This window comes from Passer domesticus, chromosome 11 (genome assembly GCF_036417665.1).
Source record: "Passer domesticus isolate bPasDom1 chromosome 11, bPasDom1.hap1, whole genome shotgun sequence".
Taxonomy (NCBI): domain Eukaryota; kingdom Metazoa; phylum Chordata; class Aves; order Passeriformes; family Passeridae; genus Passer; species Passer domesticus.
This window is the reverse complement of record NC_087484.1, coordinates 22054087-22326185: the sequence shown is the minus strand read 5'-3', so window position 1 is coordinate 22326185 and position 272099 is coordinate 22054087. Positions and strand designations below refer to the sequence as shown.

Below are 272099 nucleotides of genomic sequence, written 5' to 3'. Positions count from 1 at the left end.
ATTCTGCATATAGTTGCTTTCATTACAGAACACACGCTATTATCTTTATATTTCTACATTATGAAAATTGGAATTTGCTGGAAAATGCAAGTGGCGCTGCAGAAACCAATATCCATTAGTTTTCTAAGCAGAATACCCATGAACAAGAACATATAAAAGATGCATAGCTCTGGATATGATTATGATGCTCTTTGGTGCAGAAGGAATAAAAGATCTCCTTGACTAACTTAAATGATCATATTGCTCACAGTAACAAAACTACATAATTTGATATTAATACCCTTGATGCTGATATTAAAATCACCCAACTGATGTAACTGAAAATGCTCAGTACCTCCCTCAGGAATTATGAGTAGCAGTGGTCAACATTTTGTACTGATTTGCTAAGAGCTGTGTTTCTGTGGATTACCCAGCACTGCAATTTCAGTTCAGCACACTCTACAAATGCACACAGAACTGTGGCCAGATGGGTAAATCAGTGAACTCTGTTCATGCTTTATTAGATTCAGCATTCTCAGCAGTTTGCAAGAGCAGGAATAAAACATGAACACCAGCTTCCTTACTAGTCACCACACCAGTAGAATAATAGACATGTTCCATAGACTCCATCTGGGTACACAAAAATAGCAGGAAAATTACCCCCACAACATTAATTGGAAATATATAAATTATTGTGTTTGCAGGGTGCCATGATGAAGGAAGGATGAATCTGACTCCATGTTCTCAGAAGGTTAATTTATTCTTTTATTATACTATATTTTATTAAAGAATACTAAACTCTACTATACTAAAGGCTACAGAAAGGATATTTATAGAATGCTAAAAAGATAATAATGAAAACTTGTGACTCTCTCCAGAGTCTGGACATAACTTGGCCCTGATTGGCCAAAGAGTGAAAACAACTCACAGCAGAATCCAATGGAACAATCACCTGTGGGTAAACAATCTCCAAACACATTCCACATGAGCACAACACAGGAGAAGCAAATGAGATAAGAATTGTTTTCCTTTTTCTCTGAGGCTTCTCAGCTTCCCAGGAGAAAAATCCTGGGTGAAGGAATTTTACAGAAAATATGAATGCCACAATAAATGTCTTATTTGTGTGACAGACTGGAATACATGCAAACCATACAGTGGCAACTGTGGTTTAGTCCATTTATTCCATGTCTAATAAAGAGACTTCAGAAGACTGTCCAGCTTACCTTTAGCCCTTAAGGAGTTTACAATGGTGCTAAATAAAAACATCCTTGTTATCTGGTTTATGTGTAATTGCTCATCTAAGGTTTTATTTATTTCCTTTCCAAAGGGCATTGCTTGAAATGCACTGCAAATACCACACCCTTTCAATCCCACAGCTGCAACAGGGTTTTCTGCTCTTCTTTATGATCTGAGTGAGACAAGCTTAGGAACTCTGGTCCAAGCACAATTTGAATGCTCAAACCTGTAAATACATCAAAACAACAGCAGCTCTTCATCACTGTAATCTCCTTTTTCCACCTTGGAAGTTACAGTCATTGACATTAAGTGTCTTTTGGGAAGAGGTTTTGGGACAAAGAAGGGTTCAAAGCAACTCTGAGGAAAACTTTTAAGTTTTCCATTCATTAAAAAGCAAGTAGAGAAAGATTATCTGATCTTCTTAACCCTGAACTCTAATTTAGCACCAAGAGGTTAAGATCACTTGTATTTGGTATACTTGTTATTTATGGTAAATTGTTCGTTTCCTTCTCACTCTCTCCTAATCAAAGTCAGCATCCAGCTACAGCACAGCTTTAGAAATAATCAAAAGCTTCTGTAAGTCAGGAATGGTTGAGCCCCTGCTAATAAAACCTGCATGGCTCACAGCAACAAGAACTTCTGCAGTATTTCTTGTAACTGCCTTTATAGAGAATTTCATAATCTGATGGTATTTTTTTCTATCTGTTTGTATTACCATGCCTCAGGTGCCCCTAAAAGAAGGAAAAATGAAAAACCCATCAGCGAGGAGAGAGTTGTAAGACTTCAAGTAAATAGTTCCGTACAAAACAGTAAACGTACTTTATTTTGGATTTCAGAAAAACAGCATGTTGGGGTCATAAAAAGGACAGCTAGAGGTTTATGCCTCACCCAGAATGTTTCCCAAAGCTATAGAAGTCAGAGTAGAAGGCTGTATGCAGTGATCCCACTAAAAGACAGGAAGTTTGATATACTCTACCCCAATGCTACCTTTTCCAAAGTTTAAATATCCACCTGTTTTGCTGATCAATTAAGTGATTCATAGGTCTGTATAAAAAATAAATAAATAAAACATGACACAACAGCATAAAACCTACTTTCATCTCTTGATAGGTAGATTCAGCTTGAAAATTCATTGCTATTGAACCATAAATTCAGCTGAAACTACAGATTTTAGAATGAGCTAGTTCTTAAGTAAATGCTTTGCTTTCTTAAGGTATTTTTCAAAAGGAATTCTCTAGGACTTTTAAAAAAGGCTAAAACTGGGTTTGGTGAATCTATACTTAGCTTCATTTAATCTTTTTTAAAACAGTTGTCTCAGTTAAATAACATGTCTTTTACTGTGCTAACATGTGGTATGATTATTTTAAACTCAGACAAAAACTATTAGGAATAGGAGCCTGATTTCTTATCCCTAATGGGATCTGAATTTCTGAATCACTTGTCTTCAGACTGCACTTCCACTGGTGTATAACCTCAGTGAGCATTTCATCTTCCTTGTAAAACCTCTAGGTAATGTAAAACACACCTCTTGTTTAACTTTCCTTAGTAATATCCTTCCATGCTTGAAAAGACAAAGTCTCGTTTTAACCATTTACATGGGAAAGTTGAAGGAAAAATACTTAAAAGTAGCATGGCCTTAATAGTGATTTTCCATACTAGATTAATGGGAGGAGGTTTTAGTACAGCATTCTAATATGGAAAAACTTGTGTTAAGGAAAAAAAAAAAATTGTTGGCAGTTGACAGTTATCAATAATCAAGGCAATTTTTTACTTCACCTCCTGTCCAAATCCAATCAGTTTCACAGCCAAATGGTTTTCTGTGGGAAGAAAAGTCAAACTGATGGTGAAGCAGCTTTGTGGGGGGATGGTGCCTTCTCTGGGCTTTGGCTTACTGAAACCTTGGCCAAATTTTAAGCCTTTTAATAGAGATTGTTTGTAGGTTGGGGTGTGGTAGAGCTAGGTTCAGTGCTCCCAAACTGAATACAATAAAACCCCTTTTAAATACATTTCTTAACTGCTGATTAAATATTGGGCAAGGGTGTTTGTACTCAGTATAAATAAGATGTGACTTGACTGACACCTTTATTTGCAAGTATCATGTAAGTATTACCAAACTCTTTTTCTGGTCTAAAAGTAAAAAGTAAAAATAAATTATAAAAAAAATATGCAAGAAGCCAACATCTTAAAGAATGGTAAAACTGAAAAATAGGGGAATGGGCTTATTCTGAACTGAAAGTAGAACATGAAATATGAGCTGCCTTTAGTCTGAGAACTGCATTTAAACTTGGCCTGCCCTTGCAGCCAATCCCCCTCAGCTGCTGCACTCCTGGAACTTTTCAGAGATCAGAATTTTCAAGTTGTCTTATGTTCCTTGCGTGCCTTTGTTGTGTTGGTGAGAAAAGAAGATTATTCTGGAGAAAGGAGTGTTCAAGAGGTTCATTTGCAACAGTATTAACTGAGCCTTTGCCAGTATCAGAGCACAAATTACAAATAACAAATTCTGTTAGACTGGCTTGTAGTGTTCTGTATTATAAAAGTCATAGCTTTATTCTAAGTGTACAAGCAAATGTTTTGTTTAAGAGAGATGTTTCTGTAAAGAGAGCTTTTCTGAGAAACAAGGGATAGCATGTTTGGGGGGAAAAAGGTCAACTAAAAAGAGTTCTGAATGCCAGGAATGGGATATTGATTTTTTTTTTTCCTATGTAAAATCATTCCTAATGTGTTCATTCCAACCACTGACAAGGTTTATTCTAATCACTGTCTGAAGAAAATGAATTTGAGGCTACCAAAAATCTGTAATATGGAAAAAAAATATCTTCCTTCAGGGAAGAAAAGGTTTTGATTGTGGTTAAAGGTGCTTTTACTGACTCACTATTCAAGTAGGTATAATTTCTAATTACTTTAATTATCTCATCAGTGTTATAAAGCTGGAGCTATTTTAATCATGTGTATAACTGTGAAATATATTTTTAAGATTCATTATTAACCTTATACCCAGAAATACAGACCTATAGTTCTTCTTTAGTTACTGTGTTTAGTGATATTTTTGACATTAAACTTCATTGACTCCCTAAGGAGCCCTGAAAACACAAGCTTATCAGGTGAAGAAATTTTTTTTTTTACTTTATATGTGTGATTTATGGTCTTTTAAGGTCATAATAAACCATTCTCATTCTGCTAAGACAGTGCTGCCATTCACCCAGTGCCTCCTGACTCAAACGAGCACTATTTGATCTTGGACTTTGCAGCTATTTGGTTAAAAACTACAGCCAGGATTGAGCCTTTATGTAATTGAGACTATTACATTCATACTGGATGTTCTGTAGGAGAACAGAGACCATTTATGTGCATAATTAAAGGATTCATCATGATTAATAACACTTGCATGAGGAGCAGCCAGTTCCATGGGTTAGACTAAGCCACTCTTGGGCTGCAAGAGTAATTATTGGGGTTTTGCCATGTTTGAATAGGTCTGGAGTACCCTGACAAAGAAAAACATGAATCCCCATTTTAATGGAATCCATTGTGTGTCTGGAAGCTGCCAGGACCCTGATGAATTATGTTTGCAAGAAGAGGAAGTGAATGAAATTCACCGTCAGTGAAGCACAGGATGTTAGATTGATTCCAGTGCTGGCATATAGAATCTATACAACTTCTCAGGAGGCATGGAAATCCACATTGCAAATGAAGATTTAATAATTGTTATGGAGCTATCCAAGTGAATTAAGCTGCTGCTAAAAAGATTTTAATTCTCAATTGATTTCTGCTTTCTCCACAGCAAGGTTCATGCTTTCTAGTACTCCAAATACCAATTTATGTTTCCCCTTTATGGTTCATATGGTTCATATCCATTAGAAATTTGCTAAATATTTCTCTAAATTATTTTTCATGAATACATGTGGCTTTGGGAAGGAAACAAATCTGAAATTACTAGATAAAGCAAACTCCAATAGTTAAATGTCCACTGTAAAATGATGTCTTGAAATGAACAGTAAATGCTTCTCTACATTTCTGTACCCACGCTGTGGCTTCTTGAAACAATCAGATAAAATCTTAAAAACAGAAATGGAAAAAGTAGACTGAAAAAAATGTGGAAGTGATTGATGAAACATAAATAGATATTGGTAGCCATCCCTTGTATGACCTTAGACACAATTGTATTTTTCTACACCATTCTTTCTTACAAATTAAACAGAGATAGGATCATTCATTAGTTTCTTACATTTCATCTTTAGAGGTGAAAAATCATGAAATGCAGATTTTATTTTTTTTTCTGCTTACAGGGTTGTGGGGTTTGCACCTGAGTTGCCTTTGTTATATAATATGAATGATATTAAGGGTTTAGGTGAACCAGCTTGAAGATGCCAATAAGACCCAAAAAAACCTTTCTTAGGGTTTCAGAGAAGAGCCTTCTGTCCCTTTGTAAATATACATTTTTTTTCTCTACCTTATTTTGATACCAGATAAGATTTATTCCAGTAAATATAAATACTATGCTTAATAGTGTGCATTCTACTAACTACGATGTCAGAGAATTACTAATTTTTTCAAATAAGGTGATTTCCTCTTTCTACTTTGCCACTCTTTCATAACAGAAGCCTCTAACTGTGCATGTTTATAGACTGCATATTTTAGTCAATAAATGTTTTTATTGACTTGCAGGGAGTTCAATATTTGGTTAACATTAAAATGACTGGCTTGTGGGAGAGCTCTGAGAAGTGGGTGAACCCCGTAAAACGGGCAGATAAATGTTTACAAAGTAGAAATGTTGAGAGAACAACACAGTGAGAGGTTTAGTCTGCTATGTCCTGACTGCTTTTGCCCCTGATGTAAGACATCTCTCTACCCTGCTCTTTTATCGAATGGATAAGGATGTCCAGTTCAGAATTTTCCTGTCATTTTCTCTTCTGGAGTGACTTTGGGTGTGACAGTTTGTGTAGTTTGAGCATTAAGTTGTAAAGATGTTAATCTGGGTTACTTTGGGAACCTGCAATATAAACTCTCTCAAATAAGACAGTTCTCTAGAAACAGCAATGATCTTGGATTTAAGCTCAGGACAAACTACTGAAGAAACTGTTCCATGAGACAGCAGTGAAAATATTGTTAAGTCCTTTCTGCAGAATATAGTATTTTCAGAAAGCACAAGAAACCAAACTAGAATTTCTAGTGTCATGATAATGCATTTTCCCACTTAAACTTCTGAAGGTAACTGGTAAAAAACAGTCTAGAAAAATGTATAGCAGATTTAGAAAAATAAATATTTTTTCCCTATCTTGGCTGCTTTTGTTCAGTATGGTGGCATGGTCAAAAATATCCTGTTAAATATTAGGATTTGGAGCCCATGAAGAAAAAAATGTGACTTCATGGAATTCCTGTCCTGGAATGCTTGAGTTGGCTTGCAACTTACAAATTTTCCTTGAACCTAATAGGTCAGGTATATTCTTTGACTTTCTGTAGAATCCCCAATGCATCTTGAGCCTCTGTCATTTGGTGAAGTATTAATAGACCAAATTCAGCATTTGCCACTTTAATAAAGTACAACTAATCTGAAAACCCTGTGCATCATACTGAATGTTCTTAATAGGATATTTTTCCTCACGGGATTTGCAGTGCTTATAAAATAGTTTTATTTGTGAGTCAGGAGTTCTGGTTTGGGATTCTCTGTCAGGGTGCTTTTTTGCTGAATCTTCGGAACAAAATAGCTGAAGAAAATTAGTTCATGTCTAGACCTCATTTAAAAAAAAAAGTTTAAAGCAAACCAGCAGGAGAATGAACCCTAGACAAATAATTTGAGAGAACATCTCACATTGTGCCAAGCCTCTGTAAACACAACAGGGCTAAAGGCCTTCAATTGCAATATTTTCTAGCCATTATTCTAATTAGTTGTTTCATGGGGGGGTTTTTTCATGGAGTACACCATGTAGAGGGGAAGATTTCCTACCTGGCTGCTTTACATTTGCACTCTTCACCTGGTAAAAATGGGGGTTTGCCAGCTAGAAGGACAAACCTGAGGTCTGCTCTCAACAAATCTTCTTCCTGCAAGCTGGATCATTAGGGAAAGGAGTGTCTTTAGATATTGTTAAAGCAACTGATGATGGTTCTTTCTTGTTGATGTTGTTTTTTGGTTTTTTGGTTTGGTGGGTTTTTTTGTTTGTTTGGTGGGTTTTTTTGTTTGTTTTGTTTGGGATTTTGTTGTTGTTGTTGTTGTTGGGGGGGGGTTTTTTTGGTTTTTTGCAGGCCCCAAAGGTTTCAAATTATTGTTACAGTCTGGTCGATACTGGTGAACAAACCTTTTACTTCTGTGTTTTATAACAGCAAACATTCTTGCACTGGGTGTTAGCAGAGGAAGTTTTCCCATGCTCCATGCTCCTCCTGTGATGTGTGCTGGGATAGCAGGCCAAACCTTATCCAGACAAATGAAAAACATTCCACGAGGTAATTGAAAGGAAATACTACATGCAGATTGAATTTAAGTATAGTTGCACCATGAGGTCTGATTTTTAAATATACTGTGAAAGGGAGAAGCATCCTTAACTAAAGATGGATTTTTCCTTGTAAAATTAAATTTTACACAATAGGGTATGTACGTAGAGCCAAGGATCTCTAACTCTTGAGGTTCAGAGGATGCTTGGGAAGGTGAGGAACAAGTCTTCCTGCAAGCTGGCTCTTAAGGGAAGGAATGTCTTTAGATGTTGTAAGTTAAAGAAGCTGTTGATAGCTCTTGCAGAATCAATACTCAAAAAAGGATGATTGTTTATAAGCATCATGAAATTCTCCCAGTTCCAAAGGATAAACCTAAAGGATCTTATTTGCATGAAGGTTTCTCTTACCAAAACCCAACTTCTGTTCCATTACCCAACAAATCATCAGATGCCTGAGTCTGAGCAAGAATGTTGATTTACAGGTAGCTGGGGTGGTGTCAGAGACAAGGAAAAGAAAATTGCCATACAACAAGCCACTGTACCAAGAGTGGTCACACTGTGCTTGAAATAAGGATTTCATTTAAACTTAATGAGTCTTCTGCATGCTGGTTACAGCTAAACTGATTAGAAATATGTGTTTTGGTTTAACAACAGTGCTGCAGGAGAAGCATCTATTACATAGCTGTTGAAGTGGCTGTTTTCTTGATCATTTGATACTTCATGTCCAATAATAAAAATGGATGTAATCTAAATGCAGAATCCATCCTATTTAGGGCTCATAATTAAATGCTTTCCAAAAATGTTTATCATAACTTCCCAGTGTGGCTTGTGGCTAATTTAATCAAATGGTAAGATCCTTCTCCTCTCACCTGTGTCTGCAGCAGATAAAATTGTGAGAGGGATATGTTGCTTAATTAACCCTGTAATTCTTACATTTGGGTTAATTAGCATCTAAATTAAGGTTTCTTGTGTATCATATGCTTGGTGCTGTAGTCTATTCTACACAATTTATTCATCTGCAGCTAAGATATTTCTGCTTGCTTACAAGGTTTGATTGCTTTCATATGAAAGTTTTACATTTTTCTGCTGCCTTATGTGCTCCTCCTGGGATACTAGTTACAAAACACATCACCTGATAACTAAAATAACTGACTGTTCAAAGAATGGACAAGATCCTGGCTAACCTTGATATGTGAAAAATTTTGGAATCCCAGTTTGGTTACCATCTACATTTGGGTGACTGTGACCACATTCAGGTGCAGTTGGTAGGATTTAAATGTGTCCAAATGTTGTAATAATTTGGATGCCTTTGCTGAGTACATTCAGCTGTTCAAACCTGCTATCTTTACTTACTCATGAGGTATCAGTTTATTTAGGGTTTGCTGACTGGGAAATTGCTGAATTATTCAGGAACATCTGTATTCATAACAGAGATGACAAGAAACTAAGACAATCAAAAAATAAAGCTGTAGCTTTTCCATCATATTAGAAAAGGAAAGCTACAGATTGCAGTTTCTTACTCTGAGACCACCATACAGGCATAACCTCTGTCCTCCTTGATTCATTTAGTCTGAGCTCCTATCACCCCTCTGATGGACAGTCTGGGGATGTCCAAGCTAAAATGGTTAAATAAAAACCAGAGTGAGGTATAGAACATTACTGTATTCTGTGGTTTGAATTTCCAGGAAGGAGTTTTGCTCTGAAGGAAAACAATTCTTTGCAAAGCTCTGCCTTGTGAATCTGGTGCCCAAGCACCTCAGACTCTGTTGCTTGTGGGATGGCTGCAAAGAATTCAGTTGTTCATTGAAACGCAGAAGGTCTCTGGCTGGTCCAGAGCCAGTCTGGATAAACTGCTTAATTAAAGAACTTGTAAATCAAATGCTCATTATGACTCCAAGGAGTGCCTTTAAAATGGCCAGCCCACACACCTAGCTCTCTATAAGTAGATATGAAAAAGAGTAGGAATTAAAATATTTTTTAATATTAAAATATTAAGCATAAGCTGAGAAACGTGGGGTTTAATCTTTTTTCATTCTGAACAATGGGTCACTTTCAGGTCAAACCTAAATGTGATGAACAGTTTCCCTGTAAAGGAAAAACCCTTATCAGAAAGGCTCCTTAAAACAGCTTATGAATTATTTCTTAGGGAAAATAGCTCTTTTCAGAGCATATTTCAGAACCAGGAAGGCCAGAAACGTGTCCTGGGTTTGCAGCAATAACAAGGCACAGCCGTGCTTTGCATGAGTAGAGTGATTTTATGAGTTACAGGATTTCATGCACAGAGTCCATGGCTTGAGCCCTCCACAGTCAATTCTTAGGAAGCTTACCAGGAGTGTACAGCTTTCAATTCACAAACTTTTAGACTGATTAAATTGAGCTCAGTGTATTGTCATCTTGCAACACAGATTTTTCTTTTGGCTTGTTCATGCTGTATTAGCACAAAAGAAAAAAAAAAATCCCAGACAACCAACAATATAAAAACTTTACTCTGAAATTATACTGGAAAGTCTGAAACAGTGCTGATATGGAGTTAAAATTACTTCCTTATTTTATCTGTTGAAAAATACCCTTTTTTAATGCATTATTCATTGTGGACACAAATACTCTGGATGACATCAGACCAATTGAGAAGCAATTTGAAGAAAATGTTTTCAAGGAAACTGTATGCTATTCCCCTTAACCACTGAAATTAAATAAGCTAGCAAATAAATATTCAACACTGGTATTTTATCCACTTTTCCTTAACTTATCAAAACCAAGCTGTGAAGCATGGGAAAATTGATATTAGTCTATTGTGCAGGAAATCTGTGCACAGTATGAAAATAGATGAGAATGTGTGCATATGCACAGCACTAATGTTGCCCTTACTGTTACTGAGCTTGACAGAATTGCTTATTGCTGCTGAAACCTCCTGTTGTGAACAATTAAAGTCTTTGCCAAATGCAACTGAACTGGATTTTCCACACCTGACAATCTGCTGGAGTCTGTGGGTTTGGTTTGTTTGGGGGTTTTTTGGTTGTTGTTTCTGAGGCTAAACTTGGTAACCTTACTGTTCTTGTGGCACTGAACCCACCACATAAATTGGTGCACTGGCCAGGAAATCCCAAATTGGTGAACCAAAAAACACTACAGTTGGACAGAGAGGATTCCAGCAATGGCAATGAGGTGCTCAGGCATGCCAAAGTGCTTCTTAATGGAGATCAGCAGGATGGTTTATCCCCTGGGATTTGCCTCCTCTTGTTTTCACTTCCATTGCTTTCTCAATATAAATGTGGGAGGTTGAGGAGGGAGGAGAGATGCAGGTGAAAAAAGGGACAGAAGAGGAAGGGAGAGTTAATTGAGCAGTGTCTAGATGAAGTCACTGATCTCCTCATCCAGACTTGGAGGAGAGAGCTGTGGATCCCAAACACCACAGATCTATCCAGACTTCTGCCACTCAGTTCTGTCTTAGTTTGTGTGAGTCTGTTCAGAGGGTTACAAAGCACCTGAAACACAGAGCTAAGAGCTGGCAGTCCCAGATGGTGAACAGCTGGTTGTGGTGATGCCCCAGGTTTCACTTCCTTTCCTGAGAGGAAAAGACCTAAAGGGTTGTTACCAGCTGTTGTTACTGGGAGCAGCTGACAAAGTGTTTTTCAATGCATATTTTTAGTTTTGCCCTGAATACAGCTTGCATGCAAGATTCAGGCTGAACTCCTCTCTCAGCATTTTTCTGGTAACTGTGAATCACAAGACATTGCATTTGTTACAGAGCAAGAGAACACACATTGTTGGTTCCTGGTACAGAAGTGACTGTGTCAGAGCCATGGCAGGGATAAATCTCTGTGGCACCAGTGAGCCAGGCTGCATCAGCACATGCACATAACTGCTGGAGTCAGAGGAATCACCCCAAGTGAAGGGTAGTGGGATGCAGAGAGCATTTTGAGTCTTTCTGCACAAATCCAGCTTTTTCACTCTGTGGTCCACCACATTTTGGTGTAGCTCCAGTGCAAGCAGCCAAGACTGTTGTTAGTTACCAGCATAATTAGCTCATCTGTCTTATGCACCTGGAAATCTGAGTGTGGTGATAAATTTTTCCCTTAAGCAGATTGAACCTACAGTCAATAATGATGAGCCAAAAAGATTATCTTATGCCTGAAGCTTGAATTAGAAAAGCAGGTTTTTCTGCAGGGGAGCTCCTGTAAGGCTGAACCACAGGCACTGCTACGTACTTGAATGTTTGGAAAGATAAAAAGTATAATGCTTTTTAAGGTTGATTCTGGGTACTGTGGTTTCTAGGAATACAGGATTTCCTCAAGAGTCAAAGGCAATAATGAAAAGAGGCTGATAAATGGTGTTAAAATGTTTAACAAACACTTGCATCCTGCAGTATTTGGTAGCCTTTATGTTTTTAATGTTATTGCAAAGTTGAATTAAATATGAAAATTACAGTGAGTGTTATAAAAAGTATGGATCAATACAGTGGTAAAGCACAGACTAACACATTCCATAGCTGGAATGAAAATGGTCACAAGAACCTGATGCTGTGCAAAGCTTGCCCAGGAGGTAATAAGAAAACTGAAATCACTATTACTATGCAGAGTGTTGCCTTATCACATAAAGCAGCAGGTAAAATTGACTGTCAGGCTTTACATATCTTGTTTCCAATATGAGGTTGGTCATTCAGACCAGGCAGCATTAAATGGCAGCTTAGTTTTCTACTGAGTGAGGATATTCCCCTCAAAGCATCAGTTTAGACCTAGAACTTTCACAGAGTGTATAATCAAAGGTGGTGTGCCAGGAACTGACTTAATTTTTGTTTTGTTTAGAGTGTCTGGTTATAGTTATAGATTAATCAAATGAACACTGGCTTTCTCCCCACATGTTCCTTATAATTACTGCTATAGAGTCTTTGGCACCCTGGGAGGATTCTTACCTGAAAATGTTTAAACATTGTAAAAAACCTGGCTACCACACTAAATAGGATACATTTCCACTGTAAGTGGACATAGGAATTTCTCAATCACCAACTGCAGTGTACAAAAGCTACAGTTTTGACACTGGAGTTCTTATTTTGAAATACTTTTGTGAATCCTCATCCAGTGAACGAACTTTAAAGTTCATGTTCATTCAGATTTCTAAATCCAGCTGTCAGTATTTACAGTAACTCAATAAGTGATTAACAGTGGTATTTTCTTTCTTGTAAAAACAGAACTTTCTGAATACATTGAGTCCAATTCTTGTCCAAGAGCCAGATTTGACCATTGACAAATTATTCTTGTCATTCTTAGGGTTTGATTGTTTGGGGGTTTTCTGGTTTTGTAGATTTTTGTGTGTGTGAGTCTGGTTTTGGAGATTTTTTTCTGTGTGTCTCAGCTTACAAAGACTGTGAAACTCATGCTTTCATCTTATGAATGACTTTGGTCTGCTAGACTGTTCCAGATCATGTTGTGAGCAACACTTATACCCTCCTTCCTCTACATCCAGAGGAGAACCTGAAGAAGACTGAAGAGGATTGAAATGTTTTTACCAAGAACTTGGAAGGAAGGGAACAGAGCTGCCTAGTTTATTTGAAACCCTGTCTGTTTGGAAAACAAATGTACTAGCAGGTTACTATTCCTGCTGTAAAATGAAAATATTTTCTGAATTAGATGGGTCTATAAACTGAGTCACCTGGGAGTTATTCAACTGTGTGTATGCCATCAGAATATGTACCAGAAATCCCCTGACCAGTTTCTTCTGTAGCTCTAACTCCTCTGAAAGCAATCACTTCTACAGCTGCTCCCCAGCAGATCTTCTTCCTCCATGTGCTGCAAACCAAGGCTGAATTGTGAACCTGTTTGGCATTTATTTGATTGATGGTCTTAGAATTCCTTAAATAATTAAAATGCTTACATTTTTATTCATTCTGCTGAATACAAATATCTGGAACTTGCTATTTTATTAATAACTTCAGCTTTCATTTGCTTCTGCACTATAATGCAAAATAATAGAAATAAATATTCTTCATTTGAACTCCCATCGAGTAATTACTGTTTGAAATTGACAGAGATCTGCCATGTAACTCCAAAATCTGCGGGTTTCCTAACTGTTAGCCTAAAATCCCTGACAGAGAAAATGCACTCCACCAAAGTGACTGGCCAGCATTCCCAAGCTGTGCATATAGCACGTTCTGAAATACTGCTGCCCCGCGGGACCTGTAACAATACTCTCATTGTGTTGGGCTCAGATATGGAATTGCTGTCCATTCCCAGGCTCTGCTGCAGGGCTGAGCAGCAGAGGTGGTGCAGCTGTGGCAGGGACAGGAGCCTCCCTTCCCTCTGTGCTGAGCTGACCAAACTCTGCTGCCCCCATGGCACTCACACCCCAGCTCTGAGACCTGTCTGTTCAAGGGGCTGTTCCTAAGACCTTTAAAGGCCTTTTAGTTGCATGCATGGAGAAAAGCATTAAGAAATTAATGTATCAGAACAGCTGGAAGCTAACCAGCTGTTGGAGTGAGCCTCCTTTGGTCCTGGCTCTCCTCCACATGCAAAGCAAGAGGCTGCTCCTTGGTAGTCTCCAGTGAGGGCCACCACTGAGGGTTTCACAGAGAGAGGGGTAGTCTAGCAAATAACCTGCTGAAGGAGCATCAGGTCCCACAACTATCTTAATGTTTTCTTCCATGATATTCAGCTGTGCTGGAAAATCTTCCTCTGTACAAAAAACTGAGCTGTCATAAAGATGCTAGTTATGTTTTTAAAAATAAAAAATGTAGGTTATATGAGGCAGAGAGAATGAACATTTCTGTGCTGTGTGACTCCTGTTTGGCTCAAAAACATATGGCACATTTGTCCAAAGATGGTTGCATTGGTTTCTTCTGCACATCAAGCACACAGATATTAACCTGCTAAAATAGACTGGTGTCCAGGTGGGATGTGAAGCTGTACAGTAAAAGCAAGGTGACCCCTGATGAAGGGAGGAGTGATGCATCTGACTGCATTGATATCAGAAGGCAAATTAATTACTTTATTATACTATATTACATTACATCTAAACTGAATCTGCACAGAACTGCACTCCACTGGTGACTGTCAGCCAACAGTCCCAACACACACCTGAGTCCAACTGGTCAGTGAATCCAAACACTCACACCAGAACCCAATCAAAACACTCACACCAGAATCAACCAATTCCCTGCAGGTAAACAATCTTCCACATTGCATTCCACTTGTGAATGACAAGAAGAGCAGCAAATGAGATAAGAATCGTTTTTCCTTTCTCTGAGGTTCCTTGCTGCGATTCCCAGAAATATCCTTGGGAAGTTGTGCCTTGCTTTTCTCTGTCAAGAGAAATGCAGCCACAAAGCTGTATGTAAATGCAGTAAGATAACTCATTGCTGAGCTTTTTTTCCCTACTGAGTGCCGGGGTCGGCTGTTACTTGTCTCTGCCCCAGCACGGGAAAAAGTGGTTCTGGGCAGGCCGCGTTCTCGAAGAAGGAGTCTGGACTCTTGCTTTTCAGTCTTCAGTTGAGTTTATTATTTCTTATCTACAAAGTTTTTCTGTCTGTCCAGCCGAGGTCTGATCAGCAAGACAGCCAAGGGCACTCTCTCCCGCCCACGAGGCGGTTGTCTCTTTTATAGTGAAAACTACGTATAAGATATTTATTTACCTTTAATTCCCAATACTTTTCGCCCTTGTTGGCAAGTGTACTTTCTCTATGAACCAATCCACACGTGCCAACATCATCCTGAACATGGATGCCAAGGAGAAGAAAGAAGAAGGACAGGGCACGCCCAAATTCCTCCATCTTGGGACTCCTGATCCATGCACAGAATTCTAGACCCCCCTGTACAACACAGAAAACCCCCCTGTACAGTGCATTCTAACTTAAGTTCTAGCAAGTGAATAACATCCCCTCACCATTCAGACCTGAAATTCTCTCATTTCCTCACCTTCAGGTGTCATTTCTTTAAAAGGATCAAAGTCAAGCCACCAGGTACTTTTGGCAACATTCCAGGGCCTCCGAGCCCCCCAAGGGTTGTCTCGGTAGCTCTGGACACTTGGAGTGATGTACTGAGTTCCCACAACTGAGACCAACACCCTAAAATAGAGGGGGAGAAAAACCTGGTGCTGTGCACTCCAGGTGACCTGGAGCAGAAACCCAGTGACACATCCAGATCCCACCACCACTGGGATCAAATCGAGATGCAACAGACAGCTTTGTGTAGGGTCTTCTCAAATAAGCTTAATTTGTGCATGGGGGCAGTTCTAAACCTTGTGAAGCCTCTGCTGACTGCAGACCCTGATTGCAAGTGCAGCTGGGGGCTGATTTGGCCCATGTAAACAAAGTTGTGCATGCAGTCTGCAATCAAGTGAGCACATGTGCACAGCTGTGTTTATCTGACACTTTGCAAATCAGGGTTTTATTTCTAAATAGCATGCTGACAACAGCAAGGTCGTGGAAATCTTCCTATTAGCACTCAGAAATAAATATATATTTTTGGATTTTTACCTTAAGAGCTTGGAAATTATGATTCCTAATTTCTCACAAAAAATTTTTCTTCAGATATGGGAGGATAACTAATGAAGAACAGTGCTGAAATCCTCCATCATTTTGTTCTATCACCAGATGTATGGGCATACCTATAGTACTCTATAGCCTATGTAAACAAACCCATCAACCAAGCAACCCTCAAATTCCCTTCTTCCACTTCAACTTTGAATTAAAAAATCTCTGGTGAAATAAAACTATTGAAAATATTACAAGCTACACATGTGTAGATTTCATACTATGAGGGTTTTTTTACTGTTCTAACATTCACTTAAATATACCCAGCTACAGGACCTCTAAAATATAGCTAGGAAAAAGCCTTATTTAGTTAATGAACTGGCTTTTTGGTAAATAAAAACTTGCCTAACACTCACCTTATATTTTCAAAGCAAAATATTACCAGCAAAATTTATGGGATTGACTATGACATGTCGAATTTGTTGAGCTGGACTTCTATTTCCCACTGACTTGACTGGAATTGAAGTTGAAAACCTTGAACCCTGGATTTCCTTCATGGCAATAGAGGGTATGTAAGGGTGCCTTAAGGCTTCTGTTGTGAAGTGAGTTCTTAATTGACTTTTTTGAATGCACTTTGGAAAGAAGGATGGACCATAAGTTTTCACAAGCTGGTTTTAAAAAATGCAGCTCCTCCTCTGAGAGCATATCAGCAGTACAGCTGCTGGGTGACAGATATGATGACTTCTGCCAGCCTGAAAAATTGGAATATTCCTGACTGCAAAGTTGCCTCCATAACTGTTAAACGCAGGACACACCCATGAATAACCAGGAAACTTTTTGGAAAAGCAGTGTACCATGTGCTAAATGCTACCCTTAAATGCTTTTTCACAGAATCACAGGATATTTAGGGATATTGGAAGGGATCTCTGCACATCTCCTCGTCCAACCACCTGCCAAGGCAGGGTCACCTAGACCACAGGAAGTGTCCAGGTGCTGTTGAAATGTCTCCAAAAAGGGAGACTCCATGAGCTCCCTGGGCAGTCTGCAGGAATTATTATAGGATTATATTAACTGAAGAAGTTGTTTGTAAAGCATCTAGGAAATGCCTGCCTAAATATTTATTATAAACTTGTGGTTCTGGGGAGCTTGGCTGGGGAGACCACCCAGAAGAATGAGAACCAGGCAGGCTGATCTGAGCAGACCAAAACCAAGACACTGGATAATCATAACTGCTTTACATGGATCTAAAAGAAAAAAAAATATGGACTCTTTAAATAAAAACAAATTATCTGTATGGCTCTTAAATTCTTCTCCCTCTCTTACATATATAAGTCATGTTATAGCTTCATATCTGTGCTATAAAAAGTTCTATTTCTGCTCTTTAGATGGTCACATATAGGACAGAGAAGGTCCTTTAGACTGAAGGGGATGAAAACCATATGGAATGGCTGGTTGCCACTTCCACTACATAGCACAATCCCCAGAAGACTGAAAGATTACCCAAGCTCATCGAGCTGCAGAGAAATGAGTTACCAAGCAGGAAAAAAGGAGGTGATGTTATTGAGAAAACACAGCCTGTGAATACTCATTTCTTACAACAGGATTCTGTTAGCCTGGGGGTACTGAGAATTATGCATTATGTAAAGATTCCAATGTAATAAACAAATGTTTGCATCTGTCTCTCCTGGGCAACTAACTGTGAAAAAAGATGGTTTTTATTCTATCAAGCAGAGAATCTTTCATAGAGAGCTATCCCAGGTAACTACATTTACCTCCCTCCTATATTTGAGGAAAGGTGAACATTTGTTTCCTATTTCAGTGTACTGTTGTGCTACAAATGAGCTTTCCAGCCTCTTCCTTTCTCCAAAATACCTTCTAATAGAATTAGAACTCGAGAAAAGTGCTAAGAAAAGGTATTTTCTGCTTTTAATCATGACTGTAAGTCCCCAGCTCAGTCCTAGCTGGGCAGCAGCTGATTTAGTACATTCCCAACATATCAGGGACCACATCACTCAGGAGGCCTGGTCTGTGCTGAAATTAAGGTTCTGTTCCTTCTCCCAATTCCTGCCCCAGCCAGTAGAACCCAAAGTAATTTCAAAGGGTGAAGCACTGAGCCAAGTCTGTCTGGGGAGCATTTTATGGAAGTTACAGCTGGTCTTTGCTGAGAATGTTTTAACCACCCTACTACATTTAAAGAGTGTAACCCCACAAAGAAAACTTAATACTTCAATGCCCCATACTTTAAAAGCAGTACCTTTATTAATCTTCCAGTGTTTCTGTTCAGTGTAAGGACCTTGCTAATAATTTGAGATAAGTTAGAGGACTGGAGAACAAGCTGAAAAACATCCTGAATTAAAGTTGTGTTAGGTTCCCCACATGAAATGGGTTTACAGACATTTTAGGGCACTGCTGCAGCTCATTTCTGCCTCTGTGCTTGTAATGCCACAGCTGATGTAGGTTGGAGCCTGAGATGGTGCAATTTACCCTGCCTCAGTAGGATGGTCTGAGAGCTTACAAAATGAACATTTACATCCATCTGTCCTAGGCTTACATGGAGAAAAAGACTAGAAATATTAATGATTGCACTTGCCCTTGTGAGGGGAACTACTTTAGATTACTTTTTAAAAGCTCAGTTTCTCATTCTTTGCAGGTTGAGTAGGCTTTTTGGCCCCTCTTTTGATGGGGAACTGCGAATCTTCCCACTTTTTAATAGTGATGGTGCAGCTCCAGCTTGCAAACTACTGACAATTAAATTGGATTTTAAAATATCTGACCCACATGCATATTTTCAGCTTGATTAAGTATTTCAACTTGAAATAGTAATTCTCTCAGTACCTGCATGAGAGGGCTACTCACTGTGTCAGACTGGATTCCTGCAAGAGAAGCTGGCCCTGAAATGTCAGAGCGATGCCAAATGGAGAACTGACACTCCTGGCTTTTGAGCTATTTCTGTGAAGCACAGTGATATTCTTTTACACCGAATAAAAACTTTCTGCAAGACAGGAATGCATTGTGGGACCTCTAGCTCTAAGCCTGAGAAAGCTCTTGTGCTCTCTGTACCTCTTATTTCCATGTCCCTTGCCAAAGTCCCTTTATTTGGATCCAGGTTCTCTGCCATTTCTCCCTCCCACCCCTTTTGCAGTCATGGTGGAGGCCAGTCACACCAAAAACTGCTGCAAAGGAGCTGCAGCTCAGCCTTCTTTTCAGCTGATTTACAGAATAAAATTCCCTCTCTGTCTCCCAGCCAGTTCCCAGCCATGCAGGGAGCAGCATGTTGGCTCTGTGCTGCTGTGGCTGAGCTTTAACCCCTCTGTGCCCTCACACTGACCTGGGGGAAACAGTAAAGGTAAGGAGACTTCCAGAAAGCTGGGAGAGCAGGACTTAGTGACAGAAAGAGCAGAGAAATTAGAGCTAGCTGCAGCTGCAAAGTCTGAAAGTAGAAAAGTTACAGCAGTACTGGCCCTGCTTTTGCCCCCACTTCCACTGCTGATGGTAAAAGAGGGGAATGTGTGAAATTTTCAGATTTCTGACATTTCATACCCACTTTGACTGGCCTCTGGATAAGAGTTTAGCAGACTCAGGGCTGTAAAGGAGGCCTTCAGACTGCAGGGTCTGGAAAAAAGAATGGGAAGATCCCCTTTGGTTCAGAACCCCTGCCCTAAGACAAAGAAGCTCTATTGCCTTCTGGGGAAGGATAGTTAAGTATTTAAAACTAGATGAATATCATTATTAAATATAGTACTAGACAATATTAAATACCAGTATTTAAGCCTAGATTTCAAGCACCAGCTTGGTCTTTAAAACAGCACAACCCCATTTTAAAATAATTCAGTAATAATAATTGAGAGGACTAGGGGAGAAATAGCAAGAAAACTTCCATTGTGCTGTTTGAAGTCCAGTTAAATTTTATAAGGAAGGTGATAGCTCATCAGTGCAAACGTTAGAGCAAAATCACTTTCAGTGTCTTTTACATAACACAGAAATCCCTGCTGGAAATGTAACATCCCTTAACTTAAAAAACTTTTCCCACCTGGAATTTTAAAATGCTGTGGTTTGTATCTTCTCTGCTTCACAGCTGTGCACTAGACCTGTCAGCACTCTAATTGCAGTTACATAATTAATGCTTGAGCTGCAGGCTGATGCTGCTTTTGGGGGTGAATACACTGAAGCAGGAAGCAAAGAAATGTTTGGATGAGGTTGGGCAGGAGGTTCGTGCCCACTGCACACACAGGCAGGGGGAATCAGGCTGTTCCTGGGTGCATTTCAGCTGTAGAAACACAGGAAAATGGATTTGGGTAGCCACCTCTATTCCTTCAAGCTAGCTGTGTCACACTGGGTGAATGCTCTGGAGGCTGAATATCTGCAGCCTGCTTTGGGGGAGGATTCAGGCAGTTTTCATACCTCTCCCCTGAACTCTGTGCCTCCTTCCCTGACCCTATATTGTCAAGTGTATGAGAAATGCCAGGGTGAACTTTGAAGGTACATAGTTAATAGAAAAAAGGATTACTGTAGTCCACAAAGGCCTCTCTAACATATACTGTAAAAACACTGAAAATATCACAAGTTGCCCTTATTCAGTATTTTTTTTATTAAAAATTCAAAGTTTAAATGCTTTGAGTAGCCTCCTCTGTTCCCTTATAACTAATTAACAATACTGAATTTAAGTAAATTAAGTATTTTTGGCAAACATGTAGAAATACAGGTCAAATATAGAATGAAATATCAGCCACAAGAAAAAAATAATCATGTTTTTAAATACCATTTTCCCCTTATATTTATTCTGCAGCTGTGCTTGTATTTAGCAGTAATCTTGTGCATCTTGCATATGGTGAATGATATTTTGATCCAGGATATTTCTGATTTAGAGACCAATGAACCACTCCCATGTACCCCATTGTGATGCTTCCAGCACCTGAATTACAGATATTGTTTTATGGCAAAGTAATTCACCTTTCAGTCTAGAACTATTTGCATCTCTGTATTTCTTATGAGGAGCAGCAAGTAGAAAAATATGCCTGGTAGTTTAATAAGAACTTCATTGTTGTGCCTTTCCAAATAGGTTTTGAGAAACAAAGTCAGGAAACTCAATGGAACTGAATCACAGATAATTCACATCTACCAAACCTTTCTGCTTCTTCAGAGCCCCACAACTTCATACTGCAAAACTCAACCCAAAACATTATTTAAAAAATACCAAAATAAACAAAAACAAAAAACAAGGATATATCAAAGTTTGTATCTTTAAAGCAGATGATTTTTAAACAATTCAGTGGAGTTCAAAGGAGGAGTCTGGAAGTTTGGGCAGATAAAATGTGTTCTGTAATTTCTCTATGAAAGAACAAAAAGGCAAATATCAGGACATCACTGGTGGAGTTCCCCCCCAAAGGGTAGAGGGTCAGAGACAATTGGAGCCATGAGCTCAGCAAGAGGAGCAGGAGTTTGAGTAACCAGAGGTTTAGGAAGACCACAGAATCTTGTAGAGAAATTACTTTAGCATTCTCTTCAGCTTTTCCTCCTACTTTCAGAAAAATAGTGCCACATTTTGTATAAAATTTAAATTCAACTTTGACTAACCTACACAATAAATATTGCACAGTTAGTGGAAGTCAATGTTGAGATGGAGACAACACACAGCAACACACTCCAGTTTCAAAAGGGTTCAAACTGGTTTTATTCTAGCATGCATGCTTTTTATACATTCTTACAAAACTCATAAGTTTACAAATTACTCATTGGTCACAAGAGACAAAGTGCTCATTGGGATAGGCAGTTGCAGGTTTCTCTTATTTATCCTTCTTTCTTTCTTGGTTTCTGTGTCAATGACCTTGGTAGGAAATTCTTTCAGGGGTAAACATGGATCCTCTGATCAAACTTCTCTCTGGCTCACAGTCACTGTAAAACCTCTTCCACAAGTGAATCACCATTGGCAATACCTGGGTTGATAAAGAGCTTTCAAAAGGTGTTTCAATTCAGTTTTTCCTTCCTTTCAGTTCAGCTCACCTGGGGCTTCCTCTGCTCTAAAGAACACATTAAAATCCAGGTGAGTAGAAGAACCCTGTAAAATTTTCCAGGTTGCTTGTTGTGCAAGCAAAAAAGCAGAATATGAAAAAAATCACTTATGGAGGTAGATGTGGAAACAATATGCAAACAATTTCCAGAGCTCAAGGAGCATCTGGACAACATTCTCAGGCACATGGTGAGGATCTGGGGGCTGTCCTGTCCAGCCTGTCACTGTCATATTTTCTGGAAAAATCCCTTGCCCAGGATTTTTCTCCTGGGAAGCTGAGAAGCCTCAGAGAAGAAAGGAAAACAATTCTTATCTCATTTGCTTCTCCTGTGTTGTGCTCACGTGGAATGTGTTTGGAGATTGTTTACCCACGGGTGATTGTTTCATTGGTTGCATGTGAATTATTTTTACTTACTGGCCAACCACACCCAAGCTGCGTTGGACTCTCTGAGGAGAGAGTTATGAGTTTTTCATTAGTATTCTTGCTAGCTTTCTGTCTGTATCCTTTCTGTATTCTTTAGTATAGTTTAGTATAGTATTCTTTAATATAATATAAGATCATAAAATAATAAATTAGGCTTCTAAGAACACAGAGTCAGATTCTCATTTCCTCACCTTCATCAGGGGACTCATAAAATGCCACACCAGGGTAGAATTGGCCTAGATGATCCTTGTGGGTCCCTTCCAACCTGGGATATTCCATGATTCTACAGATATTTCCTTTTGTCCTCCCCATGTCAGTGCTTACACACTTGGGTAGGGCTGAAGATTGATGAAAAAGCAGAACTGTGACACTGAACACTGTTTTTTTTCCTGTGGGAATAATGGCACATCACTTTAGCCCAGCACATGAGGAATTCAGGTCAGCAAGTGTCCAGAATGGGTTAAGGCATGCTGAGTGCTACGCAAACAAAAAAAAATATGAAAAATACCCAATTTTTATCTATAAATCCCAGAATATAATAAAAAAGTGACTCCCATGTGAATTAAAATCAAAAATCCCAATGAATATCAGGCAGATTGGAGAACAAAGATTATACCCAACTATCATGGGGCACTGAAGGATGTCTGGGACCAGCAGTAATATTTACCAGCTAATCCTTAACTCTATATTCTCTTCTAAACCATGAGCAGTGGCTTATTATAATTCAGAAATTGCTGCCACGAACTGTGGAAGTTGCTGGAACAATGTTGGAATGCTGGAACAGCAATGCTGATACATAAACCTATCAGGAATTAATAAATTAAACTTTAATTTAAATTTCTAGTCAAATATTTATTTTCTTGGAACAAGGCCTTGTTAAAAAAGAAAGGAAATTTTTTTCTTCAGGAAGCCTTGGTGAAGAACAGTAAAGAGAAGGAATTAAATAGGAATTGGGTACTTGAATTCTTCTTCCCAAAGCCTCTGGTGCCACAGATAAGTAATAAGAAGTTAGCATAAGTAATCAGAGTTTTGCTAGTACCTGCTTGACTGCATGTTCTCATCTTGCAGTGAAAAATAATCTATAAAAATGTTAAGACAGAAGGTACATAAGGGTAATGAAGCACTGCTGTGGGTTTATGGGTTTTCTTTTTCTTCATCTAGAACCTAAATATTTAAAAATTAAGGTGGTTTCTTGAGCATTGCTAGGGTTTCTTAGATGCATATTGATTGGATTTTCCCTTGTAGGACAAAGCACTTGTTGAACACACCATCTTCTCATCAAGGCAGAAAAACATCCCAGAGGAACAGCACTTTTCATATTAATACCCCATAGTGGACAGAGCGTTTTATAAAGTGCTCTGTGCTGTGTACTGAATAATTGCTTTCTGTCTTTATCAATTTATTATGTTAATACTGCTTAGAAATACTTGCTTTTGATTTAATTTAATTTATTATCCAAGCAGAAGGGGCACCTTTGTGTTCTGTCAAGGGCATCAGTGCCTTAATGTGTATCTAATGTAGGAACTCCTCGAATAACAGGGTTAGAAAGAGCATTTGTTTGGCTGCTGAAGTCTGGAGGATACTGCATATTGCTTTTTGCTGGAAGCTTCTCTTCCAGCAGCTTCTATATCTTAGATGCTTGAGAAGATGGCCTGAACTTCTTTTCTGGGTTCAGCCAGAGAACGTGAGGAAGGCTTTTATTTATTAATTAAAAATCCAAGTTTTTTTATGCTAGTAGCCTAAAAAACAAGGCATTCCATAAAGAATTTTGTTTCTTACAAATGGGAGAAGGGGAAAACAATGTTGCTGATGAACATTAAACACTTTTCTGACCATAAACAGTGCTGCTCTTCTTTGGCCACATTTATTCTGTTGTCATCAGTGGAAGTGCCAAGCACCAGCAGGGATTTCTGAGCTGTGAAATGGCTTTTGAAGCCTGAGGATGAAAGAAGATATTTCCTTGAGTCTGTTTCCACAATCAGTACCCATGTCAGTGCTGTCCTACCCTGATTCTTTTCATTTTATGCATAACTTTCATTTCCTAATAAGAAAGGTAAAGATAGCAATGGAAGTTTTTCCTTAATCCCTTGTTCAGTGCCATTCTTCAGCATGTTAAAGATACTCCTTGCTTTGGAGCAAACATGTCAGCACCATCCTGCAGACACCCAAAGGTTTTTGTGCTGGATTTATCTAGATTTTATCTAATATAGTCTCATCAGACAGTGCCCTGGCACTCAAATAAGGTGAATTTTACAGCACACAGCACCAGAGCATCAGAGCAGTGGGCTACCTTCCCCCTTCCAGTGGTAAATTTTCACAGTAAGAGCAGTCCCTAAATCACAATTTAGCTCCACAGTCCAAGTGCTGATTCTGTCAGACACGTTCTGTCTCCTCTGGGGGCATTGCCAGTGTATCCACACTGGTTTTTGCTCTGACATTTGCAGTTTGCTTTTTCTCAGCTAAAGCACCCAGGCAGACCTCAAACATTTTGGTAGCAAGGACTGCATAAAAGGTGAATCTGCTGAGACATCATTTTGGGTTTCCTTCCCTCCTCAGTATTTTCTGCCCCTGCACAATAGAAAGTGAATTTTGTATAATACTGTTGTCTTGTTTGGCCATTTCCTCATGAGTAAAACCAGTGAGTCAAGGAATCCAAGAGCTTCATCACATCTGCCTAGAGAGCTGGAATTACCATGGAGAGTGTGGGATTAGGGAGGAGCATGCAGGCTCCTGTGAATTTGACCACTCTGTTGTCATTAATGGGTGGGATAAGGGTCAAAGACCTGGCTGTTTACAGAGCAACAGCAAATGGCTCAACCACAGGGATTTCTGTGAGAAATTCTGCTTTGAATTTTCTTGGAGCTAAGTGTTTCTCATTTTTGAAGCCACTTTGTTAGTACAAAATATGCTTTGGGGCATTTATGTAGCTGAGGTGAGCAGCAAGAAAAATCAGTGTACAGATGGGAAGTGCCAGCTTGTAGAAGTGATGCTGTAAAATGCAAGTGACACAATTCTCCATTTCCACAATCACTCTGCTGGTAAAAAGAAGGATCCTGATCCTGGGGATGCTGAGACTCCTGTGGGATATCAGTCAAATTGGGTGGCATAAGTAATGTCAAGCACACAACACACTTATAGAGGAAACTTCAGAAATCTGCTAAATTATGGTTTTGGTTTTGAGTAGAGGACTTCTTATGTTTTGCTCTTGTTTTGACATTAGAAGGAGCTAACTGAGACCTAGCAGCAGAAGGAAGAGCTTTCAATAAGCTTTATTCTTTACAAGGACCACAGTAGTGAAAAAACCCTGCAGTACTTCCTCTCCTGCCAAAATTTCCTGTGAAATGTGGTAAGTTCCTGAAAGAATGATTGTTTACATGGAGGTTCTGCATGCTAGTGATGTGATTAAGAAGAATATTTTAGATGGGTGGGATTTGCTAACAAGGCCAAACATGTCAAACTTAAAATCCATTAATAGCATTCACATCATCTTTGTATTTCTACAAAATGGCAGATAGAATCCAATTCAGCCACTTTTCTATTGGTTTGGGGTTTTTTTTAATTCATAAAAACTGGAGTCCTGCCATTTATTCATAAACAAGGCTGGAAAAATCAGAGTAAACTGCTGAATACCATCAAATACTTGGCTCAAATTCATTTTGGAGAATAAACAGCTCCAACTCAGCTGCCAGACTAACTAAAATTCTGGTTTGTTTTCAGTTTGAAACATGAAGTTGATCCATCTGAACTAGTAGTCAGCCTCCTTGTACGTGATTTCTCACACCATTACAGCTTCTGGTCTATACACATCTAACAGATCAGCCTGTGCCATTTAGCTTTGCTCTGAGGAGGAGTGACAGAAGAACAACAGCTCAGCAAATTTTCCTGCTTTCCCTGTTTCTCAAACTTTCCTGGTTTTCCAGTGGAAAGTTGAAAATGTGAAGGTGATTTTGCTGCACCTGTACTGAGTGGGTCACCCTTAAGTACAAATGTGATCAACTGATAGAGATGAAATTGTTTAATTAATTACATCTTGCCAGAATGTACTTATTATCTCAGATACATCAATTAAGTTCTGATATTTCTAAATGTTTTCACATTTAGTAATATCACATTTTCTATATGTTTTCACACTCAGGTTTTATCATAATAGGATCAGACTGTTTGTACACTTGCTTGGATAGAAATAACAGGCTGGGTAGGATTTCTCTTTTCAGGTTTAATCAGGTTTTTCCAAGGTTTTTTAAATGAAATATTGGAGATTATAATTGTTGTTTATGTGCCCATGCACAGGTGACTCTGTGAGCAATACTCAGTGTTGTGTCCACGCTGCATGCAAGGTAAAATATGCAAAGCGATTAAAACCAACATTAAATAAAGTCAATAATAGTATAATAATAGTCAATAAAGGATCAGCTTCTCCAAAGAACAAGGCAGCAGCATATCAAAGGGAAGTGTTCAAGGTTTATTCAGTGTAGTGCCACTACCAGACCTGGTTTGGGGTGGGAGGAGGAAGAGTCTTTGTAACAACCCACAGGCAGTAACATCACTTGTGCATTTAATTATTTCCTGTTAACCATCAAGCTCTTTGCATTTTTGATTCTGCAAAGTGCCTCCAGCATTCCAAAAACAGCTTTGAAGATTTCTCCCTGGCTAGTAATCCATCAGTTTAATTAGTACACAGGATAGCTGATGAGATGAGAGAATACCTTCCCAAATAACTGATGTGCCAGTTTTGCAGCAATGAAATCTTCACAATGATCCTCCTCCCCACTATTTACTATAAATCAGAAAATCTGAAATTTGTTTCTCAATCTAAAGGAAGAGGAAAAAGCAAACAAAACTAGGAAGTTATTTTGCTACAAGGTCCAGGATATTAAAAAAGTAATGCAACAAGATATAGTAATTTAGAACTTGATAGAAAGTTCATCTTGGCCATATATGATCAATTTATTACCAAAGTATCTTCAGAACTCCTGGCCTCAGCTTTCAGTGTTCTGGTTCATTTTCATGTTCTGGTTCATTTTTCATGTCTTGCATTTGCCACAACCATTTTAATTTTCCTTTCCTTAAAATGTAATCTTGCATAGGCACAACCCTGATTGCACCTTAGTCGTGTGGCTTTCAGCATCCCTCTTGCCAAACAACTGTGCAGTAATTAAATCACTTTGCAAACTGCACACATATTGCTTTTGCCTTTGGTAAAATTTCAACATCTTTCATGCCTAGGGGAGAGTTCAACAGCAACATCTGAAGTGTGTAAACAAAGCAAGATGGATAAGTATAATTCAACGTTATGTATGATTCTCCAGGTATTTGAGCTGTCTTTTTGAAAAAAGCTCCTGGCAATAAATTTTGGGCATGTAGTACACCTCATCCTCATGTAAAAATTGTGCTTTTTTTCACTTTCTCTGTTCAATTTTATATAATTTATGTCTCAGAATTGATCTTAACTGTGGAAGATTCCAGATCTCTTAGTACCCCACTTAGTGATGAACTGAAGAACTGACTAAGGACATGGAAGATTTAAAGTATTTTTATCAGAAGTGACAGATTTTTATAATAAACATCAAAGTTACATTTGTTAGGCATGCAAACGTAATTATATCATGTCTGCAATGCCACTTTCTGAACTGAGTGTGAATGAGAGCATTGGAAAGATCAGATGAATGGTATGATGAGGCAGACTTACTTCCTTGTCCTTTATGAACATCTGTGTATTTAAATCAGGAAAATCTAATGGCTTCTACTAGTTTAAGCACTGCAATATTTCTTGGTGCAAATTAGGTGTTGAAGCTTTGCACCTGTGTGGGCCTGGAAGAACCCCAGGTAAATAAATGTGTTTGTGCTTCTCTCAGAGGCACTGGCAGCCTTTCTGGTTTTAGCCATGTTCATGTGTGAAACTGCAAAATTTTTGCTTGTAGGAAATCACCTGTCTAAAGTAAAAGTGATGGTTTAAGGAATTGATACAAAAGAGCAACTTTGAAAGGTAAAAAATCCCTGCTGTAGTCATGTCCCAGCCTCAGTTACTGCAGAGCTGCACTTTAGGGCACGCAGCACTTTGCCAGACTAAGCCTTTCCAGAGGCACCCTAATCCAGCAGCTGGTTTTTATCACAGTTTTTATCTGCTCTGGAGTATAAAAATGGAATAGCAGCATAAAATAGCATCAAGAACATTTTCAACTACTCCCTGAAATTGTTTTGTAAGGCAAACATCCCTTGGCCACTCTTTATCTTCAGCCATTGCTCAGTTTCTTAAGAGTTTGTGGAGGTTTTTTACCACAGAGGAAGCTGTTTCAGGTGCCTGGAACAGAAATCTCTTTCTGATTCAGATGCTCTCTGATTCAGGCACTGCATCAGCCTGAGATTGCCACAGAATGCCACTTACTGCCCTCTTGTCCTTCTCTTGTCCCTCTGCTCACTGCTTCCTCATCTCCCTTCCAGTCCAACAAAATGTTTGGATAGTTGGGAGGTGAAGCTCACCTGCCATTTCCTTGGTTGGGGTCATAACTCTCCAGAAGGTAAAAAAGAAAATTTGTGGCACAGCAGTAACAAAAGAGAACAGCACACAATGGAATTGATTGCAAGTCCATAAGCAGAACAAAAAAAAGGAATTCCCAAGGGCATGGGCCAGTTTTCCTGTCTCAGCCTGTCAGGAGCAAGTGCAGCAGCATCAGACCTGTCAGGGAAATTCTGAGCAAACAAGGAGATCACTCATCAGTGTCAGTGGTGAGATTCTGAATTTGACAGCAAAGCAACAAGAAGAATGAGGATGAGTTGATAATGGAACCACATAAGCAGCACTTGTGGTGATGGGAAAAGCACTTGGGAATGACAATGAGCTGCTGTCAGCACCTCTCTTCTGTGGGGATGGGAGAGAGTTTTATAATGACAGGTTAGGAAATGTTCCAGGCTGTGAGCTACAGAAAGTCAAATCCCCTGGAAACACCAAAGCCATTAAATCACCTTCATGGTACCTGCATATCCAAAAAATATTGGGAACACTTTCTGCAAGAAGAAGGAATGCATGAACCACAGGCCACTCCATAAGCAGCAACATGGACTTTCATGTGCACCAATCTTTTAAATTCCAGCAGCAAATTCACCAACTTTTACGGGTCCTACATTTAATATTGATCTTACCTGGCCAAAGAATACATAAATGTAATAAACTCATTTTAACATCAGAGAATTTTATTAAAGTGGAGAGAAATCAATTTAAAGGTCGACAGTTCAGTGCAATACATTCAGCTGAACAAATTCAGCAGTGGTGATGCTGTCCCATCAAAATGAAAACCTCCTCCATAGAATATTTTTAAAAGAAATCGTGGTAGTGTTTTTATTATTTGAAGAGCCTATATAAAACCCCCAGATTTAAGAACTGTTTCAACCACAACCCAATAGACATCTAACTCCAGTCCTGAGCAGGAACTCAAATCTTTTTTTCTTTTTTTTTTTCATTTTTAATATGGATAAAGCTAATTCCCACAAAACCATACTTCCCTATAGGTAAACCATAGCACAGCAACAACAAGATTCATGTTTCAAGATCAGGGCACTCAGAATGAACAAGTTCATTACAACCCAGGACTCCATAGGGAAAAATTGATCTACTGATGGATTACAAATAGTTGCTGTCAACATGTTTTTCATTAGTTTGTGGAAAAACCATTTTGGAACACAAGGCCACACCCTGTGTATAAATTTTTCTGTAGGCTCAAGACTCCTGTAACTTCTTTATTTTGTAACTGCAGACTGGAAGAGGCATGGCTCAATGTTAACTTGTTAGAGACCTTTATATTTCTTGCCATAACAATAACTTTATGCCATTTAATTGTGAGTTGTATAACATTATATTCAGTGATTATATTCATTATATTCATTTTTGGCAATGTGTCTGTCCAGTGTCCTGGATGTAAGAGCCAGGATTCATGACTTTATCTTTAAAGCTACATCTGTAATTCTAGAGAAAACCTTCAGTTACAGAAAAAGTGTTTCTGCATGTAGATTAACAACCAAAAATCCCTGAAAGATGAGTGACAGGAGGAGCTGATGCTGCTGGGAAATGCTCAAGGAAGAGGGACAAAACCTAACACTAATTCTTGCATTTAATTCAGAGGTCAAGTGAATTTGTAAAGCTTCTGAGCATTTGTGTTTTGTGGCCCTCAATGTTGAGTTTCACATGGGACAGTGCAGATGGGATCTTCTGCATATCAATCCCAGGTCTAAAAGAAGCTGGGATGAAGATCAGCACTGATGTAGCATTACTGAGTCCACTCCTGGCCGATTACCCAGCTCATGCTATGCTGCTGCCAATGAGACTTGGTCAGAAGAACATTTATTGCTAAAAAGACAATTTGGTCCATGAATTGCATATTTTTGCAACCAATTGTAAAGCAGAGTTAGGTTAAGGATTGTGTTATTACCCTTACCAGCAGTGGATTGGCAATAAAAGTTTCAAGGCTTCTGTTTATGGGTAAGAATCTTGACCTCTTGCATCCACTATCTTTTTACCATAGTTAAATTGATGTCTTGGGCTCAAAATCACCCCTGGTATTTGCTACAGTTTGAAATCCACAGGGCTCAGGATTGTTTGATGCTCTGAGCAATGTCTGAGCTGTCTGACTCTGCCTTACTCTGACATGAGGTGATGTATGGGCACCACGAGTGCCCCAGGAGACAAAACCTTGTGCTGGCTCATAGTGAATCACCTCCAGACTTCTTCTTCCATCTCTTTCTGGAAGGACACCCAGTGCTTGAATCCCTCCAGTGTGTCTGTCAGCTGGGCTCTGCTGCTCAGAGAAAATTTTAAGGGATGAGGAAAGGAATGGTGTCTTCTGCCATCATCATCTTCAATGGAACCTTTTCCTTTCAATGAAAAATTCCATTGAAGATGATGATGGCAGAAGACAGCATGGCTCTGTAGACAGAAAATAAGGGAAAGTTTGACAATTTGTCTTAATGGCAGTTTTACCAATGAATGATAAAGGACCTTGGACAAGTTGAGAAAAAAATCTGATAAGAAGTCAGAAGTGAGGCATGGCTCACAGGAACTCTGCATTCCTTTTGGGTGACATGGATGTCATGGGTAGGAAATTAGAAATAAGTGGATTGCATCTATCTCCTGTGGACTAATGATGTCCCTGCAGTGATAGGTAAGACCTGGACATGCTGATAATGACATCTTAAAGGATGAAAATGAAGAAGTGACTGAGACTTCATGTAGGCTGTTGGAAGGGAAGGAGGAATTGCCATGAATCTTTCCAAGGTGCCAAAATATCCCATCCTTGTGGTGTGTCTGTACTAGGACTGAGTCTGAGCTCAGCTTAAGGACAAAGCTGCCACTTGTCCAACGTGGAATCTGTAGGTAGGAAGTAAATGTCAGGGAATTGTAATTAATGTGTGGCCAATGCAATGCAAGGGGAAGGTGGGTGAGCTCAAAACAACATTTATGCCATAGTTTCTTCCCATTCCCCTTTCTCTCACTGTAGTTATGAAACACCTGCTGTGTTTTCAGTGCCTAAAATGGAAAGGTTGTTCTGTGTGTATTATTTGTGTGTCTTGTTTCTGCCTTGGACACTACTGAAAAATCCGTGCTCAGATTTTGTGTGATTTCATAAAAATCAGTACTATCCCAAATATGACATAAATAAAAATCTTTTCCCATAAGAAGTGTTTCCCAGCAAGTGAAACCACCATATAAAGAGAGCTTTGCTGGTGACAGCTCTGTGACCCAGTGGAGCTGCACCCTGTGTGTGCATGGAACAGGAGCTCTCCTGCAGACACCTGAGGCATCTCTGCCATCTCCCAAATATTGGCTGGAGATGTTGCTGCTTTGGCAATGAGATCATCTTCTGTGTTTCTCAGCTTCTGCTGCTTGCTGATTCTTCAATTCAACTCTTTTTTAGCAGTTAATGCTTGTCCTGTTTTCAGAGTTTTGTTTCATTTCCTGGGTCTTCTCTTTTCCGTTTTCCAAAGTGGAAATGTGCATTTCTTTATTGAAAGTAACTCATTAAACTCTTCTGAAAAAGATGGGAGTCAGTGTATAAAGTTTAAAAATGGTGCAACGAGAATATCTTATTCTATGATTCTTTCATGAATAGACTAGAAATATTCTTGTTACTGATGTCTCTGAGCAGCAGCTATTCCAGGTGTGATGGAGTGCCCCTCAGAAAAAGCAGGCTGCATCCAGCCCACGATGACAAAGTGGTGCTGTCACTGCAGGCAGCACAGCTAACTTGGCAAGAGGGCTCTTTTTTGGCACAGGTCCTCTGTTGACACCTGGAGTTTTGTTAAATTGTGTCATTTTCATGTCAGGCCACCCCTGTTAGGCTGGCCAGACACTGCAGCCCTGACCTGTGGCAGTGCAGTGCTGTCACTGCCGTGGTTAATCAGCTGCCACTGTGCTATTGGTGATTCCAAAAGTAGAATATTTGGTAAGTCAGTGGATCTGGAAACCCTCTGGCCACTTCGAACCTTCTGTCCTGAATAAATATTTGAGGTATAGTTATCATAAAGCACCATGCTGGAAAAGAAAGTTTCTGAGAGTAAGTAAATGAACAACATATAAATTTAAATATAACCCATTTTTCCACCATAGCTTTGTTTCAGAAAGCACATTAAGTTACTGTCAAGGGAATAACACATGGAGAACCAGTTTTATTTAGTTAGATTAATTCCATTTTAGTATTTCCATTAGCCATTTTAAACTTGGCACTGCAAAGTAATAAAATCCTCCAAATATTGACAGATAGAAAAGTAAATGCCACCCAACCATGACAAGCCATTTTTCACCCAACCTCCTGGAGACAGAAAGGCTGCTATCATAATTTATTTATATATTAATAAGGCACATGATTTTTATCACTGGTTATTCCCTTCTAGCAATTAGGGCAAAGCTGATAAAATCTTTGCTAAGTCAACATTTCTGACAACTTTAAAAATTTGTAGCTAAGAATCTTTCTGGGCTGCACAGTGGGAAGAAAAGGATAAAGCTTCTCTTGTGGAGTGTGCCACTGACTCAGCCATGAAGGGAAGAGCCACAGGGATTTATCAGCACAAGGACTGGCACTGCAGCCCCCTGAATCTGCAGATTTGAAGTATTTAAGCAATTCATGGGGTTTATACACACTGAGGAAATATTTTCTGATTTGTAAATATTGGAAAAGTAGAACACACCTGTATAAAATCACTTCCTGTTTTTCCACATCTGTCTCTCTCTTGATTCAAGACCAGAACTTCAGCTGATGCACCACAGCTCTAAAGTGTCCACATCAGCTGAGAATTTACTCTCTTTAGTTCTGGTGTTTGCCCCAGAAGAATAATGATTAGCATTAATTGTGAAGTCTAAGAGATTTCCACCATATGATTATAAGGAAAAAACTAATGTCTGGAGAAATCACCCTTGGAAAAAGGATTTATACAGCATAAAAGGGGAGAAACACCTCCTGGCCTTTGGACAGTGGCCATCACTTCTTCAGCAATATTAGGGCAGTAGCTGGCAATCCCAGTTGTGTAAAGTTGTGCACAGTGCCACTTGTCAGTGGGCCACATTTTCTAGAAACTTGTCATTCTTCTTAATAAGATTAACCAGGCACAAAACCAAAAACAGCTGTCTATCAATAAGATATTTTAGAAAATGGATTTCCTACTTTCTCACTACCCAAAGAATATAAACCCACATATTGGAGTGTCTGTAAAGTTATACCTTTGTCCCTTGACAACAAAACGTGTGACTCAAATAAGGTGAGGTGTCTAAATAGAAATGAAAATTTTGGGGTAAACCTTGCAGTATATTACTATATATATATATAGATATGTAGATATATTGCTATATTACATTTTACACTACATATATATAAATATGCATATGCATATATGTATATATTTATAATATATACAATATATAAAATATATATGCATTTATATTAAATATATTTGTATAATATAATATATGTGTGTGTGTGTGTATATATATATATATACACATACATATTGTATTTCCAACAAAGCAAGGCCCACGGCAGCAGCTATAAGTTTTGCTGTGATAGAGACAAAAATGATGCTTTCTGTAAGGCTGCCTCCTCTACAAGGCCATGAATTTCATAGTAAAACTGAGATATGCTACTAAAACCAGTTGTTTCAGCTGCAGAGTTGCTGGTTTTAACCTGCTAATTCAGCCTTTCCAGCTGCATATCTTAGTACAAAAGCAGGAGTACCAAATGGATTTTTGTTAATGTATTTAGCAATCTTAGGTTTCCTAATGATTATTGTCATTGCTAATTTTAAGGAGTTTTTTTAGAATTTTACATTTAATTATGCTATCCATTGTATTTTTAGGTTTTAATCAATTTTTTAGGTTTTAATCCATTGTAGGGTTTGTTGTAAAGGTTCCAATGGTTTCATGTAGAAAGGGACAGAAAAACATAAACCACCTCACTGCCCTAGAAACATTTTTTTTCAGTTCTCTACACACTGAATCCTTAAATTATCCCAACTATCATGCTGACTTTGTACACTGAACTAATGAAATTCTGTTTAAGCTACAAATCTTTTAACTGGCAAAACCAGGTTATATTTTCTTAGCCAACAAAGAATTTCTTTAAACCACTGTTCTGTAACTTACTCTTAAGCCACAGTAGCTCAAGTCCTGTGGAACATTAAAATATGGCATGACTTAGGTTCAATAAAACCAAGTGAATGAAGTGTTAATTTGATAATTGTGTGGTTCATCTGAGCACTAAAGCATGCTTTGTGCCATCACACCAGGCTGCCTCAGGGGCATTCTGATGGTCTCATGCCTCTCACCAGCCCAGCAGCATCACAATCTCCACCAAAGTTTGCCCAAAAGGCTTCACTGCAGCTGCAGGGCAGGTTTCTGGCAGTGCTTTCATCCTGAGAGGTGGACCATGCTTTGAAAAGCATTTTCAGTAGACACAAATCTAGTTTAATGTAGCTGTATGGAAGAACATAGTACATGTGGTCAAAGTAGAAATTACCCTGGGTATTGTATTTGTGGGGACCTCCATGGCAGGAAGGAATGATAAATCTGATTCCATATTCTCAGAAGATTAATTTATTATTATATGATACTATATTCTATTAAAGAATACTAAACTAAACTATACTAAAGAATACAGAAAGGATACTTACAGAAGGCTAAAAAGATAGTAATGAAAACTGGTGACTCTTTCCAGAGTCCTGACACAGCCTGGCCCTGGTTGGCCAAAGAGTGAAAACAACTCACAGCAGAATCCAATGGAACAATCACCTGTGGGTAAACAATCTCCAAACACATTCCACATGAGCACAACACAGGAGAAGCAAATGAGATAAGAATTGTTTTCCTTTTTCTCTGAGGTTTCTCAGCTTCCCAGGAGAAAAATCCTGGGCGAAGGGATTTTTCCAGAAAATATGACTGTGACATCTGGGTTTTTGGCATTCTTTCTAAAGGTTCTGACTTTGTTCTGATACAAAGGAAAATGAGAAGAAGGGCTCAGGAATAAGGCCTTAGGTTCTCCTGTGAATCAGGGAAAGATGGGTGATACAGGGATGATAGAATTTATTTATTTTTGTGCCAGTGTCCTTGGGATTAGAAAATGCAGGTCCAATATTATCAGGTGACAATTTTGTGGCACAGAGAAAGAGTGAGAAAGGCAGATCCAACAGTACCTGCAGTTATTTGGAATCCAGCCATATTCAGCTCCTGCTGTAAATGAGTCTTTGGCCTCAAAACTAGGCTGGAGTCTGAAATATGCAGAAATATTTCAAGACCTCTGTCTTCTTCACCCACCCGAGCTGCTGCTGCCAGCTGACCAAAGGCCTTTTTTAATTACTTTAATAATTGTGACGCCTGGTCTATCATGTTCTAACAATATGAGTACTCAGCCATAATTACAGCACTGTTACCATCAGGCTTGCTTCTCAGTGTTTGAAATGGCATCTTCTAATTGAATAGCAAGGCTCAACAAGGCAAAGTATGTGCTGGCAAACTGCAAAAGCTCTGATCTCATGGTGGCTACAATCCCAAGATGAATCCTCCTTTTTGAGATTGCTTTGATGCTGTTGTTGAAATACATAACCCTGAGAAATCTGGCAAGAGGAGTTTAGTTTATGTTGCTAAGCAATGAATGCAGCCTTCAGGTGATGAATTTAGACCCTTGAATGAGTTTTTCCCTCTCAATATTTTGTGGAGGCTACCAGTGTCTTTTGTAAGACTGGTAACTTCTCCTAAGGCTCCCCTCAGTCACAGAATTGCTCCAAAATCCAGAGTAGTAGCTCAGTTTTCAGAAGATTGTTAATCCCAGTATGTGATGTCGTCACTGCACTTTTGGCAGAATTAGAATCTGATTTTGCAGCTGCTTTTATACTAATGGATCTCTACTGTTCCTGAAATTGCATTGACTACTAACATTTATTTTGCTGTAATATCTAGAATCACCACTGTGGACAAGCCCATTGTGTCAGACACTTTGCAGACAGAATAAAAGGATATTTTGGGCTCCCAATGGTTAACTTTGGCTCCTATGCAACAAAACCCTTTGGGAAGATGCACAGACCCAATTCTGTGGCCATTTTAAACTACTGAAGTAGTTTAATTCTTCATTGCTGCAAAAGGCTGAAAGGACCTTTTTTGGCTGTGAAAAAGTGAAGAATACCCTGGCTGAATAATGTATTTGAACAGGAAAGAACTGGTTTTGCATAGCCAACATTATACCCAACAGAAGGCAGTGAAAACACAAACACTTTGTGTAGTTTCCAGCATTTATAGGAGGCTGTGCACCTACACAGAAAATTATTTCCTTAGTGATGAGACCCTTGCAAGCCAAATGCCACCTACATACTATTGTATTAAAGTGACAGGCATGAAACTGTATTTGCAGAGCAAGGAATTGATTTGCTTGTCACATGTCCATCTCTTCACCTAGAGGTTTCCTGGTGCACTGAATTGCCCCCAGGGCTGAAACTGTCACTGGGAATTCTAGCAGCAAGTAATTTTGGAAACAAGTGTTTAAGCTTTAAAATCCCAAGAGACAACAAAATCTGTGGTTTAGTCATTAGAGCTTCTACCACTCACTGAGCACCCAAACCACCTGTATTGTGATAAACAGCACAATGTCCATGGCCATCAGCTAATGTCTGTAACAAATTTTGTGTCAAAACCAGTCTGAGGCACTGAGACTGAGGGCAATGGGGGGAGAAAAAAAGAAATCACCAGTTTGCTTTGAAAAGGAAACAACCCAGTTCCTGAAGATGCTGGACAAAGAAAAGAGACCTAAATGAACTGGAAATTATTTCCAGCTCATCTGCAAAATGACTAAGCTGTTTCTGCTCTCACTGCTCACTCCTCTGTACTAGCCTGAAGTAGGATTTCTCTCCAGGGACGCTTTTAGGACCCTGGTGATGCCTTGTGAAGGCTGACCTAGAACAGAGACTAGAAAGAGTTAAAGAATAAAGTAGGGATTTATTAAAAGGCCTCCATGGATGCACCTTGGGCAGCACAAGAGCCCAGCCAGGGCTGCACCCAAGATGAACCAAAATGGTCACAAAATGCACGAGTGCTCACGGGGTCTCTCACTTTGATCAGTTCTGCTCCATTTGCAGATTGCAGTTCATTGTCCAGTTCCAGCTTTAGCCCATGCAGTCCCATCCTGCTTGTTTTTCTCTCTTCAGCCCACGTTGTTTGTGCTCTTGGGCCTGAGATTTGGATCATTTGTCCTTGGTCCCCAGCTAGAGCAGGAATTGTTTTGTCTCCCTGCTCTGTGCACAGAGCTCACCATCCCCTAATGTGAAGCCCAGACCCACACACTAAAGCAGCTCAGAATCTGGAAAATACAAAAGTTAAAACCTGAGGCATCACTGGCAGAGTGTGACAGGGATGGCAGTCACAGGACACCACGTGTGCAAACCAGCTGTGTCTGAAGTTTGTGGGTAGCTGTGAGTTGAAGCCTGACCTTCGTTAGTAGTGTTGGAAGCTTGTTTCCTGATATTTTCTTGCTGGTTGACATACATCTGTGTCAGGTGTTGTTCGGAAATAGCTCTGAGGAGTGTTTTGGAATATGGGCATAGGATTTGTGTTTAGAGATTGTGAGGGTTAGGGTTTTTTATTATTTTTTGGTTTGTAATTGGATTATGTGATAGGGATTTCAAATGTTTTGTTCTAGTATTGTTTAGAATTGTAGTTTTGTTTGTATTATTTTAAAGATGATTAAATAATTAATTATACATTTATTAGGTTGTTGAGTGTAACTTTTTTTAGGTTATGATGGTTTTTTTAGGGAATAGGAATTAATAGTGATTTTTGATTTTGTGTTGGTTGTTTGAAATTTGATTTTTGTGTTAGCAATTGGTGTGGAGGGGTTTTTTTATAATTATTATTGATGGTATTGATTGATTTGCTTTATTTGTGTGGGGTTTTTTGTGGTGATGGTTAGTGGTTTAGAGTTATTGTTTGATTTAGTTGTGGATTTAGGTTTATTGTTTGGTTTAGTTATAATTTGAGTAGTTGGGGTGTTGGTTGTAGCCTGAGTGATTAGGGTAGTTGTTGATTTATTTTGGGGTGGTTTTTTGTTTTATTTGTTGTTTTATAGTATTTAGTAGTGTGTGATAAGTATAGGTTAGGGTTTAGTTTATTGTAATGAGAGTTTAGTTTTGTTATTTGTTTTTAAGTTAGAAAAAAAAAAGTATTCTAAATGTTTTGTGTGTGAAAACATTGTTCAACTGAGCCATTCCAAAAGGGGAGGAAGCTGTATTAAAATTGTACATCAAAACATGAAAAATAGAAGGAATGAGCTGGATGTTGGCCAACCTATTTCCTATTACCAACATCCACTTTCCAGTCTTCTGCAAGAAGTGGGGCAGAGGCATGAAAAACTCCTACTTTTGTTCTTTAAGGCAATTCTTCTCAGGCTCTGCCAACAAACAAGGTCAGCTCACTCAGGCTGCAGCCTCTTTAGCATCTGAATTATGTCAGCAGATAAAATCATTTATAACAGAACTCCTCAAATGATAAGTCTTTTTTTCCAATGTCTGTTCCAACGTGAAGTTGTGGATTTGGTGCTGGGAACTCAGTGGGGTGTTTTTCTTTAAAAGCCTCGGTTTACAGCTGCTTGAAACAAACAGGAACCCATGGCACTGGTTTTTTAAATCAGCTAAAAATTACTTGACATTTAACTTAAAAAATAGAGCAAAACCATACAGTTCTCTAATTGCTTTCTTGACATGATAAGTTTGATGTAAAGCTCATTGACATTAGTATGACTTTCTGTTAAAAAATGAGTTTCTGATTGGGAGTTAGAAGTGTTTAAGCATAACTGAAATGGAACTAAATGACAAAAGAAAGTCAGGAAAGATTTAGATTCTAGTGTTTTATCACTTATAATGTGGGATGGAGGTGTTAAAAAAAATCAGCATAGCGAGTAACAAAAGGAATACAGAATCAGCCAAAACAGAATTATGAAAGTAGTCCTTTTTGTCATTTCCTTTTTTATATTTTGATAGCAAAAATGTTCTGTAGATTCTAAGTATAAGGACAAAAAGGATGCTACAGAGCAAGGATATTACTACAAGTATTGCAAACTTGCAACAATTTTTTTAAAAAATCCTGTGAAACTGATTTTTGAATGTGAATTTAAAGGAAGTCAGCAGAATAATTTGTTGTAGCACATAATTTGGTGGCCTCTCTGTGGTCAGTAGTAATTACAGTGACTGAAAACTAATCTGCACCTTTGGACACTTACCTCTCCTTTTCCAAAACAGACTCAGGTGTAATTGTTGTGAGGAGAATCATTAGTTTTATACAGCTTTTTAGAATTAGTAGATTAAGTATTTCATTAGAAAAGTTGAGTGGTACTTGCTTGCATCTTACCTTTTTTTCCCCCCACAAATCTATAACAATATTCAATAATCTTAATTGAGATAGAAGCCCAGGAAAGGAATTTTTGCATAGATGCAATACATTGTTTTCCACTTTGCTTGACTGCAACTTAAGCTGTCAAAGAGTGTGCCAGTGACAAGTCCCATTGCACAGGGAACTCAGTTTCTGCTGTGAAGTATCATTAACCTTTTAATACCTCATAAGAAAACCTTTTTGAAGGAGATCAAAGCAGGTCCATCTTGGATTCTCTCTATAGTTTCACTGTGAATATCTGCTGTGGAATCTCATGAGTCACTTCAGATGTCATGGTCATTTCTCCTGCTGGGTATTGCTGGTGCTGATTCACACACATTTTTTCTGTCTCTATATCTGCACTGTTTCTGGTACTTTTCCCGGTCTTTCCCATGTTGAAATGTGAAGTATTCATCCTAATTCCTATACAATTCAAGTTTAAAATGGTGAAAATTTTACAATCCTGTTCAATCACAAGCTGTTTGTTCACTGGAGCATTGATGACTGTGGCCTTAAGCTGGTCTGAGGTACTAGTTTGTAATCAAATATTCTGCTTCCTTTGGCAGAAGTGTTGATTGTAATGAATTGCATATAGAGGCAAATTTTTAATAACCTAGATTATTTGCAACAGCACTTGTTTACAAACAGATTTACTCTGATATTCTACTCTCTTTCCAAAGGAGCACCTGCTCTGGACTGCAAAATTTGAGATGGAGCATGTAATGGCACAACCAGAAAATGCATCCCTATTAAATTTTGAGCATTTGTAGAGTGTTGGGTTTTGTTTTTTAATATAAAACTGTGTCAGTAGAGCACATCTGTACCACACCAAAGGATTTTTCTCTGTGCTGCTTTCCTGTTCATCATGTTTAAGAGCCACGGCTCCAGCTTTGATGCTTTAGTGTTTGGATGAAATAACTGGATGAAAGAGGGCAAATGTCATTTCCTTATCAAAGGAGGGAATGTCAGCTTTAGACTAGACAGCAAGTGGGGATAAAATTCACCTTCCAACACTGACATATACTGACACATTCTGGGAAAGTATTTCCTGGGGTTTTTGTACTTCTTGTGTCATCTCCCCTCACATAAGAGAAGAATCTGGCTGCTTAAACTTGTAAAACCATCCCAGCATGCCAGGGAAGAGACCTCAGCTCTCTGCTGCAAGGGGAGCATCACATTTTCCTCGCCACACCCTGAGGCCTTTGGAAAACTGCACACAGCATTAGAAGAACCAAACTCCTCTCACTCCTCAGTCTTTAACAGGGCCAGCTTCCAGGATATGCTGTATTTTCTGTCAGAATCAGGAAAAGCTGAATATTTTGTGATGAACCTGGATGAAATTAAACAGCTTTTCCTCATTTCATCTTTTTTTTAAAACATTATTCTAGTCAGAACTATATTAGTTAATTGCTCAGAGTATTTTAATTGACAAATAGATAAGGGTGTTGATTATCAAATTATGAAAATAATCTTTACAGCCTGTAGTATGGAATCTCATGATAGTATTACAAGACTTTGCTTTAAGGCTGTTTTACCGAATTGATGAAAAAAAAAATATTAAAGCAAAACACAGGCCGACAAGACTTAATTCATGCAGAAGGGTGAATTATTGTCATATCAAAAAATAAATGTAAGAATTGTGAGATATGTAAATTTTAATTAGCATGACAAACTGCTAATATAACAAAAATTAGAATAGATGCTAAAGTGAGTGAGAGGTTTACAATGCAATGTGGGCTGCACCACAGCCCACCTTGAAAAAATTTAAGAGAGGCCTTTTTGCAGTAGAAAGAGATGAAACAAGTGTAATCTTTGGGTATAATATGTTGACTTTAGAATAATTTTGGCAAAGCCCTATAATTTTTTTCAAATCTTTCACCTAAGGCATTGTTTTATTTCTTGGAAAGTTCTTGGAAAAATCTTGAGATAAATTCAGAAGTCCAGGATTTCAAATAACTAATTTATTTGCCTGACTTTTAAATTATTCTGCAGGTAAGCTTCAACCTCTTTTCCAAATCTACAAATGCTGGAAATGTACATAAAATAAAATGCAATGTGATTATGCCCTAGCTCTTGGCATCAAGGAATATCTCCCAAATAATTCAAGAATCGTTCCAGAACTGGGAAGTTACTGTTAATCTGATTAATTTTCTATTTCTATGATAATAGAAAGCCTAGATGAGGAGAAAATACTTGGAAGTGTGTAGTGTAGACACAGTGTAAGGATTCCTGCTTTTTTGAGCTACACTTCTGATTTTGTCAGGCACAGATGAGTGACATCAGCTGTATGGACTGCTCAGGTGTGATTTTGAATAACATGGTTTTCTCTATGATGGTAAAGACTAAAAAGATCCAGATCCAATTGGAATAATTTTGAAATAGTTATTTACTAAATAGTGAAATCAGTGTAATTTCTTGTTCAGGTTCTGGCTGACAACAAATCCTTTGTTCTGGGTCACTCAATAGGAAGAAGATATTTATTTTAGACAGTAATTACATTACTTGTGCAGTCTGCAGGCTGTGCACGAGGAACTGGGAATGCCTACACAAAATAGATGGGACAGGCTGGTAAGCAAAAAATTGAAATTAAACCACATACAGTAGGTATTTGTCTTAATGGTAACACATCCTGTGAATCTCAAGGTATTTTATCAAGGGAAAATAATAATAATTCTAAGCAAGCCTGGAAAGAGCTTCTAGAAACCAAAGCTTGAGTATAATTCAAGCTCTCTGAAGAAACACAAGAAGTAAAGTAAATTTTGTGAAAATTCACTTTACTAAATGCTAAGAGCACTTAAATATAGTTCAGCTCTTCTAAGTAATCCCTTTGAAAGTCACTCTGAAGTCACCCATCTGGAATACAGCTTATTAAATCCCTCTTTTCAAGGGGATTAGAACATGCAAACTGCAACTTGTGTTCTAGGCTGGTAACTGTGGGTTGTCCAAGTTGTGATTTCATGGCTCCTGATGTGCTAGATAATTTTCAATTCTAAATATGTTGTTGCCCTTATTACAAACTCTCTTGCTAACTATATTGCAGGTATTTTTAGCTTTCCTATCAATGCTTTTCAGAATAAATCAAGAAGAGGTTTATCAGGAGGAAAGACAGCAAGCAAAGTCCTCTTGGACAATCCTTTGGACAAGGTAACTTGGAAAGGAAACCAGACTAAAAATTTATATTTAACATCTTGACCATTTGTGGAAGCAATTAGAGCAAACAAAGCCCATCCATTTAGAAGCAACAAGCTAAATCAGATGAACTAAAGCACATGAAAACATGATGTGGGAAACTGTGAGCTGCTCTGCTCCTTTTACCTTTCTCAGTGATGCTTTCTGGGTAGGAAGCATTAATTGGATTGTCTACAAAGACCCCTCAGTGGATATTTCCCTACAAGATGAGGTTTTGGGGGGTTTTATAACAAGAATTTTGTGTTTCTGTCTATCTCTAAATTTCCAACCATTACTGTCTTGTTTTCTCAGTCTTACTCTGTCCAGTTGCCAGGATCCCAAGGCTGCAGTGACACTCAGACCCTTTTAGGGCTGTGGTGGCTGGCCTGGAAGAAACAAATCCCATTTTGTGTTAACAGCAGCAGAACTGGAAGCACACCCTGCCCAGCCCCAGTGCAGCACGTTCCTCAGGATGGGACTGCTCTCAGACTGCAATACCTGACAGAAAAAGCTTTATCTTCTCTTTCACAAGCACCTTTAAACCTCTCTTTAAATAAAAGCTTATCTGCTAATTGGTTTGACCCCCAACTCACCTGTTCAATAAAGGAATTCATCACTTTTGCCCAATCTGATGGTTAAAGGTATTGGTGACTCTCACCTGGGAGTGTGAATGAGGTTTGGGTTTTTTTATTCCAGGCACCATGCTGTTACATTTATTGGGAAGCCCCTACAATACCATAAATAAAGACTTTTTTAAACCTCATAAATCAAACAGTGACTTATGTGATACTTAATGACAAGTCAAGGATATTAAAGTGTCACTGAATATAGTAACTAAAAAAAAAAAGGACAAAACCAGCTGTGCTTGCTGAAAGATTTGCAGAAAGGATTGATAATTATCCTAGCATTATAATAGGTTGATTTCTACAAAGTTTGCATCTCCTCACTTTATATTATACTGCACATATATATAAAGGTATTAGTTTTAGGCTCATTTTTTACTAGATTTCAGAATCTCATAGTTGATGACAAGACTGTACAAGCCTAAATAGGGTTGCAGTTCTCAAGGGGAGACTTGTTAAAAAAGAATTTATGAGGCACTATCTTAGCTGGAATATTCACCTCATCTGCATCTTACAGAAACCTCTGGAGCCTGTCATTCACAAGCTGCACTCTTATCAATTTACAGGAATGATTCTTGACAGAATTAACACTCTGATGCTGGATCTTCTCAAAAGAAGAGACAGTTTATGTTGGCTGTGACACCATATCAATAAAGACAGTAAACCTGGGTGAGCAGACCTCAGCTGCAATCAAAGGTCAGTGTCTTGCAACACTGGACAGTGACAGATAAAAAAGAGAGAAATGGTGTCCAGGCATGTGTGTGAGGGTGTGTAGGTCACAAAATGGAACCAAAATGAAAAATCAGTCATGTGCCCTGGAAACAAATCGCTAATTTCTTTTTCATTTTCCATTGTCCTTTAGGAGTCCAGCTCTGTGGAGAAAATACATACCTACACCATGCAGGGACGAATAGTGATGTTCACCTTGCCTTACCCAAGTCAGGACTGAAGACTAACACAGCTTGAAATGTTTTGTTTCTTCCAGAGAAGAAACAGCCTTCAATATCAAAGTCCTGACAGGTCTGGAGTGTCTTAGGTTGGAAATGGGTGTATTTTATTGCCATCTGTCAGAGCTGGGCAGTTCTCTGCTGTCCATGGGGCAGTTTTCTTTCTCTCTCCCACAGCCAATCCTCCCTCCAGGAGATCTCTGCTGTCCATGGCCACTGAGTGTCCCTGCAGGGCTGATCAAATTCCAGCATCCCATGGGGAGATGCTCCGCCCAGGGCAGGAGCCAAGCATTCCTACCTGGATACAATCTGAGCCTGGAACAGCACAGCAGCCTTTGCCGACTGCATTCCCAGAGGAGCAGCTTTCTCCTGCCCTGCATTCCCAGAGGAAGAGCAGGCCCATCTCCAGCAGCCCTGGAGCTCCAGAGGAAAACTGCAGCCTTGTGCAGGATCCCTGCTCCAGCAGAAGCACAGCTGGCACTGCAGGAGGGCTGAGCCCCCATGGGATGGGGCTGTGCCACCACCCTGACACACAGGGGACAGGACATGTTCTGACTCTGGCAGCGATTTGGGGTTTTTGTTTGTACTATTACATTTGTATTTCTTAATTTTTCCTAGTAAAGAACTGTTATTCCTATTCCCATATCTTTGCCTGAGAGCCCCTTCATTTCCAAATCATTATAATTCAGAGGGAGGAGGTTTACGTTTTCCATGTCAAGGGAGGCTCCTGCTTTCCTTAGCAGACACCTGGCTTTTCAAACCAAGCCACTGGAGGAAATCAGAAGAGATTCAGAGGGTGGGACTAATAGTTCTACAGAGCTTTTCAGATTAATGTTCATCTCATCTGACCTTTGGTAAAGCTAAAGGTTCTCAAGGCTCCACTGTTCTTTAGCACTCAGAGCTCTCCAGCCACTCTGAAATATATTTAGTCTCTTGCTAAGTTGGTCCCAATTCTTTGCCCTGCATTGTATCCATGGAGAATGGCCAGTCTAACTGACTGAGAAATGAAAAGCCCTCGCAGGACAATTTGTCAAACTACTCCTGAGAAATCTCCCTCATTAGAAGCCAACTGTAGCAGTAAACAATCTTGGGAACCTTTTGTGTGAGGCTTTTGTGAATGCCAGAGCAGGGCTGGCATTCCAGACCAGGACAGAAAAGCTTATTTCTTTACCTGTTACATCAAATCCCGTATGAAAGTATTCATGAGCACAGCTGCAAGTCCAGCTCTCAGAGCTGTCAGAGCTCACACTAATGACAGAAATCTCATCCCATTAATGCACAGCACAGGCCTACAGCCCTGTGTAAGGAAGTACAAGCCCTCACTTAACTGCAGCAATGTTCCCAATGTCATCCACATCCTTTGGGATAGCTTTCTGTTCTATCAGCTGCTCCCAGAGCTGATGTAAGAAAAGCAAATTTCCCATAAACATGATTATTCTGGAGTTTGGAGGCAATTCCTCATGCAGCAGATGCCTTGTAATTCTTCCATGCTTGTGTCTTCATTTTGTGCTTTGGGAATGAAAGGATTCGTGTTTCCAAGTTTTCCAAGCATGTAGTCAGCCCCAAAGCAGGTGGAAGACTGGACAAGTTTCCACTACAAACACATGGACACAAGCCCTTTGCGAGTTGAGATGTGGGTGAGAACTGCACCTCCAGTCTCTCCTCTAGCAGGGGGTGTATCCCAGAGAGAAGAACTCCCCAAAGCCCAGGATTTGCAGTCAGGCCTTATCAGCTGCTGGACAATCACAGTGAGGAAGGAGTCATCTGACTGCCTCACCAGAGCAGGACAGTGATCTGTTTTCATCAACAAAAATAGCACCAAGGAGCCAAAGCAGGGGAATGTGGAAGCTGCCTCAGTGCTCAGGGCACACCCTGGAGCTGTCCCTGCAGAGCTGACGGTGGCACTGGGGTCACACACCTGCAGGGTGGCTCTTGCCGAGCTCAAGGAGCTTCCCTCTGTCCCAACTCCCTCTGCATGGCCAATTCCAGCTCGGCATGTGCTGGGGCAACTGCTGGACTTGATAATCTTAGAGGTCTATGATTATATTTAACAGCCATTGAACAGTTTTAAGCAGGTAAAATCACTCTGAAATTGGCAGAATTAGGTCGGACAGGAAATGTTGTACCTTGGAGAAGCTCGGCTTAATGGTGCCGGGATTTTTCACTTTTTCACTTGCTGGAGGAGCCACTCCTGTCATTCCTACAGTTCCTCTCTCCTGATGAAAAATAAGAAGTCAGGAGAGAGAAGAGCCTTGGGACCCTTGCAGGGGTAACTGCCGGTGTCTTTAGGAGCCAGGTAATTTTTTTTCCGGAGCATTTAGGCTGGTTTCCCCTGTCAGGTTTGCGCTGCCCGGGGCTGTGCCGGGGCTCGCTGCTGCCATCTCCTGCCGCTGCTGCACCGGCACCGGCCGGAGCAGGAAAACACTGCCCCAGCCGTGCGAGATACCCGCATCCTTAGCACCATAATCAAAACACGCATCTTAATGTCGCTGAGCCAGAAGGGGCTGACTTTTTAAAATTTAAATTATTTTTTAAAATTAAATAATTTTTAATTGAAATTATTTTAAATTTAATTTATTTTAAATTAAATTAAATATTTTTAATTTAAATTATTTTAATTTAAATTATATTATATTTAATTTATTTTTAATTTAATGTAAATATTTTTATTTAATTTCTTAAATTTCATTTATTTTCAATTTATTTTTTAATTTAAATTGTTTTAAATTTATTTTAATTTAAATTAAATAATTTCTAATTTAAATTATTTTAAGTTTAATTTAAATTATTTTATTTTAAATAAAATAATTTTAATTTCTTTTCAATTTAATTTATTTTTTTAATTTTATTTTTTATTTCATTTATTTTCAATTTAATTTAAATTATTCTATATTTAATATATTTTTATATTTAAATTAATTTTTTATTTTTTATTTAAACTTATATTTGAATTATTAAAATTATTAATTTGTTATTTTTAATAATTTAATTTTTTTTTCCAGTACACACTTAAGTTACCCTTCAGGAAGAGTAATTTCCAGCCATACTTTTAGCTCTGTGTAAGAGCACAGGGAGATGATGTAGTGGCAGATAGGGGAGAGAAGTTGCTGTATTTCTGCAGCTCTGAGTGGCACCTTGTTCCTGATGCCCTGGGCTCAGTAACTCCCAAGAAAACACTACATTTAACCCAAAACTGTTTTTTAAACTTCAAAAATTAAATAATAAAACTAAAATTATGAATATATACTTTAAATAGAAGTGTATAATATCACATAGTAGAGAACTTAAAATTTAAAGTTTTAAAATGTAATAATATGAAACAAAATAAAAGTTTTAAGGCAGAAACTAGTCCTTCTTCTTCACCTTCTTCATAAGATTAAGTAATATTGTATAATTAAATTTAAAAGTCCACATTACAAACCACAAGTAGTTAGTTATTGAGTTAAAAGTAAAAATAATTTAAGTATTATTTCTTAATTAAACACTTATCCTTTAAAAGCCTTATAAAAAAATACATCTCCACTTTTAGTTTGTTAAAGTACTGTAAAACTCCCAATTTGTGATAATGCAATATAAATATAAACTAATAAACATCTAAATCCAAACAAATAACACCATCTCACACATTTAATCCCAAAAAAGGAGATATGAAAGTCAATATTTGGTGGTGTTTGTGTGAGTGGAGGTGAATGGAGCTCCCTGCAGGAGGATGCTGCCAGCCCCGGGTGCAGCACACACGGAAAGTGTGGCACTGCCAGGCATGTAAAAAACAGGCAAAGATTTTTCCAAGGATATGGCAGGGTTATATAAACATACAATATAAATGTTTTGTTATCATATTTACCCAGATTACCCACTAATACCCGTGCTGTAACTCTGTAAATTGTGTTTATTTACCCTTGCGTGCTGAACCAGCAGCATTGCTGGCAGCATTGCTGTGGTTACTGAAGGAGGATATTATGTTTCCTATGGTATTGGGAAAAAAGCCAGAACCTTTCCCCTCCCTTCTCCCCCCACAGTGTAGAGTTTTGAGAGACTTGAGTCCTCTCTATTGTTTACATTGACCAAATTTGTTGTATTCAGTTGTGTTCCAGCTTTAGGAGGAAAACTCTTTTACCAAAAGCTACTCAGCAAAGCAGAGTTAAGCAGCTGAAAAACTGAAAATGAACAGCAAAAGAGTGCTGTGAGAAAGAGGTTAACAGCAAGGAGTGGGGAATGTCCAGCAGCAGGAGAACCATGAAGAAAATGAGAGTGAGTGTCGAGCAGCAGTGGAGCAAGAAGCAGAGAGAGCAGATGGGAGAAAAGACCAGGCAGTGTACCTGGAAAGACACCCTGCCCTGAATTCCTTCTCTCTTTACTGAGTGTGGGTGAAGGATTGGGATTACTTCCTCTTGGTCATAAAAATTGTTCTTGTTTCCTGAGGGATATTTTTTAATGGGAATTAGTTGGCTAAAAAAGAGTGAGCTGGGCTAGTACAAAGGACCTATACAACAATATTTATCCTTTTACCAGCTAGAATACTTCATCAGTACAAACAGCTTATAGTCAGCTACCTTTGGTTAGGTGTTTGTGAGTCCTGTCAAAGCACAGCCCAGCTGGAGAGAATTCCTTGTACCCAGGAAGAGCAAATTTAAGAGTTTTACTGCACTTGAACACACACTTTGCTTCCTTTGTGCCATTACTTTGTCACATTGGTCACTGAAGGGCTTCTGGACATAAACATGATGTGATAAACTTAACTGAAAGTTCTTTGAGATGTGCTTTATGCCATCATAGTTTTAAATCTCACTTGCAGTGGACAATTGTACTAAAATCCCCCTGTTAGGGTTTATGCTCTTACTGCCAAACTTGAGACATGGAAATCGCAGAACCTCAAATGACTGCCCTGTAAAACAGGAATACAAAACCAGTCAGGGAAGGGACAATGGAACCTTAAGATTTAAAACATATTTCTTGTACGTTCCTCTCATAAGAGAGAAGCAGAAATAGCAGAATTTCTCCCTAATTTGCTGGTTCTCAGTGCACATCTGTAAACTGGAATTCAGTTTGCCATTAGGTACAGATAGGCTCAGCGGTTTGGTCCTTGTTGGTTCAGGAGGCAGCACTGACCCTGTTCTGGGCAGACCTCCAGCATGGAAACTGCTCACAGATCTCATGGCTGGAGCTTGCTGGAGATACTTGCACCATAAACTCATCAGTGAACAAAATGGTACCTCAGTCTAAAGTACAAAATACAGTAATTAATAACTGAGACACTGAAAGATGCTGTTACCTGCAGTGGCTGGTGCTGCTGTAGTGGCAATTGTACCACAATTAATGCCTTGTGTTTCTGCTGCAAAGGCCTGAGCTTTTTGCAAGCTCAGTTTTCAATGTCCCAAGGATGCTTTTCTTATGGTGTAAAGTCACAGAAGAGCATCAGACCTATCCTGGTGAAAGGTCTAAAGAACAAGTCTGATGAGGAGCAGCTGAGGAAGTAGCTTGAAGCTGTTCAGCCTTTAAAAAAGGAGGTTTGGGAAAACCTTCTCTTTCTCTTACATTTGCCTGCAAGGAGGTTGTAGTGAGTGGACAGTCAGTCTCTTTTCCCAAATAAGTGATAGGACAAGAGGAAACAACCTCAAGCTGCACCAGGGGAAGTTTAGATTGGACATTAGGAAAAAATTTCTTCACTGTAAGGATGGTCAGGCATTGGAACAGGCTGCCCATGGCAGTGGTGGAGCCTCCATCCCTCAGGACATGTAAAAGATGTGTAGATGTGGCACTTGGGGGAATGGTTTAGTGACAGACATGGCAGTGCTGGGGTAACTGTCGGTTGATAATCTCAGAGGTTTTCATCAACCTAAACAATTCTGTGATTCTTTTCAACAGCAATTGAACAGTTTTAAGCAAGTAAAGTCACTCTGAAATTTGCAGAATTAAGTAGGACAGAAAATGTTGTAGCTGGGAGTAGTTCAGCTTAATGGTGCAAAGAATACAAAGGATTACCACATTGTATTTTGATATTACTTTCAGGCTCCCCAAAATCACGATATTTTGTCAAGACAAGAAGTCAGTGGCATTGAATTGAGTAGGATTAATATTTTCTCTGGTTTTCTCTTGCTGTACTGATTGCTGAGGGGAGAGCTGGGCTTTTGGATGGCACATGGGAATCTAGCTTTGCATTTGAAGCTCAAACAAATTTTGCCTAGCTTGTAAATAAGTTTAAAGCTAAGCTCTGTAGGCATATGATTTGGACTTGCCATTAGAAAATGTTGTGCCAGAAAATCTTCCAAACATGTCATAACTCTTTCTCTACTTGGTAAATCTTACAGTGCTTACAGGAAGATAATCCTGTCATATTTAAGAAATTGCATTTTGTTTGTGCTTTTGGATCATTGCTGCTGGGAGGTTTTAGTCCTGAAGATAGATTGGACAATCTGATTTTTTCAAGCACTGAACTTGGGGTTTGGTGGTCACTGGATTATTATGAATCAACCCTATGAGGAGAGGGGCAGTCCAAGTGTGCTGCACCACCTCAGAGAACCTGAAATGAAGGTGGGATTAGTAAAATTAGGTTTGGAGATGATAATGTTTGATGATCAAATTCTTCTACTTGCATTTTCCCTCTTCCCACCTTCTTCTTCAGTCTCTGGGATATTGACTTGGAATTTAAACTTGTATTTGTGGCAAAACATAGTCTGTATATGGAAAAGGCAACAATTTTACCCTTGTCTAGTGTAGTTTTCTCTCTTCCTTTCACTTTCTCTATCCTTCCTATATCTTTAAATTGCCTTTCCTTTCTTGCTGGCACATAAAATGCCTCCAGTGCCTTAATGAAGGGATGCCAGGGCTACCAAACCCCTCTGCCAGGACACCAATCAGTGGCATCCTCTAAGTCGGACAGCCTTTGAAGGTCTGGGCAGATGTTTTCAACATTAAGTGGAAACTTGTTTCCACAAAAAAGACACAGTATCATTAGAAATGCAGTAGTAGGTACCCTTTAATGGCTGCAGTAATGGACTTACAAATGAAAATGAGATTTGTGACGATTTATTGACTGAAGTAGTGAAATAAAAGAAAAGCTGGCAAGAGCCTCAGGAAATACTCCGATGTAAAGTAAAAGATGGGCACAGTTAGAAGGATATTTACATTTTCTTGATAGAAAAGCCCACTCCAGCATATGTTCAGCCACTTTTTACTGGGAGAGTACAGAAGTTTTTCCAAGGACATTGCACCATTACTGTGATTTCAGCAAACCTGATGGTCAATTTCAGTTTCCCTTCTCTCAAAAAATAAGATGCAGGAAACTGCATTCCATTACTGAGGCTAGGGTTATGTACAGAAAAGCCAAGCAGGATTATGAATCTATGCAGGAAATCAGTAAGGAAGAGGTAAAGAAAGATCTGAAGGAAAAAACCCAACCATTTCCCCACCTTGTTGGTGCCACAGTGATGTTCTCACCTCTACATCCACCATTCAGCGCCTCTGATGTTTTGAAAGGCTGTTGTGAATGTTGTGAACGTGGTGTTTGTTTTTCATTGCTCCCCAAGGTTCCCAATGCCCCACAGCAGACACAGAGGTGTGCTCAGAAGAGATCTCCACACCTGCAGGGAAATCCCTCTCTTCTGAGGTCAGGAACAGGATGTTCCTCTGAGTACTTTGCAGACTTCAGTCTTTTCCAAACTCTTAAAACTTTGGTTTGAAATGTGTTTTCCCCATATCCTCATGACAATTCCTCATCCCCCTGTGATGCCAGGAGAGGCCTGCCTGTTCTCTGCTGAGCACAGTGCTGGAGTTCACACCAGCAGCAGAATGCATGGCAGCGTGTCAGAAAGAGCAGGGGCTGAGGAGATCTGCTCTCAGGGAACAAAACAGAGCCTGCACACGACCTCTGTGCTGTCTGCAACCGCCGGGCAGAGCTACAACCTCCCTTTTCCTTTTTGAGGGCATTTGGTTGGGATAACAGCCCTCAGCTCTAGTCAGCTGACAAGTTTGGATTCAGGTCTGGTGGTGCAGGTGGATGAAGAGACAACATAAATCTACAAGTCAATCTTGGAATGGAAAATCCATTTACTATCAATACATTTATCATCAATACAGCATCACAGTAAAAATGTCCTTCTGTCTCTTCCTTGCTTGCCTCACCTCACTCCTTTTCTCCTTTATTTACTTTCTCCCTCTGGTCTTAACCAAGCAAAAAGAAAGGTGGTGCAGGCCCCAAATCCTTAGTGGGCTGTTGAAATAAGCATTTCTAAATGAAGGGATTGCTTCTTTGAAGTGCTGCAACACCAAGAGTTCCAGCAAAACTACCCTGACGCTCTAGGAAATAATTCACCCACGCCCTAGAATTCAAGGAAGAAGGAAAAAGCAGCTGAGTTTCCCTTGACTGCACAGACATTATTGCAGCAGATATGAAGACAAGGCAGGCTCCCACTATACATTCTGTCGTGTGGATTTACTGCTAATGCACTTCTTGCCTCTCCTCAGTGATGGGATAAGACATCTGCAAACATGGCATGATGAGTTAACAGGAATATTTCTAAATTCCCGTAAAGGAAACCTTTTTTCCTCTCATAAACTTTATAACCCCACTCTCAGCTATCCTGTGTGAAAACTTGATGCCATCAATTCCTGACAAATTCAGATGCTGGGTTACAGACAGGTCAAAAGGCAAAAGTAGATGGTACTCTAGGGTTATTTGTACTGCAGGTGAGGCTGCCAGTGAGTTTGAATCAGAACTTGAGAAATATGCTAAGAGCCATCAGGGTTTCTATTGCTAATTGCAACATTCCACTGTGCAAGGTCCCCTTCAGCCTCTGAGACTGGTGTTGCAAGCTCTGAGTGGGGCTGGGCTGAGAATTGTCGTGGTCTGTGCTGGGAGTCCCACAGAGAAGGTGGTGGATGCTTTTCAGCTTTTGGCTGCTAAAACCATTAGCCTGGATGAAGGGATTGTTTTTGTTGTGCACCTGCCAAATGTGGTAGCCAAGAGAAGTCAAAGGACACAAAGTTTGGAAATATCTTTAACCACACATCCATCACTGCTCTTTTTAATTGGATTATTCTTTTTCATCTCAGAAATCACCTACCGCTTCCATACGGTCGTGGTTTCACTTTTGTGTTGCAGCAGCATGAGGCTGAATGGTTGGCAGAAACACTGTGCTCTGTAGGGATGGAAAGGATGATTTTATATAGGAAAAATATGTGGGGCACAGTGTGGTCACTTCATTGCTGCAAAATTTGCTGGCTGCAAAGATTCTGCCCGCTGTGGAAGGATTTTCTGTCAGCAGACTTCTCAAATAAATATTCATTGCTTTGCTGGAGGATCTTTCCTGTACATCAAGTCATTTGAAAATGAAAGAGCTACATTGCAAGTGCAGATGGTACCTTCCAGCACAGCTGCTTCCAATTTGATACTCCTTGGGCAACACACCATCCAACAATTTTGAAGAATTCTCATATTCCTTCTCCTGCAAGATACTGCAAAGAGCATGCAGTGGGTGAGAGAGGAGACTGGGTGGTCTGTGGCATTCACATTCTCTGAAAAATCCCTTCGCCCAGGATTTTTCTCCTGGGAAGCTGAGAAACCTCAGAGAAAAAGAAAAACAATTCTTATCTCATTTGCTTCTCCTGTGTTGTGCTCATGTGGAATGTGGTTGGAGATTGTTTACCCACGGTGATTGTTCCATTGGATTCTGCTGGGAGTTTTGACTCATTGGCCAACTGGGGTCAAGCTGTGTCAGGACTCTGGAAAGAGTCACAAGTTTTCATTATTATCTTTTTAGCATTCTGTAAGTATCCTTTCTGTATTCTTTAGTATAGTATAGAATTCTTTAATGTAATATAGTATTATAAAATAATAAATTAACCTTCTGAGAACATGGAGTCAGATTCATCATTCCTCCCTGCCATGGGGATCCCTGCAAATACAATAGTGATCCTTTCCAGAGTGTAATATCAGAAATCCCTGTGGTCAGAGCCAAATGAGACTGGACAGGCTGTGGTGGAATGCACAGGTATTCAAGGTTTTACAAGTCTCTGTCTTGAGCATCTCCTTCTCTGAGACTTCAGTCTCAGAGAGGAGGCTCTGAGGCATTAATCAGAGGGGTCTGGGAAAGGGGCAGCTCAGGCCTTTGAGATACTGCCCAGATACTTCATGGAGAGTAGATTTGATGATGTTCTCCTCAGAGGGAATGTAGGCACTGGAAGGAAGCTGTGCTGTGCTCTTCTTGCCTTTCACCACCGGGAGGAGCTGGGAGGATGAGCTCCCCAAATGCCCCGGAGCCTTCAGGGCTGGTTTGGGATGTGGTGGAAGCAGGGATCCTGAGAAACGTGCCAGGGTAGGGGAGGGCCTGTGTGTGCAGGATAAAGAGAAGGCCCCTGCACATACATTTTCCTCCTGTACTGCTCCCTTGGTATATTAGGGGAAGATACTCCTTTCAACTCAAGGATCTCTTTTTAAATAGCACGTTGCATTGGATTAGGTGCTGTGAAACAGCCAGAAACCAACCTGCTCCAAGTGGTAAGGAAATGTCAGAGACGTGTCACATGGGAATGAATCACACAGGACTCCATTCTCTTCATGGTGGAAAAAGCCCATTCTTTATTCACATAACTCATTTTTGCACAGTTTTACAGACCTCATGTGTGACTCCAATTGGTCAGTAGCTTTCTTGCCAATTACTCTATTGGTTAGTAAAAGGTATTTTACTTGTCCATCAAATCTCTCTACTCTTAAATTGTTTTCATGTTTTCTTCACTGGTTTTTATGGGATAGACTTAATGTCTATGTAGGTGTTAGTTGTTTTTCACCCATGAATAGATTGTTATGATAAGGAGTTGATCACACCAGGATTGTTCTCACATGGGAACTTGCAAAGTGCTAGCTTGACAAGGCCAGTCATGGATCTAACAGAGCAGACCTGATCTTATGAGGTCTTTCTTTATAATTTTTCTACCTTACTGCAACAATGTCAAAGCCATCCAAAAGCAAAATTTTGCCTCCAGTCAAGAGGCAAATGCATGCCCAGGCCTCCAGCCTGGTCAGATGCCTCAGGCAGTGCTCCTGCCCACCTGGCAGGCACAACTGCTCCTGTACAGTGGGCAAGAGCCCTGCAGAGAAGGGAGCCAGAAGGCTGAGACCTTTTCCAAAATGTCCTGGCTCAATTGTCTCCTCAGCTGAGGGCAGTGAAGAGATTCTGAGACTTGAAATTTAAAAAGCAAAATAAGGGTTGAAGAGTGTGGTAGGTGTGGACTCTTCCCTCTCAAGACAGTAACTGGCAGCAGCAATGGGAGTGTCTGTAGCTGGGATAAATCAGCTGTCCTATGCTGTAAAAATTTCAAAATTATAATAATTCAGAGGGAGGGGGTTTACATTTTCCATTTCAGGAAAATCTGCTACCTTCCTTAGCAGACATCTGTCCTTTCAAACCAAGACATCAGCACAGTAATTCTTCCTAGCTTGCATATTTTTAAGTTTGCAGAATTATTTCCTTGCAGCATGAATGAAATACATGGTAACTTTGATCTTTGGTTCAGAGCACTTATGACAAACATTGTGCAGCCCCTCCAAAGCTGTGGGATGAGGCAGTCACCCGTGCCTCCCTTCAGCCTCTCATGGAACAGCCAAGGAACACGGATACCTTCAGCTGTGAGAGGAAAAATGGAAGAGTGTCAAGTGCATTTTCCTGAGCTACAATTTGCTTATGATTTTATGGTGTCTTTTTGCCTGCCTGTTTGCCCTGAAGATTTTCAGGCTGCACTGCTCCCCAGGAACAATATGCATTTATGCTACAACTTTGAAATGCTAGAACAGCTCATGAACTTCCACCTGTACTTAGACCCTGAGAGACTGCAGAAGTTAATTTAAAGAGACCAGGTAAGCCACACATCCTGACATTTAGCAGGGCATTTCACACCTCCTGTGTCATGTATGGTTAGCTAATGGAGTGATATGATTTGGTGAGCACCTCTCAAGCAAAAACACAAAAGCTATTTGAGTGAAGCAAAAGCATGGAAGCAATTTGAATATTTTCTGTCTCAGATGCTGAATTTGGGATTTTTAGCTATAATTTAAATTGCAGAGCATCCAAAGTCCTTGAAAGCCTTTAAGATAAGGAGAAGAGGAAGAATAGGTAGCCATGAAGCATTTATTTTCTTGGCTCCTCACACGTTGCCTGCTGCCAATTTTCACTGCTCTGCACACAAAAAGCTATTTGTCTCTTAATGCTAAATCCCACCCTGGGATTCATACACAGGTCTTCCATGAGTCTGCAGGGATCAAGCAGATATACAGAATTTCCATCAAAGAGGCTGAGATCTTTGGAAGGAGAGAGAATGGGACCAAATGTTGAATATTGCTATTCTGAGCTCAGCTGTGGAAGTAATCCCAGCATTAGGACAGAAGTAGATCTGCAAATGGAGTCTGCAGTTCAGTGTGTGTCGGCCCAAGAAAGCTTCAAAATTCAGCAGTGAGGCAATCTCATGGATGAGAACACCCTGAAGAGCTTGGAAACCCAAATCAGCTCCATAAGAAAGCAAGTACTGCTCCATAATGCCTGTCACTGGAGGTCCAAGGCTGCTGAACTAGGCCAAGATATTTTTTTTTTTAATATATCAATCTAATTTTTCCACTAAAATACCTTATAGCAACCTTTGTGGTAGGGCTCACACCATATCTCATAGAGCTGATCTCTTTGACAATCCAAAGGCATTTTCTCAAGAATAATGTAAGCAGAGTTGTAAACATCATCCAGGAATTCCTTGACACCTGTAGTCCTACAGTTTGCTGTCCCTGGGAGGATTTGGGATCATGACTTTTCGTTCTGTTTGCACTAACTGATATGTTTTGTATTTGGGTTTCATTGTTCATTTTGTTTTCCATAAAGGAGTTGTACATTTCACTGCTACACACACAAAACTTGACCATATAGTAAAGATTATCAATCAGTATGATTGATAAATGATAAATGATAAATGGATGTTCACAAAGCGAAGGGAGATGTAGATACACCAAAGCAAGTCTTAGTTTCTCATATATTGAGAAGTTTCTTGTAAATGGTTCACATTTGAATGCCTCTCTAGGGATTGCTAATAAATAGAACTTAAGAAACAAGCTAAATTTAGCAAAATTGCAGGACACATTTCACATGTCAAATCATTTAGAAGGAGAGATATAAGTTTTTGAAACTTATGGCTCCCCCTGTTCCTTCACATACTTATAAAATTATTACCACTTCTGTATTTTGCTACTTCTTCAATAAATATCCAAAGTATGAACATGGAAATCTACCAGCAAGTGTTTAAGGGTGATAATGTGCTTTTATACCAATCCATCAGAGCATCACAGGTTCCATATGCTCCATGAAGGCTTTACTGCAGAGGTGGTGGTTACTTGCAGCCTGCTCCAGAAGTGGCTGAAGGTGTGGAGCAGCAAACCCAGCATGCCAAAATATTCACTGTGCTCACTTCAGACTGTGTGTGCCATTCTGGTTAAAATCCTTTCAACAAACACCATGCCTTAAATTCTGGAAACCAGGACAAGCAGATGGCAGTATGACCAATGGGTAGATCACAAATACACATGACACCATTCTGAGAAGTGACCCAAAAGGAAAAATTATTTCATTTCAGAAATAATGAAAGCTTGTTTTTTCATCTAACTAGCAATGAAAAAGTATCTTGTAAGTGTGTTTATTCTAGTTTGCCTTTTGCCACGTCAGTGACATTTTTGGCAAAAAGTAAATTCTGGAAGAACACTAGAACCACACTGTAATTGAGCAGAACCTGCACCACAATTGAATGAATTTGGAAAAGGTGTCTGCCTGCCTGAGCTCCCCTGTAGAAATAACAGTTAAGATAGTGAGATTTTTCTATTTTGCCCCCATGCTTTTATGTCTAAATATTCACAGTCACCACACCAATGGACTTGCAACTAAGGAACAAACTGCATGACCCAGGAAGAATACTTCCACATAAAATCAGTCAAACAAACAGGTATTTATTAAAAAGAAAGGAATGTGTCATCTGTTGCCTTTAAATTTGGACAATCCAAAAGGCTTGTCCAGAAGTTTTTCATGCCAGTGTTCTGTGTCAGCACTTTCTGATTGCATTATATTGATATAGGTTTTAGGTTACATATACACTTTAGATCTAAGTCTAGGTTAGAAGAGGACAAGTGATCTTTTCTTTCTATTCAGTGTTTGGTGGAAGGAGGTATGAAATGTCTCTGTTTAATTGGAGAATACTTTATTTATGGAGTGCATTGCAGTACTGCCATTATACTTAAGTAGAAATTCATTATGTGACTGTGTTTTCTTTCAGTCAAAATAGCTTCCATTTTTCTCTGTGATCAGTGGAAAATTTAAATCTTCAAAGTAATGGTCTAAATTGCACCTAAATTGCAAAAATGTTAATATTTCCTGCTCTTCCTTTTCCCACTGTGCCTCTTTTCCCCTCATTTTCTGTGAGTTTCCATCCTAAGTTATTTGCTGCAGCCAGGAATGCTGCTTTTTCTTGGCCATGTTCTTTCCCTTTCTTCAGGGCTGCGTGCCCTGGGAGAATTACAGCAGCATTAATCCAAAAAATGCTTGCCAATAGTGACTTGGAGTAGTGTAACTTCAACAAATCTTGGCCTTTCTTGTCCACATACTGTTTAGTATAATTTGAGTTCAATGCTCTCTCACTTTTCTGCAACACAAGAAAAGCAGTGGTTTGGGAAATTGTGGAGTGACCAAACTTTTCTCTGCAAGGGACTCCCAGTAGTTATCAAGAATTTGGTTAGGAGATGTTTGTTTTAGAAAATAAAAATTAAAGGAAAATAAAGCAGTGGCATACACAGGGAGATGATCTAGAAAGCCTGAGCTGGTGGCTTTAGGAACACATCACATGGAGGCAGAATAAATAAAATGTTAGTCAAAAGTGGTAAAGGGAATAAGGACCTTTGTCTGCCACAAGAAAATTCTCTGTCTAAAGAACTGTTCAAGTTTCCTAAGTGGCAGTTTGATATTTATATCCCTCACAAAGCTTAGGAACATGAAAGTAAAGAAACAACCAAGGATACCACAAATCTAAGCTTCATATGCAACAAATGCTTCTTCAGTCAATAGGAAGAAATTTATGCTTTCATGACAGCATAAATATTAGTGGTACACAACAACAAAAATAGAAATTTTTAAGTATTTTAAATCTTCAACCACTTCCACTGTCAAATGTGATGCTTGAGAGCCCTCTCCCTTCACAGCACAGGGGAATGTGTGACATGTGCAGGCAGAACCTGGCTTGTCCAGATTTCTGAGGGTGCCAGTTTGAAGTGTGAGCTGTGCAGAAACTGCCAGCTTTTCACAGCGTCTGAAAGCTGTTCTGAACTTGTGGAGAAAACACAGGTTAAAAAGCTGATTCATTATTGTATTTGCAGGGATCCCCATGGCAGGGAGGAATGATGAATGTGACTCCATGTTCTCAGAAGGCTAATTTATTACTTTATGGTACTATATTATATTAAAGAATACTAAACTATACTGTACTAAAGAATACAGAAAGGATACTTACAGAAGGCTAAAAAGATAATAATGAAAACTGGTGACTCTCTCCAGAGTCCTGACACAGCCTGGCCCTGACTGGCCAAAGAGTGAAAACAACTCACAGCAGAATCCAATGGAACAATCACCTGTGGGTAAACAATCTCCAAACACATTCCACATGAGCACAACACAGGAGAAGCAAATGAGATAACAATTGTTTTCCTTTTTCTCTGAGGCTTTTCAGCTTCCCAGGAGAAAAATCCTGGGCAAACAGATTTTTCAGAAAATGTGAATACCAAAATTCATGACCAGCAGAGGGTTGATGTAACAGGTATTTAGGCTTTAAATCCACAAAAGATGTTGGTTTTTTCCCATAATCAAGGGACAAAATGGGGACTCTTTAAAACCTTTAGATTCTTGTGTCTAGTGAAGACCTCTCCTGGCATGCCAAATATTTATTTTTTTTTCAATTCTCCTGAACAAGAAAGACAGAATTACCCATATTATTGGCCCTCTGAAGTTGCCCTTTGGTCCTTGACATTATAAGAACCATCAAGCTCCCCTTGCAAGACACCTGTAATCAAATAACCTGGAAATTACAGCAAAGGAAGGGAAAGGGTGGTGAGCTGTTTGCTTTAGATCCTTCATGCAGCAACCTAAGGATTTCAGTTGCTTCTTCTCATCCAAGTTGCAGCTCTGTAACTTAGGGATTCTTCAAGTAAAGGAAATATCAGTGCCAAACATCCAGGTAATGGCACAGAGCATTTATGGCCCATCCTCTTGTTCCAGATGAGTTTGTGCAGATTTTTGTCTCTCTTGAGCCATACCTCAGAATAAACCACCTGTGTTCCATAAGCACCTCAAGCAGGGTTTTAGCACTGTTAACCCATTGTTAAGCAGGGTGTTAACATTTTAACATTTTTGCCTCTGTTGCTGTCCTGTAAACATTCAGGAATGAGCAATATTTCCAAAGGCATGAAGTTCCCATGCTTTTGGGGTTTTTTTTAGAAAAATCCTCATGTGTATATAGGAAAGAAACAAGCTGCCAACTTCTGTGAGAAAGCTGGCTGGGCTGAATTTTACTCTCCCAATATATGAAGATTCTTAAATAGGGTCTTAAATATTCTGATATATACAGTTATATATGGATATACACACACATATTCTTATCTATTCCGATATATTTAGCAGCTAGAGATGATGAATCACCCCTGGGATAGTCTGAGTGTTGTATAACTGCAGATCCAGGACATGGGGGAGGCAGTGAGCATTGGGAGTGTGGTAAAAACATGGGAGTTCTGCAGAGGAGGGGGATGAATTCAGGAACACAGTGTACAAATCTGCACAGACCCAGACTTTGGTAGTTTTGCTACTCACAGTACACAAAAGCTGTTCTTTCTCCAGGGAAATGTGGCAGAGGAGTACATGCAAACTGTGAGTGGAATAGCACTAAACTAGCTCCTGGTGACAAATTTAAAGGCAAAACTTCTTTTAGCCTTCATCATTATTGGACTCTTTTCCAGGTCAGGCAGTTACTGTGAATCCATGGCAACTTTTCCTTTAGACTGTTCCATTAGTATTTAAGGGAGCAGCTAAAGGGGCCAACAAGAGACTTTATTTTCAGTGCAGCTTCACCAGGACTGTACAAAGGTCAGGGGGAATAAGGAAGTATTTCCTTAAGAAGCCATTCCTGGGTTTTTCTCACTCCTTTGTAAAGCCATTAAACATGGCAGAGGTTCACAGCCTTGAGGAATAGCATGAATAAAGCCTTTTATTTTCACAGTTCAGGGTTGAATCAGCAATGATAATTTATTTTCTTGTTGCCTGCCTTTAGCCAGTCAGTGGCAAAGCAACAGTCAGATTCACATCAAGATATCTGGCCAGGAAGAAAGAAGAGGAAAAAACCCTGTTCCTATAGATTTACTCCTAATTGCTTTCTAATCAGTTTACATTCCATTTGTAATCAGTGAAGCCAAATCAATATTGAGCTAGGCAGGTGTGCTATGGGGGCAACCTTCCCTGATGCCAAATATGAAAATAACGCCAGCTTGCAGTGTTGTGACCTTTCTAATCTCACTGTGTGAACAATGCTGAATCTTCAATTTCACAATTGCCAGGTTTTCACAGCACCCCTGGCTGTGAGGATGGTTTGCTATCAACTGACAGGACCTTACCTACCTCAATAATTCTGATAACATTTCTGCTTCATAATGCTTGCAATGTTTTTATTTTAAGTAAACAATTCCTATTTTACTAATAGGAAAACCAAGAAGTGAAAGAGAGAGATAAAATTAGTTGCTCATGGAAAAAATGCCACCAAGTTGCAGAATTCCAAGGCTTTTGCTGTACTCAGAATTACAGTATGCTCTTCTTTTTTTATTACATTTTTTTATTGATTGTTTCAGGGAGAGTTTGACAATTTCCCATACAGTTTACTTATTCATAAATGTGCTCATCTGAACAAAATATCTTATAAATCTCTGTTAATATTTTGGTTTTATTCATATTTATAATTATCTTTATTGGTATGTTTTAAGACAAAATACTAATAGTCACAGTATTGATATAGGTGTGTGTGTGTATATATATGATATGCAATTTGTAATTCCTTAAGATTCATAAATATCCAAATTCTCCAAAATTTCCCTAGTATAAGCCTGTCTAAAGTCCCAGAATTAATGAGCTCCAGGTGCAAAAATGTGTATTCTTCAATTGTATTTTTGATTTAACAGATTTCTGTCTTATATCTTTGGGCCCAGAATCTGTATTATTTCAGGCATTTTTGATCAGTAGTGTAATATTTGTAGTTGCTAAACTTGCAAACCAACATCAAGGGGAAGTGAAACTTATCTGGTGCATATTTACAACTATTTACATACACATTTACATGGCCACAAAGTCCAGAAACAAATGGAAGATATTTGGGACAGGAGGCTGACAGCTGTAAACAACTGCATGAACCTACTCAGCCATTGCATGATTTAATTTCATTTTTCTGCCTAGGCCCTTGGGGCTAGAATTGTTCCCTTTTAAAGTAAAAAATAAATGTGTAATGATGTAATTCAATATTGTATCCTCCACAGCAAAAAAAAAAGGGGGCAAATTGAGATTAGACAAGCACCTTTATTCCTGGTATTTTTAAGTTTCAATTTTTTGATAAGCAAGCCCCTGTCCCCTCCCTTCCTCAAAGTTCATCAGGGAAGGGAAGGGAAGGGAAGGGAAGGGAAGGGAAGGGAAGGGAAGGGAAGGGAAGGGAAGGGAAGGGAAGGGAAGGGAAGGGAAGGGAAGGGAAGGGAAGGGAAGGGAAGGGAAGGGAAGGGAAGGGAAGGGAAGGGAAGGGAAGGGAAGGGAAGGGAAGGGAAGGGAAGGGAAGGGAAGGGAAGGGCCCATTAGTGAAAAAAGATGCAAAGCACTTTTCCAGCAGGGCCCTGGCTGTTCAAAGCTGGGAATACTGAGGAGCAGGAGGGAAGTAGCTGTGTGTAAATGAATGCCAGCAACGAGTGACAAGGAGGTGCAGATTTACATAGTGAATGTGGTGGTATTTTGGAGCCCTCTCAAATCAGAAAATACTGAGTGCTCACAGGGCTGCAGCCTCAGGAAATGCAGTTTTGCAGCCACTTCAGAGCACCCCCTTGGCAGCAGGGTCCTACTTCAGTGAGGGTAAGAAGAAGAGTGGTGCCCAGGATGCTCAGCAGGGTTTATGGAAGAGCCTTGTGGCACAACCTCTAGCAAATGAAGAAAGTTTAAGGGGCCAAAAAATCCAGTGAGATGAGTCCCAAAAGAAACTTGTTAAGAGCTCAGGTTTCTCAACAATACATAATATTTTGAAACAATTAAGTTGATACTTCTGGTATCATCTTTATCTGGCATTACATCTTTATCTGAGGTCTGTGACAGAAGGACTTACAGCTTTAATGTAACACAAAACATTAAAAGTCAGCAACATAAAAATACTTGCTTCAGAGACTCACACCAGTGTCAAAATCACATGAGCCTCTGAGAAAACGTTGAGAATATTCAGATATTAACTGATTCATGAGATCAGCTTAATTATCAACGGGATGCACTGTTAAACATTAGTTATGATACAGAAGTCCAGATAACAAAAGAAAACTCTGTGGTATTAGGAGATAGAATTGAAAAGAATTTAGAACAAGACCAAAGGATGATTAGGTTTTAAGGAGTGAAACATTATTACTTATAAAGAAGGAATTATAAAAACTAAATCAATAAATTTTCTGAAACAATATGATTGCCAAGCAGCTTAATTTTTTAAATTTTTTTTTGTGGCTGTAGTCACACTGATCTGTTAATTTGGGATAGCTTAATTTTCCTTTTTTAGGGAAAAAAAATGGGTTTATATGATAAACTTAACTGATAGGGGACACAAGCTTTCTGCATCTCAAATTAGACATAGGAAACATAAGTTTGTCTTCAAGAACACCAGCTCAAAGAGCATTTTCCCCTAATTGTTTAGCTTAGAATACTGTAAAAATCATGGCAATTTATAGAACACTGATCTCCCTAGTTATTGCCTAAATTTTATGTGTGTTCAGTTTAGGCTCTGGCACAGATATAACTCAATTTTGACCAGAGTTAATTATCCTCAAAAGATGCCTGAGACTCCTCTACTGACTCCAGTGAATTACATAGTTGCCAACTCAAAAGATAGGATGAACTCAAATTTGAATGCACTGCATTGTCTTATATATTTTTACTACAATAAAAGATTTGTCTCTTTAGAGGTGGTTGTTTGTAGGGAAACAATAAATACTAATTTAACTTTCCCTTTTTCTGTCCCATAATAGTCTCTGTAAGAAAACAAAAGTAAATTTGAGTAGAATATGGTCAAGATTGGATATTCAAGTGCCCAAAGCTAAGCCACAGTTGTACATCTGCATCTTCCATCCACACAGTGCAAGGAGCACAGGATTGTGCTTTGCTTTGTGCAGAACTAGAGCAGGATGGCACAAATTCTGGGACTTAGGCAGTTTTGAATATTGTAAGTAAAGTTCATGGCTCATGGCCTGAATTTCATAAAATTTACCAAGTTAATAGACTTCAAAGTACAAGGTCCAGTGATTATCAAACCTACCACAGTGCAAAAAAGTCATACAGGAGGTGTCAGTACACTGTGATATGGCTTTAGTTCAAATGTTTTTCTGACTATGGTACTTCCTCAAACTTCCCTGTCACTGTGGTTATCATTCTTTGTCCAAAGTCACAAGGCACTGAGAAATAGATCTCTGTGTTCAGGAACCCAGATTTTTGATCTGGGAAATCAAAAGTTCTTAGAGAGAGTGGTTGCACACTCTCCTATCAACACCTTCCATGTGTTCCTGCACCCACATGACTCAAGCTGTAGATTTTTTAAAAGCATGCAATGCAGTTTGCTGCTGAGAATTGTCTGCAATGTGGACCTACAGCAGGATCTTTGTTATGGTTTAATGTACAGATATCTCCCTCAGCAGTACTGGGCAAAGGGAAATGTGCTGCAGAGCATCAAAACCCTCATCTTGGTCTGGGGAGAGATAAAGTGGCACAGAACAGGCACAAGTTGTTCTTCTCACAGAGGTTAATGTCCAGAACCAAGACCCTGTTTCTTCTTCGCTCCAGATTATCTCAAGTGGGAGGACAGTGCTCATTTTTCTTTCCACCTCTTGTCTCCTGCAGGCCACAAAAGTTGTCTGAATTCTTTTTCCTAGAGACAAATCACTGCACTTTTGCTTGTTTAGGGGCTATTATTCCTAGGGGCCGCCTACATAAGGGAGGTCTAATAATTTCTACTCTCAGCTTGCCCACATTATCTTTTCTACTGAGGTGCCTGCTCCACTCCAGTGCAGGAAGGCTGAGTTATCTGAAGAGCTCCCAAATCATTGTAAATTATAGCTGGCACAATAGGGAAAGCTAAAATCAATGCCAGTTTACCATTCTGTAAGTTCTTACAGTTCAGCCCCTACCCATTAAAATCTCAGGGAGCAGTGAGCCAGCTGTGCATGGAAACCAAAACTGCAGCTCCTCCCACTCAGCTGTGTGTGTCTTCTGCAGCAGACCCTTCCCCAAAATGACAGTGATTTGCAGAAAGAAATATTGAGGAACCTAAGCAGGGAGAAAATTAGAGACTATTTTGCCTTTCCCATTTTGACCTTCCCCTGCACAGCATTGTGCAGTTCAGCAGGGTAAAACAGCAGCACATCTGTGGCATTCACATTCTCTGAAAAATTCCCTTCACCCAGAATTTTCTCCTGGGAAGATGAGAAGCCTCAGAGAAAAGGAAAACAATTCTTATCTCATTTGCTTCTCCTGTGTTGTGCTCATGTGGAATGTGGTTGGAGATTGTTTACCCACAGGTGATTGTTCCATTGGATTCTGCTGTGAGTTGTTTTCACTCTTTGGCCAATCAGGGCCAGGCTGTGTCAGGACTCTGGAGAGAGTAATGAATTTTCATTATTATCTTTTTAGCATTTAGTAAGTATCCTTTCTGTATTCTTTAGTATAGTTTAGTATAGTATTCTTTAATATAATGCAGTATCATAAAGTAATAAATTAGCCTTCTGAGAACATGGAGTCACATTCATCATTCCTCCCTGCCACGGGGGTCCCTGCAAATGCAATACACATCCTGCTGCTGGGGCTGCTGCCAGGGAGCACTGCTGGCAGAGTGCACACAAGCACACTGCTGCTCAGAGCTGCCCTTCCACAGCTCTTTGCAGTGCAGGTGCCATAAAACCTGCTCTGAGCTCAAGCCAGAGGCACTCCAATTGTCAGGCTCCACTGCGCCCGCATGAATGCCCCTAAAGGTTGCAATTTGTGGGAAAACTGATATTCTTAGCAAAGAAAATGCACCCATTTTGCTTATTTCCACTTACTGGTGAACTTTTAGCTACCTTTTCTAGAGTTGAGCATCTTTTTCAGAGGTTGTATCAGCAAAGCCACCAGGCACTGGCAGTCCAGGGTTTACAGCTGCTGTGTTAGCAGCAACCAGAAAAAGCTGTGGGAACAAAACTTTTCCATCTCTGCAGATTAGAATATCCAAACAAACACAGTCTGCTGATACATATTCATTTGCTGTATTGTTTCTTCAATTTTGCACGTGGAATTGTTGACTCTCTTGGAGTTATTTAAAGGAATTCTTGCCAGTCCAGTGGCAACAAATGCTAGATAGAAGCTTGACCTTATCAGCAGACAGCTGTTTGCTCCTTGAAGAACAGGGAAGTGCTAGCCCCATTTTACTTGATTTTCTGCAAAATCAGCACAAAACCTTCTCCACGATTCTCTTAGGTGGCAAGATGTGGCTGGGGTGTGTGTTCTGTCCCCATCTGTCAGAGCTGGGCAGTTCTCTGCTGTTCATGGGGCAGTTTTCTTTATCTCTCCCACAGCCAATCCTCCCTCCAGGAGATCTCTGCTGTCCATGGCCACTGAGTGTCCCTGCAGGGCTGATCCAATTCCAGCATCCCATGGGGAGATGCTGTGCGCAGGGCAGGAGCCAAGCATTCCTACCTGGATACAATCTGAGCCTGGAACAGCACAGCAGCCTTTGCCCACTGCATTCCCAGAGGAGCAGCTTTCTCCTGCCCTGCATTCCCAGAGGAAGAGCAGGCCCATCTCCAGCAGCCCTGGAGCTGCAGAGGAAAACTCCCCCCTTGTGCAGGATCCCTGCTCCAGCAGAAGCACAGCTGGCACTGCAGGAGGGCTGAGCCCCCATGGGATGGGACTGTGCCACCACCCTGACCCACAGGGGGACAGGGCATGTTCTGGCTCTGGCAGGGTTGTTTTCTATAACTGCATTTGTATTTTTTCCTATTAAAGAACTGTTATTCCTATTCCCACATATTTGCCTGAGAGCCCCTTAATTTCAAAATTATAATAATTCAGAGGGAGGGGATTTACATTTTCCATTTCAGGAAAATCTGCTGCCTTCCTTAGCAGACACCTGTCTTTTCAAACTGAGATGAAGATTAATCTCCAGGAATGATGTGGACTTTTTTTCTTGTCTATTTGGCCAGATTGTCAGAAGAAGAATAATTAAGTGCCCATAACTTCTTTTGGTTTCTGCTTTATGGGGATCCTTTTCATAGGTGGAAGCAAAGGATGCTGTAGTTGTCAGCAGGATTTACATATTCCTCCAAGGATGCCATGGGCTTGTACTGCCTTGTTACTGCTTTTGTTTCCATATAAGATACATTTTTCCAATTTCCATTTCTCTGTCACCCACAAAGTTTAAACACCTTCCTTCCTACACCTTTTTCTCTGAAAAAAATGCTCCCTCTTAACCTAGCATTAGTAGCAGGGAAACTCTGAATTAAAATTCTCCAATTACTCCACTTGGCTTTTGCTTTTCAACAGTAATTTTCCTGTTGTTTAATAATGCAAGTATCTACCTAAGGGACACATCTGTCCTGAAATTATGCAATAGTTTAAAATTGATACAACCCCCAAATTGTTGGCTGTATTTCTTACAACAGAAGCCTCACTCATAGAGTGAGGTTCTCCCTCAAAAGAAAGCACTTCCATAATCCCTTCCACAAGCTTACAGTATGTCTCTATTTGGTAGTAAATAACCACAGTAAGAATTCCAGAACAGTGCTCTGTCTGGAATTCCAGGACACTGCTCTAGAAAATCAGCTCTGTGTGTGTGTTATACTAAAAGAGACTACATTACATTTGGAGCAAACTTATTATTCCAAAATAAATAATTTTCATTATAGAACAGTGTCCACCCTGGGAACTATTATAATACATTTCACTATATTGTGAAGCACAAACTGGAAAGAATAATTGCTTTATTTTAAACAATATCCAGCCTGTGTGAACTCATCTTTTTTCAGGCTGTTTCCATTGTAAAAATAGCATTAAACAGTCTGTTTCTGTTCAGAGATTCTTATCTTAGTGTTCTCAAAAGCTGTTTTTCAAAAGGTTACCAACATGACACATATGTGGATTTGTTTAATATTCTGGCTGGAGAGAGAAATTTTTCTTCTTCCATTTCCTAGACAATTCAGCTTTCCCTTGAGTTTGTTCTGTGAAACAACAACTCGTGTCTGAGCCAGGGACAATGATCTCTCACCTCTGGCTTCAGTAAGCAGCCTTGTCATGAAACTTCTCATCAAACCTAGGAAATTAAGTCTCAGATAGTCATTATTCTTACCAATAATGTCCCATCTCTCCACAAATTCAGCTAAATTTTAATTAACTAAAATCCACTTTTAACTGAGAATACTCCTGTAACAGTTTTCCAAGCAAGAAGAAATCACAAAATTTTTTTTTTTCAATTAGGAATAGCAACATTAGAGCCAGGTTTCATTCAGTACAGGCACCCCAGCTCCACCCGAGGAGAGGGCAGAGACAAGGATTTTGTATTTTTGTCTGTGACAAAGCCTCAGCAAGGAGCCCCCTGTTATATTTCAGTCTTCTCTGCAGTGTAAGGAAGGTAGCTAATTGCTGATAAGTAAAACTTTGCCCCCTTGGAGATAAAAAGAAGACTGAAAAAATATCTGATTAAAAGAAAAAGCACATTGATATTAAAACTGCAAGTGTTTTAACTGGGTAATAAATATATCAGAGGGAGAGATTAAAACTTCTGAAATTAAGGGAAAGGGAATAATTTCTTAAGTATTAAATATGAATAATTATAATATTTTATTATATATCTATTTTGTACTATAAAATATATTATTGTAATAATTATTAGCTATTCAATATTAATTATTATTATAATTAAGGGAATTTCTGTCTATACATTCAGCTTCTTTAATTTTCTGTGATACACCTTCTAAGGGAAATAGGTTGCTGGGCTTCCTACAGCAGCGTGTGTGTTCTGTGTTGCTTTTTTAGAACATGCAAAATCTGCCAGGGCTGGCTGGTCTTGCTTAGGTCCTATTTTATTATCAGTGATAAAGAATTCTTGGAATTCCTCCTGTTTCCACTCAGCATCATCCAGTGGGTAGAATGTGGTACAGTGAAGAAGGTAACAGTGCATCCTCCAGGGAATGATGTGGAGTTCTCTCTTGGAATTCTGGCTGTGAACAGCTGTTGACCAAAACCTCTCTGACAGAGGAGAACAAGGCGAGGCAAAAACAAGGGGTTTTTTATTGCAGCAGACATAAATGGAAGTACCAGCTGGATGAAGTGCAGTGACAGAGAGAAGGAATCAGTTAACTGCAACTGTCAGTGCCTAGGAATGAAATCTAGGAGAAAATCAGCACAAGCTCAGAGAAGTTCTGTTGTTTTTGAACCATAAAGAGTTTTATGCTCACCTGGCTTATGAGACTTCATGACTGGTATTTGATGTTTACACTAAAATTAAACAATGCATTTAATTTTTTTTTAAGTTTAATTCTCTATTTCTGCTATGTATGGACTGGTAGGCTCAGATTTATTTGGTTTTTCCTCTTATTGTTCTTATGAGTCCTTAATCCCAACTGACTGTAATACCAGTGTACTTCATCTGTACATATTAAGCCAATTTCTAGGACTTCATATCAAAATTGAAGAGGCAGGCAAGTCTGTGGCCCCAGCTATCACTGATGCTCAGGATAGAAATCAAGAAAAAGAATTAAGAGATTCACATACTATGGATAATGCCTTAAGTAGATCAAGCTTAAAATGCATAAGCTCTCAGAGCAGAAACTGCTGGGTCCACATTTATTTTCCCTGTGTCCCCATATCAGGCTTAGCTGATGATCCCCTCTGGAGCTGGTCACTCCTTCATCTGGTGCAATTTTAAGTCAGCACAAGGTATTCTTTGGGTCTTTATCTCTCTGCCAAGTCACCCTGTGGCAAGGGTCACAAAGGGACAGAAGTGCCACCTCTGACAGAAGAGCCCAGAAAAAAAAGGTGAAATTCAGTCTGGGGGAGCAGCCTGAATGCTCTGCTTTCACTGTGATCAATAATGTGTTTGCCTCATGCCATTTCAGCCTTTTCTCACATTTTTCTTGTTGCTGTGGCCTAAAATGAGCTCCTTTTGCAGTAGTTTTCCCTTAATTATAAACATTGTGGATTTCATTTTAGTCTTGTGATCTCCACAAGATTCCTTTTCCTTTTGCTCTCAGGTGTTGATTTGGTATCACTTGCAAGGACTGTTTTGATAAGATGCTGGTGATCACAGCACCTGTGATAAAACCAGCTGTGGAAAATCCCTTCTGTTCACATCATCAACAGCTCTGGGAGTGCCCAGATCCATGGCTGGTGGGTGGGCAGCAGTGCAGGAAAATTCCAGAAAACTTCCAGTGCAGGAAAAGTCCAGGAAAATTCCCCATCTCTTGGTTCTGGCAGCTCCTACTGCACAGAGGCAGCTGGAATGTGAACTTCTTCCTCTTGCTTTGCCTCTGAAATAATTTTGCAGTGCTTCAAATATTGCAAAAATGGAGGGGGGGAGAGAGAAGGAGGCATTTCTTTCACTCTGAGGGATTTTTAAACCAGTGGCTTTTATTTGGGGAGAAAGTATTCAAACTTTCACTGGTCAACCACCCTACAGCTCCTCTGCTCCACTGCTTGTAGAAGCAACAGAACTGAAAGAGCTGATGCTGTGAACAAAAGGCAGAGGCTGTGATAATTCACAGTTTGGCTTTGCCAGTGCACTTCTTTTTTTAAAAAAATACATTAAACAGTGCACTTCAAATTCCTTGCACTTTTCAGGTGCTTGACTTCTGTCTAAAAGACTCCAAAGAACTGAATTGTGCACATTTCCAGTTTAACTACACATTTCTTAGCATAATTGCTATCTAGGTAGTTTATTTTATAGTTTTCATCTTATTCACTTTGTTACATAACTTCTTAATTTGAGGATTAAATGGGAAAGTGATCAGTCACTTTTTTGTGTGTAACTCCATTCTTAGGAACTTTAGCATCCCTGCTTTGTCTGTTCACTATTTATCAGCAAGAAAGGATGAATGTAGGTTCTATTTTTTTTTTCCACAGAATCACACAGATAGGGAAAGTCAAAATTCTGTAAGCACATATGCTTTAGAATGCAATTTCCTGCGGTTTGTTACAAAAGGTTTTTTTTTTTTTTACAAAAGGGGTTTTTTTTACAAAGATCAAGTAAACGATGGTATAAAACATTAAAACACAGTGCATGTGCTAACAGGACATGTATATCTTTATGGAAGTCCCAATGGCAAAGAGACAAGGATCTTCCTTGGGCATTGCAGCATTTACTGAAGAGTGTAAAGATTAAACAATTGTATTTCAAATAAAATTTAGATAAATATGTTTTATTAATTAGAAGTTATTCTCTATATTAATTAGAAATTTTTATATATATTATAATATATATAAATAATATATATTATAATATATATAAATATATAAAATAATATATAAAATATATATTCTATAGAAATAGAATCTATATATAGAAATGTTCCATATATTAATTAGAAAATATTAATTTATTAATTTAGATTAATATGATACAAAAATCCTGTGACAGCCAGCTTGGGCATAAGCCAGTCTTAATCTTCAAGTCACTGCTGAAAGTTACTAAGCTGTCCTACAGAAACTATTCCAGAAAAAAGAAAAAGAAATGTTGAGAATTATTTTAGAAAAAGAAATGTTGAGAATTTTTTTTAATTTTAAGTTTTAAAGTTATTTTTGTAGTTTGGTTTATGTTGATGGATTTTTTTTTATTTTTATGTTTTATTTTTATATTGGATGTAAGTAGAATAAGTTTTTTAATGTTATATATGTATATAATGTATATGTTTTTGTAGTTATAATGTTATCTATAATATTATAATGTTATATAATGTATATATTTTTAATGTTATTTTTTATGTGTGCTGAGATAGTAAGTTAAATTTTATTTTATGAATGGAAAAATATTTTTTGTGGTAATTGAAAAGATATCTAAATGTAGATTGAACTAAAGAAGTATTGTTATACTAAATGGCTTGATTTTTTTTTAATGTAGTGTGATAATATTTTTAATTAAAATCTGATTTTCTGACTGTAGAGATGCAGCTTACACGTGTGGAGAGAGCCAAAAACTTTGCAGCCTGCCTTCCACAATGGGACTATCTTGGTGTTTCCAAACACATCCCACTGGTGTCCCTGCCAGGAGCCAGGGATTTGTGTTCTGAGGGGTTTTACAGAGCAAGGCTGAAAGGGCTCCACTTGTTCCCTGCTAACAGGCATGTCCCAGTGGACAGCTGCTGCACGAGGGACACTCAGGGGAAGGGAAACCTTGTAGGAGCCAAACTCCTTTTAGGTTTATTTAATACCCATGAAGGAATGGGGAATAATGCTAATAATACGCCACTGCCAAATAGGCCTGTGCTTTCCATCAAGCCCAGGCAGCAGCATCCTGCAGCTGTTGTGGTACAAGCAGGAAAAAAAGAGTTTGAATGGGGAACAGCTGGCACCTTGTGCCTCCTCTGTGGAGCCACAAACTGCTTCCTTACAAGGATTAGTACCTTAGAAACTATATATTCTTCAGCTGCAGTCCCAGCTTCCTGCTTGGACTTGTAGGCATTTGTGCATTTCAGAGATCAGTTCAGGTTTTCCCAACGTCACACATGCCAGTCTGGCATCTGCAGGCACTGCATGCAACACGTGCTTCTTGTGGCTTTGAGCAGCTCCACTGTTGCTTATCACACGAGCACTGATCTGCACATGAAGGTTTTTGCAGTGGGTCTGTTTCAATCAATTCCCTTTGCAAGAGAGAAAATACAATTATTAACTAACTGGCTCTGTCTTAGCAGTCATAAGCCGACATCCTGCGAAGTGACTGTCTCAGTTTGAAAAGCCAGGTGTCTGATAAGGAAGGCAGGAGCCTCCCCTGAAATGGAAAATGTAAACCCCCTCCCTCTGAATTATAGTGATTTGGAAATTAAGGGGCTCTCAAGCAAAGATATGGGAGTAGCAATAACAGTTCTTTACTAGGAAAATTAAAATACAAATATAATAGTACAAAAAAAACAAAAAAAAAAACTACTGCCAGAGTCAGAACATGCCCTGGCCCCTGTGGGTCAGGGTGGTGGCACAGTCCCATCCCATGGGGGCTCAGCCCTCCTGCAGTGCCAGCTGTGCTTCTGCTGGAGCAGGGATCCTGCACAAGGCTGGAGTTTTCCTCTGCAGCTCCAGGGCTGCTGGAGATGGGCCTGCTCTTCCTCTGGGAATGCAGGGCAGGAGAAAGCTGCTCCTCTGGGAATGCAGTGGGCAAAGGCTGCTGTGCTGTTCCAGGCTCAGATTGTATCCAGGTAGGAATGCTTGGCTCCTGCCCTGGGCGGAGCATCTCCCCATGGGATGCTGGAATTGGATCAGCCCTGCAGGGACACTCAGTGGCCATGGACAGCAGAGATCTCCTGGAGGGAGGATTGGCTGTGGGGGAGATAAAGAAAACTGCCCCATGAACAGCAGAGAACTGCCCAGCTCTGACAGATGGCAATGGAATAAACACTTACCTTACAATCCAGGAAAGTATCATGTGTATAGATGCAGGGCAGCCATGTGAGAGGAGGGAGCAGGATTATATCATAAACACTGTGAAGGTAGTTTGAAAAACAAATTTGACCTCTGTAGCTGATGAAGTTCCTTCTTTTAGGACAACTGGCAGGGCCTTCACTGTTTTGGTTTCTGCCAGGGTTTCTAAGACTGTCTTTGGTACCTTTCAAACAGCAAAACTTTCCAGTGGTCCCAAAAAGCAGTGCAAGAGCCTGAAATCAGAACCAGGTTTGCTGAGTCTAACAGATTTTGGCATCATTCATTACCTCTTTCCTCTAATTAAATGGAGCCGTGCTGTACTCAGGGATCAGTGATCCCCTCACTGTTCGTGAGGTATCTGTGGGTTTTGGCCAGCCTAGCAGTGGAGCGTTTACAAACTGCTCCAGGTTTCTAACTAGGAGTACAGGAAAGTGGTGTGTGAGTGCTGCCACTCTGTGCAAATGTGCAGGGCTGGTAAGTGCCACTAATGCTGCAGCAGCAGTGGACAAGAAAACCACTTTATATCAGAAAATCAAGAGTTCTGCACTTTGCTGTGGGTCTGAATGTTGCAGTCTGTGGTTTGTGACCCCTCAGCATTCACTCAGAATATTGTGTACATACATCAGCAAAGCAAATGAGTATCACATGTCCACTCTTCCTAAAGGATCTGGGTTATAAACCCAAACAGCTAAATTGAGGGTACAAGTGGTTTGTTTCAACCTTTTTGGTGTAACAGGGAGTTTATACTCTAGGAACAAAGTAAACACAAACTTTTTTTTTTCCTTAAGAGTGAGTAGTGGAACTTCATTTAAGGGTAATGCATTTCTTGAGGTGTTTCTTAGGGTTTTCAAGTGTTAAAAGAGGATTTTTTTGCAATGTTTTGATTAACTAAGTTGTACTAGTTCACAGGAAACTATTGTATCTTCTGAGTCAAGAAGCCTTTAGACTTCCCTTGCCTAGTAAAGCCACTATGTATTTATTAAGCTTTGAGATGAGTATTTAATTGAGGTTGTGGTGGCAGAGGTGGTGTGCAGTTCATACGTTTCTTACTGTTGTTTTCTCATGGCAGGTTTCCTGTGATAAGCCATACTCTGTGAAAAGGGGAGTTTGTCCTCCCCTCAGTGTTAACTCACATTTAAATATTTTATTGGAATAGATTAGAATATTTTAGTAGATTTAATATAAATATTTAGGCATCCTATAGCCAGAAGCAAGCAATGATAAAATATTTTTCAACTGCCTGTTCAAAATTTGTGTCTATTTACTGTTATCTCTAAGATCTCCAATCCTTGTACCTGACTCCTAGCAAGGTCTTACCATGAATAAATCATGAGTGCTGGCTTACCTAGCTAGGAAAGCCAGGAAAGGGGCTGAGTGTAGACCAAGCTTAGCTAACTTAGCTAGTTACCTAAGCCTGACCTCAGTCTGAATTATTTTGTAGTGAGAATTCAAAGTTAGTTCCTTCACAAACACAGGTTACTGTGTACAAAAACACCTTTCAAATGTACCTGATGGAGCTCAGTCATGTGAAAATCACTGAAAATCAGCGCAGCTTATCCTCCAAGATCAACTGGATTCCTACAAAAGTGTCAAACAATATTTCAGCTTGCTTGTGCAAGAGGGTTCTGCTCAGTGTGGCACAGCTCTGGAGTGGAAGGATGCAAAGGATTAGATGGATCTTGTATTTGCGGGGTTCCCAGATGAAGAAAGGAATGATGACTCTGACTCCATGTTCTTAGAAGGCAAATTTATTATTTTATTATTTATATTATATTAAAGAATACTAAACTATACTATCCTAAGCTATACTAAAGAATACAGAAAGGATACAGACAGAAGGCTACAAAGATACTAATGAATCTCGTGACTCTCTCTCTAGAGTCTGACACAGCTTGGCCCAACTGGCCAATAAGTCAAAACAATTCACATGAAACCAACCAAACAATCACCTGTTGGATAAACAATCTCCAAACCCATTCCAAAACAGCAAACACAAGAGAAGCAAATGAAATAATATTGTTTTCTTTTTTTCTCTGAGGCTTCTCAGCTTCCCAGGAGAGAAATCCTGGGCAAGAAGATTTTTCCAAAAAATATGACTACCACAGACGGACACTAAAATGACAGAGAAATTTTCAGTGGGCCATGGGGGGTTCTTCTGTTTGCATTTTCCTAGGAGAATGTGAAGAGAAAATCTGAAATGCAGCTCCTCTAGGAGAATGTGAAGAGAAAATCTGAAATGCAGCTCCTCTAGTCCACGGGTTAGAGATAAAAATACAACTTCCCCCCCACCCAAAATGCATTTTATGTAAAAATTTAGATTTTAGGCACCTTGATGATTGAAGATTGTCAGTCTGTCCTGCTTCACAGGAAACTGAGCTTTGCTTCAGGAGCTACTCAGACCCAGGGCGGTGAATTCCAGAGAAGATATAGGAAAGCCTAGGGAGGTCTGGCCTCAGAGTGGAAGATTCAGCTTGGAAAGATGGAGAAATCACTAAATTCATGCTGGAGGTAAACCCAGAGGATAAACAGGCAGTTACAGCACAGAACAGGAGGCAGCAGGAACAACTCGCATTTGTCAGATTTCTCACCTCTTTACATTGTTGTTTTCAATGCAGGAGCCAGGGAAAGTGTCAGTCTTGTTATTCTAACTTTACTTGGCTGTTCTCTAAATTCTGCTAATCTAAATTAGCACTGATCTTAACCACCACTGACGTGGTACCTGATATTTAACTCCTCATGCAGTGAAAAACTATTCTATCGTGTTCAGTGGAATTCTGAGTATAAGTAAAGTTTTTGCTTGAGTGATCATTTCAGGTGAGTCACACCTGTAAGAACCTTTAAAATACCAACATTTCAGAGCAGCATATAGAATTATCAGGGAAGGACTCCAAAGCACCTCATAAAAATAAAAGCATTAGTAATTGTGTAAGTGTAAATCAGAAGGGTACAGGCCTTCCCTATGCTTCCAGCATGTTCCCAACCCCCCACTTTTAGATGAAGGTGCTGCAGTAAACACCACAATTTCAGCCATTACATGAATTTTCCTTTGTGGTCTGTTTATCTTACATGGATTGAGTTTTAGTATGTTATTTCACAAACTAACAGGCACTATATTTACCACAAATATAAATCTGTAACAAAATATCTCCATCTTTATAACTAATGAAAAGGGCAAAATATTGTATATGTTAAGAGTTTAAAACAATTCCTTAACAATTGCTCATCTAACTGGAAATAATTTAATGGCTGATTTCTCCACAGTTTTGGCATTTCTAAATACTCACATGCCACAGACACATTGCCATCAAAAAAACTGCTCTGTGTTTTTTATGCTGCAATGTATAATGCAACTATGTATGTAAACATCATGTATTTCCCAAATCACAATATAAACTTGAAACCTGTAAATTAGGTTTGTGCTCTGCTTCTCAGTGTAGCTGAACTCTGTGCACAAGAATGACATCATTGTTTCTGGAGCAACTAACCTACATGAGAAGGGGAGAATCAGAAGCAGACTTTTAAGAGGAAAATATCAAACAGAATGAATGGTTTGAACACAACATACGATGCTTTTGGGTGCTATAAACATTTTATTGTTACTTGTTTGGGAAGAACTGCATAACTCACTGGGGCTCCATAACTTGTGAGTAATGCAGCCATCTCAAAATGTAGCAGATTTATCTGTCAGGGCGTTCAAATGAAAATGCAGGATCTCATTTCCTCCTGGGCCATTATAAATTTGACCCAGTGTTTAACAATGACCCATCGGCATGAATTCCTTTACATTTACATAAAGCATTTGGATTAAAATGTAACCTGATTTGGATTAAAATGTAACCTAAAACTTGCATTTAAAAAATGTAACCTCGTGAAATATTTCAGTGCAGGAGGACTAAAATCTAGTTGTAACTTCTATTTTAAAAAAGCACCAGAAATTTAAGGAAACTTTGTCCAACAGCAGTAATGACAGGAGAACAGGGCACTTCAGTCAGAATTTTTTTTTTTTTGCTAGAAATTAACAATAGCTCGTATAATTTATTCTGCACAGACAATAACTCGGGTCTCGATGAGGTGGCAGCATGACTGCCACTACATTTTAACCTCCCTCTTTGACATGGGGTCACACTTCATCCTCCCTTTACCCTCAGAGAGGCACCAAGTGGTGCTTTACAGGGGTTCCCTGGATGCTTGGTGGCAGTGACCCCCCCCTTGCCTTTGGGGCCGGGGGTCCTGCCTGCCCCTGGCTGCTCGGGTGTGGGAATGCGGGGCTCGGGGATGCGGGGCTCCGGGCACACCGGGACTCCGGGGATGCGGGCACACCGGGGATGCGGGCACACCGGGGATGCGGGCACACCGGGGATGCGGGCACACCGGGCTCCGGGCACGCCGGGCTCCGGGCACGCCGGGGCTCCGGGCACGCCGGGGCTCCGGGCACGCCGGGGCTCTGCAAACACCGGGCTCCGGGCACCCCAAGCTCCGGGCTCTGCATCGCTCCGCTCCCCGCAGCATCTCCCAAGTGCTGCCCTGCAGAGCGGATCGCTCTAAGCCGGCTCCGCGCCGGGCACTTCCCAAGGTTTTGCTTCGTCTTGGGCGACTTACGATGACAAACCAACCCCGAGCACGCCCGACTGAGCAGCACAAAGCATTTCGCTGGGAAAGTTTGCTGTAAATAACACCCCCGCCTATTTTCGCCTCAGCTTCACCTAGCATTATTATTGCTACTATTCACACATTCTGTGGCTGATGGTGCGGCCAGGCTTCCTCCAGCTCACAGCCATCACCATCACCCTGTGTGTGGCCGGAGCATTTTCCTCTTCCATCCAGTTGCGACATCGCAACCAGAGCCCTGCGGTGGCCCATGTGGCGGCCGCAGACCCGCGGCAAGACCCGCTCCTATTCCCATGCAAATTGCCTCAAAGCGGGAGCAGAAACCTAGCCGCGAGGAGCGCCGAGCTCCGCTGCTCGGGATTAATTTCAAGGCGGCACATAAAGAGCCGAGCGCTTCGGGGAGGCGCAGCCCACCTAGGTCCGCAGCGGTGGGGCTTTCGGCGGGGCAGCGGTGCCCGGAGCGGTGCCCGGAGCGGAGCCCGGAGCGGAGCGGGCCGGGGCCGGGCGGGGCCGCCGCCGGTCGGAGCGTGGCCGCGGGCGCGGGGCGGCGCGGGCGGCGCTGTGCATGCCGGGCGGGGCGGCGCGGCCAGGAAGCGCTCGCTGCCGGCCCAGCCGAGCCGAGCCGAGCCGGGCTGAGCCGAGCCGAGCCCGGGCGCAGCCGGCGGCGGGGGCGGGCACAGCCGCGCCGGTGCCGCGGGGGCTGGGGCACGGCGGAGGCAACGCCGGAATGGGGGTGGCTTCCTGAAGCGCGGGGAAGGGAGGGCGGGAGGAGGCTGGTTCTCGCCTCTCCGCCCCCCTCCTGCCCCTCTCTCTCTCTCTCTGTCTCTCTGGCAAGTTTGCCGCTGTGCCGCGGCGCCTGCGGAGCGGCTGGCTGCGGGCTGCCCCTGCCCCGCTCCCGGCGCTGCCCGCGGCGGGGCGGGCGGGCACGGCGGCGAGCCGAGGCGACCCAGCGAGCGGCCCGCCGCCCCCGGGGAAGGCTCTGCTCCGGGGAGCAGCGGGGGGAGGCGGCTGGCACCGACGCCGAGGCTCCGCCGCCCACCCCCCGGCAGCGCCGCAGTCTGCCCAGCGCCGGCAGCCCCGGGAGATGGTGACACATGAAGCGTGCGGGAAGGACCATGGTTGAGAGGACCAGCAAGTTCTTGCTGATCGTGGCCGTCTCGGTGTGCTTCATGCTTATCCTGTACCAGTACGTGGGGCCGGGGCTGAGCCTGGGTTCCCCCAGCGGCCGCTCCTACTCGGAGGAGCTGGACCTCTTTCCCACGCCGGACCCGCACTACGTGAAGAAGTATTACTTCCCCGTGCGGGAGCTGGAGCGGGAGCTGGCGTTCGACATGAAGGGCGAGGACGTGATCGTCTTTCTGCACATCCAGAAGACCGGCGGCACCACCTTCGGCCGCCACCTGGTGCAGAACGTGCGGCTGGAGGTGCCGTGCGACTGCCGGCCCGGCCAGAAGAAGTGCACCTGCTACCGGCCCAACCGCAGGGAGACCTGGCTCTTCTCTCGCTTCTCCACGGGCTGGAGCTGCGGGCTGCACGCCGACTGGACCGAGCTCACCAACTGCGTGCCCGGGGTGCTGGACCGCCGGGAGAGCGCCGCGGCCAAGACGCCCAGGTAGGAACGGGCCCGCGGCCCGGCCCTGCCCGCCGCGCTGCCCCCGCTCCGGCCCTTCCCCGGCCGAGCCCCCTGCCAGGCGCTGCCGGCGTGCTGTGCCTCAACCTGCCCCGAGCCTTCCCCCGGCGGCTTCACCTGTCCTCCCCTCCCGTCCTCCAGGCTGTGCCCTGCGCCTTCCTCCTGCAAATTTCCTGCGCTTTGCCTCCCACGCACCTCGCACGCTGCGCCCTCAAGCCCGTGGTCTGCTCCGGCAGCCTCTGTGGACCCTTTGCCGAGAGCATCTTTGTGCTCTCTACTGTCTCTTTTAAGGTTTAGCCTTTACCTCAGACATCACTTGGCACCTTTTGAGAACCGTTTATACCCACCCTTAGTCTCAGGCTTGTCTTTGTGACCGGCTTTGCCCGAACCCTTTTCCTCCGGCTGGAATTGTTCCGTGCAGCCGAGGAGAGGCACACGAGCCCAGCAGTGCTCATGCTCCCCTCCTCGCTTTACTCCCCCCAGCCTGCACACAGCTTTTTGCACATTGCAGAAAACACTCCTTAAACCCCCTTTTTATGCTCCTTGCTGTTGATCTCCATGGGCGACCTGAGGCGATCACTTTCGGGGAAAGCAGCCACCCTGTACTTGTTCCTTGAGTGTCCTTCTTGTGTGCCCCAGGAGAGAGGGAGAAGCATCCTAAAGCACCCCTCGCTGCATCTGTGGAACACCCAGTGTATTTCTGCCCTGTTAGCCCATCATTTCCCTGCCTCGGTCTCCTCATGAAGTATAACCTTCAGAGGAATTTTCTGTTTGAAGCACTGTAGTAAAGACAGTGGTGTACATGAAGATCTCCAAAAGATTGTGTTATTTTAGCTCAGTATACTGCTGTCTTTCATTTCACAAGACAGTTTTTAAAATTATCACTATTTTTTTTAGCACTATGAGCGTTCCTTTGACGTATTAGTTGTGCTGTTACAACACTCTGTGATCTGTTTGCCTTAAAAGTTTCCTTCAAGATCTTATGCTAACATTTGCTTATGCCATATACTTTATTATAGGTGTGTTGTTAATATCATACTTAGTTCCTTTAATGAAAAGTGGCCTTTAAGAAAGCACATTAGGGCATCATAACTGTGTTTTCCCTGCGTTTTTTAAAAGCAATTCTTCATGATTTTTCTTTGCTTGGAGCTGTGTGCAGTTGCTGGGGTTCTTTATTGTCTGTGTCATGATTGCTGCTGTTTTGAGCCCGTTTCAGTGTTAGTCATCCAAGTATGCTCAGACTGCTGTGGTGCTGCCTGACCCAGCAAACTGAAGTGTATAACTGAAGGGTTGAGGCTTTCCCGTGCTCTCTTATTAATAAGGTATAAATAAATAAAATATCCTCTGCCCATCTAGGTTGCTGCTGAGATTTTTGTGAAGTGTGGTTAGGAAAAATGCGCAAGGTTCAAACATGATTTAAAAAAAGAAACAAAAATTACCCGTTTTGTGAACCTTGGCACTTGCCTAGCAAACCATTAACCTTATATAAAGACCTGTGTGGGTTTATGAATTGTCTCAGAGCCTTGTGTGCTTCCTTTGGCAGTTTTGTATGAAAATTTGTTTTGTGTTCAGTATTCAACTTTCGTCTATTCAGCAGCTGGATTTTTTGTACAGGTACTTGAGAAAGGGGCACGTCAGGTTGTGAGGTAGCAATTAAATTCCTCACAGCAACTCGTAGGAAGTTGAGAATCAAAAGTTATTGCTTTATCTCACATGCTTGTGAATAAGATTTTCCTTGTCATTTGCTTTGGAACATCAGGAACTGTATGCTTTTACATGCTTCTTAATTGTCTTGAATATTGGATGTGCAGGGAGAATGATTAATCCTGTCCCATTCCTTCCTGTCTCTGCATATAAAGAAATACTCGTGCCCAATGTTGTCTCTCAACTTCCTTTAAATCAAAATTAGAACTTCTTTTCTAGGAGTTCAAGGACTATGATGTGGAAGCTTTAGATAATCTATGGTTTATCACCTTGGTCTGTTAAACAAAACAAAATTTACTGATCCTTGTATCCTGGGGGTGGTTTTAGTTCAACCATTTGCTGGCTATTTTAATAATACTGTCCTAGGATCTGTTGTACTGCAGTCCAGTTCAGCTGGCACCTTATCCAAAACATGGTTTATTTCATGCCTAAGGAAATTGCAAGTAAGAGACAGGCAGTGCTTGTTTAAAACAAACATTTGATGGGTTTTCTTTGTTAAAATACAGATAGTCTTGTATTGTGTCCATTACAGTAAGAGCAATATCACTTTATTTGTCCATTGTGAGTGTTGGATCTCTTATGTTGAAATGGGACATCTTTTTAGGTAAGGTATATGCTCGAGAGGCTCCTGTTTTCTAATGGAACTGAACTATAAACATGTCTCTCTCAAAGGAAACAGAAAAAGGAGCAGCAAACAACCCTTCTCTCAGATTCTAATGTTATCCAATCTGGATTTTGGAGTGTAGTCTTCAAATTCAGCTTTTAAAGCTAATGGATTGGCTTCTGCATTTGCTGCTTAATACAAAGTTTAAACCTTTGCTCTTCCAAATGTATGTTTGTCCCCAACAACAAAGTAGCTGACTTGTGATTACAAATAAATCTGCCTTCTAGTGAATGCTGGAAAGCATGAAGGTCACTCAGTATTGCCCACATGCACAAATCATGAGGTTCAAGCTGTTCCCTCTGTAAGGAATGCAGTTTTGTTGCTGCCCAGTGCCCTATTGCACTACATTCCATAACCTGGGCATGGAACATAAATTTGCAATGCAATTCAGCTTTCTTCATTGTTCAGTTGTTCTGTGTCAGACTTAAAGATTAGGAGCCCTAGATTGCCAAAGGCTTTCTCTCTTTCTTTCCTTCTTTCTCTTTTTTTTCTTTCATTTTTCTGCATTGATGCAGTGTCAGGAATGGGTGTGAGCTCTAATGGGTCAGCACTCCAAAAAAGTGCCTCACCCCCTTCCCACCCCCTCCTGGTGACTTTCCTGTTTTGTATTCAAAAGGCTTCTGGACTTGTTGAAGCAAATGTTATGTTTTATACACAGCCAGTGAAAGAAAGATTGATTTGTTTGGGGGTTATAAAACTTGGGACTCCAGGGAACTCTGAAGTTGACTGTGCTTATCAGTTAAGTCACTTAGCTGCAGTTCTCTTCATGGCTTTAGTAGAGGAAAAATTCCAAGATTTGGGAAATGGCGGCTTCATTATTCCTTGTGCTGTTGGGCATAAATAACAGTTGCAAGAGACTCTTTAAAAAGAAGCAAAATTAGGATGCATGCCTTGAGTCACCATGCTGATATTTCAGCAGGCAGAAGCTGTGAACTGCTCCCTCCAATTTGTTTCACTTAAAACTTCAGAGATCAAATCTCTTCAGTTGATTCTGGGAGAAAAAAAAAAAGGCAAACTAATTTCTTTAATTTGATTTCCAGAATTAGAAAAATCTGTGAACTGACCCACTAGTGCCTTGTTTGCTCCCAACACAGGAGCAGAGCCCTGGCTCTTCTGAACTTGTACTTGGAGGACACTTCATCTGTGAAGCACATCTCTAATGTGCTGCAGAAGAAATAAAACAGAATATATTACACCAAAGGAATTCTGTGTGTTTCCCCTCCTTCCTACTCCCAAAAAACCCCTGAACAAACCCCAGACATCCCAGGCTTTGTTGCTGTCCTGCTGGTTTCTGCCTGGTGGAAACAAGAGCACCAGAGCTGCATTATTCACGTGGGAAGGTTCAAGGCACACAGCTCCTTTAAAACCGCATTTCTGGAAGCTCCCTGTTGCTGGGGAGAACCCATGGAGCTGGTGGAGTGTTGGTTGGGCATTGCTGGCTCTGTGCTCCCCCTGCTCACACACACACTTCTTAGCACTGTGTAGATTTTTTTATTTTTTTTTTTTTAATGAGCTGCCTCAAGACATGATCTTAGCCTTGGCTTTCTGTATGGGTTTCTGTGCTAGTCTGTCATAGGAGTTTGGTTTCTGAGTTCATCCGTGGACAAAAATAACTAAAGTGTGTGCATGCTTCTGATTTCAGTATTTTTTCTCAAGATTTCATATGTATAGAAAGAAAAAAAACATTAATCCACAGACTTTTATATAAGAAATCCATGGCAGGTCAGTAAAACCTGCTGCTAGGCAGATCAGTCAAGAATCTCTCTGATTAGCTATTTACAGCTTATGTTTTGGGTTGGGTTTTTTTTTAAAGAAACAATTAACAGGGCTCAGCAGTTTGTTAGTTTGATTTTTCTGAAGTGTGAACTTTCACAGCTTCCAACTACATATCTGTCCCATTGCAGGGATCTGTTCTTGATGAGGTTTTTATTATATGTGTGTTTGTGAGCTGCAGAAACACATTGTCAAGAAACCAACTGTTTGAGAATGAAAAGCTTTACAAAATAATTTTTATAATATTAGCACTTTTTAAAAGCTTGTGCTTGTCATTCTTTTGGGATCTGTGTGTGTTGGGGGTTGGGTAATACCTGTCTGCAGGGAGCAAAGGGCGTTTCCTTACACTCACCAGTTCAACTCAGACTTGTTTATCATAAAGACCAGTGGAGAAATATCAATATAAAGTTATTTTCAGTAGCCTGGTTCATTTCTCAAACCTCTAGCACGTGGAGTATTTTAAATCCTCCTAGTCTGATAGGAAACTTTCTGCACCTGGTTGTGCTCACCCACAAAGCCAGGCTGGTCTTTCACAGCCAAACAATTCTAAAGGGCCAGGTAGTTTTATAGTGAAAATCTTTAAATTTGACACAGTTACCAAAAAATTGGAACTCTTCAAATGGCTGCCTTAGGTTTGAGGTACTGCATTTATCCAAGCTTGAGACTTTTGGCTGGTGTGCCAGGTTTAATTACTCTTACTGGGTTTTTGTTGCTGTTTTTGACAAAGCAAAAGGATGTGTGTGCATTTGTACTGACCTGATTTTTCAAAATCAGACATTTGGCTGTTTTTCATTAATCTTTAAACAAAAGTTGCTTCATAACATAGTAATTTTGTTTTTCTTGCTTAGAAGTTTGTAAACACTCTTTGTCTCGACCTCAGATTTTGCCTTTTTCTGGTTATCATTTCCTGCTCTCCAAATAAAAGTGTACAGTATTCAGAGTAGACTCTTGGATGATCACCTCTTCCTTTTTTTTTTCTGTTTTTTTTTCTCATTTTTCTTGTTTGTTTATTCTTTTTGGGTTTTTTAAGCAATTTTGAAATAATTTAGAAGAGCTAGCTTGAATTTTATTAACAACTGAACTAGATGGTTTACTAGATACTCCCATTATAAGGAGAGTCATTAAGGACTGGTCCTCTGTGGATGCACATGGGTTCCACCACGCTAGTGCAGGCGAACATTTTATAGGTTAATTACTCAGCTATTAGAGTTTGTAACATTTTGTGTGACACTTCTTGGCCACAGCAATGCCAAGCCCAGTTTTCAGGGCTCTGCTGAAGGCTCCTGATTTGTCAGTGTGAGGTGAAGAACACTCACCAAAAAATAAAAAAACAATATGATCTCCAGCAATGCTGTTGTGTCAGCTTGATACTTCACAGGAAGAAATCTGTGATGGAAGGAATTTGGATTTCATTAGTGCTGTAGAGGTTTTAGGTGAAAACCAGCATGAAAAATTTGGTGTTGCCTGGTAGAACAGCTGCAGAATTACCTGGTGTGACTGGGCAGTGTGTGATGAGGACTCTCCCCTGTAGGAGGCTGGGGTTGGATGTCTTGGGTTGGATATCAGAACGTGAGCTGGACAAGGTTGTGTTACCCCTGAGAAAGCACTGCTAGAGAGGATGAAGTTACAGCTGGAGATGATTGCAGGGCTGCCCTCTCCCTGGGCCTCTGCTCCTTCTAGGAAGGAGGAGATCAGCCTCCTCTGGTGGCCCCTTCCCTCCTTCATTTGTGGGGTTGTGACTAATGGGCTTCTCCAGCAGTCAAGCAGAAGCTTTTGGCTGCCTGTTGCAGAAATTGGAGGATTCTCACCTGGGACCTTTTTACTGGAAAGTAATTCAGGATATGCACGGCTGGAGTTATTTGAGAAAACTCCCTCATGAGTTCATTTCATAGGTGAGATTGATGTGCCTTACCTGAGTCATGTTTGTGCACAATGTCCACACTTGTGGCTGCCTCCAGAGTCCTTGATGACTCCTTGCCGGGATGTTCCTACCCAGATGTTACTCACAGCAGGGAAAAGCAGAGCCCCAGAAGAATCAAGATAAAGCTAATCAAGAGGGGTTGTGGCTGTGCTCTTCTGGTGACTTTGACCTGGAAGTAATGAGTAATGAGAGAACACACCTGATTTTAAATTTGCTTAGAAACACCTCTCTTATCAAACCTATGACATCCATTCAGAGTCTCCCTACTATACACCCTGCTGTCTTGTACAGATTATGGCTTTTGTAAATGTTGGGAACTGGGAAAGTAGCATGGACAATTGCCTTCAGCCAGTCAGAGAACCAAAATATTTGGTTTATGTCTCTTTTATTTTAAACTTCCAATTATTTGGAAGCAATTTTACCAAATTTGTGGTAGTAATGCTTTAAATAGGTAATATTTTGTCAGTGAACACTTGGGATTGTGCTTGCTTTAGAAAGCCAGAGTGACATAGTCTAACTCCACAAAGCTTTTTTTATGCTGTTGTTTCTACAAACTGCTAGAACAGAGAGCAATTTTCTGTTATTGACTGAAATGGTGCTTTGTCGAGCAAAGATGAAGCATGGTCTTTAATTCCTAATATTCACAATTGTGATAGCTACCAAGTCAAGATTCTGTGATGAAATTTTGCTTGATGTGGACAGAAGGGAAAGATACTTATACAGGAGAAGCAAAGATCACCATAAACTGAGATGTTACTGTGTTTGGAGAATAAACAAAGTACAGGAAGAACGCAGAGCTGAAGTAGCCCATTAGAAATTTGCTTGTTTTGCCGATGATGGTTGACCTTAAAAGCAAACAAACAAGCAAAAAACCACCCTCTGCTTGTTGTAAAGGAATTGAAATAGAGTGATGAGGGAAACATACCCACTTGAGGCGACACAGCTTCTGTAATCGCTGTTTGATGTAGTTCTGCTCCCCCTTGTTTCCGTGGCAGAGTACTCTGCAGGAAATGCAGACTTGAGAATGTCTCTGAAGAGTCCTTTGGAGATGATTGGCACAAAGGCACAAAGAGCCTTCAACACCCCTGCACTGTAGCATGTCAGGTCTGAGATCTGAGGAGGATGCTTCACACAGCCCTGCGCTGTGCCAAAGGAGGAGCTCTCTCCCTGTGCACGTCTGCTGGAGCCTGGCATCTCTTGGAGGTGGGAAAAGGGTTTTCAGGAAAGGTCCACACAGGGAGAGCTCATCAGATGAAAAGCACAACATGTGCTTAGTGGGGTTTACTTAAACTTCTACATTTAGTTGAATTTCTGCATTTATTAAATGCTGTCAATCTGTGTAGTTTCCATGCTTAGTAGCACAGAAGTACACTACACTCTTCTGGATTGTGAGAAATGGATTTGTAAAGTCACACAAAAGTAGCAAAAGCAAATAAGCTGGGAAACAGTTACAAAGTATTGTAACCAAGAAATAAGTTTTCTTATAGTTTAGACATAGTATAGAAATAAGTTTTCTGAGAGTATGGCACTGAATGTTACATCTCTTCATCGAGACTAGATGAATAGAATAAAATAGAATAAAATAGAATAAAACACCTCTCAGTTACCCCATCTCTATAAAACTAAGAAAACCAGCAGTGGATGTGTTTCATCCCTACAAACTGCTGAATAAGGCTAAGGATATGAGATATTCTGGGGTATCTTTTTCTTAGTGCTGTGTCCAGAAAGGGTTAAGAAGGTCCCCTTGTCCACCTTTAGCTGTAACCTGAACTTTTTAGCAGTACTAATTATATCTTGTCAGTACTAATTATAGCATTCGTTCACCTGCGTATCTCAAAGCCTCTTAAAAATTTACAGTAAATAGCACCTAGTGTTATATTATATATAGTGTTATATTAATTTCAGACTTCAGGTCTGTGCCTTTATTTCAACCTGAAGACTCTTCTGGGGTCTGTCTTAAAACTGGTTTTGGCCATAAATCTCAGACTTTAATGTCAGTGTACAGACTTTCCTGCCCAGTCACTTGGGGTCCCTTTGGTTTCTTCACTTGTTACTGCTTGGCTCTGTTTTTCCCTCCCTTCCAGCCTTTTCGTGGTAAATTCTACACTGTAGCTCACCTATGTTTTTCTAGAGGAAATATTTCAGAATTTCCTGCCAATTTAAACAAGAAAACAGTTATTTGCAATTAACGTTTTATGGTCTGACTGTGTTTTATTTCATAACTAATCTCCATCCCATTAAGCAGAGATTCTTTGATTACACCTCACTCCAGATTGAAGTACTATGATCACTTTTATGGAGCTGTTCTACATAGGGGGAAACCTCAGAGCTTCCTGAGCAGCCTTTTCATTTCTGTTTTTAAAACAGACCAAATTTCCTTTTGCTTAGTGTTAACCTTCAAGTACTAACAAGATGATTTTGACATTTTTCTGCCAAATAGCATCACTTAAAGTTTGAAAATGCATGGTACTTTGCACTAATTTCAGATATATTGATAGGGAACTTGTTTCTGGACAGATGCTAAAGATTTAAAAGTGCTGCTTCTTCTATATATTGGAGTCACTCTACATTTTAGCCTTAGTTCTAGTGTTAATTATACATCCATATAAGACACCTGATAATAGTGAAATATTCAGTGGTTTTGGGAAGATTTCCTGAAAAGCATTGCACCAGTCATTCTTCTTTTTTTTTTAGTAGAAAAGTATGGCTTGTATTTTTTCCTCTCAACTGTCTCAGAAAATTTAAACATCCAAGCAAATACTGCAAAAACAAAATCGACTTTTTTTGTTTAAACTAACAGTTCTTGCTGCCATGACCCCCTTGCTCTCAGTAAAGATTTTAGTTCGGGTACCTGTGACCCTATATCAAAGCATCAGGGAAAAAATCAATGCCTCCCAGCTAAGACAAACAGCAGCAGCATGCTGACTCACCAATTTCCTGACAGGTTTTGCTTTCCTGGTGGAGATAGACAAAAGTACCAGCAGAACAGGAATCGCTGAGTATAACCATAATCAGTAAACCATCCCTTCTGTTTACATGGCTTAAATCACAAAAGACAGGATTACCTTCTTCTGTTCTCTGCCTCGTTCTCTTCTCTTGCCACCTGTGCCTTTTTTTGGGCCTTTGAAAGAGAAAAGACAGATGTGATGTGGGTAGCTGTGCAAGGAGGAGGATGGAACAGATTTATTCTGGCTGCTGAAGGGAGTGCAGGAGGGGTCATTTAGATTAAACCCCCCATTAAGGGGAATGCTTCATCCGTGGTGGGCTGCACAGGAAAGAGATATACTGTCACAATAAGACACAAAATGAATGATACTCACATATTGAGATGTTTAAGGTAAAAAAAGGTACATTTATTTTTGGACTTTGATATTTATAGAATTTTAAAAGTGACTATGAATTAAAAAATAAAATTGCTGCTTCTCTAATTACACTAGTTAAAACTAAGAGTTCATCAATTCTCCTTCAAAAAGAAGCACAAACCAATCATTATTTACATAAAAAAAGTGTAAAAAAAACTCCATTACAAAAATGTAAACATCAAAACACTTAGAAAAACTTTAAAACAACATGGTGACAATATGCAAAGGCAAAAGGAGCCCTTTCAGGTAAGGAAATGCCTTGGCATCTCCTCTAGGAGGGCAAAACTGGAACTTCTTGTTCTGAGCACCTGAGAGAAGATTCTCTCATTGGTTGTACCCCTCTGGCTGGTGTTATTATTTGCACCATATCCAAAATAAATCATCTGAAGTACTTTTTTTTCCCACTGAATTTTTCTTTGGTTTATTTGGCTGTGTCCACAAATGTGTTTAAAATGACACCATCTTTCTGTGTGTGCATAACCTGACTCCAGTGGAGCCCCAGACCTGGCCAAAGGCAGCGTGGTGAGGTCCTGTATTTTTAACAACCAGATTGTGTTACACGTATCATGTCTCTGACTGCTGCTACCGGTGGCTTTGATTTTGAAATGCAATATTACACTGAATTCTAATGACTCAATATTGCCCTTCATTATTAAAGCCATTATTTGGGCCCAGCATTTAATCCTGTTCTTTTTCTTGCACTGTGCAAATGGGCTTTTTCTGAGCAATGTGTTATTTCTTTATAATATCTGAGCAATTTTATTTTCCATTCCCTGAACTAATACTTTCTTCCAGGTTGCCATCATCTTGTACCTTGATTGCTTCAATTTATGTTTCTGAGCTTGATAAATTAAGTCTTCTTTCCCTTTAGAGATCTCTTACTGCCTAACCCATCTCACTCTCATAAGTTACCAGATTTTTCCGGGGGGGGGCTCTTTCTGTTCTGATTTTTTAAGAGCCCCTTTTGTAATAGGTCAGAAAGTTTTTGCCATGCGAAATATAACTGTGCCGACATCAGAAACAACTATTAATCTGAACACTCTAATGCAATCAATACACTTAAATATTTTTGTGAGATACTACTGCCTTCTAACACAGCTCAGAAGGGGTTGTTTTCATGACTTGGACTAAATTGGATGAAGCTGACACCTGTTTATGGAGGCAGTCATACATAGCAAACACATACCTTGTAGAAACTCCAAAGTAGCCAGTTGCTATTTTCAGCAGTTCCACTTCACAGTTCCCAGTTTTCAACCCTGACTGTTCAGAATTCATTCAGGCTCCAGGCAGACAGTGTGCCAGCAGTTTATATGAGCTTCATTTTCTGTTTTTAAGAAAAAATGACACTCCAAATATTGAAATGGTGACACAAAAATCACTGAATGATACATGAGTTTGAATTTTAAAAATAAACCTGTTGTTGACTGTTTCTATTAACACAGGACTGGCTATAGGTGATCTCCTGTGTGTGACTTGGGAGTGCCAAGAAGGGACTGAAAAACAGCTGCCACAATTGTATGAACTCTGGTTGGATTGTGTGCCACAAGGACTAATGTGACTCCCACCAAAAAGGGATTTTCAGGGAGTTATCCAGTGGCAGAAGGAGCTGTAGTTAACTTTTGGGTGTAAAAGGAGTATCTGAGGTTTGCCATACAACAAAAAAAGAGGTAATAAGGGAATAAGAAGGAATCATATATAACTTGTGTGGACTAGGATTTTCAGGTTGTAGATGGGTTGTTAGTTAGTTAATAAAGCTTTTTTTAAAAATAACCATAAACTTTTATCTTAGTGAAGACATAGTTTCAATTTCTTGCCTTTGTTTCCGCCTAATTTCTTTGCCTTGGGATTTGCTGCCAAAACTGTGTGCATTTTAAATTCTTTAAATAGATAATACTGGACTACAGCATGCAAGAAAAAGACTTGAAAAGTCTATTGTGAATAAATACAGTTTGTGAGACAGCTGGCTTAGAGAATTTTCAAGACATTTGTCCTCCCTCACTTCTAAAACGTATTTAGATCTTTTAGCTTCATTCTGCAAAGAATGTATTTTTTTATTATGATTTAGGCAGCTCCTGGGAAGAATAATTTGGCAAGTTCTGTGAAACTTTCCAACTTTTTTTTCTTAGTGTTAGCTGCCTCGAGATGACTGAAGAGGTCATGGATTTGCCTTCAGCTATTTTGAAGGTTTGCCATGCTGTGACATGCTGCTTGTAGCAGCTGCTCTGAACAGCAGTGCAAGAAAAAGAGAGGTGTGTTTCCCTGAAAATGCAATCAAAACTCAGGACGAGTGCCTGGAAGTGGATGAACTTGTGGTGGCTGTGATATAGGAGTTTTCCGTGTTCCTTTGGGAAGGAATTTCATTTGGAACTTTTGGGAAGCAGGTTCCTGTGTGATCAGCAGTGTGGGGAGCATCTTCCTTGGACATCCCTTTTTCAGAAACATTACTGAAGGTTTTTCTGGATTGTACTTAAGCCACAGCAGTTCTGTTTAGGTGTTCACCTGCCTAAGACAGTAGTTCCTGGTAAGAAGTATTCCCCTAGCTGGCTGAAGTGTTTGCACAGTGCTGTAACAGGAGCTGTCAGCAGCAGCAATGCAATTGTTTTGTCTGAGCGTTTGAAATGGGCTGATGGAAACAGTTGTGCTTAATAGGATTCCACTGGCTGGAAAGCAAACAGGAAATCATCCATCCCATTTCCATCCCAGCAGAAGGCCCAGCCAGGGCTGTGGAAGCTGGGCATTACAGAAGCTGGATGCCTGCCCAGGTTAATTTGTTCTTCAGGGAAGTGAGCAGAGACTGTTCCTAGCCCGGCTGTCTGTCCCAGCTTGCCCAGGCAAGTCTCAGGTTTGTTTGCCAGTGCCAGGACTGGGTTCTGCACACTGTTTGCACAGCCAGCTCTCGTGGTGCTGAGCTCTGAGGTGATCCCTCATGTGAGGGGCTGCTGCCCATGTTCAGAACAGGTTTTTTGTTCACAAGTGCAGGGGGTGCTCCTCTCATGGTGTCTGGGGGAACTGCTCCCACCTTCTGTTCCCAGAGCTGCTCAGGAAGCATCTCCCCTGTCACTGAGCCAGCAAAGGAAGCAGCACCAGCAAGCTCCTTTGTTGCACAAGAAGGGAAGATTTTTGCCATACCTGTGAGTTTGTATTTGTGAATAGCCCAGGTATCATCTCTGAAAGGCAGCAGAGAGCTTTGCCTGATTTTCATGCTCACGGAAACTGCTCCCTGCCATCTGACCTGAAGTACTTCAACAATAGTTATTTTTTGTTGTCTGTTAACTGGGGTCACCTTGGAGCTCTTTTGAAATGTTGCCTGCACAAGAAGTGGGGAAATGTTTGTATCCCAGTTTTAGTTTATCACAGATATGAAAAGCCATTATGGCAAAGCTGTGTAAGGGCTGTTGTTCTTGAGGACAGTATTCACAGAATGTGAATGTGCACATACTCTGCCTCTTCAAATTCCTCTGCAGAGTAACTGGTAATCCATGTGCCATTCTGAATGGGATATTATCTGTACTTTTTATAAATGCAGAAACAGAGGCAAAGGTTTGATTGCTCACCATGGGATGTGCCAGGACACCAAATCTATGACAATATCTGTTTGTTGAGTGCTCATCCAAGTGCTTACAGCAGTGGGTTGTGCCTTGCCACAAGCAGTGTTGTACAATATGATGCAATTTTGGGATCTGCTGGGAGTGAGCTTGCATTGGACTGTGTAACCGGGTAACTGGGAAATTTCCTGCCATTCAATCAGACACTAGGAGTAAAGATCTCCTAAATCAGTTTTCTAAACGTCTTGAAACAAATGCAGAAGTAAATCTCCCTGCAGGCTGGCCACAGTATGACTGCTTCCATTGGAAATAACTTCCCCTAAGGCTTTCAGTCAGAATGCCTTCTTGGGGAGAGCATTTTCTTCTTGTGCTCTAGCTGGTGTTGGAGGGGGATGACTTAACACTTGAGGTGTAGCTGGCCTGTAATGACAATATAAATCACAGTAGGAGGGGTGCAGCTGCAATTTGTAAAATGTGCTGGATGATCAACAGTCTGTCCTGCCTGCTGCATGGATTGTGGTTAGCTGTGATGAAGCACTGCTTGTCAGGGTATCACTCAGCTGGAAACCTCACAGAAATTGAGGGATGGATTCTCTGAACGTTCTGGAGATGTGGGATGCTTGGTCTGCCAAATACTTCAGGCAGGATGAATTGACTCCTTTCCTAATTAGGATATTTCCTGATTCTTTTGAATTTCTGAAGTTATTTGGGGATTGTCATGAAAAGTCTGTTTTCTGGATTGAAGCCCAGCCAATCCCAAATCTGGAAATAACTGCTCATGAGAACAAAAAGAACAGTTATATTTGTCAACTCTACTATTGTGGGTAACTGAGATTTAGAGACTCTTGCCTAGTGCAGAAAGGATCTGAGAGCAGCTTTCTCTTATGGAAACAAGTAGAATTACTTGCACACCAAGGAATTTATGTGGCACTTTACTCCTTTTCATCGGAATCTGCACTCATGTTGGGATGTTTGTGAAAGTTAAACTAAACCAAGTTAAAATAGATGCATTAAACTAAAGCTGGATGCTCTGTATGAACCATGACATGCTGAATTACTCTGAAAATCATCATGTAATATGTGCAAACACCACCCAAAACACTACAGATAGGAAGCAGTGCTGGCATATTCCAAAGGTTTCAAGTTATAAAGTTCTTGGATGCTTCAGGATTTACTGCTGGGATATTCCTGGCTTGAGAAAAACTCTTTTTCATGTGGAGTGGTCTCTCTGGGGTCAGTGAGGGGAGAATATGTGGAGGAAACAACTGGGCGTTAACATCTTCCCGCAGGAAAAAGCACAAACAGTCCTTCCTTCCAACACGTCCAGTTACTGGGTGTGAGCAGGAACTCAGAACCTTATTCTTAATTAAGAATACTGGCCTCTTGCTCCAGAAAATAGTTAAGCATCTGTTTATAGCAGTGAGGGAGCTCAGAGGAGGAGCTGGTTATACTGATTCATTCTGGTTATTGGCTTTTCTTCCCCCTTCCTAGTTATAAGTCATTTAACTGGGACTAAGAGCTAAAGTTGGGACTATCCTGCATGTCACATAATCCTTTCTTTTCCATTCTGCTTTACGATGCAAGTTGAAACAAAGGCCTGGTTGTTTAAACTCTGTAAAAAAGTTCATGTGCTTCTAAGCCTGGCTTTTAAATCATACCTCCAAGCCTGTATGGAAAAGCTGCAGGCAAGGTTTGAGCAATTCATTCTTCACTGTTCTGCACACAGCTGATGGCATCACAAGAGGGGCAGGAGGAGAATTAGCATGCAGATGGTTTTTTTAGGTGCTCTGCCTGGTTAGAGATGGAGCTGGACCAGTGCTTTGAGGTCAGGTAAGGAGATACGTGGAGCTGTCACGCCCAGGGTCACAGGATCAATGCTGAATGTGCTAAAAGCTCACATCCTCCTGGGCAGTAATTTCAGAGCTGCTCTTGGGGAGCAGATGTTCTCTCTAAAATGTGACTGTCCATATGGCACCACAGACCCCTGTTTCTTTGGAAGCCTTACTTGAGCAAGATAGAATGAAATGGAGGAACTGAGCTATGCAAGTGGCCAGGTCATTTGTGATGTTCTAACACTTCCACTGATGGTTTCTCCTTTCTCCAGGTGGCCTCTGTGGCATGCCAGAGTGCTCCTCTGCTCTTTGGGAATAGAGGAGACACAGGTACAGAGGTGCCACTGCTCTTGAAGGACATTTAGACACTGCTCTCAGTGTCCAAACTGTGATCCTGGCATCCCTGAATCACCTCACTGCAGTTCTGTGATTCAGGGACCATCCAGACTTACATCCAAGGACTACTTGGGCACAAGGACCAAAAATGCCCCACTTACTCAGGTTAGAAAAGTTGTTTCAAAGGCACACAGTATGGAATGTAGAAGAAACCTGGCCTTTAAAATGAGCCTTTTGGACATGGTCACAGTGGCCATCACTTCAGTACCTTGGGCAGGTACTGGGTGTTCTTTTCTTCCTTTCCTTTTTAATGGCACTGTACAGCTCTGAAGAGGTTTTTATAAAGACCGTGAGTTGTATGCTAGCCCAGGAGATGGGAACAGTTTTCCCACATGTGTTGGAAGGCAGAAAGAGACAGTGCTAGTACCAGAAATAAACATGGATCTGGGCTTTAAATATGGAGTTCAGCTTTCTCAGCATTTGTGCAGTTCTGTAGTTTTGACTCCTCCTTTAGCTTATCAGAGTTCTCTTTGCTTGGCAGAAGGGAGGTGTCTCAAGAAGGAGCTGTTTGGGGTATGGCTCCATCCTCTGTGCATTAACTCTCTTTTTCCCCACACGGGAGCAATTACGATTGTTCAATTTTTTTACTTTTAACCATTTGATGGCACCATCCCTTACCTCTTTGTCTGTTCCTCTACAAGAAGAAAAAAGAATTGTAGATGCCAGCACTCACTAACTCAATCTGAGGAAGATGGAATTCATTCTGAAAGCCACAGAATTAAGTGAACCTGTCACAGGATTCTGAGCCACTTCTGAAAACAGGCTGGATTTAGTTTCAACACTTTAGTAATGAAATTCAATCATGAGTAGCAGTCTCCTGAGAGGAACACTAACTAAAGGTCTTCATTTGCAGCTGTCTCCTGAGAGCTCTCATGGCAGTGGGAGAGCTCAGAGCTGAAGTGGGGATAAGGTGTCACACTGAAGATGTTTTGTGTTATTGATCTAACCTGGAGTGGACAAAAAAGGACTCATGTCTGACAGAAAAAAAGACTGGGCTGTCCATGCAGACTTGTGGCTCAGCATGGTTGGTTTCAGTGGCAACAAAACAGAGTTTTTAGTGCTATTAATCCTTTTCTGACCTTGCATGGCAGCACTGCTTGGGCTTATGTGCTGGATCCAGTGCATCCTGCTGGAAGAGAAAGGCATCAAGAGGACACTGGAAGGTGCCTTAGCTCACTGGTCAAGAATCTCCATTTGCCTGCAAGCCTTTTCTGGCATCAGCCTTTCTGCCATGCCTCCAGTGAGAGTGCAGTTATTCAATTAATTTGTAGGTGCAGCCTCAGCCAAGTTGTTTTCTGGCTTGGACTAGCCCACATCCAACTTTTGGTGTCCATGAGCAGAGAGATGTGGGGGATTTAGGTTTTGGGAAGCTTTGGCAAGTACCACACACGTGCCAGAAGTTCTGCAAAAGCAGGTTTGGATCAGTGGCTTTGAGGACAAGCATTGCCACTGCTTGATCTTTGAGGGTCACTGTGTCTGAGCAGACTGTTGCCCAATTTCTAAGCTTTTCAGCCCTGTGATTTTTATGGTGTACAGGCAGAAGGTGTGATGTGATCATGTTCAGCAGCTCTTACACCTCTGTACCTGTGCAAGAAGTCTTTGGCAAGAAACAACAAAGGTGTCCATCAGACTTTAGGAGTTTGGTTTTCTGTCAATTGGATTTTTGACTCAAGAAAGAGATGGTGACACCCTCAATAGCAAGAATAATTTCTGCAGTTTTTAAAATTTTCTTTGAGAAATATAAAGGGATGGAATACAAGAGCATGGCTTATTCCTTTGTTTTGTTTTTCCCTCCTTCAGAGAACAGATGCTGGACTTATGCTTGGTCATTCCAACACTTGTCTTAAGCAGTAGCATCACTGAAAAAAAAAATAAAAATAAGAGAATGAAAAGTTGTATGCTGTGCCACAAAGCACATATGAATGTAGACTTGCATTTCTGAATTTTGGCAGGAAGCGAGGTGGGAAATGCTTTATTTTAGAAACCTTGTCTGAAGAATCTAATGGCACAATTTAATTCTGTTGGCAGGGAACTCTGGCAAGGTGCTTGAGCTTCCATCACGTGTGGACAGTGTATCTGTGGGTTTTACCTATTGCTGTCTCTTGCCCTGCACACTGATGTTTTGAGAGAGCAGTGTTTGCTGAGTGGGAGCAGGGAGGTGGAAGCTAAACAGAGGAACATTTTCAACTCCAGCAGAGTCTACTCTGGCATGCAGCACGCTGCCTGTTCCACAGGGATTTGTGTGTTCTGTGGAGTGTACCCCTGATATCCGTGTAGATATGTGTGTAATGATGTGGTTCTGGAGGTTTTCCACGTGCTCTCCTCTAAGCCCAGCTCAAACTCCGTGCAGAAGGCATCACCAGTGCTGTGAGAAAGCTCTTGAGCTCTGCTGAGCTCCCTTCCCATGCTGTCCTTCAGAGCCCAGCGCCATAAACTGCTTCAGATTAAGTTGGCAGTCACCTCAGAACTTTTGGGTGTGCTCCTGACTTCTCTCAGTTACGAGCATTTCTTGCTGTTGAGAAGAAGTGCCAGACCTGGGATCGAGTTTGGTCAGGACAGTTTGAACCCTGCAGGCAAACAGGACAGATACACCCAGAGCTCAGCAGAAGCCTCTCATGGTGCCAGGTCCCTTGGTGTCACACGTGTCACAGCTCAGAGCTGAGCCCTTCCTTCCTGTCTTCTCTTGAAGGTTGTTCCTCTGCTTACCTGTGTTACACAATTTCAGCTTTCAGTGCTGCTGTCCCACTTGCAAACATTTCTGCTGCTGCTGGTTGTAACTTCACTCTCCAAAATGTCATTCTGCAAGACTGGAGGGGCATTGCTCCAGCACCAGGAAGGACAATGTCACTCCTGCTTTTTCTCACTATTTCAACACACAATTTTTGATACTTATTTTGAAAATAATTTTTTGCAAACCTGGTGGCTGAGGAGCTGCTCCTCTCACAGGTGCTGTACTGAGATGTATTTTGTGAGGATTACAAAACCATTTGGCTGGCACCTGCCAAGCCACTAATTTTTCCAAAGCTGTGCCTAACAAAGTATTTTATGACATCCAGAGATCGGTACAAGTGGACAGTAAAAATCTACTATGTTTATTTCTTTATAATAAAATCAGGCACATTATATTCTATGCATACATATGTATAAAATTGTTTTTTAATGGGAAATGAGCAGCTTCCTCATCTTTTGTAGTGTGTTATAGATGTTCACTGACAGAGGCTCAGACAGATCTTTAATCTTAGAGGGATTAAGTTTCTCCTATCTGTTTCTGAAACTTTGTATGTAATATTAAAATGTAATGTGCTTCATCTTGGTTTCTTAAGAAGTACACAAATCTAATTTCTAAGAAGAAACTGGTAAAGCTCAGAAGTACCGTTTTAAAATGGCAATAAAGCAAAAATTTCTTGAGAAGACGCCTAAAAGGGACTATTGCTTACTGGCGCTTTTTTAATGTAATAATTGGGAACAGTGGGTTTAAATTCTCTTGAACTTGTCAGGTGCTTTCTTTTCTGAGCATCCTGAACTGTCTGCAGTTTGAAAACAGATACATTAGTGGTGTGTTCCACAGAACAATTTAATTTTGTATTTTTCCTTCTCATAGAATATAATGAAATATGCTCTTTAGCCTGGTGGTGGTGTTTTTCAGCAGTTTACTACTGAGAATAGGTTTAGACTTAGGACATTAAAATCACAGTAAGCTCATAGTTTTTTTTTTTGCCTTGAAAACCTGCTGAACATCTCAGAGGACCAAGCCCTTAATAACCGAATATTCCAGATACATTGGTCTTTTTTTACCCTCTTTTTCCTTGCCTTAATTTCCTCTTCATTTTTCCAATCTGAAGTTGCCATTTCTTATTTTCTGGTATCTTTTGTCATTAAAGTTTACATATGAAAGCGTAAATTACTTATTTTTCTGTAGAATACTCAGAAGGGAACAGGACCTGTGCCTTTCCTGTTAACCCTTGAGGTTTTTGGCAGGTGCCCTCTAAGCAGTGAGTAATGCTGATAGGGAACATTGGGGGCTCACCTGTGAAATGCCAGGGTAAGGAGCTCACAGGTGGTTCTGGTTCTTCCTTTCCTGCTGCCTCTTCCCTACAGGACTTTGTTCTTTAGACATTCAATTTTTCTGTAGCAAAAACATCAAGGAGAAAAGTGCTTTCTGGCTTTTTCATTTGACTTCCCAGACTGCTGGGGAAGATGGGAGGAAGAGAGGTAGGCATTATTGCTGCTTTATAATGAGGTCAGTGATTTCAGTTTGTACCTAAAGGGTTGGAGCTGTAGCTGAGTCAGTGGCAGATCTGCACAGGCAATTTTATTTTATTTTGCTTAAATTTGTTGTCCTGACAGATACATTAGCTGCTAAGGAGAGAAAAGCAATTTGAAATGAAACTGCTGTGCATTTCAGTGATCTTGGCCCTGTATATCCCTATCAAAGTCTTTATGTTTGACATTGTTGAATGTTGTTTTTTTTTTTTTAAAAGATCTGTTTTTGGGTGGATTCTTACAGTTCAGCAATGGTCAATGTAAGGCAGTGAGTACAGACTGTGAACTATGACTGGTTTTTTGGAGTAAGAGTTTTGAGAATTAAATAGGAAATGAGTTGGGGTAAAAAGTGGGAGGATGTGTAGAGAAAAGGGCTGGCAGAGAAAATAGAACCACTGAAAGCAGGTGCTTTACAGCTCACCACCAAAAGCTGGCATTTCTCCATCTGTCCTGGCAGCTGCTGTGCTCTTTTACCCCTCTGTACCTGTGGGCACTGGGGAACTCTTTGCACTGAGAAGTCACCCAGGAACTCCAAAGCAAATTGTTTTCAAGGAATAGATGAAGAGTGTGTGTACTGATCAGGTGAGAACATTTCTAGCCATGGTTATTTCTAAGGGAGGTGGGGAAGAGCTGTGAGCTGGGAGAAGAAGAGGAAGTTTACAAGGGAGATGTTCTTTATGTCCCTCTGATTCACCACCTACAAAACCTGCAAAATGTGAGTGTGCCTTATAACTGCACTGGGGAGGAAAGGCTCAGTGATTCATTTTGTTTGTTTTAATTGAAGAGTCACTGGAAAAACAACTTGTTATCTTAATAAGCCTGTTCAATGTTGTATAGTAAAAGCCTTTACAACTACCATTATGCTTCCTCACCCCAGAGGTATAAAACCTATTTTTTTGCATCTGTGAAACATTGGCAGTCACCCTTTCATGGATTTTCAGGTTGGTATGTGAAAAATAAGCATTTAACAATTCTTGTTAAATGTATTTTTGGGCTAATATGTTGAAAGTGTGATGTCTGCAGTTTGAATTGCATTAGGAATTGTGTGTCCCAGGTGTCACCTCAGGTGTGCAGGGAGAAGGCAGAGAAGCAGGGTGATGTGAAGATTTTGGAGGTTTTCTTTCATCAGAGCCCATTTCCCAAGGCAAAGGTAGCCAGAGCTTGTTATTTTGTTGTCTGTGTCCTTTTCTGTGCTGAAAGCTTGTGTGGAGGAAGTGGAAATTTCATGTTTGGCTTTCCTCACTCCTCAGTCCCCGACTGTTGAGTCAGCTTCCTTTCAAAGCCTCTGGTGGCATGAGAAGCTGTGTGATAAAATTGCTGCTGCTTGGGTGGGTGTTTTAAAGGCATTCTGCTGCAGGTTATTGCTCCAGTGCTGGGTGGCTTGTATGGTTAAATTTGTTACATTTCTGAAGTGATTTTAGTGGATTTTTTTAGCTGGATCACTGCATGTGAGGAATGAGCAGAAGTAAATGATGATATATTTGGGGTCAGAACTCTGTATTAGATGTGGATTCTTTAATGAAAAAGGAGGCCTAAAATTAAATCACCTAACAAGAAATACGAAGTTGAAATAATGTGCAGACAGCTGAAAAGCACAAGAAGATCTTTTCTTTCTGGCAGTTATTTGAAATGAAATAAAAGAATTGGTGTGATTTAGTGGCAGATCAACACAGAAGATAGCGTTATTGCAATTGTCAGTGCCTTTTCAAAGGTGTTGGTGTTTTTCAGAACTCCTGCCTGTGAAGGGTTGGATTTTTGGTGGTTGTATTGTGAGGGATATTACTACAGCACAGTAATTTCCAGTTGCTCTTGCAGCAACAGATGTTCTATATAAAGGTTTCAGATTAAAGATGGGGGAATAGAATAGTTATATAAATATACTCTTGCTTCTGTTCCTGCAGAAAAAAACAAACTATAGTGGAGACTCATAAATCAAAGGAAAAGGGAGCATGCCTTGTGTATGTTAAGTCAGTTATGTGGCCTGAGCTTGTCAGTCAAACATAATGAAATTCATATTTCTGCTGAAATTACTGTTTTCCGCCTCAGAAACAAACACAGAAGATCTTACAAGTTCATGAAATGCCATGAGTTATAAATATATGGGAATTCTGTGCCTGCAAAAAGAATGTACCGAGGCAGTACAAACTGAAGTTAATAAAATTCTTTTAATGCAAGGGGAATAGCATCATGGAACCTGGCAGACACCGAGCCTGGTGTTTTTCTAACATTTGATGTGCCCTCAGTAATAATCCAGTTGTGAGAGAGAAACACAATGGCATGTGTTTCATGTATTGTTGTTTTGGCATGTCATGATGATAAAAAAGGATCCTTGCCAGTTTTGGTGAAAGGAAGGGACAGTTCTTTCTAGTCTTTTTGTTGTCTTGGGGGTGAAAAATGAAAAGCAGAACTTGGTGGGATGAGAGGGTGATGAAGCAGAGTAAAAATGGTTGAGACTTCCTACTAAAACACCTCTTGGCCAAGTTATTAGTACTGACAGCTACTCTAATAAAAAAAGATTGTGTGATCCCGAGGTGATGAAAGATACCTTTGTTGGTTTAGCCAAACTGCTAACAAAACACACTTGCTGTGTTATTTTTCTTGTTACCTTCAGCAGATGACGTTAAGCCAGTTTGCAAGCATGAGCTGGTAGACATGTCTGAGCAAGAAAATGTGCATTTTTACTGTGTTACTCAGCATCTTAACAGTTTGCCAAGACTCAGCCAGATTGATATCAATTTTTCATTTGTGGAATTTTCTTTCTGACTGACCAAAAATAGGTGCCCTTTGTACCCATAAGTGTCTTTGTGGCCTTACAGATATTTATAACAAACATTGGCACTTAGCACACATGAGGTTACTCATTCAGGACCCAGGAGCTGCCTGCCTGGAGAGTTCACTGTGCTTTGAGGTGTGCATCATCCCTTTGCACAACCATCAGCTTCCTCTGTGGACATGTTGGCATTTTCCAGCTGTGCAGGAGCAGTCACACCCTCACAGAGAGTGCAGAGTTTGGTACAGAAACACCCGGGCTAGTATATATTTCTTCTAATTAAGTCTAGGACTTGGCCAGGATCCAGGTCTTAACCAGAAGAGTTGCCCTAATGTATTTCTTTTAAAAATCTTTCAATAATAGTAACATTAAAAAGACATTAAACCATTTATAACTAATAAAAATCATAATATAGATTTATTACTCATTAAATCAACTTCATAAGAACTTGGCCTTACTAAAAACATTACATAAAATATACTTTAAGAAAGTATAAAGTTAACCTTTTAAATTTTTAAGATACATTGGCATTTAGAAAATAGAAAAAGAGGTTTTAAAATAACATGTATCATAGATAATTAGATAAAGATATGTTAAAATTTATGAGAAGCTAAATATAAGTAAGGTAATAATATGTCATGAACAATGCTTAGTGAATTCAATTTATCAGAATAAATCAGTAGGGATTAACTTAAAGAATGGAGAACTACAAAGAAGATGATGACAAAAAGATGATGACAAAAGAGCAACCAGCCAGCAGCCACTCACTGTTCTCCTAGCCCCCAGAGGGTGATTTATGCTCAATAGCCATGCCATAGTGAACTCAGATGTGGGCTAGGCCATGTCACCTGGCTCCTGGTTTTGTGTTTTCACACCAGGGAATTCAGTGTCTTGCTTAATTGTTGGCATGCCTGTGAGTTTCTTGACCAGCCATGTCTCTGACATAGCATGAGTATTATTTTTTGGGTTGAACCTACGTGTTGTGGCTCATTTCCATTAAGCTGTACTTTCTCTCTGTCCTGTGCTCCTGAAGTGCCTGGGCAGGGGCTGAAAGGCATTCTTTTCAAAAGTGCAAAGTTGTCACTCAGGCAAAACCCATGACACTTTTTCAGCTTGGGGCTTATGGGGACCTGCATCAAAACATGATTCCTCATTAGTATTTCTGGAGACTTAAATTTTTCAAGTCTAGACAGAGAAGAAATGGAAACTTTTTTGTAGTTAGAGCAAAACCCAGTGGCCAGTGCTGAAACCAGACACAGAGAGCTCATTCTCAGTGTGGTGGGCACGAGGGGAGCCAGGCTGTAGGGCAGCATCCTGGTTTTGGAAATGAGAATAGGACCCTTAGACCTGTCATCTGCAGGGTGGCTGAAGGGTAGAAAATAATCAGCCTAAGTAGAAATGCAAACAAACCATCAGCCTTTTAATCACAGGGACAGTGTTGGAGTCATAAATCAGGGAAAGGGCTAATGCAGTGCTCACAGGAAGCACAGGTGATTAGGAAAGGTTAGACTTTTCTTTTAAGGTACTTTAGCTGCTCACTGACCCTGCACAAACTCAATTTTTGCATAGCAGATATGATAAATAGAAAACAGGATTATACAGGAAGAAATCAGCATCATGTAGATTTTCTCATGCACCCCTTTAATTGCATTTTCTGTACTCTGAAATAGATGTGCTTCTCTTAAGCACATATGGTAGCAAAACACTACACCCTTCTGATGGCATGTACAGCACAGAGTCATACAGTGTTACTGTATTCCTTTTTCTTACCTCATGGGGTTTTTTTTGGTTTTTTTTGTTTGTTTTTTTTTTTCAATTGCTGCCTCTCAGGATTGGAAAAAAAAAAAATACCTTTATAATATGATGTGGTTCTTTTTCCAGAAAAGAAGAGTGAAGTTTGAAGAGACAGAAGTACATTGTAAAGTAGTTATTGTATTCATGTAGATCTTATTTTTGTACTGAGGCCAGCAAGGACAAAACTGGGAAACCCATTGTTGTACCTCTGTATCTTAGGCACAGCTTTGAGCCAGGAAACACAGCCATCAGAATTTTCCAGTCAACAAATGTATCACAACAATATTTTGTATAGAATAAGCTAAGAGTTCAGGAGTTATAACAGAAGCATATGTATGTACATGTGATAGGAGCCCATTGGATAAAAGTCTGTTCATTGCAGCAGAAGTGAGTAAAGGTGATAGGTTAGAAAAGCAAAATGAACTTTGTGGCAACTGTCCACTGGATCAGAAAGTTCTATATTGTCTTGTAATGAAGAACTTGTGGCCACTTTGAGCTGTGCCTGAATGCTTGCTCTCTTAAACCTCACAGCCTCTGAGACTGATGTTTACCTGAGCAATAAATTGTTTTTAACCAAACTATGGTCCCATACTCTCAGTTAAAGCAGAGATAATATCATCCTTGCTGCAGCCCAGCTGAGGAACTCAGGGAACAAGAGAGATGTGTTCTGCCAAACTGGGCCCAAACAGTGCAGGAGAGGCCAGAGACAGGTGTAGGTAAGAATCACATCTCTGTGAGCCCCTGGGAACTGAAGAGTGAATTGCACCAGGTAGCAGCAGTGTTGGAGAATGGGATTCCAGCCCTGCAAGCCCTACAGCATCTTCTTTGACAGCCTGGCTTGCCTTGTGATTCAGCCTCTTGGCTGCAGGCTCAGGATTTAACTTTTGGGGGCTAACTAATACTCTGGAAGTTTGTGGATTAGCAGTTGCAGCGTGAGATTATACTCTGGTGAAAACAGAGCTGCTGTTGCAAAGTTCCTTCAGACTTCTCTTGTTGTATTTGCTGAGTTAGTGGTCTGCAAGTGATATTTGGGTGAAGAGCTTTTTTTTTTTTTTTCTTACTGTTTAGTTTGAGGGCTCTGCCTTACGGCTGCTGGGTGATCAGCTAATGTCCTGCAAAGTGGTGGTTTTTTAAAAAGGATTGATGCCTTCAACATTAAGAAAAAAATTCCTTTGCATTAGTCCATTTTAGCAGCCAAGGCAATTTTCCACATGGTGGCTTTATGGAAATGGGTTGCAGCTCTTGCCAACCATGACCAGAACATTACAGGAAATGTATTTTCATGGAAGATTTGCTGCAATTGCCAACTGGAGAAAGGGAGGGGAGGCAGGGGTTTGTTCTGTTAATGGACAACTGCGTGCCGTGGTAGGAATCCCTCCTGTTAAATTAAATTGGTTTGCACTTTCCACTGTTGCTTGTTCCATGCTGAGAGAAATAGTTACTGATAAAGCATTTCCCCCTGTAAGAACTGACGTGTTGGTGTAGCATGACACCTCATGCTGAAATGGGGTGTACAACAAACACATTTAGGTGTCTGACTGAGATAATTGAAGTGGTACAAACAATTGGAATATTTCCATGGGGTGACTTGGTCAGAACCAGAACTAATGGAAATTGGCTTTGCAGCCTTAGTGCTTATAGCTGGTAATATCTTACATGATTTACATGAGTACTGAAAGAGATTTTCAATCTGCAGATACTGCTGCACATGCCTGTCGTTAAGTATGTGAATAGTATTTTTAAATTAAAAATTCAGCATCGAAGTCTGAAGGTTTGGGCAGATTTGGATGCACTGTATTTTTTTTTCCATAGCTGTTAAAGTTCAGTACTTTCCAAGTAGAAGCAGGAATGACGTGTGGCTTTATTTATATGTGAAAATGTTATCCATGCTGGGAATATATGATTGCTGGCAGGAAAAAGCACTGCATGACTGATTCCCCTTTGGTAAATATTTGAATTCCAGTAGGTCCATTATCAATTCCATATGAGGTGTTTTCCAGTTCTTCCTGCATACACAGGAGATGAGAATAAAAGAGAAACAGAAGAGAGAGAATAGGTACAACCCCTAAACTGAACTCCTTATTTCTGTCAAAGTGGTTAGGAGCTGTGGGGCAGGGAGACCTCTCACATACTCATGTAGGGTATTACTGGCTTTTGTTCTCTTTTAATTTTTCTGTTGCTTCATTTCAGTCCTCTCTTGTAAAGAATTTAAACCTGAGTTCTCTAAGATTTTGTTGACCCTGACACTGGACAGGTAAGTCTGTTGAAACAGAGTTTAATAGAAATTTTACTTGAAATCATTATAAAAAAGCACATGAGGTAGGTTTTGCTCTGTAAGGGGAGAGTCCTGCCAGACTAGGGTGGGTGTGCTAAGACCATCCAGACAGTAAAAATAGTGTTTGTAAAAATAGTTTTGGACTGGTTGAGGTTTTTATAGTGACGTGTGGAATTTTCAGCAGTTGTGTTGGTTTTGCTTTGACTTTACTTTAGAAAGTTTTAGTGCCTACTGTGTGATGTTTGTAATTATATGAGTAGGTAAAGAGAAAACAGTGAAGACCAATTTGATAAAACTACCCTGAATATACAATAGATGTACTTCTTAACAAACTGCCAATCTGTTATAAAATTTTCATTTTTAGTCCTTTAATTTCCCATTCCCTACAAGAAGAAATTGGTTTAGGTATGTTTGCCTGCAGAAAAACTGGAATGACCAATTGAAGTTGACTCTTTTGAGGAACAGCAGATCCTGGATAGGTATAGTTGATATAGTTCATGTGGCATATGATACATTTAAAGTCTGGTTTTAATTTCGATCCCATCAGTAGCATTATGATAACATTGCATAGGTTATTCTGCTGTAGCTGTGCTTTAACATTGGTTACACAGAGTAAATTGGAAGAAATTTGGAGTTGGGAGCATGGTGGAGCCTTAAAGGAGGTGACAGTGTCCTGCTTCCTCTTTGTGACTGAACTTAGGAAGTACAGGGCTCTTCTTCTTCGTAAAGCTTGGTCATCACAGTGAGAGAGTGATAAGGGTGGATGGCCTCCAACCATTTCTTTACTATCTTGAGGTGTGGAAAATATGCATGAAGCGCTTGAAATGCAGAAGTAATTTAATCCAGAGCCGGGGAGGGGGACCAGTTGTGCAGTGCTTTATTTTGCAAGGGAACGAGGCAGCCTTTTCCTGCTGCTGCTCTTCTGAGCAAAGGCATGTGCCATGAACCACCTCCCCAAATGTGACACTTGGATATGGCCATGAAGGGGTAGGGGAAACTGAAAACAAAACCCTAAGTCCTGGCTGTAGAGTAAATACAGGGAGTGAAGCTCACTGTGCGATTCCTGCTTTTTCTTTGCCTGTTTTAATTTTGTTGAGGGATAGCTGTTCTTCCTTAGCCTGAACTTCAACTCTCATCTATGAACTCCTTTCCCTTTCCTTGGGGAAAGGCCTGGACTTTGATAAAGCAGTCAAATGAGACAAAAAAGAATACTTCTACAAATCAGCAGTCTCCCCAGTGAGTGTTTCCACCTGACTGGAGTGGCTTCTGTGTCTGACATGCCATCTCCTGTGCCAAAGCCATTATTAAACCAACATACCATGCATGATTTCTTAACACAGTATCAGCAGAGGATTGTTAAATATTCACCAGGACAGGAAGAAATGCAGGCTTTTGAATAAAATGAAGCTTTCATGTGCCAACTGGCTGTTGAGAGCTTGATGAAAAATTGTGGCTCCTCACAATTGTGGTCTTGGAGAGCTCTGTGTAGCTTCTTCCCTCTCTGAATCCTGATAGCAAGGCAGCTCCTAAAGGACAGGGAGGCTGTGCTGTGTGCCTGGATAAAGGAAAAGAGTTCTTTAGATGAGTATGGTGCTTAGAAAAAAAGTGGTTTAATCATTTGTGTGGTCAGTGCTCAGCTGTAAGGAAGGGAGATAAATGTCACACGTGCTTGGTTCATGGCAGCAAAACCAACATGTGCCAGTGATTTACCTGATCTGTATGTGTTAGCAGGTACATTGTGCATGGCTGAAAATAGTCATGCTTTCTGGGGGAAGAAACAATATATTCTGCAATGTCTGTTTCAGGAGCAAGCATTAGATGTTTGCACCAGAAGTGGCATGAAAAGCTTGATTTCAGCTCATAAAAGCTGAGAAATGCAGAGTTATAACTTAAAGGTCCGTTTTGCCTCCAACATTATAGCATCTGAAAATAAAATGTTTTAACTCTGAATCACTTGCTTATGAGGAGAACTGAATGCACATAGCAGAAGCTGTGCAAATTACAGAGTCCATCTTTGATTTCTTTGTTCATTTGCAGTATGTCAAATGATGGAGCAGTGTGATTTTGCTTATGCAGGAAGTTTTCAGCAGTTGATGGTTCCACTGAAGTTTCTTGGATGTTTTTCTTTTTGTTGTGTTTCGTAGTAAAGAATGGTGCTAGACTTGTGGCTTGAGCTTTTCTGTATTTTGTTGCCTTGACTTTTTCTTGTTGCCAGTCCTTCCCCTGGTTGGGTACCTGGCTGTAAGCACTGCATTAAAACATTGTGGTAGTTCACTGACAGCTGTAATTCTGAGATGAATCTTCCTGGCTGGACTGGAAATGGATTTCCTTGGAAATATAATATACTGAAGGCAGTTTTAGACATGGCTTCCTGTTTTTTAGCAGTACTTTGCAAAGAGACTCAAGTTTATGAGACCTACATTAATTTTAAAAAATTCCATCTGGATCCTTGCCACTTTAATTAATTAGAAATAGTTCTATAAGTAGAGGTTTTAGTTATGAGCCAGCGTTTATGATCAGTGACTATCTGCTCTGAAAAAGCTGTGGCCTCAGACACACCTAAAGTGGCTATTGTTTGTATTTGTGTCTTTGGTTCTTTTTACAGGTTACAGAATACCTGTAAGGAAGCAAAGTTCAGATCTCCTTGCAGTAGAAATCAAATTCTTCCCTTTTCTTGGGTGTAGGGGAAGGTCCCAGAGGTTACAACTGGGTGGCACGAGGAAAAGGCAGAGTCAGCTTCACCAGATACCAAGCAGAATTGAAGGCACAGAAGAATTTAAACCCTTCACTCCAGTCTGAGTCATTACTTGGTCACAGCTTGTCTCCTGTTGTTCATGTAAAGAGGAAAGTCTGCTTTTATGGAACAGCTGAGTGGGAGCTGGATTTACATAGGGCTGGTTTAGAGATTTCTTCTGGTTTCTGCTTTCTCTTCAACCCTCTGCTTACTGGATGTTTGTGTCTGTAGCTGAACAGCTGATGCTTCAAAAAAGAAAATGGACAAGGAAGAAAAGAGAAGAACAGCTATTTCCTGAGCTGCTATAAATTGATGTGGGTATCCCATCATCAACCAAAGTTTCTCTTAGTGCTGAGCTGAGAAATTACAGCTGAGAATTGGGGCAGTGAGGTCCTGTAGTCCCAAGGCTTGCATCCTCTCAGTTCTTAGGAAGCACTTTTTCCTAAAGAAAGGAGCTTTTATTGTTATCCAGCAAAAAATACTGTATATTTACTGCTTTTTACTGTTGTGTGCTAATTGTAGAGGCCATTTAAAGCCATTTCTTTTGCCCTTGATTTCTGTGTTGCGTGGACAGGATCTGGGGCAGTCTAGTTCACAGTAAATAAAGGAGTTTCATGGATGTCCAGCCAGAGCTGGGCACCTCTTCCAAATGGAGTAGGAAGATGCAAAAGGATCATTCATTCTTTCTGCAAACAGCAGATGTAATAAAAAGCTTCATTGGGTTTTGTTTTCCTTCCTTCACACAACAGCTGAGTTGCAATTATACTTAGATTTTTTTTCCCCCACTGTTATTAGAAGAAGAAAGCTATTATTCCAGCATTTACCAATTCAGACATGAAAATGAAAATGTTTATTTATTTTTGTTACAGAGGTTGAGTGCACGATCCTACTTGCATTGCCATCAGTGGCAAAGCTCCTGCTAATTTCAGTGAGAGCTGGGTTGTCCTCTTGTTGGGAACAGGAGATGCTATGATCAGCTTCATTTGTGACAGCTCTAAGAGTGTTCAGAGCCAGGGAATTTAAAAACAACCCACAAAAAAGAGGAAGAGTATATCAGAAAAACATCCCGCTATCATATCTGTGGGCCTGGTAATAATTTTAGGGGAAGTAAACAATGGCAGTGGACTGTGAAAACATGCAGTGATCAAGTAAAAAAACACCAGATTGTTGGAAAATTTTTCCCTGAAGGAAGAAGTCTCTCTTTTGAAAACAGTAAGTTCAAAACAAATACAGCAGACGTGTTCAAGTTAAGATTTCTGATGCATGAAATGGGAGGTGTGTGGATTTGGGTTAGTCCAGTTTAATTTATAAATATTTTAATTTATAAAGATAAGCTTTGTGGGTGTCCCAGCTTGGCAAGTCCAGTTGTCTGTACATGTTCCCAGGTCTGCAGCAGGATGGGGCAAAGGATGAAAGGAAAGGATGTTCCTGCTGTTCTCTGCAGGTGTGGAGGAGCCCCAGTCTGAGCAATCCACCTGTGCTGCTCTGTTCCCCCTTTAAATGGGGTGGCACAGCTCAAGGTCTGCCTGTGGAGCAGGAAACAGAGGAAATAGTGCATTTTAAATCTGTCCTTGCTTCTTCTGCTGGCAGGAGTGAAGCAGAGCTAATTTTGTTTGAGTTTTACAGTATCTGAGCCAAAATTTATGTAGTCCGTGTCTCTGCCGTTTGGTGAATAATCACCAAAACAAAAGTAATCAGTCTGTGTCTTTCTTCTTAAAAAGCAACAAAAAGTCATTATGGGAACCCTTGAAATAGACTATGTGTTGAGAAAGGAACAGAGATTATTTTTTTTTTGTGTAATTGTTAATGCCTTGCTCCAAGTAGAAAGCTTTTAAGTTTAAGTAACAGTTTTAAAGTGATGAGAAAGGAGTGAAATGTGTCCTTCACCCTACAGCTTTTGATGCGTTTTCTTTCTCTTGGGAATAAATTTGAGAAGAGAAAGGAGAGAAGTACTAATTCCTCAGTGGATTCAACTTTTATTTCTTGTCTTGTATTTATATTTACTAACCCAAAACTTCAGTACTTACTTGAGATTGGGTTATGGGTTAATGCATTTTGTCACTCCTTGTTGTAAGCAGCTTATTAGCTATTCAGATATTCTGCTTTCTCCATGCTCATCCTGTGCAGGTAGGAATGCAATTGCTGCCTGCTTCTTGCACATTTGGAGGTCTTAAAGAAGGGCATGAAGATGATGGTGTCCAGAATGGGCAGAACTGGTTAATTTTGGGTGCGTTTTTTGCTTTGGTGAGATTTATTTTGCTTGTCTGTCCTCTCTTCTGCATCCCCCACACCCAACACTGTGTGCATGTTCTGAAGAAATAGCATTTAACCGAGGGGAAAATGTCATTATTGCTGATTTCAGTCTGGGTAGCTTATTTGATTACTAACCAGATGGCAAATCCCTGTCTTAAATAAATAAAGTATCCAGCTAGGATAAACATCGTGTAATTTAAACTGGTTTTTGGGGGAAAGGGGAAAGTGGGAATTGGTTAGCAAACACTAAAATGATGCTGATCCTGGTCTTCCTTATCTCTAGTGCCTGTGGGAATCCAAGTGCTGCAATTTCAGATTCCTGCTCAGCTTCTTGGGTTTGGCAGTTTAAGCAGATTTGTGCAGCTGCACACATCCTACAGGATTGGGCATTGGGGGTCTTAAAGACAAAGATTTGCTTCTGAAATTGTGTTTCACATTTTTAAATTAATTATTGAGCTTCTGGTGACTGAACTTCCCAGGCCCTGTATTTTATCAGTTCTTTTTTTTTATTTTGGTTTGGTCATGCCTGTCCCACAGTGGAGTTCTGCTGTCTGCCAGGTTTGGTTCTTCCCCTGATCACTTTTCCCCTGTCCAGGGGTAGGTGTAAGACAGGAATCTGCATCATCCCATGCAATCCCAATCTCAAAAAGTCGTGCCAGAAGATAAGGCAGTGAAATTCTGACTGCTTGGATGCATTGTGGTGTGCTTCAGACTCCTTTGTGCCTTTCCCTAGAAATAAGGTAGACCAAACCTGGGCTGAAACTGGTTTGGTTTTTTTTCCATCAAACCCTGAATTTGGGGCATGGTGCTAGTAATGGCTTTCTGTTCTGAAGCAGATCTGATATGAAGAATTTGGAATAAACCCTTTTTGACAGGAAGCTTCTTTTGGAAGGCTTTTGTCTTGCAGCCCTGTTGTTTCCCAATTGATTTAAAGCTTTGGGAGAGGAGAAGGAGCCCTATGGTCTTTCAGCTTAGAAAACAAATATTTGTGTTATTTAGTTTGCTTTTTACTGGATTTTTCTCAAAAAGATAAAAGAAAGATCTCTAAGAGATCTCAAAGTTTCTGAGACATCTGTAATTGAGATCACAGAGCTGGAGAGATTTCAGGCCCCATGCCCTTGAGGTAACGTTGATGTGGTTTTAAAACGTGTGTTATCCATTTTAGTCCACTGAAATCATGGACTAAACCTGTAACCAGTACTAGATTCTTTTCTTCATTTGCTTACTTTTCCTGTCCAATGATGCTCTCACATCACTTCCAGGTAGGATGAGTTAGGACCAGGGTGTGTCAGTCTTTAGCATGCCAAGGATAAGCCATTTCTTCTGTGATAAAGATGAGACAGTAAAAGTTGCAAAAATGCAAATTCTGGGCTGGCATTCAGGATTCCTCCTCTTTTTCTGTGCTCTTGCCACTGACAGCCCTCCAGGTGAGTGGGGTGAAGGGCTGTGGTCAGACACAGGCTGCAGGTCTCAAAAATAAGGTAGAACGTTCTTTTTGGTTTCTGTGGTGCCTCATGATGTCTGGCACAAAGTACCTGCATCTCATCTCCCAGCCTGAGTAGGTTTTCAGCTCATACTGAAATCTCTGCAGTTGGAATTATGCTGTTACCAAGAACTTCTGCTTTCCAGCTTGCTTTAACTGCAAACCAAGCAACACTACACATATTCATTAATTGATTGATTGATTTTCTTCTTGTACTTTGTTTTTATTCCAGTGTCCTGGTTGTACTTATGCAAGTTTTTGGGGACCAGACTTTCAAACAATATCCCTGAAAGTAGTTGATTCCAGTAGATCTTCTTTAATCCAATTAACTTTTGATTCCTGCACAATGTCCCACAAAGGTTTGCCTCAACACAGCTGAGGAAGACTAAAGGATAATGTTGAGGTATGGATGAAATACAGATTTTGGGGTTTTTTCTCATCCTGTACCCATGTTTTCAGGTGCTGTAGAGTTGGTGTGTCACAAAACCACTAACACAGGTGATTATTCAAAAACAGTGTAAAGGATTCAGTGCAAGGCCACACCAGCAATTGGCTCTGCAAGAGCAGAGTGCACACAAGCCAAACAAACTCCTTGGATGTGCTCTTTGCTTCTTTTTACAAAATAAAATTTTAGATTTTCCTAGAAAATCTACAGCATTTAGAGTTTGCTTTGCCTTTCTCACCTGCACCCACTTACTTTCTCTAGCAAAACTGGGCTGGCAAACCCAGCAATGTCTGTAAAACTCTGGGCTTTGTCACACTTGGTTTTATTTTATATCCAAAGCACTGATACTATATTGATTGCTGTGTTCCACAGTTTAAATTCTGCCATTTTAAGTTGATAAATGGTCCAAAAAAAATCTTTTTTGAGATAAGGTAATTTTTCTGCTGACTCTGTCATCTTTTTGGTCTTCTACAGAGATTCTGTAGTATGAGAGCCATTTGTTTGTAGTTTAGCGTTTAAAATTCTGTGGCTTTTGGCAAGTAGAATTTTTCTTGTTGTAGAATTTCTTTGTAGAATTCTGTGAATTTTGGTATGTAGGATTTTTCTTTTGGTGCTTTTATTTGTGTTATTTTCCAGATTATCTTTGTTGTTAATCTGTATATAAACAGTACATTATAATGCTTAATCTGTTGTTAAAGGCGACCTGGGAGCATCCACTGTGCTGTAAAAGAATAATTAGCTATTTTTTTCTTTGTTAGCCTGAATTGAATTTTCACTCTGTGTCATATTGACTTTTAACAGTTTATTGAGAACCAGATTTGAGAAAGTCTGACTCCCACCCGACAGGCTAATCAGTCAATCCCTAATAGCCCTGTGATGCTCCACAGCCACCAGCTAATAGATTTTCCATTGTTGTCCCTTCCTTGCTGATCAGATAATCTGTTGCAGTAGCTGAGCTATGGCATGCACTTTGCAGAGCACCAAGACCCTAAAATTCCCCTTATACAAAGTTTCCATTCATTCTGATTTCCTAATTTGCCAGCTTCTACCTTCTTTTTGTCCTGTTCCTCTTCTGATTCTGTTAAAAACTGCTGCTTGTTGGATTTAGAGATCCTGGAAGGTGGGACACTGATGGTTCTGCAACTTTCTTTTTCTCTCTTAATCTCCCTGGAGTTCCTATCCCACAGAAATCAGGAGATGAAATTCCAGAATTTTTTACCTCTGGTTTAGCTGTGGGATGTCAGCTCCTCTGTGGCTGCACTCACGTCACGGCTGCAGCTTTATTGTTGTCAGGGATGTCAAGGGATGGCAGGGAGTGGGTGAAACTGTGCTGTGTGAGGGAGCTGCTGTTTGGGGAGCTCTCTGAAAGCCTGTAATCTGCCGTGAAATTTCTGAATATAAAAACGGACCGTCGCAGATGAGCGTTATTAACAAATGAGTTCATGCCAGCGAAGCGTGAAAGGAAAGCAAAAATGTAGAGAATGATATTGTTTCTCCATAAGAATTAGACTCTAAAAATAAGATTTTGAGTTGATCTTGCATGCTGCTTGCACTTTGGGTCCAGGTGGGAAGCAAGGCCTCCTTTCTTCTGCTAGAATTGCTCTTAAAATTACATCAGCGTTAAAGGTAGAGCCCAAATACTGCATAAAAAAATAGTTGGACTCTAAGAAGCATATCTGGGGTCTGTAGGTCTGATATGAGCAAAAGGATATGTTTGGAGTTCTGTCAGTAGCTCTGCACCCAGCTTTGTTTCTGCACAGAACTTTGAGAGCTGTTTTTAACCAGGACCAAAAGTTAGCAGCTCCTTTCTTTATAGATAGGCTTAATGAGCCACTAGATTGAATTATTCATCCTCAGGGCAGGAGAAGAAGAGTAATTAGGAAAAAATTTCTATTTGTGACTGTGCACTGGGCATTGTTTTGTGTCTGCACATCCCCACCCACCCTCCTGCCCTGCCAATGGTAATTTTCAGAAATTTTAGTAAGTTGTGAGGATGGGGATGTGGATGGAAACATTTCCTTCCCAACCACCTGCAGGGAATGCAGTTTTTCATAGCAGTTGGTTGATACATGGACAAATTACTTGCTCCTAGAAGCAGCAAATATTTTTAAGGATAATTCCCAGGGAATGTATTTAGAAGAGGAAAAATGCCACCTTTGTAGTCAGTTTTCACTTCTCTACTAGAACAGTGGAAGTAATTTTAAGAAAGTGTTGCATGTGGTAGACATGGAAGTTTTGATGTAGCAACACATTCAGCTTTGAATGCAGCAATTAATTACTGAAGGGTGGTTGTGGCCTGAAGCTGACTTTTAGGAATTCAGTATATTCCAGATGTAGTTTCATACTCTTGCCATGTTTTTTTGTGACTTTGGGCCCTGAAAGTCACAAAAACCATGACAAAAGTCAGGGTCTTTTAGACCTGTTAGGCTTTGACCTGGTTTTACAGTTTTCACTGTGTAGCCTTCATTGCAGTATTTTTTTCCCCTACCCTGGAGTGGTGAGCTTTTAAAATTAAAAGTGAAGTGAGGATGGGGTTGATTTGGTTAAACTCTCTGTTTAAAATCAGCACATGAAGTTCAACAGCTCAGTTCCAACTTCAAGCACATGGTGAGGGAGAGCAGTGCCATAAGCCAGTCAAAAAGGGAGAGAAAATGACCTGATTCCAGTAGCTTTGCCAGGAGAAAGATGATAGATAAATGGAAAATAAGTAACAAAGGCTTCTAGGGATATTTGAGGGAAATAAAGAGTTTTCTGGTTAACAGAAAACACAGGTAAGCTCACAAATGCCTTTTTCTTTCCCCAAGTTCTCTGTTTCTGCTGGCTTAAGCTCTAAGTGTTAATGAGACAAAGATCTTTAGCTGATAATGTTCATCAGAGTGTTACACAGCCAGCCAGAACCTTTAAATTGTTCTGGAAGATGAAGAACTGGGCAACAGAAACCAGAAACTGCCCTGAAGGAATGACCCTGACTCCACAATTTTCTTTCATAACTCATTATCCCTTTTTAAAGTCACAGTTTTCATGATGTGCACTTCTAAAAGAACTCTTGGGCCTAAATTTTCTTGACTATAGATTGTTATTTTGGTGCTTTTCTGGGAGGTTTAACCCCTTCAGCTCCTGCCCAGGTATGCTCCTTGGATGTGAGGTGTGGTCCTCCATTTCTCTAGCCAGAAGTGTTCCCTGTGTAGTGCTCAAAGCTCTTACAGACCTTTTGGGAAAAGAGGGGTCACAGTTTTGTGCAGACATTGCCAGCAGCCTGGAGAAGGAACTTAGACTGACTAGACCCAGTCTAACATGCCATTTCAGGCTGTAGTGGAGCCCAGACAGCAATGAAGATATCTTTTAATACCTCAGGACAGAATGATGGTGGAGCCTTCATCCTATGCTGTTTGCTGCTAAAGGTGGAAGATTTCATTATTCTTAACTGCAGCTAAGAATTAGGTTATTTAAAAACGTCTAAGATTCCATTCACAGTAAAAGAGGAAAAATTAAGAGTGTTTGTACATGGATCTATGCCTCTACCCAAAGATTTTGGCCAAAGAGAGCAGCTGGCCACCAGAGGCTGAGCCCTTCCCTCTGCCTCTCTGAGGAGCTGGACTGCAGCACTTGCACTTGGTAGTCATTTAAAGAAAAAATCAAACCCCTGATTGGATTGCAATTATCTGCACTCTGTCTTGGGGGGAAAGTGGATGTATGTGTGGAATAAAAAAGGATTAGTGGTAACACTCTACAGAAACAGATCATGGAGTTCAAACTACCCGAGCTGCACGTGGCTCACTCCAAAGCTCCCCTGCCCCTCTGGGAGGGCCAGGTCCAATCTGCCCCTCCTGCTTTGAGCTGGGGACAGTTGGCAGCCTGTAATGCCATTTCTGAGAGGAGAATTCCAGGCTGTGTTGGTTGTGCACAGCCTGGTTCTTGGTACTGGGGGAGCCACAGAGGTGGCTCCTGTGAGAAGCTGCTGGAAGCTTCCACCATGTCTGGTGGATCCCTGGTGGCTCTGGAGATGGACGTGCTGCTGGCCAAGGCTGGGCCAGTTACAGAGGTTGGAAACGCCTCTGTGGTAACAGATTTAAGAAGAAAATCAAAACAAAGTTTGTGGTACAGTTTTAATTCCAGCCAGAGAAGAGGAGGAGGTGAGAACATGTCAGGGAAACAACGTGGGGACACCAAGGTCGGTGGGGAAGGAGGGGCAGGAGATGCTCCAGGGGCCAGAGCCGAGATTCCTGTGGAGCCATGGTGAGAGCACGGTGAGAGAGTGTGCCCTGCAGCCCCTGGGAATCCACAGGGCATGCAGAGATCACCCACAGCCCCTGGGGACCCACGGGGGATGCAGAGATCACCCACAGCCCCTGGGGACCCACAGGGGATGCAGAGATCACCCACAGCCTGTGGGACCCATGGGGGATGCAGAGATCACCCACAGCCTGTGGGACCCACGGGGGATGCAGAGATCACCCACAGCCCCTGGGGACCCACGGGGGATGCAGAGATCACCCACAGCCTGTGGGACCCACGGGGGATGCAGAGATCACCCACAGCCCCTAGGGACCCACGGGGCATGCAGAGATCACCCACAGCCCCTGGGGACCCACGGGGGATGCAGAGATCACCCACAGCCTGTGGGACCCACGGGGGATGCAGAGATCACCCACAGCCCCTGGGGACCCACGGGGGATGCAGAGATCACCCACAGCCCACAGGGAAGGTGTGGATGCCTGGAGGGGGCTGTGATCCAGTGGGAGCCCCAGTGGGGAGGGTGGCACCCCATGGAAGAGTGACCCACGCCACAGCAGTTTTGGGAGGACTGCTGTTCGTGAGGTTGGAGCCACGCTGGAGAAGTTCACAGAGGAATGTTTCCCATGGGAGGGACCCCATGGTCTCACAGGGGAATGATTCCTCTCCCAGAGCAGTGGGAGCAGCCTCAGGTGATGAACTGTCCCAAACCTCCATGGCCTGTCCCCTGCACTGTCGGTGGGAAGGAGAGGGGAGAAAAAGGTGTTTTTAAAGGCTTATTTTACATCTCAGTTTTCCTGCTCTGATCTTGTTAGTAATAAATTTACTTTATATCTCTGAGATGAGCCTGTTTTGCCCTTGGAGTGTTTTTTCCCAGTCCTTATCTCAGCTGATGAACTCTTTGTTAAATTTTCTCTGTCCAGCTGTGGCAGGGGAGGGTGGGTGAGCAGCTGTGGGTGCCTGGTGTCTGGCCAGCACCTAACCACTACACAGGTAAAAAACAAACAAAAGCTGGAAGGAGTCCTGTATTTTGTGACAGCTTTCCCAGCAGAGAGCATATATTCTATCCATGTATTTTAAATGTATTTCTTCAGGCACTTTTCTCACCTGATTTGGTGATTTCTGAGCACCTTGGAACACTGGAATGGTTTAATTCTTAGTTCATTTTGAAAACTAAATCAAAGCATGTTTTGTGGAACAACGGTATGAATTCTGACAATGCTGAAAAAAGAGCAATAAATAAAAGAATATTGAAACTTAGCAAATAGATTCCAAATAGAGTATGTTTTCATTACAGGAGTCACCCCAATGATGAGCTGTGCTTTATGAACACTTCTCAAAGTGCCAGGTTACATGTTTTTGTTTCATTTTTGCTGGCCAATGTCTTCACACTCACCTAATTGTTTATATAAAAAGCTAAATATTGCAAGCTGGCTGAAGTTTCTGGCTTGCTGTTAGGGAGCTTGATGCTTCAGAAACCACAATGGATTTTAAGGAATTGGCTGTTGTCAAAATCTACCTGTGGTAAACTTCTGTAAGAAACAGTCAAGGTAAACTGTAGAGGGAATATTCTTGGAGATCTCCATATATAACAGTGAAATGGGAAAGATTTATGTTCTCTAAACCACATGTAAGCAGCTTCTGCTGAAATCATCACTCTGCCTATGAGGTATTTAAAAGATACCTGGCTGCTGGCCAGGCACTCTGAAGGTCTGAGAGAGGGGCTGGGTGCTCCAGCTGAGAAGGGATTGGCTCTTGAGCCCTGGGTTTAGGTTTCATCTTTCAGGCTGCCAGACGAGGAGACTATTATTTCATTAATGATCTATCCAAACAGGCCTACTTATTATATATACTCCTTTGTTTATAAAAGGAAATTATCCATGTAATGAGTAATAGCAAAAGAAGGGGAGAAGGGAGAGAAAACCACTCCTACGTCCATCGGGACAAATTTCCTTGCAGAGAAAAGCCTTCTGGTTCTTATAATGAATTCCTCTGCAAATAGAAACGTATCTTAAGTGCTCCTGCTGTGCTGGTGTGTATACACTATGTATATGAACATAATTGTGCAATAGGTGTAGAATATGAGGAGATGCCACTTGGATATAAATGCAAAAACGTGGGGGGCAAGTTTGTAATGAAATATGTTAGCTGGAATTTCTTCAGCCTCATTAATTAGGTGAAAGACTGCACAATTCCTAAGGAGTGTGTGACATTCTTCCTCCTGTTTCTGCTACCTCTGTCTTTAGTGTAATTATTTCTGAAATCTGTTTGTGCAGATCTATTTCTGAGCATGTAAAGTGAGCAAGGTGGGAAAACCCCAATCATTGGCAAGGTTTAGTGGCACCTTCCAGGGGAGAAAGGGTGTCAGGCTCTTGATGGCAGTGGTGGCTGCTGGTGACAGCAGGTTTCCTGATTATTGTCACAAGAAAGGACAGCAGTGCTAAGTGGACAGGCAGAAAGAAATTTGAGACCAGAGCACAGCACTTCAGCTCTCACAGACAAATGAAGTGCAGAAAAGGGAGCCCACCTTTCTTAGACACAAGGTCACTAATTCAGACAGTAGTGGGACCACTGCAGTGACTCCCACACAGGCTCTGAAGATGTAAAGCCAAAGCACCCAATGAATACACCTGACTGATCTAGGAAAATACACTGTTTGCTTGCAGCCTGCATCTGTTACAGTTCCCTTGGAAAGTCTCTGAGAGCAGGATCCATAATCCTGCTTGGAGAAAAATGGGACATGTCACATTCATATTTTCTGGAAAAATCCCTTTGCCCAGGATTTTTCTCCTGGGAAGCTGAGAAGCCCCAGAGAAAAAGGAAAACAATTCTTATCTCATTTGCTTCTCCTGTGTTGTGCTCATGTGGAATGTGGTTGGAGATTGTTTACCCACGGTGATTGTTCCACTGGATTCTGCTGGGAGTTGTTTTCACTCTTTGGCCAATCAGGGCCAGGCTGTGTCAGGACTCTGGAGAGAGTCACAAGTTGTCATTATTATCTTTTTAGCATTCTGTAAGTATCCTTTCTGTATTCTTTAGTATAGTATTCTTTAATATAATATAGTATCATAAACTAATAAATTAGCCTTCTGAGAACATGGAGTCAGATTCATCACTCCTGCCTTCATCTAGGAGCCCTGCAAATACAATAGGGATAGAGGGATAAAAGACAGAGAAAAGCAAGAGAGGTGGAATTCGTGTGGACAGCTCCATTTGTATCTGTGCATGATTTGTCATTTCCAGAACTGTTCCATTGCATTTGCCTGTTTGCAGAGTACAAACTGTTCTCTCCCAAGCCTCCCTGTGCAGAAGCCAGATATTGCCAGAAGCTCTCTGGAGATTTGTAGCACCTTGAAGGCTTAGACATTCAGCATGTTCACCTGGGGGAGAAAAAGAAATGGGATGAATTGGCACCTGCTGGGGGTGGCATTATTTATGTTTTGCCATCCTGATGCACCATTTGGTGTCCTTGTGAGCTCCACAGCTGTAACAGTGTGAAAATAAGGGATTTTTGCATGGTTGGGGAATACATTTTCAAGGAATATAATTTGGTGTTTTACTTTTGTCCTTCCTTTCTTCACTCCTGGATTACTATTTTATTTGAATGTCTTTGGGAAACTTCATTGTTAGATGGAGTTACACTTTCAGTCAGTTTTTATCCTAAAATTTGGTGGAGGGGCAGGATAAATATTAATTCCAGGCAATAGTAATTCCATTTTTTGAATCTGTGTTAAAATGTAGTGTGCTGCTTTTTCCACAGTGATTTTTAAGCAGTTCCACTCAGCTGTGGCATTGGGGGGGTGAAAAGAGAAGGAGGAGGAGGAGGTGACCTCTGTGCCTTCACAGGCACTTGGTAACCTCTGGACCACCAGTCTTGGTTAGGATTAAACAGGTCTTAAATAAAACTTTGTTATTTCTCCTATGTTTCTGTCAATTTCAGATTGGTTTATGGGAGAAATAAAACAAGATACTGAAAACATCCTTCAGTTGGAACTGCAAGAGTTTAACTTTTTAAACTTTAAGCAAAAGAGGGGATGACAATTTGAAAACAAACATGGCTGTGGAAATGATCAAACAAGCGTTTTCTGCCTACTTTACTCTTTTCTAAGCATTTCTTGCATTGCTTTCATTGCAGTGTTTGCCGTCATTTCCACACATGTGCTGTAACTTAACCTTGCAGTTCATTGACCAACAGCAATCATTGCAAGCACAACCCATTCTGACTTTTAAAAGAAAAATAAAAATAGAGTGGTTTTTACAATCAATGCACACATTTTCTGAATAGTGGAAAAGCATCTGGAAGTCAGCATTCACTTCTCTTAGCTCAAGAAATTCTTTTGAGTCTAAATTGCTTGGATTTTTCCAAATACTTCTTTACCCAAAAATTCAGAAAGTATTGAAATGATTAAACGCTGCAAAAATCTGCTACAGTTGATCTGTGGGTAATTACAAGTATTAAAAAGTTTTATTTATTGTGTTGTAGATTTTTTAGGGGGAACTTTTTCTACTGCATCCCCAAGGTTGTAAATAGGACTCCAGTTAAGGTTGTTGGAAGTCACAGCACGAGTTCAGAGTGATGCACATTGCATTTTATTCCTGACTTCTCACAGCACTGGGCAAGGCAACTTCACCCTTTTTCTGTGTTTTTTTCTTGCTAGCATTGTCTGTTCACTCTCACTCCTGTTTCTTTTGGGATTTTTGTAAGTATTGTAGGTGCCCTGAGCCAGGATGAGCCTTTGCTTTGTGTATGTCCTAGCATGGCAGAATGGCAGATCTTGCCTAAAAACCTCTAGGTTCTACTGTAATAGTAATGGCAATCCTAAATACTAAATTACAGCCACATAAGCACTTTCTAGTTTACTGCAAACAGCTTTTGTTCATATTATATACCTTACTTTTTTTCTTTTTTCTTTAACAATTTAGAGCATGTGAAGTCAAGATAAAAACCCCAGAGTATTCAGGTTTAAAAAATAATTCAAATAAAAAATAAATTCAAATAAAAATAAATTCAATTTAAAAATAATACAATTTAAAAATAAGTTTCAGAAAAGTGCACTTGTGTCACTTAGTAGAAGAAAGAAAGTGGGTAGAAATGCTGTATTGCTGTCTAGATGGAAAACAGGTCAAATATGCATGAAACTCTTGGCCCAGGGGGTGGGGAGGTTGAGAAATGGAATGCCTTCTTTTTTTTTTTTTATCTTTTTTTTTTTTTACCAGCTAGGAGAGACCATTTGCTTTCAGCCTCACCTCTAATCCTGATAAAAGACTTCCTTGGACTCAGATGCTTTTCAAAGAGAATTGAAGGGCACATTCTAATTTTATTTCTCAGAGAAAGTTGAAATGACAACGTTCTCTTCATAGTCTTGGGGCTGCTTCAGAGCTTGAAAAAAAGCAAGAACAAAGCAGGAAAATGCTCTGTGTCTGCTCCCAGGGCTGGTGCCAGGGGGTTTTATGAACATTGAGTTTCCTTGCCCTCTGTGGAGCTCAGCAGCAGGCATGGACCATGGGGAGCTCACTCTGGAGCTGCCCCAGAGCCTGGAAATCCAGGATTGCTGAAGGAAGGAACCACACTGGGGGCTTTGCAACTTCCCCTTGCATCTGCAGTGATGAAAACTTTGCCATAATTGCTGTTCAGCCTTTGCTTTCGCAGCTCCTCTCTATATCCTGACCTCTTTCTAAGGTGGCTGTGAAAGACCCAAGCCAAGTAAACTTGACCAAGCTTGCTCATAGCTTAAAAATTATTTTTGTTCTACCATCCTGATGTACCATTTGGTGACCCTTTGAGCTCCACTGTGTGAAAATAAGGGATTTTTGCATGGTTGGGGAATGCATTTTCAAGGGATAAAATTTGGTTTTTGACTTTTGTACTTCCTTTCTTCACTCCTGGATTACTATTTTATGCTAATGTCTTTGTGATACTTCATTGTTATATGGAGCTACACTTTCAGTCGGATTTTATCCTAAAATTTGGTGGAGGGGCAGGGTCCTTGTGTCCATTAGCAGCTGATAAGGAAATTGTGCAAAACGGAAAAGGTGAAATGCCCCACCTGCTTCTTTATCTAGGTTTTCTAGGTTTTCATGGGGTTTCTTGGGGTTTTCCATGTTTCTAGGTTCTCATAGGGTTTTCTTGGATTTTCATGGGGTTTTCTTCCCCATGAAACCCTGGAAGAGTTGAAATCTCCTTAGGAAAAGATGTGTAATGGTTGTTTTTAGGCAGAGTAGAAGGATCTGGTTGTGTTCACGCAGTGAAGAGTATTTTTACATGTATTATGGTCATGTGGGGATTATGGCATTGTAAGTCTTTGGCCTCTGCATTTTGGACCTCCACAGTCAGCAGGCAAAAGGAGTTTGGGATGTGAAGGTTGTCCTTTTTGTAGAGATGGAGAAGGTTTTCTTCCCTGGTTCTCAGCTTGCTGAAGGAAGGCAGGATACCTTCACATCTGTTCTTTTTTCATGTGGTTGGCCTGCAGCACAGCTTTACAGTCTGTCTGTAGGACACACTCCTGATGTTTACAAAAGCCTCTGTTCTGCTTAATTTAAAAATTAATTTAAAATTTATTTATTTATATTTCTTATTTATTATTTATTTATCATTTTCTTATTAGCTTGATTTTAAAAAAGAAAAATAAATGTATTGCTTTTATGCCTTCTTGTTATAAGACAGGAATTGTGCTGATAAAGAATGAGCAGAAATAAGCAAACAGCCTCTCAGGGAGAGGAAAGAATGGTGTGAACACCTTTCTTTTGGCTTTTTGGCAGTCACTGGATCAGGTTCTGTACCATTCATTATTTGGAGGTAGAGAGCAGTGCCTGGTGATTGATCTCTTTTGTGTTGTATTGAAGAATTGAGGTTTCTTCCATTGTATAAATTGCTTGCAATTATTTTTTAGTTTCTCCTAATCTCCTTGTAATTAAAGGGGGGGGGGAACTTTTCAGTTAACTGCAGGTGAGAAAAGGTTAATTTAATTAGCTTGATCATTTATCAGCTAATAAATTGAAATAGGAAATGTCATTACTCTGTCCAGTGTATACTGGTTACTAGTTGGTATTTGGTTCTTGTCCAGTATTCACAACTTGTGAGCCATGGTTTTTGGTTTATTTTTCTAATGGGTTTTATGCCTCTTAGTTCATTTTGCCATTGTGGTAAATTTTTCCTTTCATAGAGCAAGTCCTGTCCCTGTATTATGCATGAATCTTCCTTCTTTTTGTGGCTCCCAGGTCTCCAGGTCCATAAATATTCCATGACTAGAAAGCCCCTTATGTTTCCCCTCTGGACTGGAAGTGGTTTAGGAAGAGGAGAGGTTACAGAAATAAGGGGGTGGGGCAAATGTTGAGCAACTATTCAATTAATTTATTTTTTTTAATCTAAAAATCTTTGTGACTTTCTCCTTCTCACCTTTAATTACAGCATGTTTGGGCTGCTTTTTACACTGGAGTGGGGCAAGAAGCTATTTTATTATTTAGTTCCTGCCGTTTCAAATGTCCTTGGAACAATTTCAGTGTCAAATATCAGAGAATGGGAGGAGAAGAGATAACAATGGTTTGAAGTCAACATGTTGTTAATAGGTTGTTATTTGTGAAATTAGCCAGTGAGGATGTAATGATGCAGAGCAGAATGGAGCTGTGGCATGCAGCATCAATAAGAGTAGGGCTGAAATATTTATGGTTTTCTACTACATGTAGCAGTTGTAGTTTTAATTGTTCATTTTTCTGTATCCATATGATGTTTCTTTGTCTTCATGTGGTGCAGTTGTTTTTATGAAGCTTTTGTAACTCTTAACTTCCTATTGCCAGAGCAGCACCTGCTGGCTAGAATTGATAGAAATGTCATCAGAAATTCTTTGCTAATCTTTCTTCCCTATTTATTCACGCCATAGCCATTTCCTTCCTTAGGTTTGAAGAGTTATGCCAGTTGTCAATGCAGAGAAGTCACCATCAGCGTCTTTAAAAAATAATCTAATTTTCCCTCAGGAATTAAGAAACAGGGTGCAGAGATGGGGTTAACAGTAGTTTTGTACTCTTCTTTACCCTAATACATAAAATTTGCTCCTGGACATACTATTTCAGTTCTTGTCACAGTTCTCATGCCAAAACAGAGTATCTTTGAGCTCTGTCTCTTAAAATGTGTGAGCCAACTTTCAGAATGACCCCATGATCTGAGGTTTCAATGTGTTCGGTAGCTGGGAGAGCAGAGGTGCAGATCCTGGAATGGAAAGCAGTGGCTAGGTCTGTGTAGGGAATTTCTGACCTTGCTGAAACAAGGCCAATATTGTGTTACCAGAGAAGTGAATATGAATCCCTTAATACATGCTAAGAAAAAGAAAAGACCATGGGGGATATGCTTCCCCTGCAGTTCTCCCACTGCATGTGATCTGCTTTTTCACTCATGTTGTGAATGTTTGAGAAAATCAGCTTTCAAAGTTATAAATAAATACACAAAATGAAATGTGTGGTGCCATCCAATGTCCATGAGGAGCAAAGTGGGCATTTTGTGACAGAGCTGAACTGGGTTTGCCTGAGCACTTGTGAAATGCTGGTGAAAGATATTCTTGGGAAGTGATGCATTCTTGTACCTGGTAAAGAGAGAAGATGTGTCTGAGGAACATTTTTATGAGGTTTTGCTTTAGCAAGTGTGATTTCATGGTCCCCACAGAAAGGGAGATGGAGAAGGGAGAACTGTTAGAGACTGGGAACCCTCTCAGGCCAAGAAACAAAGTCTAAATGAGGGAAAAACATGAGATGCTCGGTAGCCCTGCAGCACATCCCTCCCTCAACCCCAGCAGCGCTGGCTGAGCTGGCTCAGAGTTGGGGCATTAAGGTGTTTATTGTAAAGCAATGGGTCACAAGGTGCATTTTTGGGGAGGTTGGTCCTGAGGCTGATGGGCAGTGGCAGCAGGGTCCTGCTGGATAAATGGTGAGCTGTGGCACAACTTCCCAAATGACATGGCTTGCACAAAGCTGGTGCTGATCAAAGCCATGGTTTACATCTGCATTTGTCCACTTGCCCATGCTGTCTGTTTAAATCAAGGTACTGCTCTGAACAGCAATGGAAACAAAAGATTGTTAGACCCACAAGAGCTAAATGCTCACAGCTGTAAGCAGTGCTCATGGTCTTCATTTTGGTGTCTTTTGTAGAATTACAGAAAGTACCAAAAGGGTCTGAAAGAGACTCTTTACATTTAGAAACTCAAACTTTTCACCTTGTAATGGATTGCTGCTGGCTTCGGCTGTAGGTAACCACTTCCTGTTTTCTTCATTAGTGTGAAACCTCAGATGTGAAAAATGAACTTTGAGTGTCTCTGCACATCCCAGAACAGCCACCTGCTGCTCCCTGCTGTAGAAATGCATTTGCCATTTCATATCAGAGTTTGGAGAATGATATGTTGAACTGTTTAAATATCTGAAATAAAAGCAAACAGATCATTTGTTATGCTCTTCATATTGATATTAAAAAACAAAAGCAGCTCACTAGAAAAGCAAAACCTTCCTCTTTATGCACTTAACAAATTTCTGTTACTTTTCTTACCTATGAGATGGCTTAGCTACACAATTCTTCTACTACCTCTGCTCCTGAAATACAGAGATTTTTCAGTGCTGGGGGCTGGGAGGAGGAAGGGAAAGAGTATTTTTAACCAGGAATGTGTAAACCTTTTTCTTCCCTGCTTTGCCTTGTGCTGCCCTGACCTCTCATAAACTCAAGGGAATTTCAGGACTGATGTGGAATTTACTCACATTTTTCTTTGAAAGCTTAGTATTTTGAGCTGAGAATAATTTACTGAGCCAACTTCTGCCTGCCAATGAATGATTGCAGTGGTGAAATTAAAAGGGGAAAAAGGAGCTGTAGAGAGAATTTATAGGAGAGGAGGGGAGAATTTTAAAACAGTTCTGACATCCCCATTTACTTGGGAAATCCTGTGTACAGGGCTCAGCCCTGATGTAGGTCTTGTGAAGAGAACAGAATGACCTGACCTGAGTAACTAAACTGTTAATTAAGTTGTCACAGGGGTCGTGTGAGTGGAAGCCCTGGCATTACAGGAGTGGTTTTACTATAATCCCCAGTTGTTCTTTGAGCAATTGCCCAAATAGATTTCAATTTGCAAAAATGTGAGCATGCCTGTGAAAAATTCATTTCTTTATTTGTATAAATAGCAGTCTGACAGCCCGCAGAGCCTCTGTGTGTGCTGGGCAGCTGGAGCAGAGTGCTCACACCTGGGCAGCTCAGGTGTGTGAGCTCCAGGAGAGTTGTTTGAATTTCCTGGTGTCTGCACCACAGCCAGCACAAAACAAAGGTGTGTTCTGAGGTCCTGATCTCTCCATTCCAGGACAGGGTGCTGCTCCTCATCCCATCGCCATGGGCTGCACTGGGCAGAGGAGGAAGGAGCACAGGGCAGTGTTTGTCCTCCAGAGCACCAGGGAGCTCTGAGATGGGAGCAATCCCTCAGCATTCATCCCGTGTTTCCAAGTTTGGCAAAGATTTTTTTTACTCTAAATCCTGGCTGCAGCAGCAGCAGTGTTATTCTGGCTGTGGGAAAGGAGAAGTAGGAAGTGTCAGTAAGGATTTCACGGTGTCTTTGACACGAGGCTCTTTGCTAGGAGAAGAGGGTGAAGAAAAGGGGGAGTCCAAAGGCAGAACAACTTGAAGTAGACCCAGAGAATGTTTCTGTATGAAAAGAAGCAGGTTACTTTACGAGGTAAAAAAAATCCAAGCAAAAGCTTGAACAAAACACCCAAGCCCATGTGAATCAAAAAGGGTTTTACTGACATACATGTTTTTAAATGCCTTGTATCACAGTCTATTCATAAACTCTTTTTCTTCAGGTTTTATTGTGTGTTTATTCCAAAATAAGCACTTGATTTTTGTGCCCAGTGAGCACAAGATTTGTGAGTTTATAGGTATTGGTTCCCTTTACTTTGGAAAAAGGTCTGTTGGTTTTATAAGTGGATGCAATTCCTCATCTCACTTTTTAGGTGAGCTCAGACTTTGAAGACAGCTAGAGAATCTTCCAGTCAGACATAAATGAGCAGAAACTGAAATTCATAGCTTCATCTGTAGTGTTCTCTCTAAGAGTCCAAGACGGAGCTGCAGGTGTTGTTGAAGTAAACAACAAATCTGTCAGCTAGCGGTTACATTTTAATGTGGTTTTTACAGAGAATTTATTTGAGCCAAGCTAGGTAAGTGCAGGTTAACAAGCTCTTTCTGTGCCCTGCTGTATTCCTTCTGGTCGAGCTCTGCTCAGATGCTGCCAGTTGTGCCAAAAGGTGGAGTGATTTTGCAGCAACCAAGGAGCGGGATGGGACTTGCCAAATACTTGTGTGCATGCAGCTGATGCCAGAACTAAAAAACCCCTGTGGCTTTGGCTGCTTTATTGAAAATGTTGCTTTTTATTTCCCCTTCCTTTTTGTCCTGCTTTCTAACAATGCTGCAAAGTTGCAAAGGCAGCCTCCAGCCGTCCAAAATACCTGTGGGCTTTTTTAGGTGTGTGACTTGGAGCAGGAGGAAAATAAAACAACTGTGCAGAAATTCTGTCCTTTCCTGTGGGAAATGGATTTGTAGAAAATTCTCAAAACTTGACAGAAGGCTCACACAGTGTGCATCTGTATGCAAACCTTGAGATAAGAAATGCTGACTTAGAAATGCCATGGAATGGGACAGACACTGCTGAGAGAGAAATGGAACCAGAAACAAGTTTCAAAGGATGGCCTTGCAAATGAGACTGGATACTTTGGAGAAACAGAAGCATTGTAGTGGGACCCACCAGGGGTAATTTTAGATTATTGGTTTTAAGGCATCTACAGCATAGTGGGGCAAAAAAGCTGACAGGCCAAGAAACACAGTCTTTTGTAATTAAGAAATTGTTAGCTTCTAATTGTGATGTTATGAATTATAATATCTATTGTCTCACCCTTCTCATGAGACTGAAAATGGAATAAAAATATTTAAAACTCCTCTCAGTTGCCCCGTCTCTGGGTGAGAAAAGGACATAACCCAACACTTTCCCTACCCCTATTCCCTTCTTCAGGAAAGGCAAGCCAGGCAGAATATTTAGCATTGTTTACATCTCTAATTTTTAAGCTGCAAGTGCAAGGAGCCTGCCTGAATTAGCCCAGCGGTCTCCTCTTTGTTGGCCCTTTCCCGTTCCCGGTTTTGGCGCGTCCTTTCCCAGTGGATTCCCGTCCTGGAGCTCCTGCACATCTCCCCTGCCTGCAGCCAGCTCGGTGGCTCCCAGCCCACGGCCATAAATCAGCCCTGCTCTGCGAGAAGGATGCTTTTAGGCAGCCAGGGGCTTGTCATGCAGATGAACATCTCAGCCTCTCCGGGGAGCAGAGCAAGGGAGGGAGGCAGAGCTGCAGCTCCTTTCAGGGGCTGTTTGTGCCTTGCCTTTGTTGGTGCGGTCAGGTCACACATTTGCACTTGTTTAGAATGAGGCAGAAGAGCCCTTGAGAGGCTGCGTTGGCAGAGAGGGCTGGGGGAGAGCAGGGAATGCTCTGGGGGCTTGGGAAAGCAAAGGGAGGGAGAACTAAAGCTCCTTCAGCACAGCAAATGAAGGTCAGAGGTCTCCTTCGACCTTGCAGTGCCTTTGTGACCTTTTCAAGGCTCTTGACTGGGATGACTCCCTGCCTGAGGGATTGCTGGCATCTGCAGGCATTCCAGCAGCAGTTAAACACCTGTGTGTTTGCTGCTGACATTTCATTAGGGCGAGTAATGAGCCTGGATATTAAATGTCTGCCTTTGTGGCTGGTCAGGAGGGAAAACAGGAGGGAAGCTGTGTTGTGTCTCAGGGCTTGTGAAATCCTCGTTTTACAGCCAAGCTCTCTGCCCTCAGCCCTGCTGCTGAGCAGAGCACAGAGAGCAGACCCAGCATCACCCAGGATGTGGCCAGGACCTGGCAATTTCTATACCCATAGCATAGCTCCCTGTGTCCATCTCAGATCCCTCCTAGAAGGACAAAAAAATTCAATCAAGATTCCCTAGGAAAAATGCCCCCATCTGGGATAAAGTTTATTCTGTAGCCTCCAGTTGCAGATAATTTTCCTGTGGTGATGGGTTGTGTCCCACCCTGGCATATGGACAGGGTGTGCAGAATGCCTGGGCTGGGGAGAGCATTGCTTCCCTCTGACAGCAACCTGAAGGGCTGGGGAGCAAGGTCAAAACATGGGAGCTTCCTGCAGTTCAATTCAGCCAGGGAGATCCCTGGGGTGAAAAGCCTCTCTGCTCGTTTCAGTTGTCAAAGAACTGTGTGTGTTTTGAAGTTGCTTATACCACCGGTACACCTACACCACAACCACATACTTTTTCAAGCCTAATAAATGTCAGGCTTAAACAAACAAACAAAACCCCAAGAGTGGGTTAATGAAAATTTATTCTTTGCACAAAGATGTCTCTGCCTACAGCCCGATCCTGCAGCAAACTGCACCTCCAAATCTAAATCTTCTTTTTTGCTTGTACAGAGGAGAGTGCTTTGCCTTACCCTAACAGAGCCTGAAAGGGCTGGATTGCTGAGAAAGAAATGGGTGCTGTGCACACCTACAGTGCCTGAAACCAAGGCATAATTTTTCTCTTGGAGTGCTTTTTCACAACAGAGATGGCAGCTGTCATTTTTTGCTGCTGCTTTGAGCCCTGCTGAAATAAGATCTAGTGACTTGTACCGATGTTCAGAAAAATTGGTGTCGCTTTGTTTATGCAGTAACTTAAAGATGTGCTGCTCTTTACAGACAGTTGGCAAGCTTCTGTACTGAACAGCTGGGCTTGGGATGGTTTAGACAGGCTGGTGGAAGTGCCTTTGTAAATTTTAGGAGGTGTTAAAATTATACTCCAACAGGCAAAGGTGTGCCCCATAACCATTGCTGTCTTCTGCTAAAAGCTTACTGCAATAAGAGAGCTGAGATACAGATGTGGACCTCTGTGTCTCCTGTTTGTCACTGCTGGCTGAGGGATAAGAGAGCTGTCCCTTAAGCTTGAGGTGAGTTTAATTTGAGACATGTTATGTTTCACTCTATCAATATGAATCAAAATGAGTTTACCGTGGTGCAGAGAACAGTTAGCTGGGGTTGTTTTTTTCCCAGCCCTAGGGAAATTATTGCAAGATTGTTTTATTCCTTTTGTTGCTGATGCACAGGACAATACCTTCATGAGCAGCATTTTCATTTCTGACAGTAGCTGGCCTATATATCACTTTAGCATAAAAGTATTGTTTGGAATCTGAAAACCACATGTACCTTACATAACTGTGCTGCTCCTGCCACCCAGGCAGGAATGTATTCACAGAAACTCTGAGGGCTGCTTAGACTTCTTTATATCCACATGAAAGAAACAGTGGGTTTCTTCTCATTCCCAGGTGTCCATGTGTTGGTTTGGTTATGTGTCTGTTTTGTTGCCTTCACTGGACTGCAGGTATTGGTGTCTTTGTGGGTTATTCATGAAGGGCTGTGTGTTTGTCCTGCTCTCACCCCGCCAGGGCTCTGTGGTGGTTTAACCCCAGCAGCAGCTGAGCCCCACACAGGTGCCCACTCACTCCCCACTGATGGGGGAGAGAATCAGAAATGAGAAACTCAGGGATGGAGGTGAAGACAGTTCAATAGGTGAGGCTAAAGCAACACAGAGAAGAAAACAAAGCAAAACAAACCAAGGAATACACTCCCCCCTTATCAGCAGGCAGGAATTCAGCCATCTCCAGGAGAGCAGGGCTTCATCACGTGTGACAGTGACTTGGGAAGGCAGATGCCACCACACTGCACTCTCCATGCTGAGCAGGATGCCATATGGTGTGCAATAGCCCCTGGGTCAGCTGTCCTGGCTGTGTCCCCTCCTGTCCTCTCCTTGTGCACCCCCAGCCTCCTCACTGGTGGGGTGGGGAGCAGAAAAGGCCTTGACTCAGTGTAAGAGGCACTGCTCAGCAATTACAAAAACATCCCTGGATTGTCAGCAGTGTGTCCAGTTCAGGTGCAGAGCACAGTGCCATACACTATGGAAAAACTAACTCAAAACCAACACAGATCCTGAGTGGTTTCACCCTTGCTTGAGGCTTCCTGTCCCTTCTGTCCCTTTGCTGTCCTTCTCCCTTGGCAGAGCTGACAGACACACCAGATTGCTTCAGGGCTGTGCTCAGTCTGAGCAGAACACTTCCTTGAGACTGCAGTTCAGTCATTTTTACAGACAGCCCCTGTGGACCATCAGATCCTGACTCCAGCTGAACTGTCCTCCCTGTTCCTTCAGCCTCTTGTGATCTCTGGTCCCTCAAGCTTCCAGCTTCTCCTGGCTCTTCCAGCAGTGATGTCTGCTGGGCTCCTGTGAGTTGAGTGACTCCCAAGATGATTTTGGTTTTTAACTCCCTCTTCTCCTTTTCTCCAGACACATGATAAGTGTCTGGAGTGAAGCAGCCATGCCCATAACAGTGCAGATTTCTGGTGGGATGTGAGACAGGAGAGCAGTGAGCTGCTTTGGCATCCTCCAGCTTGGGATGGTGTAATTTGGCCACTAGACCCTTCTCTGCTGCAGGACCAAGGGAACAGGATAACCATGTCACAGCAGTCCTGTGGATTTTGGTTTTGCCAGGAAAGTGTGTGCTGGGCAAAGGCTTTTCATATGTCAGGGTTTATTCTCATATGTCAGTAGTTTATTGAGGGAAGCAGTGGAAAGAGAAGGGAGCAGAATGTTTACTTTTTAAATACAAGTGATAAAATTCCTGGTTCTCACTCTGATAAGATACCAGGGGACTGGTGACTATCTGGTATTTCTCTAATTGCTAAACACAAATGAGAGTGCAGCCCAGGAGAACCTGAGGAAGTTGTGTACTGACAGTGTTAGGTCTTTTCTCCCTCTCTAAGTTTTAGACCCGAGTGCAAGTATCAGGATATGGAAGTTTAGATTTCTGTGTTTAGATTTCTATACCTACTGATCTCTAAACCTTCTGTGCTTCTTTATCTCTGATTGTCTGTGTCTGATTACAGATTTCATAACCCAAAGAGTTTCTATTGTGAAGACTGAGGAAAACTCAAGCAGACTTTTTGAAAGGCTCTAGAAATGCAAGACTTTGGAAATGTTTTTGTAATCACAGGGGAAACACTTTTAACCCCTTTGTTAATTAAGACTTTTTTTCTTTTGAAGTTGTCAAACAGAAGAAAAGAAAAGTTTTATTTTAAATGCAGTTCTTAGGGTTGGGGAAGAAGCCAATCTGCAGCCACAAGGAGAGTTAGAGATCGGTGGGGAAGACACTCAGCACAGATTACTTTTTTCTGACAATTGTGCCTAGATGCCACATGGGTTTACGTGCACTGCAGGTAATTTTTGAGCCATTAGTGGAGCAGGGAAGAGCAAGCAGACTCAGATCATCTTTTCTTAAGCAGGTTAATTGTGTTTTTTGCCCCCCAGTGGGTTTTGTTTCAGTTGTTCTTCGGCAGGTGTGGCACAGGCAGGGAAGGGCATTTGGCTGGCACGAGGAGGGGCCTTTTTCAAACGTGGCCTTTTTTAAACGTGGCCTTTTGAACTGCAGGTGACAGCAGGTGAGGTGAGCAGAGAGCCCAGACAGGGCTGCTGAGCCTCTGCTGAGAGCTCAGCTTCACCCATCCCCATCAGCAGCAGCATCTGGAAACCAGAAAAGAGCATGTGTAACACACAGCTTTACTTGCCCTTGAGCCAAGATTGTGATTTCATGGGCAGTGACAAATTCTCTGAAACAAGGCAGATTTTGGGTTCTAAAGTGCCTGTTCACCGTGGCTCTGCCAAATCAAGTCAGAGAGATTCTGAGAAGAAGTACTGAGGGAAGGCTACAAAATCACTGTAATTTGGTGGGACAAAGTGGCATAAATACAAGTGGTTTTTTTTCTGTTGAGCATCATATGGTAACAGCCAGTTCCTGCTTTCTGATTCCTGCAATCAGAGATGAGGAGAAAAGAGGCCCAGGAGGTGAAATGGGGCTGTAGCTGACAGGGGTCTGGGAACCCTTGTGCTTCATGATCCAGCACATTCTCAACTTCTCAGGGATGCATTTGCCTCTCTGTGCCACTTTTCAGTCAAAGTTACTTTGGGTCTCCCTTTCTCATTAAAAAAAACCCAAAACACCGAACCTATTTCCTTAATACAAATATACACCTGAAAGGAAGAAAAACACTTAGGAAAAGTTGGTAAAAATAGCACTTAATTTTTTTTTTGTTTGTAAAGTAAACATCTCTGTAATGAAGTAACCCTTTCAGAACCATGCTCTGTCCTGCTTCTCAAACCAGTGCTGCACTGAATGCAGGTGGGATCCCAAAAAGTGCAGGATGTTGATCTAATTCTGCTGTCACTGAAGTCAGAGTTACTGATTTCAGTAACAGTTAAGGTTTATATCCATGCTTGCTTTGTTTGAGGAAAACAAATGAAATTCCAGTGCCCCAAAACTGTCTGTTGGTTTCAAAGACTGTATGGAATGGCTGACGTGACACTTAGTTGTGATGAATCCTTAGATTCTATTCTCAGTTCTGAAAAATACTATTCAGTGTTTAGTAAAACAAATATTCCAGCATAAAGGTATCACTTTTACTGCCTGAAAAGCTAACTTTTTTGGAGACATCTTATCATTGTTTTTCAGTTCACTCAATAGGGGAGCTCCTAAGATGGAATACTGAATGCTTTTTAAGCATGTTTTAGAGGAAAAAAACTGTAGTTTCATCAATGCTCAATATAAATTCAGTCCACTTCATACAGAAACAGAAAAATATTTAGTGACAATTAAGAGGAATTAGTCTAATTTCATTCCACACAAATCTTTCTATGACTAATCTGAAAAAAACTCATGGCATTTACCATGTGGTTTTATTTCATTGAAGTGCTAGCTTATTCTAGAGAGCAGTGGAAGTCATCAAGGCTTTTGAAAAATGTGCTTTGAGTGGAATTGGTTTTCATCTTCTTTTCAGCTTGCACAGGCATTGCTGGGATGAAGTCTCAGCAGGTCCCTCTGCCAGCTGGCCTTGCCCTGAGCTCTGCAGGCCATGTGAGATCTCACCCAGAGCCTTTCCTGTTCTGCTCTGCTCATCCCTGCCCATGGAGCTTCCTGGATGTCTCCAAAAAAGAGGGGACACTTAGCAGAAATGCCAAGTGATGATATCATTGGATTCTGAGCTACAAAATTATTGGAGCTCTTTTCCTCTCTCACTCTGTGCCCAAAGCTTTGAATTAAACCCTGTTTAAATGTGAAACAAGGAATTCTGCTGTGCTGCCACAGCCAGCCAAGGCCCAGGTGTGCAGAAAACATTGCCTTTTGATTTACTTTCCATAAGAAATTCCTTGTACTGGAGGATGCTGACTGGGCTTTGATCCCTTATAGTGTAGCTGGCTGATACCTGATCTGTGTGTGAGGACTCATTTGTCCTCGTGGAAGTGGGAATTAGCATTTTAAAAATGCAACAAGAGAGGGATTTAAATGGAGTTTAAATCACATTGTGTTAGTTTTGTGCTGTAAATATTAGTCTGATCCTCAGCTAGGGAGAAGTTCACACTGTAGATGTGTAATTTTGTTACCTCTTCGTCTTACCAGTAGCTTTGTCTCCCTTTTGCTCCCTTGCTGCCCCTGCTGCATCTGTCAGCCCTGGGGAGCTGGCATGATTTCCCTGGCAGTGCCACACGAGTCCAGTCTGAATTCCTGTTGCTGTCCCTGACACACTGAGAAGGCAGCCAGCAGCAGTTCTTCTTCTTTATATCCCTGCAGCTCAAATGCTGCAGAAGCCCTCCCTGTTAAGATAAAGGTACATTTATCCTCATTAACCAGGCAGAGGAGCCCTGAATCAGGGCTGAGTTGTGGCAGCAGAGCCATACAGAGACTAAAATGTTATTGCTAATAAAGACCAGGCAGTGCTGGAGGAGCAGCTGCACTTTGCCTGGCCTGGGCTGCCATGAAGAGTTGCTCGTGTTCATTTGTGAATTATGTTAAAATTAGGAAAAATACGAGGAAAATACTGGTTTAGTTAAGGCAGAGTGACTTGGAATGATGTTGGCTGGTGATGAGGGGAGGAAGCCCTTCAGGCTGGGGAGTAGAGGGTCATAATTTGCTTGGTTGATTTTAAACCTCTGGCCCCTGTGTGTTATGCAGAAATGCTGTTTGGGGAGGGCAGTGCCCTTCCCTGGCAGTGCTGGGCTGTGGGATGGAGCACTGAGGTTTTACAGGCTCAGCTCAACTTGACCCATGGCTCCAGTCCTCGTTGTTGTGGTTACATGAAGGAAGCTTCCTGCTTTGGGTTCTGGACTATCTCTCCTTCAAAATTCAGATATTACTGATTAAGCCAAACGTGCAGAGAGTTTATTAGTTGCTTTTGAATGGATTGGTTGTTTACACTTTTTTTTCTGATTAATCTCATGGAGTAAGAGGAGCTGTCCTACTGTCCTCCCTAATGTTTTATTTTTTGCCATTTTCTCTTAGCATCTTTTGTCCTGATGACACAGAGAGATTGGAGAACAGCCAGGCTTCAACCTTTGAGTGCCAGGATGTCACTGTCTTGGGTCAGATTAAAGGCTCACCTTAACACAAAGAAAGAGAGCTGCAAATAACTGAAGCAAGGCAAGGGTGGATGCTCCTTCCCCTGAGTAAGGACAAGAAATGTCCTGCCCTAGATAAGCAGTTCCTGCTGTATTTAGTAATTCTTAGTGGATTTTTCTTTGAATTTGCCCAGTCTGCCATCAGTGAGCCCATCCAGGCAGAGCTTTCTGTAGGTGACTGTTTCTGTACTGCAAAGGATTTATTTACTGATGTTTGTTTTGGATTTTGCTCATAATTCCATCAGCTGCTGCCCCAGCTCTGAGGATGTACAAAATAGAAAACTGATGATCCTCCTCTGCTCACAGAAGGGCTGGAGGAATGCCCTGAGAGGTGCTGGCCACTTTTAAAATGAGGATAAATTAGTTTGATCTAACAGAGAGGTTATGAGGAAGTTTTGTATGAAAGCAATGGCAGGCCTCAAGATAAATTCACAGTAAGCTTTGTCAGGAATCAGAAGACAAAAAAGAGAGACTTTGGTAAAGAAGACATTGGGGAGCAATGTTGGAAATGTCCATCCATGATTTAAGGAAAGAAAGCAGAAATTAAAATTTGTTGTTAAATGTTTGGAGTCAAGGTTAATAAAGTATATCCTACTGCCTGTTTATGTCATTTGCAGCAGAAATGTAGGTTATGAGTTACTGCAGCTAGTGGAAGTGAGAGCTGACTGCTCTCACAAAATCTTTGTTAAGAATTAAGACTTCTGCCATGCAGTGGAGTGAAAGAATAAAGTTACATTGTGTCAAATAAATATCATTGTAACAGGAGCCTCAATAAGGGAAAAAAGCCAGCAGTGCAAAAGAAAGATTGTTTTGAAAATTACTCATATTCCTGTCTTTTATTCTCCTTTTCTCCTAAAGCAATTTTTTTCCCTGATGATTGTCTGCTCTTGCAGTTTGCTCCAGACTTAGCACAGCTAAGAATTAATGGACTCAATGGGAATCAGGTTCCTAAAAGTGCTTGGCCCAAGTCAGTGAGCTGTGCAGGGAGAGGCAGTGTTGGTGTGGCCAGGCCCCTGTGCTGGGCACGGGCAGCTGTGGGGGAAGCCCCCGAGAGCCTTGCAGGTGGAATTGTGCCTTGGAACCCTGCTTGGTGAGAGTTTTACATTTTACACTTTCAGAACACTGCATTTGACCTGAGGCCATGGAGAAGGCTCCCAAAATTGAATGATAGAACTGGGCTTGTGGGTGGGAGTTTGAATAGAAGTGTGTGATATCAGAGTGGAAACAGAGTTTAAAGACAAAATAAAAGTTTTAAGGTGGAGGTTAGTCCTTCTTCTTCACCTTCTTCTTCGTAAGTTTAAGTAGTATTGTATAATTGGATTTAAAAGTCCACATTAGAAAGCATGAGTAGTTAGTTATTGAGTTAAAAATAAAAATAATTTAAGTGACATTTCTAAATTCAACAGTTTGTCCTTAAGAAACTTTGTAGAGAGAGATATGGCTCCATTTTAACTTACTAGTAAACTACTATAAAACTCACAATTTGTGAGACTATAATATAAATAAAAATTAATAAACATCTACGTCCAAACAAAAAATACCATCTCACAATTTAATCCCAACCCTAACCAAAAAAAAACCCTCAAAAAACTCAACAGCTGTGTTCCATCCATAGTGCACTAAGGATTTGGTTTGAATCCTCTGCTTTTTCATCTGCATGCATCACACTACTGCTAAACTAACACACAGCAAAAAGGCAGCACTGGAATAGAATTATTTTGTTACACTTTGTTCACTCTAATAAAGGTTGAGTCTGATTTCGTGGGGCACTCTTAGCTCCTGCCATCAAGCCAATGGGAATTGCAACTAATGTGTTCTCTCTTTGTTTTCTTTTTTCATGTTTCCTTGATGTCTTCTGACCTGCACGTGTTTGCTGATTTGACATGGTTTAGGTAAGTGTGTGTGCTCTAAAGGAGTGTTGGTTTTTGCTGTGGGATTTTTGATCCTCTCCCTTTCTGTGCAGGGGCCAGGGCAGTCCCCAGGTAAAACACTTGGGGTAAAATGAGTGCTGCCACTCAGGGCAGGCACACCCAGAGCTGATGAGAAAAGCTTGGTGGTGTTACCTAAGGGACTGCTGAGTGAAAGGCACCTTCTCTTACCTAGAATTCCACTTCTGTCATTTTCCCCTTTTTTGTGCCCACAAATCAAAGATGCAGTTCTTTCCTAGGGCACCTTCCAGAGTCTGCAGCACTTCCAAGCTCAACGGGAGCTGGATATTTTTTAAACTTCTCCAAAAATTTCAGGGTTAAAAACAAACAGTGGTTCTCAAAGTCTTCTTTGAAGGGCTACTTGAAAAATCTCACCATTTTAGGAAATGTATACTTTTGAAGTGATAAATGCAGACAGAAATCATTTACCTATAGAGCAGTAGAGCTGCTACAATGTGATATTGATTCTAAACCATTATTAGACATAGCCATTATTTTTTAAATTCAAAATTAAGTGGGTTTTTTTTTTATATTTTCAATGCATTTAGACATAGAGCTATGCTGGCATCTATTGAGTGTGTTAATATAGCCATGTGACTGAGACAAGTGAAGCACTTCCCATGGTTGGGGAGCTGACTTGTGTCCTCGTAATAGAAGCTTTAATTGTCATCACTGACTTTTTAATGGATTCCTTTTGTTAGAAAAATACAGAATGTAGAGATACTGATATTCCAGGGCAGCATTTTACTCTTGCATGATGTAATAGAGTAACTGCTGCCTCCACTAAACCACAGTGGATTTCCACTGATAAAAATGAGGGATAATTTGAATTGCAGAATAAAGATGCATGGACTGTCTCTCCTTCATGAGTATTTATGTGTGAGAAACATGCAGCTATACAAAGCCTGCATGCATAATGTGGGAGCCCATATGCTTGACAAAGGAGAAAGTACAGAGGGCAGTCTCCTTGTTAGATTTGCTGTGTAGGAAACAGATACTGGCTGGATTTAACATTCAGAGCTTTTGTGCACAGCAGAGCTAGTTAGTTATCCTGCTAACTTCTGTGGGGCTGCAAGGAGGGGAAACAAGGACTGGAACAGAAAATAATCCCCAGGGCCCGGGCTCCTGAGTGTCTCCATGGGCAAAGCAGGACAGACCAGCTTAGAATTCCCATTCCAGAGCTGCCAGCCCATCAGCAGGGTGGCTGCTCACAGGAACTAATGGTCAGGCTGCCCCAGAGCTGGCAAGTGTAGTATTTTTGGGATCCCTGGACGGATGGAGGAGGAAAGAATGAATCTGACTCCATGTTCTTAGAAGGCTAATTTATTATTTTATTATATTATAATAAAGAATGCTATACTAAAACTGTACTAAAGAATAGAGAAAAGATACGGACAGAAAGCTAGAAAAACACTAATGAAAACCCATTGCTCTCTTCTCCAAGAATCCAACACAGCTGGCTGTGATTGGCCAATAAATAAAAACAATTCACATGTAACCAATGAAACAATCACCTACCACATTCCAAAGCAGCAAAACACAGGAGAAGCAAATCAGATCATTATTCTTTACATTTCTCTCTGAGGCTTCTCAGCTTCCCGGGAGAGAAGTCCTGGTGAAGGGATTTTCCAGAAAACATGACAGTGACAGGTGGGACAAGCTGATTGTCCTCAGGTGCCTGTGCTGGCAGGGACAGGAGGGCAGAGGAGGGAAGCTCTGCCCTGGAGGCAGATGTGCCCCTGCCCAGTCTGGCAGGGGACAGATGGGATGCTCTGCCTCTGTGCTGGTTCAGCTGGGAACGCAAACACGAGCTGGCTGCCTGCAGAGGAACAGGTGACTTTCAGCAGCTCTGTGGCCATTGCTGTGACTTTTTTCAGAGGTAGTTGTCCCAGCTAGAGAGCTTGGGGATGGCACTAGCCACATCTGCCTTGCTGAGCTCAGAGAAGCAGCAAAGGCAGAAGAATTTTGTCTCCAGCACATGAAGTTTGCTACTTGGGCCCCAGCACAACAACATGGAGAAATTAATCACCAACCACACACATTTGTGCTTCTGCAGGGACCCTGCTGGCCTCAGCAGAGCCAGGTGCTGTGTCACATGCCATCCTGGCATTTCCCACCTGTTGTAGTTGAGATGGAGACAACACACAGCAGCACACTCCATTTTCAGAAGGCTTCAAACTGATTTTATTCTAGCATGCATGCTTTTTATACATTCTTACAAAACTCCTAAGTTTCTACTTTACTCATTGGTCACAAGAGACAAACAAAGTGCTCATTGGGATAGGCAGTTGCAGGTTTCTCTTATTTATCCTTCTTTCTTTCTTGGTTTCTGTGTCAGTGACCTTAGTAGAAAATTCTTTCAGGGGTAAACATGGATCCTCTGATCAAACTTCTCTCTGGCTCACTGTAAAACCTCTTCCACACTCACCCATGCATGGCAGCAGATTCAGCTCATTCTCTTCAGCTGTCCAAGTCCCACAGGCCCACATTCCCAGGGGGACACACCATGCTGAATTTGTCCCCACATGTTCCTGCAGCATTAAATGAACAATATTTCATTACCTGGACTTTCCTGACAGCAGTCAGCATACCTGTGTTGTGTGCTTTTTAGGAAAGCCTCTTTGGAGGCCTTCTCTCAGAAGCTGGGAGGGCTGGGGGTAGCTGTGGATTGGCTCCTTGTGAGCATGGGGAGGGAAGGGGGATCCAGCACAGCCACCTCCTGGCATTTGACACACTCTGTGGCAGCTACATGGGGTGTCCATGGTCTAGGAGGCATTGCCAGGGGGAAGGAGCTGTAACTCCTGTGAACAGCTATTGTATTTGCTGGGAAATGTCCCAACAAAGGCAGGAATGATGAATCTGACTCCATGTTCTCAGAAGGCTAATTTATTACTTTATAATAATATATTATATTTAAAAATACTATACTAAACTATACTAAAGAATACAGAAAGGATACTTACAGAATGCTAAAAAGATAATAATGAAAACTTGTGACTCTTTCCAGAGTCCTGACACAGCCTGGCCCTGATTGGCCAAAGAGTGAAAACAACTCCCAGCAGAATCCAATGGAACAATCACCTGTGGGTAAACAATCTCCAAACACATTCCACATGAGCACAACACAGGAGAAGCAAATGAGATAAGAATTGTTTTCCTTTTCTCTGAGGCTTCTCAGCTTCCCAGGAGAAAAATCCTGGGTGAAGGGATTTTTCAGAGAATATGAATGCTACAAACAGGGGGGTTAGGAAGAGCAGAAGCTCCTCCAGGTTATTGAAGATATTCCTTCCCAGAAGAGCTGAACCAGCCCATGGCTGCCTGTCCCTTGTGTGGAGCATTCTGAGGAGCTGGGCACCAGTCTGGTGAGGGACCAGCATAAAGAGGGCATCAGCCACACTGCCCAGTGCCACAGCTCTTGTGCCTAAAGCTGTCCTGGGCCCTCCTCACCCTGCTCAGGGTTGCAGAGACAAAGAGAAGCAACATTTGGGCAGGGGACAGTTCTGAAGGGGGTTGTGCATCATTTGTGCTGTAGCAGTGCTGAAAAGTCCTGATTGTTTTAGCTCCTGTGTTGAGCCAGCTTCAAACCAAACCATGTAATTAATGGCTGCCTCTGTTTAAACTTGTCATCTCATTCCAAGAGGAGACAAACAGGCTGGGATTGAGGAGGAGAGGCAGCATGCAGACCATCCCCTGGCAAGAGCAGCTGTCAGCTCAGCCACTGCAGCTTTTGCTGCTGCTCTGAGGGGCTGCTCTTCCATTTTCTGGTGCTTGGGAAACATCACCTGAGAATTAATGGTCCTCAATTTCATCCAAGGAGCTCGTGCTTATGTTAGAAAAAGTGGTGAATTTAGGCACTGGAGTAGGTTACTAGAGCAGGTGTGGGGGGGAAATCTGCTCAGAGTTTATGGAAACTGTCTGGGAAAATGTGTGATTCAATAAAGTTTTGGGTGCAGTTGAATCTGTCTTGTTAGCAGAGTCTCTTCAGGGCCTTTGAACACAGTTCTGGTGAACTTAATCAGTTGTGATTCAAATCCATCTCTTTCTTTTATTTTGTTCTTATTTTTGCAGGTCAGGGGAAATGTCAAATACTTGCTTTAGCATAAAACACCTTTCCAGGGGCTCCAAGAATCCAGCTTACCTGACAGAACAGAAGCAGGATTATGATATTAGTGTGTTCCCTTTTCTTTAAAACCTTCTCACTGGATTTCCCCACTGTTGCATGACTCCTTCTGTGGATTATCATGACACTTCACCAAGCTGAAAGTGATGCAAAGAAAACCAAGATTTCAGGACACATATTCACTTCAGCTGCCACATAGTGTGGTGGACATTTTTCTTTGCAATTAGGCAGCATGCTTATGTACTCTAATCTGCAGCAATTTTTGCTCTATTAATAACCTATTAGTAGCCTGGAGCATGTTCTCTATACATTACTGCTTCACAAATTATTGAATTTCCCTTCACAAGTTCATATGAAATTAAAAAAAAATACAGCAAAAAGGAGAAAGATTGCTTAAAAAACTAAACTGAACTAAAAATATACAGCAAAAAGGAGAAAGAATGCTAAAAATATAGAAAAACTAAACTGAACTAAAAAAAGTATAGCAAAAAGGAGAAAGATCGCTAAAAAATACAGCAAAACTAAATTGAACTAAAAATAATGTAGCAAAAGGAGAAAGATTGCTTAAAAATACAGCAAAACTGAACGGAACTAAGAAAAGTATAGCAAAAGGAGAAAGAATGCTAAAATAATAGAGCAAAACTAAATTGAATTTTAAAAAAATATATAGAAAAAACGAGAAAGATTGCTTAAAAATATAGAAAAACTAAACTGAACTAAAAAAAGTATAGCAAAAAGGAGAAAGATTGCTAAAAAATACAGCAAAACTAAATTGAACTAAAATGTAGCAAAAAGGAGAAAGATTGCTTTCATAGAAAAGGTAAAATCTGACCTCAAGATCACAAATAATGACTGTTGAAAAATACAGGTGCTGAATATGACCTGTTTAATCCTTTGTACTTCCCACCTCCTGTGCAGTGAAGCAAAGTGCTCACACTCCAGTTTGGGTCACTTGCCCAGTGCCAGCACAGAATTCCCAGAATGACCAGGTTGGAAGAGACCTTCAAGATCCTGGAGTCCAACCCAGCCCCAACCCCTCAACTAAACCCTGGCACCCAGTGCCACAATCAGGCTTTTTTATAGCAGCAGCCAGGTAAATCCCAGCCCCAGGCAGCCCTGCTTGTCATTCCAGTTTCACTGCACATCTTCTGGCCCTTGGAGCCCAGGAGCTGTTCCATGCCTTGCCCTGGATTTTATAAATGGTGTGCAGAGCAGAGATCATGATGCCTCTGCTGTGGTTGTGGGAGATCAAATAAAAATGATTAAAAAATTAAAATCATTCAGAAATTTTAGTATTGCAGTAAGCAAGGATTGTAGTGTTTTGGGAACCACGCTTTGGATATTAATTAATAATGGATGTGGGCACAGATCAAATGTAGCTATCTCATTTGTCCTGTGTTGGAACACTAATAGAATTACAATTGTAAGAGCTTAATGGCTCTGAGCCTCCAGAAGAGCTCTCTGGCATTGCTCTGCTCCTGCCCAGCTGTGCCTGCACATCTGCACTGAGGGGTCCAGGCTGGCCCTGCAAACCCTGCAGGGCTGGGAGGCCAGGGGCATGCAGGGCTGCTGGCAGTTATGGCATGGACAGGATCCATGAGTGTGTCTGCCCAGCTGTGGACATTTGTCTGCCTGGTGATTGTCCCAGGTGAGGGGTTTGCAAAGGGCCTGACCATGATGGGCTGCTGTGTTGTTCAGCTGGGGCAATCACCACTGATTCTTGTGCTGTGGAAGAGACAGACTGACAGTCTGGGACTGGAGTGCTCAGGCTGGAGCCTGGTCTAGGTGCACAGGAGATTCTCCTTTGCTTGAGGCTGTGTGGTTACACCAGCTCTGCCTGTGGGCAGCAGTTTGGTCCTACAGCCCCTGGTCCCTGCACTCTGCTGCTGGCAGACTCCAAGGATGGGTTGTCCCACAATCTGGGCATGTTGCAGGCACAGATTCCATGAGCTGATGCATTGCTGTTCCTTGGGCAGTCCAGCCCCAGAGATGTTTGGCAGTGACACTCCCAGGTGTCTGCAGGATGTGTGGCCTGACCAGGGAGGAGGGGAGGCTTTCCCTGCAGGCTCTGCTTGGAGACAGCCACACAGGGAAGTTTGTGCAGTCCCAGCACACCTGGAGAGCCCTTGGTGGGTGCTGCCTCTCCCACAGGGCTGGGAGTGTGCAAGGATGCTCCCAGGATGGATTTCCCTGCTGGCTGAGCTGGATATTCCCATGGGGAACACCCAGGATTGAATGCATACCCACAGCCCAGCAGAACTGGCTGTGGGGATAGAGTTATTGTTTCTTAGAACAGATTCAAAGGAAAATTTGAGCCAATGTGTCTTTTGAGTATCTCCTCTGTTTCATTGAGTTGTGAATATTCTGCTTTTTTACAGTTTTTTCCCTGTTTTTAGATAAAGACCTCAGTTTATTTGGAATATTTGAAATACTGTTTGTTCACTATAACATCTAGCGCCAGATTTGTCCTTCCTACATTTCCACATAATTTTATTTTTTTTCCTGTAGAGAGATGGCCTGAGTGTTTGAGGCAGGTCCAAATGCAAAATCAATAAAAGCTCATTGCTGTACATGTCATGGTATTAGAGCTCAGCAAGTGAGACTGTGCTGGCCAGGAGCTTGCCTGCAGCCCCTTATCAGACACTCTCCATGCTCTGGGCTTTGCAGCCACAGCACAAAGGGAGGAGGGATGTCCTGCTGGTCCTGAGCAGCAATGAAATTAACACTGCTCTGTAATATAGGTGTTTTACCAGCAAGTCACAATATTAATCTTCCTCTTTTCCTTCTGAAAATTAAACAGACCAGACTTTGGAAACCTTTTCTGTCAGCAGTTTGCTCATTGACTATGAGACAGGATACCTAACAGGAAATAACTATTATTATTATTAATTAATTTATTTATTATTATTATTAACGCACATGTATGTTGCCTCTTCACAGTTCCTCAGTACTGAGTGCCTGAGGTTTTTTTCCCTCTCTTTATTCTTACAGTTTCTTTTGGAAAATTAATGTAAAAGAAATTAATGTAAAAGGGAGAGACTTCCTCATGTTTGGATTCTTTTTCTCCATTCCTTAAGTCTCCTTAAGTCTTTATTTTTGAGTCATTTTTGAGTAAAAGAGATTAATTTTGAAGGTTGTGAACTTTGCAGTTTACTAGGAAACACTCATCTGTAGCCAGCAGAGTCACGATTCATTGTCTTTCCTGCAGTTCTTTCTGGAAGGAGAAAATACATTGGGTGGGGAAACTGGACCTGGGCAATGAGAATAGGAAGCTTAAAAAATTAATACAGACACAGGCACTGTGTATCAAGATGAAATACTTTCTGTCTTTTACTTCCTTTCTAATTCCCCAAATATTAGTGGAGTTTTTACATATTCAGAGAGGCTTTTGCATTTGGAGTGTGGGTTTTGACTTTTGGGACATTCTTTCCTAGAAACAGGCCAGCAGCAGCTTCGAAAAAACACACAGTGACCAAAGCACTCCCCATGCCCAGCTTTTCAGGTACCCACTGCCCCAGCCCCAGGTCTGTGGGGATGGCTGGTGCCTGGAAAATGGTGCATAAAGAATGAGTGTCAGCCACAGAACAGAAGTTGGATAAATAGGGTAGGGGGAGGTGGGTTTTTATGGCACCATCTGGAGCCTCAGTGTAAAACCGTGGCTTGAGCTCTGTGCTAAAGGTTGACAAAAGCCTTTAAATAGGGTAACTAATGGGTCAAACATATCTTCACTTGTTAGGTTAAGACCCACAAGTCATCGTTTGTAAGAAGGTGGGGGGTGGATTGGTCACTGGAGAGGAAAGACATTAAATTAAATGTGCTGGAGCAGCCACATGGGACCCCTTAATAGTTTCTGAGTATTTTCGTAATGAAATGTAGCTTAATGCAATCCCACCCTCCCAGCCTGACAATTCAGCTCTGGCCTGCTGAAGGCTCTCATGTCACTGCTACCTTTTAAATGATTCCGTGCACTCTCCACTCTCTGCTGCTTTCTGTCACTTACAGCCCCTGGTTTTTGACATAAACAAGGGAGTATGTCAGTGGGAAGCTGGGACTGTCAGGCCTTTCAGTTTTGCTTCTCACCTTGTTGCTTGCTTACAGCAAAAAGTAAGATATATTCAGGTGGGGGTTGTAGAGAGACCAGTGGTGCATTAAAACCAGGCAGCGAAAGTGGGGGGAAAAACATCTGCAGAATATGAAATATGAATGGGGATGTGAGCTCTGGAGGTCATGCTTGAGTAGAGACAGTGTTGTTCAGGGTGGATCCATGGAGCCTCAGCACTGGGTTCATCCTCTGGTCAGGACTCAGAGACAGCATTGCTCTGTTGGGAGCACTGAGTGGAACTGGGTCAAACACAGGCACTTGGTTCATTTTAAGAGCCATTTCAAGAAAAAACATGGCTCTTCAGCATGTCTTTTTAGCAAGGTCACAGGCCACAAACCCTGCTAATAATTTTTATGAGTGTGTGTTAAAACGTGGCTAAAGCAGCATTGCAGCTGACCACTCCTCATCAGGAGCATCCTCACTGGTGAAATGCTGGACTCCCCTCTAACAGCTCAGGCCTGGTTTTTGTTAGGAAGGGGCTTTAGTAGGTACTTCTGAAACCTCCCCCAGAAGAGTTTGTCCTTCAAACCTTGTCACTTTCTGTGCAGGAACCCTCATTTTTCCTGTTTTCTGTTTGGAACTTCCATTTTTCCTGCTTTCTGTGTGGTGGGGAAGGAGCAATCCTCCTCCTCTTCACACCTCAAGATGGATTGCACTGGGGATTCCTGCACACAGCTGATCCCAGAACCTGCTCATCATTTGGGGAACACTTACATGCTAGTTATAATGCTTCTAGGTCTCATGGACATTGCAAAATATTTTTCTGCAAGTTGGCTCTTTCTGCAGGTGCCTTCAGCTCCTGTTAACTGTGTGCTCAGGGGATGTTCCTCCTGTTACCTGTGCTAAATGCTGAAAGATCCAAACACCTAGATCTCTCCATATTTTCTCCCTTCACACCACATGCTTCTGAAGTCTCTCTGATATTTCTGGTCCCCAGGACAGTGTTGGATGGCAGCATTGCTCTGGTTTGTGGGGCTGCCCATCAGTCCAGAGGAATTTCAGAGTTCTTTGGTAGAGCAGTCTGCTGTGGGTAGCACAGAGTGAGCTCCCTGTTTAACAGGCAAGGAGCAGGGTGTATTATCACCATGCTTTGTTTCTGCCTGCTGAGCAGCACAATTTCAGTGGCTTTAGCATTGAGGTAGTAGAATTTCTGCCTTTCTCTGTAGTCAGTCTTGTCTTTCACTGAATTCTAACTGTTTGGAGGTAAAGGTGCTTTTAGTTCTGGCCAACAGGTTTTTAGGAATGAGAAGCTTTTGACTTTCTCTTAGAAGTGTTTGGGAAGGAGACAGAATCTGGTAGTGTTACTGAGGTAGGAGCTGGGCTCAACAGGAATGTGAGGGAAGCTGGTTGGAATTGAGATGTGACAGGAAAAGTGGAGGTGACAAACATTGCCTCTAGTAGTTCTCATTATCACATAAGTACGTGTGGAAGAAGGTAAAAAAATCTGTTACCTCAAACTGTATGTGTCTGGAAGTGAATCTAACAGATGTGTCCCACTACATCAGTTTCCACAGTTCCCCTCATGCTATTGCTTTTCTGATCTACTTTGATTTTATGTTAACTGTGCATGTGCAAAATGAATGTATTTACCTAGGCAAGTTCCTTTCTGTAAGCTAATCCTTACTAACACTGATAAGGATTGTCCAGCAAAGCCTGCTGAGTCCTCTAACAACAACAGACAGCACTTGCAAACCTATGAAATGGATGGGGAGATTTAAAATAACTCTCCTGCCCTGCTGTGTGCTTCAGCTATTGTCTGACTTCAATTCTGGAGAGAGCTGCTCAAAACCATCCCTTAAGGGCTCTGCTAATCAACATAATCTGCTTTATGAAACAGGGCTGGTAGTCTTAACAGATGTGTCTGTATAAAAGAAAACTCTGATAGTGGCACAGAATTTCCTACCCTAGTTGGCATCCCAGCAAAGAGGTGTGAGAGTGACTTGCTGGAATCAAAGGTTGCCTTTTGTATCCTGTGATGGTGGCTCTGTCCAGCAAAGCTGTCCAAGCTGGCACCATTTCAGGGTAAAAAAACACTCTGTGGAGGATGCTGTGGTCCAGCAGAATTCCTGTGAATACTTCTCAGAAAGCTAAATGCCACTTGTTGAAGGACTTGGAATCCACTGCAGTGGAAACGATGTGTGTCAGTGTGATGTCTTATGAAGTCTGATCTAGAACAGAGACTGGAAAAAGTTAAAGAATAAAGCAGGGATTTATTAAAAGGCCTCAATGGGCAGCACAAGAGCCCAGCCAGGGCTGCACCCAAGATGAACCAAAATGGTCACAAAATGGATGACAGCTCATAGAGTCTCTCACTTTTATCAGTTCTGCTCCATTTGCATACTGGAGTTCATTGTCCAATTCCAGCTTTACCCCATGAACTACTCTCTCTCTTCAGTCTATGTTGTTCATGCTCTTGGGCCTGAAACTGGTATTGACTGTCCTTGGTGCCCAGCTAGAAAAGGAATTGTTTTGTCTCCCTGCTCTGTGCAGAGAGCTCACCATCCCCTCACATGAAGCCCAGACCCACACACTAAAGCAGTAGAGAACCTGAAAAAATATAAAAGCTGAAGCCTGAGGCATCAGTGCCTGGGCACTTTGAGAGCCCAGTGTGTGTGTGCAGCACACAGGCTGCAGCTGTAGCAGAATCAGTGTGCTGAGGGCCTGTGCCCAGGAGCACAGAGGAGCAGAACTGGCTCGGTTTCTTGTAAAGGCAGTTCCCAAGGTGGAGCTTCCCCCTGTGCTGCTGCTTTCAGGCTTTTGTCTCTTCTCCCACCTGTGGGAGTCCCTGCAACAGCTGCAGAATGTGGATTTCCATATCCCACCATCAGACTCAGCTGTGTCCTGGAAAGATCCATCTCTGTGTTTTCCCTCAGGGGAAGCTGGTTCTTTGATTGCTGTCCCACCCAGGGCTGGCTCTAGCTGGGGACATGAGTGATAAATAATGTCTCCAGAGGGGCCTTTCAAGCTGGGACCCCTCTGCTTGGTCCTGTTTGGGTAATGGAAAGGTGAAAGGCCAGGGAATTCATCCATTTAAGGATTATCTTAGGAAAGATAATATATCAGGTAATTAAATAACTGCCCCCACAAGGTTTGCACGGGTGACAAGCAGTGCTCACAGCTGATGTTTCAGTAAAAATTACATTCAGGTATTCTGCCCTCATAATCTGCTTAGAGCAGGTGAAAGCCCTTGAGGTTATGATGTTGTAATTCTGCCTTCTTTTCTTCCTAAGTGTGGGTGGAAGTCATAGGTTGTGCAGTCATAACTGGGTACATGTGCAAACCCCATCCTAAACCCTTGAGCTTGTTTTAAAGCTAATCCATTTGTGCTTAATTTACAAACAGCTGGTTGATTTAAAGGGATTTTCGTTCTGGAGTAAACAAGAAGAACATTTACACAGGGAGTAAACTATCACCCTGTAAATTCTCTTTGCAATTGTTGGAGCTATCTGTTTGTATTAGATCTTAACTTCCCCAGTGCAAGCTAATCCTTCTTGATCCCGTAGTGAAGTCATGATCCTGTGTTTGATGTCACCATCTGTTGCCATAGAAGCAACTGTGATGTTGCAAATTAAACTTTGTGACTTCATGGCAAGATAAAAGCACGTTTTCAGCTGCTTGCAGAAGTGGTTAGGAATATTTCCATGAAGTGTATGGAAAATATGCCAGTTTAGCTTTTGTCTAAATACAGTTCTTGTAAAGTTTATGAACAGGGAGAGATTGGAATTATACACTGTATGAAAGCAGGAGAAAAAGAATCCAGGGTTTGTATCAGATTTGATCTTTTGGGAAAAAAAATAATAATTCTGTCAAGTAATTCATGCTTGGCAGGAGCCCTGCTGTTAAAAGGTTAGTATGGTTACAAACAGGATCGAAATAGAAACAGTTTAAAACTCAAAGCACTGTACAAATATCTCCTGTCTGTAGAGAAAAGCTCTCGTGATCTCACCTGGCTGTGTGCAACATTGAAGTCATTGTCACAAAAATATCCAGTCAAGGGTTACAAAAGCTTGAACAAGAACATGGTGTTATTTTTTTTTAAGTTGCTTAGGAAGTTAAGCCTTGATCACTTTTAGGTATCTGACTCAATTTGAGAAAAAATCTTCCTTTTCCTAAATTAGAAGAATGTTTTTTGCCTAAATGGCAAAAGGGGGAGATTAAAAAATAGGGTTCATTGGTGCAGGAACAGCAACAATGGCACCAGGAGCAGGCAAAGGGCCACGTGCTCCCCAGAGCCCTGCTCAGCTCTTCTACCTGCAAGAAGAGGCTTCAGACAATTCAAAGCTAAATGTAGAAGGTTTTGTTTTCCTTTTTATGTATAGAAAAGAGGGGGATAGTATAATTTTTTTTTTTTTCACTTTCTGCTGAGGGAAGAGAGCTGCCAAGTCCTGAATTAGGAACTTATTTATTTTTAATTGGAGTTTTCTCTTTCCTGCCATGAGTCATTTTCTTTAAATTTCCCAGTTATTTCTCTCTTAGAAATGGAAAGCCAGCTTCAGTATCTTTCAATTCTACATCTTTGAGTGATATAGCACTCACTACCACTATATATTCACTGTATTCATATTTAGTGGTGGACTAAATATTGCTTGAATAATTTCTTTAAGGGAAGGCACTAATTTTGTGTTCTCCTGCTGTGTCTTTCTCCATCTCTGAATATCTCCAAGGGACATGAAAGTAAAAAGTAACATCCAGGGACCCCCAGAAGAATTAGGTTCACTTCAAACATGACACATGCTCTATATCCCTGGGGCAGGCACTTCATTTTGTAGTGTTTCAGACTTTTATGACATGATGATTGATTTTGTAGAGGTGAAGTTGCTTAAGTCATTAGTTAAAAAGCCTGATAAAGCTGCACAAAGATATTAAGTTGTTATCAATCATCAGCCTCTCTTTGTTCTCCCCCAGCTTTACCCCACATTTCCCAGTGAGGCAGGAGACAGGCAGGAGGCTGCCTCACTTGGAGTCTGTCAGGGTTTTATGAGATCCTGGCTCTGCTGTCAGGATCTCTGCTGAAGCCAGGTCTGCAGCAGATGATGGATGGGGAGCAGCGTGCTCCAGCTGCCAGCTCCTGCTCCTGCTCCCCAGCTGCCAGCCCGAGCCTGCAGCAGCCAGCCTGGCCCTGCTGGAGCCCTCCTGTCCCCTCTGCCTGCCCTGTCCCCTTCCCTTGTGTGTATTTGAACAGACAGGTGTCTGCTGAGGAAGGTGGGACCTCCCCTGAAATGGAAAATGTAAACCCCCTCCCTATGAATTATCATAATTTTGAAATTAAGGGGCTCTCAGGCAAAGACAGGGGAGTAGGAATGACAGTTCTTGATAAGAAATGATGCCACAGGTTTTAGTTCTTATATTTTTCAGATTCTGTGCTGCTTTAGTGTGTGGGTCTGGGTTTCATACGAGGGCATGGTGAGCTCTCTGCACAGAGCAGGGAGACAAAACAATTCCTGCTCTAGCTGGGGACCAAGGACAAATGATCCAAATCTCAGGCCCAAGAGCACAAACACCGTGGGCTGAAGAGAGAAGAACAAGCAGGATGGGACTGCATGGGCTAAAGCTGGAATTGGACAATGAACTGCAATCTGCAAATGGAGCAGAACTGATAAAAGTGAGAGACCCCATGAGTAGTTGTGCATTTTGGGACCATTTGAGGTTGTGCTGCCCAAGGTAAATCTGTTGAGACCTCTTAATAAATACCTACTTTATTCTTTATCTCCGTCTAGTTTCTCTTCTAAATCAGCCTTCAAATTTAAAAAAAATTAAAGTGCAGTAGTACAAAACCACTGCCAGAGTCAGAACATGCCCTGGCCCCTGTGTTTCAGGGTGGTGGCACAGCCCCATCCCATGGGGGCTCAGCCCTCCTGCAGTGCCAGCTGTGCTTCTGCTGGAGCAGGGATCCTGCACAAGGGGGGAGTTTTCCTCTGCAGCTCCAGGGCTGCTGGAGATGGGCCTGCTCTTCCTCTGGGAATGCAGGGGAGGAGAAAGCTGCTCCTCTGGGAATGCAGGGGGCAAAGGCTGCTGTGCTGTTCCAGGCTCAGATTGGATCCAGGTAGGAATGCTTGGCTCCTGCCCTGGGCACAGCATCTCCCCATGGGATGCTGGAATTTGATCAGCCCTGCAGGGACACTCAGTGGCCATGGACAGCAGAGATCTCCTGGAGGGAGGATTGGCTGTGGGAGAGATAAAGAAAACTGCCCCATGAGCAGCAGAGAACTGCCCAGCTCTGACAGATGGGGACAGAACACACACCCCAGCCACATCTTGCATTTCCAGCCTAAGACACTTTGCCCTCTGCCCTTTCCCTGCCCTGTCCCCTGTCCCTGCCAACCTGCCATTGCAAACTGGAAGAGTTTCAGGGTATTCCTTTCCTTTTCTCCCTCTCTGTGTTCCCCTCCCTCCAGTGGTGTTTAAGGATCTTGGAAATCTCTTCAGGGTCTGAATGGAAGCTCAAATCCTGTGGGGAATTCAGAGCTACCCAGTGCACACACAGCTGGTTCTTGCCCTTGCTTGTAGAAGATCTCCCAATTTTTTTTAAATTATGTATTTTCTCTGAATCACAGAGGTATTTTTCCTGATTTCTAGTACTTTATTTCCTCTGTCATTTCTACCACTAGTGTCCCAGGGTTGGCCTTTTCATTCTGAATTCCCTTTTTACCGTTGCCATTTGCACTTGCAGACTAGGGTTAGGGAAATCCTTCAATTATAAGCTTCATGTTGGATTGTGGTTGGGAGTATTGTTCAGGTTATCATCATAAGAACAGAAGTATGTTGTGTGGACAGGATTTTCCAGCCCAAATAAGCTTGTATCCTGATAGTATGGCTAATGAAGGGATAGTGCAAGGTACAGGTGGATAACAGCTTATGGAAAATTATCATCAGCTCACAGAGTTGAGGACAGTAAAACTGTGCTTGATTCTCCTACATGTATTAAGATTCCTGATTTTCAGCCAGCCAGCCAAAGCTGCTAAATGCTTCAGACAGCTTACTCTGGCAGTACTGCTGTAGTGGACTTAATTTAGAGTGTGTGGAATATAGATATTGTTTTTTTCTCTAGGTTTATATTGTTATTTTTCTTAATTTTCCTAATGTAAGAGCATTCTGAAAGTAAGTCCTTTCTGTACACAGCACAACAGAACAGATATAGAAGCGTGTTGGAAGGACCTGTCATAATTTTTTCTTCTAGAGGCTTTTCCCTATATCAGCTCCACTGAATGGGTTCCTCAGTGGTACCCAGATACTGTACTAAAACTCAATTTAAATCTTTTTTAACTAAATTCTGTTTGGTTTGTTGGGGTGGTTATTTTTATTTTAAAGAGTGATGTATCATGTCAGACCACAAGACTTCACCTAGCCCTCATATCCAAGAGCAGCTAGACTGAAATTCTGCAAAATAGCACCAGGATAGGGCAGGAGTGTAATTATCATAGTGATGTTCCATCCTCAAGGACCTCCCTGAGTCAGAGGTGACACCTTCAGCTATTGCTTCCATTCATTTTTCCAGTTTCTTTCTGAACCTGTGTTCCTCTTAGCATTTACAGCCTTCTGTGAAGATTGCTTTCACAGCCTTAACTAAATCCTGAGTGAAGAACCTCATCCTTGGCCACTTTGGATTGGCCACGTGCCAGTTTCATGTGCTGCCCCTGTCCTGTCCCAGAAGGCACAGTGGACACCAGGTCTCCAGGAATCTGCTCTCTGTCACAGCATTCCATAGCCCTTGTCCATGGGTCTGCTTAATCATTTCTGTTTCAGGCTGAAGGTTCTTTTCTGGTTCAGCTGCATCCTTTTTCACCTGGTAGCAAAACACAATCTTGTTCTGTCTCTACATCCATCATACTTATCAATCTCGTATTTGCTGTTCTGTTCTTCATTCTTGTCACTCTCCTTGCTTTTAGACAGTGAGGGAGCAGAGAGCTGGCATTTCTATCCAGCAGTCCCCTTAACTCCCAAAGCTGGATTCTGAAATGACCAATTTATAGCCCATCGCTGCCTGTGTTCAGTTAGGATTACACTCTGGGTGCCTGATTTAATATTTTCCTGCCTAGGTTTCATCTGCCTTTTTATTCCTCACAGGTGTAGCAAGGTCTTTCTTCAGCTCTTTGAAATACTCTGTCTTTCCTGTCTTGGTACACTGGTACCTTTGAACTTGGTGTTTCCTAATTATGTATTTCCATACTGGCTGGGAATGTGTTGCCTGGGAGAGACCCCAGCACAGCTCTGTGTGCAGTTTCCTTGTGCCTTTGTGTCCCTAAGAAAAGCAACCATTTGTTACCTGTGTGTAAAGCAGTTATTCTTCCTCTTCTCCACCCACTGAAACCTCTTTTTCGAGACAGATTTTCTTCTGGATCTGCACTTTTTGCTCAGAAAACAAGAGTTGCCTAATGACAAGGGTGAGACTCTCAGAATTCATTGAATGGTTTGGCTTGGAAGAGACCTTAAAGATGATCTCATTCCACCCCTGACATGGGCAGGGACACCTTCCACTGTCCCAGGTTGTTCCAAGCCCTGTCCAACCTGGCTTTGGACACTCCCAGGGATCCAGGGGCAGCCACAGCTCTGGGCACCCTGTGCCAGGGCCTCCACCCTCACAGCAGAGAATTTCTTCCCTACCTACCTCTTTTCAGCTCCAGAATGAGTTATAAGATTATTTTCCGGGCATGGAGGCAGAGAAAGGATTAACTTTGTTGCTGAAATGCTGTTTTCAAGTAGGGAAGTTTTTAGTTTATCAAGCATGAAAGCAAGTCTAAAGAAGAGGTGAAAAATATCTGTTTCTCCTGCTGATGCTTTACAGGTTGCCTGTGCTTTATCTGCTGTTTGTACATCACATAAATCCATTTGCCAAATAAGTAGATTGGAGAATGCCAACTTGGATGAGAATACTCCACAAAATTTAATTTAAACTCCCTAAGATGGATAATGTTCACTAAAGGTGCAGTAAAAAAAGCAAATACTTAGAGCTAAAAGTGTCAAGATTTTCTCAGGCTTCTCAAGGAGTTTCTGATCCCCTTGATTTCACCCCCAGTACCCACACACATGCTGGCTGGTTGTGCAGAGCTGCTCAGAAATAAAGCTGATCAGTGGCTTATGGCTAAAAAATACTGCCAGTGTTCACTGTGGACAGAGCTGTTTTCCAAGCCATTTTACTTCTGATTTCAGCAAACATGACATTGATTCAGGGGGTAGTTTGGATAAACAGTTATTTAGAAATAGGCTATTTGAATTATTTTCTCTTTGGAATTGGGAGTGAGTGTCTTACTAGTCAGGTGGTGGTGGTACTCTGTTCTGATTGCATGATTTAAATTTCTAAAGGGAGGAAATGAACAACTGAGAATAATGACCATCAAGGTAATAATGGGGATTCTTGTTCTTACACAAACACCCTTTCAGCTCTGGAGAAAGGAGCTATTTCCCTAACATTTGTGGAAACAAAAAAAAAAGGTTCAGTTGAACATTCATGAATAATAATAAGGCATGAATATTGTCTGTAACAGCTGTTGGGTGAGCACTGACATGTAAAGCAGCGTTTTGAGGAGTTCACTTCTTTGTTCAAGAGCATGAAGTTTTTTTTTAAAAATACAGCCACTGAAATAAAAAAGCTGTGGTGTCCAGCAGCAAAGACCAAAAGCTGGGGAGCGTTGCAGGGTTTGATATTTCCTTCATTTCTGCACTGTCTGGGACACACCTGCACCCACGCATGGCTGATGTCTGCAGCACACAGAGCTCTGCACGGGCTCCTGGTGGGAAAACACCCTCACTCTGCTGTGCAAATGTAAAAAGGGTAATAAAGGACAACGGGAGACAAGGACCACGGAGCAAAGGTTATTACAGGTGCATCCTGGCACTCAGCCAAGAGCACCCTGTTATCTTCGGGGATACCCCCTAATTACCTTTTAATTACATCAGCCTTTTGCATATTCATAGACCCTCATGCATAGGAAACTTTTCCCCAAACTAGTTTACATGTTCCAAGAATTGTTTAGCCTTGCTCCTCCTCTGTTCCACCTTTTTAGAGCATGCAGATTCCTTGGCTGTGGTTTTAGTCCTTTTTTATCACCTCCAGTTTTTGGGCCTTGGTCCACTCTGCCTTCAGAGGGTAAGTGCTGATGGTTGGCAGATCTGTCCAGGTGTGCTCATCCTGTGTTCATTGGATGTTATCCCATCCCAGCAGGCATTTTAACACTCATATCAGCTGTTTAACTAAGCTTAATTAACAACAGGAATAAAAACTGTATTTTTATAACAAAGTTACTTTAACACCACACACATAAAATCCATTTTAATATTTGCCAAAAGCCAATATTGTAATATGCATCTGGAACACTGTCAGGGAAGCTCTAACAGCAAGGAGGAAGCTTTGTAAAATGTTTGCAGTCTCAGAGAACTCACAGAACAGCAGAGACTGGCTCTGCTGTAGTGCTGGTAAAGCCACAGGGGCAGGAAATTCTTAAGCATTTCTGGATGGGGTGTGAGGAATGATACAAATCTGTGAATCATCAGTGATCCTTGTTGGATTTTGGTTTAGTTTCACAGGAGTGAGTAGCACAAGGGCAAACAAACAGGGCTTAGTGCGAGTTTCAATTAAGGGCACCTCATACATGGAAAGCTGTGGTGAGTAATCAGTTTGATTGCATTTCAGTGCCCAGCTACTCCCTTGAAATTCTGTTTCCTGGATGGCCAAATGAGAGCCCGGAGGATGCTCCAGAGCCTCTTGGTCAGAGGAGGCAGCAGAACCTGCAGGGCCCCAGCTCTATTGTTCCACCTGGGCTCCATTCCTGGAGCACAGAGCTGATTTTGTGAAGTGGAGGGAAGCTGAGAACTTGCAGATGGTTTATTTTCTGTTGGACAAGGCACAAGTTTACCTCTTACAGCCACCACCTTACTTTCAGAGTGATGTGTGGAGAGGTAACTTCTCTTGCCAGAATATTTACTCAAAGGATTGGTACAAAACAAATAATTTGGGAGTACAAAGGCAGGCTGATTTCTCCCCTCCACCCCACCATTCATGACATGGTGCAGTTCAAGCTTGTTACCTCCCCATGTAATCTGCTCATTTTCCCTTGTCAGGGAGGCTCTCAGCACTGTATTTACAGCGAGAGGATTAGGCTGGCAGCTCTCCAGGAATGCTGGAAACTGCTCCATGAGCCCTGATTCGGCTGAGGTTGTCAGCACTGATTGATTTTCATGGTTGACAGCCTTTGAAATGCTTTCAGATTGGGATTTCTCACTGGGCCTGATGTGGGGGAGGTATTTTTATTATCAGTATCAATAGTAGAAATAGTATTATCTGGATATTTGTGCAAGTAGAGATTTGGGGCACAGGCTGGCATGAGCAGTTGGTGTCAAGCTTCATGTTGGCAAGGAATAATCTCATCAGGACTTGCACTGCAAACTGGAGCTAGCTCGTGGTCTTTCCAAGGTAAATGAAAATTCACCATAAATTTTCATATTTTTACTATTTTTGCCATTAATAATAAACACACTGGGATTTGGGCTCTCTGGGACAATCCACTGGGGTTTGTAACTTTCTAAATTGTATGTTGGATGTGTCACAGGAAACTGAGGGAAAAACAAAAACTCTCCAACATATTTTCAGTGTTAGAGAATTAAGACACTGCTTTATTCTGGCCAGGATGTTGTTCTGGCCGGGGTGTGCAACAGAAATCATTTCATGCACACACTGCCTGGGTTGTGCAGTGAAAATCACTCCATCACACCTGAATCTTTACTAGATTTTTAACATATTTATACAGAGAAACCCCAAAGAAATTCTCAAGGTCATTGGTCTTAAATTACAACAAATTCTTAGTATTTGATCTCCTATTGGCTATTGTATCCCTTCACCTTAGATGCTCATTTAGTCCTCATTCTTCAGTTCTCTTATCAGTCTTTTCTCAGACCAGGCAAACCAGGGGATGATGTTTGAGGGCTAGATTTTTCACATATTTTAACAGACAAACTCCAGAGTTCATTGGTCTTAAATTGCACAATTCTCAGTATTTGATCTCCTATTGGCTATTGATCCTTTCACCTTAGATGCTCATTTATTTATTTATATTTATTTTATTTTATTTTGATTTATTTACATTAATTTTATTTAGATTCATTCTTCAGTTCTCTTATCAGTGTGTTCTCAGACCAGGCAAACCAGGGGATGATGTTTGGGGTTGGTTGTTCATTAATATTCGTTCATGGTCACTTACCTGCTGTGTTTCTTCTGTCTGCTCCCAACCTGTTGATGTTGAGGTCATCAGGCCTTGACTGGTGAAGCAGAGTCTTTTGGAAAGAAACTTCAATTCCTTTCCCCCTGGGCAAAGATGAACAAACCCTTGACCAAAGTTAGTTAAAAACATTTTAGAAGTTGTTTCATTTCCAGCAGAGGCAACAAAATTCCGTTGGTTTCAAAGGTGAAACCTGTGAGTGGTTTAGGTTTTGGATGAGCAGTTTTTGAACTGCTTTAGCTGAAGAAAGGATTTGCAGGCTAACAAAATCTGCAGGGTGGCTGTTGTTGGGAGGCACTGTGTGTTTGTGTGAGCATCACAGGCTGGCCTGGGTTGGAAGGATCTGACAGACCAGCCACTGCCACCCTCCTGCCATGGGCTGGGACACCTTCCACCCATCTCCCATCACATCTTCAGCCACGCAGCTGCAGCTTTCTCATTTGCTTGGTTTTGCTCAGTTGTCAGAGCAGGCAGGTGTTGGTCACTGTCAGGTCACTCTGGGTGTCCCTTCGTGTGACACCTGTCTGTCCAGCTCCTTTCTCAGTTCCTTGCAGCAGTCCCAGCTCAGGAGCACTCAGACAAACCTTGTAGAGACTGCAGAAAGTACACAGCTCTGCTGAGTCCTCCAAACCTGCACCTCAACCCTGTAGTTTCCCCTGCTATGAAAAATAAAAGCCAAAACTCACTGAAGGCAGCACAGGAATATCATGAATGTTTATTGTCAGTTTTGTGCTCTGAAGACAACATACCCTAATGCTTTGAAATTAGCTTTGTTACTGTTAAGGATAGAAAAATAAATAAAGGCACCCGCATAAACAGAAGCCAAGCAAAAGGATGTCTGTTAATAGCATTGCTCTGAAAAACACTCTCATCTTTGTGGGAAATACATTGCTCATGAAAATAGGAAATCACAGTGGCTGGTGAGAGGAAATTTCAGAGTTGGATCAGTCTGCTCATCTTTGTTTGAAGGGATACCCCTATAGCCAGAGAAAAAGGTCTTTTTAAGTTCAGGCCTGAAATATGCTACTGTTCATGTAATATTTCTTTTTTACTACAGTAAAAACACTAAGGAAAAATAATTCCAGCTGACCATTGTAGTTTAGGGCTATAGTCCTGGAGGATTTACATGTAATGTGTGCCCTGTATCACCCCCTGAGGCACACTAGTGGTAAACCTATGACCTTACTTCAATAGATGTTTCCCAGAGAGCCCAAAAATCCCTTCTGTAAATATGTGGCAATACATCCCAAAGACCAGCAGCCCCTTCCTCCAAGCTTTTACTGCTCTCTGGGTACTGAACTTGGCAGCAACATCCTACCCATGGCTCTCAGAAGTGGTGAAAAACCTTGAACAGGGCAAGGCAGGCAGAGCCCTTGGCAGCTGCTGACTCCTTTTCATCCAAGGAGATGAGCTGTGGCCTGGAATTTCTTCCTTTTTCCCAGGCTGTCAGGAAGCATATTTAGTAAAAATTTGGCTACATTTATGCAGCCAGTATTTCTGTTGACATCACTGTGCTTTTACAGATTTCTTACATGTAGAGAATCAGATTTTGGCTGCAGGTAGTTCTTTAATTTATATACTAATCAGTTATAGTTATAATATTATAATTATATTATAATACATAATTATAGTAATTCTAGTAATATGATGTATTATATATAGTACATCATAATATATAATCTATATTATAGAATATTGTCTATAATACAATAGAATCTATTTTATAATTACACTAATATATATTATAATAATTATACTATTAGTTAGAATATAACTAATAAATATCAAGTCCATCTTCCTCCACCTGATGGTTTTGAGTGGCAACCCAGTGGTGAAGCTAGGTGCTGTCATCATCAGTGCCTGCCTGTCAGGGACAAGTAGAAGCTACTATCTCAAGGCTGTGTATTTCTTTAAAAAAGAAAAGTGCTTGTCTGTAGTGTGGCATATGGTTAGAATCTGGCCACTTCCTCCAAATATCTGTGATAACAGATGCTCAGGCAAATGAGCTGGGCCAGGTTCTGCTCTTGCACACTGAGGAACTTCCCTGTATCAGGTAAAAAAATTGGTAAAAATATTGTTTTACGAATTATGGTCATGTCTGTGAAGGTGTCATTCATTTACTGACTCGTGATTTTATGGGTAGTTCATTTCTTGAGAAGATTTCAGAGAATATGCCTGTCACTTCTCTGAACTGGATTTTTCTTCTTTGTGGAAGTAGTACTGCTGAAATAGTCAAATCCCTCCTCTGTCCCAGTATTCTGAGACAGTAAATTAATTTTTACTCTTTGTGTCTTTTATTAATTGAAATAAATGCTTCCTTCAAAAAATCCTTTCTAGCACATAATTTTTGTAATAACTGCACCCACAAAAATCCCTTTTACCCTGCCTGTGCAGTAGATAACAGAGAGGGTGTGGTAAACTCTTCTTAATCTCAGTTTAATTTCACATACTTTCCCCTGAACTGTATGCTTGTACATGAAAAGGCAGAGCCTGCTCTGCTTTGTGTCTGTAGAATCACAGAATCATGAGGCAGGAAAAGATTGCTGGGATCATCCAGCCCAGCCATTAACCCAGCACTGCCAAGGCCACCTCTCAGCCATGTCCCCAGGTGCCACATCCACAGAGCTTTTAAATGCTCCAGGGAAGGTGACTCCACCATTGCCCTTTTGGGTGGCAGAGCCACGGCTGGCACAGCCCTTTTGGGGAGGGATTTTGTACTGTATTGTTGACAGCATTTGTTTGTATAGGTTGCAGGACTTCACTAAAATCAATTTTGTCTTTCTCATTGGTCTTTTCTAGATGTCTTGTATTTTTAGATGAGAAGATGCCATCAGTAATCATCTAGAGGACTAATTTAGCCAGGGGAGCACTTTGAGTTTTCACTGCTATCAGTTTTAGTTGTGTTCACCCTGTCTGTGCAAACTGAGCCCATCACGTTGTCCAGATTTTGTTTCTGGAAGGCTGATCCATCCCAGCATAGCTCAGGGGTCACAGGTCCATGTGGGCATTTCAGTGCTTGGCTGTACTCCTGTGGTTTTGGGACATCAGGTCTTGGGCAGTTTTGTTTAGCCAGGTTTTTTCCTGGCTAATTTTAGCTCTTTTCCTGGAGCTCCCTGTTTAATATTTCAGTTGGGAGGCTTTCTGTGTTGGCTGGTTGAAAGTAAAGGTGTGCTCCTGTATTCCCCCGTAATTCCAGATCCTCAAAGCCAGGCAGAGTGCTGTTGAACCCCATGGGAGTTACTTACCCAGGAGAACACAGGGGTTGAGCCCAGCATCATTTCTGTGCTGTGAAAAGATAATTTGAGGGTTTTTTCTCTTCTGTTTATGCTTTTCATTGCTTACTTGAGGACAGTATCTTTTCATTTGTAGTTATTTTAATGGCCTTATACCAGGGACATCATGAACCTTTCGTTGAAATGTAGATAAATTTTCTCTTCTTGTGTTTATTAATCTGCCATACAACTAATATTTTTTAAAGTAAAATACAGTGGGTTTAAGCCCAAAGAATATGTATGACTTGTGGCTGTAAAATAGATTCAGATGGTGATATACACATTTATCTACTGTCTAAAATCTGTCATACAGTTTGTTTGTTAAGATTATCACAAAAATACTCTGTATTCACCAGTTTTAAGTATCAGGAACAGGAAGCAAGAAACAAAAGAGAGAATTTTATCTTCAGACTCCACCTAAACTCCCTCATAAATACAGAAGGGTCAAGGTCAGTTGGACCAACATGAAAAAAATGCTTGAAATCTAAGGCTTCAAATGAAAACCAAATGAAATTCAGTTTGTCTGCTTTGTCCTTGTGTGAATGGCTAATAAAGCATATGTGTGCATTTCTGATTCCTCCAAAGAACAGTTTTGGCAGCAGTTATGCCTATCAAGAACCATTTGTGTTTCCCTGCTGGCTCAAGGCATATAAAGGGCAATGGTGAGAAATAAGCTCCTGCAGTGATTTTCACTGACAGACCCCTTTGTGTTTCAGGGGCAGAGCCAGATCTTTTGCAGGAAAGTTTTGTCCCACAGGTGTATCTGCCAGAGTCAGGGAACACATCCTGAGCTGGGGGTGGTAGAGGGGAGTTTGTCCCTGGAACCAGATCTGCTGCCTGCTGGCCTTCTGCAGGTCTCCATCCTGGAATATCTTTTATTAATTTAACCAGCTCTACCTTCTGCAGATAATCCTCTCTGATATATTCACACTTCACAGGCTGCCACAGAGCTCAAATGGTTCTTCAGGAAAGGAGTATCTACCCCACAGTGGACTGAGATTTGGCTATTTTATTCAACAGTCAAAAGATTATTTCACCTGCATGGCCAGGCATGTTGCAGAAGAATTTCTTTGTGCAGGTTGTTGGATCTCCAGTTAGTCACACAAAGGATTTAATTTTTGGTTTGAGGAACCTGGAAGATGACACTGCTCTGGTTTTGAGGGAAAGAACACCCAGAGCTGAATGTGATGCAGTCTGGTCCTAAATGAGCAGAACAACCACAAAGAGTCAACAGCCAGGGTTTATGCAGAGTAAGTCTTGCCAGAGAAATCCTATGGTTTTACTGCCAATTTAAAAATTAGTGGCTGAGAGGAATGCAGTTTCAAGGCAAACATAGATGTACAAGAAGGAGAGTGATTTATTGAGCTAGAACAGGAAATGAAGGAAGATGTAAGCTTGAGAGGATGGGAGGAGGAAGGAAGTGAAACAGTCTGACAGTGAAATGGATTGATTCCTTAACAGTTCTCCCATTGGATGCATAAAGCCCAACTGATACAGATAATACTGTACTGTAGGGACAGGTTTGTAACGGGAGAGACACAATATAAACTCATTTAGCTTGTTTAACATGTAATACCTTGTTTTTTGCACAGGCTTGAGAATATTTTTCCCAAAAATGTTTTGTTGGTTAACTGTTCAGCTGTGAAAGCCCAGTTACTGATCAGTAACTCAGTTTTTATCATAGCCAGTTCAATCTGCCTTGCCAAAACAAGCACCCACTTAACTTGATGGGGTGGCAATTTTCACACATTACATTTGCATTACTCTGTCTGTCCAGCTGCAGAAGAGAATGAACAACTCAGGATGGTTACCCAGAGCAGTAGGCACATTTTGAATGCAGGATGATGCTCTGGTCATGGCCATGTATCACTCCTGATTGAATCTTAGAAGGAGTTGCTTACAGAATGAAAAAAAAAAAAAAAACAGCAGCTGCCTGGCCTAGCTATGAACTTAAAAGTCCAAACCTTGCATTCCCAACAGATTTCAGCCAGGTGCACTGCTGAGCTGCCTCGGGGTGCTCTCTGTTACAACATGAAAATAGAGCTGCAAGGGCTGTGCTGAGAAGAGCATCTTTATTTCTTTCATGCCAGGGCGTGCCCTTTGAGAGGAGCACTTGCATTATTGGATAGACAGGATGGATGTTGTATTTTAAAAGTCTGGGAGAAACTTGCTAATATGTCCTTTTCTTTTGAAAAAGCAGCTCTTCAGTTTCTAAGTAAATAGGTATGCTAAAATATACTGCTTCACTGCTCTGCTGCTTTGTTGGGGTAATTTTGCTTCATTTTATTCAAAAATTGAAACTTTTCAAAATCATAAGCTTTGTTACATTAGCTGTTTTTTACTTATTTTTCCCTGGGTAACTTATGTCAGCTATAACAGTAGGTTAATAATCAAATGCAATTTTGAGATTTATATTAAAACCCTGACTATATAAAACATGAGGTAATGAACTTAACATAAATTGACATACTTTTCTTAGGGTAAAGATCAATTTTATATATGAGGGAGAGGACAAAGAAGATGATCAGAAGCAGAGTATATTAAAGCCACACTTGGATTTAGTTTAAAAAACCCCAAAATTTCATCTTTTAGAACTGTACAAGAGCTTTCAGCTACTGTCTTGGTTGGAAAACCTAGCACAGATGAGTTCTGTTTTGGTTTGGTTTTTTACATCACCCATTTCCTATGTTCTAAGTAGTTAAATGTTACCTCTTTTTTGAAAATTAGATGAACTGGTGTTTTTGAGGAGGATGGAGTATATTCTCCATTCCTGCTCTTTGGTCAGGGCACAATAAAGAGCCACATGCAGACTTGGTCACTCAGCTGCTAAGCTAATGTTGCAGTGAATTTTTTTTTTTACAACTGAGAGGCAGACAGATGACTTATTAGATTAGTCTGCATTCACTCAAATGCCTTTTTTTAGGCAACTGGAAGACAATATATTGAAATAGCAGCAGTGATGAAAGTCTAGGGGTATAATAGTTTCACAGACAGGTGATACCTTTTGTTGCCCTGACTGATCTGCATGGGAAAGCAGGACAAGCTTTTGATGACAGTTACTTAATCAGCTGAAATATCAAAGCACATTCTCTTATCTGTACATTGTGGAGATCATGTTTTCTAAGATTGTCTTGATGATTCAGTAGTTCTTTTAATACTCATGTTTAAATCAGCCAGTGGGAATGAATTACCTTTCCTGCTACAGAAAGGTGAGTGTTAAGAACAGACTCACCAAATCTGCTTGGGAGATGTCTGAAAGGTTTCTTTGGTGTGTGTTTTTTGAGCATTCCCAGAGGAACCAGTTGAAATTCAGCCACTCTTCATATGCTGGGCACTGCAGCAAGGTGCTCATTTTAAGTTGATGAATGGATTCAATGAGAGCAAAGTAATTCTGGGATCATGAACAGGGGAAAGAAATTGCTCACTCCAGGAAGAGCTCTCCTGCCTGCTCTTGGATGTTTGGCCTTTCTTTTAATGGCAAGCTGCAGCAGTCAGCTGCCAAATGCATTTTCCTGGTGTGGCAAGAGGATGTATAGTGTATTCTCATCTCAGAAATTCAGTCAGGCTGTATTTTTGTATTATTGCAAGAGCTCCCTGCTGCTAGATCTGTGGCAAAGAAGAGGCACTGTCCATGCAGGAATGTTTAGCACTTGATAAAATGCTGGCACAATTAGCAGCAACTTGTAATGTGTCTTTTCTTGTTTTCAAATTTAGCTACTCCTAGGAGCAAACACTGAATGTTTAAGATCTCTGAAATATATATATAAAAGCATACAATATTTAAGCAGTCCTATATTTCACTGCATGCATTCATTTTTCTTTTAGTTCTTGTATTTGAAGGGCATAGAAACACTGGAGCCCATAAAGTGCTGTTTAAGCTAAGAAATTGAGTTGACTTACTGTCACTGAAATGAAAACTACAACAGGAAATTTTTTATTAGCTCAGAGCATGACAGCCTAACTTTGCTCAAATCCCAAAGCTCCTTATCCTTCCCACCAATATTTGAAAGGAACAACAGCCGCTTGGAACAGGTCTGTCTCAAATCTCTTGTACACCTTCTGTTTGTTAATGTTTATGGGTTTGTACCTGTTTTCCCATCTTAAAACCTGTTTCCCTGGTGCATAAACACCTGTACAAACAGCAAAGTGGATAGGCTGTAAAAACCAGAACCTGCTCAGTGCACAATACCCAGAATTAACAGGGGTGTCATGAGCCAGCTTCTGTGTAAGCTCCTTTTACAGTCTCTGACTGGTGCTGCAGTGGGGCTTTGCTGGTTCTCAGCTAGATCTCTGCATTTTTACTTTATTTAATGAGTAGGGGAAGAATATATGAGTTTTTCCCTTATCTTTCATTCACAATAATCCAAGGGAGCTGGAGTGACTTTTTAATAAATGAAAAGACCACAATTCTATCCAAATTAACATGTGCTTTCATCTACATGCTGTTTCACCAGATGGTTGCATTGTTGTGGCCCTTCTTTGTCCTTTCTCCTCAATGTTATTTTACATCCTCCCCCTCCAAACAAAAAGTAGGATCTGTGTCCATCCCTGCTTGCTTGCCTGTAGTAGAGACAGAAAGGCAGGAGAAAGGCTTGCCATGAAACCAAACTGTGAAAAACAGAGGCTGGAGGGAACTGCTGAGCTGTTCCCAGTCTGTGGTAACAGTGATGGTCAAGGTAAGGTCCATGTCAAACAAAACCTAAAATGCTCTAGTGAACACTTTTCATCTCACTCACACAGAAGTCACTTTGGCCTGGTGAAGTGAAATGAAAAAGAAGCCCCAAAGGGTTTTTCTCAAGAGCTTTCTCTCATGATTCTGGCAGATGAGGCTTTGGAGGGGACTTTAAATAAAGTCTTTGGCTTTGAGGCTGGGCTGTAACAGGAGCTCTTGCACCACCTGTGCACATCAGCCAGCTCTGAAACAGGGGCTCGGAGGGGATGTCAACAAAAACATCAGAAAAATATCAATAACTCTCAGCTAGACAGAGCTGTATTTCCTAAACCAAACCAGCATATGCAAAATGGATTGCATCAGATAAAAATCCTTAAGTTAGGATGCCTGAGCCAGACTTACCAGAAGCTGATGGAGTGTGATTTCCTGGACAGAATCCATCTTCTCCAGCCTGGTGTCAGAGTAGTTCCTCTTCTTCCTCAGTTCATTTAAATCTTGTACGTGGCAACTTTTGCTGTCTCCTTCAAAGTGGGCTCTTTCAGTTAAATTGCCTCATTTAATTCCTCGTGTGCAGGTCAGGAAGCTTTCTGCAAAATACCATTTGTTTCTTAGTCTTTCAGTGTGGAAAAGGAGTTTCATAAAGCTTGGAAGAATGAGGCTTGTAAAAGAATCATTAAAAACAGGCATATCAAACATTCTCTGTGTTTCCTATCAGCACTAATCATGCCTAAAGACTTTTCTAATATTGTCACAGCAAGCAGAACTGATAGAATTGGGTTTCTATCATACAAGTGGTAGGAATTTAGTTGGAGTAGTTGAGTGCTGGGTGAGAGAACCAAAATCGAGTTTTGTAGTCACCTTTGTGGCCAGGTGCAGCATTGATGTGTCTGTGCAGTGCCTGCTCCAGTGCACTGAGCTGAGCTCCATCCAGGTGAACTGGAGAACTTTGTCCTGCCTGTTCCTGGTGAGAGGTGTAGTCCTCAGAACCAGAATGATGCCTCACAGAATGGGCTTCAGCTATCCAGCAAGTTTCCAAGTCAGTCATCTCAGGTAAATGTCTAAAACTTGAGTAAAACAATTCTGGACTCTCTTCTCTCCCTCTCTGTGAGAAATGCTCTTTTATATATTTGTTTTGGTTTGCTCATGCAGGGAATGGAATTAAATACTTTTTTTTCTTTTCAGTAAAAAAAAATAAATGTAGAAATAAGAAAGCATTTAAAGGGCACAGTTCTGATGTAAACAACACTTTTAGATTAGGAAACTGCCCCAGATTCATTTCAGTTTCCCAAAAGTAGACCTACCATATGAAAAACTCCCCTATTTGTCTTCCCTTTGCCCTTCTGTTTGGTTATTATTTTCCCAATTGTTCCCTGCTTTCCTGGAATAAGAGTAATAATTTTGATGTCAGCAACAATTACATTATTTCCCTTTTTTAATGCTGTGAATGACCCTATCTATCACATTCACAGTTTCCACAAAAAAAGAATATGGAATTGGAACCAGTTTGTGTTATAGAGTGGGGAGGGAGATTTTCCCTTGGGCAACTCCTATGCTTTTTCTAAATTAAATTTAATCCTATCCAATTAATTAAGGACAGTTTCTCTTAAACATGATCTGATCCAGCTGCTTAATGGAAAGGCAAGTTAGTTTTGTTAGACTAAAGGAAAGCAAACTATTCTTTCCTGGCCCTGTGCCATGAAATGAACACCAGTACTGGCCTGGGTTGCAGGACATGAAAAGGGGGACACTGGAGCTTTTGTACTACAGTGCTGAGAAATAAAATTTGTGAGATTTTGTAGATTTTAGATGCTTAGGACACGGAACAAGGTAGGCTAACCTGTCAGATATTGCCAAATGTTGCCATTTGTAGGTAGGTACAGCAGGGACATCACCAGTGCAGAGGTGGGTGCTCAGCAGTCTCAGTGAAAGAAGGATCTCCACATCACAACATTTATCATGGCACTTGGGACAGACAGATGTTCTCAAGCATTAAATAAGTTTGGGTTTCAGGATTGCTTTGGGAAGTAGTGGTGGCTCACTTTGGAAACCCTGGTTTGGGGCACTGCAGTTCACTTTTGGTGTTTCTGTGCTATGGCATTCTCTTCCTCCTCACTTTCTATTCCTGCTTCCTTACAAGGGCTGGGGAAAAGGTTTATCCCCTCACCTTACTTACAGGGTAAGGAGCAAAGCAGGAGGAGGACAGCTATCAGACTGTTCTATGAAATCATCCTTTAATCGCATGGCTATTAGCCCTTGAGGTTTAAAAGGAAGTTTTATCTGATAGACTTGAGGCAGGATTTTACATGTGATTCATCCATGCCTCTGGAGCACCCTCCTGCCCAGACCTGCCAGAAAGGCAGCACTGTTATCAGATGTATCTGAAGCCTCCTTGTGCTCCCCCATGGCTGGACAAACTGTTGTCATCCTGAGCTGTAAGTGATTCCCCCAGTGCTGTTTTTAACTGAGTTTCCAAGTGAGCAAGATTTAAGTCAGTGTGCTGTGTTCCTGTGGAATCCCTGACCAAAAATATCTGGAGCAGAGGAATCTGGCAAATTCCAGCCAAAGAGGAGTAATCATTTAAAGAGAGGAGGGTCTACAAAGTTTAATGAAAGCAGGCAACTGTGTTAAAACAGGGGCAAAAATCTTACTAGAAACCTTCAGCACTTTACTAGGGTAAAGTGTTGCCATATAAAAAAAATCAACACCACATTTACTTATATAAATAAATATAGAAAATTTATATTTAACAATATAAATTTTATATTATTTAGAAATTTACAGTTTCCAATAGGAGGAGCAACTTATGATGGATGCAACTTATGATCAATGAAATAATGCAAGAAAGTTTAAGTGTGTCAATTATTTTATCAATAAAAATTAACTGCAGTCTTTCTGCAGCCTCACCATTGGACTTAATGGAAGTCACACAAGAAAAATAGTCCTAGACCATCATGGCTTGCACTGTTATTTACTTCACTATTCTCCTTTTTGCTCAGCATTTCTCCCCTGCTTTAAAATATAGGAAGATTGCTATGGGCTTTCTCATGGATTTATTTGGGATTTTTTACAACTATTCTCAGTTTAAGAAGCAATATCTGAATTAGCTGTCTCATTAAAATCATTGCTGATGATTTTAAAATAGGGGTGGGATGCTTGCTGGAGAGAAGAGAAAGGAAGACACTGGCATCTGCTGCCTGTTAAGTCCATTAATTGAAAAGAAAATAGTGCTGGTGCCAGAATGTAGAGCCCTGCTTCTAATTAAGCCTAGGGAAGCAATGGGCTGGTTTTAATTGAGAACAGCATCTCCCCTAATGGTGCCAGCAGCTAAAGCACACAAATGGATTCCAAGCATGCAGCACATGCAAGGCAGTGGTGACTCTTTATTTGTAGGGTCAGTCCTTGTGCCACACTTGGAAACCTTCAGCACAGCACAGGACCTGGAGGAATAATTGGGTGCCAGTTAGGAGCAGAGTCATGGAGACTTTCCTAGATCTGGGAAAGGCTGTTTACAGTGGAAATTAGCAGTAGCCTTTAGCAGTGTCCTTTCAGAAACAGCCAAGGGAGCAAGAATTTCCTGGTGGCTTTGGTGGCAGGGGCAGGAGCTGCCATGCCTGGCTTTGCTCATGGCAGTGTGGCTCCAGTTAATGTGCTCTTCATACTTGAAATGTTTTGTGCCTGGGTCACCCACAGGCCCAGGCATCCACTGCCTGCACCCCATTTCAGCCCCTGCTCTATTAGGTATTCCTAATAGCATCACAGTACAGAAAAACATAATAAAAATCTTCATTCTGAAATGGTCAGCCATTAGGGGTTCTGTGCTGAAAAATGTCCTAAATTACTTTTAACCTGCTTTCTGAAGGGAATGAGGTGTGTATGATTGTATCATCTAATTTCATGCTTGTCACTCCTGTTGTAAAAGCTTTTGAATTCACTAGGCAATTTCAGCTGGGAAGTTCAGTGAAAATAGGTGGCCAGGCAAAGCAGAGAGACACACACAAATTAATTCCCTGCTTGAGGGGAGGTTTAGGGGTAAGCTCAGCTGCATTATTAGACATTAATGAACCCACACGGGACACATGCCTCTGCTTCTAGAGAAGCTCTGAGTAGAGCTCCCACTTTTGTTAGACATGGGATAATCAAACCCCAAGCCTTGGGAAATCAGCCTGTGTAAGTTCCACTGCTCACTTGCTTTCTTTGATAAATAAATTTTGCCTGATCAGCTCTGGAAAATCTCTTTTTTTTTCTCCAGACCAGGAGGCACATCCTTTCCCCAGCCATCTCTTTCCATGGAAAAACTGCAGCAGGCTTATCTCCCTTTTCAAAGCATCTTTTTGATCCAAATTCACTGCCCTCAAGCCCTGATGCCTGTGTCCCTTGCAGTGAATGTATTAGATGTATGTTGTGCCCTTTTCTTCAGGACCTGGCTCTTTATCTCCAACTGCAGACAAACCCAAGGCTCATGGCTCCAGAAGCAGCTGCCTCTGTCCATTTTGTCAGCTAAAACGTTCCTCCATCACATCAAACTGCAGACATTTAACAGAGGCAAGGCTGGGGACACAGAAATATCTCAAGTCCATCTGTTGCCTCATGGATGCTGGGTTAGTTAATACATTGAGTAACAGACAGAAATGTGAGCTACTTCTGGAGCTACAGATCTGATGAGAATGTTTCCCTGGAGTGATGGGTGGCACTCTGTGAAGGGAACACCACTGGCCTCCCAGTCCTGCCTGGCACAAATGTTCTCTCAGGGTGCCAGCTGCTCACACCTGAGTGCCTGAAACCAGTCTTAGGAAACAAGTCCCAGCCAACACCAAAGTACCTTTCAGAAGAAGGGGTTCTGGATAGGACTTGCATCACTGTACTTTCAAAAGTGCAGCCTGGAAGGGGGCTGAATCATTTTTACTTGATCTGGAAGGAAGAAAAAAGTCCAAAGAAACTTTACTATCAGTCTGGGACTTCTGTCTGTCTGTTAAGCTCATTTTGCTTTGGCATTAGTCCAGATCATGTAGTATCCTGGCTCATCTGGTGCAGGCTATAATGACCTGGTTGTGTTTTTAAGCTGCTGCTGTGAGCCTAATTGTGGATTTAAACATGGCTTATGTTTTCATGGTAGTGGCCACTAAGTCCTGTGTGCACATTGTAAGCCTTTTGTCACTGAACCTGCTGGATTTTTCTCTTGATTTAACTGCTCGGTTGTATTGCTTCTTACACCTTTTTCCTGTAGAATTCCAGCCTGTGATTTGTTTTGAGGTGTGTATTTTCACTTTTACATCTGCCATAGAGCGAGCTTCTTCATTCTGTTCATGCACAGATGGCAGCAAAATAGTCAGTGACCAGTAAATTGGCCAAGAAATATGATTAAGGGTGGGGGGAATCAATATTATTTACAAATGGGTTGCATGTTGCAAAAAGTTACAGTCAAAAAAATTAAAGGGTTTTTCTTTCTATGTGTATGGGTGAAAGGTCTGAGACCCAGAAAATGAAATTGGTTTGGTATAAGCAAAAATGAAACTTCTACATTAATTTGGTCATTGACCTCTCTATGATGAGCTGGGGGTTTTTCAGCCTGGAGAAGAGAAAGTTCCAGGGAGACCTCAGAGCCCCTTCCAGTGCCTAAAGAAGTTCCAAAAGAGCTGGAGAGAGACTTTGGGCAGAGGTCTGGAGTGACAGGACAAGCAGGAATGGCTTTAAACTTATAGAGGACAGGCTTACATTGGGTATTAGCAAGAAATTCTACCCTGTGGGAGTGGTGAGGCCCTGGCACAGGGTGTCCAGAGAAGCTGTGGCTGTTCCTGAATCCCTGGAAGTGTCCAAGGCCAGGCTGGACAGGGCTTGGAGCAACCTGGGATAGTGGAAGGTGTCTCTGCCCATGGCAGGGGATGGAATAAGATCATCTTTAATTCTCTTCCAACCCAAACCATTTGATGATTCTTTGACTTAAAATACTTTGTGTAGCTCAAAGTTTAAGTGTTGAGTTCAGGCTGCGCTCTGCAGATGAGGGATACTCCCCACAGCCAAGTCCTAGGATGCCTCAGGGTTTCTGAATTTCTCAAGGTCCAGGCTGCAATGTTCTCTTACCCTTTGACATCTCCAGCAATGTCTCTTGAGATTTTGTGGTTTCTGTGGTTGTGCTGTTGCAATTTGTGCTTGGGCAATGACCTCTAAGCACAGTTTCAGTTTCTGAAGTAATGTCTTTGACCTTCCAGGCAGAACAGTAGATTGAACTTTATAAACTGACCTGTGTTCATGACTCAGTCATTCTTAACTCCTCTGGGACCACCACCTGGGAGGCTGGAACAGAGTCTGGGGCCTGCTGACCTGTGGCACTCTTTGTAAAGCCAGTCAGGAGGCAGACTGTCTGGCATTCCAAAAGCCTCATTTGTGTGTGCCAGAGGATACAGCTCCCACAGCTGAACCCTTGCAGAGCCTGAGCTGTGCGCTGGCCCTGCCTCATGTTTGATTTGCCCTTCACAGAATGGCAGTCACCTGGCGTGTGACACTTGATGGGTTAGACACTGAGCTGAGGTCAGGACTTTTGGGGGTTCTGCCCCTGGCCTGCTTTTGAGCCTTTGGGCAGCCCCTGTCGCTCAGTTTCCCATTCATCCTTTGTCTCAGACATTTCCAATTGCCTCTCCCCCTGTCAGTGTGTCCTACCTGCCTGCAGCAAGCCCTGTTGGGAGCCTGGCTGCTGCTGTCACACACAGTGACAGCCTAGAACTGATGAATGTCTTTTGTTCCTCTAGAGTGAGGTTTGGCCCCGTCCCATGTGCCAGCACTGTTCCTGGCACATGCTGGGACGTTCCTGGGTGGAAGAACAGCCTGGTGGTTTGAAGGGTCATTCTCGAATAAAAATGCCCAAATAAATTATTTTCACTGATGTGGAGAACAGGAATATTCTTAGCAAAGTCATTTGGAATTTCTAATGGAAGTCTTGACATTGAAAAATAAAATCAGGGGGAAATCACAAGAAGCCGAGTAATTGGTTAAATAGTTAAACAATTCAAAATTAAATTCATACCCCCAGTAATACTGACTTTTCATTTTCATTGTTGTTCCCTAAACACACAGTCTTCATGGGGAGAAAACAAGTGCGGCCAGCAGTTGGTAGAGAAACTTTTCCTTAGTGATGTTTCCTTAAAGTGAACTAAATTTGAAACTGGGTGAACAATTGGGCAGCACTGAGGGGAATGTCTTTAGTTCTTTCCAGGTTACCTGTCAGGCTTGTTTCTAATTGCTGCTTTCTCCCCCTGTTTCTGTCCTGCCAACTTCTCTTGGTCTTTTGGGGGCCCTCGCCTTGGCTGTGGGATGCCTGAGGGTAGCAGAGTGCTTTGGGGAGCTTTTGGCTCTGCTGAAATAGTTTCAAAAGGTGCTGTTCCAAAACATGGCCTGAATTCATTTTGGGTTGTGATTTGGGTCTGAAAAACAAGCATAGGTAGCAGCTCTTCCATTTGTGGTATGTTAGACTGGACAACATCATCCCTTTCAATTGCTTCCTGTTATGAAAAACAAGGATCACTCTTTAGAAATTTTTAAATAAAAGTTTAATAAAGGATGAAACGGATAAAATCCAGCACTGGGGTGCTTGGCTATATGCCAAAAGCAGACTCCTAACTTAAAACCATGTTCTTTATATACTGTTACATTACAGGGGGTACATGCATATTCATAAGAGTTTATACATAATTCCTTTGAGTTTAGGTGTTCTTTTGCTTGGTTTTAACTTTTGACTTGTCTTCATGCCATCATGTAGATTAAACCAATATATTTTATTTATTCTTGTGGTTCCATCCTGTTGTTTTTACACTCCCTTATAACAAGGAGTCATTGGGTTTTGTCATTACTGTCTTATCACTCAGATAAGTCTACAAATGCGAGGAACCACGTCATTATCTCACACTATTCTCTGAGTTAGTTACATAAAAGCATTTTAACATCACACAGTCTCCATTTTAATATTATGCTATGACCTAAGATATATTTACCAAATTACTATTTACTATTTATATAAGCTATACAGTGCACACATAAACTGACAGATTATATTATACTAAAAATCAGATTAAAAGGAATAACAATTTTACTATATCAGGATCTTTGTGATCAATAATAACTTGCAAAACACAAGCTAATACATAAATGCAAAAGCCAATAACTGTATTTGTTATTTATAACACTATGTATTCCTGGCTGATTCAAGCAGTGCTCTCTCTCAGGACAGGCCATGATGCTGAATTGAAAATCTGATACCCTGAATTGCTGAGTGTTATAGATCCATTTTATAATATTGGTTTTCAGAAATATTAAAATGGATTTCATATGTGTGGTGTTAAAGTAACTTTGTTATAAAAATAGTTTTTATTTCTGTTGTTAATAAAGCTTAGTGAAATAGCTGATAGAAGTATGCTTGTGTTAAAATGCCTGCTGGGATGGGATAACATCCAATGAACACAGGGTGAGGGCACTGCTACAGATCTGCCAACCATCAGCACTCACTGTCTGAAGACAGTGTGGGCCAAGGCCCAAAATTGGAGGAGATAAAAATGGGCTAAAACCACAACCAAGCATGCTCTGAAAAGGTGGAACCAAGGAGAATCCATGCTAAACATTTCTTGGAATATGTAAACTAGTGTGGGGAAAAGCTTACTATGCATAATTGTTTATGAATATGTAACAGGCTGATGTGATAGAAATGGGATATAAAGGGTGTTTCCAAAACAGCTGGAGTGCCAAGATGCACCCGGCCATAATCTTTGCTCTACAGTCTTTGTCTCCCATTGTCCTTTATTAAACTTCCTAAATTTTCACAGGAGGGTGAGCGTGTTTTTCACACTGTGTATTGCAGGGAGAGTGGGGCACACCTTCCTCATCTGTTCTCCTTTTCCTCCTGTTGCCCAGGGCTGAGCCACACCTGTGCTCCTCCTTGCCCTCCCCAGTGAGCACACCTGAGCCCTTGGATGTTAGCCCATGAACAGAAAGCCAAATCTCCCAGGCCTCCACTGGCCTTTTTAATGGACCCCTCTGAAAGCAAAAGCTTTATTTTGGGGGCTCTGCTAGACAATGGGCTCTCTGGATTCTCCTCCAGGGGACAAGCTTGTCAATCAAATTGTCACAGACAATAATTACCCCCTGCTTTATTTGCTCTGTCTGTCTTCAGAGCAGTCAATTAGAGCTATTGATACAGACAAGCCATTCTCACCAAGTTAGTTTTCAGGCTAATTAAAAGGAAGCTGTCAGTGCCTTTCCCTGTAAGCCTGGGGCTCCTGATGGCTTCTCTTTGTGTGCAGGGCAGGAGCTGAAGCTCAGCCTCCCTCCTGCACACAGAGGCTTCCTGAAGGTGCAGCCTTTCATCACAGCCCTGGTCTCGCTTCTGGGGAGAGGGCGGGATGGAGGGAGGGAAAGGAGGGAGTCCTGGAAAAGACAGTCCTGTCTGCCTGGTTTTGTTCAGGGTTTTTCAGCTTCGTCATGTGGGAAGAGAAGAAATGCACTGAACTTGAGAATCCTTGAAAGAGCTCTGGTGGTAAATAAGTGTTAATTCTCTCTGAGCATAGAGACCTTTAAACAGAGGAGTAAGGACCCTCTTCAAGGATGAAAAACAGTGCTTCTTCCTGCCAAAGTGGTTTTTTCTGCCCTTTTTTTCTTTTTCCTTAAAATGACTAGAAGACACAAAAAGACATACCAAAAATCTCATCATCTTCAGCATACTGCTGTTCTGAAGTGTATTCAGGAAAGTAAATACTTTGACCAAGCTTTCATTGTTCTGTAAGAAACTGCCACACTCCACGATTTGAGCTCGTTTCAACAAATTGTGTCCTCAGACATAAAATAAGCTCTCTGTCCCAACCCTGAAGGGGGATTCTGGCATGAATTTACACCTTCTGAGATCCAGTGTATGTGATCTGGATTGTGGGGAGGCAGTGGGAAAGATCTTCAGGCCTCTGCTCTTACAGCACCAAGCTGTCTGTGTTATATAAACCTCATTTTCTGAATTAATTGTATTTTTTTTTTCTCTTCCATATTTTCACTGTTGTTGGATCTTCTGTTCTTCTTCTCTTCATTTATGAATTGAAAAATACAGGTAAGTGTAAAATATTTTTTATAAAAAATATGAATATTTCTTTCTTCTTTGCCTTTCTCCCCCATTGTATGTTCTATTATAAGTGAATTCTGTGTAGTGTGTTGCACAGAGGAGAAATAGTCCTGCTATGACCCCCAATGCTCTATAAATACATGTCCCAAAAAATGAGCCATTTCACAAAAAGAAAAGAATTTCCCAACTCAAGTTTCCCATTTAACCCAGAAACAGAATGAAGTGAGGCAACACAGGTCTCTTGCCAGTGAAATTGCTAACCTCCCACTTTGTGCCAGTGTTGCAATGAAAAGCACTGGAATTCAGAGCTCTGTATGTGGAAACTCTTTGCTTTCCCTCAGCAAGGCAGATCTCCCCAGGAAGTCACAAAATCATTTCAAATCATTCAAAATGGGAGTGGGATTTTAAATGGAAGTAAACCTAGCAATACATTTAATCAGTACAGCTTTGAGCTCACAAACTCTGTGCCCACTCCCACAAAGTGTTTGCTGAGCAGTTTGCTGTAATATGTTAAGGCTGTTGAAGCACAAAACCTGTCCCAAATCCTTTCCCCCAGCCCTCCTCTAATTATCAACTACATAACGGGGAATAAGAAATATTTAATTTCTGGAATCTTGAAAACTTTCTGCCATCTGTGAAGATGTGTGGAGAGATAAAAGGGTTTGTGAGATGTGAAAAAGGAGTTTTTAGAGAAGTGTCTGAAGCCTGGACTGTTGCCCCTGAGGTCAGTGGCATAGGACAGCTCAAACTTCTCCCACCATCTGTGTGCCCTGAGATCCTCTTGGAGTTTTGGAACTTGCTCTGGAACTCCCTGCATTATCTGGAGGTATCTCCCACAGGTATCTCCCACAGGTATTATCTGCAGGTATCTCCCACACACTGCTCTTGCCAGTGCTATAATTTATTTTCATAGCAATTTGTAGGAAACTGCTGAAAATTCAGTCCTGTTTCCTGCCTCTTTCCTCCCCATAATATCTGAGTCTCTGCTGATGCTTCTGAGGCAGAGTAGCTGTCTTTGTGCTGCTACTCATTCACCACTCTTTTTTTTTTAATAGGATTAAATCTTGTTTTACATGTGTTTGGTTAATGCAGTACTGTGAAATGATGCTGCAATAACCAAAACAGCAGAAATTGCCATTTTTTTGAGAAGATGTTTCACTGCATAGGTGAGCTCCAAAGCAAAGGGCAATTGCAACTGTAAAAGCACTCATGTAAACTGCATGCTTTAAAAGCTGTGTGTTACAGCCTTAACATTTGAAATGTAACAAAATACCATCAGTATTGCATGTAGCACAACATGGAGCTGTAGGTCTGAGCTGTATCTGTGTAAGCAGGGTTTGAAGCCATCCAGCTTTGGAAGCTCATGTGCACACATGCATGTGTAATCTTGATACACTTCCACAAGTATATATTGACCTTAAATTGTGTTCATATGGGATGTTACCCTTTCTGAAAGAAAAGAAAATAAGAACAGCTGTACTGGAGCAGGAGAAAAATCCATCTAGTCTGATAGCCCCAGGAAGACTAAAACAGGGCAAGCATATGTGATACTTCCCCTTAATAGTTCTCCAGCTTCCAATTATTTTCAGTTTAGTGATTTCCTGAGCATTGCAGAAGTAGGACATGGAGGGTGAAAATTAAACTTACCAGAGAAATATGGGACAGAATATGTTTCTGGCCTAAGTATTTGAACACTGCTCACAGCAATGTATTTATTACTTTCTTCCCCAAGTCCCACATTCCTCACAGTTCCCAGCCCTGCACTCCCTGTGCTCACTCACCAATGCTGGCTTTCTCCCAGAGGGCAAATAAATATTGTGCACTGGTGTACAGGTTCCTTTGATGTAGCTCTCTTAAAAATATTTCAGTGTAAGTGATAGTTACCCAGGGAAATTGTATTTGGTGCTGGAAAATTCAAAGCAGTGGTGGTTCCTCTTCTGGGGAAGAGGGAGATTTGTCTCCTTCTCCTCCCAAAGGCACCACTCAGGGCTGTGTGAGATGTTTCCTTTCCTTCTCTGTGGTTTTCACGTGCTCTTTTCCAGGCTTGCCAGCAATAAATGGTTTTTCAGAGTTTGTTTAGTTACACAGAACAGTTGGAATCTGTGTCTATGCCAAAGTCTTTGTGACTGTGAGTGGCTTATGCAGCATTAGAATTAAATCTCTTAGGAGAATCTACCTGCTGTCCTTTCCAGTACATAAGGGATACTGTGAGCCCTTGAGTTTAATCTCCAGTGCCAGGGATTTTCTCGAGTACAAATAGCTGGCCTTTACTTTCCTTGCAGAAATACTTACGATTGGTCATCATTTTCAAATGACTTATTTCAAAAATAACGTCTGTCCTTTACTGAGAATGTTCAGTTTGGTTGCAAAAAGTGGTATTTTGAAATGGAGCTGGAGATAGGTAATGTGCACATGTTGGAGGAGAGGCTCTGGATGGGTGTGTGGTGTTACAGAAAAGCTGGGAAATGAAACCTCTGGATTTGCACTCAGAGGGAGGCTCCTCTCACTTGCAGCTTTGCCTGCTGTGTACCAAGTCAGTGGCAATTTGGTAGGGTTTTTGTTGTGGGTTTTGGTTTTTCGCCAAATTCTTCTTGCAAATAAACGACCAGGCTTTGAATACTGTAGTTGAGAGGTGTATCCTTGAAAAAACTGTGTTCAGTAAAGGTTTCTTCAGAGAAATTGTAAAGATAACAGGAAAGAGAAAGTAGCAGAATTATTAATCATGCCATTATTCTTTTTACAAAATGTGTGTATTTGTATGCACAGAAATTTGGGAAGGTAGCATATTTGAAAGGAGCAACACTTTTGGTTGATATCAGAGTAAGAATTCATTGCTGGGGGTTGAATGAGACATGAACTGTCAATTTGCCAGCTGTACAAGTGGAAGATTTCCAGATATTTTGTCTACCATTTTTGGCAAACTGTGCCCTTGGGGTGTTGTCAGCTGTGATGGGGAGGTTTAAACACATATAAATCCTGTTTAGGAGGAACAGTCCCTATTCACAACAAACTCTTCCTTTTAAAAAAATCCAAACAGGTTCTCTTTATGCCTCACTAGGAATCCACTGGCTCTCAAATAGATTAATGGCCTTGAAGTGTTCCTTATCCTCCTTTTCTTCAGTTCTTGAGCCCTCCTCAGTCTCTGGAGTTGTAACACACCTTACACTGAGACATGACAAACCAAAGCAAACTTTTCCCAACTTAGCAGTAAGATGCAGAAATCTCATGGGGGACAAAATCAAGTCAGATTTTAGCAGGATGAAGACAGCATACGTGAATCCTGCAGATTTTAGTGAAATTTAGAATGAAAGAATAAAAATGTGTCAAAGGTGTTCTCTACCTCATAAATATAAGTTTCTTTTTTTTTTTTTTTTTTGTATGAGCATCCCAGCTTTCCCAGACTGGTGTGTCACCTTGCTGAGCTCACCCTGCAGTGCCCACAGTGACAGAGCAGTGCAGTGTCACCAGCTGGGGTTACCAACACCTCTTTGAAGTGAAATATTAGCCTTGCTGCTGTAGACACTAAACTTTGATATACTCATGTGACTGCGTGTGAGGGCTCACATAAACGTTAAATAGTCCTGCAGAGCTACTTCACAGCCTTTCACAGGAAAATTCAGCCAGAAGTTGTAGTTTACTAAACATGGATATGTCTGAAAGCTTAGCTGAAGGTTACCTGTATCAAGTGAATTAAGTGTAGTTGGCGTAAGTTTCTGGAAAGATATGAGGAGTTAAGAGAAAGCGTATAGCCAGTACAGAGAATTCTGGATTTTCTTGTGTGTGCCTCAGAGTGGCATGTGAATGAACCCCTGCCTTCACTGCAGCTGTGATGCAGCTGTATCAGCAGCAAGTCCTCTTGATGAAATTTGTTTTATTTTGCATTATTTTATTTTTATATTATTTTTTGCATATTTTCCCTTTTTTTGTTGCTTGTAGTATTCTGAAAATATCCCTGAGGTTAAGGCACTGCTGCTCAAAGCTGGCCTGTGTGGGAGGGAGGGCTGCCATGGTTCATCAGTTTGGGTGCAGGTCTGAGGTGGAAGGGAATTGACATTCTGTTGAGATAACTGGAAAACAATTCCTGCAATTTCTTTTGATATATTACCATGTTGTTCAGCCCAATAATACACATGCATCATGTCTAGTAGAAGATAGGTTGTAATAGATGTTTGAGAAATGCAAGCATGTAATTAAATATTGTACCATAACATACTCAAGTGGGAATGCAGTTAACGTCATCCCTTAGCATCAATATTTTTCTTCTTTGGAACATTAATTATACAACAGTAACTCTTTCTTAATATGTTTTGGTTTATAGCTTTGCACTCAAAATACCAACATAACCAAAAAGATTTACTTCTGTAAATTGAATTGCCTTATCCTTAACACGAAATTGTCTGAAAATTTATTGGCAGAGTTACTCCTGGGTTTTTTTCATGTCTTATGGCATTGTTGCAAACAGATACAGAGCTATGATTTTGATCACAAGGAGATAAGAATGACTAAACTGGCTTCATGCTGTTGTATCACCTCTGCAGTTACTGTTCCCTGCTTTTATTTTGGCATTTAATTTGACTGCACACAGCAGAAATAAAAGAACTCTTAGGAGGTAGAAGCATGGGGGCTTTTAAGGCTGGTGATGATACAGGGTAAAGGGACAAAGGAATGGGATGTTAAGATATCACATAGCTGAGACAGAGAACACACTCCATTTTCAGAAGGCTTCAAACCCATTTTTATTCTAGCATGCATGCTTTTTATACATTCTTACAAAACTCATAAGTTTACACTTTACTCATTGGTCACAAGAGACAAAGTGCTTATTGGAATGGGCATTGCAGGTTTCTCTTATTTATCCTTTTTTCTTTCTTGGTTTCTGTGTCAACGACCTTGGTAGGAAATTCTTTCAGGGGTAAACATGGATCCTCTGATCAAACTTCTCTCTGGCTCACAGAAGTCACTGTAGAACCTCTTCCACATTAAGAAGATTCCTGAAAGTCAGAGGAGGTTTTTTTGCTTCCCTGGAGACGCCTGTTGCTTGGTGTGTGCCTGTGAGTGGCCTTTTCTATGCAGCCTGTAGAGCAACATGCCTTGTTCCCAATTTGCTTTGGTCCTTTTATTCTCCCAGCATCACCATTAATTCTCACATTGGTCAATGGCACCTGTAAATCATTATGTCAACCCAAGATATTTCTGCAGTACCCAGAAAATGCTGTATCTTTACTTTTTTGGTGATGCTGGGAGGAAAAGGAGTTGCAAACAGGTCTGTCTTGGACAAGTGACCAATGTCTGTGCACTGCTCAGGTACAGCTTGCACATTTCAGTCACAGCACAATTTGGTACCCTAGGAATCAAGCTGATGTCAAATGGCTCTCCCATTGGGAAGGTCACAGATGCCACTGTTGATTTATTTATAGGTATTTGCTTATACGGGTGGACAACCCAAAGCCAAAATGAGTCTCAGTGAAGCTGAGCCTGGATGAGAAGTTTTTCTGTATCTTATCCCATTGTTTGTCAGTTCTTCTAAATTAAAACTAGGTGGAGATACAGTTTCACATCTTTTTTCCCTGCCATTTTTGTTTTGCCTCCAAAATGATTTATGGTTTTAATTAATTTTTGGAGAAAATTGAGCTGGCCTTGGGTCTAGAGGGACAAAAGATTTTAAGAGAAGAAAGCAAGAACTCTTCAGATTTGCATCAGTGAATGGGGCACAGCCATTGGTTTGCATATGTGTGTCTCTCAGAAATGCACAGTGTAATTTTTCCTTCCTGTGGGCTTTGTTGTCCTGAAGATAGTTACTGAGGTTGGGAAGGGCCTGGCAGTTCACTGGCTAAAAGAAGGCATTCACATCTGGCATTGTTTAAATCTCCTACATCCCTCTTGAGTACATTTTTGCAAGTCATTATTTCCCAAGCAAAACCATGGCAATTATTCTGATTGAATTTTTTTTTTAAATTCATTAGCCAGTCTCAGAAAAGTATTTATGGCTTTCCCCTCTGAATATCAGTGGCTGACAGCATCATACTGAGAACAGGCTAAACAAATTCAGCTGGGTTCCCAAGCAAAATTATTACATGAATATATAAAGTTTATTAATACCAACACATGTCCTCCTGCAATATTAGCAGATGGTCCAGTCAGACAGGCAAAAAAGTAATTCATCTTTCCAAAGATCAAAGAAAAAGAAGAAAATAACAACTCAAAATCTAGAGTTTCTTAGTAGATGTGTTGGGAATTCAAATGTCCAGAGGGAACAAGTGAGCAATGTGAGCCCTCAGAATAAAACAGAGAACTCAGCATCTCACCCTTTTTCACCAGAATAACTCCCCTGAGAGCAGCTGAGATAAACTGTACTAACTTACAGAAAATAACACCCATTACTTGAAATTCTCCAAGGCTTAAATAATTCTGATAGTGCATCTCCAGCCCTTGTATTCTTCCCCTGGAGAGAGTGTCTCTGAGGAGATGCCAGACAAGTCAGGAGATGAAAGACCTCTCTGGCCCTGGGGTGTTAGAGGGTTGGAAGGCTGTCAAAAGGTTTAACAATGGCCATGCCAAGTACTGACCCACTCTCAAAATTACTGCACAAAGCTGATTTTACCAATCTACACCTACACCTCATTTTTATTTCCCAGTTCCCTGTAAAGCCTCTTTCTTTTCTTGTTACAGTCGTCATTATCAGGAAAATTGTCCCCAGCTACAGTGCTGCAATTTTCCCAGGTTCTGATAGCCAGAGGTGACAGGAATGTGACTGGTTTGTCTTGCTCCAGTCCCAGATACATTTTTCTCTTATTTTCCTGCTTCTCCCATATAGCATCTTATGAGTACTTTCCTGCCTTGGGGAGTTATTTTATGTTTCTAACCTAGTACAAGTAAGTAATTTGATTAAGGAAGGAACTGGATTAGCAAATATAAACTAGCAAACATTTTATGTGTTTAAGGATGGTAAAACAAATCTCACTATGATTCTTAGAAGGAAATGTGACTGTCAGTGCAGCTGAGTCTTTATTACGTAGCTTAATTGCTTTTACAGTGTTTGAATCCATTGATGAAGAATGAAAATTATTTTTTTAAAAAATTAAAGCCACCCAGTGAGTTACCTTGTTGAATTTTGCTGTATGGTTGTTCTGTAAAGACTGATAATTATACATTTTTCAAGATGAAAGAAGTAAAGATGCAGCATGTCTGGGTATTACAGAAATATCTTGGGTTCACATAATGATTTACAGGTGCCATTGACCAACATGAAAATTAATTGGTGGACTTGATGATTTTCAGTTTAATTTGTTTCCTGAGAAGTGTCTTAACTGGTAAAAAATATGGGACTGCGAGTTAATTTTTTTTAAAGTTTTTAGGAAATATGGAATTTTGTGGTCCTACCTGACAGGGAGTTTTTGGCATAAGAGTTTCTCTGGTTTGATCGTGAGCACAGAAGCCTTTGCCTGAACCTATTAGACCTGTTATTTTCTTGTAATCTTTCAGTGAACCCTTGACCTTATTGAAAAGGTCAAATACTTTCTTATGTAGGGTCAGTTCAGTTCTTTAAGGGACTCCTGACTTAAGCTTCTTACAGAAATGTTCTAACCAAGCACAAGCTGCATCTGTTTCTCTCAGCACTTACCTGCTGCAGGGCAATAACAAAGGTGGCTCATGGAATATTTTGTTGGGTTTTTGTTGCAAGGGCTAAATAAAATTGCTTTCATGAAGTATTTGCAACAGAGTTGTAATTAATTCAAGTAACTTTCAGGAAAATTTTGCTGCTGCTAGCAGGAGGAAGTCCCATTGAACTTTATATCTGTATGTCCAACAATATCAAGGGAAAAGTGTGATACAAAATCAAACTAGTGCCAAATAGTGTAAGACATCCTGCATGGGGAATTATCTGTAGCTGTTAAAGCTGAGTAGAAAATCACAGTTTAATTCCAGTTTATGTTGTCTGATTTGGCATTTCTAATACCAGTCATGAGGCACCAGCATTCCACAGCCTTTATTGTCATTAGGAGGGGACACAGACTAATAGTCAGTTTCATGTATAGTAAGGAAATGCAAGTTTCTAGTCACGGGTTTCAATTAATGGGATGAAAATCCACTTAGGGAGGGGGGGAAAGTGAACTAAAGAGCAAGCATTTCACTGTGGGGTTTCTGAGACATACCCTTAGCTTTGAGCTACATTGCACTGTGAACCTCTGCTTGCTAGTCACTGTGACTTTGGGATGTATTTGTGCATGAATGGTCTTTTGGGGCTTTGTCCTGTGGATTCTGTATTTATTGCTGGGACTAAAAGGATTAACAAACTGGGGTTTGAAAATACCACAGCATTTCCACTGTGGCCATCCTAAGAGAGTTGGCAACCTTGTCTTTAATAATGTATACTTGATTGGGGAAGGGTATATGGAATTGCTTCTGGTTCCTTGATTTATTTATTTTTTAATCATATTGGTCTGACAGCCATTTCTGAGAGGGGGCTTTGTGCCAGCTGCACAGCCTTGCCAGCTGCATCAATCACACAGCTCATCCCAGGTCACAGCAGCCAGCATTAAAATCAAGACCTTTCCACAATAAGCACACTCACCTGTTTTTGAGAACAGATGGCAGGATTAACCCAGTGGGGTTGGTGGCAGTGAGTGTGCTGAGTCACTCAGCAGGCTCTGTGCTCTCTGCCATCCCTGCAGCACAGGTACAGCTACTGCCACCCCCACCCCAGCCTGCCAGGCCACAGCTCAGGGGTTCCTTGAGAGGAAATTAGGAACTCACTCCAATGAATGAGTTATTTCCATCAAGTGGATTCTTGAGCTTTTTTTCCCAGCTTTCCCTGCCTCTGACATGCTGCTGAAGTCAAACAGTGCATTAAAGGCAGAGGATAAGCAGCATGGTGCTCTGGTGGGAGGGAAAATGGTGTATTGATCTGCTTGTAAACTGCACAGCAGAGTAAACTTTCAGTGCTAATAATATTGGTAATAGCATATGGGAAGAGCTGTCTGTAAAGAAGCAAAAGGTGCAGTGTGAAGGGCCCTATTATGGAGTGGTAGCCTCATCTGGTTTGGGGGACACACCCCAAAACTGTTCTGATTATTGTGGACTCGGTGCACCTGCTGATCTTGGAAACCAAACTGTCTCCTGCTTATCCAGCACAGGGGTGAGAGGCTGCTTGGCAATCTTAGGTATTGTAGGCAAGAAGAAAGTCCAGACTAAAGAGCTGCTGCATGTTAAACACTAGAAGTCAAATGAACTCCAATAATTAATTAACTCTTTTCCCCACTGCTAAGCTGCAACTTGTGCAAAAGAAGATATTTCAGAGTCCTTTGTCTTCCTACCTTGTGAAGTTTTTTAATAACTTTCCATTTGTCAGCTGGTTCCTGTCTAAGACAGCTGACTGGATTTGCCCCATAATGCTGCACCTTCTGCCTGGTGTTCCTGCTGTTACACTGAGACTGGCAGGAGCAACCACATCCAGGTGAGAGGTGGTCCTGGTGGTTGGGTGCACCAGGAGATTCCTCTGCAGAACCAACTTCCAGTGCAAATCAAAAAAAAATAGACTAGAGGCAGAAGGAGAAATACAGAGCTGGAGAGTGAGGGGGTGTGCTTTGCACATATCAGGTCAGTAAAGCTTTTGAGAAAATCTAATATTCTGATTCCAGCTTCCAGGAAGACAATAAACGATTGGAGCCTGCTGCTGGAGCTCCTGACTGACTGTTGGGACTTGAACATCTTCATTTCGAGTCCAGCAGGCAGAGCACTGGCATTTTTACAGGTTTGAAGCAGAGGAGACTGCTGGAACATGCAGTTATTTGCTTAAGGTGACAGACATGCCAGGGTCCTGAAGGACAGTAGTAGTTGAAAATGGCAACCACAGACCTGTTCTTGTTATGTAGAGGCATCTCCCCGGGGTGATGAAACCAGGAAAAGCTGTGTGTGGGTTTGGAATAGTGCCTGTCCTCTCTGCCAACACATCCCTCCACAATGCTGCTGATGTGGCATTTCGTGACTGTTCCAAACAGAAACACTGACTGGTGGTCTTGAAGCTTGATTACAGAAATGGTGGAGGCAGATGTGCTTTGGTCTCCTCTCTAGCAGTTAAAAGTACTGAGGACAGGATTGCTGAATTTTTATCCACATCTGCTTAGGCAGAAGTTCAGTGGTTCTAATTTTCCTTGGCCAGTGACACTTCTGGAGCTGGTTTTTGAGACAGCTTTCCTCTTTACAGGATATTTTCTCTACAAAATTACAAGTGATAATAGGTAATATTCTGCAGGAGCACGGACGATGTCATATGTGAAGGAAACTACTGAACTTCAGATAACCTTCCAGTCTGATTTGATTACTCAATTCACCTTTAGAATAAAGTCTGATTCAGAGATAGGAACTGATCTAGTTTTTCATAAACTAGATTCATTTTCTACACCATTTTCTTGTACCTTTACGAGCTAATCTAGCTAACCTTTTTCATGTGGGTTCTTTCAGGTGATCACAGAATGCTGTAGCTGCCCTTTTGTTTTTCTGTTTTTCTAAGCCAAAAGTGCTGCTTTGCTGATCCTTCTGATTTCCTAAAAGTAGTAAAAAACCTAAAATCTAGCAGATCTAACTATTTTGAAGTAGTGGAAGCCCATGTATGTTCTCCCTCCTCCCTCCTCTGCCCCATCTCTCCGTCTCTTACTATGTTTTGCCCACTGTTAGCCCTTTCCTTTTTGATTGTCAGGTAGTAAGTTCAGCATGAAGAGTATCTGGGATGTAGAGAATTGAGCCCTGTTGGCATGGGAGGGGGTCTGTTGGGATGTGCAGACAGCCTGCTCTTGACCCCCTTGCAGCATCCTCCAGGTAGCTGTGAGGGCAGAAAGGATGGAAATTATGCACAGTGGAACTGCAGCACCTTGTCCTGCAGAACTCCTGAGTCCTTGATATACTCAGGGAAGGTGTGTGTACTGTGCCAGTGCCCCAAGCAAAATGTTTATCTGTCTTCTCTTCACCAAGATGCTGATTTCTAAATAAACACTCTAGTCTGCTTTCCCCTGTGCTGTGCATCTTACTCCTGCCTTGGCACTTAAGTGTCTACAGGTAGGGAAAGTGATCCTGGGGTAAAGGAAGAGTGATGTGTGCTGGGTACTGTGCTGACTAGTTCTGAATAAATGCCTCTTGTTCCTAATGTTCTGTGAGAATGCTAAGAAAAAAAATACAGGGAAACTTGCATGTGATTTGGGTTGTAAATTATTTGGCTGTAACTCTTAAGTCCTTAAAACAGTCTGTAACAACAAGATAAAGGAGGTACCAGAGGTTGGAAAAGGCTTGCTTGACACATTGCACTTGGAAATGTAGCATGCCATCTCCTTCCTTTCCTGGTGGATGCAGCCATGAAGTGGGACCACTCAAAGACTCTGAAATCATACATTTTTTATACACCTGTGCTTTCCTGAGTGTCACTTGTTTGGGATGCTGTGTAAAACATTTTGATTTAACTTAATTTCATCTGATTTTATTGGATTGTGGAGAGCTGTTAGTTTCTCATTTAAACTGCCACATAGCATTTAAATTCATTAATTGACAATTATCTAACAAGCAACAGGAATAGCTCTCTTGCTGGGCTGAAGCCCGAAAAGCCCATTTGAACCTTTACAAATGCTAGCACATTTAATGAGCTAACAGTGAATTTGAGTTTCTGCAGGTTCAGTGGGAACTCTTCCTAATTGATGGCCAATTGGATTTTTCCCTTCAATCTGGGAGAGGTAATGAAACAGAGACAGTGTTCAGAGCACTCCACAGAGAGTCTGTCTTCAGAAGTTGTTCCTTCTGTCTCCATCCTGAGGCTGGACTGAAACTGCCTCCCATTTCAAAGGGTTAGCAGCTGATATACATTATTTAGAGTTCCTGTAATTTTATGTACGAGGAAATTGGGGGGTTATTATATTGCATTTAAGTGTCAACTGTAATACATTCTGTCACCTAAACTGCCTTCTTTTAGGGTGGGGAACTAGAAGTGTGATTATAATTAGCACTGGCCAAGGCAGCACAGTGGTGGAGTCCAGATATTCTCATCTGGAATGGAGATGAGAATTTGATGTTTTGACAGCAGCCCATCCTTTGCCTCATTTATTTGCCTTTGGTATGTAGGTGGTACAGATACTCATGGGTTGAGGTTTTAGTTTGTCACTTTGTGTGTGTGAATATTGAGTGCTAATTACATCACACAGCTGCTGAACATGAGCATCATACATCAAAGGTACAGAGCTCGACCTGAAGGCAGAATTGGCTGAGGTGGTTTGTTTCAAAGGAGCTTTTTCTACCTTACAAATTCAAGTTCAAAGTGCTGGGTGAAAGCTGGAGTCACTGCTGAGGTTAAGCTAAGAATTGCTGGGAGAGCTACACTGGAAGTGCTTTTTCAGGGGAAAAGCCACCATACAGATGAAGTGCTCTTGCTGTGGAATCAGCTGCGCTGGCAGAGCTGTTCATTGAGCTGTTTTAGTAACATTTCTCCCTGGAGTGGAGCACACACATGAAATGAGCTTTCCAGCCAAAAGCATGTGCTGCCAGTACAAACATGTCTGCACAGAGGGGCTTCAGCTGGCACAGCCCTGTCCTGCACAGCCCCACCTTCTCCCACCTTCACACAGGCCTCTGCCAGCAGATGCCTGCCACACGTGCATGGCCTGATTTTAGGCTGAATTGCTTATTCATCCACGTGTCTGGAGGTCCTTGTGACATTGAGGGTAGGGTGGCACAGTGCTGTTCACAAACCCCAGCCTCTCAATGTCAGTCTGTCTATTAATCCTTGCTAAACCTATTAATTCCTGCCTCTCAGTGCACTTCCCACCTGCTTCACTCCACAGTGCATGTTCTTATGGGCACTGTGAGCACATAGATATCAGTGGATGAAATTTTCAAAGTGTCTGAAGTGAACTTTGTGACTAAGGCTCTTGAAAGCCTTACTTTGTGTTGCTTTTAGCCTCCTTTCAGGTCTGCAGTCTTGTATTTATATTGACTGATCACTTGTACAGGTAGATAATCCTCCTTAGACTGCAGACAGAATAAAGCCAGATCATCACTGATGTGAATCACCATCACCCCCTAAATTTTGATGAAAGAAGTTCATTTACACCACAGTGAGGATTTGGTGCTTTATGACTGTGCTCATCATGGAAAAGGTTTCTGTGGGGCATCTGAGCCCCTAAATGCTGTTCAGAGAATCTGCCACACTGCTCCATACCAGAAACTGCAGGCTCAGACAGCTTTCCCTCTTACAGCTTAACTGTATGTCATATATTTGCCATACCAAATATGTGTGGACTATGAAGAGCAGCCTAATTTTATGTGTTTTCAAAGCAGCTGTAACACTGCTTGTAATTTGTTATTGGGAGTTACTTGCTTTTCAGTCAGCTCCAAAGTGTGAGACAGAAAATAGATTGTTGTTATTGCATGTTCTGACAGGGAGTATACAGATTCATACACAGGTTCTCTCTTCCACCTCCACAACAGCACAAAATAAATTTTCCCAATTCTCTCCAAGTAGTTATGGATCTTCCCATTTTTTGTCAGTCTTGTTCTGTGTGCAAGAAATGTTACAAATTGCTGTATTTTCAGAATAACATCCTTTTGCTCATATCTGTCCTGAATACAGAGAGGTCTTAGGACTTAAGCATCAGGTCTATTGAGCAAATCCAGTGCATTTCCAGCAGAGTTTCTCCTGTGCATCAAACAGCACTGTCAGTCAATCCAGAGCAAGCTGCTCTGTGCCAGTGCAGAGTCATTCTCTCTGATCTGCATATTACATTTTTCATTTGTGTCAAGGAATATGCTGTGCTGGGGTTTTTGCAAATGTGCCTTGCTGGTGTCATGGGAACTTTGTCAAAACAGTAGTGCTGAGGAAGTGGATAAATCCGATCTGGGATTTGCTTAGGACTTGTCAGAGTTGCTGGTGCTTTGTGTCAGGCAGGCAGCTGGGCAGCAGGAGGGAAGGAGACAAATGACTTGGTTTCTTTTCCTACTTGTTAGCTAAAGTAAAACCTAAGGTGAGGTTGTGAGCATCTTTTCTACTCTGCTGTACTCTCTCCAGCTTTGGAATGTGATGTTTAGTTAGGATTAATCATTAATTCTGTGCTCAAGGCACTGTCACTTAAGAGGTCATGAAATCAGAGGTCTGACCCCATGTGAGAGGGGGAAGATCAGGTCAGATGATCAGATGCTGGTGCTCTCCAGCTTTCAGAATTAAGTGGATCTCCCATTCATGTAACAACTCAAATAATTTTCATGCCTTGGAGGAAGGCCTTTTCCTTCACAGATTTCTATTGTGAAGAAATAAGGCTTTTCCACATAGGATGGAGCTTTCGCCCTTGAAGGGTCTAATGCCTTTGTGCTCAAGCCTTCCCAATCTCCCTCCATTGAAACTGAGGTGATCCTGATTGGAGAGAAAATCTTCAAAAACAGGACTGAGACTTTTGTTCCCTGCCCTACCCCTACTCTGCCATGACTTTCAGGATAACTCTGCATCCTTAAAGTGCTGTTTTTCTTCCTGTCCTATTCCTGCCTTGTCTGTTCAGGAACCTAGAACTGAAAGTTCTCTCTTCAGCTGTAGCTGCAGGCAGCCATACCCTACAGAGACTGTAACACACCTGCCTCAGGTGTAGAGATATCCACAGACTGCAAGTACCTTCCAGTTCCCTGAGGAACCAAACCTGGAACTGTGGGGATCACTGATCATTTAGGTCCTTGAACAAGCACAGGTTTGTCCAGTAAAACCTGAGGACACTGTAAAAGGACATCATGCCCTGCTCGATGGACAAAGGAACAAGCCTCATGTCAGCCACAGAGCAGCTTTGTCCCTGCCCCCATCAGGGACCAGTGGGATGGGCATTATATATTCCATTTCTGGCAGGGTTTTGTCTGTCTTGGTGCTAGCCTGCTACAAATAAATGCTAATAGTTGCAGACAAAGGGAATACAGGACTTTCCTTCATTATGAACTTGCATCTGGCTCTTCAGAGGTGCTGAGCCCAGACAGCAGCTCTCACTAATTTCATGTATTTGGTGCTTTTAAAAATTATTGGACCTTCAATATTCCCTAGCCAGCACTGGGGCAAAAAAAAAGAAAAGTAAGTTAATAATCCTCAAGAAAATTACTTTTTCATCTCCCTTACCATTCAGTGCAGCATGAGGTGAGAGAATAAAAGTAGAAGAATTGAATTTTGAAGATGTTCAAATGCATTGATAACGTTAAGGTGTTGGTTTTGTGAGCATTGCCACGCTGTCCCAAGGCAGCCTGACACACTGAGGGCTCGATATGAAATGTAAGGGAGAGCTTTTAAATAAATAATGCGTGAAAAGAGCTCCTGCAGCCCAGTTTTTATTCAGCAGGAGGGTGGATGTGAAAGAGAGGGGGGAGGGCCTGTTTCTGAGCTGAGTGATGATGAAAATACAGTCATTCAAATGTGAAGAATTTTTAACTGGGGTAAAGGGAGGCTGGGACTGGAGCAGGGGAGGGAGCACGGAGGCGGCAGAGCAAGGGAGTGATAGAATGACAATTCTTAAAGATGCATTAAACTGCAGGGAGCCTAAAGCAGGCTTAGAGATGAGCCTAAGTAACTGGGACAAAGTCTGCTCAGAAGCCGCAGATGGGCCTTGGCTTTCACTATTATCTGCTTGAACTCACAAAGGGAAGGAGAGGTAGAGGAGGGGGTGAGGGCAAGGTGCTGCCTCGCCTCCCTCTTCCTGGCATTTGCATCGAGAGAAAAGTGTGGTTCATTTCCACTTGTGGGGAGCCGGGCAGAGAGGAGGGACAGAGGGGGCAGAGAGCAGCGGCTCCGGGCAGCTCAGGGGATCGGGCAGGCCCGGTTCTGGCACGGTGTCCCGGGCAGGCAGAGTGTTAAAGGGCGGCGTGAGGGCGGCGTGAGGGCCGGCCTCGCTCCCTCAGCCCGCGGGCCCCGCTGGGTGCGTGCCTGTCAGGGGCAGCTCGGTCCTTTAGGCAGAAATGTATTACTATTATATTTTCCCCCTTTTTTTTTTTTTTTTTTTTTCTTTTTTTTTTTTTTTTTTTTTTGTTAGAGCCATGGGGAGAAAGTGACAGCTGTATCAGGGGCTGAAATACCTCCAGGAGGATCAGAAGACATCTGCGGGGAGGGCTTCTGACAAAAACCCTTTTCAGCACGCCTTAGTATGCTTCCAAAGATACCACAGAAGAGAAGAGAAGGGAAGGTTTAGTGCTTCTGGAGGGCTCAGGCTCCTGCTTTTTCATTTCTCTGTTTGTTTCTCTGTTTCTTGATTCCTTTCCAGCCTTTCACAAGGCAGGCATCCTTCCCTGGGAGAATAACTGCTCGGTGCCCTCCGCTGGCACGCTCCTCTCTTCTCTTTGTCTCATTCCCAAATAATGAAAAGTGGAGGCTTTGAGGGAAAAGCTTGTCTGGGAGTCACATCTGAAGCAGGTGCTCCCTCCTGAAGGCTGGTCCTCCCTCAACCGGTGCTACCAGGCTTGCCAGAAATATTTTTAAGCAGTCAAAATGGCTTTGTACTTTTTAATTTCTCTGTCCCTAACCATCCTTCCCCCTCTCGCATCCCATCCTGCTCAGCTGCGGAGCTTGGGAGGGGAGGAAAAAAATAAAATAAAAAGCCAGCAATGGCTTTTATCATTAACCCATTCATCTGCAAATCCCCCTCCCCAAAGAAAATGCACATGCTGATTTGCGTATGCAATCAGCTGTATTCTTCATTTCTATAGCGCCTTTCTCATTAACCACCTCTCTCAAAGGAACTCTTCAGGAAATAAAATGGGTTGGAGATTAAACACAAAAAGTCAGCCTTCCATGTTAAAATAGTGCCATTTTTGTGAGGGAGGCAGCATTAGCTGGTCTTATCATTCCACTTTTCCATCTGCTGCCCCTTGGAGATGGCACTGACACAGCAGAGTGGGGCTGTGCCAAGGAGCTGGGGGCAGCCTGCCTGTATTAGTGGGCTTAATCCTTCATTACCTTAACAGGTTTTACTGCCTAGGATTCCAGTTTATTTTCTTCCCCAGGCTTTGAAACACTCTAGAGACTAAAACACAGCCATTTTTTTATTTTTTTTATTGATGTTCCAGGAGGTTTAATCCAAACCTTCCCGAGTTCTGTTTGTTTCAGCTTATCTCACCTTTTCTGGCAGTGGAGAGAGCTGCAGCAGGAGGAGCAGGACCCTCCTGCTGGGGGTCAGGAACCTGCCACAGCTACTGGGGCTGCCAGGTTTGGCAGCTCTCCTGACTTGTACCCCCACAGCTTTGGCTAAATTGCCTGTTACAGTGATTACTGGCAGTACAAATGTGACTTCTGCTTCTTTTTTTTTTTTTTTCATTTAAAATAACACAAAATCTTTTTGGGGATTAAAGGACTAAATGAAAAGAATAGTATCTTGAAATTTAAAAAAAAAGGAGAAGGTTAATATTACTTTGTAACATGTATAGAAAATACAGATATAAAATGTAGAGGAAGGTGTAGCATCATCTATAGCACCTTTCTTTCTGATTGCAAATAAGCTACTGCTGAGCATCAAAAGAAATTCAACAAGGAAGCATTTTCATGTTCATTAATCCTGTACGTTGTTGTTTCGAGTATGTTTCTTCATTTTCTGAGTTCCTGTTTTAAATCCGTGCTTATTAAAGCAGTATTTGAAGCTGGAAATGAAAATTTGTATTATAGGATTTCCCAGCTGGAGGCTTCTGTGTCAGTTACAGCTGGACTGACGCTGAGTGCTTTACTGAGTACAAGCACAAAAGGCCAATTTTCCCAAAAGGAGTCATGAAAGTAGAAAAAATTACTTTTCAGATTCTATCATCTGTAAGGAGTAGTACCAAATACTGTCATTTGGTTAAAAAAAACCCCAAACAGGTAATTTTGAGTAGTCTCATTTACTGTAAGAAAGATAAGAAATTCCAAAGCGCTTGCCAGGGGGTTACTGAAAAACATCAGTATTGTTTAACAATTTTGCATTCAAACTCCAAAACAAAACTCAAATGGATGTCATTGTGTGCATAATCAGTATCCAGGGACATCTCATTCCTTCATGATAGTTTGTTTTCTGTTAACTGTCATGACAAGAAGAAATTTTGCACTAGCGATTGTTCAGTCTTGTTTATAAATGGAGAATAAATCCACATTATAGTAACAGCAGTGCTCCCCAAGGCAAAGTGTTCACACTCCAGAAGGTGCTGGAGTTTTATGGTGAATCTCGCCTGCCTGTTTCTGTGCTTTCTTTAGTTATGCTTTAATAATTGAAAACTCTTAAAAATACAAAAGTTTATGGTAATTTACAAATCTGAGGTAAAGCAACACTGAAAATGGATGGAAAAAGACATAAAGAGCTGGTCTACTTGGCATTTTGCAAGTTTCCTTTTAATAATGCATAACTCACCTGGCAGGTCTTTGTAATCCCTGTCCTAAGAACAAACTGAGGCTGCAGCTGGAGCCCGTGTGGAAGGTGCCACCCCCTCATTTCTGCTGTTCACAGTGAAACTTGGTGTTCCTGGATTTGAGTTACTTAACAAAAGTACCAGACTGAAGGTGTAGCTTTAAGAGACCAGCAGGTACCTGCCTGTATCAGAGAAAGCTGAAATGTCACATGTTTTAAATATTTGTAAGGGGTATTGTTTGCATTTTCATTATTGCAGATTATTATGAAAATCCCAAATGAGTTGAAACAGTACAGTGAAAATTGAATCAGGAGGGATACGTAGTGAAGCTATTCCCTTGTTTATCCCAACGTCCTGATGCTTTACATACCTTTAAAATCCCTCACTGATTCATTGTTCTCACAAAGGCTCCTGGTTCTTGGGTTGCCCTTTGGCTGACCAAGGTCGGGTTTGTTTTGCCCTGGGCTTGTGATGCTGTTTGTGATGACTTCTTAGGTCCCTGGATGTACTGGGAAGCTGGGAACAGCGCTCATCCAGGATGGAATGATTAGAGGAAACAGCTCCTAAAGATGTTTGGATGTGGCTGCTTTTGTTGGAGTGCTAAAGCTGGAGCTGCACCCAGTAAACTAAAAAGCTTAGCAACCTGTGAGTGTCAGCAGAATCTTTGTTCAGAAGTGTAAATTCCCCAGAGCAAAATAATGAGTGTTCTGCTTCCAGTTTTTCTCACCCAGCAATTGAAAAACTCATGCCTAAGGGTCAGAACCACAACAATGGTGTCCCTGCCCTGGTTTTCTCTGTAATCCTCAAATGCAGGCAGTCCTGGCCCAGAAACTCAAACCACATATGGAGAATATGACTGCAAGAAAGAATCTTTGATTTTGAAAATAGGAGAATAAAGAGAGGAAACGCAGAGAATCTCACTCCACACAGCCAGCCTCGCTCCTGGATGATTCATTAAAAAACCAGTGATGAAGAAGTGCTCCATTTTGTAACAAATGGGGGAATCACATGCAACTCCCCTGCCACCTGCCACGCTCCCAACTGCTGCTCTCCTTCAGAGATCAAGGAGTGAACAAATAAAGAATACAAACCACTTTTCCCTTGGTGAGACAGGAGCTCTAATGTTGCAGGATCATTTGTAACAGTGAGAATGTTATGGCCATAATGATCAAAAGATTTAAAGGAAAAAAGGATTGTAGGGATAGTTAGTATGTTTTGTTGGATTAATACGGCTGCAAAGAACGGGCAGGCTCTCATCAGCTCAAGTGGAGTTGGGGGGATGATCCTGTGCTGCTGTTGTCTTTGCTCTTCCTGTTCCTGCATGAAGGAGGAGCATACATTGCAATTGTCAATCACAGGTGTGGAATGAGTCCCTCAAAAAGGACTTAAAGCACACCTGAACACACACTCATGGCATGACAGGCACCTGCATCTTGTTCCCAGAGCATGACAAGCAACCGTGGGGCTGGTTCTACTCCAGGAGGAGTATAATCACAGGAGGAGAGGAGGGCAAAGCAAAAAAAATCATGCATGTGAACTGACTTGACACAAGTTAAGCATGAATATCTCTAATTTAGCAAGTTTTCATTGGTCCTTCTCTGTAATACCTACCATTTCTTAAAGCAGGGAAGCACAAGCTTCACCTGTGTTTTAGTGCCTTCCAAGAGAGATAATGATTGTGATTGTTGACGAGGGGTAGGAAGGAGGAGAAGCAGGGAATTGCCACGAGGATTTCTATATATAGAACTTTGCTATAGCAATGCTTTTAGTGGAGAGTGTTTCTTGCAGACAGGCTTGTAATGAAGAGGGAGCAGATTTATTGTGCAGGACTGTCAGGCTTTCTCTGAAAGATTTGTTGATGCTGTGCCAGTATGCTTAGTTTAATTCTGTGCTTCTGCCTCAGAATTCCCCCTCTATGCTTTTTCCCCATTTTTTTTATTTTGTTCTTTAGTCTGAACAAAGACAAAGAAACAACAATACTCCATCTTTTATAGAGTTTTGATACAATTATTTAATGTATAATTATTTAATTATATAATTATTTCAGTCAGTGTAATTGACTGAAACAATAATGAATCCTTCATTACTGTGTGTAATTTCGGGCTTATTTCTGAGAGGTTTCTTTTCCTCTCCTTCCCCACAAACACTCATTTTTAATTTCTATGGATATGTTCTTTACCTGGGAGGCAGCTGGACAGTGCTCCTTGCTGCCAGAGTCAGTGGAGATGTTCATGCAAGTCAGCCTCATTGGCTTTTGGCACTCACTCAAAAGCAGATATCAAACAGAAGTAGAGAATTTAATTTTATTTGGTTTATTCTTTCCTAAATTGTATCTATATCAGTCCCTGAATCTTTCTGAATTTAATGATCATATTTTAATCTTCCTTTATCAGAAGGAACTCAAGCCTAGACATGCTTATGCTGCTGTTTCTTTGGTTTTTTCCCAGTGGAAATAAAGGCTGAAAGTCCATTCTGGACAGTGGGAAGCTGGGCAGAATCTGCATGCTGACCTCCCCATCAGCCTCATCCCAGCAGCCAGAGCTGAGGAGAGCTAAGAGAGCAGAATCTCACTTCACCTGACAGATTCATCCCAGAATCATCCCTGAGGGGCAACTTCTTTCCACATTTTAATCATAAGATGGTTCATTACTGTGTCCACTATGTTAGCAGCTATTGGTGAGGCCATTTGTGTTCAGAAGAGTTTCCTATCACAAGCTGTCTCAAGTCACCAGGCATATCAAGACAATTGCATTTAGAAATTGGAATGGATGGCAGCTGTTCAAATATTCCTTGAAAAAATGTTATTTTATGGCTCGACTATAAATCTCCCACACATCCTAATACACCCCATTGAGGAGATAGAGATATCCTGCACTTGATGGCTAGAACTCAGGGGTAACTGTTGCTGCCTTTCCTCTTTGTGGAAGGAAAACGTGATGGAATGGGCAGGTTTACTGGTGGTAAACAAGTAAACTGGTGGTTTACTGGTGCTGGTGATTCTTCCATGGCCAGGCTCTCGTGGGTTACTGATGGCCAGAGCAAGGTGCTCTCCAGTGGCAGCACCAGGACCTGTGTGAGAAGTGACACCACAGTGTCAAATTCAGAGATGCCCATAAATAGGAAGGTGGATGCACAGGGCACTACCCTTTTTAGCATAGTGTTTTTATATGTTCAGAAGTAGCAACTTCTTTTTATAAATTTTTTTTTCTTTTTTCCATCTAGCTTGTTTCTAAATACAAAAGCCTGAGGAGCTGTGAGTGGCTGCAATGCTGGCTGCATTAGGCTGATTGTCGTGGGAGGAGGCAGCTGTGTGCTATCTCAGGCTCTAGGGGAGGAAACCCAAAGTTCACCCCAGAGCAGACACTCCTGTCAGTCAGAACGCATCACTGAGCAGGATGAACCTTCCCTCCTGCTGGCAGACACCACAGAGGGGCCCATTGTTGCAAAAGCTGTGAGCAGGGCAGACATGCTGCAGTGGCATATTTAATCCACAGGAACTGCATGTATTGATCACAGCAGCTTTGCTGAGGAGTGGCTGATGAATGAACATATGGGTAACATGGAAAAGGAGGCTGCTGCTTAGAACTGGAAGCATGTTTGGATCAGATTTGTAGGTCTGAGCTCATTACAGTTTCTCAGGCCTATGATAAGATGTCACAAATATAATTGTATTTGACAGATCATCAAAAGGGACAGAGGCTGCTCCTTGCCCTAATGTTGACTTGCCTTGACAGTCCAGTGGCCCATAACATCTGACCTGTAATCTCTGCAGAGTTACAACATTAAGTGGGATCAAATCAAGTCAAACCTTCTCAAGGCTGCTCCAGAAATGTACAAGAGTGTCTCAAGAGAGGACAGTCCGTCTGTCCTTGACTTACCATTGCAGGAAGATGCTGACAGCAGCACAGTGCTTTGTAATTAGAAGTTCCTTTAGTTAGAGCCATGTCTCAGCTCTAAGCACTTCTGACTTTGAAAGACTAACTTTTCTACTGTAGTCTTTCAAAAATAAAGAGTGGGTGTATTTAGAGATAGAAAATATGGTTGTAAAACCATTTTTGCCTGCCTGTTGGGGGGTGTAGTAGGAGACTTCTTAAATACAATCATCTTCCATCTGCAGAAAGGAGAGATGAGGTGTCTTAATCCAGGTAAGCTTCCTTTTTCAGGTTGCTTTGTATTGCAGTTGAGGCAAAGAGCACTGTTCTCCTCAGAGCTTTCAGTGCTCTGCAAGAGACATCATTAGAGTTGCCATCTACACTACAGCAGGTCCATTATCACAGCTATATTTCCTCTCCCTCGCCTTTTTTTAGGAATACCATCTGTTTAGTCATTAGCCCCATCAGCTCTCATTAATTGAGTCATGTCTCATTTAGGTTTCTCTATTAGCTCCTCATTGTTCCCTAGACAAGGCTTTTTTTCCATATGTCTTACTTCCTGTTGAGCTCTGTCCAAAGTCAGGTGTCAGCTGGAGAGCAAGGATGGGATCCAAACCCAGGCTGTCTTTCAGTACCTCTTGCCAAGCTGCCAGCCTGTTTCTTCAGGGCACCAAGTGCCAACTTGTCTGTGCTGGCCCAGCTTTGGAGAGTCATGGGGGATATGGAACAGCCCTGGCTAAGGAAAGAAAGCCTTCTGTCTCCTTTCCCCTTTGATTTCTCTGCTTTTCATCATCTCTGCTACAGCTATTAGGGTTTTTTCCTCCCTCCCAATGGCACAGTGGGTGCATCTAAGTATCAAAACCCTGATGCACAACAGATATTAAGAACAAATCACCTAGAAGGAGATGATGGGTTGCATTTCAATGAGCACACTCTGGTTACACAGAATTAGTCCTGTCACAGAACTTTATCAAGAAAGCCTTCAGAAAAGCAAGGAGGAAAAAGGAGCCCTCCTGTGCAGTTGGATTTCTGCACTGGAGGGCTGGGGTTTGTTATAAAATCTTCTGTTTAACTCAGCTGTCCCAGGCTTATGGTTTTTTACCATCAGTTTTATCGAGCTTGCTGATTTTTATTGTTTGAAGGGTAGAAGGATTTGTTAAGCAAAGCCCTTTGAATGATTCTTTATCCTTAAAAAAGCCCAACTGGAGTGGGAGAATGTGTTAGAAACTACCCAGCTCACTGAGGAACGGATTATTGTTGAGACTGCAAAACGTAGGTGTGAGTTTGCAAAAGATGCCTGAGAGCATGATTTAGGAAGGTGTTGAAGTAATCAAGGCTTCTCAGAGCGATGTAAAAAGAAATAAATTAGAAAAAAATTGTGAGTTCACAGTTTTCTTGAATGACCTGCCAGGCTCATCTGCTCTGGGACCTTCAGACCATACACAATCAATCCCTAAATATTTAAAGCACTTTGCCAAAGGAGCAAGAACAAAGCTGCTGAAAGAAAAGTGTTTATTTTGGCAGACATTTAGATGAAGACCTGATATGTCTGTGTGGCTTTCCCAACCTGCTTAGCTATCAGATAATTAAACATTAACAACAAATTCTTCTCCTGTTCCCATTGCTCCCATGTACATCCACTTCCATTTCCATTTTGCTGCAATGAGGTGCCTGCAGTTTCTTCCTAAGGCTTCTCTTTACACCTGTCAAATGGAGGACACAGCTTTCTCCAAAGCTGTGGCTCCGTGTAGGTGACTCATGTGCCAAATCTCCTAGAAACATATCATGATGAACCAAATCTCCTGGAAACAGTGTCATGATGAACCTTCCTCAGTGGGCAAAAATCTAGACAGCTCTTGACTCTAGAACCAAATGGCACATAGACTCCAGATGGGGTGTTAGAGAGAGGTGATGCTGAGCCAAACTGTAACTTTCCACAGCAGACCTAAGTTACCTGTGCCTTTTAATTTCACCTTCCCTCCCAGAAATGCGGGGTTTGCTTTGACCTGTTTTACCATGCATTTGAAGCCAAAGCTGGAGGAAGATTTACTAAGACTTAAGAGGACATAACTCCTTGGCCATCTGTTCTAGCTGTACAGCCTTGGGGCCTGGTGAGTGCATGGCAGGGCTGGGCAAGTTATTTCTCCTTTCTGCATGACTTTGTAGTTTCCACTGGCACCTCCTTTATATTGCTGCTGTAATTAACCTCTTCTTAATGTGAAGCAGCCACAGACTATCACAAACTGTGCATTGCATATATTTTATTACCTTTCTCCAGCCCTTTTGATTCCAAAGGAAAACAGAATACTGTAAGACAATTGTCTTCCAGCAGAAATTGTGTATGTTATCCACATATGAAAGTATGGTTTACTAGCTTCCTGTAACAGCATGAGTATTTTATTATAGATGAAATAAGCTTCATCGTTCAAATGGTTTAAACTCTAAATAAGAACAAAAAATGTTGAAGTTTGTAGGATAAAGCGTAATTGCCTCAAAATGGAAAATGAAATGAAAAGAAAAAACTGGTAGCCAGTTCTTTCTTAAATGCTGTGACTATGATGTTTCATGTCTTTATTCACTGCTTTTATTATCCTTGCAAAGACTAAACAAAATACTCAAGGTGTGGCAAGATAAAGCTTCAAAGGTATTGATTTCTTTATAGGGGAAGCTTTAGCTGGCTCCTGACAAGCCATCTAGCTTCAGACTTAAATGTAAATATGGATTCTGGTTCACCAAGGTGCCAAGACATCCATAAACTCTTCCTATCTACTTGTCATTTTGCAACTCAGAAGACTGCATTAAGAGGATGGAACCACTGAAGTCAGGTGGAGCAACACGTGTGATTGTTTGTCTGGGAGAAGGAAAGAGCTGAGTGATCACTGTTCCTTCCATGGGGGCACCTGCCCTGCTGGGATGTGCAGTGATCAGGGTTTGTGTGACCAGATTGATTAACCCTTCCACAGACCACAGAAACACAGCTCTTAAAGTTGGAAAAGACCTCTGGGGCTGCCTTGTTCTTCTCCAGGCTGCCAGGCTAAAGCACAGGGAAAAGCAGGGTTATCCCAGAGCCAACAGGCTTGTGCTCCTTAGGAGGTTTCAAATCAGCTTGTCATAGTGAGCCAAATACAGACATTTTTCTGATTATCATCTGAGTGAGAGAATGAGTGGGGATAGTTGTTTGCCTGTAAGTATCGTTTCTAGGAGCTGAGAGGCTTAGTGGATTAATCTTGCTTCTGGGATGTGGATCAGGCTGAAGTGCAGGGCAGGATGATTATTAAGACTGAAATTCTCTGTCAATTTGTTGGCAGAGATAGTTTCTCTGCATCAGGGTGATGGTGGCAGAAGTGTCTCATCTGAGAGGCAGCACAGGGAAGGGCATATCTGAGCTGAGCCTGAGAACAGCAGGCAGCTTTCTGCAGGGGAGGGAGGCTGGGTTTGCCACGCTGCATTTCTCTAAGTCTTTGTGCTGTAAGAATGACTTTCTTTTTCCTGCAGAGTTTTTTGTAACAGCTAGGAGCATTGCAGAGAGCAGCACTCCTCAGTGGCCTGTCTCTGCTGTTGTTTTGGGGGCTGAACAGTCCTTTCTCTGTCCCACCAAGGCTGGAGGTGTTTCTTTGTTTTCCCCTCAAAGACCAGAAGGTTTTTCTCTGTCCCATTCAGAGTCAGAGTGGTGGTTGCACTCAAGCTGTGCTGAATGCTGCCTTGGTGCCATGCAGTTTCCCAGCAATGAGTGCTGCTTTGGGGGCTTCCATCTTTCTTAGTCATTGCCTCCAGCTCCTCCTTCTCACTGAGGAATAATGGTTTGGTCTGGAGCATTCATTGTACATTCCTAATGTCACAAATACAGAAAGCACATGACCTTTTTTTTCTTTTTTTTTTTCCTTTTTTTTGTTTTCTTTTTCCCATATTCATTTTGCACTTTGTGGGGGGTTCTGGAGCAGGAACTGAGATGTGAGTATACATGAGCTGCGTGTCTGCAACACTGGCTTCAGTTCTGCTGCCAATATTCCCATTGCAGTGCTGCACAGGAGCCCAGGGAGCAGAAGGGAGCACTGTGCTGGGAGCTGGACAGCCACAGCAGAAAGACAGTGCAGTATTTTTGGTCTGTCAGGGTTTCTGCTGTAAGATCAGCAGCTGCAGTTGCAGGCTGGCATGCAGGGACACAAGGAGCCAACAGCAGCCAGTACTATATTCTTGCAGTGATTTTTCAATTTCTGAAAGCTGGTAAAATAGAAGACAGGTAAAACTGGTACCTCTTTTGTTCTGTAACATTTAAACAGTGCCCTTTTGATTTTGTTTATTTTGTGTTGTAGTGTATATTAATTTGGTTTTAAAGTAAGCAGTAAATTGCATTGTCATTTAGAAATGAGCCCGTCTCTGAAATACTCTGAAGAAATGTGAATTTGCACTGGACTCTGCAGTAGAAAGGGTGGCAGGTTCCAGCTTTGATAGTCACAGGAGCTTGCAGGCAGATGTGTTTGCAGCCTGAGGCAGAAAATAGCTTTGTGAAAGCAAGTTTTTGTCATTATATTGGTTTTAAATGTAGCCCCAGGAACTAGTTTCTGGAAAGGTCTTCTCCAAATGGGGTCTGTCTAAGCATGTTTGTCTCCTCTCTTAGGGTGTGTTGTACTCAGGCTTCTCCTTTGGGCCAGTCTGAGTTTAGATATTGAAACACATGGTCAATTGGTTCCAAATGTCCAGAGACATTTCTTTCCTGCTTGCATACTTTATTTTCATTTTCGTGCAAGTTTTGTTTTTAAAAGAGTGAAAAAATATATCAACAGCCATGTTGTTGGCCCTTCTCTTAATCTGCAGTTCATTTTTTTCCATTGGGCATTGTGGGAAAGAGATGTGTGTGCCTGACCTTGGATCAGTCCTTCCTACAAAGCTTTCGAGTCAGGAGACTTAATCCTCCTTTTCATGCCTCACCTCTGCACAATCGGGGCCAACCTTTGAGCAGAGCATAATTATGTAGTGTGGTAGGCTGGGCAGATGGCAGGGGAAAATGCATGTGAGGTATTTTGGGACTTCTGGGGAACAGCCCCCATCAGTTAAAAGATGATTGTTATAATTTGAGCCGTGTCTTCAGAGCTTAGAAGTGACACTAGCTGGGTATGTGTCCATGCCTCAAGGCTTTTTGCGGTCTCTGTTGCCTTTTAAAAGGCACTTTTTGAAAACTCTCTGGCACCAGAGCTTGGAAATGGCCAGATGGCACCGAAAGGGTCAAGTCAGGGCCTTGCCTGCAGCTCTGGGGCATCCTGCTCAGGCTGTGGCTTGTGTTTCTGTGTCAACTGACAGGTTTTAATCCAAACTACTTCTATTTTAATGTCTTATTAAATACTGGAGACACGTGCAGAGTCACCTGGGTGAGTAACTCTCAGAAACACGTCCCCCTGCCAGAGCTGAGCGTGGCTGTGCTCGTTCCCCATCACCCCCTGCTCCTCTCACCCCAGGAGCACCAGGAGGCTCTCAGAGCTCACACACTGCTCAAGGACAGCTCCATCCTTGCCACACCAGCTGCAAGCAGATTAGAAAACACTCTTTAACTGGGACTCCTGGGCTCTTGAACTACTGCTCACCCAGGTGTATTAACTGTTTCCATGCAGGAAAAGCCAGCTACAAGCCAGGGAGGATGATACAGCTCAAGGTGCAAGACTCTGCCTGCTCATGCCCTTGAACAGAATGCACTGCCCCACTATAAATTTTGATTAAGCCCTCCTGAGGCAAAGAGTTGTTGAAACATATATCAGTATGCTGTAACCTGACAATCCCCTGAGGGCAAAGTGTTGTACCTGAAGCACAGCATGATTAAAATATTAGGCTGACACATGTGTGATATCTGAAAAGTTTCCTGCCACAGCCATTAAGCCCCTTAAAGCTGTGCTTTGGAATGTGGCCATGAGCCATAAAAATGTCTGAACAGACAAGAGGGTTGGTAGTGTCATAAATAATGGTGGCACAGCTCTCCAAACATGCATGAGCACAGAGAGAAAAGGAGGAACAAGGAGCAGAACAGGATGACGCAGTGAGATTTATTAACCTTAGCAGATGTAAGATTTAAGATTGGAAATTTTCTGACAAAAAGCAAACAAAATGCTGTAAGTTCTCCTGAAGTAAAAAAGGGCAGACTCTGATTAGTTCTTGGTATGTCAGTGGCTGACATTTATTTTTAGCTGCGACTATTGTAAAAGACACAAAAAGACACTAGCTGTGCTAGTTTAGTTTACTCTAGTTTGACACACCATACTGTCACTCTGCCTAATCCACAGTGTGTGCTAGGCAGAGGAAATTCAGATTCCAGGAACAGTGACTTCAGTGGAAGTTAATGTTTTTTCCTGTGTGATGAAGGAGATGCAATGAAACACTGCCATTTTCAGCAGAAGCTGCCAGTGGCAGCATTTAGGGGATGTTGTGTGAGAGAAAAAGCCTTGTCCCAGACTACTGCCTTTGCACAGAAGTCACTTTGTGAGCAGCAGAACTGATGAACTCTGGTTTCTTTAAGAGTTGTGGCCTGTGGATTGATTTTTCAGTGTGACAAGATTTGGAAAACTCATGTTCCCCAAGAGCTGAGATGAAGTCATCACCTCACCTCCTCTGGGCACTCTCTGTGTTGCGCTGGGGCTGTGTCCAACTTCCCAAATATCAGGTGGTTCTTTCATGGCTGCTTCAGTTTGCAGGGTTGGAAATAGCCATCCACAGACACAGAGAGGTTTGGACTTTGTGCTCATTCTTGTTTATTCAATGTGGCCTCAATCTCTCTGGATCTTCCTGTGTTCTGCTACACATATGGATGCAGCTTGGAGACCAATATCTCACTGACAGAGTCAGCTTGCACTAATTTAATCCATTTGTATAAAACAATGTGACAGGATAGTTCATGAAATCCCTTGCCCCAATACTGCTACTTCACATACTTGAAAATACTTTGACTGCCCTGCATGATATGAAAAATAATGTTGACATTTAGCAACAAATTGTTACCTTCTCTTCTGCACACAGGGATGGAGCCAGAGCCAATCTGCAGAGCCAGGAAGGCTGGTACAAAATCCAGGGAGCTTTTAGTAAATGCCAGTAAAGGTTGCAGACCCTTTAGTAAGGTTTTGGATGCTTTATAAGGAAATTACTTTTATACATTATAAATTGAACCCTTTAGGAGAAGTAGGTCAGAGAGAGTTGGAAGTGGTCACAGGAGAGAAGTTTTAGAAATGGTGAACTCTTCACCTCCAGATAAACTGGTTTAACCACATGGTACACAGTCAGGAGGGTGAACTTAGCCACAGAACCACAGCAGCAGGCTGAGGGGAGGGCTGATCCTTCTGAAGACAAGGTAATAACGTTAGGAATGTCCCTTGTTGTACCTCATGCAGCAGTTCTTTAGTCTTTCAGATGGCAAGAGAGGATGTTTCTCTGATGCTGAAATATTTTTGGGAAACGAGGTTCTCAGCTGCACGCATAATGAAGAGTCTCTTTCTGCCTTATTTTATTATTTTCTTTTAAAATCTGACTTATTTTCTTTAACTTAGCTTTTAGTTATTTGTAACAGGCAAACCAATGGTTAATGTTACTTAAATTTTGAGAACTTCAATGCTTTTGGTCTTAAATTTCCTTTCTTTCTGCAGAGTTTACAAATACAGTGCTGCATATATTGCTTGATGCAGAGTTCCAAATACATTATTAATTATTCAATTGCTGTATTTTCTGCAGGGACAATTTTGGTCTTCTTCAAAATATTTGTTTTCACTGTGCCTGGCTTCCTGCACTTTCCTTGGCTCAAGTCAAGGTGCAGCTTTAGAGCTGAATAACAGGACTCAGTGTCAGATTAAAGCGTCCCCATTAAAGTGTACATTGGAAACCATTTCGGAATTTGTAGATTTGAAATACCAGCAGACAAAGGCCGAGTGACAAAGAGAAGTAAGGCTGGACTTTAGACAGATTACGAACTTTTTTTGCATGGCAACATTGATAAAAGCCTCCTCCCCGCATCCCCATTGCTGAGGGGGAGCAAACAAAGCCGAGCTTTTTAGCTCTGTCTCTGCAATAGAAATGGACATCAGAAGCAGCATGTAAAATAACCAAAGCAATATACAATTGCAAACTTGGATAATCTCTTTAGCCTGCTTTCCTGCAGTAAGCGTCGGCTCTGTGAATCGCCATTGAGAGGCTCAGAAAGCACCCCCGGGGCTGTGCTGCGGGAAACTCGCTCCTCCTGACTTCCAGGCTGCTTCGCTTTTTTTGTTTTTATTCTTTTCTCCCCATGCCTCCCGTCTTTGCCTCTTTCTCTATTTTTGTCCATGCAAACATTATAAAAGGCCTAAAAGTGGATAAGTGTCTGCTTCTAGTGTATTTAAGAGGGAGTACCATGCAGAGAATCCCCCAAGACAGCTGCTTTGGTTCCAGGCCAAGCCAGCATTAGTGCTAGAGGGATTTAATTATCATATATTAATAGACAAACATAGAATATATGATGCATTTATCTGTTGAAACAGACTTTAACTTTGTTTTATAATCATTAATCTTTGCATTTTTACACTTTCACCTGAGAATCTCAGTATATTTGTCTGCCTTTAGGTATCTTCAAGATGCTGTGTGAGGACAGGGACCTTTAGAAAGCCTGTGCTGTGTATTTAAAACTTTGGGAACAGGCTGGTTGGTGTATGCACACAGAGTACAGCTGTGAGCTTGGGACACAGTTCTGGGGTATGGAATTACATTGCTGCGTGAGAACAGCGAGGGAGGCTCTGGTGCTATGCAGAAGCAGCATCTTTTAATTTCAGGATGCAAGATAGAAGAGATACTAAGCTGTCATTAGAGAAACAGTTTATGGAATGTCCTCATTCTTAATTGCAGATTTCCTCTTGGATTTATTACATTATCTCGGTGCTTCCCTAGCATGCACTCGGAGAGTTCCTGTCTCTTTCTGTTTTCTCCTTATTGTTATCTAATTATGAATATTGATTTTAGTGCAGCAACTAGACACTAAGTGTATTTAATGAATGCAAGTCACGGGAACAGTTTCTTACTCCCAGTACAAACTAGTGACCAGTTCTCTGAACTGCAGGTAGTTAGAAGAATGCCAGTCTTACTTGTTTTCTACTGAGAATTTCCAGGATTTATTCCCTACAGCCAGCAGTGTGTACAGACCTCACCCAGCCCAAGGGTGTATTAAAGGCCCATGAATCTCACAGATGTTCCCCTATGGTAAGTGCTCTGCTGTCACCTACCCTGTGGCAGCACATGGCTCATGCCCTGTGCTGTCAGCAGCCTCTCCAAAGTGCTGCCCTGCAGACAGGAAGGGGAAGAAGAGGAAGGCTCCTCAAGCCCTCCCTCCTCGAGCACTGTTCCTCTGCTGCACCATTTCCACATAGATCCTTAGGGAAAACTGAAGTTTACAACCACAGTTTCAAAGACAAAATAATTTCTTGGGGCAAGGTGTGGGTGAGGTGGGTTACCCCCCTTCCAGCAGGGCTAGCAAAGTTTTGGGAAAGAGAAACAAATTTTTAGCAACCAGATTCACCAGGTGCAGTGAGTTAACTGATGTCTGGTACAGCAGCAGCCAAAAAAGGCAAGGGATGCAAACTCCCTCATCTCCTCACTTCTTCCCTGGTCAGGGCTGCAAGCACAGGGCAGGAGCAGTGTGTCCTGGCTGCTGGAAGGATGGGGAGCAGAGGGAACCAGGGACATCACAGGCCAGCCTTGGTCATTTTATAAATGCAGATTCTCACCTGCAGCTCCTGAGATTGCATTTATGGCAAAAATTTGGGTAAGTCTGCTGTGGGCAAACTGCTTGGGGCCACTTACTGGGGGATTTGGTCACCTCAGAAAGTCTGAGCTGGAGTGATAATGAATTAATGACTTGCTGTCCAAGGGGCAGTCATGCCTTTGTGTCCTCCATTCCCCACTCTGTGCATGCCTGTCCCTTTGCACTGACTGAGGGGTGTGATTGGCATCTCTGTGAGTGGCTTAGCCTCACTAAACTTGGAAAAAAAGCACTTTTGAAAAAACAGTCTGTTTTTTGCATGGCAAAGTGGGGGTGCAAATAGCTCCCTGACTTGGTGTGGGTTTGCACATAAAGCCTGATGTGCTGGCATGGCTCAAGGGGACATCAGCTGTGTGCTGGTGCAGGAGGAGAGGGCAAGAGCCCGTGTGCCGAGGTGGGAAGGAGAGGAGAGGGCAGCGTGGGTCCTGCTGGCAGCCACGGGCTCTTCAGGTGGCTCAGCTCCTCCCGTCAGACCATGCTCAGGGTCCATGCTGCCATCCAGTGCTGCTCTGGAAAAATGTACTGAATCCCAGGCTCGTTTGGCAGAGGTTGCATCTTCCCAAGGCAATAGTAAGTGCAGGCTTGGGGCTGAGTGCTCTTGTGTTCACACCTGTGGGTCTGTAAGCATTCAGTATACTCAGCTCTGGCATCTTCAGCTGTTATTTAGGATTTGTGTGGGCTTTCAGCAATAGCTGACCCTTCTCAAACTTCCTTAAGTGAAGTTTGTGTCAAACTTCAAAAGTGTGTTTGCGGTGTAGCCATGCCTGCATCTGAGCAAGACTGACTTTTTTTGAAGGTTTTGGTGTCTGCAAAGTCCAGCTTCAGCATTCAAGTTCCATCTCCTGAATGCTGTATTTTTGCAGTGTTAGGGAAACAAAAGCCAAAGCAGTTGAGAATTCAGCCCTGTGTTTTTCCCAGCTCCCACTGGGAGGAAAACAGTTGTCCACACAGTATCTTCTAGGGAGTCATGGTTGCAAATGGATGGCATTATTATGGGATTCTTTTCATTAAAAGCCAAAAGGATGGGATCTCTCTCCATCACCACCCCAAAGCTCTGCTTTCCCTAAAGAAGAAAACCCAAGACCCCAGGCAAGTCAATTAAGCATTGTATAGACCTGTCAGACAGATAAGAAAGGGACTCTTTGGCCACAGTGAGGCCAGAAGAGGGGAATGGATCCCAGAAAGTCTCTGGAGCAGATAATAAATAGCCTTTATCTGGGAGGTGTGTCTGTGTGTGTTTTTTGAGGAGATGAGATGTCAACCTCCCAGACTTGCCTGCTTTGTTGGGCAGACATTCGCTTTAATTAAAAACCTCCAAGGGAATGTTAATTGGCCTGGGTTGAGGGTGGGAATCATTACTTCATCCTCTCTCTGTCCCAGCCCATGCACACACACATGCAGGAACACACATGCTTTCTTTTACAGCACAGAGGAGCAGCAGCAGCTGGATCCTGGCAGGGCCCCCCTTCCCCAAAGTGCCCGTTTGCGTGTCATGGATTGGGGAAGGAGCAACAAATACATGTGGGGCTTGGATTCCTTCTTCCTGAGAAGGGAGGGGAAGATCTGCCAGCTCCCGGTGTCCACCTGAGAGCCCTGTGCAGCTGATTTCCCCAGGATATGGCATTATGTAAAGTGAGCTGGACACACTTGGCTAATGAACATTCTTTGGCTTTGTTCCTTTGGGCATTGTTCTCCATTGGTTTATTTTTTTAAATTAGGTTATTTTGTCCCATAGTTCAGAGCCTCGAGTGAGCTTGCAGAGACATGACAGGGTTCTCTATCCCATAAAACCTTTGCTAAGTTTTCATTCTTTTCAGCTTTTCCAAGATGAGCAAAACAACCTTACCCAGCTTAAATGCTGGATCTATACATTATCATAGCGTAGACTGACCTCTCCCCATCATGTGTTTTTTCCTTTCCTGCTGTCACTCAGAGCAGTAAGATAAGTTTCTTGGGAGTATCCTTTGGAAGCAGAAGTGGACAGCTTCCTGTCTGAAGCCTTGGACTAATGTGAATCACAGTTTCAAAGTCCTGTGCTTTTTTTCTTTCCAAGCTGTCATCTTGTTAGTACCAGTTGTCCTTGTGACTACAGCTTTTCCTAAAGCTGTTTAGTTTCAGAATACTGTGATTTATTTCTTTTTCCTCTGTCTCAAATATTATCTATTGTGACAGTTTGTAGAAATAAATTCCAAAATACAGATAATAACTGAAATTAAAAAAAAAATAAAAATGCAGCTCCTCCCAACCTCACTGTCATCTGCTTCTAACAAAAGATGTGTTTTTCCTTGCCTAAGTGTAGATCCAGAGGAGTAGAAAATGCAGCAGCAAGTTGATCCCTCCCCAGGCAGCTCCCTGTCCCTTGGTGCCTTGAAAAGTCCCACCCAATCTTTGGTTACACTCAGGAGCAAATGAAAGAGGGAAGACTTCCAAAAGCACACACACAGATGTACCTATGTATATGTGGGCATAATGTACAAGAATGTACAATTTGTAAATTATAACTGAATTTTATCTAGCATTTTCATGACTGGCCTTGTGTTTGAAGGTGCTTAAGCACAGGGACATATATTCATACTAATTCACTCTAAATCTGAGCTAATGTGCAACTTCAGTCCATCACAGCTATAACAGAAGCTCAGTATTGAACTTCAGGCTTTTTATATTGTTAACAGAGAGAGAGGCTTCTGTTTGAGGTGCTTTTATCACCTTCCAGGGGAGGCTTTCTCTCCTTTGACTGGCCAGGAAGGCTGTACCTGTACTCCCAGCACAGATAATTAGAATAAATGTCAAAATTTGGATGCCATAAAACAGGAGTACCTGTGTTCCAAGGGCTAAGGTCTCTGCAAAGCTGAGGAGAAAAATGAAGCCTGTTCATTTCCCCAGAATTATATTTAAAAGGACTGAAAACATGTCAGGCTCTTGGGGGAGGTAACACAGCTGCCTTGTATTGCATTCTGGAATGTCTTTTAAAAGTGACCTTTTCAAAGGATGTTCTTGTGCTTGTGGCTTGTACCCATTTTTGCTCCTAGGTATTCAAGCATGAGTGTGATTTTACTTGATAATTGAAAGAGTAGAGCTATTGAATTCCTAACAAGGACATCCCTTCTCAAAAATTGCTCATTAACTGTTGGAATTTTAAACTAAATACTAGAGCTTTTAAGGAGCCTAAATTGAAAGGTCTTCTCTGTTACACAGCTTTCATTCACTTGATTCACGTGCTGTGGTAGTTTTTGGCATTAGCACGACCTTTCAAAGTAAGCAAGGCATAAATCTGTATTACACATAAGAAGCAGGGGAAAAAACTTAGCAAAACAAGAAAATCTCAGAACTCCATAGCATTTAAGCTTTGTTTATTCATCCTACAAAGCACGAGCCCCATGTGGTCTCTTTGGAGCGTCTCAAGGTAAGAAAGAGAACACTTTGGTAAATTGGGCAAGATTCCTTCATGTTAACTGGCTGATCTTAAAAAATGGGTGGCAAGGCTGAAAACCTTTCCAGTCTCTAGAAGAGCTGCAGGTCTGAGCCCCCAGCAGCACAGCAGATTGCACAGATGTGCTCCTCAGCCCATCACTGCTGAATGCATCTGCCCTGCTGCCAAATCTCTTCCTGGGCCACCTTTTATCCCATCCCTTCTTTTACTTATGGTTTAGTCACTACTAGCATCTGATGTAAATTACAAAGCAAGGAGAAGTGTCTGGATACAGTTAATTTTCACCAAATGCTGGAATTAAATGGCCACGTGGCTGTGGCTAAGGCTGCTCATGACAAATGCATTTTGTTTGACACAGGTTTTTAGTCAGTTCTCTTTTAATGCCTGTATGAGCTGCAACAAACAATGCAGTGATAATGCAGCTGGGCCAACACCAGATGATTTAACATCTTTGTGTTTGCAGGAGAACTTTAAAATCTCTGATGTCTTTCACCCTCATCTGGACTTACGAAACATTCAGATTCTTTTATAAAATTTTGGGAAAAAAAAGATAAATCCTTTAAGTGGGCACAACAACAATTCAAACCATTTTTCAGACTGACCAACAGAATAAGGGAAAGGAAAAACACTGTGAGAAACTAGACTTGGGCCTGGTGGTTTCCTGGAATAATCAGTGACCCCAGTCTCAGACTCAGTCCCATATGTGCTGAAGTCAAGCAGGTTGCACAAAATCAGGTTTTGCATCATGAGATACTTCGATTCTGGTCATTCCTCAAGCTGCATTTGTCACTATTCTAGTGCAGAAGCAGCACTGAAGGCAAGCTAAAGGACATTTTTTAAGTATAAAACATAGGAGGTCTGCATAAACACAATTTTGAAAACTAATTACCTCGAAAAACACAAACTACTGCTTTGTCTACTCTGGCTATGTCTTTTTCTTGTAGAACTGCCTTAGAAATTGCTGGTTTTCTTCTTTTTTGGACTACAAGGTCAACATAAGCATTTCTTTCCACAAACCTCACAAATCACTTCAGTCAATCAACAAATTGGGCCTGCTGATGCACAGTTAATGAAATGGGCTGGGGTGCTAATCTCCTGCCCAATAAAAGCCTGAGATTAGGTCCTAGCTTGTAAATCATGCTGGCTGCAATGTTTGTGGCTCTTTCCTAGGAGCAGCATCATCCAAACAAGGGAGGTCTGGGGTGAGAAGAGCAGGGAAGATTTGCTGATTGCTTTGGAGCTGCTGTGCTGACAGATGCTGGTGGGGAAGGTCTGCAGGCAGCCAGGAGATCTGTCCTGCATCTTGACTGAAGCCAGCCCGCTTACAGTACTGAGTAGAAGAAGGAAGCCAGCTTGGTGGTCTAAAATACCTGATTTGCAGCTATGGAGGAGTTGCTGAGTGTTCACGTGGCAGGACAGAACAAAGCTGTCTGGAAAATGGATCTTGCAGCCTATGGGATGTGTCTACAGGAGTGGGGAGGAACACTTGTGGAGTGCAGGTGGTTTGCCTGGAAAAATGTGCTCACAGAGAGTGCAGATGGCCAGGAATCATGCTAGGTGATAGGCAATTTGTCATCTATTTATGCTTTTTAAAGTATATTTTTGTAAAATACAGGAGTTAGCAGAAGATGATCCTAATGACTCCAGTCTGCGGTTTTCTCCCTCTGTTCCTTTTAGGAGAGCCCATCAAACACCAATAATTCTAATCTTTTACAAGTACCTAATGGCTCCCTGCCAAGAAAGGTTTTAAGAAATAAATAGGAGCTCTTAATGCAGTGAATTTCAGTTTTGCCTAATCTGTGCAAATTGATGAATTAAATCCCTTTGCATCTCAAACCCACTTTGGTGATTTGCATGGTGATTATTTCAGTTTTCATAAATTTTCCCCAGTCATTTCCTGTCATTTCTCGAGAACAGACATCTCATCTCTGCAGAAATGTGCTCGTGCAGTGTGTGCTGTTTAAAACTTGTCTGTAGGTATTCATCTCTTGCCTGGCCACAGATAATGTATGTAGATGCATGCAGGACACCAGAAAGCTCAGCTGGCCCCCTCTGCAAAGAGCAGAGGAAGATTTTGAGCTACAATCAGTGTGATTCAACAAGCAGCAGCTCAGTCTGGCTGCTCTGTGTTTGTAGGAGTGAGGCTGGTTGTTATGGATGAATCCTGAGCTGTGTTCCTGTAGAATGGATTTAATAAACTGCATTTGATGTGTAGGATGCAAGGCTGTGCAGTATAGTCCAGCTGCTGGCACGCTCAAGTGACAGCTGAACAGATAAACCAAGAAAGATTCTTCTGTCTTCTGTTCCTGTTCCTTGGAGTGCTCTAATGAAGTTTAAATGCCTACTCTGCTCAGGCATTAATTGAAAAGGGTCCCTTAAAATGCAGCTTCTTTGCCTTCTGGGACCTTCACACAGAAGTTTTGTCACGTAAGTCTGTGCCTCTCATACAGCATGGTGAGCTGGAGAATATTTCTTTATCCTAGAGCCTGTCTTGTCCTCATTTTGGCACATTCTGGCACAAAAGGGAGTGTTCCTGATACGTGTGATGTGTTGGAATACACAGGTTCCAGTGCACCATGGCACTGGGTCATTTGTTCTGCTGTCAGGAGTTCTAATAACTCACTTATACCATCAGAAAACTTCTGCTGCTCTGAGGTGGAGTCTCTCTGCTGCTAAACTAACAGTTCTGAGTACCAGCTGTGGAGTTATTATTGTTATTGTATCCTTGGCCTTAATACTTTTCCATTTTCTTTCTCACCTGCTGTGTTCCTGCTTCTCTGGAATGACATTAGAGAAGCAGTGCACACATGTTTTGTAGATAAATGTAGATAAATGGTTATAGATACAAATGGAGCTAGAGACACACATCATGTATGCATTTCTGTCTGTGTACCTGTGCACTTCACAGGAAGTGCTTTAATCCCAGTTTTATGGCAAGGAAAGCATTCTAAGGAGCAAGTGGTGTAGTTGCAAGGATGAATGAAAAGCCAGTCTCAGAGACAGGATCAGAATCAGGTTTCCACTCTCTCTGCTTTCATGAGAATTCCATAAGAATTCCATCATCCGAGGAAGGACAGGAGAACTGCTCCATTCTGGTGCCCCCAGGCAGGATCCATTCAAAACAAACTGCTCATGACACATCTTCAGCTAACTTCTTCTTAAAGCCTCTGACAGGGGAGGTTCCCAGGGTCCTGCCAGTGGTCACTTTGGCTGCTAGCTGGATATTTGCCCACAGCAGACTGTCCTGTCACTGGGTCTTGCCTTGCCAGGATTGCACAGCAAAAATACAGGGCCAAGTGGGAGCATGGTTTGGGTAGATGACTGCCTTTGGTAACCCTGGGAGTTCTTTCTGTGTTGAGATGCACTGTGGTACTCCGTGTTGTGGTATTTCTGAGTCTTCTCTGTTTAACAGAGTCTCTTGGGTATTTGTTTAAGAATTCTGAGCCTGTTTCTTAATCTAGAAAAGGGTTGAGAGTAGCAGGTTGAGAGTGGTCTTGCTGGAAATCCTGCATTTTCTTGGTAAATACTTAGAATGTGATTGTCCCATATATTTGGTTGGACCCATGGAAAAACCATGTGTAGGGGAAGTACAGCTGAACTGCAAGGAGGAGAGAGACACAGTTTGTGTGACTCTGAAAACCCCAAAACCTAGTGGTAAGGAGGCTGGAGTTTCATATGATGTTTTTGGAGTTATCTTCTGGTTAGTAACATAAAATGAGGCAAAAACCAGTGCGATTCCACAAGGTTGGAGGATGTGAGGATCAAATTAGGGCACGGTTTGAAAATCAAATTATTGGTGGCTTCGAGGGCTAACAGTCCCTTCCCTTCCCTTCCCTTCCCTTCCCTTCCCTTCCCTTCCCTTCCCTTCCCTTCCCTTCCCTTCCCTTCCCTTCCCTTCCCTTCCCTTCCCTTCCCTTCCCTTCCCTTCCCTTCCCTTCCCTTCCCTTCCCTTCCCTTCCCTTCCCTTCCCTTCCCTTCCCTTCCCTTCCCTTCCCTTCCCTTCCCTTCCCTTCCCTTTCCTCCCACTTGTCTCCGTTGCTTGATCAAGCCCAGCATTTCATCCCTGTGAAGCAGTTGTTCTGACACTGCTGCAGTGAATGCTTTGGGGGTGGATAGGAGCTGGGCAGGGATGGATGGCAGGAGCTGCTTCAGTTGACCTTGCTGCCAAAATAAATGTGGATCATTCTTCCCCTGGAATGGAGCACAGCAGAGAAGCGCTGCCTTGAGAAGGCTGATGCACGGGCTCCCTCTTCACCATTTAGACCTATGATGGAGAGAAGAACAGTTTTTTCTGCAGTCCCCAAGCAGAGAGTTTCCTGTTTAGCCTGAAGAAACCCTTTTAAGAACATTAGCTGAGCTATTACAGTGATGAGGATGCATGTAGGTCAAAGTGGTCGTTAATTCTCGTGTCCTCATTCCTCTGCCTCTGTCCTGCCTTTGGCAGTCACTGCCCACCAAGTTGTCAGGGTTTGTTTTTTAACACAGATATCTGTTGCCTAGGCACTGGATTAGGAGTGCCCCAGTTGATGTCAGGCCCTGATCAGTCTCTAGGTAGGAAGATCCATCCAGGCTGAATGTGGGGCTGTAACCTTGGGAGGAGAGTGTGGCTGTTCATTATCTTGCCCCTGAGCCGAGTCTCTCCCCACGTGTGTAATCCTAGAGTTTGTGTATTTTCCATACAAGAGATTCCACTTGGCCTTTGATGTCACCTCAAAAATATTTATAGAGGACAAGGCAGCTCTTTTATACAGTGAGTGTTGCATGTACTGGGAATCAAAGTGTAAATTATATCTTTCTAAATGCCTGCACCTACTCTTGACTATCAGAGCTGCTCTTAAAATACATACTGCTCATGAAGCTCTTTATTGCCATTATGAGGGAGCTAAATGTCAATTTAGAGTGAGATCTTGGTAAGCCATATATTTGAAAAGGCTTTTTGCACCTGTGATGTCCTTGCCAATGTTTATAATACCACAGTATCCAGGAATTATACTGGATGATTGGAGCCTACCCGTTATTAATTGCAATGCTGAGTGCTGTTACACCAGTTGGTGAATGTTCCTAGGAAGGACAATATTATGTACAGGGGCATTTTAAACTGGACTTCTCAATTTGCAAGAAAGAAATGCAGTTACTACCACATAGTAAATACAGTTAACTATAATTAACTATGCCTTTCCACTGCAAATCTTTGCAGTATTTTAAAGCTCACTCTTCCTCATGGCTGCTACCCACCAGCCAAGACAAAGACAAAAGAAGATACAAAAATGTGATTTTGGCAGTCTTGGTAAAGAATTTTATGTCTGTGTGTATGAGATCCATCCGTGTTATGGATCCACCACATGTTGTGTATTCCCAGCAAAGCAGGAAAATTGTGGTCTGAACATGAGGAGCACTCACCTTTCACAGGCAACTGTGTAAAGGTGGCTTTTGAGCTGGGCCTTATTATTGAGACAGGCTGAATTGCCACCCTCATCTTGGTTTTGGAGGTGACAGCTTGTACCCCTGAAGAGTGATTTGGGAGGGCACAGGTTAGGGGTAAGCAGGCAGCAGAGGAGCACTAGCCCCAGAGCTGGGAATGAGCTGTTTGTGTGCAGGTCTGTGTGCCTGCAGAGCTGCAGGGGGGCTGTTGGGCAGGATAAATGCAATTTACAACTTTGGGGAACATTCTGTCCCACTTTCTCTCATCATTATTATCTGGATTCATAATTAACTTAGCACACTTTGACTCAATAGCAGAATGAGTTTTCTTATGGCTGAAACAGAGCTCTGTCCTTCTGTCAGAGCATCTTGACTGCAAGCTATTGCTTAGCTTCATCTGAGAGACTTCCCCAGTTCAGCTGCTTAAAAGCATTTCTTAGGAGGCTGCAGGATTTCACAGAGCCATTTGTCTGGCATTTCTCAAACAGTTTGCTTCCTGTTGATAGTAAACTGATGTTAAAAATGCCAGAGTTGTTATAAACTGTGTCCACTCCTGCACTGCAGACCAGCTCTAGATTTGCTTAAAAGTCACTGGAGCTGTGCACCAAGTACATCGTTTTTCTTACTCTTTTTATTATTTTACAGAGCAAAGGGCAAAGCCAGGCTGCAAGTCAGTTTACTTCTTCCTGCAGAAAGGTGCTGTGTCCTTCTTGTGTTTGCCAGTGTTTAGTTGAGGGATAAACAGGCAGGAGAACTGGCTTGCCCCAGAGGCCTGTGGAGCTGACCCAAAGGCTTTCAGATCCTGCAAAACTATTTTGGCAAGAAGCTGGCCAGTAGGGACTGAAGCAGAAGCAGGCTTCTCCTGCTGGTATTTACCTAGGACATGAACATGGGAAGTAATAAACTTGTCACAGGTCCACATGCAAATGCATAATGCTGGAAAATGCAAAAGTGACACGTGTAAGCAGAGGTTAGAACTGTTGCTGACTTCTTTGGCCACATGGTTTTATAAGGCCAGCAAGAAAAAATTGGCCTGGGAGGGCAGAGAGCACAGCCATGTGTGGTGCTGTGCCTGGAGGTCAGTGAGGGAGTGATGCTCCTCATATAAAAGTTTATCTCCACCCATTTCCTGTGAATTTCACAGAGAGGGAAGCAAAAGAGAAGGAGAATATAGAATTAAAGCAAGCTTGTTCCAAGGGTGTATAATCACAGGTCACCCAAACCATCTTTCCATGAGGGAAAGAGGGTGAAACATCAATAGTGAATAGACAGGTGAATAATTAGGCCCTTCTGGTAAAGTTTTGGCCACTAGAATTGTGGAGCTGTGAGGTGGAAGCTGCCCATTAACTGAGAAGGAAAATGAAACACACTGATGAGGGGCTTCCTGGAGGGGCAGCAGGCACCAGCTGGTCAGGGGACAGAAGCTTCTTTCTGACACCTGAAATGCTCTTGCTGTGCTGTGTTGTGTGTTAAGGTGGGATGTTCTCCAAGCAGAAACACCTGGGCATGGAGGAAGCCGTGCAGTATTCTGCAATATTAGTATATAGATATATATAATATTAGTATTAGTATATATATTATTTTGCAATATTGGTACTAAAATGTTCCACAGGGACCTGGTTACACTGCTGCATTCCCTTTTTCCCTGGGGGGAAAAAATATATATTGCAGTGGTGGAAGATAAAATTAGCCCTCAGTCACAGGCCTGGCAAGCATCTATATATATGGTAAGCATTCTATGTTGAGAGTAAACAGTGAAGCCATTTAAATGCTCTTTTCTTGGTAATGATTTAATCCCAGAAGAGGCTGCCAGCATTGCAGTCTGGCAAGGAAGGCCAGAGGCAAAGCTAAGTCCCAAATGCTTTCTTTGGATGTTCCTTAGCTGGACAGGGTCACTGTGTTTGGGAGTTCTCAGGTTCTCCTGAGCTCCTTCTGTGGAAGCAGCCATGAAGGACAGGGAGGGAGGAAACAGGAGGAGTTTGGTCCTGAGGAGCCCCAAGGCAGAGCTGGAGAAAGGGCAGTGTGGAGAAGGTGGAAGGCAGCCACCCTGGATCAGGACACAACCATCTTTGCCCATTAGAGATGGTGCTCAGGGCTGGCCAGGAAGATGTTGGTGTGGAGGATGCCTGCTCCTACACCCTCCCAGCCTCCAAGAGTAGTTTTAGTCCTTCTTTTTACCCCTTGTGTGTTCAGAGGGGGGAAAAATTACCTTTTTTACAGATTCTTGTGCAGTCCTGACTATTTACAGAAAGAATATTGGAGCCATACCAATTTTTCATGGACAGGAAGGCTTTGAATTTGGCATACTGGTTGGGCTAAAAGGGCAACAATATGATGCATTTTAACACATGCATTTTGAGGGTTTTTTTGTGAAAAATACCAAGTAAGCAAGATAAAAGGATGACAGGGCTACTTCTGAAGCTTGCAACATAGTTAAAAGCAAATAATCTAAAACATTTCATTAAAAATGAACCCAGAAGTTTTTTGAAGCTCAACATTTTGTTCTGCAAGCTCAGCATATTCATTAACCTCCCAGTGAAGACTGCTGAACAGCTGGATCCAATTTTTGGAAAGATAATCATAAAGAAATTAGATTAATAGTCTGCAAGTGAAGCAGTTGGTGATGATCTCTTTTATATGTAGCATGTTGTTAGCTGGTTTCCATGTGAAGATGGTTCCTGCAGTCCCAAGAGGAGCGAGGTGCAGATATCAGTTCTCCTGGACTGGGAACACAGCAAGGCACAGATAAGCAAGATTGCTGCTGTCTCCCTTTTCTCCTTTCCTATCTCCCTACCCTGGACACTTGACCTCCACGAAATATTTGCATATTTGCTGCAAGGGAATCACTGCCCTGTCAGTATCAAAGGCAGGATGTTTCTGACATACCAGGCAGGGCAAAAGGGCTGGCCCAAGTGAAGATGAAGTGTTTCTGTCTGGTGCTTTGTTGTAATACAGAGGGCTAAATGTAAAGGATGGCCTGTCCCTCCAAAGGCACAGCCACAAATGAAGTCCCATTTAGTTAATGAGCTTTGCTCTCCCTTGATTTAGCTGATAAAACTCAGCAGAGGCTGAACTGGGCCAAGGCAGAGTCCCCCACCAGGCTGTCCTAGCACCACACATTTTTCACCTGCTTTCACTTTTCCACAAGAAAAGCTGAACATTTCCTTGTATTCTCTCTGTCAGTGCCAGCCTTTGTGGAAACGCAAAAACCTCCCTGGCCCTGGCTCCCTGAGCATGTCCTTCCTGCTCCAGCAGGGCAATTCCTGCAGTGTTTCCCTGCACAGCCACTGCTGCCCTCCCATCCTGTATTCAGTCTAAACAAGTGTCAGGCAGCTCTGCCTCGTGCTCTCAGTCTCCGAATATTGCATCCTCACTGAAAATGATTGGTTTTGCCTGCATGCAGCAGCTTCATTCAAAGGAAACAAAGAACTGCTCTGAATGCAGATGTAGAGCTCCTGTCAGTGCTGTCCCCACCCTGCTCGTGTTCTAGGAGCTTGCTCTCAGGCATGGGACCACAAAAATGTAACAGTAAGGCAGGAATTAAAGCACATCCACTTTTGCACATCCTGCAGCCACCTGGCTGCTCTGCTCTTTGCTTCTTAGCTCACTCATTCTCTGACCTGGGAGTTTCAGGCAAAGAGATGCAGAATGACCTGGCAAACCTTAGGGCTTGATTTCCCTGTCTAGGTGAACACAAACAGCTTGCAGTGGTTTGCAGTGTGATTCCCAGGCAATTTAGCAAATTCACTCATCTCTCTGTGTTCTCCAACCTCCAAAATGATGCACTGGTTCTTACTCACTGACATCCTTTTATTTGTTGTGTCCCCCACTGGTCCCATTGCAGAAGATCCCTGATTAAAGGAAATGTGGAGCAGAATAGGCCATGTCTGACTTCTGTCATGCTGGAAGGCAGCCAGATCTCTGAGAGTGTCAGTCTTTTTCTTTATGGCCTGAAAGGAGTATTTGAATTAAGTGACAGAGCTAGGTAAAGGGGCAGAAGGGTTTTTTGTTTCCCTTTTTACTCAGACTTTCAGTACACGCTTAAAATGTGACATTCTTGTCTGGTATTTTCAGTTTAGACAGAAAGTAGTTGTTTCTTGGGTTGAAAAACCGAATTCCAGAAAGAAATAATGCTTCTGGCAGAGCAGCCTGCATTCCAGGGCATGATTTCCTCTGGTAACTAGTCCAAGAGAGTCAATACTGGCTGATATGACCATGACTGCATGTATTTCTCATTACTTTTCATCAAAACTTGCCAGAAAATTCATGTTTTGGTGCCAGCAGATCACTCTTCCTTTCCATATATTTTTGCTGTCATCATTCACTAACCCCAAAAGTGTCTCTAAGGAAAAGAAAAAGATGTAATGCAGCACTCTCATCTCCTCTCACTGCCCACTGCAGAGGGATAGAAAGAGACAAATGGAAGCAAGCCCTACAACAAAAAAATGGGAAGTTCTTCAGGAATGTGGGTTTGGGAGTCCCTTGCAGGATCAGTATTTTCTGGTGCATAAGAAAACATGATTCTAAATGAGGCCATAATGTACAGGGCAGCTTTGACCTTTTCTTGCTGTTATTGCTTTCTGCTTCAGCTCTGAGCAGAGCCTCACTCGTACGTGGTCTAATTTTTATATTTATGCCCTAAATTACCTCAAAATGTCTTTTGCAAATCCTCAGGCCTTTCTCTCTCTTCTGTTGAGGTGTGCACTGGCCACTTCTGCTGCACTGTAGGGTTACCACAGTGCAGCAGAAGTCACTGCAGGTCCCACAACACATGGAGAGTGGGGTGTCTCTGTGCCTCTTTTGCCTGAAAGAGTCCTGAACTGGAATAAAACATAATGTGACCACAGTTTGTCAAAGAGGGAAGAATGCAGCTGCAGATCCCAGAACAATCAGTGACAATAAATACCAAATCCTGAATTCTCCAAGTGGTTAAGCACTTTTCAGCACATCCCATGAAGGAAGCAGCTAAATTATTTCTGTGTCCTCTGTCTCTAAAAATTACTGAATTTTATCTTTCTGCATGAACTAGTTTGTTGGAGCTCAGTAGTTGAGACAGAGACAATACAAAGCAGCACACTCCATTTTCAGAAGGCTTCAAACTGGTTTTATTCTAGCATGCATGCTTTTTATACATTCTTACAAAACTCATAAGTTTACACTGTACTCATTGGTCACCAGAGACAAACAAAGTGCTCATTGGGATAGGCAGTTGCAGATTTCTCTTATTTATCCTTCTTTCTTTCTTGGTTTCTGTGTCAACAACCTTGGTAGAAAATTCTTCCTGGGGTAAACATGGGTCCTCTGATCAAACTTCTCTCTGGCTCACAGAAGTTGCTGTAAAACCCCTTCCACAGTTAGTGATGCAACTGCCAAAAAATTAAATCATAAGGGGTTTTTGAAGTTCCACCTGGGTGTTTGTCACTCCATCAGGTGTCATTCCCAAGCACATTGTCAGGACATACCCCAAACTTTGCTTTGTTGCCTCAACAGGCCAATCTGTTCCCTGCCTTTTGGATTTACCTGAAATGTTCAGCACAGAGATTCTTCATTCTGAGGAAGCTCCTGCCTTCTTTGTGGAAAAGAGGAGAAGCCCTGGGAGTGTAGGCTGAGGCTGGGCTGGAGCTCAGGAGGTGGGCAGGAGTTTCTGCACTGGCAGCTGAAGTGACTAAAGAAAGAACTTGAAGAAACTCTGTACTGCAGGTCTCAGCTCTGTCACCTTGTCCTGCCAGGGTATTTCTTCTGTCTCCTTTCTTTTTCTGTGAATAAAACAGCTGGGAGTGATCCATAAACCAAAATTACATTCACAAGTATTTTACAAATGAGGGATGGGAGGTAAATATATAAAGATAAAAATGCATATAAATATAACAGTTTTGAATATAAAAATTGTATCTATTAGGTTAGTTATTGACTACACTGTAAGAAGTAGTGCTTCTATCATTATATATTGTACACAGAGAGGAGCTACATTGAGTTCCAGCAAACTGAATTGGATTAGTTGCAATACACACAAGAATCAGCAACTAGTATGTGTGTTTACAGCAGCATTTCCAAGTGGAGGCTTTTTAAATAGTACCACTGTAGAGTTCTTCCTTATGTCTCAGCTGCTGAAATTGGACTTTCACCTTGGACTCCCCTTATGCAGCAGAAGGAACCTTTTCAAAATTTGGGACTTCCAGTACAATAAAAGCTCGGGCTGTCTGTGGGGAGGCTCCTAACTCACTCCATGCTTGGCCTGGCACTGTTGTACATGAGTGAGCAAAGGGAAGACAGTGTGGGGGAGTCTGATCTGCTTAAATCCCCAATGAAATCTGTGCAGTTGAGTAATCTGAGGGAAAAAACTCCAGTCCCTGCTCATGCACCACTGTCCCCAGTGCTATGGGCGGACCCATCCAGCTGATCAGATTTTATCTGTTGTATCTGTTAAATTAAGAGGTTTTGAGGGCTAAGTGGCAAAGCTCCTTAGCTGCAGATCTGTTAGCAGCAGTGCAGTCATCACCTGCACTGAGCTCAGCTCTGCCCTCTCTGAGGCCCATGGGCAGCAGCAGCAGGGCAGGCAATGTGGGGGATGCTCTTCTGCCCCTCTCCCCTCCAGCTGCTCACTTTGCTCTGTCTTTGGTAGGTTCCTCTCCTCTAACCAGGATTTCAGAGGCATGGAATTGGGATAATGCCTTAGGGAATCACGGAGCTGCAAGTGTTGAAGAAAGGCTCCCAAAGAGAAGGCTACATGCCACCCTGCAGACCTAGGCAGTTTGGACAGTGTTAACAAAACCAGCCTTATTTCTCCCCCATTTTCTCCCTAACATTTCAACTTAGGAGCAGAAGAGAAAGTGAAGTGGTTTGATTTATATGGCACCTGATGGACTAGGTGCTTGCTTTACAAGGTCTGTAAAGTACCAGTTTCAACTCTGCCAGCCTAGGGAGATGCACGAGATGTGACAAGCTCTGCTGGCCCTGAGGATGTGCTGCAGGGATATTCCAGGTGGGGGAAGGAGGATAGCAGCTCAGTGCTGAATTCCTGCCTGCCAGAAATTAATCCCTTGAGTGGGTGCTCACTGCAGCTGTCTGCGGGAGCTTCAGCTTGCAGGTGAGAAGAACAAAAGTAGGTGGAAGCCAGTTTCTTTTTCTCTCACTCAGGTGTGGTGCAGGATGGTTTGGCCTGACTCTCAGCAGTGATGCTGAACCCAGAACATTACAGAGCTCTCAAACCCCCACCATTTTTTTTCAAAATGCAGTTTCATACTCTACTCCACGTTGGCAAAGCCACATCAGTCCCACCATGCTCCAGCCCCAAATTGTTGTCAGAAACCTACTTATTTATTTCAGCTTTCCTTGAAACTCTGTTGTATGGCAGAACTGCCTTTGGTGGTGGCTGCTGTCAGAGTCCTGACAAAAGGCAAAGGTCAGACACTGCAGTGAGTGAGGTTTGTGTTTGATCTTTGCTGAACTGGTGCTACCTTGGGCTGAAAGCTGCAGAATTCTCTTAAAGACAATGTCTGTCCTTCTGTTTCTCAAAAGGGGTTTGTAGTATCAGGTTTGCTGTGTGTAGATTGCTTCAGCTTTCATTTAGCTCATATAACGATGTGCTCTGCTGAAACACCAAAATTCCATGAGATCTTGAGTGAACAGCCCATCCCCTCTCAGGAAGGGGCCAGAGCACGTGTGGAAGCCCTGCCAGAATCAGAGCACAGGAGGCTCACACTGAGCCTTAGCCCTTTTTTATCCCATTTATTTATCATCATTCTGAAACTAATTTGGAAGGTAATGATTTAATGCTGTCAGAAAGCATACAGAAGGGGAGGAAAGGCCTCTCTAATTGTGTTTTGACATTTTTTGACATCAGCAATTCTTTTGAAAGAAAGAGAAAGAAGAAACAAAACAAAATCTCTTCAGTCAAGATCTTTCTGCTTTTTGTTTTCTTTGGCTAAAAAAAATCAGGTTGCAGAGAAGCTGGTGCTGCAGAACCAAAGCTTGCCTCCCAAACAGTAGTTTTGCAGAACTCTGTTTTCATCTGAAGGCAATTTTACAGAAATTTGCTCTCTGTAAAGTGAGTGTTCACTTTGTAAGCGATGCAGCACTTCAGCTTTCCCAGCACCTCAGAGCTTTGTCTCAGTGACTCATGGATGTGTTACTAAGGTTTGCTTAATACATGGGTCTGTCTAAACACAGCAGGATGTCAGCTCTGTGCCCAGGGTAGATAATTTAGCAGTGGAATAGCACAATTTGTAGGGCTAAAACCTGCCTGAAAAGGCTGCTGTGTTGACTCTTGAAGGGAGCTGCACCAAAACTCACATGGCATCTTCAGCATGGAAGGCTTGCTATGGAGTTGTTTATTTTATTAGCATTTCAGATAGGTTTCATCAATACTTTCTGGCCCAGCTGTATCAATAAGATCCCCAGCTGATGACAGAATTTATCAGGTGTGTGGTCTCCCAGGCTTTGCAAGCATTTCCTGGAATTCAATGGTGACTTCACACAGGAGACACAGAAGGCCAGCACCTAAAGCAGGATTGATTTTTAATCCCCCTTTCTTGGTCTTTTTGTTGTTTCTTTTTTTTAATTTTGAAAGGAAACTAGAGCATTCCCAACCTTTTTTTTACAGCTATGTACCAAACCTTAGGACCAATACTGTATTCATGTCCTTTAACAGAGGAAATCCTGTTTTGCTAGCATGAAAGAAAAAGTGACAGAAACAGTCAAATCCCAAATCTTTGTGAGGAGAACAGTTTGTTCTCCTTCCAGCTGCCCTGCTGGAATTGGTGGTCCAGTGTTGGAAGGATCCAAAGGCACAATCTCCTCTCTCTGTGTCAGCAGATACCTCTGAGCTGGTTACAGGGGAACATTACAGAAACCTCTGAGTCTGTCATGGGGACTTTTGAGAGATGCCACTACAAAGCCCATTCTTCTCATCTGCCTGTAGCATGCCTGAAAGGCTCTCACCACAGATTTCTCTCCTCTAGGTGTTCAGGATATTTTTTAAGCTGCCCTGGTAAGCTTTAGCACTACTTCTTTGTTGGGTTTGACAGGTAAATGAGAGCACAAGCATCCAAAGTGTTTCTTAGGAATTACATTGAAATGTCTAAATTTTCAAAAGATCAGTAAAACCAGAAATCTCCCAAGAGACCTAGGGCTTCTGCCTAGGATTAGCCCCAAATGAAAAGTCCATTACTGTTTGAATATTTCCTAAGTATGTTCTAGATGTCTTAAAATTTTGATTGAAAGTTAAGTGTACAAGTTGTTTTGAAGGGCCTTTCTGATCAGTTGTCAAGAAAGTGAGTTGAAAGGAATGACTGACTGAATTTGAGCAAAACTGAAGACTTGTGGGATTTCCCACAAGTGGGTTCTGAAAGGAATCTGAACTCCTCCTCACCTGTTCCTTGTAGGATGTAGTTATGGAAGTGACTCACAGAACTGTGCACAGACTGCACTGCTTCTGGTGCTGCTGCATGGCAAAGGACACCCAGAGCCAAGCATCATTCCAGAGGGGAATGGGAAGCAAAATGCAGAGCTGCCAGTAGTTTTCTGAACCCCAGGAAACACAGTCACACCCTGTTTCCCCCCATGTCTATGGCAAGGCACCCCAATCCAGCCAGGCACAATGAAGGAGCACATTTTGCAGTGTGAGCTTGCCAGTGAGGCACATGGTGTGGATGAAGTTATTCAACCCCATGGCTGTTCACAGAGCACTGTCTGCATCTGTAACTCCCCAGTTTCCACATGTCCACAAAATGAAGTGCACGAATTATTCAAGTGGCTCTAATTTGTCCCTACAACTGAGTTAAGAGTCCACTATCTGAAAACCTGGATTAATACACAACATGACACAATTCCTTAATAATTTTGTGGTTGCTTAAAAACAAAAGTATAAAGTACAGACAATACTCTCTCAAGTCATTGGTTTGCTCTGGTTAAGGCAGAGCTTTAAAGCTGTATCCTCTTACTGTCATGAAACATACTGAGAACTTTGTCACTCATGGGAAAACTTTGTTCAGAAATCTGAATGTCTTTGTTATTTGCTTTTTGGAGGTTGCTTTCTTGTTGCTGTTTTTTAATGGTAGTCCTTCCATTTCCACATGTTTAAGAAGTTGTACATCCCTGGTACCTTGCTGACAGTCCCACCAGTCTGTGAGGAGCTCACTCCAGCCATGTACAGCTTGCTCCTTATGGAATCCAAGCAAGCAATGCCTCAGTGCATTGATGATAGGAAGTGTTCCAGGAAAAGGGGCTGGGGCAGGCTTCTGCTGTGCTGGTCAAGGAGGGAGCTTCTCTTCCTTTACTCTCCTTTTCAGACCTTAAAAACAGTTTGCCATTTGGAAGATTTCAGAAATTATTCTCCTGGGAGAGAGACAGAACTCTGCCTTGTTCAGCTGGCGTGCCAGGGCACATTTGGAGCAGTTTTGTCCTGCAGGCACATTCTTGAGCATTCTCCTCTCTCTGCCTAAAGCCAAGAACCGATCCATCCTGCTGGAATTTCCAAGGCCATTCTTTCATGCTTTTGAGTCCAGCCCTGAGTGAGATGTCTCGTGGAGCAATCCAGCCTTTGTAAGCTGGCGTGCAGAAGCTTAGGAAGTGGTTCAGTTCTGCTTCCGTGCATGTCTTCACAAAATTAGGGGCTGCAAAAGGCATTGTGAGTCAGAGCTGCATTAACAGCCAGATGTGGGAACTTTAAAGAAAGGCATTCTGCAGATTGATCACAGCAATGCTATTACCATCAGTGGTGTGTAAAGTGTCAACTGCAGCTGTGTTGAATTATTCATTATTTCATAAATACAGTGAGGCTTCCAAGGACAAGGTTTTTAAGATCTATTTGAAAAGTGAAATGAAAACCCCTGTAATTAAAAATCATTACTAAACTTAATTTATTTAACTTCAACTGTTTCCTATGTGATTATTATTAAAGTTACTATATTTATTGATTTTCCTACTCCCTTCCCTTTCTCTGCCAGCTAATGAGAAAAAAGTGGTTTTGAATTAAGCAAATAATCTTGCTCTCTCCCTAGACAATTGTTCTCTGTGCTCATGTTGACCTCCAGAAAGAGATTTACTGGGTGATGCTCTTATTTTTGCTGATAGGAGACACTGTGCCCATCAGCAGGAGATAAAAGGAAATAAATTAAAAGGAAATCTGAGTTTTGATGTGCTTGCATCTTAGACCCTTAAAACTGTCTGGAGCTTTGGAATGACTGGAATCTGCCCTGGGCTCAGCAGGGAGTGAAGTGCAGCAGACAGAGAGCAATGCTTTCTTGTTTCAGAGCAAGGGCTGGAGACAGAGTGCATGTCCAATTCCATACAAACCACATTATCTTCAGCTCATCTCCAGTAACAGAACATATTTCCATCAGTGCCATGCCATTTGAGATAAAATAAAGTTACAAATCCCTCTGATACCTCTGCAGCCTTTATGGCCGTGCTGCAGTGCTCTTGGGATCAAGGCTGGGGTATAAATAGCTGTGCTGGCTCGTGTGGCAGCACCAGGGCAGCAGTGATGGTGCTTAAAATCCAGCCTGAACTGAGCTCCATCATGGCAAGGATTATTGTTTCCTGCTCCTTTGCAGCTGTAGGGGGTGGTGCAGACAGCAGCAAGGATGCATTGAGAGCAGCACGGCTGTCCCAAGGGCTCCTGGCTCCCCAGCCTCTGCTGGCCATGGCCACAGAGGTGGGAGCAGCCCGGGGAAGCTGGATGTGGTGGGGACACAGGCAGCAGGGTGCTCACAGAGCCAGGTCTCAGCTGCCACCAAGCCCCTGCCACAGCCTGGCTGCCCTCCCCTGCCTGGCACGTGGCAGCAGCTGGCCCAGGAGCCTGCTGAGGCTTTGCTGCTGGATCTGCAGCCGCTCCTGGGTACCTTTAATTACAGCTCTCCTGGGCTTCAGCTTCCTGCCTCCTTCTGGAACGCCTAGTTTCTCAAGGATCCTTTTAAGGGTGTTTTTATAGATGTTCTATCAAGGTTCCTCTGACCCTGCAGCAGAGATGCTCTGAAGTGTCAGGCTGTTGTCACATATGGTGTTTATGTTCACTGAGCTCATTCAGTGCTTGGCCTGGGAACAAAGACTAATCATTCCATTTTGCCTTTATGTGTAACCTTTCAATAGTGCAGCATTTTCCACAATTGGAAGCAAAACTGGAGAGATACAAAGCATTACATATTGACCTAGAAAATAGGATCTTTTTGTGGAGTTAGTTGGGTAGGACTCTTCTGCCAGCTCTGTAGTGCAGCCTCAATATTGCACCTACAAGCACCAGAATATCTTAGAGAGAATTTCCTTTATTCCTGTGCTCTGTTCAGGCCCCATGGCAGAGGACATGTGCTCCACAGTTTGTTCCAGCTCCTCATGGGGAAGTTGAGCTACAGGGCTCTGCTGAGACAAGAAGGAGAGATAAATAATCTTGTGAAATAAGTTCTTACAAAACTCCCCATCCCTTTCAGACTGGTTTTCCCCCAGCCCAGAGACAAGAAACCCCCTGAGGACAGATCTCAGTGGGAGGGAGGAGCTCTCAGACCAACTCTGCCCAAACTCCAGATCCTCTGGGTTCTCCTTTCTTACAGGTCTCACTCCAACAATTGCTGTGGGTTTTTTGAACCTCTTTCCTCCATTCTCACTGCATCTTTGTCAAAGATTTAATTCCCTGAGTGAATTCAGTACATGGATGAGTGTCAGGGCAGTAAGAGACAGCCTGGGAAGGTTTTGGGGTGAAAGTCAGACACAGTTCATGTTCCCCCTCACTTCTGTGACCGTATGAAATGTACATCACATTACTCGTGCCCTTGCTCGTTTCTCATTCATCTTTGCTCAGTAGTTGCTGAGGGGTGAGATCATAACTGGAATTCATTTAGAGTTCTGTTCTCTCCGCCCCGTTGGGTCCTTCAGCGCAGAGACTTTAGCCAAGATTTCATTTCCTCCTGTCTTTTTTCATGAACAGAAAAAAGGTGGATGGAAGAATACTCTGGCAGAACTGCTTTGGCAGAAGGCCCTGGTTCTCCTGACAGCCTCACACTGAGTGAGAGTGAGCATCATCCTAAACTCATCTGCTGCTCCCCACACGTGTGCGAGGCTGCAGGGTGCTCCAGCACCCAGCTCAGGCCCAGGGGAGGAGAGAGGCTCATTGCTGTCTCAGGGTATTTATTATTTTCAACTGCAGCCAGGCACAGCATTTTGGGCTGGGACACAGTCAGCAACCTGACCCAGCTGCACCAAGGGTCTCCTTACCTCCTGTCTCGGTTTGAAAAGCCAGGTGTCTGCTAAGGAAGGCAGGAGCCTCCCCTGAAATGGAAAATGTGAACCCCCTCCCTCTGAATTATTATGATTTTGAAATTAGAAGGCTCTCAGGCAAAGTTATGGGAATAGGAATAACAGTTCTTTATTAGAAAAACTAAAAAAAAAAAAAAAATATATATATATATATATATATATAAATAAATAAATAAACCACACCACTGCCAGAGCCAGAACATGCCCTGGCCCCTGTGTTTCAGGGTGGTGGCACAGCCCCATCCCATGGGGGCTCAGCCCTCCTGCAGTGCCAGCTGTGCTTCTGCTGGAGCAGGGATCCTGCACAAGGCTGCAGTTTTCCTCTGCAGCTCCAGGGCTGCTGGAGATGGGCCTGCTCTTCCTCTGGGAATGCAGGGCAGGAGAAAGCTGCTCCTCTGGGAATGCAGTGGGCAAAGGCTGCTGTGCTGTTCGAGGCTCAGATTGGATCCAGGTAGGAATGCTTGGCTCCTGCCCTGGGCGGAGCATCTCCCCATGGGATGCTGGAATTTGATCAGCCCTGCAGGGACACTCAGTGGCCATGGACAGCAGAGATCTCCTGGAGGGAGGATTGGCTGTGGGAGAGATAAAGAAACTGCCCCATGAACAGCAGAGAACTGCCATTCCTATAACAGGAATAAAATATCCCTATTTCCAACCTAAGACACCTCCCTTCAAGGCTGGCATGACCAGGGATTGCATGTCTTCCTTCCTCCAGCCACCATGGCAGACACATTTGCCCCTTTACAGTTGTTTTCTGTATTTGTCTGTGATATTTTTTTTCTTACACTATGACCTTAATTTCTCCAGGGGAACAGTTCTTTAGTTGTGTGCTATTTAGGGTCAAGCATTGCAGCTCAAGTAGAAAAAATAGAAACAATTAAAGTTTTTTAATATTCAAGCCAGCTTGATTTTGCTTTCCCAGGAAAGGTTTCTTTTAGGATTAAAAAAAAAAAAAAAGCTTCTCATTTTTATCATTACTGAAAATTGAAACAAATTATAAAAATCCTTCAAACATGCTATGCTAAATTCATTACAGGCATTATGGGGAGGACACAGGTGTTGTGAGGAAGAATTTCCCATTTGCTTGGATTTTTTTCCTTTATTCACAGACACTCATGTCAAACCTTTTACCACAGTGTTGGAGCACTGATGATGAGGCAGTGAAAGGACTTGAGCTTCCTTCAGTAATACTGGAAACCTTTCAGTCTGATAAATTCCCCAGGAAATTTACAGATTTTCTGGCTTAAAACCATCTTTGTTTCTTTTCTCGCATGTAATCCTTCCCCTCCCTTTTCTGCACCTTCACTGCACCAAACTTGTGTTGTTTTATGGATTTTTGGTTTAGTGTTAACAGGTCTCCAAGGCTTTTGCCTTTATTTCTGCTGGAAGTGGCCAGCTAATAGAGGGAGAAGGGGCTGGATGTTGGGGCTCAGCCTGTTAGAGCTGCACATGCAGAGGGCTGGGCTGGCACCTCTGGGAACTGCAGCTTTGCCAAGGGTTCCTGCTGCTGAGTGTGTGCAGGCAGATCTCTGGATACACCCCTTCCTTCTCCCTCTCTCTGCACGCAGGGCTTGTGGGGAACGGTGTGTGCCTGGGTTAAATTTCATAGTACACAAAATATCTTCCTGTGACTCCTTTGATGACATGGTAGTGTCATGAAGGGTGATTTGCATAAGTCTTTGAAATCTTTATCCACAGACAAAAGCACTTTGTGTCAGTGCTGTTTCATTTGCCCCATTGTTTTTACTTTATCAGAGAAAGCAAACTAAATTGAATTAAAATGTCTTTTTTTTTCCTGCTTAGCTGGTGTGCTCGTAGTGAAATACAAATGTAACTGTGTATTTTTCTCTCTCTTTTTTTTTTCCCATTCGACCTGGATTTGTCTTTTGGTGGCTTTGATATCTCTGTGTGATCCTGTCTGCTTCATTACTTTAAAGGTAAGATTATGATTTCCTCAGTCAGTATTATACATGTTTCAGAGGTACAGAAATAAAATTTGAAAGCTCTTTGGGGAGGAGGTTGGTGAGGCTGTTTGGAGTGCAAGAACTCCAGTTAAGAGGAACATTTTCTATTTTGTCTTCACTAACCATTGTCTGAAGCAGGGATGCTCCCAGCAGAGCAGGCTGGGATTTCCTGGGCACGGGGTCCCTGTGCCAGCTGGGTTTGTGTCCTGCTGCCAGCTCAGGGGCACCAGAGCAGCCCTGGAACAGCAAATCTGCCCAGGACTGCAGGAGCAGGACACAGCCACCGATGTTTGCCTTGGATGTCACCTGCTGTTTCCCTGCTGCAGGAGTTCCTGAGAGCTGGGGCTGTCAGAGGTGGCTCAGTAATTTGAAGATCACATCTATCAGCCTGTTTAAGTGACAGCAGAGAGAGGGGATGCCAGTCAAGAGGAGAATAGAGACAGAGAGGTGTCCAGAGACAGGCAGGGACATTGTCTGGCCCTGAAAGCTGCCTGTGTTTTCTGTCTGTTGCTCTGTTACAAGCATGTCTTTGGTTCACTCTGCATTTTCTGCCCCAGTCTGAGGTGAAATATCTCCAAGCCTGTCCTTCCCAGAGCTTGCTGCCTTTTTGTGCCTTTTCAGTGTTCCTCCAGAACCAGGACACTTAGGAAAAAGAATGTTTTGCAGGAGAAATTTAGCAATGTGCAGATGTTGGGAGTCAGGACCCTGTATTTTCTGACAATTTCCAAGCACAGAATTCCACTGAAGACAAGCAACAGAAATTGCAGTAAGACATTTTATTTTAATGAGCACTTTTAAATACACCCAGCAAGTGGCAAATGCTGAAGTCCTGATGCTTCCCAGCTTGTGCAGAGACAGTCCTGGTCTATGACAGATCTGGAAAAGACTATTATTTTTCCAAACTTTATACTTCCCCCACTTCCCAGAGGTCCAGAAGTTTGTGTGTGGGTCATCTCCACAGCCCTGCAAAGGCCTGGCTGTGTTCCAGAGCCTGACTGACAGAGGGTTGGACCCAGCAGCCTTGTGCCTCTCTCAACAATGTCAGGTTGCCTTCATTTACATAGTGACAGTGGAGTCACAGAAGACTCAATGAATTTAATTAGTAGGAACTGGAAAATGTGTGTACTCATTATGTAAAACATGTAAATTTAACCCTTGAAATGGAATTTTCAGTGACTCACCACTGTGGCTGGATGCCAGCGCCAGAGGCAAAATGACAGAAACTGCAAGTGTGTCACAAGAAATTAAATTAATTTATGAAGGTTCCTGGGTTTTGTTGAGGAAATGGTTGGTCGTGCCCAGTAGAGACTAAAAACTTGTTAGGAATGTTGGGGTTTCTCCATTAAAATGGGCTTTGAGGTGGGATATGTGTTTATAAGAAACTTAATTAATAGAAGACTAGAAAAATATGGTTTGGAGTAGAGGAATCATGTGCTGGATCTTTACTAAAATGTGTGCACAGAATAAAAGGCCATAATAAACATTACCCACTGGTGGCTACTGGAGATATGCTCAAGGCTCTGATGAGTGTTGCAGAGCCAAAAAGTGGCTGAGAGGAAATCTTCTCCTTACCCAGTCCCTGCAAATGTTAATTCAGAGGCCCTCAGACAATTTGCATGTGGCTGGATTATCACTGTGGGATGCCCTGGGGTCTCATGGGGCTTCAGTGCAGAGGGTATGGAACAAAGAATTTCCTGGGGAGCTTTAGGCTATTGTTGGCAGTAAGAAGGGAAGGGACTTAACCCTGGGACTGTTGCTGACACTTCCAGCTGCCATCCAGGAGCGGGTGTGCATGGCTGCAGCCCTTAGGACTGTGCACAAAAAAGAATTTGTAAGGGTCTCCTTGATTTTTTCAGGTCTCTGAGCAGCTCTGAGTGTTACACCTGTCACGTGGTAAATGACCCTCAAAGGCTCCAGTTTTTCTGGGCTGTCCTGAACTCAGCAGGAGGATGAGGCAGGATGAAGGCACAAAGGGGTGTCCTGCAGGGTCCTGGGTCTGGTCTTGCCCAGCTTTCCCACTCAGTGCCTGTCTGACAGCAAGGCACACCCTCCCCAGGCTGGCAGGGCTGGGGATGCTCTCAGAGGGGTGTCTGAACCTGCTGATGGTGCCTCTTCAAGAGGAAGAGTGCAGTCAGGAAATAGGGCTGTGGCAGCAGCTCTGGCCACAGAGAGCAGGCACAGACTTTCCCAGAAAAATCCTGGGAAGCTGTCTAGCAGCTGTGGGAAACTTAGAGGAAAAGCATTCAAACAGTTATCATCTCTCTTTCTGTAACCATTGTTTATAGATATGGTTCTCTAGAGTGTGTTATTGATAGCCACCAATAGTGTGTGAGAGGGTTTCACTTTGAGATCAGTCATGTCTTAGGTCCAGAATTGTTTCTGTAAGACCTGTAGATTTCTAATAATAAAGTGTCTTTCATGCCTTCTGGATCATGGAGTCAATGCTAATTATTATCTGGCTGGGGTTCTGCTACCACATAGGGCCAGTTGTCATGAATTCTTGTCTGTCCTTGACCATGGCCTCAGTTTATGTATTAATTTACTCCAAATTCCTCATTTTTTATTGTTTATTTCCGAGCTGCTGCTCTGAAGTTTCCCTGTGCTCTCCAGGGACCATTTGATGTGTGGCATCACTCTGCTTTGGATGCTCTTGCTTATGCTGCACTTGCTCCATGAGCATGCTGCCTTCCAGAAAGGGCTGTGAGCTCCAAGACCTGCAGAGAGCAGCCTTTCCTGACCCCATTCCCAAATGTCACCATCCTGGGATTTCCTGTGCATACCCCAGAAAAGAATCCTCTACATTTTCCTCAGACCCAGGCTGCAGATGTGAATCCTAGCAGAGCCAGACTCCCACCTCCAGCAGAGCCCACCTGACTGAGCAGGGGAGCACAGCTCACAGGGCAGGGGTGACACCCTGAAAACAGAGAGCAGGGATTGTTTTCATTCAGAGACAAACTGCACCCTGATTTCTCTGTTGCTTGGCCTGCCTATCCATCCCCCCAGCTCTTCAGAGCTGCCTGTTTGACCCAGCAGCTCAAGGGGGAGCAGGTTCTCAGCCAGGAGTGACACAAGTAAGATTTTTTTTGTATTGTGATGCTGCTTTATTTTCCAAGGTTTTCAGCCTGACAGCCTGAGGCAGTTATTAGACAAGGATGCTTGACTAGATCAGAGTCCAGGATTATTCCAGTCTGGGGTTACCATGTCAAGTGCTGCTGCTTGCAACAGTAGTTTGAAGGATTTAACTTCTTAATATCCCCAGTTACCTAGGGAGTGAGCTGTGCTCGTGGTGGAAATGCTTGCTCATGCAGAACTCTGTGATTTTATGTCTGTGATTTACACCACGCTCCAGACAGAGTGGAGGAGGTCATCAAGGGAAGTTTAACTAATGGCTGTAGAGAAAAGGTTATGAGAAGATTCTTACAACATTTTTGATACCTAGAAAAGGTTTTGCTCCTCTTCCCAAGCCTGTCCTTGTGCAAAGGGTATCTGTGGGAGTTGGGGAATTCTGTCTGCAAACCCACAAGGCTCCTCCATAGCAGCAGTCTGCCCTGGCATGCAGGGATTTGAGGTGTCTGGGTGTGACTCTGGGCCCAAAGAGCCTGCCTTGGCCAAGATGAGACATTTGAAAGTGAACTCAAACTGTGTGAAAAGCACCACAGCTGACAGCAGTGGAGATCAGGGACAGGGAAAATAATTTCATCAGCATTTTCGTTGACTTAAACGCTCTAGGTCTGACAGTTGTCATCTTCTTCAATATTACTGGGTTTGCACTTCATGTAGAGAAGAAAAAATAGCCAAAGAGGAAAACATATTTAGGAAAAAAGAGTGAAAACCTCTCAGGCAGTGAAACAGTGAGGGGGGAGAGAGAGGGGGGCTTGGCCTGTGTCACAGCACTGCCAGAGCAATCACACTTGGAGGGACAATGGGCACACTCATTTGTGTCACAGAGCTTTGAAAGAAACATTTGTCTGTGGAGTGAAAGTCCTCTCTAAAAGTGAGAGTGCAATTATCTTTATGAGATTGTAGCTTGGGGGACAGCTGCACACTGACCTGCCCTCCTCCCAGCCAGCCAAAATTAAAGTCATCAAAGCTGATCTTTGCAAGTGCCTGTGGGCTACTGAGCTTCCTGACCTGGAGCAGCAGCAGGAGCTGTGCCCCAGGTTTCCTCAGAAGGTACCTCCCAGCTGACCCAGTGTGCCAGCTGGGCACATCTACCCCTCCATGGGTTTGGGGGAAATGCCGCTCGTGGCAGCACTGGGGGTTTGCTCTCTGTACTGGAGAGTATGATTTACACCCAGACAACTGAGCATTAACTGCTTCCCTGTACTGTTTTTTCTAGTCTGGTTTATAAACAAGTGACCTAAAAATAAAGTCACTGCCCCACACTTGCCATCTTGCAGGAATTTTGTACCCAAGGAATACTTGGTTCCAGAATTTTGGCTTGTTTTTCCAGACCTTCTCACAAACATAGCTCTTGCTAAAATAGGAGCTGCCACTGCTAGTCAGCAAAGTCCTGTATTCATCTCATTCCTGACACACATTAGTGGCTGCTAGATGATAATGAGGTTTTGTTCATTACCCTCCTCCATCTGATTAGAATTCCTAATCCAGAAGCCAAATGCTGCAACATCTCATTTTCAGTCCTGAGCAATTTCAGGTCCTTGTTTCTCTGTGGATCAGAATGTGAAATTTGTCCAGAATATCCCTGTCAGTATTTCCATCATTATGGTTGCTTCATTTGTACTCTTTTTGAGAAGGTCAACCTGTTTGCTGAGCTGGGATCAGTTTATGAGCACGTTTTATACCCAAGCAGCAGCATGACACTCATCCTAACAGAATCTGGAGGGGGCCAGGGGATATAGTGGGGTCTGGTGCCATGGGTCTTCTCTTGAGAGGCACTACAGGTACAAAATAAGTGTTCACCAGGAATTGTGACTGCATCCCCTGCAGCTCTGAGTGTAGCATTAACTCACCATCAGCAGCTCTGGTACCCACAGCTGGAGAAGGCAGAAAACAAATAGGGGAGAATTCGAATCCTTGGGAAATTAAGTGAAAGAAAAACTGGAAACCAGGCCACATGAAGAAGCTTAGAGAGCACAATTCGTTGGGTTCAACTCAAAGTCTAAAGGGCCATTGGTTGGCATGTGGAAAGAGAACAGCAGGCTGGCAGTGGACTAAGAGACTAAAGACAGATGAAGCTGGACAAACGTGGGCTGAAGATTGCAGAAAACTCACGGGATTGTACTAGGCTGAGCACTGCTGACAGCTGTTCAGCTGAAATAAGATTATTTCACGAATACATGCTGAATTCAAGGAAAAGCTAAGTCTTAGGAACCCAATGGCCCCTGCAGTTCAGAAGTCAAAATTGCAATAATCTTTTGTGATTGTACTTTCTGTGAATGACAGTGAGATGGACAGGTTCCTGCTTTCACACTGATTTGGTCAGAAAATGAGAATCAGTGTGTCACTTGATCCTGAAGAGCTATCTCCCCTTGTTTTCCATGGCAGAAGGACTTTTTTGCTTTGATTGGTGAGTTTTCTTTCCTGCCACACACATTGTATGAAAATATATATGAAAATATAAAATAAATGAAAATATAAAACCAAAGTTTTTCACTGGAGCTCTACCCAAGCTGCTGGTGTTTGCTGGGTTTAGCAGCCAGGAGGATATGAGAAATTGGACATGCACTTACTGATTTCATGTCAGTGAGCTCTCAAAGAGAAAAGTAAACTCGTTGGCAGAGTAAACATTAGCACTGAAGTATAAGTAGACTAGTTAACATCAGACAATTGTCTAAATCTTGATAGCTCCTCATTTACCTGATGAAAAGGTGATGGGGCAGCTGATCATTTCAGCAGGGCAGGTCTTGGCAAGGAGATGAAAAGGCAAATAAATGACTCAGGGTTCTGGAACCCCGGAGCTGCAGGAACTTCAGCACAGGTTTGAGTCCTCCTGATTCACCACGACTCCTGTTCACTCTTGTAACCAGCAGAAAGTGCTTCTGGAATCCCAGCAGGAAGGGGAAAGGGAAGGAAAATCTAGGAATTACAGTGGCAGCATTTCGAGAAGCAGACAAGTAATTTGGGAGACCAAGCTGGTGTGAGTAACATTTTTCTCATAGATGGTTTTATGGTGTTGCCATCTTTCTATTCAAAAAATTGCCTTTTGTTCAGCCTGGTGCTCTCTGTAACATCCACCCCCTTCAGCTGCAAAATTGGCACAGAGAAGGGGATTGAAACCCTCAAGCAGGCCCTCAGTTTATCAGTGTAAAGGCTGGGAGATACTGCTGCATTATCTGAGCCAAAAAATACTTACTAGAGCGTTACACCAGTAATCTAAGGCTGTTCTTAATGTGCACCATATCAAGGGTTAAATGAACTGGAAAGCTCGTAGAAAAAAAGCTCATACAGTGCAGGTTTTGTTTATACTGAAATGTTCCCATATGTTTCAGTTAATGCAGAACATAATTGGGTCTGCCTTGGGATGGAGACATTTTTCTTACACAATTTATCCATTAACCATGTGTGTGGGAGAGTCCACTTCACCAGAAATAGCTTCCTTTCCATTTTAGCCAAAAACCCACAGTGCAAATCCCCTCCCTTCTCTCTTCTCCTTGTTGCACTCATCCTCCTCTCCCTGTTCTGCTTTGCTTCAGAGAAATAACCTTGTGGAACAGTTTCAAACATGAGGTGATATAGGTCTGCCCTAAATTAGCTTTCAGTTAATGTATTTCCTGGCTCAATTTGCTGAGCAGCTCACATAGCACATGGACATTCCTAAATTAGAAAATCATACATATAAAAGTTTTCTTGTGTTCTTGTGTGTATGTTGTTTCAAGGTCAGGATTTCTGGTTTTGATTTTAGTACCTCAAAGTAACAGGAAAGGATTGTGCTTGACATTAATTACATCCTTCTGCCTGCTTTATTATTATTTGGATAAACAAGCTACTGATTTGAGGGAGAGAAAAGTCTAGAAGGTGTTTGAGGTCTTTATTTCCTTTTCCTTTGGTAAACTTCCAGTAATTTAGCTTGTCTAATTTGCTGCTGGAAACCTGCTTTTGGGAATGTTCATACCTGAGAGAGAACAAAATTAGTGAGCTGCAAGGAAAATTTCAGTAATGAGATGAGAAGCAGGGAAAAATTGGCTTTGTTTGCTTTTTGTGTGTGAGAATGTGGAAAAAAAAAAGCAGAAGGAATATTGATAGTCTGAAAGCAATCAGTGAATCAGTGAATGGAGCTCAGAGCTGTCTGTGGTGTGATCAGCGTGTTCTCCATCATGCCATGGTGAGCTGTAGGGTGTTTTACCCTCCAGGGCCCTTCCAGGTGCAGACACCAGGCTGGTGCTGCTCCCTGTGACTCTCAGTGCTGCTGGGGCAGGGATTTCCAGCAGAGCAATCCCTGAATTGCCATCCCAGCAGAGGGGAGCCCTGCTCTCTCCTGCAGTCTGTGTTGTGGTGGTTTCAGGGAGCTGGAGTTGGTTTCTCTGCACGCTGCCACTGATCCCCTGGTGCTTTATTGGCCCACAGGAGCCCCTGGCAGCTGGTAAACCTAAGCCAAGCTTTGTACTAGGGCCAGTTTATATGGCATAAGGCACATTGGGGTTCAGAGGCATTCAGGAGCTCCTCCAGCCCTTTCTGGACCTGGAGCATGCATTCCTTGCCATAGTGGTGGGGGCAGAGCAGGTTGGTGACGACTGAGTTTCAGGCATAAAATGTTCTATACCAAATTAGAATCCCCTGAGCAATTGTTTCTGTGACATTTTTAGCCACTGGGTTATCAGGGAATGAAGACTCGTGCTGGTGGTGAGAAAAAGCCTTTGTTAGATTTGGAGGGAGATCAGTTTTGTTCCCTGGAATCCAGCCTTAGAAAGCAGTTGCCCTGGAAGAGGCTCTCTGAGTTCCTCCTGGTGCTCATGCACACAGGTAAAAAGGTATTTTTGGTTGAGCTGTTTATGGAAGGGCTCAGTCACTTTAGCTGACATGTAGAAATAACCTAGTCTCGTTAGTTCCATGGTTTTGAAAAGCTTCCTTTAGTCCTGTACTAAACCTTTGTACTCCCTTTCCAGGTGCCTGTTCTTAGTTCCACATCATACTCATAGTTAGCATTTGCCTATCTTTAAAAACACTTATCATGGGGCACATCTGCAAGTCAGCAGAATGGCAGTGAACACGCTCTGAGAGTGAATTTATCACTAAATTGCTGCATTTCAAAGCTCTGTTTAAAGGGTGAGAGACCACAGGGAGCTCTGCTGCTGCTGGGGGTGGAGGGGTTTCTTCTTGAGGGTCTCTGCATTTTTGTTTGTAGATATTTACTGTCCCTTTTCCTTCTAATTAGCACAATTCCCCCCTGCCTGGCAGTCCCAGTTGCTTAAGTCTTTCCCTGTGTAGTCTGGTCCAATGCGCCCATGTGCTTACAAGCCCTTAGGGTCATCCAAAATGCCAGCCATAGGAGAGGAATTGCCAGCTAAGAGACAGACAACTGTAACTGTGCAGGAGGCACAGTGATAAATGAGTTTCTAGAAGGAGGCAGTGAGTGGATATTAGTTTTTAACAGCTTCTGGAAGTCCTAAAATAGAGCAGAACTGGGCCACAACTAACAGAAAAGGAGAGTGCTCGCTGAGGAACAGAGGCATGGCTGTTGGAGGGAAGGAGCTTTGGCAGCTTTGGACTCCTCCCACAGCTTTCCTGTAGTTACTGGAGTGAATGACTTGGATTTTGGGCTTCTTGGAAGGATCCTGGGCTCGCCTGCCAGAGTACTTGGAGTCAAACAGAATGAGGTCAGCTTAATGTGCTGGAATTTTTTTTTTTTCAGCCAGTCTAGTGGTTTTTCAGGAGCCCAAGTCAAGTTTTCTGAATGCATGACTCTGGCAATTCATGCTTTTTTTGGCCTTTATAGCCATCAGCCACAAACAGTGTAAAACCCACTTTGCATGTGCATGTGGACAGGTGGGAATCCCAGCCAGCAAATGCCACAGGAATGGATGGACAGACTGGTGATTGCATGGGAGGGCACAGACTGAACTGAGAGAAGTTCCTGCTCAGGCTTTTATTTTCCACCTTCTAGCTTCTTAGTGAATTAGCAAGGGAAAAGTTTGGTTTTCTTGGTGCAGCTGAACAGCTGGGACACCCCAGTGCTTCTGCCAAGGGCAATGAGACCAGCAGAGTCCCAGGTGACAGTGTGGGCACAGAAGGTTGACATTGTGATAATGGCAAATAAGGCATAATTCTGGGGAGAAAACAGTGCTTGCCTCCCTAAACAAGGCTTCACAATATTTTTTTTTCCCTCAAATGGTTCTTCTAAGGGATGTTTGATGCTGCTTCCATCCAGGGGATGAGATATGTGTGTTTTGTGGCAATTCCTTAAACCCTGATCCCTTTGTCCTGCTAACGTGGAGCAGCCCACAGCTCTCCTCCAGCCCATTGAAAACACAGCACAGGGTGGCTGGGGCACCTCTCAACAAACTGGTTATCCCACCTGGATTGGAGTTCCTGCATCTGCTGGTCCCTTAGACACAGCCTCAGGGAACTGGGGGGGACACAGAAAGCAAAGTAGCTCCTGCTGATTTTCAGAAGATTTCTTTGAACATGGATTGGGAAGGGTCCACCTGTCCTCAGTTGTTGGTTTTCAACCTATTCAACTATTTTCAACCTATTTCAACCTATTTCTTGCCTACAATACCTCATAAATGTTTTTCAGCCTATTAGCTTTTGCCACACAATACTATTATTATTTCTAACACCAATCACCTATATTTTTTCCCTTACAATACCTCTTTCACAATTCCAATTCTCTAAAATATCTAGTCTGTTTACAAAACTATATTTTAAAATTTATTGAAACTTCTTTCTAATTCAATCTCTCTCTCAACAATATCATCTCTATTCTGTGGCCTTCCTAAATCAGCACTCCTTATCTCAGTGTTTTCATCACATATACAAGACTGTGATCTTTCTGTCAGGTTTTAAGAATTCTTTACAAATCCATTTCTCACACTCAGTTAAACAGATCTGCCCTTTTTGCAGGAAGGTGGATCCTACTGGGGTCCTAGCTGTCCCTTTGTGAGAAAGGCCCTAAAACAACATGGAGATCCAAGTTCCTATTTACCTAGAGATTATTCTTCTAAATAAAGGTTTGGGCATAAAAGGCAGGATCAAGTGAGATAATTGTAGGATCAATTGTTGATCCTACAATTAGGATGAATAGTAGTGGTGAAATCATTTTTGTCTGCCCCTCTTCCACAGTTTTTACTGGTTTTCATTTTTGCTCTGCTCCCCAGCAAGTGTCACCAGCAGCAGGCTGCATTTCCTCACAGCTTCTCCCCCCACATTTGTCCTCCCCTAGCAGTTGTCACTCTTTTTCCTAAGAGAACTCATACACAGCATTTGCTTTGTCTTCAAGGAAAGCCTTTGGCAGACAGGCAGGTGAAGTATGATCCAAAATCCCTAAGAGCCAGTGCAGATCTTTCCTCTGGGTTCAGTGAGCTTTGGATTGTGCCCTAATGGAATGAAAACTTGGCAGAGGAAAGAACAGACTAGCTGTGACTTAAGTCAGGGAAAAAGATTTCAGCAAGCCAATGGTGGCTGGAAAAGCTTGAGCTGAGTGCAGGAGGCCAAGCACAGGAAGGAACAGAGAGGTCAGCACTGGTGCCCAGAAAAACACTGCTAATGACAGGAGTTCTCTGTCAGAGTTATGGGCATGTTCAGTCAATTAAAAGTGACAATCCACCTCTGAGGTGTTCAGCTTTCAGCCTGCAGCAAGGCTGGGTGTGTTTTAATTCACCTCCGTTAATGGTGATCATTTGAAAAATTCATCATCACACTTTCTCACCTTGGAATCAATGCAGCTTCTAAGTAAGACCTGTGAAAACCTTGTCCACAAAAAGAAAAAGAAAAGGTCAGATTATAGTAAATACATTTTTGAAAATAAAATATACTTTTGGATGATGATGTATGTAGCTAACCTCACCCAAATATTCACCCCAAAAAAAACCAAATCGTGTCTTTTGCAGCCTAACCTATCCCCTCCTGCACAAATTAGTGTTAAAAGATAAAATGTCTATATTTTAATATATACATATTAATATATTCCTATTATATAGAATATTAATATATTAAACATACTAATATGCCTATATTAAATTATATACATTTTTAATTTCCCTTCTTCAAAAGGGAAGCCCTTTGTTTTACCACCAGATTGACCTGATGGTGTACTCGAGGCTGATATGTCTTAAGTAATTTTACAAATTTAATCTAACAAATCTAATCAAATTTAAACTTAACAAATGTAATCACAATTCATCTCAAGCTCCTCTTTTCTTTCTTCCTTCCCTGTCCTCCCTGTCCTGTCATCTGGATCATTCTGAGTTTTTTTCTCCCAGAGTATTTTGCTACTCCTAAAGGCTTAGACAGATGAGAGTTTGTGGTTAAAGAAATTCCATGTATTCACTGGGGATAGATGAAAGTTTATATGGAGCTATCAGTTGTCAAGGATAACTGGTAACATTCATGAGAGGGGAAAGGGTAGCAAAAGCTATTGAAGATTCTTTGGGTTAAAAAAATTGGAATGTGATTCATAAATCTGCCATCCATCATGTTCAGTTCCTGTCTCAAGGCTCACAGCAGCCTTTAGAGGCTCCTTGAGGATGAGGGCAGCACTCAGTGCTGGGTATGGGACTTGGGCACCCAATTTCTGTCAATGCCATCAGAAGCCTCATCTGTAAACTTCTGTGTGTTCATGGTGATAAGGGGCATTCTGCTCTCCTATGGAAATGATCTCAATTTTCTCTGAGACCAAATGCTTTAGAAAGAGGAAAAAACATTCATGATTTCATGTAATCTCCTCACAAAATAAAATATTGTTATTTTCAAGGTTACATGCACAGCACAGGTATTGCATGAAATATGTTGGAGTTTTGCTGTGAGTAACTTCAGTTCCTGGTTGAGTTCCAGGTTCCCATTCAGGAAAGTGATCTCACATTGTAATGGAATTGAGCCCGTACTTTTTGGACTTTTGGAGCAGTATGAAGGCCTGTCCCAAAAATACAGCAATAAGGGGACTTTCTTAGCATTTGAAACACAATGTAATATATGTGATGCACGTTCCCATAAATAACAAGAAAAAATGGAGTTCCTCTGAGTCAGAACAAAAATATGAGACTTAGGAGATAGAAACACATCCAGAATCACAAGTCTGGAGTTGAATTACTAGAAATAGTTTTAGAATTTGAAGTTGAGTTTAAGTGTGCAATTTCCCATGCTTTTCTATTTTTTTCCCCACTATTTTCTTGGGTTTGGTTACTCTTACACTTTCTTTGATCAGTCCTGTCCCTATGTGCTCATTGACCAGAGGGATGGGATCAGCCTTGGAGGAGAGTCTTCCTCCAGCCCCCCAGGAGCTCTCCCCTCCATGCTCTCACCTGTGAGGTATTCCCAGGCTAGTGCTCAAAAAGGGAACATTCTGAAGCTCTCATTTTGAAACCTGAATCATCCTTGGGTCCCAAACTTTTTTCAGCTGCCATCTACTGGCTTTTGAAGGAAAATAAAATAGACCTCTCCAGTCCTTGGGTGGCAGAGGAGGACTGAAGGTGAGCGGGACATTGCAGTGCTGGTGCAGCCACATCTCCACTGCCTTTGTTGGAATGAAGAGACACAGCAGGAAAGTGTTCCTGCTCCTGTGCACATGGCCAGGGCTGCCTTGGCCAGGGGGGAAGATGCTGGATTTGCAGACAGTGAGGAACTGACTTTCACATGGCAGCAAAGGCTGGAGTCTAAATCTGCTGGTTTCCAGCTGAATTCCAGCTCTGCAGCAGTGCTGCAACTTCCCAGGGGCACTCCCTACTTCCCAGAGGAAGGGGAGCTGGCCCTTCCAGAGAGCAGAGGTCCCTGCCATGGATCAGAACTTACTGCCAAGAGGAAAATCCTGAAGTGGGTCCTGAAAATGTCTGAACTGACAGGTGAGACTCAGGCGTAGCTGCCTTGTCTGGAAGAGCAGTTCTGTCCTTTGATGTTCCTGTGCTGGATTACAGAGGACTGTGCAGGAAGGACAGCAGAGGCTCCAGCTGTCAGGAATATTTAAAGATCTCCTGAGAAGGAAGGGTCATTACCCAGAGGAGGTGAGCTTTGCAGGATGGAGGAGACCAAAACCAGGCATAGCACCTGGTGGAGGACAGCTACCTGTCAGATGCAGCCATAAAGAGAAATTCCCAGTTGTCTTTAATTAAGCCTCTTCCTGTCCCATCAGAGGGAAATGGGTCCCATGGCAGTAACAGAAGGGAAGTAAGTCAGTGCCTCTGCTGTTAATTCAGTGTCCTCCTGGGACAGACAGAGAATATCAACCACTGTGCATGGTTTGATAGCAGGCACCATCCCATGAGTAGATTCTGGCTCTCCACAGTATCTCTGAAAATGCCCTGAGCCTCATCCAGAGGCCCTAGAGCATCCCCTGAGCAGAGAGACCAGCACTTGAGAGGACAGGAACTGGGAGAAGTACCTGCTCAGCCCCAGCTGCTACCTGCTACCAAATGTCTGTCAAGCAGTGATGGGAAATCCATGCAGCATCTGTTTTCCAGAGGAGAGCCGTGCTTGTGAGCTGCAGTGTGCAAGGGCTGGAATCTCTTGGTTGAAACATAAGCTGCAAGAAATGAGCAAAACCTAAAGTAAACAGTTTACACAGAGGTAAAGCATCTGCTGATAGCTGCTGTACACAGGCAAAATGAGGCTCTGTTTGAAAGTGGCCTCTTTTTGCCCTTGGTGCCTCTTTTTGTACAGTGGAGTAACTGACTCCTCAACAGGCAGCAAGCTCCATTACTTATGTTTCCACTGTGCATTTTCTTTCCCAAACAATGTTTGCTGCCCCAAGAGCCTAATTATCACCTAAGAGATGTTAACAGCCAGATCATTGGAACTTGGAAAGGGTTTTGATCAAATACAAGCAAGATGTAGTTTGTATTTTGGTGCCCTGTGTTCCAGGAGCAGCTGGTCTCCTGAGGAAGGAAAGTGTGGACTAAGTTAATGAATTTAAATATGCTTCTGTTAGATCTTTTAATCATGAATGTAATTGCATCTGGTAGTCCTTTTAATTTTTAAATATAGAGGATGTGATTGGATTTCTTTTTCCTTTTTTTTTTTTAATCATTTTCAAATCTGTCACTACTGTTCCTCCCTTTGTGGAGTTCTGCAGAAGGACCTCCTTGTCTTCCCAGAGTGAGCATTGTGAATCTTCATTGTATTAATTATGTCACTATTAATTTTCTGCATTAGCAGTCCTTCTCCTGCCTTTTTTGTGTCTGGCATGAGGAGCACACACATGTAGTAACAGGTACACCAAGCCTGAGCGTGGAGTGGGAGGATTTGCCTTTGGAATTCACCTCTGATGCATACATACCTTTCGTGCCAGCTATGCCACTTGTCTCCAGGCTGACTGGAATAACAGGATGCACAAGCATCAGCCCAGCTTTCAGAAAGATTAACAAGGGAAGTTTGAAGCCCAACATTCGTGTCCCACGGGTGACTGAGAGTGTTTCTAGTGTTTGAGCTAACTGGTAATAAAAAACATCACCAGGTTAAATGGAGCAGACAAAGGAAGCAGTGCTGGCAGTTCTGTGATGCTGAAAGCTTTCCAGATCTCTTGCATTTGCACACATCCTCTCTTTAGGATGAAAAAAAATGCAATACACCAAGCTGAGATCCCCCAGAGTATTGAAAGAAACGGATTGCAATGGCCCTGCTACCTTCCAGCTCCCATTGGCAAAGTATTCAAAGAAAAGATAAATTATTATGTGAAGAGACAAGCAGGGGATTGAATGACTCAAAGCTGTGGGCTATGGAGCCTCATATAACAAGATCACCAGCTCTTATTCTCCCCAGGCTGGTGGTGTCTGAAAGCCTCTCCAAGCTCAGCAGTTTGCCAGAGTGTCTGAAAAAGCTAATGGCCCCAGCCCAGCCGATCCCAGTGGGCAGAGACTTAGCACAGCGTGCTCCAGGGATGTGGATTGCCACACACCTACTTCAAAATTTACCAAACACAAGAAAGTTTTTGTCCGTGATAATTGTTTTTACAGGGAGGCTGAGCGCATGCCTGCGCTCAAACTGTGGTTATTTCAGTGGAGCTGAGCTGATAAACCGTTTTTGGGAATGAACTCACACTGGCAAGGATCCTGCTCCATAATTTAACCCATTTCCTGGGACAGAATAAGCCATACCCACCACCACACAGATATTGCTACCCACAACTTTTGCTGGCATTGCTATAATTCTTTTATAATTTCTTTCTCACAGTACAGCTACACCAGCAAAACTCTTCCATGCTACCTAAGCTTATGAGGGAGGAAACACCTGTGCACATCTTTTAAAGGTGGTGTTTGTCAGCCAGGCCTGCAGCAGAGACTTAAGCAAAAGGCTCAGTGAGTGCAGAATCACAACCTCCTGAGGCAAACCCCGGTGCTGCGGGTTCTGGTGCCACATCCCCTGCAGGCAGAGGGACCCCGGGGACAGCAGGGGATGGCTGTGACACTCAGAGTGTCAGCGCCTGGGGCAGGCACTGTCAGAGCCTCGGGAGGAAGGCTGGGAGGGCAAAGGGAGAGAGAATGAGGTATTTGACTTTATGGATATCAGAAAGTTTAGTTGATTATTTTATTTTATTTTATTTTATTTTATTTTATTTTATTTTATTTTATTTTATTATTTGGTTTTATTGATTTTATTGATTTTATTGATTTTATTATTATTTGTTTTATTGATTTTATTACTTTATTATACTATGTTATTTTATACTGTATCACACTGTATTACATTACATCTAAACTGAATCTGCCAAGCTCTCACTGCACACCCCTGCACTCATCTCGTGACTCTCTCGTGTCTCCCAGCCAACAGTCCCGACACACACACACTCTCCTGGCCCTGATAGGCCAAAGAAACAAAACACCATCACTTTGGATAAACAGTCTCCATATTGCATTCCACTTTGGCACAACACAGGCACAGCAAATAAGATATGAATTGTGGTTTTATTTTCTCTGAGGTCCAGAGAATGTGAATCTCAAAAATCCTGGGGAAGAATTGTGCCTTGCTTTTCTCTGTGGGGAGAAGTGTGGCGACAAGGATGCTCTTGGGAGGATGCCTTTGGGAGGATGCCTTAGGAGGATGCCGTGGGAGAATACCTTAGGAGGATGCTGTTGGGAGGATGCCTTAGCAGGATGCTTTGGGAGGATACCTTAGGAGGATGCTGTTGGGAGGATGCCTTAGCAGGATGCTTTGGGAGGATACCTTAGGAGGATGCTGTTGGGAGGATGCCTTAGCAGGATGCTTTGGGAGGATACCTTGGGAGGATGCTGTTGGGAGGATGCCTTAGCAGGATGCTTTGGGAGGATACCTTAGGAGGATGCTGTTAGGAGAATGCTGTTGGGAGGATGCTGTTGGGAGGATGCCGTGGCAGGCTGCTCCGTGCCGGCTCATCCCCGCAGAGGTACGGGTGGTACCCAGCCGGTGACTTCACGGGACTCCAGGGCGGCACACGGGCATCGCTGCCTCCAGTGGAGAGGGAAACAGCCCCAATTACCAATTCCCGGCAATTAAGTGGGATTTGCAGCGTGAGACACGGGAAACCCCGGCAGCAGGGAGATGCTGGCAGGAGCTGTCCCTGCCTGCCGGAGCGGTCCATGGCAGGCAGGTGCCATCTAGTGGGAACGGGGCACAGCCGGGATACTGGGCATTGCCAGGCTGCAGCAGGGGTTGCACAGTCCCACCGAGCACTTTCTGTGGGTTTCTGTGGGCAGAAGGCTTTTCCAAACAGAAAGCAGCCCTTTGGGAGATGCAGCACACACTTTTAAGCACATAACTAGGGTTACCTGCAGAGGAATTTGGCAGCCTTTCTGCCAGGTGGAATACCTCTGGAGTCCTTCACATGGGAGGTGAGGGAATAATGTTGGCCTGTATTTATATTTTAAAAAGTCCTTCAAGGATCTGTTAATAAAAAATCAGATTTTTAAAATCACATTCAACACATTGCTGCTTTTCTGGTATTCACAAGTGCTCCTGCTAACCACAGGGCAAGGAATCCCATTAAGCACCCTTAGAAGAACCCAAGGTTTGTCAGGGCAAAATATCCTTTCTTTACATTGCAGGGGTGCTGTCTGTGAAATACCCACTTGATATTTCATAACTTTCTCAGCCTCGCAATGCACAGGCCTGAGGGATCACCCAGCAGAGAAATCCTGAGGCTGCTGAAGTTTTGCAGCCTCAAATGTCCACGCTGCAAAGTCCCAAACCACGAGGCTGATTTGTGCTTCCTGTGCGTGCAGCGGAGGGGAAACAAGAGGGTTCCTGTGGTTAGAAATAGCTCTGCTGTTCCTTGCACCTCTCTCAGCAGGGACAGGGACAGGTCACTGTCACAGACAGCATGGCCAGGACACATCCCTGATGGATTTGGAGCAGGCCTTCCCAGCACAGCTCAGTTAATGCATTTTGCAGTCTTTGTTAGCTTCCTCAGCATGGTGATTCACTCAGGAGAGAAATGGTTTCTGTGAGCTAGGCCATCACTCTGACAGTCCCTGTGGGTCTGTCTGTGTGCCTGCTCCAAATGAGCAGGGGCTGCTGAGGCTGGCAGGGAGCACTCGAGCTGTTTGGGATAAAATACCCACACTTTGTGCTCTGCTTCTTGCATATTCTCCTTTCCTTTAGCAAGCAGTTTTAATGAAAGTGTTAATTGCAGGCCATTGTTTCCAGGCTCCAGCAAAATGAGTTCAAACCCAGAATCAACCTACTGTTTTCAGATCAATAATTTGTGAAAAATGAATAGTGATGCCCATGCAGCCTCCCGAGGTGCTGTGGGCAGGGCTGGTGTTGGTACAGAGGACATAAAGAGCAGCCCCCCTGCCCAGCCTGGCTCTCCTGGTGATTTAAGAGCAAAATCCCAGCAATTGTTTCCTTGGGGCTGACTGGAGGCAGTGCCACGTGCAGAATTTGGGCTTCTTGATGCTGGCAAGGCCTGAGATTTCACTTTTTTTTTTGGTTTGCAAAGGTTTGCACACCCTTTGATGGATTTGTTGCATAGAGCTTTCAGTGATGTCTTGATTTCCCAGGAAATGATGTGTTTCAGACAGAAGCCAGGCAGCTTGTTACTCCTGCCAGCTGGCAGGGGGGTGGCTGTGTGCATATAGATATTTGGTGTTTAATAATTGAAACTGGATGTATCAAGGTTGGCAGCATGTCTTTCAGCTTTAAAGACTGGGTATTGTTAGAGGAAAATGGGATGTTTTCTTGTGCCCAAGACAAATTTTTCTTCCCCAGCTAATCTTGGTGTGTGCAGCTGCTGTGTCAATATCTCCTCCTGAAAGGCAGGGAATGAACTTCTGAACATCTGTAACAGCTACATTAAGTGGTGTGGTTTATTGTAGAATTATGGATGATGATGGCTGGGTTACTAAACTGTAAATCAATCAAAGCATTTTGATGATATTCTAGATCATGAGAAAGAGACTCATGCAGCAAGAGACAGTGATTTATTGCACCAACTGGTAACACATTCAGCCCCAGTCATTTTTATTTATCATTACTTTGAAAAGATTTCAACCCTTCATTAAAGCACATTAAAAAAAAATCTGTAATGATGACAAAGTTTTGCCGTAATGAAAATTGACACTCCTGAACTGTGATTTCTGGTGATAGGAAAGTGAAGAATAAGGAACTTAAGACACACAAACTTCACACTAAATTAGTTGAACAATCATCTTTGTTTAATTGTCTTTTACGAGCAAATGAAGGGAGCTTTTCCCTTTTCATCCCTAAATCTGTTCCTTTGAAAGCATCTCACACTATCTGTAGTTTTGAGCCATGGAACCCGGGATTTTGAATGCTTAGCAAGTCATCCATTTCCGAGGCATTAGCAACACAGACAGGATTTATTTCAATCTCTGCATATGATTCTTTGATCTGGGGCTTACTTAAGTGCATTCCAGTGCAATTAATTAGGAAAACAGTATAAGACAGTGGCAACTCCAAGTGATCTTAAATGTAAAAGTGACTGATTAGTAGCTCTGCTTTCTTGAGGATTATCTTTTGCTGCTTAACAACATCTGCTATTCCTGAGCAAGGGAGAGTCAGTTAATTGAGGAGAGGAAGCTTTGGCGCTCTTTGTAAGCCACTGGTGTGACTATTCACAAGAAAATCCGTGTGGGAACCTCCCCCAGCAGCGATTTGAAGAAGGAGCTGGGTGGATGGGATTAGGAGCAGTCCCCTGCCTGGCGCTGTGAGGTGTGTGCAGGATGCAGCTCACGCTGGCTGCTGTGCAGGGCAGCACTCGCTCCCTTTTCCTGGCAGCTCCTTGGAATCCACTCCTTGCACTGGGCCTGCTTTCAGGGATGGGATCTGCTGCTCTTTGTGTTTTCTTCCCTGGAATGTCTTGTTTCTGGATTTTCACTGGCTGGCTGAAAGTTACAGTGTTTATTTGGATGTCCAGGACATGTCAGCCCAGTTTAAAAATCCTCTGCATCTCCATTCTGTTTCCAGAGTCTTCCTACTCAGATCAATAAAAGTGGCCATCCATCAGTTTTTGATTGGAACAGGATTGATCAATGAGCAGCTCAGGGGTGCAGTGTTGCAGCTGCAGCTGCCTGACACAGATATTGCCTCCCTTTGCCAAGGAATTCAATTGTCCTGCACACACAATCAATATCTGCTCCTCTGACTACTCTTGCTGCCTTCATCTTCCTCTACAGTTTCTTTATAATTTCATCTTCTTCAAGGAGCTATCTTTCCTGTCGATCATGCTGTTGCATTTTCCTTGAATCTTTTTTGAATCTCACAGCCAGTGGAGCTCTGCGATTCACAGAAGAGAAGCTGACTTGCAGTTCAAAAGAAAATGCAAATTCTAGCCTATCTGCTTTATTTACAGCTGTTTCAAATAAATATCTTTCCGTATTGCATAGTTACTTCAGGTTTGTCTTTGCTGTACATCAACTTGCTTCTAGTTTTCTTTTTTTCTGTTTGGCAATATCCTGGTCATTCTTCTTTCTGCATCCTGAAGTGTGCAGACTTCAGATGCAGAAATAATGCTTTATCAGTTAAAGTATTCCCTTGTTTTATTCATTGAATCCATCTTGACACCTGGAGAGGCTAAATCCCTGGTATTCTCTCTCTTCCCAGGACAAAGCATGAAGCTCCAGAGATTTCTGTGCAGAACCAGTGCAGCTCAGCCCCAGTGACACAGACTTGGCAGCCTGCACTGGCAGTGTGTTAGGGAACAGCACTCATTCCCTGGAGCTGGAATGAGGCCCCAAATGCTTTCCACTTATCTCGTGGTGGGGTGAAAACTGCTGTCCTGTGCTGCATGTGCAGTGGACATTGATCTCTGGCACAGAGATGAAAAGTTCAGTGGCTCATTGCAAATGTATCATTACTCTTCAGGGTTTGATTTGTTACTTGCCTGGTTCTAATGTGGCCACACACAGGAAGATACTCCAAAAAAGGGATGTCGATCTTTTCTAGCAAATATTTTATAGTAAATATGTGTGTAATGTGTTACTGACTTCTCTGTGTTTTGTAATGCTAAAATCAATGTAACTGAAAGTCTCTGTGACAGAACCAGTAAGTGAAGGGAGAGAAAATTTTTCTTTCATGTTTTTTTCCCTCCTGTAACTTCCTACCTTGCCGACAGCAGGGGCAATAATAGAAGCAAAGGAATGCAAAGAATAAGCACAGGTTGCAGTCCACCTTTCTGCCATCTGTTCCCTGCCAGCACTGATGTAATCCCTCTGGCACTGAAGGTTCCCTCTGCCATCTGTCAGCATCCGACGTGCCATCGATCAGGGGGTGGCTGAGGTCACTTAGGAGCCACAGCAAGCCTCCCAAAACTTGGGAAGGGCACTAAATCAAAGGAATTTGATTTGTAACTTGCTGTCATTTTTGGTGCCTTGCTGCAGTAGAAGACAGCAGTCAACACTTCCTAAGCTCCTCACATGAGGAAAGTTATGGCAAAAGAAATCACTTGTTTATAAACGGTGCAAGTAACATAAGCTTTTAATGGGCCCTAGAGGAGTCCAAGGCTCCAGAGGGCTCTGGAATGCCTTTCTCTCCACCCCCATTTGCTCCCCTCACCCTGACCCCCACCGTTTTTTTCCAAGCCTTTGTCCAATTTTCATCATATCTGTCATTTTGAAAAATGAGCTGGCGGTTCACTCCTAAGGTTCATAGCATGCCATGTATCTTTTTTTAGATTAACTTGTTTGCAGAGAGACAGTTCAACAGGAAATTCTTGTGCTTATACAGCAGTGCAATTTTTATGGAAAGCAGAGATGTTGTTAAAACTCATTATCTGTGTCTATTCTGCTAATTGGGTATAAAAAAGTCATGAGACACGAGGATGATAGGACCACACTTGCTTCCTGGGGAAAAGCCTATTAGTACATTGCTAACAAATCTGAACTGGGGCTGAGTGTGTGAGTGTGGTATGAACACAGTGATACCAGCACTGCACAACGCTGAGATCTGAGGTAAAAGTGCACCTCGTTTCATTTATGGAGATAAATGGAGATGGTGGTCCTGAAAGTGTCCATTTCTGATGGTTTCAGAGAAATGAATGCCCAGCCATAGCTACCTTGATGCTCCATTTGATTCCAGACATAAAATGCTCCCGTGTATTACCACAGACATCAGTCAGGATGGAATAGCCTGTATCTTTCTGCCCCTCCCAACATGGGTGTCAAGGCTCCGTGTGCCCTCCCAGCTTTGTGCCAAACCAGGTCTCAAACAAACCCTGTGCCCTTGGGGCTGACTATATCCTCTGTGCCTCCACTCCAGCTCTGCTGCCTTTGCCAGTATATTCCAGGAGGAATATCTATGTTACAGGAATACAATATTGTTCTAACCCTGGCTTTGCAGACCTACCTTTCTTTGTAGGTCAGCTTTAAACAGAGACACCTCACCCTGTGAGCAGGGACACAGCATTGCTGCTCCTGCAGATCCCAAAGTCAAGGCTGTGGTGCTGCATGTGGCTGGATCAAGCACACAGACTGACCTTTTCCTGGGTTTCATGTCTTCAGGTCTCTTCCCCACCGGTCTGGAGAAGCCTTGCAGTTGTGCTTGGCTGTCTCCGGTGTTTTCAAGCCAACCCATGCATGGCTTGGAACACCAAAAGGGAGCTTTTGTTCAAGGTTGTGTTGAGTGGATGGAGGGGTGGGTGTTCCTCCTGTGAGATGCCTGAGCTGCTGCTTGTTCTTTTGTCTCCTTTCTCTCTGTCAGACTCTGTTCTGCTTGCACACAGCCGTGGTGTTGGGTGCACACAGCTCCAGCACACAGGAGCTCCGCGGTGGGACCATCGCGCTGTGGCTGCACACCAGGACTGCAAACCATCACAGTGCCCACATTTTATAAAATGCTTGGGTGAACTGAGAGAGGTGTGGCTCTTCTCATCTGCCTCAGGCTTCTGGAGCAGCCTGAGCATTGCTTCAGGGCTGGCTCTGAGCTGGCCCTGGTGAAATCAGCCCCCAGCATGATTTCAGCCCCCAGGATGATCCTCCCTGAGCAAGGATCTGGAGGGTGAGCAGAGCCCATGTAAGGGCTGCTGTTGTTACATTTCCAAATGTCCTGTCTTCTAATACAGCCAAGTCCCAAGAGCAGAGACCATCAGGCAAAACAAACACAATTATGCAAAACAAACCTGGTTTCCAAAGCAAGCACTGACAGCCCCTCCTTTCCTGGCAAAGGAAATCACTGCTGTAGGTGTTTACCCAGTCTGAGAGCGGCCGGACTGGGTTTGCTGTTCAGCTTCTTGGCTTTTGGGGTTTGTGTTGCAATCTTTATTTAAACATAGAGGACAGCAAAGATGTTTGTTTTGTTCGTTTGTTTGGGGTTTTCTTTCTGTTCTTATGACTTTTAAAGGAATGAAGAGTTTATTGTGTGTGAAATGCAGGAAGAGTCTAAATGAACAACAGATGAGAGGAAATAGACTGAGGAAAATTAGGGCTATTTGCTACCAAAGGAAGTAATCATTGTACATATATTAAATTCCAATCTCTAACTGAGAATGTGCTTGTTATGCAAGAAACCTGACTGTAGAGGAAAACAGGGAAATATGTGGAGTCTTTGAAGGTTGGGCTTTAAAAGTGGTGAGTATAGGTTGGGTAAACAAGGCAGGAGGCAGCTTTTACTGAAGTCAGTGGTGGCTGGAGAGTCACCCAGAGTTTCCCATTGTAGCAGAAGGTTATTTTCTGTGCAGAAGGGGGAAACTGTTCTTCATACACCTGCTGTTTGTAGGTAACATTTAGTGTGACTTTATAATGACAGTAGAAATTCTTTATGGACTTTCACCTGCCACATTCTCAGCTCACCCATCCTCAGAGACACCTGAATCATTTATGGCTTACCTGTGAGTCCTTGCTGACCCTGTTTTTAAGGATACTCTGCTCCTTTCCCGTGGGGATAACCCTTCCCTGGCAATCCCCTTTGGTGCTCTGGACAAGTGAGGGTTCAGGTGATGGCAGGGGGGTGCTGAGTGCTCTGTTTCTCCTTCCCTTGGTCCCTGCAGGGCAGCTGCACGAGTGCATGTCGGTGCTGGGAGGCAAAATCAGTGGTTGTCTCAGTGAAAAACTACTTACAGTGAGAGCCAGTGGAAGAGGAATGAGGACTCTCACCAGGGATTTGTGGAGTGTGCAGTAGATGGGCTTGACTTACAGGGATGCCTTAAATCAGCCACAAATTTGACATTACTGCATCTTTAAACAAAACACAGTGTTCCTCATTATTGCAAGATGACAGACCCCCTGCTCAGTTAATTCACCGAAGATATAGAATGATATTTTTTTAATTATTTTTTTTTAGCAGTAGAAAAATTGTCGCCTGGGGCAATGTTGCTTTGACAGATTGGGGTTATATGGCTGAAGCTGACCCATGCAGCTTCCTGCCCCTTCCCCCTCCTGGCAGGCAGATGAAGCATTTATGATTGCAAGTGGCTAGCTGTATTTTGTTCTTTATCTGATGGAAGGCCACCACAGTAATCAAAAAGGGGCTTGTTACGTATTTTGCTTTTCCTGGGAGGAATGCTTGAAAGCTCAGTAAAGAACCTGTAAAAATTAAAAATTAAAAAAAAAAAATTGGCGATGTGGGAGGAAGCATTTAAGCACAGGAAAGAATAGAGAATTGCACAGTCAAATAAGCAGTTCTTGGCAGAATTTAGAGACCAGCAGCAGTAAGAAGGATGCATTGGCATGTAAAAAAGAGTGGAAATTAACTGAAGAGAAATGGTAGCATCATATTTAGAATCTGTCACTTTATCAGAATTATCTTGACTGGTTATTAGCAAAAGAGAAAGAATTGAGTTTTTAGAGGAAGAAGGGTTTCATTTCCCCTTCATTAGCTGAGGAACCTGCTGACAAGAATTAAGACAGAATATTGCTAAATGGCAGCTTCAGCCACGCAACAAAGGGTTATTTTTAACCCCAAGCTGCTCAGTGACTGCATTTGCAGCATGGCCCTCCTTAAAAAAAAAAAAAAAAAAAAAAAAAAAACACCAAAAAAAAAACCACAACAAAAAAAACTCTGCTAGCAAAACTAAGGCTGCTTTGTGCTGCTATGTGAGAATGGGAAGGAGAGGTCTGGGTGGGAATCCTGTGGGGCAGTGGTGCCTCTGACACCCGTGTCATGAAAATATGCCTCCAGTTAAGCATTGTCCTCTGCCCTCAATCCGTGCTGAAACAGGGGCTTTGCATAATCCTGCAAGGAGGCAGCTCCTGCTCCAAAAGATGTTATGTTTTGAACTTCCAAAACGGACAAAGGGGGCATTGTCAGCCCTTCACACATGGGAAACAGAGGCAGGGAGAGAGAGATTTATCTGGGGCAAGCGGGGTAATTTTGACAGAATGGGCACTTGAAGTTTCCTGAATTCATTTGTGTGCTATGACCACAAGGTTGGCCTTCCTTTCTGATGCTGGATTTTGTTCTTCCTTGCACTTCAGTTCAGGTACAGAGTTGTTAATCAAAACCATTCTTTTCTTCTGTTCTGTTTAATAAATATTAACATTTCTTTGGGCACTGTGCAACTTACATGAGGTGAACTCTGCAGATGCCTCAGAGGTGGATTTTCAGGTGGATTTCCATGTTGGGTCTGCCAGGAGCAGCAATGCAAGGCAAGGCAGAGGTGTGACTTTGTCTTTGGCTTGTCCTTGTGCCCCTGGGGATCTCAGCCCCGTGGGTGTAGAAGAGGAGCCTCCAAGAGCAGTAATGCTCTGCTCAGCTTCATGAGGGAGGAAAAATCTTCCTGACTCCAGTGTCCCTTTGTCTTGCTCAAGCTTGCTAAGTCCAGAGAGGCCAGTGAGATATGACACTGCATGACCAAACTGGGGCTTTTTTATGAGGCACTGCTGAGTGGAACCATCTGGGCTAGGAGAAGACCACATTTCTGAAATGAGCCTTCAGGAACACTAAAGTTAAGTGGCTGTCTGGGACACCATGCTGAATGAAGGGCACTCACAGCTGCATGGGTTTTATGGGTTTATTTTATCTCTGATGACAATAAAAAAGTACTAGTCATGTGGTTCCTCAGGAATTCCAAGCCACTGTTTAAAAGTGGCTTTGCCTGTGTTCTCAGCCATGCTGGAACAGTTCCCCCAGCTTGCTGACTGCTCATGGACAGTGATTTACAGTTACCTCATTTTTCCCTAAACCTAAAGGCAGTCCCAAGTTACACTTCAAGAACAGAAACTTCAGTATCCTCAGTTCCTTGAGTGAACACTTGCACTGTCATCCCTGTAATACCCAAGTGGCTCAGCCCTGTGGCTCCTGAGGTCTCAGTCCCTTGGAAGTGTGCTGCTCACTTTCCTGAGGGCTGAGGGAATCTGCTCCTCAGAAACCAATGCCTTTCTAGAAAGCTAAATACAAATTTGGGAGCATAACTTCCACTGTGTCAATGGTGCATCTCAACTTAGGCAGTTAAAACTTCCTTTGCTGTAAATTCCCTGCTTAGTTTTGTTTGTTAGGGTTGGTTGGTTGTTTTTGGTTTTGGTTTTGTTTTTTTTTAATTTTGTTTTATGTTTTTTGTTGTCGGGGGCTTTTTTGTTTGTTTAGGGTTTTTGGTTTTTTACAATTCTATTTTATTTTATTTATGCCCCATTGGGACAGCTTCCTTAAGTACTTCCAGGGGCCTGGTTCCAGTTTCCAAAGATAAATTGATTTATGTGTTAGGAGGCAAGCTCTTTCCTTCAAGCACTTTTCTACGTGACAGACCTGGAAAGGGGCAAATTGGATTCAGTAGCATTTCTAAAATTGTAACCTATTTCCTGTGCTTTTCATTCATTGAGATGAATCTTTGAGGAAGATCCCTCATGGTAAAATATTTACCAGGGTATTACATTGACTAAGCTCTTATAGTGCAGGTGTGAAGAAAGAAGTTTTTGCTCCTTAAACATCTTCCAATCCATGTCCTGTTCAATGTCTCTGTTTCAATAGACTCCAGAAGCTTTGCATGATATTTATTCATATGATTTACTAACAGTCTCCTAAAGTTTAAACAGAGACACAGAGAGAAGATAAGCTGGACTCAGCCTTGCAGGAATCAGATTCATGCCAACTCTGCCACTTCTGTTTGACTTTATGCACATCATTTAATATTTGTGGTTCCCCTGTCTGCCAAATGCAGATACTAATTCCTCTTTTTTTCCCCTATCCATACTTGTATAGGTGGCGTGTTTGGACAGGAATCAGCTCCTCCTTTGTCTGTGGTTTACCTCACACAAACGAGTCCCTGATCTTAGGGATCAGGGAGAAACAACCTTCCAGTTGCTTCTGTAGCCACAAAATAATAAATGGCTTTGACCTGCTCAGTGAAAAATGCAACCTTTGGATTACATCAGTGAAAATAAAAATCCACTGCAGTTCACAAGTCAAAAAGTGCTGATAGTGTTTAGCACCACTGTCTGTCACCGAACATCTGGCATTCATCACTGCTCTCCTTTCTTTCCACTGCTGTATTTTATCCCATCTATTGGAGGTTTCTTGGCTCAGTCTCTATAAATTATGGCTGCCTCTCAGGCAGGGTAGTGGAATCACTACAGGCTGCAAGGTAAAGGAAGGAAAAAGAGGTAGGCTTTTCAAAGTCTTTAAAAGAAAGTGTCTGCTCCCCTTTTTCTCCCTGTCCCTGTACACAGACAGTACTGGGCAGTATTACTGTGAGATACTCTTGCTATTGAAGAGAGATGGAATAATTTCCAAAATTAACAAATATGTGTACCAGCCCTAGTTATGAAGGCAGGAAGCAGGAGAGGAATTGGAGCTGGAGTGGACACCCGCTGCCATTGTTGGAAAGACCAGAATTGACTGCTCTGGATCAGCCCTTCAGCAGCTTTGTAATGAATTAGGAAAGCAAACATTGCTTAATATGAGACTTCCTGGGCAACAGCTTTGATGTGTTATTTTAAAACTAAATTACTCTTATTGCTGAAATTTAAGTTGCTATTAGGAAGAATAATACTGAAGATGCTAGGAAAACACGGGTCTGTTAAAATTGGCCAAACCAGAATACTTTCACTATTTTTTTCCTCAAAAAACGGTTCACTGCCATCTCAATGGCCATTCCATTTGGTGCTCCTGAACAACGCTGGCAGGGCAGTGAGCCCTAGCAGCATTCTGAAGATGAATTTCTGATGGGGACGAGGATCCTCCACCACCCTCGTGTGAAACACTCCCAGCTGCACACGTGTGTTGCCTGCCAAAGCCAGGTGCTCCCATGTGTGCTCAGTGTCACAGCCACATGCCCTGCAAGCACGTGCCAGCTTTAGGAGCTAGAGAAGGCATTTCCTCCTTCTGGAAACACAAAGACACCTCAGTCCCACGCTGCTGGCAGTTAGGGAAGAAAAGCCCATTTCCCTCTGTATGGAGAGGGCTGTTGCAGACTGCCATCTCTGTCAATCTCAGAATTCATGGGCTGAAGCCTGAGGGTCTCTGTTAGAGACAGCTGTCACGTTTTCAGTTCTAGGGACAGCTTGTATTGTTGAGGACTTCATTGTACTTAAAATAGCAAGAACGCCCCATGTCATTATGTGTGCTCTTCCTGGTTGTCTTGCTTTTCCCTTCTATTTAGTCTCGTGTCAAAAGTGTGTCTGAAGTTTGTTTGATTTAATACCAGGTTGACTGAAATGGGAATAAATTATTGCTGCTATTGCTGGTTGTCAGCTCAGCCTTCTCTTCCTGGAAAGCATATTGCATTCCTGATTTCCCATTGTTTTTCATTTATGTTCCTGTGGTTTTATCCTGGTACTCGCTGCAGACTCCCAGATTTCAGCTCGGCAGCCAGATCAATCAAGCAGTGGGTGTCCTGGTCAGCATCTGCATGGAGTGGAGGTGATAGGCCCAGCTCACAAACAGAGGGGCTGGGCTGTCCTTCAGAGCAGCTCCTGGCTGGCACTGCAGGCACCCAGCAGTGGGAAGGGCCAGGCAGTGCCAGGAGCCACAGTTGCTCTCTGAGGTCAATGAACAGGTTCAGTCCTGGTGATTTGTTCTTTGTAGTCTGTCGCTGGCAATGGATGTCCTGCTGAAGGTGCTACTGCTTGGCAAGGCTAAAATGAGAGGCACGGGTCTAATGTTGCACAAAGGGCTTTGCATGAGATATTGCAAGGAAAAAACAACCCACAAGTACAGTGGGATGGATGATGTGATGGTAATTTACTCTCCGTTTTTTGCTGTCTGCACTAGCTCTCTGCCTGTCCCGTTGCTAGCAGAATATTCATTCTGTTTTCTCTTCTCCTTGTAGAAAATTTTACTACATCACTCTGCTGAGAGACCCCGTGTCGCGTTACCTCAGCGAGTGGCGTCACGTCCAGCGAGGAGCTACTTGGAAGACCTCCTTGCACATGTGTGATGGCAGGACCCCAACTCCCGAGGAGCTGCCCTCGTGCTACGAGGGCACGGACTGGTCGGGCTGCACGCTGCAGGAGTTCATGGACTGCCCCTACAACCTGGCCAACAACCGCCAGGTGAGGATGCTGGCCGACTTGAGCCTGGTGGGCTGCTACAACATGTCCTTCATCCCGGAGAACAAGCGGGCGCAGATCCTGCTGGAGAGCGCCAAAAAAAACCTCAAAGACATGGCCTTCTTCGGCCTGACAGAGTTCCAGAGAAAGACTCAGTACCTGTTTGAGAGGACATTTAACCTGAAGTTCATCCGGCCCTTCATGCAGTACAACAGCACGCGGGCGGGCGGCGTGGAGGTGGACAACGACACCATCCGCAGGATCGAGGAGCTCAACGACTTGGACATGCAGCTCTATGACTATGCAAAGGACCTCTTCCAACAGCGCTACCAGTACAAGCGGCAGCTGGAGAGGATGGAGCAGAGGATAAAGAACCGGGAGGAGAGGCTCCTCCACCGGTCCAACGAAGCGCTTCCCAAGGAAGAGACCGAGGAGCAAGGACGTTTGCCCACTGAGGACTACATGAGCCATATTATAGAGAAGTGGTAGCCTAGGCAGACTTTTATATTAATGATGTTCTAGGGTTTCCATATAAGAGATCGTGGAAGTAAAAATTACAAAAAACAAAACAAAACAAAAAAAAAACCCGACAAAAAATATTTTATTTAAAAGCAAGTCTGTAAAACAGAAGATAGATTGCTTCCTTAAGCATAGGGTCTTTTTACTGTTTCTTACAAGACCGATGAGATTCTTAAAAAAATCAATAAATACATAAAAATAAAAAAAGGGTCAACATTCTAATGCAGAGATAAAAAATGCACAAATGCAGTTACCCACGCATAAGCCCAAATACAGAAGAATGTTTCTTATCCTCACGATTTTAACACAAATGGCAGAAGTAGGATTTTTTCAAGTCTCTTTATCCCCTGACCCTAAAGATACATAATTAAAAAACAAGGAAACAGAGGTTTTCTGTTGTGGGGGAGGTGGGATGGGAATTGCACTGTTTGTCAGTAAGTGATAATGGTGACTGAGTTGAGGATGGGCCATCCTGTCAGGCTGGGATCTGACACACAGGCAGTCACAGCATTTCAGCTGGCAGCCACTGCCAGAAAGTAGAGCACCACAAAAAATAAAAAGAAGAAAACCAGTCAGAGGATGAGAAACATTAAAGCAAATTGACTATGGCCTGGGAAATGTACTTATCACAGGGGTTCTGATTTATTGCACTGGTATCACAAACACACACGCAGCTTCATCAGAAAAATAATAGGGAATTCATACACAAACTCCCAGCTTTGTTTCCCAGACAGGTCCCAAAACAAGTTAAAAGCCAACCATAAACTCAAACCTGCATTCACATGTTGTCCTGTCAGCTTACCACTACCACTCAAGCCACTATCAGTATTGTGTGTTAACAGCACATGAAAACCCTATCCTGCATACTACAAAAAAAAAAAGGAAGAAAAATTTAATTACTCCTTCATAAATCCACACAAACTTCAGACCCTGCAAATGATAAGTCACTAATGGGAATGTGACGAGAGGGTGATTTTGTTTTGTTTGTTGCTATGTGAAATACTGACCCAGAATAAGCATACAGACCTTCCCTAGCCGTATTATTTCAGTTATTTTTACTTGCTTTTATCAAGAGGTAATGGGCATCAGCCTGCTTCCAGTGAAGTCACTAGAACTGATTTAAGTGGGAACAGGATGGGGCTCTCTTCCAGAGCTGTGAAAATTTCTGACTATGGGTCTAAATTAATTATGAGACAGTGCACATTGTCTTTTGGCAGGGTGCCTGTTCTGCAGCCCTTACTTTAAATGAACAAGCTGTGTTCATAAAACTGGAAAGGGGAATCATGGATAGTGTTTTTTTAGTCTCAGACCACTCTCAAAGCAGAACTCTTTCAATGCTGTTTTTTAGGGCCTCATGTAAGTTTAATCCTCCAGTGTGGGGACAGTCTAACCAGGTTCTGCTTACTGACTTTTGAGTCATAGAACAACAATGACCTCTCTAATTCCTCTTTCCACTCACCAAATTAAAATATGGCTTATTTTTTTGCTGTTGCAAGCACTTCTTTGTTTGGCTGGAAGCAGGGAAATGAAGCAGTTTTTGCCTGGTTCATGTCTCACTCCGTTATTACTCAGCCTGTAAGACCTGAACCAGCTATTGTTTAGGGTAAACTTTGAACCAAATGGAATAGGATTTGATTTTCAAAGGCCACGTTAACTGCAAATCAAATATGGCATTGAAATCACTGGAGGAGAGGCAGAGAGGTGATGCACTTCACTTTAGCATGTCATTTTTACAGCATCCCTTTCCCATCACACAAGTCCACTGATGTGCTGCTTGGTTTGGGTTTTAATTCTTTCTCTGCCTCTGTGCACTGTTTCCAGCAGTTTCAAGTTCAGACTGAGTTTTGCAGAGGAGGGGGAATACACCTTGCTTTTGCAGACTTCTTCTCCTGAAGAGCAAAGACAGCTAAAAAACTTGATGAAACACAAAGAGCACTTAGGGCTCAAACACAATTCTGTTACAGCCCTGAGCCAACATCCACCAGAGTCAGGGGATGTCTTTCCTGTTGATTTCAGGTGGATTTTGGTCAGGTCTGATCCTGCTGTGCCAATGCTTGCCACAGAATGGCTCCTGCTCCCAGAAATGTGTAGCCTGCCCATAAGCATTCCCTCCTGGGTGAAAATTGGGAAGAAGAATGAAGCAGTATTTGGTGGTTGGCTTGGGGGAAGAGAAGGTATTACAAGTCCATTTGCTCATCTCTGAATCCAAGACTGGCAGAAGCTGTGTCTGCTACGTGCCATCACTTTCACATTTTGCTGTAACCACAGAAAACATTTGTATTTTCAAAATGCAACTTTGCAGGCTGTTCACCCACAAAACCAGCACACGAGATATAAAAAACAACTGTTGCACATGCACAGTTTCCACCTTTCCCCAAAAGCTTTTCAGGGTGTGTCCGTGTGGTGGATCCATAACGCACAAGGGGTTCCTGCAGCTGATCCCTGTTTGTGTCTCTCTGCTGGGACCCTGGGGGATGCACACCAGAATTGTGCTTAGGCTGTGTCTGCCTGAGCTCTTCCTGTGCTGCAGGCTCTGAGTAACCAGCTGGATGTTAAGGAATCTGTCTGCAGGGTTGTCAAAATCAGAAGCAGCCTCTGACCTTAGGAGCATGTCAGTAGAACTTTTTTTTTTTTGTAATGGATTGCAGTAACAAGCAAAAGAAATGAAATTATATTGAAAACTGTCTTTAGTTAACAGTTTCATTTCAACCACAAAAGGAGGGCTGACCTCAGTACTGAGGCAGAAGTTTCTACATTTAAATTCTGCACCCATGCAAATGCCTCAGTTTTTCCACCTCTACACTGGGAGTAACAAATTTACAGACTCTAAAAGGGTACTCCAAGGTATGAAAAGTATGGGGCACTTTGAAACAGATTCTGAGTAATGGGAATGAACAGAATCACCCAAAAGCCATCCCTCGCCCTGGCTGCTGTGCTGCTCTGCTTCTGGCTGTTCATTCATGTTAAGTGCTGTGTACCAGAACATGGGTTGCAGGACATACCTGGCACTGTCTTCTTCCTTTAGTGGGGGCAAGGGGACTTTTTTAACATAATGTGAATGTAGTTTTTTGTGATTCATATGTACCACACTTTGAAGTGGTACTATTTCTTTTCTTTTTAGGACTGATATTTTGATGCTACAGTAACATGAAAAGTGTGTGTGTGTAGTTTTAAAATGAATGAAGAACAACAGCTTTAAGGCACTCTGGCAGAAGTAGTGGCCAGATAGTAGATTCTTGTTCAGTATCTGCCCCTTTCTTCCAAAATGTTTTTCCTGTGACTTCCAGACACACCAAAAGCTTCTTCAGGACATGAAGTGTTTCTTCAGGGGGTCTGTCAGTGCATCATGATCCAGGTTAGGAGAGTGCTGGGAGCAGTGCAGGACTGGACTTGTCTCTTAGGGACTTGGTGACTTCTTAGGGCTAAGAAGTCAATTTGCCTTTAGTCACCTAAACAGTGTAAACATCACTGCTTGGTGGCTGTTCTTGCTGAAGAAAACATTTTCTTGCTGGTTTGTCTTATCCTAGTTAGCTCTGTTGAAGGAGTTTGCCTCATCCAAGGTTTTCCAGACAGTCAGGTGCCACCTTGTACCCTATCCAGGTCACAAAATGCAGGATTGACTGGTAAGGTTGCCAGTCCATGCTGTCACAGGGTTCAAAGTCATAAACAAAACATAAAAAAAAGAAAAAGTCAGCTAAGGGTCAGTGTGAATTTCTGGCTTGTCTGAATTTCTCCCTTTATGCCCAACATTTTGGAATAAATGAGGAGCACTTCAGCTGATGGTTTTGCATCCCACAGTCCCTTACTTGCTTACAAAACTGGGACAACAATGAAAGCAGCATAAGAAAGATCCCAATAAGGTTTTGAATCCTCTCTCCCAGGGCTGTCCTGTTAAAGAGCAGTGCAGTTGCTGAGAGTGTGGCCAAGGCAGGAGGACTCCCCATGGCAGTACAATGAGGAGGTTTTCCCTCTGAGCCAGTCAAGTCACTCCAGAGAGCAGTGGACAGCTCCAGAAGGTGACGAGAGCATCACAGCACAGGGCCTGGCCAAGGCTCATACCTTGGGGTTAAAGGCATCTCCAGTGTCTCACTGGTGTTCAGAGTTACCCAGACCCCACAGACTTCTGCAGAAGTCATCACAAAAAAGAGAGGAATTCATCCCCAACCTGTGCTTAGTGCTGTGTTCCCAGAGCTGTAGCTTGGCCTGCAGCTGACACTGCTGCTGGACTCAAACCACAGGGCTGGCTGTGGTCTCTCTCTATTCTTCTTTTCACTGTCACTGATACCAGCAGCTCATGCTCCAGGGGCAGAGGTGAGCATGGCATTCACTGCCTGACCTGGGGTGTTCCAGGCCTGTGCAGCCCAGGCCAGTGAGCAGCAGCTCAGGTGAGCCAGGGCACCAGCCCCAGCTCTCCATGGCTGCTTGTTTTACCCCATCCTCAGGAATTCTGCCAAGGTGAACGCAGCCCTGATGAGCACATGGGTGTTAAAGCCTGTGTTGTCCCAGCTCTGTAATTCTTAGCCATGCAAGCTGAAAAAAAACCCCAGATTTGCAAATGAGTCTGTCTCCTCAGAGCCCCACAATTCCCCCTCCCTGTTCAGTTCCCCCACATGTCAGTTCTGGAGACTGGATTGAGAGAGTTGTACTATAATGAATAATTTTATATTCAAAAGGTTTACTGAGCATGATTTGTTTTGTACATATTGGAATATGATTTAACTTATTCTTATTGCCCCTTTTAATCTTTTTTTTCCCATAAGGAGAAGACAAAAATCCCCATCCTCTCTCAATGTGAAGTTCCTGTGTGTTTATGTGTAGTCTGCCAGTCAAACATACAACAGGCAGGGGATTTCTCACCATCCCTACAGCTATCTGATTTTGGTTTGCCTTGTCATTTCCATTCATCTGGGACTTTGCTTATATTGTCTCTTCTCCCCTCTCTGCTGCACAGTCTGCACAGAGCAGGGAGAGGTCAGTGCAGGCAGGATTTTCTTTTTCTTCCTCTCCCCTTTCATGTGTGCTTTACTTACCAAGGAACTCGGTTCCTCCAGGAGTTGTGTGACTGAGGGTAAAAAAATACAACTGTCCCCCCACCTGCCTTCCATCCTCCATACTGTAGATCAAACAGATTCAGCTTCTCTGAAAGTGATTGTGGCTGGACTCATTCCATTGGGCTGAATGTGTATGGTTTGCACTTTCCCCCCCACTTCAGGAACTTAAAAACAACAAAAAAATAAAAGGCAACTGTTTTAACTTGAGCCGAGTAACACTTAAAGCTTTATATATTTATTTATAGCATCTTACAAAAAGTGTTAAAAGGTTTTTTCTTCCACAAGAAAAATAAAATTTTTAAAAAATCATCTAATTGTTTTTGTCTAGATCGAGGATGAATGTTAGCAGACGAAATAAACCCTAAAATTGAGCATCTGTGGTGTGTGTTGTCCTTCCATTGGCCTTTGATGCAGTTTCAGTGCAATATGTCTTGCCTGTTTATTACAGAGAGATAAAGCTGCCAGTGCAGCTGATGGAGAATATTTGTTTTCTGTTACAGACTCCTGGACAAGAAACATTCAAGCAGAAACTGCAGTCCGTAGGTTCCTATTGTTACATTTGAGCCAACATTACAAAAAACCCTTAAACCTCATGGAACCTGTCATCTTTTAAAAATTACATTTGATACTGTACAGGCTTCTTAGTTTTCTTTTTCAGAGGCACTGCAACGAGGACATTTGCAGGCAATAAATAGAGGTCGTTACACCAAATATTGTGGAATAATTAACATATTTTTTTGTTTGTTTCATGCTCAGAAGTACTTTGTTGTGTGAAAACATTTCTGCAGCTACTGGGCTGAGCCATGTCCTGTTTTGCACAGTGAAAGTGAGTTAGGGGTAAGAGATAAAAGTGCCTCACAGCATCCCAAGTGAGAGCAGCAAGGTATTTACAGAGGTGTAGTGAGTAACAAAGCTGTGATTTTACCAAAGCATCTCCACAGCTCCCTCTTGGAGGGAGGGAGGGGCTGTGCAGGGGCTGCTGGAGGACTCAGGTAAGGGATGGTGTGAGAGAGAAAGCACAGACAGACAACTCTTAAAGTTGAAAAGAGCACCTTCATTACAGCACTGGACAAATGGGGAGTAACCTCCCAAAGGCATGCATAAAAAAAGTCACAAATCCCTGATCTCTATTTATCAAAAAAAGGTTTTACATATTCAGATGGTTTCCAGGATGATTTCTACAATGCCTATCACACAAACATTAGCTCTCAGTCATATTATAATTAGCTGAATGTTCATTACAGGTGCACAATTGTCCCTTTTAATTGGGTCAGTGGGCTTCTGAGGAGGAAACAAGACTTCTTCCTCATGGTAAACTCCTGACCTGTATCAAGGTAGCCTGCTAATCCCAGCCCAAACCTCCTCTCACTTTTAGAAAACAGTGATATTTATGGCTCCTGCACTCCTACATGCTTCATGTGTCACCTGTCATTCCCAACCTTGTTTCAGTTATCCACTAATTGACATCAGGTGGTGTTGATACCACCTGTTATCAATTAGCATCCTTGTTAAGCTCCAATCACAGTGTATGAACTTTGCTGACTGCATTTCTAGCTTAACCCCTTGACTTAAGGGAACACCTGAGGTACCAATGGGGCTCAGCTGTGAGGGGAGGGGACAGACAGACAGACAGACACCTTGGGTCAGCCCCTTTGGCTGAGCTGGTGCCACTGCCCAGGAGCTCTCATGTCCTGCTGAGCTGCAGGAGGAGTTTCACTGGGCTGAGCCGAGGTGCAGGCACAGCTTGTCCTGCTGGGTGGGAGCCCCCTGCTCCTGTTGCAAGGCGCTTTTTGTCTCCTCCTTGACCTCTCCAAAAGCTGCAAAGATGCTCTGCCATAAGAAGTCTGGGCAGGTAAAATGTTTTAATTTGCACCTGCTGTTCCTACACCAGCTTTCAAATGGTTCTTGCTCTCCATCCTAGGAGCCTCCAGGAAAAGGATAGCAGGGAGGAAGAGGGAGATGGAGAGCTAGCAGGGGGAAGGGAGCTTCTGCTATTGCAGAAGGGCAAAGGAGCAGAATGGATGCTTAAGAAGGATTAAAAGAAGCAGAGACATTACTGAGGAATAACCTCCAGAGTTTTGGGATTTTTTTCTTGGTTACACTGATTACTCGGTTTCTTTATTTTTGCGTCCAAATGTTCCTGTTTCTGTTCTCTCTGGTGATTTTACACTCTCCAGCACTGCCTCTGGGGGATGTGCTGCCTCAGGTTAGTTGGAAGTGCCCTCCTTTGCCTCCTGCAAAGGAAGGATTTCTTGTTCCCTAACAATAAACAGCCCCTGGCTGCTCTGCTGCCCCAGGTGACAGCCTGCTCCTCCTGGATGGAAGCTGATCCTGACTGTCTCAGAGGAAGTGGTGCTGAGATCTTGTCAGAGGCTGTTTTGTTTCTCTGGCTCACAAACTCACACAGAGCTACTTTAACTCTTTAATAACACCTTTAATAACCCTTGTCTGGAGGACAAGGAAAACCAAAGTGAATCTGCTTTAGCTCTGTAATGCCAAAGCTTTCCCACACTGATCTTTGGGTTCCCTTTTTGCCTTTCTGAGGATCCATGTGTGGTTCCTTGTAATGCTGGACTTCTTTGTTGTCACAGAGCAAAAAGAGGGACGTAGATCCTTGCTTGGTTAAATGTGTATCCAGAGGTGACTGCATGTTTCTGTGGATTTTGCAAAAGTGGAAAGATATTGGGACAGACCCAGGCGTTGCAGTTTGTAACACTTTGTGATGCAGTGCTTCAGTGGCACTTAGGGAGGTAAATAAACTTATACACGGATAAAATTATGGTTTTTTGCAGTTGGAAATGTTCATGGCTGATTTGGGCACAGCTCCCCTCTTTGCTGCAGGAGGAAAGCAAGGCACATTCATACACA

At 42.2% G+C, this 272099-nt stretch overlaps 1 protein-coding gene and 1 long non-coding RNA gene across 2 annotated transcripts; both read left to right on the top strand.

Moving 5' to 3' along the window:
- Positions 1–80315: 80315 nt before the first annotated feature.
- HS6ST1 (heparan sulfate 6-O-sulfotransferase 1) lies at positions 80316–269602 on the top strand. Its single transcript, XM_064435803.1, has 2 exons — positions 80316–81292; positions 263442–269602. The coding sequence occupies exons 1-2, from the start codon at positions 80775–80777 to the stop codon at positions 264148–264150; spliced, it is 1227 nt and encodes a 408-aa protein (XP_064291873.1). The 5' UTR covers positions 80316–80774; the 3' UTR covers positions 264151–269602.
- On the top strand, positions 187236–191238 carry LOC135309627 (uncharacterized). Its single transcript, XR_010369821.1, has 3 exons — positions 187236–187331; positions 188004–188108; positions 188293–191238. It is a non-coding gene; the product is annotated as an uncharacterized LOC135309627 (long non-coding RNA).
- Positions 269603–272099: the final 2497 nt, after the last annotated feature.

Bases quoted from the DNA above. Each gene is read 5' to 3' on its own strand.
- HS6ST1 (XM_064435803.1), top strand. From the start codon at position 80,775: ATGAAGCGTGCGGGAAGGACCATGGTTGAGAGGACCAGCAAGTTCTTG. The intron at 81,293-263,441 runs GTAGGAACGGGC...TTCTCCTTGTAG, and splicing joins GCCGCGGCCAAGACGCCCAG to AAAATTTTACTACATCACTC.